At 47.1% G+C, this 288358-nt stretch overlaps 2 protein-coding genes across 2 annotated transcripts; both read right to left on the reverse strand.

Moving 5' to 3' along the window:
• Window positions 1–39967: 39967 nt before the first annotated feature.
• Window positions 39968–143919, reverse strand: PTH2R (parathyroid hormone 2 receptor). The gene is made up of 14 exons (XM_060257050.1): window positions 143849–143919; window positions 131578–131690; window positions 120870–121007; window positions 113950–114060; window positions 112617–112738; window positions 111269–111366; window positions 109003–109189; window positions 106647–106800; window positions 100490–100550; window positions 83882–83948; window positions 63348–63442; window positions 53458–53596; window positions 46716–46757; window positions 39968–40858 (listed from the first exon to the last, which is right to left on the reverse strand). The coding sequence occupies exons 1-14, from the start codon at window positions 143917–143919 to the stop codon at window positions 40448–40450; spliced, it is 1809 nt and encodes a 602-aa protein (XP_060113033.1). The 3' UTR covers window positions 39968–40447.
• A 6424-nt stretch (window positions 143920–150343) lies between these two features.
• TFPI (tissue factor pathway inhibitor) lies at window positions 150344–203995 on the reverse strand. The gene is made up of 8 exons (XM_060256962.1): window positions 203668–203995; window positions 184724–184849; window positions 174066–174266; window positions 171312–171350; window positions 166567–166743; window positions 163319–163396; window positions 153257–153439; window positions 150344–150664 (listed from the first exon to the last, which is right to left on the reverse strand). Exons 2-8 carry the CDS (start codon window positions 184833–184835, stop codon window positions 150555–150557), a joined length of 900 nt encoding a protein of 299 aa, XP_060112945.1. The 5' UTR covers window positions 184836–184849; window positions 203668–203995; the 3' UTR covers window positions 150344–150554.
• Window positions 203996–288358: the final 84363 nt, after the last annotated feature.

Here is a 288358-nt window from a genome sequence, read left to right on the forward strand (position 1 = left end):
AACATCTGGACAGCTACCGTTGGCCACCCCTGCTCTACAGAGTCAACTCCACAGCAAGCTGAAAGTGCTTTATACACACATGTACACAACTATGACCCCCATTCCTGTCATAAAGAGTCCTCCTGAACCCTTCCATTTTACACATTCTGTAGAAAGAGAGATGTGTTGGGGGGTGTTCCTGACCTCCACAGGCAGACCATTATGTGGCTGGCTTCACTTCCTGTGGCAGCCATTTTGCGGTAGCAGCTACCACCCTTCGTCAGAATTCCAAGGGCAACCCTAGGCTTAGAAAGGTTGGGTATGTGTTTTATGGTATGCGTTATACTGCTAACAAAGTGCTGCTCTCGGAGTTTGTAGTCCTGTTCTATTATGTTGTTAGTTGTTCCTATTATCCTGCTCCAACAGCATTGGGTTTTTATCTGTATAAACTGCTTTTAAGTGTCATGGAGAAAGGGAGATGAGATCAATGAAACAAACAAACAAACAAACAAACAGTAATGAAAGAGTTTTCTGCACATTCAGGGCTCTAATCCATAAATTACCTCAGACATATTCCAGTTAATGAATGTATTCATGCACTACTGTTTTCATGCACTGCTGAGCTAGTTTTCTTTAAGCTTTGCATCTTTATCACAGTACTTTTGAGACTGCCTTTTCCAGAGGGGGACTGGAGTTCCCTCTGGCTCAGAGCTGTCTTCCCCTATCTAGGATTAACTCTACATGGTCTTGAGCAGGGGTGCCAACAGTGTGCCCCGAGGACTGTATCAGGCCCCCAGAGGGCTCTTATCAGGCCTGTGAGCAACTCACTGTTGTCTGTTTCCTTCTCTCTCTCTTGCTTCCTTCTGCGTCACAGCTTGCTTTGCCAGGCTTGCTCAATCGCACAGGAGCTACAGAGCGAGGCCTCTATTTTCTCCATTGGCTGACCAGCACATGAAGCAACTTAAAAGCAACTTATGTACAAAAGCTCACAATGCCCAGCCATTTCATGTCCCCCCCCCTCTGGATCTTAGGCTCAAAGCACTGACCATGAGATTTCTGTAATGAATATCAATAAATCAAAAGTAGGTCCAGGTAGATACACATGTGAACACCTGAACCGCATACTCAATATTGCTACAACACAGTCTACGGAGTTTGATGCAATAATTCAGAGCAAGAGGTGTCAGTTATCAGAGACTGTTAAATACACAAAATATTGCAAATGCTAATCTTTTAAGCATGTTTTAAGTTTTTAAAAATCTTTGTGTTTGTGTCTTTCATAAAGTTTATATCTCTGCTACCTGGAATTACATTTTCTGACACACATGGCCCGGCCCGACAAGATCTCATTTATGTTGGATCCGCCCCTCATAACCAATGAGTTCAACACCCCTGGTCTTGAGCATGGCTCTTTCCAAGTGTCTATAATTGAACAATAGGTTGTCAGCTCCCAGCTATAGAGATCAGTTTCCCCACTAGGGTTCTCAACTCTAGGCTTGGAAAGTTCTGGATGTTTGGAGGTGGAGCCTGGAAAGGGTTAAGGGAGGGAGGAACCTCAGAGCAGTATAATACCATACAGTTATGGTTACCAGGTCCCTCCTAGCCACCAGTGGCAGTGCAGAAGTAGTATTGCCAGACCCAAGTAGGGAAACTTGGAGATTTGGAGATGGAGTCTGGGGTGAGCAGAGACCTCACAGGAGTTCAATGGCAAAGAGTTCATCCTCCAAAGCAGCTGTTCTCTTAGGGGAACTGTCAACTTTTTGGGCTGTATCAACAGAAGTATAGTGTCCAGATCACATGAAGTGATGGTATCGCTTTGCTCTGCTCTGGTAAGACCTCACCTGGAGTATTGTGTTCAGTTTTGGGCACCACATTTTAAAAAGGATATAGACAAGCTGGAACGGGTCCAGAGGAGGGTGACGAAAATGGTGAGGGGTCTGGAGACAAAGTCCTATGAGGAAAGGCTGAAGGAGCTGGGCATGTTTAGCCTGGAGAGGAGGTGGCTGAGAAGTGATAGGATCACCATCTTCAAGTATTTGAAGGGCTGTCATATAGAGAATGGTGTGGAACTGTTTTCTGCGGCCCCAGAAGGTAGGACCAGAACCAACGGGCTGAAAGTACATCAAAAGAGTTTCCGGTTCAACATTGGGAAGTACTTCTTGACCATTACAGCGGTTCCTCAGTGGAACAGGCTTCCTCAGAAGGTGGTGAGCTCTCCTTCCTTGGAGGTTTTTAAACAGAGTTTAGATGGCCATCTGACCACAATGAGGATCCTGTGAATTTAGGAGGGTGGTATTAGTGAGCTTCCTGCGTTGTGCAAGGGGTTGGACTAGATGACCTTGGGATCCCTTCCAACTCTATGATTCTATGAAATGAAGATCATTTATAATTCCAGGAGATTCCCAAGGACTACCTGGAGGCATTGGGCTGACATCATATAGCAGGCAAAGCAGGTGCTCTTCTCCAGCTGTGATAACCAAGATGCTTCTTTTGTGAAAGACTGCCTTTGTGTTGAATTTAGTCAATGCCGATACAAAAATAATGTGCTTGTCAGGCAATACAAAGGCCTAGAAAGTCAGCCACTGACATACCAGCAGATCTAAGGCAGAGATAATGCATTGTAATAAATCTTCCCGCTTACTTCTTTACAAGATTTATATCCTGCCCTCTCAAGAATCTGCCTATGGCGGTGAATGCTAACAACTGGAGGAATTGTGGGCCGCTAACCAATGTATAGGAATGGGCGCGAACTGCATTTTTGTGGTTCATTTCGCAGTTTGTGGCTGGAACACAAACGAAACCATGAACCTGGAGAAACGGGGAGGCTGGTTCGCAAGCCGAACTGGTTCGTATGGGTTTATGACCCCTGCTTTCTGCTCCCTGCTGCTTTTCATGGGGGAGCAGAAAGGAGTGGATCACCAAACAGATGAGTGTTGGGGAGCTCTCTGCTGCTTGGCTATTTTTTTCCTGAAGAGCAGAAAGCTCTTGTTGAACTCTTAAGATTTGGCAAACTTTCTAATATTTTCCTTCCCCCCCCCCCCCCACACACACAAAGGGGGAAATAACCAAAACATATCAATCAGACAGATGGAAATCTTCATCATGCCAACTTTGGCCACATAGGAGGAAGTAATTTAAAAAGTATAATGGGAGTCAGATTTTATGATGACAGTTATAATTCAAGAAGCATTTTAAGGTAGGTGCTGAGCAGATATAATTGAGTACACCTTCCAATGATGTCAGGGGGTGTGTGGCATATGCAAATGAGTTATGCAATTGAGTTGTGCTAATGAGCTCTTGCACCTCTTTTTCTATGAAATGACTAATAATAACAATAACAACAATAATATATTGGATTTATATCCCACCCTATACTCTGAATCTCAAAGTCTCAGAGTGGTCACAATCTCCTTTACCTCCCCCCCCCCACCCCGCACAGCAGGCACCCTGTGAGGTGGGTGGGGCTAAGAGAGCTCTTACAGCAGCTGCCCTTTCAAGGACAACTCCTATGAGAGCTATGACTGCCCCAAGGCCATTCCAGCAGTTGCAAGTGGAGAAATGGGGAATCAAACCTGGCGAGAGCCAGTTTGGTGTAGTGGTTACCTGTGCAGACTCTTATCAGGGAGAACTGGGTTTTATTCCCCACTCCTCCACTTGCACCTGCTGGAATGGCCTTGGGTCAGCCATAGCTATCGCAGGAGTTGTCCTTGAAAGGGCAGCTGCTGTGAGGGCCCTCTCAGCCCCACCCACCTCACAGGGTGTCTGTTGTGGGGAAGGAAGGTAAAGGAGATGGTAAGCCGCTCCGAGTTTCTGATTCAGAGAGAAGGGTGGGGTATAAATCTGCAGTCTTCTTCTTCTTCTTTTCCCAGATAAGAGTCTGCGCGCTTAACCAGTACACCAAACTGGCTCTCTAAAATATAAACTGCTCCACTGTGGGAGGAGGGGGTCTGACTGTTATCAAAACAATAGAAATATTAGCCAATAAGATTTTCTGGGTATATGCTTTTGAAATTTAAATCATCCCTTTGTAGGGTTTCCAGGTCTGGGTAGGGAAATACCTGGAGACTTTGGGGGTGAATCCAGGAGAGGGGAGGGTTTTGGGAGGGGAGGGGCCTCAGCATGAGTCCACCCTCCAAAACAGCCATTTTCTCCATGGGAACTGATCTCTGCCAGTTTGAGATCAGTTGTAAAAGCGGGAGATCTCCAGGCCCCACTTGGAGGCTGGCTACCCTATCCTTCTGTCTCAGATGAAGGGAGCTTTAGACTCTTGGAAGCTCATACTCTGAAAATCTTGTTGGTCAGGCTCCACCCTGACCCCAGTCAGCTGGCTAGTGGGGGAAGCCCTACTCCTGCAGCCAGCATATCTTTAGATCTCTATAAGTTTAGAAGCCTGCAAACACCTTTAAAAAAAAAAAGTGTGTGCACGCCTTTAAATTTAAGCAGGATGTGAAAGCTGCATCGGGAGGGGCCATCAGCAGTGCCAGAGAGAGAGTGTGAGAGAGATAGAGAAAGCACAGTCCCTCTGCTTGCTTTCCTATCAAAAGTCTTTGTATAGGGACCATAGTGTGTGTATGAGAGAGCGAGAGAGAGAGCACAGTCTCTGTGCTTGCTTTTGGATTCATTTTAGACATCTTTTAGATGTCTAAACTTGTTTAAGGGATGGAGGAAAACTCCATCTCTTTCTCTTTGCCTGTGTTAGTGTGAAGAGGTTGGTTGGAAGTACATCCGCTCCTGTGCGTAAAGCCCCAGTGAGATCACAAAAGTGTGTGCTTGTAAACTCTGTTTATTTTGGCTGCTTTGTTAGTGTGGGTTCATTTTCATTTACTGGAATTACAATTGCTGTTGGGGACAAGGAAATGAAGACTATTCTGGGGAATTGTGCTGCTGCATTTTTATTTATTTTAGGGAATGAGAAAGTCTCCTGGCTCCATGCTCAAAGGCCACAGGTATTTTCTGAGTTGGATATGGCGGCCCTACAACCTAACTACTTTCTGAAACTAATAAGAAATAATAATGTAATGGGGAAAGTGCTCTGGTTGAATTTACCGAGCCCAGACTTTTTGTTCTTCACATTGATTTCCCCTGAAACTCCTCGGCAAAAGCAGAATTGAAGGAATGATTTATTTATTTTAAATATGTACGTATCTGCCTTTCTCAACAGCATCTCAGAACCGAAGGCAGGTAGCAACAGCAATCTAAAAACAGTAGCAGCCATTTGATAAAACAACACATTAAAAACAACATATTCCCCAACCACCCAAGTATTTTGTCTTTGTCCCTGCACAGGGTGCTTGAAAGCTTACTGGAATAGCTCTGTTTTACAGCTTTCCCAGAATGTTAGGGGTGTAGGATACTTTTTCCTTTCCTGGAAGCTGTTCCGGAGATATGGGGCAGCCATTAGAAAAGCCAGAGCCCAGTCCATGGCAGAACATACCATTTAAAAGGGGGTGGGTGGGTTATAATAGGCCTTGGTGGAAACACCGGAACTGCAGCATGGGGTCAGGAATGAGAGGGGCAATCCTTCAAGTTCTGTGGATGTCAGGCAGGTAATGAAGAGCACCAACACCTCGAATTGGACCTGCAAGCTGATCAGCAGAGCTTTCCACTGTGATTCTGGTGGACTTGTGTTTGTAGGTCTGCCAGGGCCGGATTAACAATTAGGCCAAGTAGGCACTGGCTCATGGGCCCCCACGATTTTAGGGGCCCAGGTGGGCTCCCACCTCCCAATTTCCTCCCTGCTTGCAGCCCTCCAAGCCTTCATGCTCAGCCAGCAAATGCGCTGCTCTTTGCCGGAATTGCCTGGTGCAGCTGCTGCTGGCGTTGTCACCAAGTTTACCTTTCTCTGCCTCTTTCCCACAGTTTTGCCAAAGGGGCTTTTGAGAAGGTGTCTGCAGGTTGCAGGTGGGGGCTGCAGGCGGCAAGGCGGGCGCTCCGACTCTGAGATCATTCGCAAGGGGGCTGTCGAGATTTTGACCGCCTAGGGGCCTCCACAGGGTTTAATCTGGCACTGCCTGCCATTTGCCTACTGGGCAATCAAAGCCGGGACCATGGAGGTTACTGTGAAAGAAAACACCTCAAAAATTAAATAACACTCCTTATTGTTCCTACTTATCCAGTATTTACTAATACAGGGCTTACAGTGATATCCAAACATAATAGAAACAAGCATATTTATACAACACAAAATCCCTCCGGAACCGAAAGCACACACTGCTCCTACTGTATGTCCTATCGTCCTATGTCAATGTCCTATCGAAAAAATATGGAGCTGTGATACGAGTCCGACAGTACCCGAGACCAGTCCGATATTGTTTCGAGTGCAGAGACTCTTCTTCTTGGGACCGTCGTCTTTGTTGTCGATTCAATAGGTAAGCGGTGCTTCTTTTAAATTTTGTCTCACCTTCATGGCTTTGTTTTCATTTCTCCTGGAAGGCCTGCAACTTGTCCTCATACGCATGCCATTTCAGAAGGATATGAAGACAAGTTGTAGGCGTTCCACGGAGAAATGAAAACAAAGCCATGAAAGTGAGACAAAATTCTGTTGCACAAAATCTTTTAACGATCCCCGGGCCGAAGGAGGCCAAATTGAAGACTACGAGAGAAAGGGCCTTTCCGATTGCAGCTCCAACTGGTGGAACCAACTACCAGATGAGGTGCGGGCCCTGCGGAGTCTTGTTCAATTCCGTAGGGCCTGCAAGGCTGCTCTCTTTCAGCTGGCCTTCTCTTCATGTGGATCCTAGCCTATTACACGGTCGTCATAAATCACAAAAGGAGAACATCTAGACTATGGCATCTGAAAATGTTAGAATTTAATTAATTGATGGTTTTAATTTTAATGTTTTTTTAATGTAATAGCAAATATTGTGAATTGTATATTGTATGATATAATGTATTATTGTAAACTTGTATTTTATGCCATATTTTGTGAGCCGCCCTGAGCCTGCTGTGGCGGGGAGGGTGGGATAGAAATAAAATATTATTATTATTATTATTAAATTTTAAAAAAGCACCACTTATCTATAATAATAATAATTTTATTTCTATCCCGCCCTTCCCACCTCGGCAGGCTCAGGGCGGCTAACAACATTTCATAAAAACATACAGTGGTTAAAAGCTTTTAAATTTAACAATATAAAACAGTAAACATTAACTTAACGGCATTAAAACAGTCCAGTAAAACAAAGAAGACGGTCCCAAGAAGAAGAGTCTCTGTGCTCGAAACCCTATTGGACTGGTCTTGGATATTGTTGGACTTGTATTGCAGCTCCATATTGTTTCGATAGGGCATTGATCCATAATACAGTAGGAGCAGCGTGTGCTTTCGGTTCCGGAGGGATTTTGTATTGTATAAATATGCTTGTTTATATTATGTTTGGTTATCACTGTAAGCACTGTGTTTGCCCGCTGGGGGCAGGAGAGCTCCTGGAGCTTTTGGTGCTTGCTGGCATTCTATGGCTGGAGGGAGGGGGAAGAATTGCTCTGGAGTAGGGGTGGCCAAACTGTGGCTCGGGAGCCACATCTGGTTCTTTTGCACATATTTAGGGTTGCCAAGTCCAATTCAAGAAATATCTGGCGACTTTGGGGGTGGAGCCAGGAGACATTGGGGGGTGGAGCCGGAAGCAAGGGTGTGACAAGCATAACTGAACTCCAAAGGGAGTTCCAGCCATCACGTTTAAAGGGACTGTACATCTTTTAAATGGCTTCCTTCCACAGGAAATTATGAAGGATAGGGACACCTTCTTTTGGGGCTCATAGAATTGGACCCCCTGGTCCAATCCGTTTGAAACTTGGGGGTATTTTGTGGAGAGGCACTGGAGACTATACTGCAAATTTGGTGCCTCTACCTCAAAACACAGCCGCACCAGAGCCCCAGATACCCATGGGTCAATTATCCATTATTTCCTATGGGAATAAGTCTTCATAGAGAATAATAGAGTTCCCAGCAGACATTCCCCTCCCCCCTCCCCACTTTCTGATGAACCTGAAGCGGGAGGAGGGCCTTCAAACCGTGAGATCGCCTGCCCTCACCTGGGGATTAAGATGATTAGGAAACTTGCAGTGTGGAGTTAGGAAAAACACTGCATAACTATATGTTGCAATGTGAGCACATACACACTCTTTACTCAAACAATTACCATTTTCACACACAGCTAACCTCGCAGTCACAATCCTGTTCCCTCTGCAGCATCCGGTCGGATTTCGCACCATCTGCGCGGAGTTACAGGAAGTGCCGCAGCTTTTGCATTGCAAACGTAAACTGGGTTTTAGCGGTTTACGTTTGCTACGCAAAAGCCGCGGCACTTCCTGTAACTCTGGCGCAGATGGTGCGAAATCCGACCGGACGCTTCGGAGGGAACAGGATTGTGACTGCGAGGTGAACTGTGTGCGAAAATGGTAAATATCATAGAAGAATTCCTATAAAGCAAAATTACAATTGTTGAAACTCAAAATTTCAAATGTTGTCAGGCACAAATTCTGCTGTCATTCTCATCCTTTTGTTGAAAGACGCAAGTAGACCTGACTCCTCCTCTCTGAAGAGTAATTCAACAGGTGTAGTGGCGGCAACATGAGTCCTAGGTTCAATTCTGTGTTTCCTTTACACTTCCTCTGGCCGCAATTATCACACTCTGGAACTTAAAATACAAAATATAACAAAATAAGTGTATACATAATATGTCCTTATGAAATTAACATTTTCTATTTTTTTGCTCATACAGTCACAGACAGTCAAACTTTTTTATACATAAATTCTGGACCATGTCCCCGTGGGGTTTGAATGCTTCACTTGATCTTCCTGTGTTTGTGTCATAATTTTCAGTTGTGCTTTATGTACTTGTACTCTACAAAAAGGAGCAGTCGGGTCTACCTGCGTCTTTCAACAAAATGACAGCAGAATTTGTGCCTGACAACGTTTGAAATTTTGAGTTTCAACAACAGACTGTAATTTTGCTTTAAGAGACTTATAGGAATTCTTCTATGATATTGTTTGAGTAAAGAGTGTGCATGCACTCACATTGCAGCATATAGTTACACAATGTTTTTCTCATTTTTTCCACCCGGGGATTGGCAATCCTACACATATTGTGTGGCTCTTGAAGCCCCCAGTGTTCCGTCAGCCAGCTCGAAGAAGGCATTTGTCTCTTTAAATCAAGTCAGCCAGAACTGCTTTCCTGTGCATTCCTGCTTTTTTTAAAAAAAGCAGTGGATTTATATCCCTTATCAGTTTGATGAAGGCATGCAGTTGGTTTCCCTCTGTTCACTCTTTTGACAGCAGTGGTGAAGTGACAAAGTTTGTAAAGTTCTTGCAAAGTTCCACTATTCCTAGGGTTGCCAAGTCCAATTCAAGAAATATCTGGGGACTTTGAGGGTGGAGCCAGGAGACATTAGGGGTGGAGCCAAGATCAAGGCTGCGACAAGCATAATTGAACTCCAAAGGGAGTTCTGGCCATCACATTTAAAGGGACGGCACACCTTTTCAATTCCTTCCTTCCATAGGAAATAATGAAGGATAGGGGCACCTTCTTTTGGGGCTCATAGAATTGGACCCCCTGGTCCAATATTTTTGAAACTTGGGGGGTATTTTGGGGAGAGGCACTAGATGCTATACTGAAAGTTTGGTGCCTTTACCCCAAAAAACAGCCCCCCCGAGCCCCAGATACCCGTGGATCAATTCTCCATGTTTTTCTATGGGAATAAATATCCACAGTGTTAGGGAAACTGCTCTCAAAATAAAGTTGGGGAATTAGAGTGAGAGACAGCTAGCCCCTAAACGGAATCTTTTATCTATGTATACGAGGCTCAACCGATCAGAGAGTCAATGCTCAATAAAGAACTCTAATTTGATAAAATCAATTGTGGTTTATTTGAAACAATAGTTCGTTCACACAAGGTACAAAATCAATCACACATTCATACAGGTCTAGGAAAAATAGAGAGATCGATAGGGGAACATAAAGGAATGGACATACAGGGCAATACTACCTCTCGCAGATTCCAATGGAAGGCTCCGATGGCGACGAATGAGGAAATGGGGGAAAGGTCCCGAAACTGATCAGGAATCGGGGGTGTTACTACCCAGCGGGAATGGGGGTTTACTGAGTAGAAGGCACACCTGTGGGTAGCTAGTCCACAGGTTATATAGAGTCACCTTAGTCCTGAGGGGATGGGAGGTGACTGGGGGTGGTAATGGGAGGTTCTGCTGATGACCAAGAAGGCTGGACTTCGGCTGGACCAATGGTGGGTCCATGGCGACACCTGATTGGGTGTGTACTTCAACCAATGAACATCACCTTCATCCTGGGCATCCTGGAAACTTCCAGGTTGCGACAGGGTCTGGGGCGGCTCCGTAGGTATCAAGGTGGGAATGACTGGGTGATTGGGAGGAGATGGGATTAACTGGGAAAGGGACAATAGAGAGTCAGATATGCACCTAGGTATTCCGGTGTAGACAAAAAGGCTTGATGGTATCAGGAGAGATTCTTCCTCTTTCTCAACTCTCCGGGGTGAAGACAGTTGTTTAGGAAACCACTGGGCAATCAGGATTAATAGTGGAGCCATTAATCCATTCATAAACTAAGTGGGTTGCTTGCGGGCTAGGAATGACTCAAGGTGTGTACGTGAGGTTCCCACATAGAAGGAATGAAGCCCAACCAGGCAGGAAGATGGCTACATGTGGTGTAAGCAAAACACAGTGGTTTCCATGCTTAACGCTTCACACCGTTCGCCTGGACAGCTCCGTGGCGGCGTAGCCTCCTCCTTGCCATGGCGGGTTCCACGTGATGGCGGGGACAGGTTAGAGCGCGGCTGCAGACACTCTGTGCCTGACTCAAGCGCTCATGTACTTGTTAATAGGTACACTGGAGTCTTATGTAGTTCCTGGGTAGCATCACTCGCATTCACTGGCCAGGCGGATGCAAGCTTACTTCTCCAGGCGCCCTGGCAACCATGTTGGTGATCATGATGTGCACATATTAGGAAAAGTAGGGGGTTTTTCCTCACAGTTCCCCCCCTCGAGACTGACGTCACCGCCTAGTGGCGAAGTCTCGCATATGCAACGGATAAAAATAAAGAAAAACGGGGCTTCGTTAAGAGGGCGTTAAACCCTTGAAGCATGGGAAATCTACTATGGAATACCGGCTACCTGCAAAAAGGTTGGAGCCACTATCTAAAACTACTCAAAAACATAATTTTAAAAATGCCAATGGGCCATCAGATCCTTCCTTGGCGTTCGTGCTTACAGGGAGGCCTTCTGGGATACATTGTACATATTCAATATTTCATATAGCATTATTAAAACACATAGTAAAGTTTCACAATACACAGTATCTGAACCAAGGGTTCATATAACAGTATTAAAATTCATAAAGGCACATAATAAAATCTCATAATACAAAGTATTTAGATTTAAAAGGTTACTTAAAAGCAAAATATAGCATTATTAAAATCCATAAAATAAAAAAAAAAACATGGTGAATCTCCAGATACAAGGTATTCGAATCAAAGGTCACTTAAAAGCAGAAATCATGTGTGCAGTCTAGGCCGGCTAGGCTGCCATAATTGATTAGACAGGCAGTAAGCATTTTATATTATACGCAGATTCCCAAGGCAAGTCATTTAAAATCACTGGGTTACATTTCATACATATAATAAAACACAAATCCTATCACTATGCTAATACATAATTCATCTGTCTGACCTTTTTGGTCTTTGGTCTTCTTCTCCCCCCCTCGATAACTTCCACGCTGGGGAACGGGGAGGTTTCCCTTCTCATTTGGCTTGTCTGTAGTCTCCTTCTGGAGGGGAGGAGGCTGGCGGCGCCGAGGAGTCTGCAGCGGATATCCCACCCCCCCCCCTTGTATTCAGGCTGCCCATAGTGAGGTCAAGTCACCCATGGAGCATGCCCAACACGGAGGCCTCCGATCCTGCTCGGATCCGGTCGGGGGCCCGTTCACATGGTCTGGGGAGACCCTGTCAGAAGGAGTTTCCTGTATATTTATGTAAATGTCATGGACAAAGGGTTCTGGGAGAGGTTTTTACAGACTTTTGTCCAAGTTTATACAGTTCTAGCACAATAATAAACTTTCCAGACAAAACACTAATACACAGTCATAGTTTCTTATACTTTTGCAGCCCTTTCTCGTTTGGCTCCGGACTGCTCTCTTCAATCTTAAAGTAGGTCCGCTCCCGTGCCCTATAGGTTTGGCATAGGGGAACGGTATACGATGGACGTGCGGACCCATGGGCCTACAACCCGAACCGGGGAGCGTGGCCACGGAAAGGCCTCTCCTGGTGTGTAGGTTCGGGGAAGTAGACCCAGGGATCGCTTCCCATATTTTAATCGGGAGCCCGTTTGGGCTCCGGAGAACCCGCTTAAGCGTGGTTCTCTTTTAGGGCCTATTGGAGTCCCTCCCTGACTGGGAGGGGGGGACTCCCCCTTTACTTGGTAAAAGATAGAACATAAACAAACACATAAGGAAAACTTAGGTTCCCGTTGACACTCAACCTAAGGGTCTCTGTCTGTCAATCAAAGTTTGGATTGGCAGGGGAGGGTTCTGCGTTGCCTGGAGGTTCCCACTTCCTGTGGGGTCGTGCCCTTAATGTGGTGCCAGTGGTCTATTGGTGGGTGTGGGAGATGCAAATGACCCTGAGCAAAGCAGTGTGGGGGTTTTTCTTTTTCTTTCCCGTCCCTCACGCTAACCTGACCATGCGATGGAAACCATGGTGAGGAGGGCTTTGAGCGCGGCCGGTTACTCCTTTGGGTGGGCTTCTCCGAGCCTACACCACCAGGAGAGGCCTTCCGCCAGGGAGATGCTTCTTGGGAAAGCTTGATGAGATAGCTCGTAAAAGGGCTAACTCGATTCTCGCTCCCTCCAGCTCCACACTCCCTGGTTCGGCCTCGCAATTTCTCCAAAAGCCTGCTCTAATTTTTGAGCCCAGCCCCCCCTGAAAAGGGTGGGCACCCTTCTTTTGGTCAAAAATAGATTCATAACATCTTACAAACATACATATAAACATGGCTGGTCGGCCAAAATCCCATCTTCCGTCCCTTCTCCCGCCCGGGAGATGACAACGGGTAGACTGACATGTCATGTCTTCCGCTGAGCGCTGCCTTCTACTGGCAGACAGGGCGGTTCACAGAGGCGTCGGGCAAAGAGGATATTCAGTTCATTAAGCAAACCAAGTGGGAGGCACATATGCAAATACTCTTTTGCCTTGAAATGGGTCCCTGGGGCCATTGTGGGGCTCCCCCTTTATTCAAAATCACCCCAAAAGGTCTGAGGTTTAATTTCAGCGGTATTCCTATTATTGGGCACTCCTTTCTGGTGGGGGAAAGCCAGAGTCACCGTGACTTGAAGGTGCTTCGGTGTGTTTGGCGTTCCCGGTGGGGGCCGAGTTCAAGCATTCTGCCTGGTCTCGTGTGCGCCTTTACAAACTCAGGGTGCCCCTGCAAGTATGGCACCTGGTGCAGAGTCTGTTCTGGCCCCCTGAGACCCTTAGGTGGGCGGAACTTTTAGCTGGAGCTCCGCGCTCCGGAGGGCAAGTGTCAGTGCCTGCCCTCTTTTAACCCTCGGGCTGCTTCGGCGGCCCAACCTTCTCTGGTAAAAGATAGACAAATCTTAATAGCAATAATTCATTACCCCATGGGGGGGTTAGAACTCTAAGTCCCAGATGTCTCCAATCCTGCACTTTGGGTTAGTGCATGCGCATGGTGTGTTTATGCAGATGAACTAAGCCTAAGGCATGTTGGGAATAGGATATTATAAAACATTTATCAAATGTATGGACCTGGGTTCGGTCCGCTCCTTGTGGGAATAGTGGCTTGTGAATGGACCATAGTTTAAGTGTATTGGCTCCAAGATTGCTCTTCGCCCGCGTTGCCTTTTTAATCTAAAAGGTAGCTGGCGGACCTAGGGTGCCCGGGGGAGGTGGCCTTTCCTAAGCTCCTCGGTTCGGGTGCCCATGCACAGCCTGAGTCCCTTCCACAGTTATGTGGGTAAGGGCTGCACGCTCAGGCGTCCCAATGGGTCAGAACAGAGGCTGCGCCAGGTTCCTGATGCTTTGAGCGTCTGCAACTTCTTCCCCTCTCCGTTCCCTGTGTTCCTTCAGGATCACGGAGCGCCGGAAGAGTCACAGAGCTCAAACACTGGACTGCTGGGAGTCTCTCTGGGTCAGAACAGGTTCTGTCCCAGAGTCACTTTGGGCCTTGTAGTGATGGATCACTTGGTGGGACTGTTATCTAGACCATCAAGAAGCGATCCAACACTTGCAAGAATGCCCTGAGTTTGTTCTGCTCAATTTGGGCTTCCTCTCACCCCTTCCTCCTGGGCCAACGAGCCCACCCTTTACTTGGTAAAAGATAGAACTCCCCATAGGAACAGAGCGAGGGGCTGAAAGATACTGACATGCATAATGTAAAAGCGGGCTGTGGGGACTACACTTCCCATCGTCCTTCTGTTTCCCATCCCGAAAGTTGGAGCATGTGCCGAAGAGATTTATGCAAATGCCCCAAATACAGGGTGATCTGGGAGCGACGGGGCAGTGGGGTCTTTACCCTTAAAGCCTTGTTCAGGGGTGAGCAAGGAGGGGGAAGTTTTCCAAACCTATACACAGGGTGTAGGGATTTAAAATATATATTGGGCCGAGCTTTGATTTGACTCGTTGTGACCCTTTAGCTACTTGGTGGAATCGAGGCATCAGAGGGGGATGATCCGACGGCTTTAGCCTGTGACCCGACCGGTCCCCGCTGTTGTTAAACATGTGGGGCTGCAAAACCGGGGGTCCCAGTGGGCCTGTCGAACTGACGCGCCTGGCGCGATCCGGTTCAGATGGGAGCCTGAAGTGGCAAAGCAGGGCACGCACCCGATGGGAGTCTTCCGATGAATACTTCTGAACCCTCGGGTGGCAGCCCTTGCAAGCTCTACCTTGCCACTGTTGGTCCTCCCTCCACGGTTCGGTTTCGTCGCCTTTCTCCCCTCTCCCTTTCCCTTGGGCTATACAGCCCTCCCTTACAAGTAAAAGAAAGATCTTGGAAAAGGAATGAAGAAAGGGAGCCTCCCCCCCCCCCCTCGCACAAGTGGGGAAGGGATTCAAGGTGGTACTTAGGGCTTTTCTATGACGAGGGGACGATATCTCCACATGGTTTGGAGCTCGTCCACCTTCTTGAGCTGCTTTCTCAGCCAGCACCCCAAGACAATTATTGCAATGCAGAGTATAATCTGGAAGACCAAAATGACTACAATAGGGTGCAGGGCTACGTTAAGGATCGCTGACCCAGTAGGGCTCCAGCCAAGGAGCGCGTCAAGGAACGAATGCTTTCCCGTGTCCTTGATCTGTGTCAGTAGCCCGGAGATTTCCTGTCCATCATGTTTAACCACCATGGACGCTGTGTCTCCGCTCCTCTTAATTTCCTGCAAGGTCTGTTTTAAAAGGGGATGGGACAGCAGGGATCTAATCGCCCGCAGCCCCATGCCCAGAAAAACTGGCTGGATGAATTTGAACAGACTCGGGGCCAGCAGGATTTCTTCCCTAGTCCATATGGGGACTGTGAATTCTATATCGCATCCCACAATGGAAGATAAGTTACAGAAGCATCTGTTTACATCTGGGAGCATGGGTTGGATGTGGAAAGTATTTATGATGAGGTACTCACAATACGTTCTCACGCAAGCACACCCTCTTCCCAAGTACACAAAAGCGGAGGCGTTCTCTTGCCTAAGCGCATATTTGCATTCTTGAGGGGAGTCCCTTAAGGGGTTCACGCAGGGGTGGTGAGTTTGTAGAGTCTGCTCATCACAGATAAATCCCAAGTTGTCTTTGTGTACACATGCCTGTAGACCCACAGCTTCCCAACTTCCGTTTTCATTCCTGGCCCATTTGTCTGAGTCCAAGGAATACAGAACTTCGGTTGGTCCCACTTGCAGCCCTAGTGGCACAACGGGGTGTACATAAAAGAACCTTTGTGCAGTGGGCATCAGGATGAGAAGTCTCAATTCCTGCCTGTCCCCTGAGAAAGAGGTATTCACCAGAGTCCACCAGGCTTCCAATTCCAATTGCGGGGTGGGAATTTCTGGCTTAATTAACTGCTTGATTTCCAGGGGGATATTTCCCTCCGTGGCTTGCCTGATCATGCCCATGGTTACTGCTAAATTCATAGCTTGAGCCTGGGTGCATGCCAGCGCTAAAGAAATATTCAATTGTAGTGATTGAGTGCCTCTCAGCAGCAAGGCAAAATCTCTTTCAATTTGGTTTTCCCAATTTACTAAAATGGAGCTGATGGAATGCTGGACTTCAGAGATGGTGTGGAAAGAGTCATTAATGGGTTTTCCCAGCTGGGAGATATAGGAGGTAGCGTAGGCAAATTTATTTGCAAGGGTTTCTATATTTATAGAATCTAAAACCGCTACTCCTCCAGCAACTGGTGCCACCCAGTCTCCTACAGATCGTTTCAATCTGCGAGGCGTGTTCCCCACCCATAACTGCAGCCAAGCCTCCCAACCCTTTTTGCTGGGTTCCAAGTAGGGAGCACATTGTGGCAATTTTTCGATGGTATTTAATCCCGTCAGGCTGACCCTGATTTCCTTTAATACCATCTGTGGCCGAATTAAAACTTGTTCCCTAATATCCCGCTTAATCACATGGGAGCCAATTATGTGAGAGTTGGCACTTAATGTGCTCTCAGCGTCTGGAATGAGAGGGTTGAATTGGAGCTGGGTAAAATTCCCTATTGTGAGGGTGTAGTTTCCTTCCTCCGATGGAAGCTCTGTGTTGAAGGTGCCCAATTTGGTGAATTTCATTCCCATCGCAGACTCCCGCTGGCATAGAGGGTCTATTACTATAAACCAGTCAGGAGGTCCCTGTATTCCTAACTCCGAATCAGTAACAATCCAATTTTTATTCGACCATGCAGTTAGCTGGTAGTGATGCGTCTCTCCACTAGGTGTCTGTATTGAGAACGCAAGCGGCTTTTCTATCCTAGAGCCAATTGATAATATAAATTTGAAAGGATTCTTTGCGCTCCACACTGCGGTCGACACGATTGCAATTTCACAGTATGGCCCCATGTCCTCAGTAAACCCTTTAGAGGCTGGAGTAGCGCTAGAAGTTATTGTGGGAGTTGTTGTTAATCTCCGTGGGCCCTTTGGGACATAAACACAATGCATTGGCACTAGAGGTCTCATGGTGTCCTCATGAGAAAAACAGTACAGTTCCTGCGTTAACATTCTGGTCCCAGCACATAACAGAATCATATTAGGTGGTCTGACCCACTCTTCATCACAGCTGCGAAAGTCATAGCTGCTTCTGGGGAGTCTGCTGTCATTTTCCCCATAATTAGACTTTATGACTTTGCACAGCATGATTTCCTTGGGATATAGGCTTGTCTTACATCTCCAATGAGAGAATGGGACTATAGTGGGCAATACTGCTCTATCAGCTGTACATTCCTCCTGCATTAGCATCAACATTAAATACATTGCATACATCATTGTTCTCACAAATCTCACCTTCACATTCTGGTAATCCATATTGTGTACCTGAAAATAAAAGATAAGATTGCGCTGTAGACCCTTCTTGCTATTTCTATAAGCTTGAAGGAGTCAAAGTACTAAGGCAAGGTTGGGGAATAGGGGGAAAGGGAAGGAGTAATGTTCGCAAGAGAGAAGAAAAGAAGAGGAAAAAAAAACTTGCTGTAAAATTACATGTTTGTGTTCTGAGTTCTTTTCTCCTGCACCCCCCCCCCCCCTAGATTACTGTGGACAGGTCTGTCTCAGGAATCTTTGTACTTGGACTTGTTCAAGTTACACCAAGGGTGAGGAAAGTATCACTTAAGGGAAAATCCACCGGTTCAGGGCAGGGCATGACAGAGATTTGTCGGATTTCAGCTCTTCTCTGCAGCGGCGCCTCTTCAGGTTGCTGAATCTGATTAGGGTTAGCTGGCGCAGTCCCCTTCCATTCCTTGAGTTGGGAACAGTGGAAGTACTTTCGCCAGGTCTCCCCGTTCTTTTTCTGAATTTCTACTTGGTAGACTGCTGGGCTGATCCTCAGTGTTATCGGGACGGGACCTAACCATTTGGCTTCCAAGGAGTGCTCGTTTTGCGAGAATCTCCTATATAGCACTAGCTGGCCTGGATCCCACACTCGAGGGTTTTTAACCCATCCTAATCTCTGATCCATCGCTTGCTGTGTTTTTCCTAGTTGTTTAGCTACCTCCAGGTGAATATTGTGGACCTCCGTGACTAGCGATTGCACCCATGCGTCATTCACAACCACCGGCATCCAGTCAGATGGAAGTTGTGTTTTGAGCCAGAAGGCTTCTGGCAACACCATTTTCCTTCCTGTCATGACCATATGCGGTGTGTGACCATGAACTGCAGTAGTACCCCTCAGTGCCATCAGGATAATGGGTAACTTTTCATCCCAATCCCTGCCTGTGGACTTCACTACTTTCCGTAGGGCTTCCTTGATAGTCCGGTTCGTCCTCTCAATTGCCCCTGAGGCTTGGGGGTGCCCGGCAATGTGAAACCGCTGTTCCACCCCCAAGGCTTTGCATAATTCCTTCGTGACCTCCCCGATGAAGTGTGACCCCAAATCCGAGTCCATGACCCTCGGGATTCCCCACCTCGTCCATAGGTGGTTAAATAGAATTTTAGCAGTAGTAGCGGCAGTATTATATTTACACGGGAAGGCCTCCACCCATTTGCTGAAGGGATCGATCACCGTGAGGCAGTATCGATTCCCTCTTGCTGTGCGGGGAAGGGGGCCGATAAAATCGATTTGTATACGAGCCCAGGGTCCCTCTATTCTTTGGTGCTGGATGGGAGCTTTGGGTCCTGATGTGTCGGCATTAACCATAGCGCACGCAAGGCAATTATTGACCCACTGTGCTACTTCCTGGCGCATGCCCGGCCACCAGCCCGTCTCCTTTACCCGCTCCAAAGTTAGATTTGCACCGCGGTGTCCCTGCTCGTGCACAAACTTGATTAAATCCCCTCTGACCTGCAGGGGTACAATCCAGTGTTGCTCCCCCTGACTATCTACTGCCCAGTAAATGCCCTCTTTCTGAATGATGGTATATTTCCCCGTTTCATCCTTTTGGGCTTTGGCAAGCTCCAGGATCTCTGGGTCGTCTGTCTGGAGCTCGCCCAGATCCATTAGGATTTCCCTCCCTTTGCTCTGGTTCCGGGTGGTAACCGGGTGTAAGGGAAAGGTGGGGGGTGAGCGGAAAGGATTGCTGTCTGCGAATGCAGCTTCTTTGGCAATAGCGTCTACTCTATTGTTCCACATCCCTTCCTCTGTATATTGTCTCTGATGTCCCTTAACATGAGTCACGTAGGTGGAGTCGGTTCGCGCCTCTATTCTCTCCGCTATTTGCAGCCATTTCTGAGAATGCGCGACTGTTTTCCCCTCGCTATTCTGCCAATTCTGCTTCTTCCAAATGGGCAGCCAGGCCGTGATCGCCTGCACCGTCCAATGAGAATCTGTAAAAATGGCTAGAGGAACATCCAAAGGCTCGAACTGGAGGATTGCTAGCACTGCTTCCACTTCTGCGGCTTGGCTAGAATGAGGGCGGACGGTTCCTTTAAGGACTAGGGAATCCTGCACTCTAATGGCGCCGTAGCCGGTTCGAGCTGAGCCATTTACATGGAAAGAAGACCCATCGCAAAACCAACAAACAAGCTCTTGTTGTCGGGCTTCCGCTAGGGTTATTCCTCCATTAACTGGCCAGGGTATATGTTGTACCACTGGCAGCGGACACTCATGCTCTTCCCCTTCAACTACAAGGCCATAGGGCGAGGGCGGTTCCTTTTGTTCCTTCTGGAAATCGACCCCTCTATTAGTTAACGCCAGCGTCCATTGGGCGATCCTTTGGTTCGAAACTTGCCCATCTTTAACTTTCCCGGAGAGAATATACTTAAGAGGGGAATGAGTGGTTTGAACTACCACCCTTGCTCCTCCTATTATAAACTCCCAATGGGTTAAACTCCAAACCAGAGCGAGGCAGACCTTCTCGCAGGGGGAGAATTTTTCCTCCACGGAAGTAAGGTTCCTGGAGGCGTAAGCCACCACCCTCTGCGATCCCGCTCGTCTCTGGATCAGAGTAGCCCCCAGACTGTGCTCCGAGATAGCCAGCTGAATGAAAAACGGCTGGGTAACATCGGGATGGGCAAGCGCCGGAGCCTTTGCGAGGTCATTTTTGAGCTCTGCAAAAGCCTTTTGCTGTTCCGGTCCCCAATACCACTGCACATCCTTCTTCAGGAGCTCATAAAGAGGTCGGGCTTTCTCGGAGAACATCTCGATGAAATCCCGGGAAAAGTTAAAGGTGCCTAACAAAGCTCTTAGTGAGTGGGGGTCTGTGGGGGCAGGGAGTTTGGAAATCACTTCCACTCTCTGTGAGTCCGGTGTTCTCCCTTCTGCTCCTAGTGTGATGCCGAGGTACTTCACCTCGGTCTTTACTAGCTGGGCTTTCTCCCTGCTTGCTCTGAAGCCCGTTTCTTGGATGAGGTTGAGGACCTCCTCCGTGACCTCCCGGACCTTCTCCTCTGTCTCTGCGTGGATCAGCACGTCATCTACATAACTGAGCACGCAATCCTTTGATCCGGGCAGCAGTCGGTCCCACATCTGTACAACATGCGCGTGACAAATGCTTGGGCTAGAATGGAAGCCCTGCGGTGTCCGCTTGAACACGTATTGTTGGCCGCGGAAGGTAAATGCAAATTTATACCAACAAGATTCGTGCAGGCGGATCGAGTGGAACGCGTTGGCCAAGTCCACCACGCTGTAAAATTTAGATCCCGCTGCAATGGCTGCCACTATCTCGTTGTACTTGGCGACCACCGGGGCCACCGGGGGAGTCACTGCATTGAGGGCTCTGAAATCCACTGTCATCCTCCAAGTTACTCCATCTGCCTTTAAGACCGGCCACAAGGGGGCATTGCAGATGGACTGCATTGGGAGGATGACGTCCCACTTCAACAGACCCTCAATTGTTTTTCCTATCCCTGTTTCCGCTTCCGCGGGGTATTTGTACTGACGCTGGGGAGGAGGATCTTTGCCTTCTATGAGAACACAAGCGTTTCTCACAGTCCCACACTCCGCCTTGTCAGTAATCCATACCCCGGGAAACTTTAGGGTCCATAGATCTCCCGTTACTGAATACACAGGGAAGGGAGCCTTTAAAGCTGCACATCGGTGTATAGCATTAATAAAGTCCGGGCCTCCCGGGATGTGCCACAGGAGTCCGTTGGCTAAATCTACCGTTAAATGGTTTTTCTTTAAGAAGGGAGCCCCAATCATCCCATCGTCTTCTCCTGCATTATTACAGGCTCTCATGGTGGCTTTGAGTCTCCCTACTGTGATTGGAATCTTTTTCCAGATGTGGGAGAGATGGCTTCCTCCCGCATACCCAGCCAGTTCCAGAGTGTTATCTGTCTGGGTTCCTTGAGTAACTAGCGTTGGATGGAGCACACTAATCGATGCTCCTGTGTCTACTAGTAGAGTGGCAGGTTTAATGTTCCCTGGGGCCCCAATGCCTGCCTTTACCATTGGTCTCCCCCAAGTGTCTGGCTTAAGTCTAGCCACTACTCCTTCGGGGAGATCAGTGGGCCCCGGGCACCCCTAGCACAGACCCTGTTCCTCGTATTCCGGACTGTTAACGACCGTTTGCTGCTGGACCGCGGCTATCGGAGCCGGATATAGCTGAACAGTGGGGTGCATTGGAGGGGGCGGATGTTGAACTACTGCAGCTACGGGCGGTGCATACCCTTGAGGTGCCGCAAAATGAGATTGGGTTGGCGGAGGTGGGGGAGCAGACGGCTGCTGGTTTCCCCACCCCTGTATCACTTGTTGTTGCCTTTCCATCAAAAGTGCAGTGGGTGCTAGATCCATGTTGGTCATATCGCACCCTGCACGGAGTAAAAAGTTCCAGAGCGCTTTCCGCTGAGTCTGTTCTACGGGCGATAGCGAATTCCAAAAACGAGTCCGCTCGGTCTTTCCGTTAAAGGAAGGCTTGTACCCTCGACTCTGATTCTGTAAATCTTGATATGCCTCCCCATAAGGGCCCGTCATTGTGTTAGGCTGTGGGGCCGGGTGCGGTTGCACTGCGGGAGGAGGAAAAGGGGCCGTGGGTTGCACTGGTGGAGGGGGGACTCTTGGTTGATAGTTAGGGTTTCCCCCCCCCCGCTCCTGGCTTCTGCCTGGCCGGTTTCCCGTTGTTCCGCCCTTGGGTGTGCTTATTTTGTCCTGTTGGAGGATTGACTGGAGGCTGCGATGGGTTATAGGGGTCCGGATTAACTTCTCTCTTCTGGTACTGAGAGTGAGGCCCATTGTTGGCATAAGTAACCGTGTTAACGGCTTCCTTAGCGCGGTCCTTCTTGTTACCCCTTTTATCAGGCCCATATTTACCTATATATCTACTGATATTCTTGAGGTTAGAATGAAGGAGATCCCACTCGGGGTTGTGTGCATGGGTGGGTCCTAACATCTGTCTGGTGGTCCTATTAAGACCTTGGATGACATCAAGGACAAAATCCTCGTCATTATAATCGGGCGGTTTTCCCTCATCTACTATGACTACATCTGCAATTACGGCTAGGAACTGTTTTTTTGATAGATAAATTAGGGGGTCCTCATCCGGACCCTGCACAAGCTGGTTGTAAACATATTTAATGCTCTCTTCCTCCCAGGTGACTGCTAATATTTCAGCTATCCACTCCCGGGTGGTGAGTGTATCTGGGTATGGGATCACCAATTGGGCCCTTACTTTTTCTGCATTTGGGCCCGCTGCGGCCAATCGCAGAACCTGATTTAATTCCTTGATGGTGATGTCCGGGTATTCCCGTTTCAGTTGCATCATCCATTGTACCGATGTCTCTTTATTATATGGACCGAGGATTTGAAAAGCCATTTTAACGTTCTCGATCTTCCAATCTTGAACTTCCTTAGTTATTTGTACAGTTTCTGTGTCGCCCCCTTGTTTAGTGGTGGTTTGTCGGGTGACCACCGGGTATATTGGGGCGGGGGTAATCCCCCATGGCTCCGAAACCCGGGAAACTGGTTGTATTTCTCCCTCATCCTCACTTTCCTCGTCCGAAAAAGCATAGAAGGTGGATGGGGAGACCGTTGCTATAAGAGCATTTTTACGGTCTAACTTCTGCTGCAATGAGGCAATTTCTTTTTTACACGCCTCATGATTAGCTGCCTCTTTGGTTCTCTTCACCGTTTCTGTGGCTATCTCAACGGCATGTTGCAGTTTGTCATTCCGGTTTTTAGTTTGCTCCAGCTCCTTGCTCAATGCTTTTATTTGCGTTTGGGCTTTCTTTAGAGCTGTTACTGTCTCTTGATATGCTATGGCTAGGGTGAGTTTCTCAGCCTTAATCTCCTCTACGGTCCGACTCGCCTGTTGCCAGTCAAGATCCAAGGTATTATTCTCCTGCGCTATCCTGTCTATTTCTGCAGCGTGTCTCCTATGGAGCTCTGCCTTTTCAATTTCGTGATCCTGCTGCACTTGTTCCAATTTTTCTGCATGGTTCTGGAGTAGGAATTCCCTTTCTGCCGTTTGCCTTTGGAACTCCCTCTCCAGCACCGCCGCATGGTTCTGGAGTATGGATTCCCTTTCGGCAGTATGTTTTTGGGATTCCTGCTCCAGCGCCGCCGCATGGCTCTGGAGCAGGAATTCCCTTTCTGCCGTCTGCCTCTGGAACTCCCGCTCCATCACCGCCGCATGGTTTTGGAGTATGGATTCCCTTTCAGCAGTCTGCCTCTGGAATTCCCTCTCCAGCACCTCTGCGTGTTTCTTAAGAATTGTCTCTAATTCTTGTTCTTTCTTCTCTGCCTGCACTTCGTGCTGTTTCACTTCCTGATCTCTCTGCGTAAGCTGCTCCCTAAGTTGTTTAACCAGGGCTGAGCTATCCCGCAGGGCTTCAAACAAACCCCACGTGGCAAAAAGGTCTCTTTTGCCAGTGCTAATTGTTTTGTTGTTGCAATTTTCCTCAAATATGTCCCTAAAGGACTGGAGGGGATCAGGGCCTTGGTCAAAGATTCCCTTTTGCCAAGGGTTGTCCCCTTTCTTTAACAACCATTTTTCCAACTTGGGGACTTCCTCCTTTTTGGCGAAAATCTCCATTTTAGCGTGGGGGTGAGTTTTACTTTAGTTTATTTTTTTTTTCTTGTCTACTGTCAACCTCCAGTGGTGTTTCAGCTAAAGTTACGGGGCACCGAGCCGACCCAACGATCGCGTCTCGGGTGAAAAAGGGAGCCACGGGCCGACCCAACGATCGCGTCTCCGGGCAAAGTTGTAGGCAACGAGCCAATCCTATGATTGCGTCTCGGCCACCAGGGGAAATCCACGAGCCGACCCAACGATCGCGTCTCGGGTGAAGAAGGGAGCCACGGGCCGACCCAACGATCGCGTCACCGGGCAGAGTTTTAGGCAATGAGCCAATCCTATGATTGCGTCTCAGCCAAAGGGAAAATCCACGAGCCGACCCAACGATCGCGTCTCGGGTGAAAAGGAAGCCACGGGCCGACCCAACGATCGCGTCTCCGGGCAAACAAAAACAAAATAAAAGTTGCCCAGCAGTCAGATTGCAACGGTCCTGTGACCCGCTTGCCTTCTTGACTGTCGGGTGCCTTAGACTAGCCTTGGCCTAGACTCGTGTAAGGACTTGGGTGTGTGTGTAGGTGTCTGAGTGTGTATGTAGTGTGTGTGCGTGTGTGCACTAAGCTCTAAAGAAAAGGGAGAAGGGAAGGGTGCTCTATCCAGATCTTAAACAATCCTAGCCTGTCCTGACATTCCCTCCCACGATAGACGCGTTCAGAAGGCCTCGGGACGGCGGCCGGACTTCACGGGACTTCCCCCTTGCGTTCGATCGGGCTCAGTCCTCTTGCGAGGTGTCTGGCCTCCTCGGGGCGGCTGAGAAGTCCAACGCTGAATGATAGAAAGGGGAGCAGCCCGACCCACAAATTATAGAAATGCTCGCTAGAGCCGTTCACACAGAACTCATTCACTCAATCACTCACGCAATAGCCTCACTAGCACGATTTTCTGAACGGTGCAACCTTACGTCTGTCTGTATGAAGACACGCGTGTCGACTCGCGTGCGTTCATACAAACAGGATAATGCCCAAGCTTTCTCCACCAATTTCTGTTAGGGAAACTGCTCTCAAAATAAAGTTGGGGAATTAGAGTGAGAGACAGCTAGCCCCTAAACGGAATCTTTTATCTATGTATACGAGGCTCAACCGATCAGAGAGTCAATGCTCAATAAAGAACTCTAATTTGATAAAATCAATTGTGGTTTATTTGAAACAATAGTTCGTTCACACAAGGTACAAAATCAATCACACATTCATACAGGTCTAGGAAAAATAGAGAGATCGATAGGGGAACATAAAGGAATGGACATACAGGGCAATACTACCTCTCGCAGATTCCAATGGAAGGCTCCGATGGCGACGAATGAGGAAATGGGGGAAAGGTCCCGAAACTGATCAGGAATCGGGGGTGTTACTACCCAGCGGGAATGGGGGTTTACTGAGTAGAAGGCACACCTGTGGGTAGCTAGTCCACAGGTTATATAGAGTCACCTTAGTCCTGAGGGGATGGGAGGTGACTGGGGGTGGTAATGGGAGGTTCTGCTGATGACCAAGAAGGCTGGACTTCGGCTGGACCAATGGTGGGTCCATGGCGACACCTGATTGGGTGTGTACTTCAACCAATGAACATCACCTTCATCCTGGGCATCCTGGAAACTTCCAGGTTGCGACAGGGTCTGGGGCGGCTCCGTAGGTATCAAGGTGGGAATGACTGGGTGATTGGGAGGAGATGGGATTAACTGGGAAAGGGACAATAGAGAGTCAGATATGCACCTAGGTATTCCGGTGTAGACAAAAAGGCTTGATGGTATCAGGAGAGATTCTTCCTCTTTCTCAACTCTCCGGGGTGAAGACAGTTGTTTAGGAAACCACTGGGCAATCAGGATTAATAGTGGAGCCATTAATCCATTCATAAACTAAGTGGGTTGCTTGCGGGCTAGGAATGACTCAAGGTGTGTACGTGAGGTTCCCACATAGAAGGAATGAAGCCCAACCAGGCAGGAAGATGGCTACATGTGGTGTAAGCAAAACACAGTGGTTTCCATGCTTAACGCTTCACACCGTTCGCCTGGACAGCTCCGTGGCGGCGTAGCCTCCTCCTTGCCATGGCGGGTTCCACGTGATGGCGGGGACAGGTTAGAGCGCGGCTGCAGACACTCTGTGCCTGACTCAAGCGCTCATGTACTTGTTAATAGGTACACTGGAGTCTTATGTAGTTCCTGGGTAGCATCACTCGCATTCACTGGCCAGGCGGATGCAAGCTTACTTCTCCAGGCGCCCTGGCAACCATGTTGGTGATCATGATGTGCACATATTAGGAAAAGTAGGGGGTTTTTCCTCACAACAGGGAATAATAGAGTTCCCAGCAGACATTTCCCTCCCCTCCCCCCCGCTTTCTGACGACCCTGAAGCGAGGGGAGGGCCTCCAAACCAGGGGATCTCCTGCCCCCACCTGGGAATTGGCAACCCTAGCTATTCCCCTTTCCTGGTTTGCAGATGGAATTAATGATGAGAATTTGTGATGCTCATCTCTAAATGCTGCCATTTGCCTGGTTGGCCAAGAGCAGGCAGCTCATTTATCTTCCCTGACAACAGAGGGAGAGATCAGAGGCTCCAAGAACCGGCGGCTCTCGAAGGAAAAAGAAGCTGGGCTTGTTCACACACAAACACACACGCCACAGCATGCTGAGGTCACCAAATGGCCTGCGCACACAGCGGCATGAGATGGAAATGAGTGGCAGAATGGAGAGAGCTGCCGGTGGGAGAATATCGCTTTTGATATTATTGCTTGTGAAATTTTATAGGCTGCCTCCGTGGAGGCCTATTTGAGGCTGTGTGCAAAATAAGACCAGAGAACCCCATAAAAACGTATAATCATTAGACTTAACGACCATAAAAAAGCCTACCCAATTAACAGCCAGAACTTAAAGCAGCAGAGCGCCTCGAAGAAGGAAGCATTAGCAACCCAAAACAATGCACTTAATAGTCTTCAGGCTAGAAGTGGCCAGTAAAAACAATTTTAAAAGACCAAATGGTTAGTTAAGAAGAAGAAAAAGAAGAAGAAACTGCAGATGTATACCTCGCCTTACATTCTGAATCATAGAGTCTCAGAGTGCCTTATAATCTCCTTTACCTCTGCCCTACAACAGACACCCCATGAGCTGGACAGGGCTGAGAGAGCTATCCCAGAAGGTGCCCTTTCAAGGGCAGCTTTGCGAGAGCTATGGCTGGCTCAAGGCCATTCCAGTAGGTGCAAGTGGAGGAGTGGGGAATCAAACCTGGTTCTCCCAGATAACAGTCTGCTACACCAAATTGGCTCTCTTTAAACCCTGGGTTAAAAAAAAGACATGTTTTAGCCAGGCACATCCGAGAGTGTGGATAGGCACTGAATGACTGTCAAGGGGAAAGGCATGTCCCAGAGGAGGTGCCACCACTGAAAACACCCTGTCTTGGCTTGCTGCCTGTCTCACCTGTACAGATTTGGGCACTGAGGAAAGGGACAGGCTGTGGCTTCGTGGCAGAACATCTGCTTGACATGCAGAAGGTCCCAGGTTCAATTCCCGGCATCTCCAGTTATAAAGAATGAGGTAATAGGTTATGCGAATGACCCCTGCCTGAGACCTTGGAGGGCTGCTGCCAGTCTGAATGCACAACACCAGGGCTTTTTTGGTAGCGGGAAGTCCTTTGCATACTAGGCTACTCTCCCCTGATGTAGCCAATCCTCCAAGAGCTTCCAAGGCTCTTCTTCCAGGGCCTACTGTAAGCTCTTGGAGGATTGGCTACATCAGAGGGGTGTGGCCTAATATGCAAACGACTTCCTGCTGCAAGAAAAGCCCTGGAGAATACTGAGTGCGATGGACCGATTCAGTATAAGATAGCTTCACGCGTCCATGGCTTTGTGAAGAAGGTCTTAAACTGGTGAGCTTCTCTTCATTAAAAAAAAAAACCTCCCCGCGAACAGAGAACAAGTTCAATATGAATTTAAATGATCTTGTCGCTGTTTCCCTGCTGAGGTTTGTTTTTTTAATGCAGGAGAGTTGAAATGGAGGGGATGAGATTTAAACGCAGGAGAGCACGCAGAACTGGAACGCACTAGTATTCCAAATAATGCAACCTCACGTGGCGGGAAGTACTGTCGAGTTGCGGATCGCTTACGGTGAGGCTTTCAAGGCAGGAGAGGAAAAGAGGTTGTTTGCCATTGCCTGCCTCTTCCTCAGTGGTCTCCCATCAAAAGTACCAGCCTGAAAAGCTTGCCAAGGTGTATCCAAAGATGTCTAACAAACGCTGGAAATGTCTTCCTTTTTTTCTGATGGCAAACTATAATGAATGTTATAGCCTCTTGAGAGACCGTGCCCTCTATTTAAACTAACAAAGCCAGAATGTTACCTAAATTTATGGCACTTCACACCTACAACAGCAGTCTGCTTTTTATCCTCCAGTGTTTTATCCTCCAGTGTTGTTTCAGCCCTGCTTTGTCCTAACACTAACAGACACAGATCCCTATTTGTGATTCTTTTAATCTGCTTAAAACATTCCCACGATTCTACGTACCAACTCGCTGCCCACCTACATTAAGAATTGCTGCTTGCCATTCCCATTTTGACTGACGAAGTCTGCTTAGGGGCATCCGAAAGCTGACATTCTGAATAAAACGTAGTTGGTCTTCAAGGTGAACTTGCCTACTGCTTTGTTCTATTGCTTCAGACCAACACGGCTGCCTACTGGGATGTATTATCATGCTCGGTGGACGTGTGAATCAGTAAGGAAATATCGGCAGATACATGAACGTTTACAAAAAAAAATGTTCTTGAGAACAATCCCATTTAATCCTGAAGTGTTTTTGTTAAATATAATACCGAATGATATCGATAAAAATGCTAAGCATTTAATGATACATGTGATAACAGCAGCGAGAATTGCAATGGCAAAGTTATGGAAGAATGCTGAAATACCTTCCAAAGAAGAATTATTTGGAATTTTTTTTTTTTTGAAGTAGCAGAAATGGATGCTCTTTCAACCACATTGAGTGGAGGGGATATTCGGAGAAACAAAGACGTTTGGTCACCGTTCTATCGTTGGCTTCAAATAAATATGGGTATCCTGACTTGAACGGCAAGCTAATCTCACGCTATAAATGAATGGACACGCAGAATGACTATGGTGACATGTATATTACCCATAGACATCTCGTTGTGCTTCTTTTATTGCAATTATTTCTGTTATATATCTGTAGGGTTGGATGATGAAAATCCAAGTGAGCTATATAATCTAAAAACTGGGTTTTTTTACTCCCCCCTTTGCCCTCCCCCCTTTTTCCTCCCCAGACTCATTGCCAGACTCAAACATTGCCAGACTCCAGGTGGTGCCTGGGAAGCCAGTGTGCTGGGGCTGCTAGGAGTGTCAGACCAGTATCGGGGAGACCCTGGTTCAAACTCCCATTTGTGCCATGGAAGCTTGCTGGGTGACTTTGGGCAAGTCACACACTCTGAACCTGACTTTACAGGGTTGTTGTGAGGATAAAATGGAGGAAAAGAGAAGGATGGAAGCTGTTTTGGGTCCCCTCTGGGAAGAAAGGGATATACATGAACCCTACCTACCTACCTACCTACCTCTCCTTCCTTCCTCCCTCCCTCCCTCCCCTTCCTTCCTTCCTTCCTTCCTTCCTTCCTTCCTTCCTTCCTTCCTTCCTTCCTTCCTTCCTTCCTTCCTTCCTTCCTTCCTTCCTTCCTTCCTTCCTTCCTTCCTTCCTTCCTTCCTTCCTTCCTCCCTCCCTCCCTCCCTCCCTCCCTTTATTTGTTTATTTATTTCATAAGAACATAAGAGAAGCTGTGTTGGATCAGGCCAATGGCCCATCCATTCCAACACTATGTGTCACACAGTGGCCAAAAAAACAAAAAAACACCCAAGTGCCATCAGGAGGTTCACAAGTGGAACTAGAAGCCCTTCCACTCCCCCCCCCCCCGCACCAAGAATGCAGAACAGCACTGCCCCAGACAGTTCCAACAATACGCTGTGGCTAATAGCCACTGATGGACCTCTGCTCCATATTTTTATCCAATTCCCTCTTGAAGCTGTCTATGCTTGCAGCCGCCACCACCTCCTGTTGCAGTGAATTTCACGTGTTAATCACCCTTTGGGTGAAGAAGGACCAGGGGCGTAGCTAGGGCTTTGGGGGCCTGGGGCCCAAGATTTATGTGGGCCCCCCTATGTGTGTGCACGCCGCCAGAAACAGGATATGATGTCACTTCCGGTGATGTCACTTCCGCAAGATGGCCACCACTTGCGAGGGAGCCCTGCTGGAAACAGGAAGTGATGTAACTTCCCCAAAATGGCCACCACTTGTGTGGGGGGGAAACAGGAAGTGGTGTCACTTTGGGGGCGGCACCCCCCCCAAGATGGCACTCCTCCAAGCTAAGCCAGCCAGCGGCTTGGAGAATACATTTAAGGTTAAAGTTGCTTTCTGTCCACCTCTCCTCCCCCACCTATCTATTTGCCTGACTGCCTGCCTTCCTCTTGTGGCTGTCAAACATCTGATGTTTATTCTGTATGGCTCTTGCATTAAGCGAGTCTGGCCACCCCTGGTATAAAGGAATGAATAAATAAAAATTGCTGGGGAAAGCTGCATACGTGAACACCCTGGAGTCACTCCATGCAGAAAGTGCTTCTGCGAAGTGGCATGAGACGTTCCTTAAGAGTCCCATGTGAGAGTCATGCAGAAATGTATATTTCAAAAACGATTCTTCGGGATGCGACTCCCTTTGCCTCTCTTGGAACAGAACCAGGCAAGATTTGTAGGGGATGTGTGTGGGGAGGGGGCAACAGCAGCTTGCCCTTTGCCATTTATTGTTAAAACAGGGGCTAGCCAGATTCACGGAGAGCAGCTCCTATAAGCTGTGACGACTAAATGGAACCTCCACATTCCGGGGCAGCATACCTCTGAATCACAGAGTTGCAGAGAACGCAACCAAAGGGGTGGGATTCTGGCTTCCTTGGCTGACGAGGTGCAAGATGAGGCGACCCTTGGATCCGATCATGAGAAGGAGGGCTTCGTTGTCATGGCCCCTTCCTTACACAACCAGTGAAACGCTGATTGCCAGTTTTTCTCCAGGCCAGTTCAGCCAGGGATCCTGGAGGGTGTTGTTGTTTTTTGTCTTGGCATCTTTTTGCAATGGAGCAGAGGTTACTGAGGGGGGGGGGGGAGGTAGTTGCGAATTTCCTGCATTGTGCAGGGGGTTGGACTAGATGACCCTGGAGGTCCCTTCCAACTCTATGATCCTAGGATCCAGCAGGCCGCCTCTGAGGCACTGAAAAAGGTCCTTGCTCAATATCTGACAGCTGAAAGCCCCCCCGCCCTGGGAAAAAAAGACATGAACAAATGAACACATGAAGCTGCCTTATACTGAATCAGACCCCCCCTTGGTCCATCAAAGTCAGTATTGTCTTCCCAGACTGGCAGCGGCTCTCCAGGGTCTCCAGCTGAGGTTTTTCACACCTATTTTCCTGGACCCTTTTTTGGAGATGCCAGGGATTGAACCTGGGACCTTCTGCTTCCCAAGCAGATGCTCTGCCACTGAGCCACCGTCCTATCATAATGAAGGACACTAGCCCTCTTGCTTTTCCCCTCAGGGCTGCTCTTAACAACTGCGGGGCAGGCAGATGTTCTACAGGAGCAGTTTCCCCTAGTGGTGGTGGAAAACTTGCCCTGCTGAGTTTCTGCCTGTCCTGCAAAGTGGGAAGGCTCTGACCAGGCTGCAGTAGGCACGTGGGCCGGGGGGGGGGGGAGGAAGAAAAGGCCTAAGATCTTGCAAAAAAAAAATTAGATTTTAAATACTTGCCTGGATTCCCAAAAGCTGCACGCGCCGAAAAGTCCCTAGAAAGAAAGAGGACTCCTCCCCCTCCGCCCCCTGACTTAAATGCTCCGGGCCTCGAGCCCGGGAATGGAACGCTCGGCAGCGCCCCGCGCGCGTCGCAGCCAATCAGAGCGCTCCGAGGGTTCTACCCTTGTCCAATCAGGAGAATCGGATGCGGGCTGCCCTCGCCCTGATTGGCTGGCGCCGGCGGCATCCGTTGTAGCAGGGGTGGGTCGTGTGCAGGGGCGTAGCTAGGGCTTTGGGGGCCCCCCAGACCTGGGGCGACCCGCCCCCCACGCCTTCCCTCCCTACACCACTGAGAAGGACTTCCTTTTATCTGTTCTAACCCGACTGTTCAGCAATTCCTTCCGTCCGTCTGTCTATGTCTGTCTATCATCTATCTAGTGCTGCTCATACAGGTATTGCCTTAAGCTGAAGTTAGAACCAAACATTATTTTTAAAGACCTTACTCAGTAATATTTCTGAATACATGCATTAAATTAATTAATAATACATTACATATGACCTCCAGCCTACAGATACCAGTTCCCCCTCAAGGGAAGAGCAGCTTCTGAAGGTGGACTCTTAATGGCATCACGTCTCCTCTGAGCTCCCTCCCCGCTCTAGACTCTGCCACCCCCTGATACCACCCCCCAAAAGAATTCCCCATCCCAGAGCTGGCAACCTGACCGACATGGAGTTTCCCCCTTCTGTGATGGAGTCACAGACAATATATTCACAAACAGTTCCAGGAAAAATCAGGCATGTCAATAACTGGGAATGGTTAAAACCGTCCTACCCTTTGTTGTGAGTCAACAGCAAAATGCTTTGATTAAAAATAATAATAATAAAACCAATTTTTATCTGAAGCTGTCAAACTGGCAATGGCAAAATGTATCTGAATGCATTTGATTTTACCCCGCCCCACTAATTGAGCGCATGCTGGATGCAAACTGAAAGCAACCTTCTCCCCTTTCCTATTATCTTTTGTTATCCATACTCGAAAACAACAGTTGCATCAATCACGTCTAATGGATTTTGCTTGCTTCCTTTTGGTTAAATTAAAATGAGAAAAACCCTGTCCTTTTTCAAAAGATGGATTTTATTTTTGTGCACAAACATTAGAAAGTCAGACTCACAAGCCAGAATCACAAATTAAAAGACTTGGCACTGAAACAGGAACTCCTTCCAAAACAGATGCTTGAACATTGGATAAAGGTAAAAATCCCATGGTTTTTAAATTATCAGTTGCGACATGTAGCTTCACAGATAAAGCTTTCTTCAATATCACAGACTCCTCAGACAGCCTTTGAAAAACTACTAGATACAACTGATTGTGACTTTAGGGGTCTGACTTCACCAATCTACAAAATATTGCTTACTAATACCAAACCGAAGATACGCCACTATCAACATTCTTGGAACAGACTGTGAGTGTTTTTACACTGACAGTTTGTGACTCTCTATCACTGCATTGGAAACTCACCTTTTACAGTACCTAATGTTCTCACAACTGTTTTGCATTGTTGCTGCCTGAAGCATCTCCATTTGTTTAGGTGAGGTGAGTTCTGGCGCTGCTGCTGCGACGTTTTTCTTGAAACTAGTTTTGATCCGGTCATTTCTCTACAGGCGTTTCAAACTTGTATTGTAGAAGTTTTCATGTGTTTTAAAAGACTCCTCCAAAAGCCACGAGGTGCAGTAATTTGCATGAGAACTGACAGCACTGGAAATTTTTACATATCATTGCTTGCCTCATCTTGTTATTTAAATTAGTATTGTTTTTGCAGTGTTAACACCATTTCCAAGCAATTGTATACATTTAACTAAGCACTGGTATTCCGTCTGCCCTTTGATCAGAGACACCCCCCCAAAAAAAATTGAAACGCTTTCAGCAGGAAATATAGAAGTTTGGCTATGCAAAATGAGCAGAGCAAATCCACAAATGTAAAAGGAAAATAATTAAAGCGAAACAGTGGCAGGCAATTTGAAGACTCTAAAACTCTGGATCAAACGGAATGTAAAAACACCCAGCATTACAGAACTTACAGAAGGACACTGGTCAGAAATTTGGAAATCTGCTTTGGCCAGTTCATCATCTCATCATATGAAGCTACAGAACTTCAAGATTTTAACCCAGCGGTACCTAAGCCCCAAAAGACTTGCTTCAATTTCCCCATTGTATTCTAACTTATGTTGGAAAGGCTGTGGGGATGCCGGTACATTTGCACATTGCTGGTGGCAATGCCCACTATTAGCAGCTTTCTGGAGACAAATTCTTGAACACATTAAACACATTACTGGTTACAACATCCCGCACTCTCCTGGAGTCTTTTTTTTTTTTTTTTGCAATATTGGCAAACTCTGAAGATTCCAAAGCTTTCTCGTGAATTGAATGAAAGTCTTCTTACAGCTGCTAAAACGGCTATAGCATCTTTATGGAAATCCAGCACCTTACCATCACTTGAACTCTGGTTTGCACAATTTACCTTCAGTTTCTCTCACTGTAATTCTTTCTAACTTATGCTATCCCCTCTTTCTCTTTTTATTTAAATATTCCCTTTTATTTGGTTTAGGATGGAGCAAGGCATTATTCTTAATTTAAGAGTCAAAAATTCTAGCCCAATTATCAGTTAATTTATCCTTGATAAGATATTTATTTATTTATCTATGGATTGATTGATTGATTGATTGATTGGCGAACTGGATGTTATCTTAAATGCTAAATAAGATGTTCTACAGTGTTATATATACCATAGTGCTTTATGCATAGTAGAATTTTGTTATACATGGAATTAATCTACTTGTACTACTTCATCCAACAAAGTTCTGTATAACTTGGAATTTTAAAAATAAACTTATCATATGTTTAAAAAAAGAAAAAGAAAAAGAAAGTCAGACTCACTCCTCACTTGGTATGACACCAAATGAGCTCTAACAGAAGCTCAAACACCAGAAGGATAAATACTCATCCCTGCATGGGAACTACAAACTGTGCCTACAAGTATATTTTTACACATTTCAACGAACAGCGACAGCCCATGCCATCCTGGTGGGTCACATTGTGTCAGATGCCCAGCATAGAAGAGAGTTGTGGGGAGATGGAGAAACAATGTTCTCCAAAGAAATTGCAATTTTCTAATCTTTACACTAGATTATCTTTTCTAGCTAGGGTTGCCAGGTTCCACTGCCACTGTAGCGGGGGACTTTTCTCTCTTGCGCGCTTTGCACGTGTGGCACAATGATGTCACCTGGAAGCGATGTCATCAAGCTGGGCATGTCCTGCCAGGGATGCTCTAGGACTTGTGGTAGAACTCTATGGTGCCATAGAGTTTTATTGTGAGTCCTAGACTGTCCCCAGTGTGACATGCCTGGTGTGATGATGTCACTTCTGGTTGACATCATCGTGCAGGGCATTTTGCATGGCAATGAGGCTCTTTGGGGGTGGAGATTCTCCGGTGGTCTGCTCCATGCTGGAGGGTTGGGGCCCCCCAAATCAGGAGATTCCCCACCCCCAGAGGGAGCATGGTGGCCCTATTTCTAGCTCCTTCATGGCTACCCTTCCCAGTCCCAATCTCCTTCTGATTTCCTGGTGGCTGTCTCCGTTCTGGCTAGCGATGGAGGCAAGGAATAGAAAAATGTGGTTTTTCATTTATTTGTTGATCCGTGTGATTTAGTTATTTATGATCCATAGTGATTGATGGTGGAAAATGCTGTCAAGTCACAGCCAAATTATGGTGACTGGGGATGGGCATGAACCACATTTTTCTGGTTCAGTTCATGGTTCATGGCTGAACCACAAACCAAACCATGAGCCCATATGAATTGTGAGGCTGGTTCATGAACTGAATCAGTTCATATGGGTTCGTGACCCCTGCTTTCTGCTCCCCGTTGCTTTTCACAGGGAGCAGAAAGGAGTGGTTTAAATGGTTACCAGCCATTTAAACCAAACATCTGAGCAGCAGACCGCCACTCAGCTATTTGGTTTAAATGGTTTGTCACTGAACCCAAGAAAGCCCCAGTTTGCTTCACACAGCTCAGCTGTTTAAAGGAGATTTCTTGGGCAGTGAGCTGGCTGCCCCCGTGGCTCAGCTGTTACAGATCTAAAGAGTCAAATGGCTTGGAGTAACTTGTTCCCACCACTCAGCTGTTTTGGAGACTTTCATGGAGAGGACAAAGTAGGGCTTTATACTTCTTTTTGCTCTCCGCAAACCCATGGACCTCGATGAACTGCCTTAAAATTTCATGGAAGTCTGTGGCTTTTTTTGTGTAAGGAACTCCTTTGCATACTAGGCCACACACGCATCCAGGGCAGAGAAATCTTACCACTAGGATTCACTTTAATAGTAACTAGTGGTAAAGCTGCAGTACTGCAGTATGAGCTCTCTGCCCATGAACTGAGTTCGATCCCAGTGGAAGCTGGGTTCAGATAGCTGGCTCAAGGTTGACTCAGCCTTCCATCCTTCCAAGGTTGGTAAAATGAGTACCCAGCTTGCTGTGCGGAAAGTGTAGATGACTGGGGAAGGCGATGGCAAACCACCCCGTAAAAAAAAGTCTGCCGTGAAAACGTAATGCGACATCACCCCAGAGTCGGAAACGGCTTGGTGCATGCACAGGTGACTGCCTTTACGTTTTAGTAAAGCACATATTTTTCAAAGACTCTTTAAACTTAAAAGATATATTGGCACAAAGTTACTTCTAAACAATTGCACATCTTTTTTTCCCCTTTTGTGTGTGTTCTTCCAACGGCTTTGAGATAGTAAGAAAAACTTGTTTCCAATATCCAGTACAGGAAAATGAACCTCATGGGAAATGAACTCCTTCAAGTATACTTTGAGATGCTGTGTTATTCTTTGCAAGCCAGAATTTTAGTATGCAATTCATAGCAGTTCCGTATCAAGTGTCAACACTCATAACTGCTCGGTTTACTTTCTGCCTCCCCCAAGAATCTTACGGATTGGAGTTATTTTCCTCTCGTTCTCATATTGTCGTTAGTCATATGGGAAAAATTTTTTTCTGCTGCCAGTGCAGATCTGACAGTAATGCTGTCAAACTCATTTCAGGGGGAAGATTTCGGGCTTTTTCTGCGGCTTCATTAGCCCTAAAGCATTCAGAACAACAAAAAACATGTTGGGGTTATTAAGGCAATGGAACCCGCACAGAAAACCAGTGAACAGAGACGACCCCCAAGAAGATATTTTCACAGACGGCAGCAAATAAGGAAAACCGAGAAGGTGTGGCTGATATTAGCTCAATCTCATCAAATCTCAGATGCAAGGCAAGGTCAGCCCTGGTTAGTAGCTGGATGGGAGACCACAAAAGAAGTCCAGGGTGGATGTGCAGAAGCAGAACGTGAGAAACTGTCATGGATGATGGTAACAACCAGGGCTGGCCCTGGAGTGTCTGGTGCCCAAGGCAAAGCTAACTTCTGGTGCCCCCCTACTGATAACTACACAGAGGAAGGTGGGGGAGGGAGAGAATGCAGGGAAGGAGGGAAAGACGAGGGGAAGATGGGGAGGGAAGTGTGACCTGGGCAAAAAGGGGGAGGAAGAAAATGCAAGGCAGGAGGAAAAGACAAGGGAAGCGGGGGAAGGTGGGGAGGGAAGTGCGATACTGGGCAGAAAGGGGGAGGAGAGAATGCAGGGAAGGAGGGAAAGATGAGGGGAAGGTGGAGAGGGAAGCATGGCTCTTGGCAAAAAGGGGGAGGAGAGAATGCAAGGAAGGAGGCAAAGACGAGGGGAAGATGGGGAGGGAAGCGTGACGCAGGGGGAGGAGAGCATGCAAGGAAGGCGGGAAAGAGGAGGGGATGATGCTGGGCAAAAAGGGGGAGGGAGAGAATGCAAGGAAGGAGGGAAAGACAAGGGGAAGGTGAGGAGGGAAGCACATCGCTGAGCAGAAAGGGGGAGGAGAGAATGCAGGGAAGGAGGGAAAGATGAGGGGAAGGTGGAGAGGGAAGCATGGCTCTTGGCAAAAAGGGGGAGGAGAGAATGCAAGGAAGGAGGCAAAGACGAGGGGAAGATGGGGAGGGAAGCGTGACGCAGGGGGAGGAGAGCATGCAAGGAAGGCGGGAAAGATGAGGGGATGATGTTGGGCAGAAAGGGGGAGGGAGAGAATGCAAGGAAGGAGGGAAGGATGAGGGGAAGGTGGGGAGGGAAGTGCAACGCTGGGCAAAAAGGGGGAGGAGAGAATGCAAGGAAGGAGGGAAAGATGAAGGGAAGATGGGGAGGGAAGCGCAATGCTGGGCAGAAAGGGGGAGGGAAAGAAGGAAGACAGGAAAGAAGAGGGGCCCTGCTGGAGTTCCTTACCTGATCCCCACCGTGATTTCCTTCCTCGGCTGCCTGCCCCACCACCAGTCTGCACATGTGAGCACTCCAGCCCTGGGGGCTCTGTGTTTGGGGCTCTCCCAGAGGCTGCAGAGCCTGGCCTCCGACAGCCCTGTGTTAGTCCCCCCTCCCCACAAAACCCTCTTCCCCCAGCAAACGGGCTGGTGGGCTAGGGTGCTCCTGCTGCCTTTGTCTGCTGCTAGTGTCCTGAGCCTAATAAGCCAATCCACAGCACTGTGCTGTGAGCTTGAAGCCAGGCGTCAGACCTTCTCCATTGCATTTGAAGCTAGAACCCTGCGCTGCAAAGGGGTTGGACTAGGGAGCAAGTGGCAGCAGAAACAGGCACTTCCCAGCATGAAGAGGAGAGTGTGGTCAGTTGGCGCCTTGGAGTTGGCGCAGGTGCACATCTAAGCACTTCTGGTACTCCTCTTGGGACCTGTCCTACTGCAGATGGCGCCTGGAGGGAGTTGGCGTGGGCACATTGAGGCAGCTAAGGGAAACTTTTTAAAAATAATAACTCAGGTTGGAGGCACCTGAACTGCCACTCCCAGGGCTGGCGTCCTATTGCCTAGTGGAAGGGCCAGCCCTGGCGACGACCAGATTTGGCCCCACCTGAGTTGATAGCAGAGTCTGTAGCTAGCCCCTCTAACACTCCTGAGGCTGACAGCTTGTTGCCGCTGCCTGAGTCAACATTCCCTGCATGTAGGGCTCCCAAGCTCCCAGGTCAGGTGAGGGTTCTCCCGCTCAGGAGGTCCCCAACCCACTGACCCACATTGGGCTGGCAGGAGGATCCTCCCCTACATCGCCAGTGCAATAATGTCACTCGCAAGTGACGTCATTGTGCCGACGACATTGCGTGCTGGCCGCTCTAGGCATTTCCAGGAAAACTCTATAGACACTCTAGCATTTTGGGAGGGTACCTATTGTACCATAGAGTTTCCCCTCCCAAATTGCTAGAGCATCCGGTTACCTATTGTACCATAGAATTTTCCCTCCCAAATTGCTAGAGCATCTGAGAAAACCATTGAGTTTTCCTGGAAACACCTAGAGTGGCTGGCGCATGACATCGCTGGCATGATGACATCACTTGCGGGTGATGTCATTGCACAGGTGACATTGATGGAGGTTCCCCCCACCAGCCCATTGTGGGCCGGCTGGTTGGGAACCTCCCGGGTGGGAGAACCCCCACCCGGTCCGGAAGTTTCACAGCCCTATGCGCCACCCACTCTAGGAGCTTCCAGGAAAACTCTATGGTTTTCCCAGATGCTTTAGAATCCCATATTGCTAGAGCGTCCGGGAAAACCATAGAGTTTTCCCGGAAGCTCCTAGAGTGGACGGCTCCTAGAGTAGACTAGTGCGATTACATCACTTGTGAGTGACATCATTACGCTGGCAACATTGGGGAGGATTTCTCCGCCAGCCTAATGTGGAGAATTGGTACAACTGCATTGTGGAAATAAAATATGCTGGAGAAAGAGATGTGTTTGAAAAATATCTAATCCTTTGCTATAATGGAAAAAATTACAGTACAAAAGAGCAAATATCCATTTTTATTAGATGACACTCATCATATTTTGGAAATAACAAATTATAATACTGATTAATACTGGTTTGGGGATGGAAAGGACTTTCAGGTGACCGAGTAAAGATGTAACTCTCCATTAGAGGGGTACAGGTGACAGCTGGAATTTTCTTCTTACTATATTTATCTTAACACGATCAGTCATGTTTCCTTTTGCTGAAAACTTTATTTTAAAAATAATGTTTAAAAAAGAGAGAGAGAGAGAGAAGGGGTCTGTTTTAATTAATTAAATTAATTAATTAATTAATTCCAAATTCAATAGTGCTTTCCATCTTGTTTTTCGCAGAGAGGTGGGTATCACATCGATAAAGAGTGTGCATCTTCTAAGGGCCCAGAGTTCACCAGGAAAGAGCATCTCCTTTGTACGTAGAAGTTCCCCAAACTCAGCTGGCAGCATCTCCATACCAGAGATTCATACCAGGCTGAGGAACAGATTCTTTTAAGAGTTGCTGTCACAGTCCCAGAGGAAGAGGCTGTGTGAGATAAGCTAGTGGGATGATTCCGTGTAAGGCAGCCTCACGGGAATTGAACTGGATTGGTTGATGGAAATTCCTCAGATTCAAATGTGAGTGTCATTGTTTAGTCAAGAGGTCACCACGTCCATTGTATCTGAGGTCCAGGGCTCGTTAAAGCACTTCCTCGGCTTCTGCCCTGCTGCATTCCTCCTCTTCCTCCAGGGGGCGCATGTGAGCATCATGGAGCCTAAGGTTCTCCTTGAGAGAAATGCCATCCACCCGCTTCTCTTCGCCTTCGTCAGCCGGATCGTGAATCCAGTGGTGCGTGCCGTCTTGTTCAGAGTTGCTGCTGACATATCCAGGCAAATCTGCGTGGGTGTCATACTGCTGGGCAAAATTTTTGCACACCCTGTTGGAGATCAAGACCATGCGGGAACTGGCCACCATGTGAGACTGGCTGCTGGTGCTGTGGGTCATGTTGGTGAGGACGGAGCCGTAGCGGTAACTCCCACAGGGGGCTGTCCTTTTCCAGTCAATGGGTGGGTTCCATCTGGCCCATATTTTCTTGATCTCAGTCTGCACCTAGGGAAACAGAAGCAAATAAAATGGCCAGACTGAAATGCTAGGCAGGGGACTTAGATTCAACAAACTCAAATCTAAGATATCTATACTGAGATATCTATCTGTGCCCACCCCGCCCCTTTTGGTTACTTTAGAGGAAGGGGGCTTAGGCCAGGAATCAGAAGGAGTGATCAGGGCCGGCTCGCCCACTAGGCAAGCTAGGTGGTTGCCTAGGGCACTGGGAGACAGGGGTGGCAAATTGGGCTCTCCCCCGCTCTGGTGCCCCAAGCAAGCTTTTAGTTTGCCTTCCTTCCCCCCTCCGCTGCTACTGCCACAGCCGCCGCTAAAACGCACAGGCATGGGTTACAAAGTCGGCAGGGCTTAATTTCCGTCACGCTGAGTGGCAGAAGGGGGTGAGTGGGCAAGCAGAGCGCCACAGCGGTGGCAGGGGGGGCGAGTGGAGTGCCATGGCGGGGGCAAGCAGAATGCGGCGGTGGCAGGGGAGTGGATGAGCAGAGCACCGCGGGGGGGGGGGGGAGGCAAGTGGAGCATTGTGGGGAGCGTTGGAGGGGCACCTGCCTAGGGCACTATTCACCCTAGAGCTGCTCCTGGGAGTGATTACGATATCTACTCTTCCATCTGAGTTTTCACTAACCACTTACCCCCAACCTGAAATCAGGCGGCCTTCGGAAAGGCTGGTCGTTGCTGAAATCCATCCAGCGCCCACCACGTCTATGGACAATTCCATCAATCCTAAGGATAATTTCATCTGGCCAAGCCTCTGTGAACTTAGCAAAAATATTTCTAGGGGCCTCGAAAACGAAGGTATGATTTTGTTTCTCCCTGCTTGCCAAACCAATTTTCCCAAGATGACTGACTGAGATCCTCTTCATTATCTTCAATTCCAAATACTTCTCCATTATCGGATATTAAGACCATCTCGTGCAACGTGGCTGGTTGGTGGAATAAATCCAAAGACGCAGAATTTATCAGTTACCTTAAGAACTTTGATGTCACCTTACTCCAAGAGACTTGGTCCCAAAGTCTGATTCATCTTGAAGGTTATAAGTCCTATTCGCTCCCAGCCTTTAGAACCAACTCAAGAGGCCGTTTTCAAATGGGTTTGTCTATATTTGTCTCTTCTTCATAATTCTGTAGGCATCCCCCTACAGGCTGGAAGCGTTATGGAACAAGCTATCAAGCTTGTTTATGGGAATCTTTCTATGATTTTGGTAAACATATATATCCCTCCTGCCCTAGATAAATCGGCCCTTTTACATCATTGGGAACATTTGAATGTAATTGTGAGTGAATTGGAAACCAAATTTCCCTCCCCTGAAATAATAATAGCAGGACATGTTAATGCAAGAGTAGGCAATGATGATAAAATCTTTTTTAAAGCCCTTAATCTCAATCTAGATGATACCTTACCACCTTTTTTTCCCCTATAGGAGGCAATCTAAAGATAGCTATTCAAATTTGGCAGGCATTTGCTTTGCCAAATTTTGTATCCAATACAATAGGGTTTGGCTAAATGGCTTGGAAAGGTTTTCTCATTCGGGGGATTTTACATTCATTTCTAAGAAAGGTTGCAGTATAATTGATTATATTACTGTCCCTTTCTCACTAGAATTTTATATAAAAGATTTCTGTATAGGTGATCTCATTATCAGCGATCACCTTCCACTTATTTTGACCCTTCATACAGAGTCTTCCCCAGACTTTTCCCTTAATCTCTCTATACACTTGATGGAGTCTACGTCCTTACCAAAAATCTGCTGGAATAGTCAGACTAAACAAGCAGCTCAGTTACTTTTAAATTCTCATTCCCTTTTGAATCTTAGAAGGGTTTTAACCACTGCAATGAATTCTTCAGTGCTAACAACAGCCTATGATTCTCTAGTATCTAACATTCTTAGTTCACTAAATTTTAAACCTAAAAATGTAAAAAAGGAAAGAAACATAAAATCTCTGCAGCCCTGGTTTGATAAAGAATGTAGAGCCGTTAAAACTCTATTGCGCAACACCTACAGATGTTACCGTGACTCTGGGGCTTTATCTTTACCATCAGAGTACTTTGATCTTAAAAGTCAGCTGGCCCAGGTTATTATAAACAAAAAGAATGATTATGCTAAACTTCAATGGGAGGAGCTATACCAGGCCATAATCTTAAAGAACTCTAAAAAATTCTGGTCTATTGTATCAGGTGCCCATAAAGCTGATGCCCCTTCTATGTCTGCTATTTCTCCCAATGTCTGGTACCAATATTTCTTCTCTATGTTCTCCCAAAGTAAACTATACACTTCTAGGACTTCCGAATCTTCTCAGGTAGATCTTCTGGAGTGGTCCTCTGTGACTTCTGATGAAGTTAAAGATCTAATTTTGCAATTGAAATCAGGTAAAGCTGCAGTACCAGATGTTATTCCCTCTGAAATCCTAAAGTTAGATCCAGATTGGTGGGCTACTCCGCTTGCATCTCTCTTTACTAGTATTGACAGAACAGGCATAATTCCTAAAGCCTGGCTTAATTCAATAGTGGTTCCAATTTATAAAAAAGGAGATCTCGCCATTCCAAATAATTACAGTCCGATTAGTCTCCTATCTACCATGGGTAAATTATATTCTAAGTATCTGCTGAGGAAACTTGAACAATGGATGACACGAGAAAAAAATCCTTGGTCCGGAACAACTGGGTTTTTGTAAAGGCAAAACTACTCTCGATCATTGTAATACTTTGTCCCATCTAATTTCCAAATACATTATTGGGAAAAAGATGAAATTGTATGTAGCCTTTTTAGACTTAAAGGGGGCATTTGATTCAATTGATAGAGACCTGCTTTGGGCCAAATTGGAACAAACAAGTATTGATAAAAGACTCCTTATGCTCATTAAAAAATTATATACTTTCAACTTTTGTCAAGTCAAATGCTCTTTATCAGGCAATCTTACGTCAAAAATCCCATTAAGAAAGGGGGTTAAACAAGGTTGTGTGTTAGCCCCCTTTTTGTTTAACCTCTTTCTTAATGATCTTGCTCTTTTTTTGTCAGATACTGACCATCATAGTCCAAAACTTGGTGCCAGACACGTTCCCTTACTGTTATATGCGGACGATACAGTCTTACTATCTTGCTCCAGAATTGGATTAAAAAGTTTGCTTGTTCACTGTATCACCTTCTTTAACAACAATAAGCTCCTATTGAACTATGACAAATCTAAAATTATTGTATTTTCCAAATCTTGGAAACCAACTAAATGGTCAATAGGTGGCAAAGAGATAGAACAAGTAAAATACTACAAATACCTAGGAACTCATTTCCAATATAACACACTTTGGACTAATCACCGTAACTGTATAATTAAGTCAGTCAATGTTAACGTTGCTGCTATCCAGCACTTCTTTTACAGCAGAGGCAATCAGTTTATCCCAGCCGCGCTAAAAATCTTTAAGGCTAAAGTGATACCGCAGCTTTTATATGGGGTCCCAGTGTGGATCACAGCCTTGGATAACAACATTGAAGGTGCCCAATCAAAATTCCTACGGAAAATCCTGGGATTCCCAAAATGCATACCATATGCAGTTTTATGTTTAGAAACAGGGACGAATCTTGTGGAAACACAAGCATGGCTAATGTCACTTAAATATTGGTTACGGCTACATTTCCACTCTGACTCGGATAGCCTTTTATATCAACTGCTCTCAGAATCTAATATGTCAAATTGGCTAGTATTTATTGAGAGGAAAATTAAATCTATGGGCATTGATTTAGATTCACTTCTTATGCTATCCCTAAAAGATGCATTTTTGAAACTTAAGCTCAGAATTTTAGATATTGAAATGCAAACATTATATAGCCTGGCCAACAAGTCTTGCTCCCCGCTGAATTTCAAACTTCCTCTCTCAGTAGGGAAATTAGCTTCATATTTCTCCTCTCTGCAAGCTCCACAGCAACGGCATGCGTTCTCGTTAACGAGATGTAATGCATTACCATCTGCTATCTTATTTGGTAGATTTAACAGGATTGAGTACTCTATTAGACATTGTCTTTGTATCCCAAGTGTATCGAATCTATTTCCCATGTATTATTGAACTGTCCCCTTTATGATGATATTTGTTGTATATACCTGAAAGATACTTTAGCAGATATGTTGGGCTGTGCTGATTCAGGCAAAGTCCACAAACTTTTAAATGACACTTGCTCTGAGGTAACTTTAACGGTTGCTAGATTTCTTCAACAGGCCATGGAAATACGACAGAGAATGGTCCTGGAATGACCTCATTTTATTTGTTTTAATTATTTTATTTGGCTAAACTTGACTCATGTATATTTTACTTACTTTATATATATTAGCTCCCTACGTACTCCATTATCTAGGATTTTATATTATTTATATTGCTATTTTACTGCTAAATCTGTTTTATGCCAATAAAGGCTTGCTGCTGCTGCTGCCATAAGAACATAAGAGAAGTCATGTTGGATCAGGCCAATAGCCCATCCAGTCTGACACTCTGTGTCACAGAAAAACATAAGAGAAGCCATGTTGGATCAAGCCAATGGCCTATCCAGTCCAACACTCTGTGTCACAGAAGAACATAAGAGAAGCCATGTTGGATCAGGCCAATGGCCCATCCAGTCCAACATTCTAGGTCACACTGTGGTCAAAGCCCAGGGGCCATCAGGAGGTCCAGCAGAGGGGCCAGAACTTCAAAAGCCCTCTCAATTTTGCCCCCCCAGCACCAAGAATATAGGGCATCACTGCCCCAGACATAAGAATATAACAGAAGGCATGTTGGATCAGGCCAGTGGCCCATCCAGTCCAACACTCTGTGTCACACAGTGGCCAAAACCCAAGCACTATCAGGAGGTCCACCAGTGGGATCCTCCCACTGTTGCCCATCCAATCCCCATGAATAGAGCATAAAGGAAGTTCAAGTGTAGAGGAGAAGAGGGTTATTCAAAATATATACTGGGAAGGGGCAGAAGAGAATAACACTCTGTGTCCAGTCCAACACTCTGTGTCACAGAAGAACATAAGAGAAGCCATGTTGGATCAGGCCAATGGCCCATCCAGTCCAACATTCTAGGTCACACTGTGGTCAAAGCCCAGGGGCCATCAGGAGGTCCAGCAGAGGGGCCAGAACTTCAAAAGCCCTCTCAATTTTGCCCCCCCAGCACCAAGAATATAGGGCATCACTGCCCCAGACATAAGAATATAACAGAAGGCATGTTGGATCAGGCCAGTGGCCCATCCAGTCCAACACTCTGTGTCACACAGTGGCCAAAACCCAAGCACTATCAGGAGGTCCACCAGTGGGATTCTCCCACTGTTGCCCATCCAATCCCCATGAATAGAGCATAAAGGAAGTTCAAGTGTAGAGGAGAAGAGGGTTATTCAAAATATATACTGGGAAGGGGCAGAAGAGAATAAAACAAACGCCATGATGGCACCTGCCACTGAAACAGTAGTAATTTATTCTGCCTAGCTGACCAGATCTTCAGCTGTAGAAATCAGAAGCCCTGCTGAGCAAGAGCCCTACCTGGCCCAACCCATTTTCTAAAAACTCTTAGTGGGCACCATGAATGGGCAACACGTTGGAAACCCCCTGGGATAAAGGCAGGGGTGGAATTCTTCCAGGAGCTCCTTTGCATATTAGGCCACTCACCCCTGATGTAGCCAATCCTCCAAGAGCTTACAAGGCTCTTTTTTGTAAGCCTTTGGAGGATTGGCTACATCAGGGGGTGTGGCCTAATATGCAAAGGAGCTCCTGCTAGAATCTCACCCCTGGTGGTTACTCCCGATTTACAGATGGAGGACTGGACAGAAATGTACTGGATGACCTTGGGCAAGTAGAACTCAGTGTCTGAGCTTGATTCCTTACCTCTCCATTGCAATAGCAGTAGATGATGGAAACAAAAAAACCCTGCAAAAGAGTTATAAAAAACAGGAGTGAGAGGTTTGTCAATATAGTTTCATCTTGAAGCATGAACTTCATACTGCATTCTAATATCCGTGAAACAAAATGGCAGCCATCCATTAACCAGTTGACACAGAACAGGAGATGAGGAACTATGCCAGCACTGCATGTCCCACTAGCCTTACGCTGCTCTAATGCTCCTCTTCTCTGCGGGGGTTCTGTCGGATTTCACACTATCTGCCCTAGGGGTGCAACTAGCTTCGCCTTTTTCGTGTGGCAAACAGAAACCTCTCAAAACCAGTTTCTGTTTGCTGCGTGAAAAAGCTGAAGCTAGTTGCAGCCCCGGGGTAGATAGTGTGAAATCCGACAGAACCCCCGCAGAGAAGAGGAGCGTGAGAGCGGCGTAAAGCTAGTGGGAAATCATTTTTTGGCCACGGTGCGATTTTTGGCCACTGTCTGACACAGAGTGTTGGACTAGATGGGCCATTGGCCTGATCCAACATGGCTTCTCTTATGTTCAGTCAGTGTTTCCCATCCTATGGGTCCTCCAGACCCAAAGGTGGGTCAGAAATAATTCTAAAGTGGATCGCAGGCTCCCCACCCAGTTTTAATTATTTGGGCTTCCCCTATCCAGATTCAGAGCCCTGTGGCGCAGAGTGTTAAAGCTGCAGTACTGCAGTCCTAAGCTCTGCTCACGACCTGAGTTCTATCCCAGCGGAAGCTGGGTTCAGGCAGCTGGCTCAAGGCTGACTCAGCCTTCCATCCTTCCGAGGTCGGTCAAATGAGTCCCCAGCTTGCTGGGGGGAAAGCGTAGATGACTGGGGAAGGCAATGGCAAACCACCCCATAGAAAGTCTGCCGTGAAAACGTTGTGATGCTACATCACCCCAGAGTCAGAAACGACTGGTGCTTCCACAGGGGACCTTTCCTTTTCCTTTCCGTCCAGATTTGCCCTCCAGATTTGAGGGAGGAGACTGGGACAGCACTCCTACTGCAGGTTGAGGATTCCTTTCATGTAGGAAAAGAACTAAATGCCAAAGAAGAAGAGGAGGAGGGGGAGTCTGAGTAGTTTTCAATCTACTTCCCTTCCTCTCCCCACAAAATGCATCTTGTGAGGTAGGTGGGACTGAGAGAGCTCTGAGAGAACTGCTCTTGAGAGGAACAGCTCCGAGAGAACTTGTGACTGACCCAAGGTCACCCAGCTGGCTGCATGTCGAGGAGCAGTGGGGATTCAAGCGTGTGGCTTGAGAGAGCCAGTCTGATGTAGTGGTAAAGTGCACGGACTCATTATCATCATCATAGTTTATTACAGTCTCACAACCAGAATACAGTACAAACATCATATGAAAAAATAAAAACAGACATAGTATACTAAAACAGAGATCAAAATTTAAGAACTTTCAAAATGCAATTCCCGCAGTCTAAGAATTAATGCACAAAACTCAGCAACTGAATGCGTAATCTCTGAATTCTTATCTGATAGGAACCAATTAAGCCTTGCTTTGTTTGTATTAATATAAGCAGGTGCCCTATCGACTAATGGGAGTAATAATTCTAAAACGAGCCTCCCTATAATATGGGCAACTGAAAAACATATGCTCTACAGATTCAACCTTGCTCAGAGGGCATTAGCATAGCCTTTCAGAATCGGAGATTTTATTGTACCTGCCTTGCATAACTGCAGATGGAAGGGCAGAACATCTAGCTAGAGCAAATGCCCTTCTAAAATTTCTTCCTTCCAATGAAGTCAGATATGATGCTGGCGCAATAGTGCTTTTGATATTTAACAACACCCCAAGTTTGGATGCACAAGATATATCAGACTGTTGCTCTATGTTCTCAGTTCTATGTTTAATTAGCCCTTTAGCTTGTTCAAGATAAGAGTAACTGAGGTGAAGAGCCAATTCTGTGAATATGGCTGTAGACTGCCTTGAGCCAACTGGATTGGAAATCATCCTGGAAAATCAAAGGAAACAGGCCTTGTGGGTTAAAATGACCTTTCAGCCACATATAGATGGATAGAATGCAAACCCTAGCTTCAAACCTGAGATTACCAGATTCCAGTCGTATCCAAGCATTGGATACACAGTTTGGAACTTGCAGAACAGCTCTTAGAAATTTGGACTGAACTATTTCTTGTGGGGGTGGACGGACTCTAATCTGAGAGAAACGGGTTTGATTCCCCACTCCTCCACTTGCACCTGCTGGAATGGCCTTGGGTCAGCCAGAGCTCTCGCAGGAGTTGTCCTTGAAAGGGCAGCTGCTGTAAGAGTTCTCTGAGCCCCACCCACCTCTCAGGGTGTCTGTTGTGGGGAGAGAGAAGGAGATTGTAAGCCACTCTGAGACTCTGAGTGAAGGGTGGGGTATAAATCCAGTCTCCTCCTCCTCCGCTTCTCCAGATTAGAGTCCACCACTTTTAACCACTACACCGAACCGGCTGGTGCTGCCACAAAGCTCTTGCTTTGCATCCCAAAATGACCTAGGAGAATGGAAGAGGCCTAGAAAGAAGCCACATTCTTGAAATACTTAAGGTTGTCTGGCCTCCCATGGCCACTGGTAGGGGATGGGGTGTAGGGTTGTGGGATCCAGGTTGGGAAACTCCTGGAGATTTTGGGATGGAGTCTGGGGAGGACAGGGACTTCAGTGGGGTGCAGTGCCAGAGAGACAACCCCCCCCCCCCTCCAAAGCATCCCTTTCCTCCAGGAGAACAGGTCTCTGTACTCTGGAGATGAGCTGTAATTCCAGGGGATCCCCAGGTCCTACTTGGAGGCTGGCCTCCCTTAAAATAGATGCTTTTGAGCTGTGGTGCTGGAGAAGACTCTTGAGAGTCCCTTGGACTGCAAGAAGGTCCAATCAGTCAGTCCTAAGGGAAACCAATCCAGCCTGTTCCCTGGAAGGTCAGATGCTGAAGCTGAAGCTCAAATCCTTTGGCTGCCCAATGAGAAGGGAGCACTCACTGGAGAAGAACCCTGATGCTGGGAAAGACAGAAGGCAAAAGAAGAAGGGGATGGCAAAAGATGAGATGGCTGGACAGCGTTACTAATGTAACTAACACGAATTTGAGTGGACTTCGGAGGATGGTGGAAGACAGGAGGGCCTGGTGTGACTTTGTCCATGGGGTCGCAAAGAGTCGGATTCGACTGTGCGACTGAACAACTCCCTTAAAATCAGGGCTCTTTTTGTAGCAGGAGCTCCTTTGCATATTAGGCCACACCCCCTGGTGTAGCCAATCCTCCAAGAGCTTATACGGCTCATTAGAGGGCCTACTGTAAGCTCTTGGAGGATTGGCTACATCAGGAGGTGTGTGGCCTAATATGCAAAGGAGCTCCTGCTACAAAAAGAGCCCTGCTTAAAATAATACTGATTTGGAGGTTCCTGTTTTCCACTTTGCTTCTGCGGAAGGACAGGGCATCTGGGCTTTATAATCGAATGCAAATGTTCAGCATTCATTACGGGAAGCACAGCGGAGAGTGGGCAAGTAATAACCAGCGCCGCAGCGCATTTGAGTTCCGCCCGTCAAAATTTAATGCCGCTCTTAGCATACCAAAACTCCACATCTGCTTCTCGCCAACCTCGACTGCATACAAATGCAACATTATGGGATGCTGCGGCTACTCCGGGAAGCGGCTTCTTTTGGCCAGGAAAAACAGTTTTCTCCACAACGTTGAGCTCGCTGCAAATCAGGTGTGCTGGAAGCCAGCCGCCGCACACCTTAGGGAGGTTATAAACTTTTTCCTCCACCTCCGGGAAATAGCTTTACAGCTTCATTCATTTTAAAAAGACAACGAAGAGATGCTATAGATGGAGAAATGTAAAAACTTTTAAAATAGTAGATAGGTCCACCTGAAGTATGGGGTGGGGTGGTGGTGTTGAATTAGCCTGGAATGGCTGGCATGTCATCAGAATCTAAGAACATCAGAAGAGCCTTGCTGGCTCTGACCAGTGGTCCATCTAGTCCAGCCTCCTGTCTCACATAGCGGCCAACCAGTTCCTCTGGAGGGCCATCAACAGGGCATAGAGGCCGAAGCCTTCATAAGGACAGCAGAAGAGCCCTGCTGGATCAGACCAGTGGTCCATCTAGTCCAGCATTCTGTCTTACAAAGTGGCCAACCAGTTCCTCTGAAGGGCCAACAACAGGGCATAAAAGGCTGGGCCTTCATAAGAACATCAGAAGGGCCCTGCTGGATCAGACCAGTGAAGGTCCATCTAGTCCAGCATCCTGTCTCACAAAGTGGCCAACCAGTTGAAGGGCCAACAACAGGGCAGAGAGGCCGAGGCCTTCCTAAGAACATCAGAAATGCCTTGCTGAATCAGACCAGTGGTCCATCTAGTCCAGTATCCTGTCTCTCACACACTGGCCAACCAGTTCCTCTGGAGGGTTAACCATTGGGCACAGAGGCTGACACCTTCCTAAGAACATCAGAAGAGCCCTGCTGGATCAGACCAGTGGTCCATTTAGTCCAGCATGCTGTCTCACACAGTGTCTCACATCCTGTCTCAACCAATTTCTCTGAAGGGCCAACAACAGGGCATAAAAGGCTGGGCCTTCATAAGAACATCAGAAGAGCCTTGCTGGATCAGACCAGTGGTCCATCTAGTCCAGCATCTTTTCTCACGAAGTGGTCAACCAGTTCCTCTGGAGAGCCAACAACAGAGCATAAAGGCTGAGGCCTTCCTAAGAACATCAGAAGAGGCCTGCTGGATCAGACCAGTGGTCCATTTAGTCCAGCATCCTGTCTCTCACACAGTGGCCAACCAGTTCCTCTGGAGGGCTAACCATTGGGCACAGAGGCTGATGCCTTCCTAAGAACATCAGAAGAGCCCTGCTGGATCAGACCAGTGGTCCATCTAGTCCAGCATCCTGTCTCACACAGTGGCCAGCCAGTTTCTCTGGTGGGCCAACAACAGGGCACAGAGGCTGAGGCCATCCCCTGCTGTTGCCTCTTGGCTCTATGATTCAGAGAATTAGTGCTTCTGAATATGGAGGTTCCCTTCAACCACCTTGGCTAGTAGCCATTGATGGAGTTCTTCTCCATGAATCTCTCTAATCCCCTTTTAAAGCTACTGTATCTATGCCTGCAGTCATCACTACATCCTCTGGTAACTGATTCCACATTTCAATTACTCTCTGCATAAAGAAGCATTTCCTTTTGTCCCTCCTGAATCTACTGCCCATCATCAGACACCCTTGAGTTCTAGTATTTTGGGAAAGGAGAAAATTGGTCAGATCTTGGTCAGCTCTCTCCACCCCATGCATAATTTTACGAAGTTCTGTCATGTCCTCCAGCCAACTCTTTTTAAAACTTAAACGTCCCAGATTCATCAGCCTTTCCTGTCTTATACATAACAATAGGGGTGGAATTCTAGCAGGAACTCCTTTGCATATTGGGCCACACCCCCTGATGTAGCCAATCCTCCAAGAGCTTACAAGGCTATTTTTTGTAAGCTCTTGGAGGATTGGCTACATTAGGGGTACGTGGCCTAATATGCAAAGGAGCGCCTGCTAGAATTCCACCACTGCACAACAAAACTGGAAAGCAGCTACGCTCAAAGAAACCTCATAGCAAATGAATGTACTTTGTATACATCTCTCCACTTGGTTGCCAGCTCCAGGTTGGGAAATATCTGTAGATTTTGGGAGTGGAGCCTGTGCAGGGTGGGGTTTGGAGAGGGGAGGGACTTTAGCATGATATATTGCCATAGAGACCACCTTCCAAGGTGACCACTTTCTCCAGGTGAACTGATCTCTGTTGTCTGGAGATTAGTTGTTATAGGAGATCTCCAGCCACCGCCTGGACGATGGCAACCATGTTTGCAGCAGTCTCCCAGCGTGGATTCAAGCATGCAGTCCTTTGATACCAGAGATCCCCTTTTGCACCGCAAATCCATGGAATAAAAGATTTGCTGCTGCAGTCAATTGCCAATTAGCGTCTGCTACTCTTTTCATGTCACAAAAGCCTTTTTAAAGGCATCACAAGACGGATGTTGTTTTGGCTGCTGCCATGGCTACCCCTCTGGCATGACCGTCTGTCAGCCCCAATAATTAGCTGGCTCAGGTAGGGTTGCCAACCTCCAGGTGAGCAGGCACAGAGCACCATGTGTACCAGCTCTGAAAGAACTTGGTTCCAAGAACTGATCCTTGGAAGGATAAGAGTGAAGCGTTGTATGAGAGTGGCAGAAAATGGTATTGAATGAACAAGCTACGGCTTAGGCAAAGCTTGCAGCAAAACAGGACAGTAGACTGCTTTCGCCTGTCGCTTTGCTTCTGCGTGGATGCTGTTTTGTGTTGAAGTGGTTCCGCATACAGTCATCCTCTATGACGTTGTGATGTAAATTATGGACTGAATTTCCACGCTTATTTGTTGATGTGAGTCACATTTATTAAAAGAATCGAGACACTCAAGACACTTCACAAGTGGGATTTTTATTGAGTTGTATACCTTTAAATATTACCTGCGCACCAGGAGCCTGGTACACACAGTGCTTTGTGCTTGTTCTCCAGCTGCACATCCTGTGCAACTCTTTTTTTGGTTGCCTAACCTCCAGGCAAGGGCTGGAGATTTCCTGGGATTACAACGAGGGACCTCAACAGCTGCATTTGCCCCTGTCCTCTCTGGATCTCTGAGAGGGCATGTAGCTACCTGCCGAAGTCCAGGGATAAATCACCAAACAGCATGGCTCAAGAAAAAGCATCGCGATCCACTCACCTGGAAGGAGTTGAAGAAGAGTTCACAGTGCATTCGGATCTCCCAGCCTAACCCAGTGAAGTTGTGAGGGAGGCACACAAAGACAATGTAATGTACTCCAAAGACAAGGACCAACACCAAGGTAGATTTCGCTAGTTTTCTAAAAAAAAAAGCATACTCACCATTAGCATTTATTAGCATTAGCATTTTACCGTGGCTTTTATTCCAACTAGAGACTTTATAGCAGACTCAGGTACAGAAGTGACCCAGGTAGTGGTCCTGCAGTTGGGAGACTTCGCACTCAAAGCCTCCTCAGACTGAATCGGAACACTGGTCCATCTAGGTCAATATTTCATATTTATTTATTTACTATTTATAGCCAGCCTTTCTCCCGGGGATTCTTGGCAAGTAAGTCAATAAATCAACAGGATGGTAAATCTAAGAGCATAAGAATATTAGGCCGATGGTCCATCTAGTCCAGCATCCTGTCTCACACAGAGGCCAACCAGTTCCTCTGGAAGTCCAACAACAGGGGAGGCCTTCCTAAGAACATCAGAAGGGCCCTGCTGGATCAGACCAGTGGTCCATCAAGTCCAGCATCCTGTCTCACACAGAGGCCAACCAGTTCCTCTGGAAGTCCAACAACTGGGCATAGAGGCTGAGGCCTTCCTAAGAACATCAGAAGAGCCCCGCTGGATCAGACCAGTGGTCCATTGAGTCCAGCATCCTGTCTCACACCATGGTCAACCAGTTCCTCTGAAGGGCCAACAACAGGGCAGAGAGCTTGAGGCCTTCCTAAGAACATCAGAAGAACCCTCCTGGATCAGACCAGTGGTCCATCAAGTCCAGCATCCTGTCTCACACCATGGCCAACCAGTTCCTCTGGAAGTCCAACAAGAGGGCAAAGAGGCCAAGGCCTTCATAATAATAGAAGGGGAGCCCTGCTGGATCAGATCAGTGGTCTATCGAGTCCAGCATCCTGTCTCACACCATGGTCAATCAGTTCCTTTGGAAGTCCAACAAGAGGGCAGGGAGGCCAAGGCCTTCATAACAATAGAAGGGGAGCCCTGCTGGATCAGACCAGTGTCCATCTAGTCCAGCATTCCCTCTCACACCATGATCAACCAGTTCCTCTGGAAGTCCAACAAAAGGGCAGAGAGGCCAAGGCCTTCATAATAACAGAAGGGGAGCCCTGCTGGATCACACCAGCATCCTGTCTCACACCATGGTCAACCAGTCTCTCTGGAGGGTCAACAACAGGGCAGAGAGGTTGAGGCCTTCCTAAAAACATCAGAAGAGCCCTGCTGGATAAGACCAGTAGTCCATCTAGTCCAGCATTCCCTCTCACACCATGGTCAACCAGTTCCTCTGGAAGTCCAACAACAGGGCATAGAGGCCAAGGCCTTCATAATAACAGAAGGGGAGCCCTGCTGGATCAGACCAGTGGTCCTCCTAGTCCAACATCTTGTCTCACACAGTGGCCAATCAGTTTCTCTGAAGGGCCAACAACAGGGCAGAGAGGCTGAATGTGGAGGCTCTCCTCAATCGCCACGGATAGACGTATTCTCCATATCTAGGGTTGCCAACCTCGAGTTGGGGGCAAGAGATCCCCCCATTTGGAGACCCTCCCCCTGATTCAGGGTTATCAGAAAGTTGTGGGGGGGAAATATCTGCCTGACACTCCATTATTCCCTATGGAGACAGATTTCCATAGGTTATAATGGAGAATCGGTCCATTGGTATCTGGGACTTGGGGGGCTGTTTTTTGAGGTAGAGGCACCACATTTTCAGCATAGCACCTAGTTCCTCTCCTCAGCCCCCCCCCCCCCCAGTTTCAAAAAAATTGGACCACACGGTTCTATGGACTCCAAAACAAGGTGCCTCTACCCTCCATTATTTCCAGTGGAAGGAAGTCATTTAAAAGGAATGCAGTCCCATTAAATGTGATGGCCAAAAATCTCTTCGAAGTTCAATCCTGCTTGTCATAACCTTGTTCCTGGCTCCACCCCCAAAGTCTCCTGGCTCCACCCCCAAAGTTCCCAGATATTTCCTGAGTCAGACCTGGCAATGCTACTTTTGAAAGCTATTAATTCCTGCGGCCATTGGCACTATATCCTCAAGCAGCAAATTCAGCATTTTAATCACTTTTTGTGTAAATAGTATTTCTTTTTGTCCATCCTGAACCTACTGCCCATCAGTTTCATCGGATGCCCGCATGTTCATTTCTGGGTCACGTAAGCACATTGCATTAATTTCTGGCATTCTTCCCTAATTTTTTTTTCGGGGGAGGGGTAATTCTTCCTTGCTGGCCAACTGGCTGGTGATGGAGAGGTGCAGCATGAAACTGTGAGACCCTGACCCCCCCACCCCCGGGAGAAGGAGGTCTAGTATCCTGTCTCATAAAAACATAAGAGAAGCCATGTTGGGTCAGGCCAATGGCCCATCCAGTCCAACACTCTGTGTCACATAAGAACATAAGAGAAACCATGGTGAATCAGGCCAATGGCCCATCCAGTCCAACACTCTGTGTCACATAAGAACACAAGAGAAGCCATGTTGGGTCAGGCCAATGGCCCATCCAGTCCAGCACTCTGTGTCACATAAGAACATAATGAAGCCATGTTGGATCAGGCCAATGGCCCATTCGGTCCAACACTCTGTGTCACACAGTGGTCAAAAACCCCAGATGTCATCAGGAGGTCCATCAGTGGGGCCAGGACACTAGAAGCCCTCACCCTGTTGCCCCTCCGAAGCATCAAGAATACAGAGCATCACTTGCCCCAGACAGAGAGTTCCAACAATACGCTGTGGCTAATAGCCACTGATGGACCTTTGCTCCATATGCTTATCCAATCCCCTCTTGAAGCTGTCTATGCTTGTAGCCACCGCCACCTCCTGTGGCAGTGAATTACATGCGTTAATCACCCTTTGGGTGAAGAAATACTTCCTTTTATCTGTTCTAACTTGACTGCTCAATATTTTCATTGAGTTCTTGTATTGTGAGAAAGGCAGGAAAGTCCTTCTTTCCCCACCTTCTCTATTCCATGCAGAATCTTGTTAACGTCGATCATGTCACCCCTCAGTCAGTATTTCTCCAAGCTAAAGAGCCCCAAGCATTTTAACCTTTCTTCACAGGGAAAGTGTTCAAACCCTTTAATCATTCTATTGCCCTTTTCTGGACTTTTTCCAATGCTTAATATCTTTTTGGAGGTGCGGTGACCAGAATTGTACACAGTACTTCAAATGAGGCCACAACAAAGACCAAGTGACAAAGACCACCGGGAGGAAATGGCCACTTTGTAAGGTGGACTCTATGGCGTTATACCTCCCTGAGGTTCTTCCCCTCCCCAGGCTCTGCCCCCAAATCTCCAGGTGTTTCCCAACCTAGAGCGGGCAGCCCTACATGGGAGCCTTAATCACATTAGCAGGTATGGTGAACCTACAGGCCCTTTGAGGGTGCGAGAAAATTAGGAGTGGAAACGAGTTAATCAAAAGCTGCAGCAAGCCAGCAGCGAAGGGAAATTGCTTTTGATTCCCTCCTTCTTTCATCTCAGGATGATTGATTCTGTAAAATAATGGGAGACGGCTGTGTCGAGGGAACTGAAATTGGGAACACTTTGTATATACACAACATCAATCTTTCTCAAGATTTATTATTTATTATTATCTATTACATTTGACTTATATCCCGCCCTCTCCGCAAGCGGACTCAGGGCGGCTCACAGTATCATATCTACACAGTTAAACCAATAAAATATATAAAACCATAATTTACATTTTCCAGTCTAAAAACATATTACAATTTTTTAAAACCATTATGTAGTGCTGAATCCATACATTATAAGCGGCATTAAAAATTCCAAGCAGTGATCACCGGCATTCTGTGTGATGTCCGGTGGCAGCCGTCTTTTCGTCAAGCATCGAAGGCCTGCTTGAACAACTCGGTCTTACAGGCCCTGCGGAACGCAGACAGATCCCGCAGGGCCCGTATGGCTTCTGGAAGGGCGTTCCAAAGCTCTGGTGCTGCCGCCGAAAAAGCCCTAGATCTTGTCACGCATAACCTGGTTTCTTTTGGTCCGGGGGCAGAGAGTAGGTTTTTTGCCCTTGAACACAGTGCTCTCTGGGGGATATATGGAGAAAGGCAGTCCCGTAGATATGCAGGTCCCTGACCGTAAAGGGCTTTAAAGGTCAATACCAACACCTTGAAGCGAACTCGGAACACAACAGGTAGCCAGTGCAGCTCTTTCAGCACTGGCTGAATGTGCTCCCATCGTGGCAGATAACAAGCATTTAAAAAAAAAAAAAGATTTTTTTTTAGATCTGAATAAGTCGAGATTCTTCAGGCATAAGAATAATTATCAAGGTTGGCCTTAAGATGAAGTATTTCTGTCAGGATATTATGGGTATGAGGAAGACACCCCGCCCTCACTTCCAATGGCGAATTTGCTGCTGTTGTTGCGGGGGAGGGGGGAGGGAATTATAAAAGAGTTCCAGTCAGAAGGTGAAGGGAGTAAGTGTCCTTTTGAATGTTCGCTTCATGGATGAAAAATGTCTGAGGCTAACAATTGACATTGCTCTCTGTAAAATATTTGTCTGAAAGATTTCTGCTCTGACTTCCTGGTAAACTGGCAAGTCAATTCACAATATGACAGAATATACAAGTTAGACCTGGGGCCCTGAGTCTACTCTTGGAAGCAGCCATTGTTTCCAGGGGAACTGATGGCTGTAGTCTGGAGACCAGCTGTAATCCCAGGAGAAATCCAGGCTTTGTCTGGAGGTTGGCAACACCAGGTCTACCTTGTTTCAGCTGTAACACAGTCAGGGGCATCGTTTGGTGAAAGTCACATCTTTCCTAGGATGCACATGAATTCCCCCAACAGCCAAATTGTGCCCACAGTGGAACTAGGGTTGTCAAGTCTCTTTTGGAGGTGGAGAATTCCTCACCCCAAGCTCCTATTGCAAACCACCAGTTTGGTGTACTGGTTAAGTGTGCGGGCTCTTGTCTTGTCACCCCTTAAAATGAAGACGAAGATATTGGATTTCTACCCTGCCCTATACTCTGAATCTCAGAGTCTCAGAGTGGCTTACAATCTCCTTTACCTCCCCTCCCCCCATAGACACCCTGTGAGGTGGGTGGAGCTGAGAGAGCTCTCCCAGAAGTTGCCCTTTCAAGGACAACTCTCCAAGAGCAATGGCTGACCCAAGGCCATTACAGCAGGTGCGACTGGAGGACTGAGGAATCAAACCTGGTTCTCCCAGATAAGAGTCCGTACACTTAACCATTATACCAAATGGCTCTCAAGGTCGTTCCAGCAGCTGCAAGTGGAGGAGTGGGGAATCAAACCCCAGTCTCCCAGATAAGGGTCCACACGCTTAACCACTACACCGAACTGGCCCTGGAAGAGTACGCTTCCAACCTTGCCCGTTCAGCTTATGCAACCAGCGCTCTACTCTCCTGCGATATGTGTGTGTCCTCATGAATAGCAGTTTAAGGAACATCTTCAAGGGCTCTCGTGGAAAGGAATGCTGCCTCTTAAGCCTATAATTGCAGAGAAAGCCTTAGCTCGGGTGCAATTAGCTCTTGTTTCACGAGGTTTGGAGGGAGGGCGCAAAGCACGGCTTTTGTGCTTCCTTGCCACTGTGTAATTGCTGAGAAAGGTATTAGTAGGATTAGCAACAGGAAGACTGCAGAATGTCCATATTGCCTCTCTAAAAGACTGCAAAACAGCTTACACAAGGAGGGCTCGGACGGATTAGGAACGCTTAGTGGCCTCCCTCTGGCCCCTGCCTCCCTCTCCAGTGTTGATGAAGGTTTTGTAGGGACAGCTGGGAGAGGGTGGGGTTTAGGAAGAGGAGACACTTCAACAGGCCAGGGTATCGTAGGGTTGCCAGGTCCAAATCAAGAAAGATCTGTTAACTTTGGGGGTGGAGCCAAGAGACTTTGGGGGTGGAGCCAGGAGACATTGAGGTGGAGCCAAGAGCAAGGTTGTGACAAGCATAACTGAACTCCAAAGGAAGTTCTGGCCCTCACGTTTAAAGGGGCTGCACCCCTTTTAAATGCCTTCCCTCCATTGGAAATAGGGAAGGATAAGAGCACGTTCATTTGGGGCTCATGGAATTAGACCCCCTGGTCCAATCCTTTTGAAACTTGGAGGGACTTTTGAGGAGAGGTACTGAATGCTATGCTGCAAATTTGGTGCCTCTACCTCGAAAAACAGTCCCCACCCAGAGCCCCAGATACCAGCAAATCAATTCTCCATTGTACCCTATGGGAATCGGTCTCCATAGGGTATAATGGAATGTCCAGTAGATATTTCCCTCCAACCCACTTTCTGAAGACCCTGAAGTGGCGGGAGGACCTTCAAACTGGGGGGATCCCCTACCCCAACCTGGGGATTAGCAACCCTAGGGTATAAAGCCATAGAGTCTGTTTTCCAGGCAAATTGACTTTGGTTGTCTGGAGATCAACAGTAATAGTGGGAAATCTCCTGGTGCCACCTGGAGGTTGGCAGCTTGGCTGGCAGAATCAAACCCAGACTCTAATTCAGTAGGCAGTTCTCAAATATCTGATGTTCATGACTTACAGCTCTAATTCAGTAGGCCTTGGAAAAGCTTTGGTATCCCAGATATAGCTAATAAGCACCAATGGCCCTCAGAGTGCTCCCTGAACCAGTTGAGAGAGACTGCTTGGGTTTAGGCCAGGGGTGGCCAAACTGTGGCTTAGGAGCCACGTGTGACTGTTTCACAGATATTGTATGGCTCTCAAAAACCCCACTACCCCATCAGCTGGCTTGGAGAAGGCATTTCTCTCTCTAAATCGCTTCTCCAAGCTGAATGGTGACTTGAAGAATGCATCTATAGTTAAAGTTGCTTTCTTTCTACCACTCCCTCCCCATCTATTTTCCTTCCTTCCTTCCTTCCTTCCTTCCTTCCTTCCTTCCTTCCTTCCTTCCTTCCTTCCTTCCTTCCTTCCTTCCTTCCTTCGTCTGACATTCATGTCTTGCAGCTCTCAAACATCTGACATTCCTTCCTCCCTCTCTCCCTCCCTTCCTGGCAGTTCTCAAACATCTGATGTTCATGTCTTGCTTGGAGACTCCTGGTTTAGGCGACCCCTGGTTTAGGCCAATATTAGTCACTTTGAAATCACTAGGAATAAAGTAGAAACAATTTCCAATTCATTATGTTTACAGATTTTTTAAAATGTCATAAAATTTGAACCAAGTGTTCCGCCGGCAGCGGCTTATTTTGTGAATCAGCGAAGGAGACAGCGAGAAGCATCATGATGATTGGAATGGAATTAAATGATGTTCTATTATAGGAAGTACAATCTGAAAATGCCACCGCTATAGTTCACTGTGAATGTAACCCTTTCCTGCCATTTTGCTTGCTGGAGAGTTTTCATCTTCAAAATTTACATCTCCTTTGGCCTAGGGTTGCCAGGTCCAATTCAAGAAATATCTGGGGACTTTGGGGGTGGAGCCAGGAACATTGGGGGCGGAGCCAGGAGCAAGGGTGTGACAAGCATAATTGAACTCTAAAGGGAGTTCTGACCATCACATATATAGGGACTGCACACCTTTTAAATGCCTTCCCTCCACTAGAAATAATGAAGAATAGGGGCACCGTCTTTTGGGGCTCATAGAATTGGACCCCTGGTCCAATCCTTTTTAAACTTAGAGGGTATTTTGAGGATTGACACTAGATGCTATGCTGCAAATTTGGTGCCTGTACCTCAAAAACAGCCCTCCCCAGAGCCTCAGATACCCACAGATCAATTTTCTATTATACTCTATGGGAATTGGTCTCTATAGGGTATAATGGAGTGCCCCGCAGACATTTTTCTCCCCCCCCCCCAGTTTTGATGACCCTGAAGTGGGGGAAGGGCCTTCAAACTGGGGGATGTCCTGTCCCCACCTGGGGATTGGCAACCCTATTCTGGCCTATGTTTAGACTGAGAGGTAGTTTTGTTTTGCAAAAGGTTACCCGATATGCGTCATGATTAGAGTTGCCAGCTCCAGGTTGGGAAATAATGAGATTTTGGGGGTGGAGCTTGAAGACCGTTGGGTTTGGGGAGGGGAGGGACTTCAGTGGGCTATACTGCCATAAAGTCCACTTTCCACAGTTGCCATTTTCTCCAGGTGAACTGATCTCTGTCACCTGGAGATCAGTTGTAATCCCAGGAAATCTCCAGCCACCACTTGGGGATTTGGCAAAAAATACAACGTATCCAAGTAGCACACACTTGATTCTTTTAAGGAATCATCATTTAAAGACACAGTACACCACAATTGCATAAAGGAAATCAAAAAGTCCCAGTGCATAAAATTCTCTCATACAGTCCAAAATCCAATACTCGGAATGCACTCTTCCATAACTTGGAAATGAAACCTCGGGGAAGGAATAATAGGAGACCGGTTTTGGCCACGCCTTCCTCAGTCACAAGTTGCACCGCACATCACTGCGCATCTCTCCTCCAGTGCTATAAATGATCATTTGTTAGTGGGGACCCGGTCTTACTCAATTTACGGGCAACGCCTCGCACTAAACTTCAGGGGTGTAACCAGCAACTTGTGACTGAAAAAGGCATGGCCGAAACTGGTCTCCTACTATTCCTTCTCTGAGAATTCATTTCCAAGTTATGGAAGAGTGCATTCCAAGTACTAGATTTTGGACTGTATGAGAGAATTTTGTGCACTGGGACTTTTTGTATTCCTTTATGCAATTGTGGTGTACTGTGTCTTTAAATGACAATTCCTTAAAAGAATCAAGTGTGTGCTACTTGGATATGTTGTATTTTTTGCCAAATATTCACCAGGTATCCTCTGTGTTTACCTTACTACCTGGGGGTTGGCAACCCTATAACCCTGATCTTGTGGTCCAATGGACCGGTCATTAGGGTACTGGTTCTTCCTTCCTTCCCTCCTTCCTTCCTCCCTCCCTCCCTCCCTTCCTTCCTTCCTTCCTTCCTTCCTTCCTTCCTTCCTTCCTTCCTTCCTTCCTTCCTTCCTTCCTTCCTTCCTTCCTTCCTTCCTTCCTTCCTTCCTTCCTTCCTTCCTTCCTTCCTTCCCTCCCTCCCTCCCCCCACCCCCTTCCTTCTGTGCTATTACCTCCAAAATATTCTCTGGCTTGTCTTTCCTTCTTTTCCAAGCTTGGGGGAAAAAAGTCTAACCATGACAATATTTCTCCAAAATTTCTAAGGCTGATCTACAATGCCCAATGATTGTATTGTGCCTGTGTTTGATCTCTTTCACATTTCTCAGTCACTCAAAATGAGAAAATGTCAGCTTTCAAACTAGCTGATTTCAGCCCAAACCAATGCTTAGCCCGAGAGATGTCTCAGATAAGTGATGTGATACTCTTTTTTCAGTTTCAGATTAAAAGTATACGCATAGTAGTAGGTTTTAAAAGTATACTCTTAGGGTATAATGGAGAATTGATCTGCGGGTATCTGGGGCTCTTGGGGGGCCGCTTTTTTAAGGTAAAGGCACCGAAATTGCAAAATAGTAGGTTTTAAAAGTATACCCACCAGCTTGATTAAAAAATAGCTTTATGTCTGGATTACATCAATGAGAAAAACTGATCAAATTTTTTACTTCATGCTTCAAAACTGTCATATTCAGAGTGCTGAATATAGCAAATAAATACATTGTGTTATGCATTAATTCTTGATTACGCTGACTTATTATGAATATGACCCATCTTGGGTCCATGTGAGAAAGGTGGGCTATAAATAAAGAGATGGATAAATAAATACTTAAAAAGTAGCCCTAGTGCATTTGCAAAAAAAAATAAAAAATTACACTGTGAATGTTTAGTCTCCAGTCGTTTCAGAAACGATGCTATGTTTGCAAACTTATTTTGGTTTTGGGGACATTTCAATGGAGGATTTAAAATTTATTATGGAGACTTACCTATATTGCTTCCTTGTGTCATAACCCACAGCGTTGGTCTCCCAGATTTTTGTAGCCAAAACCCGAACAGTATTCAAGAACAAAACAAAGTTTAACTGGAAAAGAGGGCACAGGTTGATGCTTTAGAAATATGCAGGTCTTTAATTCAGCAAGAGCTCACAGGAGCACAGCTCCTGAACCATTCTGAGGGTTCTCCCCCCCCCCCACTTCTCCCCACTTACCTTGTCCATTGAACAGCAGGTGCAGCTGCATAACAATCCCTGGATTAGAAGAGTGGGCAGCCAGCTAGCCACCAGAAGCTTTGCCGCACCCCCAGCAGCCCTCATTAACCCCTGGAGAAGCCCACACCACCCTTTCTCCGCTTCTTATGTGTTTTGGAACGGTGGGTGGCTTGCTGGCCTTTTGACTGGGGGAGGCGGGCAGCCAAAGAGAGCCCCAGGTGAGCGAGGCCTGCTTGGGCTGGCTGCAGCAGGCCTTGCTCACCCAGCCCGAGCAGGCCTTGCTCACCCGGGGCTCTCCTTTCTTGCATCAGGTTGCTCATGGGTGGTGGTGGCATATGCTAATGAGTTATGCTAATAAGCTCCACCACCTATTTTTCTACAAAACAACCTCAGGAAATATGGGTTGCAATCCTAGGGTCACCTTCCTGGGAGTAAGCCCCATCGAATAACATGGGACTTCAGAACAGGGAGGCTAAGTCTCCTCTTATAGCAGGAAAACTCCTGGGCATTTCTTCTGGCCTCCCAGCATTTTTTACCAGCCCCTACTGGCACACACAAACCAGTGGGTAAGGTTGCCAGGTCCATTCAAGAAATATCTGAGGCCTTTGGGGTGGAGCCAGGAGACTTTGGGGGTGGAGCCAGGAGCAAGGGTGTGACAAGCATAACGGAATTCCAAAGGGAGTTCTGGTCATCACATTTAAAGGGACTGCACACCTTTTCAATGCCTCCTCTCCATTGGAAATAACTAAAGATAGGGGCACCTTCTTTCGGGACTCATAGAATTGGACCCCCTAGTCCAATCTTTTTGAAACTTGGCAGGTGTTTTGAGAAGAGGCATCAGATGCTATGCTGCAAATTTGGTGCATCTAACTCAAAATCAGCCCCTGCAAAGCCCCAGATACCCACAGATCAATTCTCCATTATACCCTATAGGGATTGGTCTCCATAGGGAATAATGGAGTGTCCAGCAGACATTCCCCCCCCACACACTTTCTGATGACTCTGAAGTGGGGGGAGGGCCTCCAAACTGGAGGATCCCCTGCCCCCACCTGGGGATTGGCAACCCTAAAGTCTCTTTTCTAAAGTGAAAAGTCTGGGACAGTGTTCCCTCTAAGCTGAGTTAGCGTGAGCTAGCTCACACATTTTTGTCTCAGCTCGGGAAAGATGGCCCCAGAGCAATCTAATTTATACAGTAGCTCACAATTGTAATGCCAGTAGCTCACAAAGTAGAATTTTCGCTCACAAGACTGCACAGCTGCGAGGGAGTATTGGTCCCGGAATCTTTGGCCTTTCCTTATAAAGAAGGTGCTCCAATATATTTTGCAGAAAAGTCTAGCAATTAAGATCCTACCATGTACAGAGTTCAAAGCAAGCGACCTTCAGCAAAAGTTCTCCTTGCTGTTATCCACTTAATTTTTTTGCTCCTTTGCATTATAGTCGGTCTGCTTAATTATTTAATTTCCTTTCATAGCTGCCGCACTCTTCAACGGATCTTTTAATTTTCGTTCTTTCCCCCCTCCCCCAAGGGAACTAATTAATCCTTTTTTTTTCTTTTGCAGCTAAAAGGGGAAAAATCATTTTAAAATACTTCATTATTGTAATTTAGCAATTGCTAAGCCATGATCATAAAAATAAAAGCAAGAAATTAACGAGCAATCACTTTGGTTCCAGTAATTAACCCTTCCCCTCCCCCCCCAAGATAATGAGAACAAATAATTAGGGATCGACTTGGGAAGGGCTGTGCCCGTCTTGGATGGAAATGAGGGAACTAATTAACCAGAGGAGGGCTGCGAAAATTTAAATTGAAAAGCACAGCGGGTCTGGAATAACCCAGTAGTATTTCATCTATCATATTAGATACCTGGGAGCCGCAATTGCATTTTAATTGCAACAGTGGGAAACACTGGAATGTGACAGGTAGGTAATTATCTTTTGAATTCTTTGTACAAACTGAAGAATGAACAATTTCCGTTCCAGACGAAATGTTTAGCATGGAATCGGGTTGCCAGCTTTGGGTTCGGTTGTGTATTGGTTGTTTTGACTTCCGGTTTGTTATGTCTGTTAAGTTGATCTCAAAGCAGGGGTGGAATTCTAGCAGGAGCTCCTTTGCATATTAGGCAATGCCCCCTGATGTAACAAATCCTCCAAGAGCTTACAAGGCTCTTTTTTCTAAGCTCTTGGAGGATTGGCTACATCAGGAGAGTGTGGCCTAATATGCAAAGCAGCACCTGCTAGAATTCCACCCCTGCCTTCTTTGCCCTCCAGGACCCTGATACCTACATTCCGATTGGCTTTAAGAGCCAGCCAATTGGGACATGAGGCATTTCTCTCAGGAAATGCAAATGAAGGATCCTGGGGACTCCAATAGGGGGGATTACTGCCTACATAAGGGTGTGTGTTTAACTCAGGTCAAATGTACATAAGGCGTGGTGTTGCCTGTTTGTGTTCAGTTCTGCTCTTGTTCAATGAACGTTCTTGCTTACCTTAAGCTGGCTGAACTCACTATATAATAGGTTCAGAAATACCGGGAGATTTTGGGGGTGGAGACTGAGGAGGGTGAAGTTTGGAGGAAGGATGATGATGATGATATTGGATTTATATCCCACCCTCCACTCCGAAGAGTCTCAGAGCGGCTCACAATCTCCTTTACCTTCCTCCCCAACAACAGACACCCTGTGAGGTGGGTGGGGCTGAGAGGGCTCTCACAGCAGCTGCCCTTTCAAGGACAACCTCTGCCAGAGCTATGGCTGACCCAAGGCCATTCCAGCAGGTGCAAGTGGAGGAGTGGGGAATCAAACCCGGTTCTCCCAGATAAGAGTACTCACACTTAACCACTACACCAAACTGGCTCTTCAGCGGGGTATGCCATAGTGTCCACCTTCCAAAACGGCTGTGTTCTCCAGGTGAACAGGTCTCTGTCACGTGGAAATTGGTTGTAATCCCAGGACATCTCCAGGCACCACCTGAATGTTTCCGAATTCCAAACCTTTAATGGCATAACAATTGCAAATAAGAGTACACAGAATGTAAAAAGGTAAACATAGGAGATATAATCAAAAAGAAGCAGAGATTACACGTGCATTTATACAAAATCAGATTTACATTTAAGAATGTCGGCCAAAAACTGAGATCGTTGGAGCTGGAGGAAATGAAACTATGCCCAGCAGACTCTCATACCTGCTCCCCAGCATCCTTAGGTTTCAACGTTTTTTGTGGGGAAATGCCCCATTATTTATTAGACTTAACCACTCCAAGTCATCGCAGGGCATTCATGTGGGCTAGATTAAATGTGTCCCCCTCCAAAGTCTTACAGGGGAGATATCAAGTCCCTTAATGTGAGACTCTGTACCTGTGGAGCGAATATTCCCGACTCAATTCAGCATATGTTGCTTGATAGTTCCATATATCATAATCTCCGTAAGGAACTATCTTGCAAGCTTTCTTTGTCCCCAGATCCATCTACTCTGCCACCCTGTTGTTATTTACTGAATGGCGCTGAGTGGGAGGTGACTGAGGCTGTGGCAAAATTTTTCGCTGACATTCTTAAATGTAAATCTGATCTTGTATAAATGCACATGCAATCTCTGCTTCTTTTTGATTTTATCTCCTATGTTTAACTTTTTACTTTCCGTGTACTCTTATTTGCAATTGTTATGCCATTAAAGGTTTGGAATTCGGACCTGAATGTTTCTATAAACTTCCTTTTTTAATTTCCATTCTTGCCATGACATCGAATGAGAGATTATTATACTGTAAACCTATGTATATTCAGTTCCAGCTTGTTAATCATAGATTGAATGCGGCTGCACCTCGTGAAATTGACCACTGTGTTTTGCATTCACTAAGAATTGAGCTGCAGGTGAGTTACTAATGTGAATTCAGCTGTTTTGAAAGATGTTTATTTGTGTTTAATATTGTGAACTTTTTTCATGTTTAGTTCCAGAATAACTAAGTATTTTGTCAGATGAAGGACAAACCGAAACACGCCTATTGTTACTGGAAGCGTGTCACTTTCGGTATTCTGAAAGAAACGCTGGCACCTTTCCACATTCATTGGATTGGGGGAAATTCAATTTGCCCAGTGTTGGCGGATGTTTTTCATAGTAATGTTTTTTCTACATACTTCTACATGACTAAGTGATATTGCAAAATAATTGTTGCACATTATTGTAATATGGATTGATATTGCAATTATATGTTCAGATATATTCAATATACCAGAATCTGTAGTAGCTGATTAGTGTAATAATGACTATTTGACAGGGTTATCTCCAAGTCTTCAACCTCTCTTGTATTTTTCACCCTTATTTGCTCTACCACCTGAATGTTGGCAACCCATGTTCCCTCTAAGCTGAGTTAGTGTGAGGTAGCCCACAGTTGTTTTAGCCTCTGGCTCACACATTTTTGTCTTCGTTCAGGAAAAATGGCCCCAGAGCACACTAATTGATGCAGGAGCTCACCGCTTTAATGCCAGTAGCTCACAAAGCAGAGTTTTTGCTCACAAGACTCCACAGCTTAGAGGGAGTTTTTTTGGCAAAGCTAAAGGAATACTGTTGTAGAGAGGGTGGTTTATTTCATTTTAAATAAGTGGTATTATTCCCATTAGGGAAACCCAAGAACAAGCCGTTTTAGATGAGGCAATAAATTGCCATGGAAATGCAGTGATCTGAGTAAACTTATGATCTTCTTAAAATGTTCATACAATCTTAGGCTGAGGAAGTTTTGGCTCTACTATTTTAATCAGGGCTTTTTTTAAAAGAAAAAGCCCAGAAGAAACTCATTTGCATATTACAGGGGTGTCGAACTCATTTGTTGTGAGGGCTGGATCTGACATAAATAAGACCTTGTTGGGCCGGGCCATGTCGGTCTGGGCCATGTGTGTACCTAGTTTAAGATTATGTAGCAGAGATATAAACTTTATAAAGGACACAAACACAATTAAAGATTTTTTTAAAAAAAAATTAAAACATGCTTAAAACATTAGCATTCATTGGTCTTAAAGGTGCTTTCTTTGTATCTCTCCCGTGCAATCCAGAGAACTGGGCAAAGGAAGCTCTGGCTCTTTCCTTCCTTCCCCAGGGGACCAGGAGGGGGAGAAGCCTCAGCCAATAGAAGGAAGAGAGGCTTGGCTCAGTAGCTCTGATGTGCGGTTGAGAGCCTGGCAAAACAAGCTCTGTCTCCCCCCACCCCCGCAAGGAAGGGCCCTCAGCCAACAGAGAAAATAGAGATTTTGCTCTGTAGCTCCTGTGCAATTGAACTAGCCTGGCAAAGCAAGCTGAGATACAGAAGGAAGCAAGAGAGAGGGAGAAGGAAGTAGATGACAGCCTGATTTGGCCTCCGGGCTGCATGTTTGACACCCCTGGCATATTAGGCCACACACCCCGACATCACCATTGTTTTGCACAGGGCTTTTTTGTAGAAAAAGTCCAGCAGGAACTCATTTGGAGATTAGACCACACACCCTGACATCAAGGCAGCTAGAACTGCATTCCTGTGCATTCCTGCTTAAAAGGAAAAAAAGCCCTGATTTTAATACTATCAGGATTACATTTTTTGGACTCACACTTCTGTACTTTGTATTTGATGGACTTGTTTCCCTCTTTTTCATAACTTGCCCTGGCCTCTGGCCGACAGCAATAAAGACTTTCTGATTTTGGAGCTTCCGGGTTTCGATCTTCAGTGGGGATCCGTGGAGCTTGTCTCTAGCAGCCCCCCTGAAACGGATGGTTGGAGAAGTGCCGCAGCCACGGCATCTCTAGGGAGACCCTGGCGGGGTTTCCTTTCAGTGTGGGGCTTTGCAGAAAACCAGGGATATAGCAGCGGCTGTTCTCTGTCCTTTTTGTGTGCTCCAGTGCTCCACCACCATGATCGCCATTACAGCAGAAAGAGGTGAACACCCGACCGCTTGTTTTTCTTTCTTTGAACAAGCTTCTGATGCATCGCCTTCCTACCTTAAGCACTGCAATTCTACTCTGCAAGTAAGTTTGCCATTCAATACCATCAGCTAATGGGTCGTTTTACATAACAACAAATGGGACAGTCCAAAGGAAGGGAAAGAGGTGAATTCCCCCCCAGTTTTCTGTGAGACTGGCTTCCGAAAGATAAAGAACAACTTTGAATATTTGCAGCTATCTGAATTAGACTGAATATAGATACTTAAATCGACCCGGTTTATGATTGAATAAGTGATACAGAGATCATCATCCAGTTATAATTTGGTCTGAACAAAAACGAGATATATTTTAGAGAGATTTGTATTTGTCATCTGAGTGGAATTGAAATGGCAACAATTAAAACACATGGCTGGAGGAGAATTGGAAGGATAGACTAACTGGGTTTCTGAGTCATTTCGCAGCTTTGATTACTAGACTGAGTTATTCTGTGAAGAAAAATGGCATTGCAAAGTAAAATGTTTAATAAAAAAGATATAATGGATCCCATAAGTTCTCTAAAGCAGGATCTTGGTTCATTAACACAGTTGATAAAAAAAGCAAATGGGTGCTTTTATTTTGAAAGGTAGCAAAACCTTAAATCTATATGAGCAGAGTGATAAGAGATCTCAGTGAAGTCTGTGGAATTGAGGCAAAAAGAGAAAGATCTGTTGGGGAAGGAGCCGAAGAAAAATAAAATGGAAACTTATGGTGCAGTTTTTAAGAAGGACCGGAAATTAAGACTTTCTAAAGCTTTTCTGAGTGAAACTGGCAGCGTGGGAACCTTGTTATTCTTACTGAGAGGGGCGTATACACTAAGGAGAGAGGAGGTATACTTCCAGCAAAAAAATTGAGACATGGAAAACTTTCAAGAAGAAGGGATTTTAAATTGTTTTTCTCTTTGTAGGTAATTGCCTAATATGGAACTCTTAACAAGAACTGATATGTGATTTTAAAAAGCCCAAGTGAGATCCTCGGGACATATTAGATTGCTTCATCTCAGACCAATATAGATATAGGAGCTACAGTATCTGAAAGCTTTAAAAAGAACTCTACATAAATAAACAATTAATTTGGATCAATTTGTAAAGGCAGACAACACAATTATTTTGTAATCTGGCAGATCTGTTTTTAATATGTTTTTTTGGAAAAAACTGTTTATATCAAGACAGATAAACTGTTATTTTTTTTGTTTGTTACTTCTTTATCTCTCTACCTTTAATGTTACTTTAAATTTGTTTTTTTTTTCTCTCTCTCTGCTTGAAATAAGTAACTTCGGATAAAGAGATATTTGTTTTTTATGATTCAAATGATGACATTGCTAAAATAATGGGTCTGCTTGTACTTTTAATATGGTTAAGCTTATCCAGTCAGATTTGTGATGTGATCTCTCTGACTTTTTATATCTATATGTACTGAAGAAGAATAGTTTAGACTTCTATTGTAAATAAGAGATTAATTAAAAATGTATAATGGAGAATGAGGACGGTAGAATATATGGGGAAAATTCAATACCTGCAGGTAGAAAGAACTGGTTATTTTGTTCTGAGGTAGAAATGTAACTTATATGTAGCTTTCTTTGTTTCTGGTTTCCCATTCTGTACCCACCCTTCCCTCTTGTTGTTTCTGTATCTTTGCACATGCTTTTTCTTTTTATAGTTAAAATCAATAAAAATTATAAACACCAAAGACTTTCTGATTTTTATGTTCCTCTCATCAGGAACGCAGATTGTGGAAGACCAAGAGTAGTAGTTGTCCCATTTTCTGAAATGCCAGCCTTAGATTGAAGTCCATGATCTAAGGGATTTGGAAGTGGAGCAGGCTGTGAGAAAATGCTTTTTTTATCTTGAGACATGAGGACTCTCTTGCGACTTCCTTCAAGAGCTTGGTTTTCTTGACAAGAACACTCTGCTTCTTGGGGTTAACCTGGATAAGGCACTCAGCAGCAGTGTTCTGTTCTTTATTTTCCACGTCGAGCCTGGAAGGCTGAATTTCCATGCAACATCATGAGCTTCTCACATCTTACTCATTTACTGGTAGAAACTCAAGCTCAAGTATCACAGGAGTAGGGCTGTCAAGCCCCCGGGCCGGACGGCGGTTCCCCCGCCCTGGAGGTTCCCAACCCACCAGCCCACATTGGGCTGGAGGGGGGGGACTTCCCCAATATCGCTGGTGCAATGACATCACCTGGAAGTGACGTTATTGCACTGGCAACCCTGTGTGCCGCCCGCTCTAGGCGTTCCCAAAAAACTCTATGGTTTTCCCGGATGCTTCAGCAATTTGGCGGGGGGGGGGAATCTATAGTACAATAGGTACCTCGCTCATCTGGGGCTATCCTTTACTGCCCCCCCCCAGTCAAAAGGCCAGCAAGTCACCCACCACCCAAAATCACGTAAAAAGTGGAGAAAGGGTGGCACGGGCCTCTCCAGGGGTTAATGAGGGCTGCTGGGGGTATGGCAAAACCCCTGGTGGCTGGCTGGCTGCCTGTTCTCCTAATCCAGGGAATGTTATGCAGCTGCACCTACTATTTAATGGACAAGGTGTGTGGGGAGGAGGAGGGGGAACCCTCAGAAAGGTTCAGGAGGCTGTGCTCCTGTGAGCTCCTGCTGAATTCAAGGCCTGTGTGTGACATACATCGTTGGACTGGATGGGCTGTTGGCCCAATCCAACAAATATATTCTCTAATATTCTTATCGACATATGAGCATTTGCCCAGCAAGCAAAAATCAGCCAATGACTCTTTTCAGGCATGCAGATGCAGAGAATGGAGAAAGCTGTACCTACTGATTCCTTCCCACCCGCCATACCTTCTGATTTTGACCAGTCTGTTTGTGTGTCATTGCAATCCTAAGCAGTTACAGTGAATTTAGATTTCAATGGGTTTATATGAGTGTAACTGTGCTTAGGATGGCACTGTGTGTCTCTCAAATGACGTGTGTCATGTTTTACCCCCTTTATGAAACCTCTGGCACGTGACGCCTGTAATGGCACTTCTCTGGAGTGCTCTAAAATGACATGTTACGCTGCCTCTTTGAATTCCTTATTGTTACTCAGTGGATTTCACTGTCACCGAAGGCTCTCAATTGCTTTGGTCCTCTTCGTTTAACCCAAAGAACAGGATGGCTTAATTATAGCTGGTGGCATGAAAGAACAGTCAGCTTGTAGGTTGGCTCTGGGGTAAAAGGCATTTTAAACAAAATGGCTGTTTTTACTTTAAAGGAGTTTTATTTAGAAGCAGCGCTTATTTTGAGCAAGAACGCCCAGGAACGCAGTTTTGGCAGGCTTGGCATCAGGGGGTGTGGCCTAATATGCAAATGAGTTCCTGCTGGGCTTTTTCTACAAAGAAAGCCCTGTGTGAAACAATGGTGATGTCAGGGGGTGTGGCTTAATATGCATATGAGTTCGTGATCGGCTTTTTCTACAAAAAAAGCCCTGTGTGAAACAATGGTGATATCAGGGGGTGTGGCCTAATATGCAAATGAGGTTGTGCTGGGCTTTCTTTACAAAAAAAGAGCCCTGTTTAGAAATATAAAGAGTGTAATGGCTTCAATGTGCTCAGTAACATAACTGTTTCCTTATGGCGACTAGTTTTCTGGTTGAAAGATAAGAGTAGCCTGCCTTCCTTCCTTCCTTCCTTCCTTCCTTCCTTCCTTCCTTCCTTCCTTCCTTCCTTCCTTCCTTCCTTCCTTCCTTCCTTCCTTCCTTCCTTCCTTCCTTCCTTCCTTCCTTCCTTCCTTCCTTCCTCCCTCCCTCCCTCCCTCCCTTCCTCCATTCCTCCCATGAATAAACCTAGTCACAAATAATTATTTTCACCAGTTGCCACATAAACTTCTCTCAGACTGCAGCCCTTCACCGTTTTTCTAAATCTCCTGTCCCTCTCCACAGTTCTTCTTTCCCACAGAAAACCTCTGAACAAACACAGTCAGCTCCCCCCCTCCCCAGGGCACAACTGTTGTCCAATCATAACACACTTCACTCACCCATCCAGCCCCGCCCTCTTACTCTACAGGCCTACATTCTATTTTGGTGGGCTCAGGGGTGGAATTCTAGCAAGAGCTCATCTGCATATTAGGCCACCCACCCCCCAATATAGCCAATCCTCCAAGGGCTTACAAGGCTCTTTTTTGTAAGCTCTGGGAAGATTGGCTACATCGGGGTGTGTGGCCTAATATGCAAAGGAGCTCCTATTAGAATTCCACCCCTGCTCCTTTGCATATTAAGCCACACCCTCTTGATGTAGCCAATCCTCCAAGAGTTTACAGGATTCTTCTTACAGGGCCTACTGTAAGCTCTTGGAGGACTGGCTGCATCAGGGGTGTGTGGCCTAATATGCAAAGGAGCTCCTGCTAGGATTCCATCCCTGGGTAGGGCGGGTTTTTTTTTGTATTTTTATGAGCATGTGTGCGCGCTCGTGCACCCGGATGTCATGGGGACCTCTGGTGACTGACCCCTACTTCAGGCATGGAGGTTATTCAGAGAGGTGGCTGAATAAAGCCTGCCCCTGCCTCCCAGCTCTGGTATTCCAAGGATGTCCAAGTACTTACCAGAGTTCCCCCTGCCCAGCTTCTGAGAACTGATGAGACTGAACTTGCCTTTGCTATCCAGGTCAGGGCACAGGCCTATATTTTAGCTCACAGCAAGATACGTTTAAAAATACAAATTAAAACACAGAAACAAAACACAACAAAATATTTCCATATAAGGTTGCCAGCTCTTGGTTGGGAAATACCTGGAGAGTTGATCCCCTTGAGAAAATTCAGTCCAAATTCTTGAGAGCCATTTTCCACTTTCCAACCTGCGTTTCCAATGCAGTACTACGCTTGGAAACTGGCTTGCTAAGGATAGAGGCTAGGGTGAGCCTACTTTCTATCACCACTTGGCTTAATCTCAGCCATTGCCCCACGAATATCACATCGTTGATTTTAAAGGATAGTTATTGTTCCTCTTGGGTTAGAGCCATCCATCAGAAATTGTCTACGCTTGGCTTTTCACCTGAATCTCTCCAGATAATGGCCCTGGATCAAGCCAGGGCCATAGTCAAACAGAGACTACAAGACATTGAGAGACAGAATGATATTACCAAGGTCCCGGATTATCTAGCTCCCCCTCAAAGGAGATATGTGTTAGCTCCAGCCCCCTATCTCTCAACTCTAACAATACCATCCCACAGAAGGGCCTTTTCTATGGCCTGTTGTAATATCTTTCCTTCAGAAGTCGTTGAGGGCCGCTTTAGAAAGGTGCCTATGGCTGAGCGGGTTTGTCCTTGTGGTGCAGTGCATCATCTCCTCAGATGCCAAGATCGACAAGGAGATTGACAACAGGCTGGCAAAGGCAAACCGTGCATTTGGCCGACTGCACAAAAGAGTGTGGAGCAACAAGCATCTGAAAAAAGGCACAAAGATCAATGTTTACAAAGCGGTTGTGATGACAACCCTCATCTACGGCTCCGAATCGTGGGTTTTATACCGTCATCACCTGCGACTCCTTGAGCGCTTTCATCAGCGCTGCCTTCGCACCATCCTCAACATCCACTGGAGTGACTTTGTGACCAACACTGAAGTCCTCAAGCGGGCAGAGGTTACCAGCATCGAGGCACTGCTGTTGAAGACGCAGCTGCGCTGGGCAGGGCATATTTCTAGGATGGAAAACCACCGCCTTCCCAAGATTGCCCTGTATGGCGAACTCTCCACCGGCCATCGAAATAGAGGGGCACCAAAGAAGAGGTACAAGGACTCCTTGAAGAAATCCCTTAGCACCTGTCACATCAACCATCACCAGTGGTCTGACATAGCCTCAGATCGCAAAGCGTGGAGGCACACCATCCACCAGGCTGTTTCTTCTTTTGAGAACGCACGCATAGCTGGTCTTGAGGACAAAAGGAGATTGAGGAAGAATCACACTGCTACAGGACCAACCCTAAATCAGACTATTCCCTGCAGCCGCTGTGGCCGGACCTGCCTGTCCCGCATTGGTCTTGTCAGCCACCAGCGAGCCTGCAGCAAACGTGGACTATTGCACCCTTCTTAAATCTTCATTCGCGAAGCCAAGCCGAGAGAGAGAGAAAGCTGAAACGATTGACCATGTTTTGTTTGGGTGTGGCCTATACCCTGGCATACGAGCCAGGTACATTTATTCTTTGTTGGAGGGATGTCTCGGGTTTTCTGATTTCAAAATCAGAAATACGCTGTTATCAGATTTTAATCCCCAATTCACAATTAATTGTGCCAAATTTATGGCGGCAGCTAGGAGAATTCATGAGGATTATGTAAAGAAGGGGTCCTGAACTGATTGTTTTTTGAATATTTCCAAGCTTGTATTTTATCTTTTCTTATATGCCTGAGTACTCTGTATACCATCACAAATGCTACTGAAACTGATATAAATACAGAGACCATGCATAAAGTTGCCAAATTTTGTTCCCATGCAATCAAATGGCATTTTATGGTTCTTACAAGTTAATGTCGAGGTAACAGATTGTAATTTTAACCAGTGTATTCTAGTTAATATTTTTTTTCTGGAGCTGTATAATTTTTAATTTTTTTATTACATGTACTATATTTATTAAGCTAGAAGATGTTTGACCACTACTGTATTATTTGTCATATCTCATTATTTATACTAATGTCCTATATTTTATTTTTTAAATAACTTACATTTCACCTATTTAGGTCCATCTTGATTTTTACAATTTTTCTGTGGTTGTTGTTGGCCTGCATTGTGCTGTGTATTTGGTCATGGACCGTAATAAAGCAAACTGAACTACCTGGAGATGTTGGGAGCAGAGCCTGAGGAGGGCGGGGTTTGGGGAGGGGAGGGGCTTCAGTGGACTATAATGCCATAGTGCCCGCCTTCCAAAGCGGCCATTTTCTCCAGGGAAACTGATCTCAGTCGTAATATCGGGAGATCTCCAGCCCTCACCTTTGCAACATGGCCTAATGGTAATGAAACCTGCATTTACAGCTCTTCTGTTATGAGCTTCTAATCAAGATTGCCAACTCCAGCTGGGAAATTTCTGGAGATTTGGGGGTGGCGTAGGGTTGCCAACTCTGGGTTTAGAAATACCTGGAGATCTGAGGCTCGGAGACACCTTGGTAGGGCCAAATGCCATGCAGTCCACCTGTAGTTTGAACAGTAAAAGATTTCTTGAGTTGTGTGTGAGGATTGCAGCATTGATGATTGGTAGCAAAATGCAGCTGTTGGAACAATTAAAGACATTTGATGCAAATGTACTCAGTTGATGCGTGAGAGTTGGAACTCTGGCTATTGGTAACAAGTCCCGTCTAGAAACAAGCATTGGGGAGACAGACTACAGGTCGACAAGTTCGTTGGTGGTGACTACAGAATATCCTTGCCTAGTTCCCTGGGACTATTATTAAAAGAAGATTTTGGACTTTCGACGTCATTTTGAAGGTCTTCAATCCTTTGTATAAACAAATTTATTAGTAACATATGGTAGCAGAATTATATCTACAACTTATAAAGAGCTTAAAATAAAAAAAAATCGTTCTACCCCATATCTTACTTTCCTCCCACACCTCCCTCCGTTACTTGACCCCCGCCAGTGTTATTTTTTTAAAAAAAACAAATATTAAAGGTACCTTTAAACTATAAAAACCTTAATCATCAAAAATTGTCCAATGTCCTTTTATTTTCCACTCTTTCTCTACGTATCTTCTGAATTTTTTCCACTCCGCATTAAAAAGTTCTAAATCATAGTCTCTTAGTTTTCTTGTTAATTTGTCCATTTCACTCCATGACATAACTTTTGTAATCCAGTCCCATTTTTCTGGTATTTTTTCTTGCTTCCATAACTGCGCATACAATGTCCTAGCAGCTGAGAGCAAGTACCATATTAAAGTTCTATCTTCTTTTGGAAATTTTTCCATTTGTAATCCCAGCAGAAAAGTCTCTGCCTCTTTGTTGAATTCATATCCCAGAATCTTAGAGATCTCTTGCTGAATCATCTGCCAAAACATTTTAGCCCTTTCACAAGTCCACCACATATGGTAGAAAGAACCTTCATGCTTTTTACATTTCCAACACCTATCTGGCATCTTGTTATTCATCTTTGCTATTTTTTTTGGAGTCATATACCATCTATACATCATCTTAAAACAGTTTTCTTTAATACTATGACATGTTGCGAGTTTCATAGAGTTCTTCCACAGATACTCCCAAGATTCCATCTTTACTTCTTTATTTACATTAATTGCCCATTTTATCATTTGAGATTTCACTACTTCATCTTCTGTAGACCATTGTAAAAGTAATTTGTATACTTTTGAGATTAATTTCTCATTGTCTCCAAGCAGAACTCTTTCCATTTCTGTTTGTTCTTTCCTTATTCCTTCGGCTTTAATATCATTCTCCATCAAGCTTTTTATTTGTTGCATTTGAAACCAATCATATTTATAACTCAGTTCTTCTGCAGTTTTCAGTTCTATTTTCCCACTTTGTATTTTTAGTAACTGGTTATATGATAGCTGTTTTTCATTAACTGTTTTAGCTGTTAACTTTGTCACTTCAGCTGGCACTATCCACAAAGGTCTCCTCTCATCACCATATTTCTTATACTTTATCCACACATTTAATAGATTACTTCTTATATAATGGTGAGAGAAAAGACCATCCATCTTCTTTTTTCCGTAATACAAATATGCATGCCAGCCGAATTTTTTTCCATGGCCTTCCAACACTAAAAGTTTTTTATTTAACAGCGTTATCCATTCTTTCATCCATACTAAACAAATTGCTTCATGATACAGTTTCAAATCTGGTAATTGGAATCCACCTCTCTCTCTTGCATCTGTCAAGACTTTCATTTTAATTCTTGGTTTCTTCCCGGCCCACACAAATTCCGAAATTTTCCTTCGCCATTTATCAAACTGTTTAGCATCTTTCACAATAGGGATGGTTTGAAACAAATACATAATCCTTGGTAAAATATTCATTTTTATTGCAGCTATTCTACCCAACAAGGACACGTTGAGCTTGTTCCACTTTAACATATCTTCTTCTATTTTACGCCATAGTTTTTCATAATTGTTCCTGAACAAATCAATATTTTTCATTGTTATCTCTACCCCTAGGTATTTAACCTTAGAGGCAACTTCACAACCCGTTAGTCTTTGTAATTCTTGTTGTCTATTTATCTGCATATTCTTGCACAAAATTTTTGATTTTTCTTTATTTATATAAAGTCCCGCCAACTCCCCAAACTCTTGTATTCTCGTTAATAACAAAGGTGTAGCTTGTATGGGATTTTCATTTATAAACATTATATCATCAGCAAATGCTCTGTACTTATAGGTATAGCCTTTTATTTGTAATCCTTCTAGATCTTTTTCTTCTTGAATCTGCATCAGTAAAATTTCAAGAGTCATTATGAACAGCAATGGCGAAAGCGGGCAGCCTTGTCTAGTACCTTTGCTGATTTTCATTTCATCTGTAAGATCTGCATTAACGCACAACCTTGCCCTTTGTTCAGAATATATTGCCTTTATCATTCTTATAAAACTTTCTCCAAGCTCCATTTTTTCCATCACTGCAAACATAAAGTCCCAGTTTAAATTGTCAAATGCTTTCTCTGCATCCGCAAAGAATAATGCTACTTCTTTTTCTGGGTGTCTTTCATAATATTCTACAATATTTACAACAGTTCTAATATTGTCTCTTATTTGTCTTTTAGGAAGAAAACCAGCTTGATCTTCCTTTATAAAATTTATCAGATATTGCTTAAGTCGTTCTGCCAGAATTCTTGTAAATATTTTATAATCATTGTTCAAAAGCGAAATTGGTCTATAATTTTTCACACTTGTGACGTCTCTTTCTTCTTTGGGTATCAAAGAAATAACAGCTTCTTTCCATGTATTTGGTACATTCCCTTTAGTTCTTATTACATTCATCAGCTTCTGTAATTTTGGTATTAATTCATCCTTAAAAATTTTAAAGTATTTAGCTGTGTAGCCATCTGGCCCGGGAGCTTTATCATTTTTCATCGCGTTGATTGCTGCTTCAATTTCTACTTTTTCAATTGGGTCATTCAAAACTTCTCTCATATTTTCAGTTAAGGGCTCAATTTTTATTTTTTGTAGATATTCGTCTATCTTTTCTCTCTTTACTTCAGCACCTTTAAATAACTTGGCATAATACTTAAAAAATTCTCTTTTTATTCCCTCTTGAGTAACTACCTCTCTTTCATCTGTCACAATTCTACTAATTATTTTATTTTCCCTCTTTTTCTTCAGTTGCCACGCCAAATATTTCCCCGTCTTATTTGCTCCTTCAAACGATTTCTGCTGAAGCCTTTTCAGATTCCATTCCACTTCTTTGCTTAACAAATGTCTTAGTTGAATTTGTAATATTGAAATTTCCCTTAGAATTTTCTTTTTTCCTGGTCTTTTCCTCAACTCTCCTTCTTTTTTCTTTATTTCATTTTGAATGTCCAATAGTTGTTTTTCTTTTTCCCTTTTATCTTTATTGTTCAAAGTAATCAACAACCCTCTCATTACTGCTTTATAAGCGTCCCAGACCATCTGGAAGTCAATATCTTCTTTGTCATTTACTTGGAAAAATTCCTTAGTTTCTTTTCCTAGAAAAGTCACTGTTTCTTTACTCTGTAGCAAATCTTCATTCAGTCTCCATCTTCTCAGTTTTTTGGACAATTTTGTAATCCACATTATTGGGTTATGGTCAGCTCCAATTTTAGGTAAGATCTCTATCTTCCTTGTTATAAGGCCTAAATCTCTGGTTCCCCACAGCATGTCAATTCTAGAAAAAGTCTTATGTCTTGCAGAAAAAAAAGTATAGTCTCTCACTTCAGGATTAAACTTTCTCCATATATCTTCCAAATTTTCTTGTTTAACTAATTCAAAAAAAAGACTTTGGCAATTTCCCTTCTTTCCCATCATTTTTTTCCCCTCCGGATCTATCCAGTGAATTCTGAACTGTTCCATTAAAATCTCCCATTAAGAGTATTTGATCATAAGTCAACTCATCTAACTGTTGTGTAATGTCTTTAAAAAAAGCATCTTTTGCACCGTTATGTGCATATAGTCCCAATAACAGCGTTTTTTTCCCATTTGATGTTATCTCCACTGCTGCAAATCTTCCATCTTTATCTTTAAACACCAATTTTGGCTCCAAATCTTGTTTAATATAAAAAACTACTCCCCTTTTTTTCTGTTCAGCTAACGAAAAAAATTCCCTTCCCAATTGTTTGTTCCATAAAAATTTATAATCCTTTTGTTTGATGTGAACTTCTTGCAAACAAATTATATTACAATTTTGCTTCTTGGTCCAATGAAAAGTTGCTCTTCTTTTTTGTGGTGAATTTAGTCCATTAACATTCCAAGACAATAATTTGTAATCCATCATGGTGCAAATTCTTTATTTTCTTCAAAAAATCTCCTCAACTCTCGGGCATTTGTAATTGTGACTCTCTTCCCCTGAAGTTCAAAGCTCAAACCCTCGGGGATTATCCATCTGTACCTTGTGCCATTGTCTTTCAATTTTTCTGTCAACTTTTTGTATGTTCTCCTGTCATTTATCACTTGTTTAGGTAGCTCCTTCATAATTCTCACTCTGCTACCTCTTACTATCAATGACTCTTCAAAGTTTTTCTTCATGATCCTTCCCACCATTTCCTTTGTCATAAATCTTACAACAACATCTCTTGGTAAATTTTTTTTTGGCAAAAAGTGAATTAACTCTATACATGTGATCATACATGCTTTTAGTCTTATCAGGGTCTTCATCTAAGAATTCTGCAATTATGTTTATTATATATCCTTTCAGATCACCGTTCTCTTCCTCAGGTACTCCTCTCAAACGTATCTGATTTTCCATTAATTTGCAGTCGTGGATAGTCACTTTTTCTTGAACTTTCAACAAGGTGGTATCATGTATTTTAACTTTCTCCTCCACTTCCTGTACTTTCTTGTCTATTTTCCCAATTTGGTCTTTAAGGTCATCCACTTCTTTTTTAATTACTGTGACAAGTTCTTCCTTCATTTCTTCCATCATTTTCTTAACTCCTTTCATAATTCTGGCTTCCATAGCCTCCATTTGGTCCTGCATTTTTTCTAATGAAAGGGCCCTTGTTCGGGGCTGCCTGGGCTCAGACATTTAAGCCAAAGACAAAGGAATAAAAATACCAAAAATTTCCGTTTCACCAATCTCAGGTTTAACTACCAAGTTCAAAAGGTCTAAATTTTCTCTCTTAGTTAAACTTTATTCTGTTTTCTTCTGAGCTTCCCAGGCCCAGATATAAATTTTTAAAGATTTTTTTCCCCTTTAAAAAATGACAAAATTTTTGACCTCACCAATCTGAAATCTAACAGTCAGGTTCAATAGAGTAGGGCTTGCCCTTTCCAGCAAGCCCAATTTCGCTGGTTTCTGAGCCCCCTAGGCCGAGATATTTATCTAAAAAGTCTTCAAAAATTCCAAAATGGCGGCCGCGATTTTTTCTCCTTTTAAAAATTTTTTTTCCTTTTAAAATCGCCCCAGGAGCCCACCAATAATATAGTCAATAGTTCTTGTCTTCTTACCCTTTTTCCAGTTGATTCTATCAATTTTAAAGTCTCAAATCTTTTTAAAAACAATTTTTTAAATTGGACCTCCCAGCAATGGCTGCCGATGTTTCTCTATGGTATAGAGTAGGCTTTTTTCTTTACTACTTCCTGTCTCTGTCACCATCAACTCTCATGGAAATCTCACGATACTTGACGCACTTCCTGTCTTGCTCAGAAGAATTGCTCCGATATATCCCAGTGCAGCGTGGCTGTTTACATTCCAAGAAACCGCAAGGTAGACTAAACAATAATCTCTTTTCAGTTTTTAACTGTTTTTAGCACTGTCCTTTATATTAAAACAATCCAAACTTCAGCCTTTCCTTCTTCTACTTGCAAGCTTTATATTTTTGCCTTTTTCCCACCTTTAATATGTCCCTTTAGTCTATAAATAGTTCCGGAGTGAAAAGAGAGCTTCTGTACCTTTTTCTCCACTTATCCAAGTTCCACTGGTCTTCCACAGCTTTAGTTGTTTATAAATGTCCCAGAAGGTTAGGATCCTGACGAGCTTATGCCAAATCAATGACTCTGAAAGTCTTGCAGACGATGACTATGCAAACTTCTGAGACTCCTCAAAGCCTCAAAGAAACCCCCTACAGGGCTTCTTTTCAGCCAAGGTAAATCTCTTTCCAAAGTTTCTGTGCAAGTCTTGGACCTTTCTCTCACTGAGAAAGGTAGGCAGTGGGCTTAATTTGCCCTCCACTACCCCGAACAAAACTTTCAGCCTGCTCCCGTTACGAGAGACAACTCAGCTCGGCATTTTCCTTCCCCGGAAGGAAGGTCTTCAATCCTTATACGGTACATATAACAACATTTACTCTGGTTGCATAAGAGAATATGACCATTCATGGTTGTAATATTTATATAACAGGGATGGCCAACAGTAGCTCTCCAGATGTTTTTTGCCTACAACTCCCATCAGCCCCAACCATTGGCCATACTGGCTGGGGCTGATGGGAGCTGTAGGCAAAAAAACATCTGGAGTGCTACTGTTGGCCACCCCTGTTATATATGATAGTTATAATATTGCATAAGGTTATAATATTGCATACGAGTACTTTGTTGTATACTTTTTTAAGTTAATTGGAGGTTTAGTGAAGGTTTAGTGAAGTTCCCCCTAAGCTGCAGAGTCTTGTGAGCAAAAATTCTACTTTGTGAGCTGCTGGCATTAAAGCTGTGTGCTATTGCATAAATTATTGTGCTCTGGGGACATTGTTCCTCAGCTAAGACAAAAATGTATGAGCTGGAGGCTAAAAATCTGTGAGCTAGCTCACGCTAAGTCAGCTTAGAGGGCACACTGGTGAAGAGTGATTGTGACAGCTCCTAAGCTCTCCTCACTGCCTGAGTTTGGTCACTAGCAGAAGCTGGGTTTTCAGGTAGCCGGCTTGAGGTTGGTCAAGTGAGGACCCAGCTTGCTAGGGGGAAAGTGTAGAGGACTGGGGAAGGCAATGGCAAACCACCCTGTAAAAAGTCTGCTGTGAAAACGCTGCGAAAGCAACGTCACCTCAGCGTCAGAAACGACTGGTGTTTGCATAGGGGACCTTTCCTTTTCCTCTGTATCACAGTCCCTCCCAAGTTTGGCTCCCACCTGGAGGTTGGGAGCCCTGCAAAATTATCTGCAAAAGCTGATGATAACACTGGAGCCACCCAAGTAAACCAGCATCCCAGAATATTCTAAATGACATGACTGCAAACCTTCCCCACTCCCCATTCATGGCTCGTGCCTTCTTGCATTTGCTTGGGCCCATACAACACCGCCCCCCACCCCAGTAAAACACAGGTGTTTTAATAAACATTATATGTATCAGGCCTACCCCAATAGCTGCTAAAATTGGAGCTTGGTAAATCCATTTGATGTCTCCAGCGCTGAGCTCCCAGCACCTGTGAAATCGAGATTTCTGCATAAGCAGCAATAAGCATGAATAAATTCTCCCAGAGTATATTTGTTGTGTGGCTGGGAAGAGTTTCCTTTTCTTTTGGAACCAAGTTTGAGTAGGGCTGTGAAGCTCCCGCTGGGGCTGGAGAATCTCCCGGGGGGGGCCACAGAATAGGCTGCCAGGGGGGTCCTCAACTCCAAAGAGCCTCATCGTTGTGTGTTGCGCCCTGTGCAATGATGTCACCTGGAAGTGACATCATCATGCAAGGCATGCCGCTTTGGGGATGCTCTAGGATTTGTGGTAAAAACTTTATGGCACTGTAGAGTTTTACCATGAATCCTAGAGTGTCTCTGATGCGACATGTCCTGCATGATGATGTCACTTCTGGGTGATGTTATGGCACCGCACACACAGAGCAGGTGCAAGAGGCGACCCACGCCACAATGGCAGAGCGACTTGGCAGTCCTGAGTTTGAGTCCAGTGGCACCTTTTAGAAAAATGAAGTTTTATTCAAAGTATGAGATTTTGTGGGCGTACACACTTCCTCAGATACAATGAACTGGAATTTACCAGTCCAGTCCATACATATAAGGCAAAGGTGAAACAACAAATTAGCATGACTCTCTGTCAGAGGTATGTCACCTTTGAGAAAGGATCCTTTGCAGCTTAGAAAATGAATTCAGCAGACCTGGTTCCAGATGACTGAGGCATGGTTCCAGCATCCTGTCTCACACAGTGACCAGCCAGAGAGGCTGAGGCCTTCCCCTGATGTTGCCTCCTGGCTCTGGGATTCAGAGGCTTAGTGCCTCTGAATGTAGAGGTTCCCCTCAGTCGCCATGGCTAGTAGCCATTGATAGACTTCTCCTTCATTTTGGGGAAGAGAACAGGCTATTAATGCTGAAACATGATGGTGGCCAGATTTAGCATTTTTTGCTGTTCTACCAACAGGAGACAGGAAAACGGAATTATATCTATCCCACATTGCACAAATTGACCACCCCTCATGAGTAATCAGCCAATGCAACAAAACTGTGAGAGCCCCTCCATCTGAACAGGGGTTGATTTTATGAAATTCTTTTTACTGTTCTGAGAACCAGTGTGGTGTAGTAGCAGCAGACTAGGTTGTAGGAGACCCAGGTTCGAATCCTCGCTCTGCTCTGTTCGAATCCTGCTCTGAGGGGTGACATGATAGAGGTTTACAAGATAATGCATGGGATGGAGAAAGTAGAGAAAGAAGTACTTTTCTCCCTTTCTCACAATACAAGAACTCGTGGGCATTCGATGAAATTGCTGAGCAGACAGGTTAAAACGGATAAAAGGAAGTACTTCTTCACCCAAAGGGTGATTAACATGTGGAATTCACTGCCACAGGAGGTGGTGGCATCCACAAGCATGGCCACCTTCAAGAGGGGGTTAGATAAAAATATGGAGCAGAGGTCCATCAGTGGCTATTAGCCACAGTGTGTGTGTGTGTGATTGTGTGTGTGTGTGTGTGTGTGTGTATATATATATATATATATATTTGGCCGCTGTGTGACACAGAATGTTGGACTGGATGGGCCATTGGCCTGATCTAACATGGCTTCTCTTATGTTCTTATGCTATGGAAATTTGGGTGACCTTGGGCTAGTCACTCATATCTACCCCACAGGATTATAGTAGGGATAAAATGGAAGAGGAGTGAACAATGAAAGCCACTGTTGGCCCACAGTGAAGAAAAAAGGTAGGGCATAAATGAAGTAAGTACAAATAAATAATACATAACATTGATCTGTTATGTAATATATTTATTTATTTATTTTATTTAGCTAATTTATATTCCAACCTTTTTCGTGAATGAGCTCAGGGTGGAGTACAACATATAAAGGCTATTAAAATAACTCAACAGTAAGCGGTTAAAAGCTTTAAAACGATGTTTAATTTAAATCAAATGTTTGCACCTTAAGCAGATCTCTGGAGCAGCCGCCTAGAAATTCACTGAACAAATAAACAAACAAACATGGCCATCCTTTTTAGACAAGCTGCAAACACACAACCGGCAGCCCCGAGTCTTTGTCACCGAACTTTGCAGCTAGCAATTCGCAGCGAGTGAAAGTTTCAAAAGAATCCGAGAGACTGAAGCATTTTTGAACAGGTGACATTCGATTTAACCCTCCGACAATTAATGAACAGATGAAAGGGAGGCTCTGTGAGGAGACATACCCTTTCCCTCACGTAATGAAGCAGGAAGCGGAGACCGGTCGCTTCCGCTTGTTATTAATCATTGGGAGCAATTCGTGAGGAGAAAGGAGCGTGCTCCTGAGACCCGGTTGCCTCATTAATAGCTGTTTGTTTAAGTCTACGGTTTTGCAGCCGACATTTCTTTCTTGCGGATGCACCTTCAGGGCACAGTGACTGAAGGGGAGAGGCTGTTATTGCCAGCAGCTGAACAACCTGCTCATCATCAACGTCTTGCTCATTTTTTCCTTGCCTGTGTCTCACAGAGACATAGGCGCAGCACAGGAAAGGGGACGCACCATGCGGAAGGGGAAAGGAATGGAACTAATAATTTTCAGAAAACCAGTCAGGGAAATTTGTGTCACCCATCTTCTAGCACGTCTAGTATCCATAATCCGAGAGCCCTTCTGTATAAATCCTTGGCCCCGTTCTTAACAAGAATAGCGGCCGCATGATGTTGCTTATCGCACTTGTAGGCAAAGAACAGGTTGTTCACCTGTCAGCCTTCTAGAACAAAACTATCAAAAAAGGTGGTTGTTATATACGATGTATTTTGACTACTGACTTCTTCTTGTGTACGGTATATAGTATGCAGCATGACTGCCATTATGTATATCAGGGGTGTCAAAACATGTGGCCTGGGGCCAAATCAGGCCCTTGGAGGGCTCCTATCAGGCTACCAAGCAATTGGCTGTCATCTGCTTCCTTCTTCCTCACTCTTGCGTCCTTCTGCATCTCAGCTTGCTTTCCTAGGCTTGCTCAATCGCACAGGAGCTACAGAGCAAAGCCTCTACTTTCTCCATTGGCTGAGGCTCCTTTGCATATTTGGCCACGCGCCCTAATGTAGCCAGTCCTCCTGGAGCTTACAGTAGGCCCTGTACTAAGAGCCCTGGAAGCTCTTGGAGGATTGGATACATCAAGGGGGCATGACCTAACATACAAAGGAGTTCCTGCTACAAAAAAAAGCCCCGTCTGTCAATATTAAAAGAATTACTCTGATTATGTATGTGCACAGAAAAAGCGCTATACAGGTTCTGTTTTGGAGAGCAGGGTTATCACATCTTCAGGAGTAGAGTTATTACTTTCCTACCCGTTCCTTAAGGTTGCCAAGTCCCTGCCAATCTGCGGCTGGGGACTTTCACATGCATGCAAAGCGTGCGCGTGATGCAGTGACGTCACCCGGAAGTGACGCCATCATGCCAGCCTATTGTACCGTAGAGTTTTCCCTCCCAAATGTCTAGAGCGTCCAGGAAAACCATAGAGCTTTCCTGTAAACACCTAGAGAGGCCGCCGCATGACGTCGCCAGCATGATGACGTCACTTCCGGGTGACGTCATCGCGGCGGTGACATCAGGGGAGGTTCTTGGGAATGCCGGGGGCTTGGCAGCCCTACCATTCCTATGTCTTCAAAGAGGATTGCCAAGTCCCCAGGATCCCAAAGACAGTAAACCAAGAGACAGATTGGTGGTGTCATGCTAATTGGTCCAATTTCCACACCCCGCTAGCTCTAATTTGTGTGTTTGGATTCCTCAAGCTGGAATCTGCCACGCCCCCAGAAAATGAATTCTGAAGATCACTTCTTACACATTCCTCGCTGCAGCAACTCAGGGATTAGAAGAAAGGAAGAAAGTGCTCTTCAGGTTCCTAGTTGCGTTCCTTAAAGCAACCCTGCTGCGCAGTCCATTTTCATCATCATGCTGCAAACAGGGGCTCAGATCAAGTGAAAAAGAGGAGGAACACAGGTTATGAGGAGCTTCTTTTGGATAAACAGCTAGATCAGTGGCTGTTAGCTACAAGGTATAGATGGAACTTTCTGTCTGGGGCAGGGATGCTTTGTATACTTGATGCTTGGATGGGGGGGCAACAGTGGGAGGGCTTCTAGTGTCCTGACCCCACCGGTGGACCTCCTGATGGCACCTGGGTTTTGGTCCCTGTGTGACACAGAGTGTTGGACTGAATGGGCCATTGGCCTGATCCAACATGGCTTCTTTTATGTTGTTTCTAGAAGCCACCTTCTCTAGGAGACCTAGGAACAATTGTCCAAAGACCTGTCAGGATGAGTCTTTAGCCTCTCCAGTAGAAGGCAGAGAGATGAGCCAAGCATCTTGCCTTCAGATTTGTTTCTGAAGCTCCTGTAGCTAATAGATAAGAAGGGATGTTCTGATGATTACACTTCCCTGGGCAAGCTGAGCCAGCAAGTAGTCTGAAGCGTGAAATAAAAAAGCTTAATGCGTTTCTTTCCTCAAGGGATGTGGTCCAACCATTGTCAATTCATTTGAACGATTTCCAGCGCATCATGCAATCTTGTCGGTTCCTCAGGAGCTTTCTGTTGCTTCATCCCAATGATTGATCATCTGGATGCAAACGCACCTTCCACATGAGCTGAATTCAGAATATTAACTTGTTACCTGGAAGAAGGCCCGCTGTGCTGCCCTTTAAAGAGGTCTGAGTTTGGTTTGGCCATGATGGACAAAATAAACCCTACTAGGTGAAAGTAGCCTGGCTTGATGAGATTGACATGCTGGGACCTCCATGGTGCAGACGTTCTTTGAACATTATCGAAAGTACTGTGAGAAGTGAATTTAGCTATATGGAGGTGGGGGGGAGGGAGACTAGGGTTGCCAAGTCCAATTCAAGAAATATCTGGGGACTTTGGGGGTGGAGCCAGGAGCAAGGGTGTGGCAAGCATAACTGAACTCCAAGGGACTGCACACCTTTATTGGGACTGCACACCTTTTAAATGCCTTCCCTCCATTGAAAATAATGAAGAATGGGGGCACCTTCTTTCAGGGCTCATAAAATTAAACCCCCTGGTCCAATCCTTTTGAAACTTGGAGGGTATGTTGTGGAGAGACGGTGGATGCTGTGCTGAAAATTTAATGCTTCTGCCTAAAAACAACAGCCCCCCAGAGCCCCAGATACCTGCAGATCAATTCTCCATTATACTCTAAGAAAATTGGTCTTCATAGGGAATAATGCAGGCATATCCCTCCCCCCCCCCTGCTTTCTGATGACCTGGAAGTGGGGGGGCCTCCAAATGGGGGGATCCCCTGCCCCCACCTGGGGATTGGCAACCCTAGGGAGGAGGTGAAGAGGCTGTGATGGTCCTATAGATAATGGAAAGGGGAAGGAAAGGAATAGTGGATAATCAACGTGATTGTTCCTTCTGTCTTGAACTTGAAGGCATCATTTTGAACGACAGGAACCAACCGTCCCATCACCCATAGAGAAGCAAGAAGGTGGTTGCAATTCCTGTTTCTGTCGATAGGCGGAGGTCTTCTGCAGTTTGACGACTTCTGCAGACATATCTTGAAAAAATGGCAAAAGACCATCTCTGTCCACAGGTATAAATAACCACATTAGAAGAAACAGGCCAGAAGAGCAGATTGCATAACGAGGACAAGAGCAGTAACTCTCCATGTGAAAACACAAATACCGATTCCGTAGTTGCTTTCTCTAAAAAAACAATATTAAGAAGACATGGGGGAAACCGGAGGGGGCTGCGGGTCAAAATGCGGCTATGCAGCAACTGGTGAGGAATCGATCGGTTGATCTGGGGAAAGCGGAAGCCTGGGGGGTGGTGTGTGTGGAGCAACTCCAACTGTGGAATCGGTGAGAGAGAATAGAGAAAGAATAGGTATAGTTGGCCCATTGCGTTCCTGGATTAACCAAATCAGAGCTGGCATAGGGTGGAACAAAATTTCTCACATAGGGTGAAACAAAATTATACTGCTGGGCTCCAGATAGAAGGAATCTTCACAATGATGTTCCATTCTCATCTCGAAGTGAAGGCATAATTTTGAATGTTGGGAAGCTAAAAAAAGTCATGCGTGCAATGGGAGTGAAGAACTGTTGACCACAGAGCTTCATATATGAACATAAGAACATATGAAGCTGCCTTATACTGAATCAGACCCTCGGTCCATCCAAGTCAGTATTGTCTACTAAGACTGGCAGCGGCTCTCCAGGGTCTCAAGCTGAGGTTTTTCATGCCTATTTGCCTGGAGCCTTTTTTTTAGATGGAGATGCTGGGGATTGAACCTGGGACCTTCTGCTTACCAAGCAGATGCTCTACCACTGAGCCACCGTCCCTCCTGGTGCTCTACCACCGTCCCTTCATCAACTGAGGTTTCATCAACTGAGGTGATGATATCCCACTTGTAGTGGCTGATTAAACTCTGCATATGTAAGAACATAAGAGAAGCCATGTTGGATCAAGCCAATGGCCCATCCAGTCCAACACTCTGTGTCACACAGTGGCCAAAAAAATTATATGTATGTATGTGTGTATGTATGTGTATATATATATATATATATATATATATATATATATATATATATATATATATATACACACACACACACACACACACACACACACACACATATATATATATACACATTGTGGCTAATAGCCACTGATGGACCTCTGCTCCATATTTTTATCTAACCCCCTCTTGAAGCTGGCTATGCTTGTAGCTGCCACCACTATGGCAGTCCATTCTGTTTGTCACCATCTCAGTGGACAACTCTGATCTGTTACCTGGTAGAAAAGTAACAGCTAAGCCTTCATCTCTTTGGGATGAGTCCTCCCGAACCAGAGACATTTCATCTCCTGTCGGCTTTCCCCCAAGATTTAGTTTAAAAACTGTTCTGCGACCTTTTTGATTTTAAGCGCCAGCAGCCTGGTTCCATCCGGGGACAAGTGGAGACTGTCTTTTTTGTACAGCTCCCGCTTGTTCCAGAAAGCATCCCAGTGCCTAACAAACTTAAACCCTTCCTCCTTACACCATCATCTCATCCACACATTGAGACTTCTAATTTGTGCCTGTCTCTCCAGCCCTGCACGTGGAACAGGTAGCACTTCTGAGAAGGCCACCTTGGAGGTCCTGGCCTTAAGTCTCCTGCCTAGCAGCCTAAATTTTTCCTCCAGGACCTCACGACTGCATTTCCCCACATCGTTGGTGCCAACATGCACCACGACCACTGGCTCCTCCCCAGCACTGTCTATCAGCCTATCTACTACATGTGTAATGTCCGCTACCTTTGCACCAGGCAGGCAAGTCACCATACAGTCAGTACGCGGTTTTGCCACCCAGCTGTCTACCTGCCTAAGGATCGAATCACCAACTACCAAGACCCCCCTTCTCTCCCTACCCAGGGTTGGTTCCTTGGTGCGAAAGGATTTCCGCTCACCAACTGAAGAAGAGGTCCCTTCTGAGGGCACATTCCCCTTATCCTCAGCCCAGTGCCCTGTTCCCTCTCGACCCTCATGCTCCCTGGCAGCAACGGGGCTGCCACGTTCAGAGCAGGGCTCATCTAACACATTCCCAAGAGTCTTCTCCAAGTGCCTAACTGACTGTCTCTGCTTCTCCAGGTCAGTCACCTCAGCCTCAAGGGTACGAACTCGTTTCCTGAGGACCAGGAGCTCCTTGCATCGAGCACACACACAAGACTTCTGTCCTGTGGGCAGATAGTCATACATGTGACACTCAATGCAAAACACTGCCCCCCTACCCCCCTGCTGGCATTCTACCTTCATGATAGCTTTTTAAAAATATACAGTCCCCTTTTAACCCTGTTTGTTTATGTGGCTCCCCATCTGGAGAGTCTACTTACGTTATTGGGAACACAAGGAATCTGGGTTCCTGGTCCTTACACAGCCCCCAGCCTAAGAGCCACAGGCCAAGAGCCCTTTAGCTCTTGCCCTTCGGCTCGCGCCTCTGGCAAGGCGCAGCTTAATAATGCAAAGAGGGTGGGGAACACAGCCACTCCTAAATGATCAGCAGCAATCAGCTGCAATCACCTTCAATCACCTTCACATGAGCTCAGAAGTTTTCAGCAACTCCCCCAGCTGCTGAGCCACAAACCTCATGCTTGTAGCACTTCTCTGCTCTATTCCAGAGCCCTCTGCAATGTGCTCAGTCTCTGGCAAGGCGCAGCTTAATACTGCAAAGAGGGTGCTAACAGAACGTGCATTTCTTATGGGATGTACCATAATGCCTTGTTGGCTGAACTTCTTGAGTTTTGGAAGTCATGGAAACACCACTCCCTCAAAGATGATTTGGAGATTTCCTCTGCCTTGGCAATGGGGTTGAAGGCAATAAAGAAGGATTCAGATTTTTAGAAAGGGAAAGTTCTCCTAATGTAAACGTACCAGACTCTGCGACAATCCAGAGAATCGGAAGAAGTGTGCCTGCACATGAAAGCCTATACTTAGAATTAAACTTCCGTTGGCCTTCAAGGTGCCGCTGGACTCAAACTTTGTTTTGACCAACATGGCTACCCAACTTGAATCTAGTCAAACTGAACCAGTTCTTCTCCTTCGGATTGGCTGGGCTTTGGAGAAAATGGAGGTAAGGTGATTGCGTGACTGCTATGGAAAGTCGAGCTGAACTCCAGAATGAATGAAATTTCATATCAAGAAGAAGCACCATTTTACCTTTGTGGAACACACAAAGACCCATGCGAATGGAGAGAGTGTTGATCTCATATACTCTCTTAGCCGAAGTAATTGACACCAGAAATAAAATGTTAAGGGTAAGATGTTCTAGTGGTACTTCTCACAAAGGTGCAAAGAGAGACTTACTGAGGACTTGAATTACAACACGAAATGTCCAAGACAGAAAATGATATATCATTGGAGGATAAGACAGAGAAGTGATATGAAGAAAATCTTAGCCCAAGGATTCCTTTTCAGAGGGATGCATCCTCCGTTGCATCCTATCAACGATGGACCGAAATCTGGCTTTTTGCTTGTTTCGAGTATAAGTCTTAGGTAGGGATGGACACGAACCAGCTCACAAACAAATGTTCGTCACCAATTTTGATTAGTTCGTGGTTTGCAAAGCTGTTTGCTAACTGAAGGGCTGCCATGAATTTCCAGAAATTTTAAGGCAGCTCATGGCATCTAATGAACAGTAGAAAGCAGAGGTTTAAATAGCTCTGAGCCTGCTTTCTGCTCCCCGCCACTCAACGGTTGGGTTTAAAAGTCTTGCAGCTATTTAAAGAGGAAGAAGTAGACTGCAGATTTATACGCCCTTCTCTCTGAATCAGTGGCTCACAGTCTCCTATATCTTCCTTCCCCCACAACAGACACCTGAGCTGAGTGGGGCTGAGAGGGATATCACACTAGCTGCCCTTTAAAGGACAACTCCTGCGATAGCTATGGCTAGCCCAAGGCCATTCCAGCAGGTGCAAGTGGAGAAGTGGGGAATCAAACCTGGTTCTCCTAGATAAGAGTCCGTGCACTTAACCACTGCACCAAACTGGCTCTCTTAAACTCCTGCTTTTTGCTGCTTGCCAAAACTGCCGGGCAGCAGAAAGCAGGGTCATGAAGAAGAAGAAGAAGATATTGGATTTATATCCCGCCCTCCACTCCAAAGAGTCTCAGAGCGGCTCACAATCTCTTTTCCCTTCCTCCCCCACAACAGACACCCTGTGAGGTGGGTGGGGCTGAGAGGGCTCTCACAGCAGCTGCCCCTTCAAGGACAACCTCTGCCAGAGCTATGGCTGACCCAAGACCAATATGAATAGTTTGTGAACTGATGTATCAGTTCATGCTTATGCTATGAACCACGAACCGAACCACAAAAATGTAATTTGTGCCCATTCCTAGTCTTAGTCGCTGAAAAACCACTTGGAAAGAAAATATAGTTTATGGACGAGTAGCTCAGACTGACCTTTTTTTTTTCTTTTTTTGTGCGATAAAGAGAATGCTCTCCAAGTGCTGTAATATTCTCTCGAAGTGGAGGATTTACAAGATACCATCATCAGAGAAATGACCTCCTCGGAGGAAACCCTTCTTCCACTACAATAAGGTCTGATGCTTGCAGTTCTGCAACTTGCGTAAATCCATGGCAGCAGATGCAGGCAGGGGATATTTTATTCCTGTATTTATCCCATATGTTCATTAACCATTTATATCCCAGTTGTCATTATTGTAGATTTTTCTTTGCTAATGGGGTTGTGAGCCTGCATTTTCACATACGATTGTTCAATGGCTAGTCTGTATTGTAAATCCACTTTGGTACCTAATGATTCCTTAATTGCCATGCAGCTATTTGGAGTCAGTCTGTGAAAACAGGCTCCTGCATCAACATCTGTTCTAAGATCACAATTGCCCACATAGATTCGATCCATCAATCCAAGAAACTCTGCTTCAATCAACAAAACATGGCCGATGTGGAACCTTCCCTTTTTGGGTAAGGTCATAGAGCGGGCGGTGGCGATTCAGCTACAGGGATTCCTGGATGACACTTCTGCACTGCATCCATTCCAGTCTGGATTTCAGCCAGGTCACAGGATGGAGACGATTCTGGTCGCCCTCATGGATGACCTCCTATGACATCTGGATCGGGGAGGCTCAGCTTATTATTAGATCTGTCAGCTGCGTTTGACACAGTTGACCATCAGCTGTTGTCTAGCCGCCCTGCCGACGTGGGGATCCAGGGGTCCACTTTGCAGTGGTTAGCCTCTTTTCTCCAAGGTCAAGGACAAAAGGTGGTGATAGGGATCATCCCAAAGGCACCCACTTATATGTGGTGTGCCACAGGATGTGGTTTTGTCCCCGATGTTATTCAACATCTATATGTGCCCCCTTGCCCAGATTGTCAGGAGGTATGGGCTGGGATGTCACCAATATGCAGACGACACCCAGGTCTATCTATTGATGGGGGGGCCACTCCAACTGTACCCTGGAAAATCTACACCTGGCTCTTCAAGGCGTAGCAACTTGTCTCAGGCTGAGTCGGTTGAAGCTGAAGCTGACAAAGGTGAAGGTTCTCCATCTGAGCCAGCGTGGCCCAGGAAGGGAGATTCCTTTGCCAGTTCTTGACGGGGTGCCACTGTTATCGGCCCCTAAGCTTGGGAGTGCTCCTGGAGTCCTCTTTGATAATGGAGGCCTAGGTAGCAGCCACTACCAAATCCATCTTCATCGGGTACAGCAGCTGGCTCCTTTCCTGGAACATGGCGACTTAGATATTGTGATCCATGCTACGGTCACCCTGAGAATAGATCACTGTAATGCTCTCTACATGGGGATACCCTTGAACCTGATTCGGAGACTGCAGCTAGTGCAAAACACTGCAGCACGGCTGTTATTGAGGCTCCCTAGATGGGAGCACATTCGGCCAGTGCTGAAAGAACTGCACTGGCTGCCTATTGTTTTCCGAGTCCATTTCAAGGAGTTGGTTTTGACCATTAAAGCCCTTTATGGTCAGAGGCCTGCCTAATTAGGGGACTGCCTTTCTCCACATGTTCCCCAGAGAGTACTACATTCAAGGACACAAAACCTATTGTCCATCCCCAGACCAAAGGAAGCCAGGTTGTGTTCTACACGGGCTAGGGCCTTCTAGATGGCAGCTCCAGAAAAGTGGAATGCCCTCCCGGAGGCCATAAGGGCCCTATGGGATCTTTCTCAATTCCGCAGGGCCTGCAAAACCAAATTGTTCTGACAGGCCTTCAACACCTAACCGGGAAGAACTCCCACCTCACATCACTGAAAAGTTATGAAAATTATATGATCACTAACAGCAAAAAGAAAGATCCCGCCATACCAAAGTTGTATAGGAGGGGTGGCCAAAGGTAGCTCTCCAGATGTTTTTTTTGCCTACAACTCCCATCAGCCCCAGCCAGCATGGCCAATGGCTGGGGCTGATGGGAGTTGTAGGCAAAAAACATTCAGAGAGCTACCGTTGGCCAACCCTGTTGTATAGTACCACAAAATGTTTTAAATTGTGTTTTATTGGTTTAAATTGTATTATAATATTGATGGTTAGCCGCCCTGAGTCCACTTACGGAAAGGGCAGGATAGAAATTGAACAAAATAAATAAATAAATACATTAAAAAAAAAAACATGGCCTCAAGGCAAGGCCTGTATGTGGGAGCAACTAGATCTTAGAGAAATGATCAACCTGGCAGACAGGGTGTAGAAGAACTTTACATCGTACCCCTTGGCTAACCCTTCATCTACATTCCCTAATCTTTCCCAGTGGCACAGTGATTTCCTGAACTAGGCCTCGCAGTACAGCTGTAGACAGCCTGCTATTGGAGGTGTTATGGTGGCAATTTGATTGATTTATTTATTTGATCAATTTATATTCTGCCCTTTTCTAAACGGGCTCAGGGCGGATCACATACAGTAAAACCAATGAATACAATTAAAACAACAGCATTATATATCAACATTATATAACAAAGGCGAACGGGCGCATAGTGCAAATTTAGGTATAATCATTCAGTGGCCCGGATATAGTGGTTCAGATGATAGATCACTGTGGGGGAGGACAGCCGATGGTATAGGCAATAGAGTAAAGGACGCCCGCTTGCCTCAACTAAAAGCCTGGTGGAACAGCTCGGTCTTACAGGCTCTATGGAAAGGTAACAAATCTGGTAGAGCCCATATCTCCACAGGGAGCTGATTCCACCAGGTTGGGGCCAGGGCTGAGAAGGCCCTGGCCCTGGTTGAAGCAAGACGGACATCCTTGGGGCCAGGGATGCCCATTTTCTCTACTTCCTGAGTTGTTTTACCTCAGAAAAGGGCTACTAGAATGATTCAAGGGTTGGAACACTTTCCCTATGAAGAAAGGTTAAAACACTTGGGGCTCTTTAGCTTGGAGAAATGTCAACTGAGGGGTGACATGACAGAGGTTTACAAGACTACACATGGGATAGAGAAGGTAGAGAAAGAAGTACTCTTCTTTTCTCACAATATGAGAACTTGTGGACATTCAATGGAATTGCTGAGCAGTCGAGTTAGAACGGATAAAAGGAAGTACTTCTTCACCCAAAGGGTGATTAACACATGGAATTCACTGCCACTGGAGGTGGTGGCAGCTGCAAGCATAGACAGCTTCAAGAGGGGATTGGATAAGCATATTGAGCAAAGTTCCATCAGTGGCTATTAGCCACAGTGTATTGTTGGAACTCTCTGTCTGGGGCAGTGATGCTCTGTATTCTTTTTGTTTTTTGGGGGGGGAGCAGTGGGAGGACTTCTAGTGTTCTGGCCCCACTGATGGACCTCCTGATGGTGCCTGGTTTTTTTGGCCGCTGTGTGACACAGAGTGTTGGACTGGATGGGCCATTGGCCTGATTCAACATGACTTCTGTTACGTTCTTATGTTTTCTCTGGTGGAATTGGGAAACTGGCCACAGTTATTGGACCATTACCTGAAATTATTTGCATATCTGTACCAGCTGGTTCTGCTATATTGACCTTGAAACCATGGAAGAGCCCTTAGAGCACCTGCCAACTTTGTCGTTAGCCAACTTCTTTCAACAAGTAATTTATCAAATATATCTCGAAACGGTCTACTCCCGAATCTGGGGTGCCAGGCAAACTGATTTTGGAGCCACCAAGTAATACACAGTCTTTCAGTTTGCAAAAATATATTACAAGGATTGTGTACAACACATAATAAACAATACAATAATTAGAGGCAGGCGGTGCTAGGGCCTTTTAAAGTAACAGAAACCCCAAGGGGCCAAAAAACCCCATCCCCGAATGAATAGATATGTCCAGACTTGGAAATAGTTCAACTGAAATTCACAAGGTGGGTGCTCCTGAGGAGTCTAGCTTCAACGCAGCCACTTTCTTACAAAGACATCTCTCTAGATTTTGATGACGTTTCAATTCCTTTCTCAGTTTAACTGCTCAGTTATTTAGGAACCCCGTTCTACATTCTCCAATCACAGCACTGAGCTTCTCATTTCAGTGTGAACATTGGACTCTTTCCTAGAGAGATGCCAAAAAAAAATCCAGAGAGACGTCAAAAAAAGAAAAAGTGCCCTTCAAGCAGCAAACTGATTTTGGAGGCTGCTTCCACTGCCCAGTTCTGGATCCAAAGATAGCACCTGGACACTCCGGAGGATGCTGTAGCCCCAGAGGTACTTCATAGTGCGAATTAGTACCTCTGCCATACTTTTTGTACACAGCCGCTCCCCGAAACAAGGGGGCTGCAGCGCTATGGCTCAATGGAGTACACATTAGATCTGTTGCATTAATAGGGAATGAATGTGAACTTCTAGGGGGATTCTGCACTCACGTTGGCCCGGGGCGGGCTTCCGTTTTGGGGCGGAGCAAGCTGGTGATTTTGCACCAGTTGCTCCGCTCCGGCATTTTGTGCGGGGCAAATCTGTGATTTGCTCCGCCGCAGTATAAACCTGAAAAGATAGGTTTACACTGCGGCAGGGCAGATCACGGGTTTGCCCCGCGCAAAATGCCGGCGTGGAGCAACTGGTGCAAAATCACCAGCTTGCTCCATCCCAAAACGGAAGCCTGCCCCGGACCAACATGAGTGCGGAATCACCCCTAGTATGCCCAGAGCAAAATCTAATAGAGGTCGGGAAAGCTTACCCTTCCCTAACCTTCTCTTCACAGACCTCAGGCAATGCAATTTTTTTTTTGTCTTAAATGTTTTCAGATGATTCTAAAGCAATAATAGAAAATTCTGACCTATATGTGGAACCATAGGGAGAAGGTACCTGGGGGGTGGGAAGTGCTTCCTCTCTGTGCTGCCTTAGTTGGTCATGAGGAGCCCAATGTCAATGGAACAACATTTACTTTGGTTTCTCTATGTGTGAACAGAGTTACCTTGAGTTTCCACATATTCACTTATTCCCTATATTACCCAAATAGAAGAAGAAAAGAATAGGTTTTTAGACCCATTTTTCTCAGAGTCTCAGAGCAGCTTTCCTTCTGTTCCTTCCCCACAACAGGCACCTTTTAGGAGGGTAGGGCTGAGAGAGTCCAGAGAGAACTGGGAATGGCCCCCAGATCACCCAGCAGGCTTCATGTGGAAGAGTGGGGAATTAAACTCAGTTCTCCAGATTAGAGTCTGCTGCTCTTAATCACTACACCACACTGGCTCTCAAGAGCAGGGTTTTAGTACCTTGCTTTTAGGGATGTGCAAGGAAAAATTGGTATTTTTCAGATTCAGGGTTTTTGGACCCTTAAAATTTGGTATTTGCCTTGAAAACAAAAAGGGCGATCAAATATTTTGTTTTCGTTATGCTATTTATACCTCGCACTGGACACCCCCCCCCCCCCCAGGGAAACAAAGCATAGGGCTGCCAAGTCCCCTGTGGCTGCTGGCGGGGGACTTTTTTCACAAGTGCAGTGTGATGACATCACCTGGAAGTGACATATTGCACCAAGCACTTCATGCGGGGGTGGGGGGAGCTCTAGGAATTTGCTGAAAACTCTATGGTTTTGCATGGGGATGCTCTGAAATTTGGTTTATTTAGTTTATTTATTTTTGTTAAGTTGTATTTCACCCTTTCCCGTGAACAGGCTCAGGGCATATAACAACAAAAGTTAAAACAAAAGCAATTAAACAAAAGTTAAAAGCAATTAAAAACTACAAGCTAGAACCATAAAATACAATAAAACCAACATCAACATAGAGGACGGTGTGGAATTGGTTTCTGTGGCCCCGGAAGGTAGGACCAGAACCAATGGGTTGAAATTAAATCAAATCAATGGGTTGAAATTAAATCAAATCAATGGGTTGAAATTAAATCAACGTTAGGAAGAACTTCCTGACCATTGAGCGATTCCTCAGTGGAACAGGCTTCCTCGGGAGGTGGTGGGCTCTCCTTCCTTGGAGGTTTTTCAACAGAGGCTAGATGGCCATCTGACAGCAATGAAGATCCTGTGAATTTAGGGGGAGGTGTTTGTAAGATTCCTGCATTGTGCAGGGGGTTGGACTAGATGACCCTGGAGGTGCCTTCCAACTCTATGATATGTCATAGGTGGTGGTTTCCATTGAGCACATTCCATATATCTGTTCAGCAGCAGGCCCAGAGATGGAATAATAGATTGAGATAAGATTAAAATAAGATAGCATCATTGACAGGCAAGGGAGGCCAAGCTGTGCTACCATAGAGTTTTCTCCCAGATTGCTAGAGTGTCCCCACATGAAACTATGGAGTTCCTGCAAATTCCTAACACATCCCCACATGTCTGATGTGATATGTAACTTATGGGTGCTGCATACGCCGCGTGGTGATGAGACTCTTTGGGGGGCAGGAATCCCCTCAGTGGCCTCCTCCCTACTTGCAAGTTGGAGCCTGCCAAAGTGGGGGACCTCTCATCCCCGGCAGGAATTTGGCAGTCCTAACAAATCAACTTACAACATTCTCCTCTCTTCCATAACAACCCTGTGAGGTAGGCAGTGCTGAGAGTGTGTGACCGGCCCAAGTGCTGAGAGTGTGTGACCGGCAAGCTTGCATGGCACAGTGGGGATGTGAACCCAAAGCCTCCCACACCCTAGTCTGATGCTCTAGCCACTACACAAGGCTGCCTCCCTACAGCACACTTCACTGACCTTGAGTCTGCCGTCATCGCTCGCACCACTGCCCAGGCCACAACGAAGGCAGCTGGAAATCCTATAAGTGTGGGGGGGAAATAAGCAATTGTTAGATTAGATTTGCATGAGGAACAAAATAGTGACTAAAAATCCCCTCTTCCCTTTTGTCAACAGCAAGCCACAAAAGCTTTCTTGGGGATAGGCAGCTTTCCTCCTTCCATTCCTTTCTAAACATGGCTGGTTTCAGGTTCAAACTGAAAGGATGAAAGAAGAGAAGGAGGTGGCTTTTCTCACAGGTGGACATTGACTTTGTTTTCCACCCTGCTATTGTCTATGAGCAAGTAGAATGTGCAGGTTTCTATAGGGCTTCAGAAACCCACCTGGAGACGACAGGAGGATGAAAGCGATGCATGGACGCCATAGTCAATGATTTGGGATTTTGGAATGAATATGCCCAGGGGTCATTTTAGGGCTGCGAAGTCCCCGGTCCAGGTGGGGGTTCCCACGTCCAGGAGGTTCCCAACCCACAGGCCCACATTGGGCCGGGAGGGGGGAACCTCCCCCGATGTCGCCTGCACAATGACGTCACCTGGAAGTGACGTCATCGCACCGGCAACATCGCATGGCGGCCACTGTAGGTGTTTCCGGGAAAACTCTATGGTTCTTCTGGATGCTCTAGCCATTTGGGAGGGAAAACTCTATGGTGCAATAGGGACTATATAGTTTTTCCCCTTCCAAATGGCTAGAGCATCTGGGAAAACCACAGAGTTTTCCCAGAAACACCTAGACTGGCCGCCGCATGATGTCACCGGCGCAATGACATCACTTCTGGGTGATGTCATCGTGCCGTGTGCATGTTGCGTGCGCGAAGAAAATCCCCTGCCAGAGGCTGCAAGGGACTTGGCAACCCGAGTTGATTTCGTAGCAGGAGTTCCTTTGCATATTAAGCATGTACACTTGATGTAGCCAATCCTCCTGAAGCTTACAAAAAAGAGCCCTGAAAGCTCTTGGAGGATTGGCTGCATCAGGGGTGTGTGGCCTAATATGCAAAGGAGCTTCTGCTATGATATGTCCCCTAAATATGCCTTTAGGTCTCAAAGACCAACATGGGATGCTTACCAGTTTAGGGATTCTGATTACTATCTATTACATCTCTAGGTTAATCAGCTCTCGTGCCTCAACACCACTGGGTGTTGCTTTTGTCCTAGCGTACTCGCCATTGACAGGGTCACCACCCCACTCTTAAAGAACCACAATTTCAGCTGCTCGACCCCATCTGGCTATGCTTCCTGCTCAAAATAACAGAGAAACTCCTGGTCTTGCATCTCAAGTGACAGGAATGTGCTGACTTCGAATGGAGCCCATAGTAGACATCAGAGAGGGGTAGGGTTCCCATTTGTCCACTTATGGTGGGAGACCTCCAGCCGATTGTGGACCTTCCCTGTCAATGCTCAGTTGATCCACCAGAGAAAACTGGTGTTAAAAGGAGGGGTGCAATCATCCTGGGGAGAAAAATTATAAAGAAAAAATAACACATCAGCCAGTTACCAGAAGCTCTGACCACAGAGTTTCCAGTGTTTGCTAGAGCTACCCTCAGAATTTCTGGGTAGCTCTAGGAATTGTCAGGAACTCTATGGTCAGAACTTCCTGTGAGGGTCTGATGCCTTCTTGTTGTTGTTTCTGTCTCCCAGAACTCTGCCGCTCCCTACAACCAACGTTCCCTTTAAGCTGAGTTAGCGTGAGCTAGCTCACAGATTTTTAGCTACAGCTATCCTCAGAATTTCTGGGTAGCTCTAGGAATTGTCAGGAACTCTGTGGTCAGAACTTCCTCTGAGGGTCTGATGCCTTGTTGTTGTTGCTTCAATCTCCCAGAACTCTGCTGCTCCCTACAACCAATGTTCCCTCTAAGCTGAGTTAGCGTGAGCTAGCTCACAGATTTTTAGCCTTCAGCTCACGCATTTTTGTCTTAGCTCAGGAAGATTGATCCCAGAGCACACTAATTTATGCAGTAGCTCACAACTTTAATGTCACTAGCTCACAGCTTTAATACCAGTAGCTCCCAAAGTAGAATTTTGGCTCACAAGACTCTGCAACTTAGAGGGAACATTGCCTAAAACCCTTTTGCTGGTTTCCAGTGCTATACACTGCTTGAAAATGTTCCTTTTAAGCTGTGGAGTCTTGTGAGCAAAAATCCCCCTTCGTGAGCTACTGGCATGAAAGTTGTGAGCTACCGCATAGATCAGTTTGCTCCGGGGCCATTTTTCCTGAGCGAAGACCAAAACGTGTGAGCCAGACGCCAAAAAACTGAGCTGACTCACACTAACTCAGCTTAGAGGGAATCCTGGATGGGGATCTATGGCCTGATTCGTTGCAGGATGACTTTTGAGCAGCGGCAACGATCGCAACACAGCCCACTAATGCAGTGTTTTGTCGCAAGCACCCCATTAGCCAGACGGCGCCTAAAAGACAGTCGAGAATCGCTAGACAGATAAAGTGAGCAAAGCAGACAAGGTGCAAATGAACAGCCCTTTCCAAATCCTAACAGAGGCCGAGAAATTCTTTCATTTGGTGCAAGAGGTAGTATTTTGTTTAAGATTAAAAACAGCACTGGCAAACAACGGAGAGAGGCTTCGGTCTGAGCGAGACATCGGAAACCCGCTGTGCACAGAGGCTCTCATAAATGAAACAATTCCACCCTCCCCCAAATCTAGAAAATTCGCAGACAGAAAAGTAGAGTCCTAGCTTAATGCTCTTCCGTTTGATGTAATAGCTTTCTACATGCAAGAATTCCTTTCCATCATCTCAGCCTCCGTGGGCAGTGCAATCTGGCCCCATCAAGAGGCAGATAGGCCACCTCAACGTAAACCAGGGGCCTAAGTGGGAGCTTATAGAATAATGGAACGTTCCCTAATTAGGTCGGCTGCAGCAGTGCCTGTTTACTGAGGCATCCTCTCCAAATGTTAAAGCCAAACAAGCAGGCAACTAATTGGCAGCAATTATTCTTTCCACCGATCGGCTCTCTCTTGTCAGGCAGATAGCGGGACAGATTCTGCAGCTGCTGCTTAATCCTTCCAGCTCATGTAGCATGAGTCAAATGCCAAAAACAGAAGGGGAGGAAAGGCAGGTCAAACATGGTCTTTCCCAAATACCGGCTTGTCTAGGAACGGCCCAAGAGGGCTGACAGACTGTGTCTAGCACAGGGGTGGCCAAACTTGCTAAACGTAAGAGCCACATAGAATAAATGTCAGATGTTTGAGAGCTGCGAGACATGAACAAATACTACACATGTCTTTATTAAAACTCATACTACTTTCTTTGCACAGAAAGATAAAATATATATGTATGCACTTTACAACACGGCCCTGCTCGAAGGAGACTTTTTAAAAAACAAAAGCTGGGAATAGCAGTCTCTGTAAGACCAGCACAGGGAAAGGTTGGGAATTATTTTTTGCACCCAAAGGTTGGGAATTATTTTTTGCACCCATGGGAGAAAGGATCACACATGTACCATATAAATCAGAGGCTGACTGAGGTCCCAATGCTATTCAAGCTTACTTGAGATTAAGTTCCTCCGCAACCTCCAGGAGCCACACAATATGTGTGAAAGAGCCGCATGTAGTTCCCGAGCCACAGTTTGACCACTAGCAACTGGCGAGTGTAGGGTTGTCAAGTCTGATTGTCACACTAGCAGGGGGATGGGGGGGAGTGTTCCAGGAGTGGGCGGGGACATCATGTGACATGTATATGCCACCTGGAAATGATGCTGGTGATGTCAGGGGTGACACTCTGGTTTTGGGGCAAAACTTTATGGTAAGATCACTCTCAAGCCATAGAGTTTTTTCCCCAAAACCAAAGCATCACACACACCCACCAACATGCCTACATCTCTTCTGGGTGATGTCAGCACATCACACATAATGTCGCTGTTTGGGGGTGGGGGGGATTTCTTCCTAGCCAGCTGGCTGCCAGCTGATGTGAGCTCACAAAAGTGGGGGGTTCCCTGCCCCCACCTGGGGAATGGTAACCCTAGATGAGTCCCTGAAGAAGGCGGGGACATTGGAGGTGCTGGCTGCCGAAGCATGCTATCACTCCCAGTGGAAATACCTGGAAGTGACATCAGTCCTTTCTAGGAATCACTGGAAACTCTATGATAACCGTAGAGTTTCTGGTGATTCTTAGTGAGGACGGATATTACTCCTGAGTCTCCCCTTCAAGTGATATCACACTGTCAGCCTGGCAGCAATTTTTTTTGGTGTGGTTATTTTTTTCTGGGACTGGTGGAATGAATGAAGCCAACAGGCATGGGTTTTGCTTGCCAACAGCTCCTGAATCCACAATTCCAAGAGGCAGATCCAAGGAGAACCTCTGAAACGTTGGCAGTGCCCTGAAGATCCCGCTTGCTCCTCAGGGGATGGATGGTGGCTCAGAGGTAGAGCATTTGTTTGGTAAGCAGAAGGTCCCAGGTTCAATCCCCGGCGCCTCCAACTCAAAAGGGTCCAGGCAAGTAGGCGTGAAAAACCTTAGCTTGAGACCCTGGAGAGCCGCTGCCAGTCTGAGTAGACAATACTGACTTTGAGGGACCGAGGGTCTGATTCAGTAGAAGACAGCTTCATATGTACCCCTCTAAAAGAGGTCGGTCAATTGTGGCTTCATCTCCCACCACTCCTTTCTTGCTTGCCAGCACACCAAGATTTTCACCAGTAGACACTGTGTTTTGTTGGACCCCAAATTTTGCCTATCTGTGCTCCAGGCCCTATTACGAGACGGGAGGCGTATAAGGAGGTGGGACATAAAGCTGATGGCATCACCATCTGTTGTTGGACTGTGGAAGGGAGAGAATGGATATCTTCACCCAAAGGGTGATTAACATGTGGAATTCACTGCCACAGGAGGTGGTGGCGTCCACAAGCATAGCCACCTTCAAGAAGGGGTTAGATAAAAATATGGAGCAGAGGTCCATCAGTGGCTATTAGCCACAGTGTGTGTGTGTGTGTGTATATATATATATATATATATATATATATATATATATATATATATATATATATATTTGGCCGCTGTGTGACACAGAATGTTGGACTGGATGGGCCATTGGCCTGATCTAACATGGCTTCTCTTATGTTCTTATGTTCTTATGTTCTTTGCAACTGAACCATTAAAGAAACAAATGCCCTGCAAGTTTTCGGATCAATACAAAAATCCCAAAGGCATTAATTTGGAAATGTTGACACAGCTTCTTCCAACTTTAGCTTTAACAACAAAATCAAGCTAACTTAGGGTTTCCAGATCCAGATTGGGAAATTCCTAGAGATTTGGGGAGGGACCCTGGGGGATACAATGCTGTAGAGCAGGGATGTGGAACTCTTTTGTTATCAAGGCCGAATCTGACATAAATGAGACTTTGTCAGGCCAGGCCATGTTGGGCCAGGCCGTGTGTGGACCTATTTAGGATTAGGTAGCAGAGACATAAACTTCATAGAGGATACAGACAAACACAAAGATTTTTTTTAAAAAAAACTCTTAAAACATGCTCAAAACATTTGCACTCATTGGTCTTAAAGTTGCTTTAATTGTATTTCTCCCATGGAATCCAGGGAACTGGGCAAAGGAAGCTCTGGCTCTTTCCTTCTTTCCCCAGAGGACTAGGAAGGCGAGGAGCCTCAGCCAATAGAAGGAAGAGAGGCTTGGCTCAGTAGCTCTGCTGTGCAATCGAGAAAGCCTAGCAAAGCACGCTGTCCCTCTCCCCCTTCCTCCCCAAGGAAGGAGCCTCAGCCAATGGAGAAAATAGAGGCTTTGCTTGGTAGCTCCAGTACAACTGAGCAAGCCTGGCAAAGCAAGCTGTAATGCAGAAGGGAAACGAGAGAGGGAGAAGGAAGAAGGAAGAAGATGACAGCCAGTTGCTTGGGGGCCTGATAGGAGTCCTCCGAGGGCCTTATTCGGCCCCTGGGCTGCATGTTTGACATCCCCACTACAGAGTCCACCTTCCAAAGCACCCTTTTTCTCCAGGGGAACTGGTCATTGTAATCTAGATATCTCCTGTAACCCCAAGGGGTTCCCAGATCCCACCTGGAGGCTAGCATCCCTATTTGAGCAAAAGGACAAATTGCTGGACTGTAAATAAATTAACTTTAGAATGGAAAAAAGCATTTCCTGAAGGAGAAGCAAGGTACTTTACCCCAGCCGATTAAGGTAAACCCCCACAGGTACTTGGTGTCGGAGAAGAACGCCACAAAGATCAAGCTGTGCAGATAGAGGCCTTCCACCAGGATCCAGAAGTAGTTGGTTGCCAAGAAGTAAATGAACATCACCACGGTGATCTTGCATCCTACCTGTCAAGTCAATCCAAAACAAAGCAAGTCTTTGCCATTGTTTGGGGTGTCAATGCTCTGTGATACTATCCTTGCAGACGGGCAGGGCTTTTTTCGCAGGAAAAGTCCAGCAAGAATTCATTTGCATAGCTGACATCACCATTATCACACACAGGGCCTTTTTTGTAGGGGAAAAAAAATCTGACAGGAACTCATTTGCATATTAGGCCACATCCCCTGACATCACCACTGTTGCACACAGGGCCTTTCCGTAGAAAAACCTCAGCAGGAACTTATTTGCATATTAGGCCACATCCCCTGACATCACCACTGTTGCACACAGGGCCTTTTCGTAGAAAAACCTCAGCAGGAACTCATATGCATATTAGGCCACATCCCCTGACATCACCATTGTTGCACACAGGGCCTTTTTGTAGGAAAAACCTCAGCAGGAACTCATATGCATATTAGGCCACACCCCCTGACATCACCATTATCGCACACAGCATCTTTTTTCTGGGGAGGGGAAACCAGCAGGAACTCATTTGCGTATTTGGCCACACCCCTGACTCACCATTGTTGCGCACAGGGCCTTTTTGTAGAAAAAAACCCAGCAAGAACCTATTTGCATATTAGACCACACCCCCTGACAACACCATTGTAGCACACAGGGATTTATTGTAGGAGGGGACCCCCCCCCCTAGCAGGAACTCAATTGCATATTAGGCCACATCCCCTGAAACCTAGGCAGCCGGAACTGCGTTTCTGGTGTTTTTGCTAGACACCCCCCACCCTCCAAAAAAAAGCCCTGCAGACTGGAAGAAGCCTTTCAGGGTCAAGGGTCTTAGAGCTAGTGTGACATCAAAAGCCAAGAATAGACTGTATTTTATATTGACTGAGGAGGCTGCTGGTAAATGGAACGATTTGATCATAGAGGTAGCATTCAGTCTATCCCAGATGAGGCTGCTTTCTCCCTAGGGGTCCCCAATTCCCCCCCTAAAGCAGGGTTCCCCAACAATGTTCCCTCTAAGCTGTTGAGTCTTATAAGCAAAAAATTCGACTTTGTGAGCTACTGGCATTAAAGGGAGTGAGCGATTTGGCTTCTGCATCAATTAGTTTGCTCTGGAGCCGCCCTCCCCGATGTGAGATCAGGGCTTTTTTTGTAGCAGGAACTCCTTTGCATATTAGGCCACACACCCCTGATGCAGCCAATCCTTTACCAACCTTGCCTGATCCACCAACAGCATCCAACAGCAAAAAAGAAAGATCCCACCATTTCAAAGTTGTGTTGCTGTTGTTCAGTCGCACAGTCGAGTCCGACTCTTTGCGACCCCCTGGACAAAGTCATGCCAGGCCCTCCTGTCTTCCGCCATCCTCCGAAGTCTGCTCAAATTCGTGTTTGTTACATCAAAGTTGTACAGCACCACAAAATGTTTTAAATTGTATTTTATTGGTTTTAAATTGTATTAGAGAAGTGATTGTTAGCCGCCCTGAGTCCACTTGCGGAGAGGATGGGATAGGAATTTAATGTAACAACAACAACAATAATAATAATTCGGGGGGGGGGGTTGGGGGGGGGAGAATCTTAGTATAGAAGTCCCAGACTACATAATATCCAAACAAGACTACTACAGTGCATTCTTTATAGGGTTTAGGGTTACTATTCCCCTGCCTTGGTAGGGTTTCCTTCAGTTTTGAGGCCTCCAACCTGCCGGAACAGAAATGACTTGTGGTGGAGGGGGGAGCCCTGCCTCTGAAGAGCTCCATCATTACTCAATGTGCCCAGCACGGTGACATCACCTGGAAGTGACATCATCGCACCGGGCACATTGAACGAGGGATGCTCTAGCATTTGGGTTAAAAACTCTATAGTGCCATAGAGGTTTTTACCCAAATGCTAGAGTGCCCCTGGCATGACGTGTGTCCCTGGCACGAGGACGTCTCATCTGAGTGATGTCACCACACTGTGTGCCTACACAAAGGAAGGTGGCCTATAAAAAGAATTTGGAAACTTATGCTGGTTTAGAATATGGCAGCCATATTATTAATTGGCATTCAAGGTACTCATCATATTGGAACACCTTCACTGGCTTCCATGTTATTTCTGGGTGCAATTCAGACTTGGGTCTAAGTTATATGAAAACACTCTCATATATTCTAATGGTCACACCCGGCAGTGGAGAGCGGAAAAGCCAGAGTAAAGCGAAGGAGAGAAATACTTACGTACTGGGGCTTGTCTAAGACAGGAGCTGCTATGACGCTCCGCAGGTCTCCCATGAGCAGAGAGTCAAGCTCTTTCGCTCCAACCTGAGTGTGGACTACTTTGTCTTTGATAAAGATGCTGGTGGCTCGCAGGATGAAGGAGACAAACAGGTGCAGGTGGATGTAATTCCGGGTGCAGTGAAGCCTCCTGTAGGAGGTAAGAAGAGAACAAGGAGAGCCCTTAGTCCTTAGCTTAGAATTCAACCTAGCTCAGCGTTCTTTTTTCAACAGGGCTGGTCAGATGTGTTTTGGGAGGAGGAGGAAGAGAAGGGAGAGGAGGAGGAGAGGAGGAGAAAAGGAGGAGGAGAAAAAGAGGAGGAGAGCTGGAAGAGGAGGAGAAAAAGAGGAGGAGAAGAGGAGGAGGAGAAAAGGAGGAAGAGAGGAAGAGGAGAAAAGGAGGAGGAGAGAAGGAGAGGAGGAGGAAGAAGATATTGGATTTATATCCTGTTCTCCACTCCGAATCTCAGAGTGGCTCACAATCTCCTTTACCTTCCTCCCCCACAACGAACACCCTGTGAGGTGGGTGGGGCTGAGAGCGCTTTCCCAGAAGCTGCCCTTTCAAGGACAGCTCTGTGAGAGCTATGGCTGACCCATTCCAGCAGATGCAAGTGGAGAAGTGCGGAATCAAACCTGGTTCTCCCAGAGAAGAGTCCACACACTTAACCACTACACCAAACTGAAGAAGCAGAGGAAGAGGAGGAGAAGAGGAGGAGTTAAAAGAGCAGGATTTATACCCCATCCTTCTCTTGGAGTCTCAGAGTGGCTTACAGTCACCTTCCCTTCCTCTCCTCACAACAGGCACCTGTTGAGGCAAGTGGAGCTGAGAGAGTCCTGAGAGAACTGTGGCCGATCCAAAGACACCCATCTGGCTGCCCGTGGAGGAAAAGTAGGGAATCAAACCCATTTCTTCAGCCTAGAGCGCACTGCTCTTAACCACTACACCAAAATGGCTCTCAGTATATATATATATTTAAAATCCCATTAATGGTGCAATCTTATGTAGATGTGGAGTAAATTTTGAATAGGATCGCCCTGTAACAGTATGAACATGATACACTAAGCCAGGGGTCTCCAAACATGTTGAGCCTGGAATCCTTTTTGGCATCCTGTCACGGGATTGGGGAGGGGGGGTCACAGTCATCAAATGACTGAGGCAAGAGGCACGGCGGCAATCGCAGAGGAAGCCTGCATGCAGGGGAGAAAGGAATCCTTTTTAAAAATACTCTTTGAAAGAGCAGCGGAAGAGAGTAAAACCAAGATAAAAAGGCTCTGTGGCAACTTAATTTCCTCAGCAGCACACGCACGAGGTGATTTCACTGTGCCATGTACCTTGATCACTCTGCGACTTCTGTCGGTTAGAGCACACGGGCTCGTGGATCGCCGCTTTAGGAAAAAGTCTCTTTGGAAGTATTAAGCTGGTCCAATTTGTTAGCAGATATCAGTACAGCCGTGAAATGCTGCCTCATGGGCAGATATGTGCAGAGGCACGTAAGACCATGCTGGGGCTCCTTCAAATGTCCCCTGTAGGGATGGCCATGAACTGGTACATGGATGGTTACATTTCCAGACAGACTTGGGTCAGCCATAGCTCTCGCAGAGTTGTCCTTGAAAGGGCAGCTTCTGGGAAAGCTCTCTCAGCCCCACCCACCACAGGGTGTCTGTTGGTGGTGGTGGGGGGGAGAAGATAAAGGAGATTGTGAGTCGCTATGAGACTCTCATTCAGAGAGAAGGGCGGGATATAAATCTATGGTCTTCTTCTTCTGACTGACTTCACTCGACTAAAATGTTCCCCAAACTTCAAAGCAACCTTGAACATATATATGAAGCTGCCTTATACTGAATCAGACCCTGGGTCCATCAAAGTCAGTATTGCCTACTCAGACTGGCAGCGGCTCTCCAGGGTCTCAAGTTGAGGTTTTTCACACCTACTTGCCTGGACCCTTTTTAGTTGGAGATGCTGGGGATTGAACCTGGGACCTTCTGCTTACCAAGCAGATGCTCTACCACTGAGCCACCATCCCTCCCCATTGGCAGATTCCTTTCCATGTACTAATCCTGAGTCATTTCCGAGATCTGATGAAATCAGGCTATAACTTGCCTCCTTCCCTCCCTCAGGCAACCCTCATTCCCACCAGAAGCGGCACAGAATCAGGAGGCGGTTTTGAGTTCTCTATGAATCTAAGAAATAGCTCAGATCAGCCAAATTCTGGAGTGGGGAATCACTCACCTGAAGTAGCCAATAATGAAAATAGCCACCGCCAGGGAGGTGAAGGAGACAGAGTAGCCGACCGTGTACATGATATAGAGGCGTTCAAAAAACTCTCTCTAGAGAAAACAACAACAGCAAGAAGTTAAGGATGGTATTTTGCTCAAGTGCTTAATCTAGAGCCTTGGTTAATCATAGGGTTGCCAAGTCTCTTAGCATACGTCACCCAGAAATGACAAAAACGCACCTGGCATGTTGCACGGGGGACACTCTAGGAATCACGATGAAACTCTATGAAACTTGATGGCACCATAGAGTTTTATTGTGATCCCTAGAGTGTCGCATCAGGGGCACTCTAAGAATCACAGTAAAACTGTATGGTACCTTAAAGTTTTATTGCGATTCCTGCAGCATCCACCAAGCGGTATGCCCGGAACGATGATGTCACTCCCCGATGATGTCATCACGCTGCTCGCCCTGCACGGCAACAGGGCTCTTCAGGGGTGGGAGTTTGGCAGCCCAAGTTAATCATCTGCATGTTAGTTCATTGTCAAAACCAAGCAGCTGTAAAATGAGGAGTTCCAGTGACTTAAACCTTCGATTTTCAAAGCTGGGCCTGTTGGATTAGGAGAGCGAGCAACCAGCCAGCCACCAGGGGCTTTGCCCCGCTCCCAGCAGCCCTCATTAACCCCTGGAGAAGCACACACCACCCTTTCTCCACTTCTGATGTGATATTGGGTTGTGGGTGGCTTGCTGGCCATTTGACTGGGGCAGTGGGTGACCAAGGAGAGCCCCAGATGAGCAAGGCCTGGTTGGGCTGGCTGGATCTCTAGCCAGCCCAAGCAGGCCTCGCTCGCCCGGGGCTCTCCTTTTTTGCATCAAGCTGCTTTTGACTGGCAGAGGTGAAGGTGGCATATGCTAATGAGTTATGCTAGTGAGCTCCACCACCTATTTTTCTACAAAACAACATCTGCCTCCCTCCATGACACAGCTCTGGTATTCCTTGGTGATCTCCCATCTAACTATGACTCAGGGCCATCCCTGCTTAGCTTCCGAGATCTGATGAGATCACGGTCAGGTCAATTCAGATCAACTCCTCCCCAGCGGGGACCACAGATTTAACAGGCCCTGAAGAAATCCTGAAAACAAAAGTTGCTCCAGACATCTCAGACCAGTGCATTACCTAGCGAAGATCTGGGAACGTAAACTCTTATAGGTTGGCCGTACAACAAGCTTCCCTAACTCCCCTGAAGTGAAGGCATTCTGTGTTGGGTTGTTAAATTTCATCCCCCAGAGCTCTCCGTGCCCTCAAACACCATGCTTGAAATAGCTTTTCATCACCTCTCCTCCACAGAAAAAAGAGCCGTACCTTTCCTGAATGGATTTCTGCTTGCAGGAAGCTCAGGCATTCGGAGTAATTAGACCACGTTCGGTTTAAACTTTGCACAAAGACCCATGTCCCGTTTGAAGAACAGTGCCTGAACGCCATACCTGGAAGACAGAAGAGCTCTCGTGAGGCGTAGCATTCACTGAGGCCAGGGCTGCCAACCTCCAGGTAGCATCTGGAGATCTCCCCGGATTACAACTGATCGCCAGAGAACCAAGATCAGTTCCCCTGGAGAAAATGGCCGCATTGGAAGGTGGGTTCTATGGCAATTATACCAAGCTGGGTTCCCGTCCTCCCCAAACCTTGTTCTCCCCAGGCTCCACCCCCAAAAAAATCTCCAGATAGTTCCCAATCCAGAGCTAGCAACCCTAGATAATACACTTGTGTCTCAAGAGACAGTTTGGTGTAGTGGTGAAGTGTGCGGACTCTTATCTGGGAAAATCGGGTTTGATTCCCCACTCCTCCCCTTGCAGCTGCTGGAATGGCCTTGGGTCAGCCATAGCCCTGGCAGAGGTTGTCCTTGAAAGGGCAGCTGCTGGGAGAGCCCTCTCAGCCCCACCCACCTCACAGGGTATCTGTTGCGGGGGAGGAAGGGAAAGAAGATTGTGACTTCTTTTCAGAGTATAGGGCGGGATATAAATCCGATATCATCTTCTTCTTCTTCTTCAGCTACTGCCATAGCCATCAAAAATAGTTTTCTGCTATTAGAAAACTAGAAAGAAGTGGAGAAAGCTAAGCCCAAATCCTTTCTGCTGGTTTCCTATGGGAAAAGGAAGGAAAAAAATGTATAGAAGAATGTTCCGTCATTTGAGACGTATCATAATGCTCCTGTATAAATCGATGGTGCCAGGGCTGGCGTGTGGGAGTAGGCCATGTAGACAGCTGCCTAAGGTGCCACATGACCTACGGTGCAGCTCTAGGCACACCCTTCGCACATGCCAGCCACCCCGCACCGCCGAGGAGCCCGCTGTGAAAACTGAGCCAACTGCCCCACTTCGCTTCCCCACGCCGCGTTTGCAGAAGCCTCTTTTTAGCATTGAGGTGCCCCCCGGGGGTGGAATTCTAGCAAGAGTTCCTTTGCATATTAGGCCACACCCCCTGATGTAGCCAATCCTCCAAGAGCTTACAAGGCTCTTTTTTGAAAGCTCTTGGAGGATTGGCTACATCAGGAGCGTGTGGCCTAATATGCAAAGGAGCTCCCGCTAGAATTCCACCCCTGGTGACACCAATCCATGGATTTAGGTATCTGCATTTGGGAGCTACATGTCACTATTAGCTATGTGTACGATAGTAATGAGAGGTGTGTGTTACATACCTTTGTGGTTGAAGTCGTAAATGTAAGGAGGGCAAGGAACAGCCAGTGTTTCCCCCACAGATCCCCGGGGCCAGCAGATCAGGCCATCCCATTCCGGAAAGCAGTTGTCATCTGCAGAAAAACAAAACAGGAAGCAGCTGCAGGTAAAGGTGATGAGAGGACATCACAAGACCAGTGTATGACCTCTGAGAGTTCTGGTTCGCAGTGCGTTTAATAGGGCTGCCAATTGCCAGGTGGGTAATATATCCAAAACAACCTCAACAAGGTTATAGCGACAAAAATGACTAAACTAGGCATTTCTTTATGGTGAAATTTAGGTCACTTTATACACACATTACATACTGGACGCATTCTCTATGTTCTCAAATGACATAAAGTTCACAAAACAAGTAGAGTTCCGATGTACTTTGAAACAGGGTATTTAGTTGGCCTCCTGTACATTGAAACTCTACTTGTTTCATGAACTTTAGGTCATTTGAGAACATAGAGAATGCATCCAGTATGTAATGTGTGTATAATGTGACCTATATTTCACCATAAAGGTTCAGTTTTTGTAATATATAGTTTAGTCATTTTGTCATTATAACCTTGTTTAGGTTGTTTTTGATATATCGTCCTGAGTGACTTCTCTCTTGGTATTTTTAAGCCCCAGGTGGGGGCAGGGGATCCCCCAGTTTGGAGGCCCTCCCCCCCGGTTCAGGGTCATCAGAAAGCAGGGGGAGGGGAGGGACATGTCTGCTGGGCAATCCATTATTCCCTATGGAGACTGATTCCCATAGGGTATAATGAAGAACTGATCTGCGGGTATCTGGGGCTCAGGGGAAGCCCTTTTTTTAGATAGAGGCATGAAATGTGCAGCATAGCATCCAATGCCTCTCCTCAAAATATCCTCCAAGTTTCAAAAGGATTGCACCAGGGGGTCCAATTCTATGAGCCCCAAAAGAAGGTGCCTCTATCCTTCAGTATTTTCAATGAAGGCATTTAAAAGGTGTGCTGTCCCTTTAAATGTGATGGCCCTCTGAAGTGCAATTATGCTAGTCGCAACCTTGCTCCTTGCTCCACCTCCAAGGTCCCAGCGAGAAAGGCGGACTATAAAAACGTATTATCGTTATTATTATTTTTTTTAAAAATCATTTTTAGCTAAGAAGAAGAGTGCACCACGGAGCAGTAAGTAATCGCCAATGTTAGAAAAATGCACAATGCAATCTCAACATTCGGAAATACAAATTGCATTCCACCTTCCACAATGCACCATGAAGATCAATGCGGCTGAATTTCCCATTTTGTTAAACTTTGCCCGCCTAGAAAAGTGGAGCTGCCCTAGTTCTCCGCAGAGATTCAAGTCGAGAGGCTATGAGTCAAGTACCTTTAGGGAATCTTGTCGATGTTGTTTGTCGGATAAGTCTGCATCATGTAGCTTAAAAAAAAAAATCACACACACACACTGCTTGATACTTCTTTGTACATTTCACTTCTCTTCATATAAGCTTCAAGTGTATCGCTTACATCATTCTAAGTAGATGAGCAAAATTTTCTCTGGACTCCAGCATCCACGTTGCTTCTGGTGCTCTGCCTTCGTTTGCTTGTCCCCCTGCCCACCCACCCCCCCGATTTGCTTGCAGAATTGGGCTACTTTGTTGTCAGTATCACGCGCAATATCTTTTGAAACGACATCAAACCTTGTGAAATCATTCCTCGTGTGAAAGTGGTCTGCTGGTTGACCGAGGTCTGCACATGTTTTCAAATCCAGTTCTTTTGGAGAGCCAGTTTGGTGTAGTGGTTAAGTGTGCAGACTCTTATCTGGGAGAACCGGGTTTGATTCCCCACTCCTCCACTTGTACCTGCTGGAATGGCCTTGGGTCAGCCATAGCTCTGGCAGAGATTGTCCTTGAAAGGGCAGCTGCTGTGAGAGCCTCTCCAGCCCCACCCACCTCACAGGGTGTCTGTTGTGGGGGAGGAAGGGAAAGGAGATTGTGAGCCGCTCTGAGACTCTTCGGAGTGGAGGGTGGGATATAAATCCAATATCTTCATCTACCTCACAGGGTGTCTGTTGAGGGGGGAAGGTAAAGGAGATTGTGAGCCGCTCTGAGACTCTTCGGAGTGGAGGGCGGGATATAAATCCAATATCATCATCATCATCATCATCATCATCATCATCATCATCATCATCATCATCATCTTCATCTTCTTCTTCTTTTTCTTGGAGAGCCTGACAGGTGGTGAAAGTGTAAAATTGTATTCCACACCATCCACAGATGCGCACAGACTCTGGTTCTTGAATCTTTTGTGCAATGTTTTCTGCTTCCCGTATATAGTTTATTTTATTTATGTATGTTATCAGAGAAGACCCTTGGCGCAGAGTGGTAAAGCTGCAGTACTGCAGTCGGAGCCCTCTGCTCACAACCTGAGTTCGATCCCAGCTGAAGCTGGTTCAGGTAGCTGGCTCCAGGTTGACTCAGCCTTCCATCCTTCCGAGGTCGGTCAAAGGAGTCCCCAGCTTGCTGGGGGGGAAAGTGTAGATGACTGGGGAAGGCAATGGCAAACCACGCCGTGAAAAGTCTGCTGTGAAAACGTTGTGAAAGCAACGTCACCCCAGAATCGAAAATGACTGGTGCTTGCACAGGGGACTACCTTTACCTTTTTATATTATCAGAGACAAAGAGAAAAAGAGAGAGAGAAGAAGAAGAAGAAGAAGAAGAAGAAGACTGCAGATTTATACCCCGCCCTTTCTCTCTGAATCAGAGACTCAGAGCGGCTTACAATCTTCTTTATCTTCTACCTCCACAACAGACACCCTGTGAGGTGGGTGGGGCTGAGAGAGCTCTCCCAAAAGCTGCCCTTTCAAAGACAACCTCTGTGATAGCTGTGGCTGACCCAAGGCCATTCCAGCAGCTGCATGTGAAGGAGTGGGCAATCAAACCCGGTTCTCCCAGATAAGAGTCCGCATACTTAACTACTACACCAAACTGGTGAGAGAGAGAGAGAGAGAGAGAGAGAGAGAGAGAGAGAGAGAGAGAGAGAGAGAGAGAGAGAGAGAGAGACTGGTTTCCCACTAGCCTTATGCTGCTCTCACACTCCTCTTCGCCTTTTTTGAACGGCAAACATAAACTGGTTCTTAGAGGATCTTGTTTGCTGCATGAAAGAGGCAGAGTGAGTTGCGGATAGTGTGAAATCCGACGGAAGTTCCGTTGAGAAGAGGAGAGTGAGGGCAGCATAAGGCTATTGGGGAATCGGTCAGAGAGATCTTTTCTAAACGGAGAAGTCCCAGCCTTTCCTCATAGGAAAGTCCAGGGTTGCTTTTTTGTTGTTGTTGCAGGAACTCCTTTGCATATTAGGCCACACGCCCCTGATGTAGCCGATCCTCCAGGAGCTTACAGTAGGCCCTGTAAGAAGAGCCCTGTACGTTCTTGGAGGATTGGCTACATAAGGGGAGTGTAGCCTAATATGCAAAGGAGTTCCTGCTACAAAAAACCCCATAGGAAACTCCCTCCCCAAACCCAGCTCTCCTCGGGCTCCGCCCCCAAATCTCCAGGTATTTCCCAACCCAGAGTTGGCAACCCTAACTCGATGTGTTTCTTGTTCTGCCGGAGAAACACAGCAGATTCTGTTCCGACCCCCGAAGGAATACGACGATGTTAAAACAAATCTGCCTCATACAAACAGTCGATCCTGGAAAGATTTCCCCAAGGAGTCGACCGCTAGATGTTTTCACCTCCCGGGGATTGTTGCTCTAACCGGGAAGCGAAACGGGAAAAATATTTGACAAAGGATGGAAATAGAGTGTGTGGGAGGCCCTCGATCAATGACTCAGAAGTGGTTCTGCAGAAACGCTGTCTCGAGCATTCTTCTTGCCTTTCTTGTTGCTCTTATTAGCTGGTGTTTTTGGAACCTGAGCTCTGCTCTCCCTCCCGAAGGTAATTTCTGTTCCCTATTAATCACATTCCTTGATGTGGGCATGCACCTGCTTTACTAAATTGACATTCAGCAGTTAATGAAGCTATTGTTCTCATGTTTTTGCTGAATTCCTCCATCTGACTCAGTTTCCCTGGTGGCTGTCACAGAGACAGATTTCCCTTCTTTCCTATCCAGATCAGAGCAGACTGTTCATACAAGTCATGATGTAGTCTGGCACTCAGAGTATTTTATTTATTGATTTGATTTGATTTATATCCCGCCCCCCACGCCGAAGCAGGTTCAGGGCGGATCACAACATAAAATCCCACAAACGATTAAATTAATAAGTATTAAAATTACACATTTGGTAATAAAATAGATATACAACGATTAAAACAGCTAAAACAGAAAAACAGAATATTGAGTTGGTGCTATTCTGGTGGCGACGGCCTTCTTCCACTTCTCTTAAGTACCGGTGCCAAGTCAATTGAATGCCAGCCGGAAGAGGACAGTCTTGCAGGCCTTGCCGAACTGCACAAGGTTCCGCAAGACCCTCACTTCATCTGGCAGTTGGTTCCACCAGCAGGGGGCTACGATTGAGAAGGCCCTGTCTCTAGTTGATTTCAATCGGGCCTCCTTTGGCCCGGGGATTACTAATAGATTTTGTGATCCCAATCTAAGTACTCTCTGGGGAGCATGTGCAGAGAGACGGTCCCTAAGGTACGCAGGTCCTAGGCCTTATAGGGCTTTAAACATAATAACCAGCACCTTGTAACGATTCCAGTATACTATTGGCAGCCAGTGCAGTTCCCATAGTCCCAGCTGAATGTGCTCCCACCTGGGAAGCCCCAATAACAGCCAGGTGGCCGTGTTCTGCACCAGCTGCAACTTCCGGGTTTGGCACAAGGGCAGCCCCATGTAGAGGGCATTACAGTAGTCCAGTCTCGAGGTGACCGTTGCATGGATCACTGTTGCCAAGTCGCCGTGCTCCAGGAAGGGGACCAACTGCCTTGCCTGACTAAGATGGAAAAACGCGATTTAGCAGTGGCTGCTATCTGGGCCTCCATTGTCAAAGCAGGCTCCAGTAGCACCCCCAAGCTCTTGACCTTGTGCGCCATTACCAGTGGCGCACCGTCAAACGCCGATAGGGGCATTTCCCTTCCCAGACCACCACGACTCAAGCAAAAGACCTCTGTCTTCGCTGGATTGAGCTTCAATCTATTCAGCCTAAGCCACCCAGCCACGGCTTTTAGCGCCAGGTCTAAATTTTCTGGGACACAGTTAGGCTGGCTGTCCATCAGTAGATAGAGTTGGGTGTCATCAGCATACTGGTGACAACCCAACCCATACCTCCGGGCGATCTGGGCAAGGGGGCGCATGTAGATGTTGAACAACATCGGAGGGAGCACCGCCCCCTAAGGCACCCCGCAGTCAAGCGCATGTCTCCGGGACAGTTCACCCCCAATCGCCACCCTTTGTTCCCGACTATCAAGGAAAGAAGAAAGCCATTGCAAGACCAACCCCTGAATCCCTGTGTTGGTGAGATGGCGGGTCAGCAACCGATGGTCGACCGTATCGAACACTGCCGATACGTCCAACAACATCAGTACTGCCGAGCCGCCTCGATCCAGATGCAGTATGGGGTGAGATCCATGCTTTTTTTGAAGCAAAACGAGCTAGAGAGTCAGTTTGGTGTAGTGGTTAAGTGCGCAGACTCTTATCTGGGAGAAGCAGGTTTGATTCGCCACCAGGCTTGCCAATCCCCAGGTCCCAGTGGGGGGGTCTCCTGCTTTCCCAGGCTCCTTCCCACCCCCAGTCAGCTGGCCAGCGGGGAAGCTCCACCCCCACAACTACCATGTGCCTTTCCCCTTCAGAACGCTAGGAGAAAGCATGCCAGGGCTTCCTTTTTGGATGGTGTGTCTGTGTCTTTAAGGCTGGGTGGGGACGGGGTGAGCAGGCAGAACAACGTGGCTGCTCCCAGGAGCTGTGAAAGTAGACTAGACCCTCTGTTTGTTGTACAAGCTTTTCAGAGGTGGTTTGCATAGTAAAGGGTAAACTTGAATCTTTGGTTTCTCTGTGTTATTGGAAGTTCAGCAACTTGTAAGTAAGTTGCCCCAGTGAGAACACACGTGTGTCGAATTGCAAATTATTTCATTTTTGCTTCTATGTGTGTTTGTGTGAGAGAGACAGCGAGAGAAAGAGAGAGAGAGAGATTATTTGCAGCTGCTTGGGTGAGGAAATGAAGACTTTATTCAAGGGAATTGCACTGCTGTGTTCTTATTTATTTATTTTAGGGAAAGTCTCCTGGCTCCACCCCTAAAGTCTCCTGGCCCCACCCCCAAAGTCCCCAGATATTATCTGAGTTAGATTTCCTCACTCCTCCACTTGCAGTTGCTGGAATGGCCTTGGGTCAGCCACAGCTCTGGCAGAGTTGTTCTTGAAAGGGCAGCTTCTGGGAGAGCTCTCTCAGCCCCACCCACCTTACAGGGTGTTTGTTGTGGGGGAAGAAGATAAAGGAGATTGTAAACCACCCTGAGATGCTGATTCAGAGAGAGCTTTTTTGTAAGCTCTTGGAAGATTGGCTACATGAGTGGGGTGTGGCCTAATATGCAAAGGAGCTCCTGCTAGAATTCCACCCTTTACAAGGCTCTTTTTAGTAAGCTCTTGGAGAATTGGCTGCATCAGGGGTGTGTGGCCTAATATGCAAAGGAGCTCCTGCTCGAATTCCACCCCTTACAAGGCTCTTTTTTATAAGCTCTTGGAGGATTGGCTACATCAGTGGGATGTGGCCTAATATGCAAAGGAGCTTCTGCTAGAATTCCACCCTTTACAAGGCTCTTTTTTGTAAGCTCTAGGACGATTGGCTACATCAGGGGTGTGTGGCCTAATATACAAGGGGTTCCTGTTACAGAAAAAGCTCTGCCTAGATCTATCTCATTTTCATGGTACATCTACCTCAAAACCATTTAGAAACTCTGGGTGACAAAAAAACAAAAACAAATAGAGAGGCTGCTCAGATACCACACCTCTTTTTTCTTGGAGCTGGGCTGTGATGTTCTGTTCGCACTGAACTCTGGCCTCCAGGAGAAGATAAATTTGATCCTCAGTCGTAATGGTATAATCCAAATCGACCTGGCAGAGAAAAAGCCCAAGCAGAAACAGAGCTCATGAAGAATAGCCAAGAAGAGAGTTCACAATCACAAACCTGCCTTTCCAGGCAGCCACACTTTCATTCAGAACAACTGAACTAATTTCTAAGCGTCTGAAGCTTTGGCCATGGCTGGGGCAGATCTTATCTCTCTCATAACAAAATCAGCTTTGGCTATGGTTGCCAATCCCCAGGTGGGGGCAGGGGATCCCCCGGTTTGGAGGCCCTCCCCCCGCTTCAGGGTCGTCAGAAAGCGGGGGGAAGGGAGGGAAATGTCTGCTGGGAACTCTATTATTCCCTATGGAGATTTATTCCCATAGAAAATAATGGAGAATTGATCCGCGGGTATCTGGGACTCTGGTGGGGCTGTTTTTTGAGGTAAAGGCACCAAATTTTCAGTATAGCATCTAGTGCCTCTCCCCAAAGTACCCCCCAAGTTTCAAAAAGTTTGGACCAGGGGGTCCAATTCTATGAGCCCCAAAAGAAGCTGCCCCTATTCTTCATTATTTCCTATGGAAGGAAGGCATTGAAAAGGTGTGCCGTCCCTTTAAATGTGATGGCCAGAACTCCCTTTGGAGTTCAATAATGCTTGTCACAGCCTTGATCTTGGCTCTACCCCTAATGTCTCCTGGCTCCACCCCCAAAGTCTCCTGGCTCCACCCCCAAAGTCCCAAGATATTTCTTAAATTGGACTTGGCAACCCTAGTTTTGGCTGGTGCCGCGTCACCCTTGGACCTGAGAAAATGAGATTTGTTCCCTTAATAGCCATTCTGCTTCGGGGCTGCTGTGTTTGGTTGAAAGGGATGCAGAAATTTCTGCTTCCATAGAACAGGGGTGAAGAACCTTCTTTCTGCCAAGGGCCATATGGATGGATACTTATAACATCATTTGTGGGCCATAAAAAATTATCACCTTAAAAAACAGTGCTCCGCTGAGGGAGAATGATTCAGGCCAGCAAAATTAATGCAAATAATTGTTTTTCTATTTGAATTCATGTGGGGAGAGCCTAATCTGGCACACACACACACACACTCATGGCCCTAGGCAAATGCATAGATCCAGGGTTTTTTTGTAGAAAAAGCCCAGCAGGAACTCAGTAGCATATTAGACCACATCCCCTAATATTAGCATATTAGGTCACACACTCATTAGTATATTAGGCCACACCATTTGGGATAATCAAGTGCAAACTGAACTGTGACAATAACTTTTCCAGGCCCTGCAGCAATTCTGGCCGGCCCTGGGCCCTGCAATCCCTGCCTGGCCCTGGGGAGTCTGCTGCACAGTGCGACTGGGCCTCACAATCCTCGCTGGCCAGCCAGGCTCCAGAGAGGCTGCCACATGGCTCGGTTCAATCCAGCAATCCCCAAGGGGCCACACCAAGTGATCTTCCCCACCCCTGCCATAGAAGAAAGATTTCAGGTTAAGAAGAGAGAAATTAAAAAGTCTTACTTTCCCAGACTTTTATTCACAGGGTTCGCTTTTTTTAAATGCAATGTTCCAGTAGGGGGATTCGGGGAATGTCGTGGGCAGAATATTGTGCGCAATGGCCCCAATGCAACGACATCACCTGGAAATGACATCATCGCATCAACGATGTCATGTGTAACACTCTGCATGGAGGGCAAAACTCTGTAGCAGGGGTGTCAAACTCATGAGGACCGGATCTGGCATAAAAGAGAGCTGTTGGGCCGGGCTATGTCTGGTTGGGTCAAGACATGTTGGACTGGGCCACGTGTGTACCTATTTAAGATTAGGCAGCAGAGATATAAATTATATAGAGGACACAGACAAACAAAAATATTTTTTTTAAAAAACTTAACACATGCTTAAAATGTTAGTGCTCATTGGTCCTAAAGGTGCTTTCTTTGGATTTCTCCCATGGGATCGAAGAACCTGGGCAAAGGAAGCTCTGACTCTTTTCTTCCTTCCTTCCCCAGGGACTGGGTTGGGGAGGAGCCTCAGTCAATAGAAAAAAGAGAGGCTTAGTTCAGTAGCTCTGCTGTGCAAGTGAGAGAGCCTGGCAAAGCAAGCTATTCCTCCCCAAGGCAGGCATCTCAGCCAACAGAGAAAATAGAGGTTTTGCTCTGTAGTTCCTGTGCAATTGAGCAAGCCTTGCAAAGCAAGCCGTGATGCAGAAGAAAACAAGAGAGAGGGAGAAGGAAGCCGATGACAGCCAGTTGCTTGGGGGCCTGGTAGGAGCCCCCGGGGGCCTGATTGGGCCCCCAAACTGCATGTTTGACATCCCTGCTCCATAGTTGTTTGGCTACTAAAGAACCCTGGGTACAGGCAGGACTTGGGAGGCAGATTCACTCGTGTGATCGAGCACATTAAATCCAGATGGGAGGCATGGCTAGGTCGGGCCAAATCTCTCGTGTGATCGCATCCTCTGTGTTTCCACACTTGGTGAGTTGGAGCCTGGTGACAGCACTCACTAAAACAAGTCTCTTAGGAACCTGTGAGGCCTAGTTTTTGATCTGGGTTGCCTTTCAGCAATGCCCAGATACAAAGACTTGTCAAATGGTAAAGATAAACCTCTGGATCATCAAGCTGCTTGCCGGAATAGATTTTCTTGCAACGATCAAGACGGAATGGTGAGAAAGGGCTCCCAAAGAAACCTTCTATTTGCCCTCCCTGTGAGAACAGACTGCCTCCCACTCCAGCCAATCCATGTGGGGTTCGATAAAGAAAGGGAAGGTAGACTCATAGAATCATAGGGCTGGAAGGGACCATACAGAACATCTAGTCTAACCCCCTACTCCATGCAGGATCACCCTAAAGCATCTCCGACAAATAATCATCCAGCTGCGTTTTGAAGACTGCCAATGAAGGGGAGCTCACCACCTTCCTAGGCAGCTGGTTGCACCTGCAAACTACTCTGACTGTAAAACTTTTTCTCCCTAATATCAAGCCAGTACCTTTCTGCTTATAATTTGAGTCCAATATATGGAGCCTCACTAGTGGACCTCCTGATGGCCCTTGGTTCTGGCCACTGTGGCAGAGTGTTGGACTGAATGGGCCATTGACCTGATCCAACATGGTACCGCAGGGCTCAGTACTAGGTCTGGTGCTTTTTAACTTCTTCATTAACTGGAGAGTCAGTTGGGTGTAGTGATTAAGTACGTGGACTCTTATCTGAGATAACCAGGTTTGATTTCCCGCTCTTCCACATAGATAGATTTGTGTAATTTGAGCCCAATATGTAAGATGAGGCGGGATACCCTCTTCTGCTATAAGAACATAAGAGAAGCCATGTTGGATCAGGCCAATGGCCCATCCAGTCCAACACTCTGTGTCTCATAAGAACACAAGAGAAGCCATGTTGGATCAGGCCAATGGCCCATCCAGTCCAACACTCTGTGCCACATAAGAACATAAGAGGAGCCATGTTGGATCAGGCCAATGGCCCCTCCAGTCCAACACTCTGTGTCTCATAAGAACACAAGAGAAGCCATGTTGGATCAGGCCAATGGCCCATCCAGTCCAATACTCTGTGTCACATAAGAAAATAAGAGGAGCCATGTTGGATCAGGCCAGTGGCCCATCCAGTCCAACACTCTGTGTCACACAGTGGCAAAAAAAACCTCAGGCGCCATCAGGAGGTTCATCAGTGGGGCCAGGACACTAGAAACCCTCCCACTGTGCCCCCCCAGCACCAAGAATACCCCAGACAGAGAGTACCAGCAATATGCTGTGTCTAATAGCCACTGATGGACCTCTGCTCCATATGTTTATCCAATCCCCTCTTGAAGCTGACTATGCTGGCAGCCGTCACCACCTCATGTGGCAGTGAATTCCACATGTTAATCTTGTTTTTTGTTCTTTTGCCCTTTTTGCTCTTGTTTTTTTTTTTTTTTTAAAGATCTAGAAGCCCCAAGGGAAATTGTAGGGAGCCGCGTGTCAAAATGCGGCCGCACAGCTACCGGGGGGGGGGGGGGCAGGGATTGATCTTTTGAGCCAGGAAAAGCAGAAGGCCATGGGTGGAGCAACTGCTAGTGAGGAATCAGCCAGAATTTCCACAGGACCTTATGCACAATTTCTTTTGGTGGGGGCACTGGCCACACTTCTCGATCAAACGGTAAAATCAGAAGAGGCTGAGCAATGAGACAGGAAGAGTTGGACACATGCTGCATCAAGGGGACGCCTCCAGCTGCTGATTTTAATGGGCTGGGATTATTATTCCCCTTACCTATATTTACGAGTTGTGGCTGAAATCGCCGCTGTCTCCGCAGGGGCCTATATTCCAAACAACTATTTTTGAAATGCTTTATAACATACTGAATGGAGCCATTTTTCCTGCAGCGCTGTAGAAGATCTCAGACCGAGTGAAAACATACCCCTCTCCCAGCCACCCCAACCTTTCCCTCACCCTGAGGCTGAGAAAAATCAATCTGAACTGATGGCAGGGGAAGACTGATGTTGCTATGCAATTTGCTTCCCAGAGCCATCAGTAGCCAGAGCCAAAAGCCAAACTCTTTGAGTTATATGGGTCAATACAGTTTAGGGTTTGAAGCCCAGCTGCTGCGAGAGAGCGGCATCTCGAAATGAACAGGACAAAAAAAGCTGATTAAAATCTTTCGTTAAAAATAATATAGACACCTGCAGTCTGCACCCCTCTCACCCTGATGTAACTCTCCACATCACCCTTCTCTTTTGGAATAATTAATCGTAGTCATTAATTGAGATTAGAGATTCAGTTTTGCATTTCAAGACTGCCATAAAAGAGTAGAGAAACCCTATATCTTTGTCTGTCTGTCTGTCTATCATCTGTCTGTCTGTCTGTCCGTCATCTGTCTGACTGCCTAACCTAACCTACCTCCCCCTTCCTCCCCCTCTCTCTCTCATACACACACACACACACACACACATCTATCTGTCTGTCTGTTTGTCTTCATCATTGTCTGTCTATCTATCTGTCTGTCTGTCCGCCTGCCTGTCTGTCTAACCTAATCTACCCCTCCCTCCCTCTCTCTCTCACACACACACATCTGTCTGTCTGTCTTCATCATTGTCTGTCTGTCTGTCTGTCTCTCTCTATATCGTCTGTCCGTCCGTCTGTCCGTCCATCCATCCATCCATCCATCCATCCATCCATCCATCCATCCATCCATCCATCTATCTATCTATCTATCTATCTATCTATCTATCTATCTATCTATCTATCTATCTATCTATCTATCTATCTATCTATCTATCTATCCCGTCCTCTCGACAAGTGGACACAGGGCAGCTAACAGTCAATTTAAAAACAATTTAAGGTTACAATTTAAAACTATAAAATAACAATTAAAATACAATTAACTCTATTTTAAACCCCCACCCCCTAATTTTCCCTGAATCCCTTTTTTGGGAGAAGGATGTTAAAATTTATTCGATTCATTTCTATCTCACCTTTCTCCAAAGCTGCTTACATCCTCCTCCTCTCCTCCATTTTATCCTTCCAACCACCCTGTGAGGTAGGTTAGGCTGAGAGTGTATGTGACCGTCCCAAGATCACCCAGCCAGCTTCCAAATGGGGAAGTTGAAGCTGGGTCTCCCAGATTCAATTTAGTCTGACTATCTTAACCACTGGAAAACCAGGCTGAAAATATCCTTTCCCTCTCTCCCTTGAATGCCATGGCACTAGCATCCTAGCTAGGGCCAGAGGAAGGAAAGGAAAGGTCCCCTGTGCAAGCACCAGTCATTTCCGACTCTGAGATGACGTTGCTTTCACAACGTTTTCACGGCAGACTTTTTATGGGGTGGTTTGCCATTGCCTTCCCCAGTCCTCTACACTTCCCCCCCAGCAAGCTGGGCACTCATTTTACCAACCTCGGAAGGGTGGAAGGCTGAGTCAACCTTGAGCCGGCTACCTGAAAACCCAGCTTCCGCCGAGGATCGAACTCAGGTGGTGAGCAGAGCTTAAGGACTGCAGGATTGCAGCTTTAGCACTCTGCACCACGAGGCTCTTACAAGCTAGGGCCAGAACTGTGGGGCAATTCCCTTGTGGGATAAAAGTCTCCCAAATGTGAAACTTGCCTCCGACTGGTAGAGCAGAATTTCCAAGCGTGCTTGGACTTTCAAAACCATGCAAGCTACCTGTAGCCAGGGCTTATTTTTGTAGCAGGAACTCCTTTACACATTAGGTTACCTCCCCCCCTCCAATTTAGCCAATCCTCCTGGAGCTTACAGGGTTTAGAGAGCTAATTTGGTGTAGTGGTTAAGTGCGCGGACTCTTATCTGGAAGACCCGGTTTGATTCCCCATTCCTCCACTTGCAGCTGCTGGAATGGCCTTGGGTCAGCCATGGCTCTTGCAGGAGTTGTCCTTGAAAGGGCAGCTGCTTTGAGAGCCCTCTCAGCCCCACCCTTCTTCTTCTCCTCTTCTTACAGAGGCTACTGTAAGCTCTTGGAGGACTGGCTACATCAGGGGTGTGTGGCCTAGTTTGCAAAGGAGATCCTGCTCCAAAAAAACCTTGCCTGTAGCAATACCTTCTTTCTGATTCTTAGGGTAATTACTGAACTTATGGAAATGTGGAATTTAATGCACACCCGATCTGGCATCCTGATTCGCTTGAAGAGCCCAAAACCAGAACCTTGGAAATCATTAATGGTCAAAATTGGGGTGCCGAAGTGCACTCGCTAACAGAATTCAGCGCTTGCACTGAGAGCAAAATGAGCAGCTGGTTTGGGAGTCTGCGAGGGTAGAGGAGCTCTCTTAAATCAACCTCAGATTAGAGAAGGTAAAGGAAGACCTACGGCAGCAGCCAGAAACAGCAGAAGAAGCAGGATGCAAAACAGAAGGGAAGCAGTGTTTCCCTTCTGCATGTCATGAGAACCTTTGGCACTGGGAAAAGGGATTTCCTGAGATCCTATCTGCACTATCATCAGTTTTTGACAATCAGGAAGGTGTGTGAAATGGATGAAATATGCATTTCCATTAACATGGCAACGTGATTGCTGGTATATTAGTAAGACCCTAATATCAGAAAAAGAGCCCCGTGGCGCAGAGTGGTAAAGCTGCAGTACTGCAGTCAAAGCTCTCAGCTCACGACCTGAGTTCGATCCCGGCAGAAGCTGGGCTCAGGTAGCCGGCTCAAGGTTGACTCAGCCTTCCATCCTTCCGAGGTCACTCAAATGAGTCCCCAGCTTGCTGGGGGGGGGGGGGAGTGTCGATGGCTGTGGAAGGCAATGGCAAACCACCCCGTAACAAAAAGTCTGCCATGAAAATGTCATGATGCAACATCACCCCAGAGTCAGAAACGACTGGTGCTTGCACAGAGGACTACCTTTACCTTTTTTTTAATATTGGAGAATCACACATATTTCATTCATTCATTCAGCATAGTTTATGCTTCACTTTTCAGCCTTGGATTGAAGGCAGATTACACAGAGTTAGTCGATACAATCGACGGATGGGACATTCAATAAGCAATACAATAATTATTAGGGTTATAGGAAAAGGAAAGGTCCCCTGTGCAAGCACCAGTCGTTTCTGACTCTGGGGTGACGTTGCTTTCACAGCGTTTTCACAGCAGACTTTTTACGGGGTGGTTTGCCATTGCCTTCCCCAGTCATCTACGCTCCCCCCCCCCCCCAGCAAGCTGGGGACTCATTTGACCAACCTCGGAAGGATGGAAGGCTGAGTCAACCTTGAGCCGGCTACCTGAAAACCCAGCTTCCAATGGGGATCGAACTCAGGTAGTGAGCAGAGTTTAGGAATTCAGTACTGCAGCTTTAACACTCTGGGCCATGTGGGGGGGGGGGGGGTGGTGTTATAGAACCGATCAGAAACCTGAAAGCAGAATGGAAGCAAAGCATACCTATGTTAATATGACACATTAAGGGATACGAAATTACACAGTTTCATAGATCAAGACGGGGAATCGTGTTAGTCTGCCTGGAGCAGTCAAAAAGAGCCAGAGTGCAGGAGCACCTGAAAGACTAACAAAATTCCCTACAAGGCAGGCGCTTTCATACGCTTTCACTTCTTTAAATACTATACATAGTAGTATAGACCAGAGGTCATTTCGCTAGAGCTCATTAGCACATCTCATTTGCATAGCTTGTTTGCATATGCCACACACCCCTGACGTCACCGGAAGGTGGACTACATTATATCAGCTCAGCATTTACCTTAAAATGCTTCCTGAATTATCATGGTCATAATAAGACTTTACTCCCATCATACTTTTAAAATTCCTTTCTCCTCTGTGGCCACAGTAGCACGAGGAAGATTCCCATCTGTCTGCTTGATATGTTTTGGTTATTTCCCCATTTTTTTTGTGGAGCAAAGGGAAGGGAGGGAGGGAGGGAGGGAGGAAGGAAGGAAGGAAGGAAGGAAGGAAGGAAGGAAGGAAGGAAGGAAGGAAGGAAGGAAGGAAGGAAGGAAGGAAGGAAGGAAGGAAGGAAGGAAGGAAAAACTTAGAGTTAAAAACTGAACTTTTTAACAATAAAAATTAGGCCAAACAACCCCTCTCCCCAGAACCAGAAGAGAAAAGGAACACCAGCAGCACAACACAGCAGCAACAAATCAAACACAGAATCCTTTTAAAACAGTAAAAAACTTGACTTTTAACAATACAGGAACTTAGCCAACCCCTCCCCCCAAAAAAACCTTCACCCTAACCCCAAGAAATCCAAGCCACCCAAATCAGGAAAAGTAAAAGGACACTGCACTTTTAAAAGTCCTCTCATTAAAGTTAGATATAGGCAAACTGGCAACCCCCCACCCTAGGCACCCACCCCCAGCAGAACCCTCTAGCCCTAACCCCAAATAAGCTACCCACCCACCCAAATCTGGATAAGTAAAGGGACTCTGAGTCTAGGAAGGAAGGAAGGAAGGAAGGAAGGAAGGAAGGAAGGAAGGAAGGAAGGAAGGAAGGAAGGAAGGAAGGAAGGAAGGAAGGAAGGAAGATCTTAGAGTTCAGCAAAATTCTCACAGGGGAGTTGAACAATGGAGCCCAGAAGCAAGCATTGTGGGGAGGGGGTGCAAGAAAGAAAGAGCACAATAAAATTTAAAGGTTCCGGAGCTCCGCTCCTGTGAGCTCCTGCCCAAAATGAGGCCTGGTATAGACAAAAATCCTTAATAATTTTTCTAAGTAACTTTGTGAATCATTTAGTATGGTCAAGTTATTAAGGGGATCCCTGGTACATTTAACAGAAGAAATCCAAATGGAAGGATTGTCTTTTTTTTTTTGCCATCAAGTCAAAAACTGACTTGTGCAACCCAAGAGGGTTTTCAAAGCAAGAGACATTCAGAGGTGGCTTGCCGTTGCCTGCCTCTGTGTAGCAACCCTGGGTGTCTTTGGTGGTCTCCCATTCCCAAGTTCTAATGAGGGCTAACCCTGCTAAAGTTTTGGGATCTAACAAGATCAGGCTAGCGTGGGTTATTCCAGCCAGGACAAGGACTAGTCAAAGGGAATCATGAATGCAGCTCACCCACAGCCCAGATCACATAGTACATAAGGGGGTCACATTAGGGGAGGGATGGTGGCTCAGTGGAAGAGCATCTGCTTGGGAAGCAGGAGATCCCAGGTTCAATCCCCGCCATCTCCAACTAAAAAGGGTCCAGGCAAATAGGCGTGATAAACCTCTGCTTGAGACCCTGGAGAGCAGGGGAGGGATGCTGGCTCAGTAGTAGAGCATCTGCTTGGTAAGCGGAAGGTCCCAGGTTCAATCCCCAGCATCTCCAACTAAAAAGGGTCCAGCCAAATAGGTGTGAAAAACCTCAGCTTGAGACCCTGGAGAGCCGCTGTAAGTCTGAGTAGACTATACTGACTTTGGGGAGGGATGGTGGCTCAGTGGTAGAGCATCTGCTTGGTAAGCGGAAGGTCCCAGGTTCAATCCCCGCCATCTCCAACTAAAAAGGGTCCAGGCAAATAGGCGTGAAAAACCTCAGCTTGAGACCCTGGAGAACCGCTGCCAGTCTGAGTAGACAAGACTGACTTTGATGGACCCAGAGTCTGATTCAGTAGAAGGCAGCTTCATATATTCATATGTTCACAGTGTAAAGTTCAAAACATTGTCTGGAGATTCATTCCTACAAAGCACGCAATTTCAGATTTATTACTGCATTTCCCCCCCTCCCCCCCCCCCCCACAAACACCAGTCTGTGGACCAGATAGACTTCTACTCTATCATTACTGTTTACTCGACCAAGCAGGATTTTTCTAAATGACACCTCTAGAAATTAAGGGAATGCAGGAGTCCCTTGGAAACTCACGTCTGTTTAGATAACTGCTTCAACAAATACGGTTAGAATGCCGAGACTAGAAACTGCATTCGGGATGTAGCATTATTAACTCCACAAACACACCGCCAAAAGCATGCAAAGAAATCATTTGCAATGCACATCAACGTTTTTGGGAGCGCTGGCTAATCTCTGCCACATACTGGAGGGGAAAAAAAAATCAGAGATAAAACATACCTTTTCTTCAGGAAGTTAGAAGAAGCGCCCTTCTTTCGTTTCATGCATTTAGGCATTACATAACCCAATCTAGGCATTAAAACTACCAGTTCTGCGAGGTTTGTTTCTTCTCCGTGGATAGGCAAGTGGATCCCCTGTTAGCAAACCTTTGGAAAGCTGAAGAAGCTGAGGTATTCTTACCTGTGCCATGGTCAGAAAGCAACTGCTCATGACCAGGAATTCCAATGCATGCAACACCCTGTTTGCCATTGGGAAGCTCTGAGTCCGGAAGCCCTCTCTGTTCCTTTAGGCAGCTGCAAGCAAGAGAGCCAGGCAGAGACGTCAGAGAATCCAGCCTGTGAGTCTGTGCCCCTCTCCGCAACTCTGCAGCGAACTTCTCCTGAGAGAAAAGGCAGAGAAGCTCAGCAGAGGTAAAGAGAGAGATCCTCCCTTGATGCGATCCCAGAGTCTGATGAATGCAGGGCGGCGGCGGCAGCAGCTTCTCTCTTTCATTCCACTTGTGCAGGAGTAAGTTGAGACTGGTGTTTGGTGCTTGCAATGTGCATTTGGGGAGGGGCTCGGTGCTCCTCCTGTGCTCTTCTGCATCGCCGAAGGCACCTCTCCACAGGTTTCTGGTCTGAGAAGGTCACCTCGGAGGGCAGAGGTGGTGTCAGCATATCCTGAGTTGGGACAGTGGCTGGGGACCAGGTTTTAAGAATGTAAGGATAGCCCTGCTGGATCAGACCAGTGGTCCATCTAGTCCAGCATCCTGTCTCACACAGTGGCCAACCAGTTCCTCTGGACAGCCAACAACAGGGCACAGAGGCCAAGGCCTTCCTAAGAACACCAGAAGAGCCCTGCTGGATCAGACCAGTGGTCCATCTAGTCCAGCATCCTGTCTCACACAGTGGCCAACCAGTTCTTCTGGAGGGCCAGCAACAGGACTCAGAAGCCAAGGCCTTTCTAAGAATATCAGAAGAAGAGACCTGCTGGATCAGACCAGTGGACTGTCTTAGTCCAGTCTCCTGTCTCACACAGTAGCCCACCAGTTTTTCTGGAGGGCCAACAGCAGGACATAGAGGCTGAGGCCTTCCTAAGAATAACAAGAGGAGGAGGTGATATTGGATTTATACCCCATGCTTCACTCGAATCTCTGAGTCTCAGAGCAGCTTACAGTCTCCTCTACCTTCCCCCTCACCCCAACAGACACCCTGTGAGGTAGGTGGGGCTAACAGAGCTCTCACAGAAGGACAGCTCTGCAAGAGTTATGGCTGACCCAGGGCCATTCCAGCAGCTGCAAGTGGAGGAGTGAGGAATCAAACCCTGCTGGATCAGACCAGTGAGGGGCCATCTAGTCCAGCCTCCAGTCTCACACAGTGGCCAACCAGTTCCTCTGGAGGGCCAAGGCCTCCCCTGATGTTGCCTCCTGGCTCTGGGATTCAGTAGACTAGTGCCTCTGAATGTGGAGGCTGCCCTCAGACAAAATACCTAAATGGAACCTCCAAGTGAAAAAGCGGTCGGTTTTTGAATATTAGTTGCTGAGTGACAGATGACAAGGGGAAGAATTTTGCCTTCATGCCTGGTTTGTGAGCTTCTTGGAAGCATCTGGCTGATCACTGTTAGAACACGGCACTATTTAGATTCCCTATTTCACTTGACAGGGCTTTCTTAAATTATCTACTTGCTTTGCAAACTCCATGCCTGCCTACACAGTTACATGTTACTGTGGCAGAGGGGGTCTGGAATAGGGTTGCCAAGTCCAATTCAAGAAATATCTGGGGACTTTGGGGTGGAGCAAGGAGACATTGGGGGCGGAGCCAGGAGACATTGGGGGCGGAGCCAGGAGCAAGGGTGTGACAAGCATAATTGAACTCCAAGGGAGTTCTGGCCATCACATTTAAAGGGACAGCACACCTTTTTAAATGTCTTCCATCCATAGGAAATAATGGATGGGGCACCTTCTTTTGGGGCTCATAGAATTGGACCCCCCTGGTCCAATCGTTTTGAAGCTTGGGGGGTACTTTGGGGAGAGGCACTAGATACTATACTGAAAATTTGGTGCCTCTACCTCAAAAAACAGCTCCCCCAGAGCCCCTGAAACCTCCAGATCAATTCCCTATTATACCCTATGAAAATCGATCTCCACATAGGGAATAATGAAGTGCTCAGCAGACGTTTTCCCCTCCACCCCATTTCTGGCGACTCTGAAGCGAGGGATTGGCCTCTTTACTCACGAGTTGCTGCCAACTTCTTCACAGCAACACAGGCACACCATCCCAAGAGGAAGCCTTTCAATCGGAGACTGAAGCCTCCGGAGGTGCAAAGGCACGTGGTCCTCTGGAGGCGGGGCTTTCCCCCGCTGGCCAGTTGACTGGGGGTGGGAAGGAGTCTGGGAAAGCGGAAGAACCCCCACTGGGACCTGGGGATTGGCAAGCCTAGTCTGGAAGGAAGGAAGAAGAAGAAGAAAAAGAAGAAGAAAAAGAAGAACAAACAGACAGCTGTCTTCCAAGTCTCTAAAGAGATCTGTGACTTCCAAGAGGAGAGAAGTACCATTCTCGTGTTCATGGCACTTTCGATTCCCACGCAGAATAAGAAGGAAAATAAGATGCTTGTGAAGTCACTTTGGCGAAAGCCCAGTTGCTTAGGAATTGAGATTTCGATGCAGGGGAAGTTAAGCATACAGAAAGACCACAGCCCCACATTAGGGAGAAAGAATGGAAATGGGTCTGGGACAAGAAAAAAAAAAGGAGGAAAATACAGGCGAATCTACCCCTGTAACAAACACAGGTTTCCTGTTTCCAGAAAAAAAAAAGGATTTAAGAACTGCAGGGGTAGAACTTGACCAGACACATCCCACCACATTGGGGCCCTGTTCAGACACACAGTATAATCAGATGTTGCTGCTGTTTCTTTCCAGATTTAAAGTGACTGATCAGACAGCAACATCTGCCTCCTGGTATTAACTCGTGGTAGCCCCCCCACCCCCCCCCCCAAAAAAAAAATCCTTCTCGGAACAGGATTATTTTGTTACCTGCTCCTTTGCGGTGTTTTTTGAGTTCTCCGGTTTCACCTCGTAGTTTTCTCCATCTGGATAGTTCTGCTGCGATATTAACCAACTTCCGGATGTCTGAAAGCTGCCCTGGAGCAAAAGGAGCCTCAGACATTCGGTTTACGGTCACCATTTTTTTTTTACTACTTAGCGATATGCGCATAACCACATAACCGCATAATGTTTTAACCTATGCGCATGTGCGCATAATGCGTGCTTGTGCATAATAGCGGAGAAAAAAAGAACTGCATGGTGCCGTCTTGTGGATGGCAGAAAACGGTTTCACCGCGGAGTGATTCGAATTGCAGTATGGCAGTCTGATCGATAATATCCGGAACAAAGATATTCGGAACAGAACTGGGTCAGTTTAACACAGACTCAATGCACTGTGTGAACAGGGCCAAATATTGCCATTAAAAAGAGCATTAACAACATGAATATATTGTTCATCTTTGGTCAAATATATACTGCCACCTAGTGACAAACGTTTGCACTGCACTTTTCTTTGTTGTTCAGAGACTTGATTAAGCGCTTGAAAAGTCCCATGCTGTGTTGTGTGCTTCTTTTGATTGGCCCTAATGAAAGCAGACACAGCTTTCGTTTTTGGATTCCGACAGCTACCAGCATTCTCTTAAACACGCTTCTTAGTCTTCACGCTCAGATATCTTCGTATGATGCTGTTATTTTTATTCTGTTCGTTTTCCAAGAAGTTGTTACTTGAGGCAGAGCGAAGGAAAGAGAAGGGAAGAGGGGAGGGGATGTTGAGGAAGTGTGGGGGATGGAAGAAGAAGACTGCAGATTTACACCCCAACCTTCTCTCTGAATCAGAGTCTCAGATAGGCTTGACAATCCCCAGGTCCCAGCGGGGGTTCTTCCACTTTCCCAGACTCCTTCTCGCCCCCAGTCAGCTGGCCAGCAGGGGGGGGGGGAAGCCCCGTCCCCAGAGGACCATGTGCCTTTGCACCTCCGGAGGCTCCAGTCTCCGACTGAAAGGCTTCCTCTTGGGATGGTGTTTCTGCGTTACTTGGAAGAAGTTGGCAGCAACTCGTGAGTAGAGAGGCCAATCCCTCGCTTCAGAGTAACCAGAAACAGGGGGGCAGGGGGGAGGGAAACGTCTGCTGAGCACTTCATTTTCCCTATGTGGAGATCGATTCTCATAGGGTATAATGGGGAATTGATCTGAAGGTTTCAGGGGCTCTGGGGGAGCTGTTTTTTTGAGGTAGAGGCACCAAATATTCAGTAAAGTATCTAGTGCCTCTCCCCAAAGTACCCCCCAAGTTTCAAAACGATTGGACCAGGGGGTCCAATTCTATGAGCCCCGAAAGAAGGTGAACCTATCCTTCATAGGAGAGCCAGTTTGGTGTAGTGCTTATGTGTGTAGACTCTTATCTGAGAGAACCGGGTTTGATTCCCCACTCCTCCACTTGCACCTGCTGGAATGGCCTTGGGTCAGCCGTAGCTCTGGCAGAGGTTGTCCTTGAAAGGGCAGCTGCTGTGAGAGCCCTCTCCAGCCCCACCCACCTCACAGGGTGTCTGTTGTAGGGGAGGAAGGTAAAGGAGATTGTGAGCCGCTCTGAGACTCTTCGGAGTGGAGGGCGGGATATAAATCCAATATCTTCTTCATTATTTCCTATGGAAGGAAGACATTTTAAAAAGTGTGCTGTCCCTTTAAATGTGATGGAGTTCAATTATGCTTGTCATACCCTTGTTCCTGGCTCTGCCCCCAATGTCTCCTGGCTCCGCCCCCAATGTCTCCTGGCTCCACCCCCAAAGTCCCCAGATATTTCTTGAATTGGACTTGGCAACCCTAGTCTCAGAGCACCTTACCATCTCCTTTATCTTCTTCCCCCACCACAGACACCCTGGCTGTGAGCTGGGTGGGGTTGAGAGAGCTCTCCCAGAAGCTGCCCTTTCAAGAACAACTCTGCGAGAGCCATGGCTAACCCAAGGCCATTCCAGCAGCTGCAAGTGGAGGAGCGGGGAATCAAACCCGGTTCTCCCAGATAAGAGTCCACACACTTAACCACTACATCAAACTTGCTCTCTGGAAATGAGAAAGAGAAGAAATTAGTATTCTGCCTGTCTTGAAGAGCATGCATGGCCTTGTATGGGTGGTCCCAAGAACAGGGTTTGGGCTTAACACACTCTGGAGGTTAAGAATGTTCTCAAACATTTCATATCTGCTTCTCAGAGAAATCTTCCAAATGCTGGATAAATATGAGTTGCGTGTTGAGTGAGTTTGCAGGGTGTTAATAACAACCCCTCCCTGTTGAGGCATCTCTCCAAGAGAAGCCTGTGGTATATTTATTGTATATATGTATGAATGTAATGGAACATTCTGCCTCCCCCCCTCAATTAGGGTTGCCAAGTCCAACCCCAGAAATATCTGGGGACTTTGGGGGTGGAGCCAGGAGACTTTGGGGGTGGAGCTAGGGGGGAGGGGGGAAATGGCGCCAGGGAGCATGACGAGCCGCCCCGCAGGTGCCGCCTCTTCTCCGCTCTCCGTGGCTGCTCCTCCGAGATGGGCTCAGGCTGAGCCCATCTCGGAGGAGCAGCCACGGCGAGCAGAGAAGAGGTAGCCATGGCGCGGCAGCCTCGCCCGCTTTGCCTCTGGGGTGGAAGTGGAGGGGTGTGTGGAGGCGGGCCGGGGGCGTGGCGAGCCGCAAGTCCGGGTCCTAGAAGGGCCCGGATTTGCGGCTCGCCATGCTCCTGGCCTGCCTCACCCTCCCCTTCTCTGGTTTTGCCTGCTCCTCCGAGATGGGCTCAGTCTGGGCCCATCTCGGAGGAGCAGCTGCGGTGGGCGAGGAGGGGGCGGCAGCAGCGCGGCGCCCAGGATCGGGCAGCTCGCCATGCTCCCCGGCACCGTTTCCCCCTCCCCCCGCTTCCGTTTTTTGGGGGAGCGGGGGAAGAGGGTGGAAACCCTGGGGTCCCCCGCCAGGGCGGGAGGGTTGGGAAGCCTACCCCCAATATCTATGTGGTTTAGTTTGGTCCTATTGGGTGGAACTCTTCTTTCCGTTTCCAGTTTTGCATGGTAGCAGTCGTTGTTGGTTGTGGGAGTTGCCCCCTTGCAAGTAAACTGTGGCAGGTGGGGCTGAGAGAGTCCTGAGAGGACTGACAGGCCCAAAGTCAACCAGTAGACCTCATGTGGAGGAAGAGTGGGGAATCAAACCCGGTTCTCCAGATTACAGCCTGCAGCTCTTAGCCACTACACCTGACCGCGCTTGTGTTCCTAGGCTGACTCATGTCTGGCATCACTGGGCTGGAAATAAAATTATCCTGGGTGGCCACCTTTTAAAATTATTAATATTATATAACGACAAATATCCACAAACAGCCAACATTGATGGACAAGAATAAACAAACAGCAAGCACAACCATGCTTTTGGAAAAGTGAAAAGCCCTGTAGGTACACTGCCAAAATTAAGAACAGGCATTCTCCACAGAATCCAAGGCCGTAGCTGGAAGACATTCAATTAATTCTGGACCATCGAACTCTAAATTGCCTCTTCATCTCCTTATGAGTCATGCATAAATAATGGGAGGCAGCTGAGAACTGTGAGTTTCGTGATCTTCTCCACTTTGACTTTATTTCAATAATTTTTATATATAAAACACCATCTTTGTAATAATAGAGTTTAAGAATGCTTTCCCCCCCCCCACTTAGTCTTAATGGTATTTTCTAGAAGAAGAAGATATTGGATTTATATCCCGCCCTCCACTCCGAAGAGTCTCAGAGCGGCTCACAATCTCCTTTCCCTCCCTCCCCCACAACAGACACCCTGTGAGGTGGGTGGGGCTGAGAGGGCTCTCACAGCAGCTGCCCCTTCAAGGACAACCTCTGCCAGAGCTATGGCTGACCCAAGGCCATTCCAGCAGGTGCAAGTGGAGGAGTGGGGAATCAAACCCTGTTCTCCCAGATAAAAGTCCGCACACTTAACCACTACACCAAACTGGCTCTCCATGACTGGCTCTATATGACTATGGTCAACTAACATGTCTTCTTTCTGACAAGGCCAAGAATACAAAGAATATCTCTCTCGGCTTGGCTTCGCGAACGAAGATTTAAGAAGGGTGCAATAGTCCACGTTTGCTGCAGGCTCGCTGGTGGCTGACAAGACCAATGTGGGACAGGCAGGTCCGGCCACAGCGGCTGCAGGGAAAAGTCTGATTTAGGGTTGGTCCTGTAGCAGTGCGATTCTTCCTCAATCTCCTTTTGTCCTCAAGACCAGCTATGCGTGTGTTCTCAAAGGAAGAGACAGCCTGGTGGATGGTGTGCCTCCATGCTTTGCGATCTGAGGCTAGGTCAGACCACTGGTGATGGTTGATGTGACAGGTGCTAAGGGATTTCTTCAAGGAGTCCTTGTACCTCTTCTTTGGTGCCCCTCTATTTCGATGGCCGGTGGAGAGTTCGCCATACAGGGCAATCTTGGGAAGGCGGTGGTTTTCCATCCTAGAAATATGCCCTGCCCAGCGCAGCTGCGTCTTCAACAGCAGTGCCTCGATGCTGGTAACCTCTGCCCGCTTGAGGACTTCAGTGTTGGTCACAAAGTCACTCCAGTGGATGTTGAGGATGGTGCGAAGGCAGCGCTGATGAAAGCGCTCAAGGAGTCGCAGGTGATGACGGTATAAAACCCACGATTCGGAGCCATAGATGAGGGTTGTCATCACAACTGCTTTGTAAACATTGATCTTTGTGCCTTTTTTCAGATGCTTGTTGCTCCACACTCTTTTGTGCAGTCGGCCAAATGCACGGTTTGCCTTTGCCAGCCTGTTGTCAATCTCCTTGTCGATCTTGGCATCTGAGGAGATGATGCACCCCAGGTAGCTGAACTGCTGGACTGTCTTCAGAACTGATTCACCCACAGTGATGCAGGGAGGGTGATAATCTTCCTGGGGTGCAGGCTGGTGGAGAACTTCTGTCTTCTTCAGACTAACTTCTAGGCCGAATAGCTTGGCAGCCTCTGCAAAGCAGGACGTCATATGCTGCAGAGCTGATACCGAGTGGGAGACGAGTGCAGCATCATCAGCAAACAGTAGCTCTCGGATGAGTTTTTCCATTGTCTTGGAGTGGGCCTTTAGTCGCCTCAGGTTGAACAGGCTGCCATCGGTGCGATAGCGGATGTAGACACCATCGTCCTCATCTAGATCTACTGCAGCTCTTTGAAGCATCATGCTAAAGAAGATCGTAAAGAGAGTTGGCGCGAGAACGCAGCCTTGCTTTACACCTGTGCCTATTGGGAAGGGCTCCGAGAGGTCGTTGCAGTGTCTGACTTGGCCTCGCTGGTCTTCGTGTAGCTGGATGATCATGCTGAGGAACCTTGGGGGACATCCTAAACGTTCCAAGATTTGCCACAGGCCTTTCCTGCTAACGGTATCGAAAGCTTTGGTAAGGTCGACAAAAGTCACATACAGACCCTTGTTCTGTTCCCTGCATTTCTCTTGGAGCTGCCTGAGAACAAATACCATGTCGGTGGTGCTCCTGTTAGCTCTGAAGCCGCACTGGCTCTCTGGGAGGAGTTCTTCTGCAATGGTGGGCACCAGTCTGTTCAGGAGTATTCTGGCAAGGATTTTGCCTGCGATGGAGAGCAGGGTTATCCCCCGGTAGTTGGAGCAGTCTGACTTTTCCCCTTTGTTCTTGTATAGGGTGATGATGATTGCATCGCGAAAGTCCTGTGGTAATTTGCCTTGTTCCCAGCAGGTGACAAGTACTTTGTGAAGTGAGCTATGTAGTACTGTGCCCCCATGCTTCCAGATCTCTGGTGGAATTCCATCAACTCCTGCTGCCTTGCCACTTTTCAGTTGCTTGATGGCTTTAACAGTCTCTTCTAGGGTGGGGATCTCATCCAACTCTGTTTTCACCGGTTGAAGTGGGGTGAGGTGGATTGCTGAATCTTGAACTACGCGGTTGGCACTGAAGAGAACCTGAAAATACTCTGACCACCGGTTCAGTATGGATGCCTTGTCTGTGAGGAGCACTTGGCCGTCTGCACTATGCAAGGGACTCTGAGCCTGATATGATGGACCATATACTGCCTTCAGGGCTTCGTAGAACCCTCTTAAATCACCAGTGTCTGCACACAGCTGGGTTCTCTCTGCAAGCTTGGTCCACCACTCGTTCTGAATGTCTCGAAGCTTGCGCTGGAGGTTGCTACATGCAGCGCGAAAGGTTGCTTTTTTCCCAGGACAGGAGGGCTGAGCAAGATGTGCTTGGTAGGCAGATCTCTTTTTTGCCAGTAATTCTTGGATCTCTTGATTGTTCTCATCAAACCAGTCCTTGTTCTTCCTTGTGGAGAACCCGAGGACTTCTTCAGAGATCTGCAGGACGGTAGTTTTTAGGTGTTCCCAGAGTGCTTCTGGAGAAGGGTCTGTGGGGCAACTGAGGTCCTCAATTCTTGACTGGAGTTTTGCCTGGAAGGCAGCTTTAACTTCGGCTGACTGGAGGCTGCCAACCTGAAACTTCCTCCGAGGGATACCTCCTCTCCTGGGTGTGGGTTTAAAGTGAAGACGGAGATTGCAGCGTACAAGACGATGATCCGTATGACATTCCGCGCTGGGCATTACTCGGGTGTGTAAGACATCTCGAAGGTCTCTCTGGCGCACCAGAATGTAGTCGATAAGGTGCCAATGCTTGGACCGTGGGTGCATCCAGGTTGTCTTCAGACTGTTCTTCTGCTGGAAGATAGTGTTGGTGATGGTGAGCTGGTGCTCCATGCAGAATTCTAGCAGGAGGCGCCCGTTGTCATTGCAGTTGCCAATGCCGTGTTTGCCAAGTACTCCTTTCCAGGCTTCCGAGTCTTTACCTACTCTGGCATTGAAGTCGCCAAGGATGATCACCTTGTCCTCTGTAGGGGTTTTCCGTATGAGGTTGCGTAGATCAGCATAGAACTTGTTCTTTTCTGCAGGATCTGCTTGAAGGGTTGGGGCATACACACTGAAGAGTGTTGCATGCTGCTTGTTTTGAAGTGGGAGGCGCATGGACATGATGCGATCTGAGTGACCTGTTGGAAGGTTTTCGAGTTTGGAGGCAATGGAGGTCCTGACCATGAAGCCAACGCCAGAAAGGCGGCTCTCAGCCTTTGACTTACCCGACCAGTAGAGGGTATAGCCAGCACCGTGTTCTTGAAGACTACCTTCCTCAGGGAAACGGACCTCACTGAGAGCTGCTATGTCGATATTCAACCTGAGAAGTTCGTGGGCAACTAGAGCAGAGCGTCGTTCAGGGCGACCACTACCTACTGTGTCAAGCATGGTTCTGATGTTCCAACACGCAAGCTTTAGTTTTTGCACACTTTGTGAGGCAGGTGCATGCCTTTTCTTTGTTGTTATTTTTCGACCGCAAGTAAGGATGCCCGTTGACCGCGGCTAGCCAACTGGGGTGGGGGAGACGAGCTTTGTTTAGGCCACCTTTTCTAGGCCCCTCTCCGTGTGGAGCAAGCAGTGCTGTCCCTAGATAAGGCTGCTTGGTCGTTCAGGGTGCTGCCGAAAGATGCTTTCGTCTCCGGGTTAGCATCAGGCGACCAATATCCTGAACCGCCTACATGCAGGATCGGGACTGCGGCTTCCAGTGGCACCTTCCACCTGCCGTTTCGCCCCTTGCCTATCACTGCAGGACTTGATGCGTTGTGAGTTGTGTGTGTGGATATGCCCTTCAGGCCTGCGCAGAGGAATTTTTTAGGTGAAGCGCAGTGTGCGCGGTACTGGCTCCACCCTTTCACCTGGGGGTCATCTGCCATGGCCCAGTAAGCCGGGACGCCGGCAGTGAGTCCTCCAGGTGGTAGGTGTTACATTAACGAGCTCTATCTGCCCGGGTTTGATGTTAGAGTTTTCCTTCTCTTAGGCTGACGAGGTTGGTGGGCCCAGCCTGCCCATCCGGTTATACCGCCGGACACTTCGGTCGCACCATGACGTAGCAAACTCTGTGAAAACGGGGGGGACCAGCGAGAAGGTGTTGCTACGGATGCAGTAATGCAGGAGAGGCCATTGCAGTGACCATCTGCCAGGCATAGCCAGACAGTGACCACGCGGCGTTCACTACACCGGGAGAGGAGAGGCTATGTATTGCGCATGCACTTTCCCTGGGGGGGTAGGATTCCCAGAGGGAGCCCACCCACCACCACCCACCACCTGACAAGGCCAAGAATACAAAGAATATGAAGATGAAGAAGAAGAAGAAGAAGAAGAGGAGGAGATTAAATTTATACCCTGCCCTTCACCCAGAGTCTCGCAGCGGCTTACAATCTCCTTTCCCTTCTCCTCCCCACAAAAGACACTCTGTGAGGTAGTTGGTGTACCATGGCATAGTGGTTAGAGTGCTAGAAAAGGATCTAGGAGATACAGGTTCAGATTTTCGCTCTGTCATGGAAGCTCACTGGGTGAACTTGGGCAGTTGTGTACTCTCCACCTAGACAGGGCTGTGGAGGAGGGGAGAACAATGCTGAAAGCTCTGAGAGAGCTCTGAGGGAACTGCTCTTGAGAGACCAGCTCTCTCAGGCTGACCTAAGGTCACCCAGATGGCTGCATGTGGCGGAGTGGGGAATCATCCGCCACTATTAACCACTACACCAAACTGGACAGGGTCCCCCTGACCTTTATTAGCTGGAGGCAGGGGTGGAATTCTAGCAGGAGCTCCTTTGCATGTTAGGCCACACACCCCTGATGTAGCCAATCCTCCTGGAGCTTACAAAAAAGAGCCTTGTAAGCTCTTGGAGGATTGGCTACATCAGGGGTACATGGCCTAATATGCAAAGGAGCTCCTGCTAGAATTCCACCCCTGGCTGGAAGGTATCTTTGGTATTCTGACACAGGGTAGTGAGCACAGCCACAAAATGCTTACCTCAAAATGTCCGCTGCAGGAGGTGAAGCTGGCCACAAAATGGCTGCTGCAGCGTATCCCCAGTTCCACAGTGAAGGTAGGACCTGCCTACCTTAGGGACCGTCTCTCCCCATATGTTCCCCAGAGAGTACTGAGATCTAGTTCTCAAAATCTGCTGAAAATCCCTGGGCCAAAGGAGGCCAAACTAAAAGCGACAAGGGAGCGGGCCTTCTCGATAACAGCACCCCAATGGTGGAACCAGCTACCAGAGGAGGCGCGGGCCCTGCGGGACCTTAATCAGTTCCATAGGGCTTGCAAAACCGTCCTCTTCCAGCTGGCTTTTTAAGGTGGAACCATTGCATCAACATAAAAGCTATGTTTACATGTACATCAAGACTGTAGCACCATATTAAGTTATATTGTGGTTTTAAATTATTTAACTTAAATGTTGTTTTATATGTAATTAGATTTTAATTGTTATTGCTTTGAATTTTATTGTTGTATCATGGTATGAAGTACTATGTCTTGTGAGCCACTCTGAGCCTGCTTCGGCGGGGAGGGCGGGGTATAAATAAAAATTTATTATTATTATTATTTGCCTTCCCCCTCACTAAAAAAAATCCCTGGCTATTGGAAATCCATCTTTGCGTGGGATGTTGGTGTCCAGAGATTCCCCAGCCATGGTGGCTAAAATAGTATTTGTATTTTTCTCAGAAAATCTCTGGTCTCATGCACGTAACTAGGAGCACAGAACCGTGGACTCTTTTCGATGGACTCTTTCCAAGACTCTATGCCGGGGTGGCCAAACTGTGGATCGGGAGACACACGTGGCTCTTGAAGCCACCACTGCCCTGTTTGCTGGCTTAGAAAAGGCATTTCTCTCTTTAAATCACTTCTCCAAGCCAAGCCAGCCAGCAGCTTGGATAATGCATTTAAAGTTAAAGTTGCATTCTTTCCCCCTTCCCCTCATCTATTTGCCCCCTTCCTTCCTCCCTCCCTCCCTCCCTCCCTCCCTCCCTCCTTCCTTCCTTCCTTCCTTCCTTCCTTCCTTCCTTCCTTCCTTCCTTCCTTCCTTCCTTCCTTCCTTCCTCCCTCCCTCCCTCCCTCCTTCCTTCCTTCCTTCCTTCCTTCCTTCCTTCCTTCCTTCCTTCCTTCCTTCCTTCCTTCCTTCCTTCCTCCCTCCCTCCCTCCCTCCCTCCCTTCCTTCCTTCCTTCCTCCCTCCCTCCCTCTCTCTCTCCCTCCAACATCTCACATTCATGTCTTGCGGCTCTCAAGCATATTCTATATGGCTCTTATGTCAAGCAGGTTTGGCCGCCCCTGTTCTATGCCATCACCGCTCCTGGTTGCACTGTTATTTATGCATCTTGACTGTAATAAACCCTTCCTGGCCACACCCTCCCCACCAGCTACCCATATGTAATGACTGGTGACTTCTGCTTCAATGTATCTGAAGAAGTGCGCGTGCACACGAAAGCGTAGGTCTTGCAGGTGCCAATGGGCTCAAAACTTTCTTCTGAGTGTAAAGCCGTTTTTGATCTCTGCATAAGAAGAAACACTGAAGCAAATATAAAACAAACAGGAATGTATCCCGACTCATAAACTTCAAACGGGAGACCAAACGTGTTTTGAAACCAAAGTCTTCAGCAGGACTCCACTGAATATTGATAAGTTTTATCACACAAAATCAAAACCTGCTCTGTCAGCATCAAATCTTTATATATAGTTTACAGGGTCCTTCAAAGCTCGAGGAACAAAGCACACATTTTGAAAGCCACAAAGCAATAAAAAACATTCTTTTCCCATTTCCTTAGTCTTTGTAGCCCTTTCTCCTCTTTTACCGCCATTTCCATTTTTCCTTTCTTCCCACCATGTCCTCCTCTTTCTTCTCTCATTTCCTATTTCCTCTTCCCCCTCCACATTCTCTCACTACCATCTCACTCCTATTGTGAGAGCCAGATTTTCTTCACTTTCTCTCCCACCCTATCTGCCAATTTGTCACCTGAACTTTGTCATCTTCCCCCATTCCCCACTGCATTTCTTCCCAGCCCATCCTCCACTTTATGCCCAGTTTCTCACTCAGTCTTGCCTTTTTTCTTCTTAAGTTTGTCCACTTTGACTCTCCAGCAATTTTGGATTCTCTCTTCCCCCTTCCCCTCTCATTTCTCAGTGCTCCTCCCCCTTCTCCCTTTTGCTCTCTGTCTCTGTCCTGCAATTAAGGTGGCCATAATATCTGCAGGCCAGCCAGGGACACCTGGCTCTCTCCGCAAGCTGACTCAGGGTGGCTAACAACATTCTTAATTCTCTATATTGCTCTATTAGGTGTCATATAGATAGATAGTAGTATTCAGCGGCAGAATAGTGGCAGCTCCTCATTCATTAGTTACTGTAGGCCTGCCGGAAAAGGTTGGCTTTACAGGCCCTGCAGAATTCGGAGAGATCCCGCAGGGCTCTTGTGGCCTCTGGAAGTGCGTTCCATAATTTAGGGGCTGCCACTGAGAAGACCCTCACCTGTGTAGAGCATAATCTGGCCTCCCTTGGTCCGGGAATGGATAACAGATGTTGGCTTCCTGAACACAGTGCTCTCTGGGGTATATATGGGGAAAGGCAGTCAATCTAGGCCCTGCTATTTCTTGGAAGAGTTATGTTTAAGAGAGCCAGTTTGGCGTAGTGGTTAAGTGTGTGGACTCTGATCTGGGAGCATGGCCGGCCTGCCCAGTAGGCAAATTAGGCATTTGCCTAGGATGCTGAGAGGGGGGCACTGAATTGGACTCCCCCCCTTCCCAGTGTCTAGACAAATGTCTAATTTGCCCCTCCCCCCCGACACCACTGACAACACCATTGGGCTGCCCACCCGCCAGCAGGCCATCTTCCTCACCCCCATTGCTGCTGCAGCACGCTCTGAAGAGTGAAGCCAGCTTGCTCCTTGCAGGCTCCAATAGTGAGCTTCGGACTGTGGCGCTCTCTCTAAGGCCGTGCAGGCTGAGAGACCCTCGCTCCCCCTCCCTTACGGTTTCAGAAGGGAGGGGGAGCAGAGCTCACCCAGCTTGGGACTCTTAGGCCCTGTTCAGACGCACAGTTTGATCAGTTGTCGCTGATGTTTCCTACCGGATTAAAAGTGGCTGATCATACAGCAACATCTGCCTCCTGGTAGTCAATCATTGTCACACCCCCCCCCCCCCCCAATCCTTCTCCAAACTGGATTATTTTGTTACCTGCTCCTTTGCGGTGTTTTTTGAGTTGTCTGGTTTCACCTTGTAATTTTCTCCATCTGGATAGTTCTTGACCAACTTCTGAATGTCTGAAGGCTTATAAGTTTTTAATATTTTTCTTCAGTTTTGTTTTTTGTTTCTTTTCCTTTTACTAGTACTTTTTATTTCTCTCTTTTTCTACCTTCCTTTTCTTTTACCGTGCTAGTTGTGGATCGCACCTAATAGTAATTATTCGATAGTAATTTTTGGAATAATCTGTAATAGTTTGCATCAAAATTATTTAGGCAGTTAAGAATTCTTCGCAATGCTTACTTAATAGTTTAATGATAATGTGGGTTCAATTAGATTGATTGTATTTTGATGCAGGAATTATTGCCTTAACTTTAATCTTGCTTTCATCTTGATCTCTCTCCTTGAATAGAAAATGGTTTACATATCTAGACACATCTATATAACTTAACATTCTTACTAGGTGTTTTATTGTATGCATGTAAGTATTTATACTTGTTTATAACCTGATTCCATAAGATTAATGAATTGTATATGAGTATTAATATTGATATTAACTTGTATATTTTCAAAATTCAATAAAATATATAAATGAAGGCTGTCCCAGAGCAAAAGGAGCACCAGACATCCAGTTTTATGGTTGCCATTTTTTTTACCACTTAGCGATACACCCATAACCGCATAACCATGTTTTCTGACCTATGTGCATGCAGATATGTGCATTATGCGCATAATCATGGGGAAAACAAAAAACAAAAGAACTGCATGGTGCCATCATGCGGACAGCAGAAGATGGTTTCACCGCAGAGTGATTCGAATTGCAGTATGGCAGTCTGATCGATAATATCCAGAACAAAGATATTCAGAAAAGAACCGGGTCGGTTTAACACGGACTCAACACGCTGTGTGAACAGGGCCTTGGAGAGAGCACCACAGTCAGAGCCCCATCAAAGTCAGTAAGGAGCCTGCTAGTGTCACTCTTCTGAGCGCACTTTGTGTGCGCGCACAGTTGACAGGGGGAAGGGAGGGAGGAGGTGGCACATAGGAGCCAGGGGAGCTGGGGAAGGACCCCTGCAGCCCTCAAGTCATGGGGGCCCCGTGGATTGTCCATTGTTTGGGCAGTGGGACACGGCACTTGGGCCGTTGCCACGGAAGGGGGCATCGGGCAGTGAGTCTGCCTGGGGTGCCACATCCCCTAGGGCCGGCCCTGTCTGGGAGAACCGGATTTGATTCCCCGCTCCTCCACTCACAGCTGCTGGAATGGCCTCAGGTCAGCCATGGCTCTTGTAGAGCTGCCTTTGAAAGGGCAGCTCCAGTGAGAGTTCTCTCGGAGGATTGGCTACATCAGGAGGTGTGGCCTAATATGCAAAGCAGCTCCTGCTAGAATTCCACCCCTGCTGAAAAGAATGCTCATAAACCACTGTTCTCTGCCTGTTCATTGATTGGGAATATCACGCAAGACATAGCATCCTTCCCCATCCCATAATGTTAATGCAGTCCCAACAAGTCAGCTTTCCTTCTCCACCTGGACACCCTGCCTTGTCATTGTTATGCCAACTTTATTCTAAAATGCTGGGGGGGGGGGGTGTTAAATGAATTTGGGTGTTCTACAGACAGCCAAAGTCAATCACTTCCTTCAGACTTAAAAGGCTTAAATTGTTTGTAAAAGAAACTTTATTTCAGGATTATGACACTTGGGCTAACATTGGGTAACACTCAAAAGTGTATATAAATGTAATATGCTACATCTGTGGTGATATGATTTCTCCTATGAAACTGGTTATCATACGTTTCTCTGATAACCCAGTCTGTTCGGCTACTCTCTCCTTCTTGTTATGCGCCTTAATCCCACTGTGTTCCATTTCTAATATATATCCAATGTTCCCTCTGAGCTGATTTAGTGTGACCTAGCTCACAGTTTTTTAGCCTCCAGCTCACACATTTTGGTCTTAGCTCAGGAAAAAAAATGGCCCCAGAGCAAACTAATTCATGCAGTAGCTCACAACTTTAACGCCAGTAGCTCACAAAGTTGGGGGTTTTTTTGCTCACATGTCTCCATAGAGAACATGGGGGGAACCCTGAAACCCAACAATGGAGTATGTTTAAAAAAAAAGAAAAAAAGAAAACAATACATAAAGGCAAGACAACAATTATAACAACTGCGGTAGCAGCTCTACACATAATTTTCTATTAACAGTTTCCAAATATCTAAAAATAAGTCTGTATGTAGCCGCCATCTATATCCCATGTGTTTAAATGTTGACAAGAGTTCTAAGGTTCTTGATCCACTGGTTTACCGGAGGTGGGCTCCTGTTTTTCCAATGTTGTTATGAGCCTCTTAACTGTAGTAAGAGCATGTGAATTTCAAAACCAATACATAAGCAGAAAAAATCACAAAAGTCAAGTACTACATATCTCAGGTTCTTGTGTATTTGCCCCAAACCACAGATCCACATATTCCGTTCCTACTGCAGGGGCTGTCTCAGTTCAAGATCTGGAAGCACTTCTTCACTCAAAGGAAGTCCTTCTTCACCCAAAGGGTGATTAACACATGGAATTCACTGCCACAGGAGGTGGTGGTGGCTACAAGCATAGACAGCTTCAAGAGGGGATTGGATAAACATATGGAGAAGAGGTCCATCAGTGGATATTAGCCACAGCCTATCATTGGAACCCACTGTCTGGGGCAGTGATGCTCTGTATTCTTGGTGCTTGGGGGGCACAGTGTGAGGGCTTCTAGTGTCCTGGCCCCACTGGTGGTCCTCCTGATGGCACCTGTTTTTTTTGGGGGGGCCACTGTGTGAACAGAGTGTTGGATGGGCCATTGGCCTTATTCAAGATGGCTTCTCTTATGTTCTTATCTGGAATTTCTCAACCACTGGATTTTATGGAATGCCAAATGTCACCTCATGGTGGGGAATCTTTTATTAATTTGCAACCTTACAGCCACTCTTTAGGCAAAGTCTATAAGCTAGGTCGAATTTCAGTAACTGTAGATAAGCATTTTGGTATCAGAGACACTGCAGGGGGAGTACAGAGGACACCAGGACTGTAGGTTTATGTATCCTGAAATGCTGATAATTTTTATGTGGAAATTTCCACGCCACTAATTTAGGATAAGCCCTGACCTGCATAGCCCAGGCTAGCTCAGTCTCGTCAGATCTCGGAAGCTGAGCAAGGTCTGCCCTGGTTAGTACCTGGATGGGGGACCACCTAAGAAGTCCAGAGTCATAATAGAGAAGCAGGCAATGTCAAACCACCTCGGAACTTCGCTTGCCTTGAAAGCCCCATAACAGGTCAAAATAAGTCAGCTGTGACTTGATGGCAACCCCCACAACCAGGTCTTATTTCCAAGTAAAGGTATTCCTAGAGGTGGAATTCTACTAGGAGCTCCTTTGCATATGCGACCACACCCCCTCGATGTACCCAATCCTCCAAGAGCTTACCAAAATAAGCCTTGTAAGCTCTTGGCGGATTAAAAAAAAAAAAAGTAAGCTCTTGGCGGATTGGCTATATCAGAGGGTGTTGCCCAATATGCAAAGAAGCTCCTGCTAGAATTCCACCCCTGGGTATTCCTCTGTGTAAGCACTGAGTTGTTACCGACCCATGGGGCGATGTCACATCACAACATTTTCTTGGCAGATTTTTTTTAATGGGATAGTTTGCCCTTGCCTTCCCCAGTCATTGATGCTTGACTCCCAACAAGCTAGGTACTCATTTTACCGACCTCGGAAGGATGGAAGGCTGAGTCAACCTTGAGCCGGCTACCTGAACTCAGCTTCTGCTGGGATCGAACTCAGGTTGTGAGCAGAGCTTAGGACTGCAGCTTTACCACTCTGCACCACCAGCCCCAAACCCCCTTGGAATAAGGTCACAAGCAACATGGGTTTAACAGTGTAACACAGGTCTTATTTCCAAATAAAGGTTGTCAGCACTGCAGAATTAGCAGTATAAAGTAATTTACACGGGAACGAAAATAAAAAAGTTTGAGAAATAATGTCGATGCAAATTTCAAAACAATTAAATGATGCTCAGTACTTCCCGATGGAACATGTCCAGAACATTTCTATTATTATTATAAAACAGAAGGCTGGTAACTTATATCCTTTCAATGACAATCTCCTCGTCCATCAGCTTTGCGGGCTGCTTCTTCCGTTTCCGACGGACTTTCATTATACCTTGCTGGTCCCTCTTTTTTTTAATGAACCCTGTAGAGAACCAAAAAGGGGAACAATGACTCAGCCCTTCAGCAAAATAATGCTAAGAACAACATTGCTGCAGGTGCATAATATAATATCTCTAGATCAGAGCTAGATCTGGGAAAGACAGAGGGCAAAAGAAGAAGGGGGCGGCAAAAGCTGAGATGGCTGGACAGCGTTACTGATGTAACAAACATGAATTTGAGCAGGCTTCGGAGAATGGATGAAGACAGGAGGGCCTGGCGTGACCTTGTCCATGGGGTCGCAAAGCATCGGACTCGACTGTGCAACTGAACAACAACAACAAGATCAAAGCTGTAGATGCATCAGCGATGCATGAAAGTTTGGGACTATTTCTTATTAGATAAAATTATTGATTCGGTTATACGGTATGAGAGCATCCGTACTACACATCATTTAATGATTAAACGGTCTGTACGGTTGAATGCTTTCCCCAACTATTTACCTAGCTCCTGCCAATTATCAAACCGAAACCACAATCTTTTTCTTTTTCATTAATCTATACCAGGGGTGGCCAAACTTGCTTAACTTAAGAGCCACATAGAATAAACATCAGATGTCTGAGAGCCGCAAGACATAAAGTCAGATGTTGGTTGGTTGGTTGGTTGGTTGGTTGGTTGGTAGGAAGGAAGGAAGGAAGGAAGGAAGGAAGGAAGGAAGGAAGGAAGGAAGGAAGGAAGGAAGGAAGGAAGGAAGGAAGGAAGGAAGGAAAACAAATAAATGGGGAGAGAGAGGTAGAAAGAAAGCAACTTTAACTTTAACGGCATTCTCCAAGCCAACAGTTGGTTTGGCTTGGAGAAGTGATTTAAAGAGACAAATGCCTTCTCCAAGCTGGTTGGCAGGGTGGTAGGGCCTTCGAGAGCCACACAATATCTGTGAAAGAACCACATGTGGCTCCCGAGCCACAGTTTGGCTACCCTTGATCTATACAAATATTCTAAATTTATTATCTGAGCATAACCTGACAGTATTATTGTATAATTGAGAGTTATCCAACGTTAACTGTTTAATTTATTCAGCCTTCGTACCTCTATACCATTTCAGACGTTTCATTTTGAAATATTATCGTAAGGCTGTATTGTTGAAACCTTCCTTGAACAAACTGTTTAATTTGAAAAAAAAAGAAGATAACTGATATTGGCAAACGAAACGTTATTTCTAAAATCTGTTTTGCTAAAAGCGACACGGGGAAAAAGGATTCTGCAATTTTTTTGAATTAAACTCTTGCCAAATATGTTCCCAAGAAGGGATCATTAGATTACACACCGCGATGCCATTTTCATACATTTTCCAACCATCATACGAAATGGAAAGGTTTCTCACCTGTCTCCCTCGCTGAATCACTCTCGATTTATATTACAAAGGAATTGCATGTTGGCTGCTTATTTTCCACAGTCGTGACAACCAAAAATTTTATTAGGTCAGCATAGATTCTTTGGTTACAAAGGATTTATTTGCTCTATAAAGTATCCCCCCCCCCCAAAAAAAATGAATAGCTTTGGAGTTCTCTCATTCCATAATAATTGTTTTAAAGCTATTCTAAGTTCCTAGCAGCATTGTAGGTGGCTCTTGATCATGAATTGTTTTTTGTACATGCTAGGGAGTTCAAAGAGCCCCGTGGCACAGAGTGGTAAAGCTGCGCAGTCTGAGCTCTCTGCTCACGACCTGAGTTTGATCCCGGCGGAAGCTGGGTTCAGGTAGCCGGCTCCAAGTCGACTCCGCCTTCCATCCTTCCAAGGTCGGTAAAATGAGCACCCAGCTTATCACCCCGTAAAAAGTCTGCTGTGAAAATGTTGTGAAAAGCAACGTCACCCCAGAGTCGAAAACGACTGGTGCTTGCACAGGGGATGACCTTTTTTTTAGGGAGTTCTTCTGAATTATTTGTTTAAAAATATCAAAACCAGGGGTGGCCAAACTGCAACTCGGGAGCTACATGTGGTTCTTTCACACATATTGTGTGGCTCTCAAAGCCAGCTGGCAGATGGCATTTAAAGTTAAAGTTGCTTTCTTCCACCTCTCTCTCCCCCCATCTATTTCTTTCCTTCTTTCCTTCCTCCCTCCCTCCCCCCTCCCTCCCTTCCTTCCAACATGTGACACTCATGTTTTACAGCTCTCAAACATCTGACATGTGCAATTGAGAGCCTGGCAAAGTAAGCTATCCTTCCCCCCCTCCTCTACAAGGGAGGAGCCTCAGTCAATGGAGAACATAGAGACTTTGCTCTGTAGCTCTTCTGTGACTGAGCAAGCTTGGCTAAAGGAAGCAAGAGAGAGGGAGAAGGAAGCAGACAACAGCCAGTTGCACAGGGGCCTGATAGGAGTCCTTCGGGGGCCTGATTTGGCTCCCAGGGTCACATGCTTGACACCCCTGATCTAAGCGGTGACAGCCCAGTAATCTCTCTTGACGGTTACAAACACCTATTAGTAGAGCAAAACAGCTACATTTGGGTGTCAGACCCCTCTATATCGTGAGCTTATCGAGAAGCGGGAGCCAGCAACAGGTCTCTGCAAAGTGACGCGACAGTCTGTTTTCAGCTGAGGAGAAAACACGAGGGCGCACAGCTAGTCCTGGTGCAACCGTACCTTTCTTGCACATCCGAAGGCACGACTTCCTGGAGGTGAAGTTGTTGACGTTCCCGCCGCAACCGCTGTAGCGGAAAGGATGGCATTTCCCAGTCGTGTGATTGTAGAAGAACCTTTTCTCATTGGCTCTGCAGAAACCTCTATCCATCGGCGTCACACAAAACGAGGGCACCACAGCCAAGTCTAGGCATACCAAGAAAACATTGCAAGAGAACATTCAAGATTATTTAATGCTGCTGTAGACGTGCGGTCTGCTCAAAAATACACCCATGAAACCATCTGCTTGGGCTCCTATCTAACCGCCCTTGTGGAGACGGGTGATCCGGTGCCCACACAATACCCCCAGCTCCAGAAGTGCTTCCCTGCTTACTCCAAAGAAAGCAGCTCTATTTGAATGGAGAAAGAATTGCCCTTACCACAGATGCGTTCAGACTCATTTGCTCTGTATTTTTGGGTTTCGATTCTGCGAATTTTCATGATCGATTGCACGCAAGTGGCTATAACCGGTGCTCCCTCTAAGCTGAGTTAGTGTGTGCTAGCTCCCAGGTATTTAGCCTCCAGCTCACACATTTTTGTCTTGGCACAGGAAGGACGGACCCAGAACACACTAATTGATGCAGGAGCTCACGACTTTAATGCCAGGAGCTCACAAAGTAGAATTTTCGCTCACAAGACTCTGCAGCTTAGAGGGAACGTTATAACCAGGATTTTTTTTGAGCAGGAATGCAGTTCCAGCTGGTTTGGTGTCAGCGGGTGTGGCCTAATATGCAAATGAGTTCCTGCTGGGCTTTTTCTACAAAAAGTCCTGCGTGAAACAATGGTGAAATCAGGGGGTGTGGCCTAATATGCAAATAAGTTCCTGCTGGGCCTTTTCTACAAAAAGGTTCTGCGTGAAACAATGGTGACATTGGGGGTATGGCCTAATATGCAAATGAGTTCCTGCTGGGCTTTCTCTATCCAAAAGGCCCTGGTTATAACACTGTTCTTCTGTAAATAATAACGGTTTGGATCCCGTCAGCTTGATTGTTCAACCTTACTGATTTCTACTTACTACAGCCTCCCTCTCACAAGGCTTTTGCTCATGCTGGTCCCATGATCTCCAGCATAACCTTTCCATATGTTCCCTCTAAGCTGAGTTAGCGTGAGCTAGCTCACAGTGTCTTAGCCTCCAGCTCACACATTCTTGTCTTAGCTCAGGAAAAATGGCCCCAGAGAAAACTAATTTATGCAGTCGCTCACAACTTTAATGCTATTAGTTCACAAAGGAGAATTTTTGCTCACAAGACTCCACAGCTTGGGAAAAGGCCCTGGGCCGGATGCCATAGAGCAGGGGTATCAAACACACAGCCTGGGAGCCAAATCAGGCCCCCGGAAGGCTGCTATCAGGTCCCCGAGCAACTGGCTCTCATCTGCTTCCTTCTCCCTCTCTCTTGCATCCTTCTTCATCTGAACTTGCTTTGGAGAGCAAAACTTTGATTTTCTCCATTGGCTGAGGCTCCTCCCCCTCCTGGTCCTCTGGGGAAGGAAGGAAAGAGCCAGAGCTTCCTTTGCCCAGTTCCCTGGATCCCATTGGAGAAATACAAAGAGAGCACCTTTAAGACCAACGAGTGCTAATGTTTTAAGCATGTTTTATTTTAAGGGTTTAAAAAAAAAATCTTTAGTTGTTTTTGTCTGTTTCCTTTAAAAAGTTTGCTTCTCTGTTACCTAATCTTAAACAGGTACACACCTGGCCTGCCCCGATACAGCCCGGCCCGGCCCGACAAGGCCTTGTTTGTGTCAGATCTTGCCTTCATGAGTTTGACACCCCTGGCTTCACAGCTGGGTCATATCCTACCATTTTTTCTCCTCAGCTCATCCAAGCCCCCCTTTTCACTGCATGCTGCATCCTCTATAGCAGGGGTAGCCAAATGGCGGCTCAGGAGCCACATGTGGCTCTTTCACATATATTGTGTGGCTCTCCAAGCCCCACCCCCGTCCGCTTTTCTTTCTTTAAGTCACTTGTCCAAGCCAAACCAGCTGGAAGCTTGGAGAATGTATTTAAAGTTGCTTTCTTTTCACCTCTCCCTTCCCCATCTAATTTCTTTCCTTCCTTCCTTCCTTCCTTCCTTCCTTCCTTCTTCCCTTCATCCATTCCTCCCTCCCTCCCTTCCTTCTTTCCTGTTCTCAAACACCTGAAGTTCATGTCTTGTGGCTCTCAGACATCTGATGTTTATTCAATGTGGCTCTTACATTCAAGGCCGGCCCTAGGATGCATGATGCCCCAGGCAAGCGCCCTGCCTCCTGGCACCCTTCTGTCACAGCCCCCTCCCTCCACGGGGCCATTCTCCATGGCCCCCTCCCAAGCACGACAAGGCTGCCTCAAAGCTGGTAGGGCCCAGCCTCGTCGCGGCGAGTTTTGGGAGGTGAGCAGAGCACGGTGGAAGGGGAGGGAAGAGAGGGGGCTGTGATGGCTGGCAGTAGCTGCGGCGGTGGTGAGCTTGGGGGGCGGATGAAGCGCAGCAGAAGGGAAGGGAGGGGGCTGGTGGTGGCTCACAGCAGCAGCGGCAGGAGGGAGAGAGGCACACTAGGCAGTTGTCTTGGGCACCCAGGAGGGGGAGTCCAATTTGGAGCCCCCCTCCCGGCACCCTAGGCATCCACCTAATTTGCCTAGTGGGCGAGCCGACCTTGCTTACATTAAGCAAGTTTGGCCACCCCTGCTGTATAGCTTTGGCCCAGGCGGGTCCCACAGTCCCTGGCACACTTCATCCAGTGGGCTTTTCTACTGCTTTTGCCAGCTGAAAAAATGGTGGGATGCATCTTGGGTTGCCAGAGCCCTGCCAGAGGCGGGGGGCCACCACTTTGGCAGGGCTTTTCCCTGCAGTCAGTCAGCTGCCTGGTGAGGAGAAATCCTGCCCCCAACTGCCCCGCAAGGTGACATGATGACATCACCTGGAAGTGATGTCATTGCATTGCCGATGCCGCACAGCAGTGCTCTAGTTTTTCAGCAAAACTCTATGGTAAATCGGCAACAAACCATAAAATGTTGCCCCAAAACTGGCTCAATCACCCCCCCAGACACACACACACATACCATTGGCAACATGATAATTTCACTTCCAGAAGATCCTGGAAAGGACTCAGGATTCCCCAACTGGCTGGAAGGTAGGTCCAGACAACTCCCAACATGGTTCATAGTCACGATGGTGGATTACTACTAAATATTGTATAATAGTTGTATAATGGAAAACTTAGGATGGTTTTGTATAAACAATAAAAACTTTTATCCGGGAGAACCGGGTTTGATTTTCCACTCCTCCACTTTCAGCTGCTGGAATGGCCTTGGGTCAGCCAGAGCTCTTGCAGGTCCTTGAAAGGGCAGCTGCTAGGAGAGCTGTCTCAGCCCCATCCACCTCACAGGGTGTCTGTTGTGGGGGAAGAAGGTAAAGGAGATTGTGAGCTGCTCTGAGACTCTGAGATTCAGAGTGGAGGGCAGGATGCAAATCCAATATCATCTTCTTCTTCTTATGGTCCATCAGTGCTATTAGCCATAAGGTATAGATGGAATACTATGTCTGGGGCTGTGATGCTCTGTATTCTCAGTGCCTGGAGGGCCACAGTAGGCTTCTGGTGTTCTGGCCCTGCTAGCTGGGTTTTGGCCACTTTGTGACACAGAGGGTTGGACTGGATGGGCCATTGGGCTGATCCAACATGGCTTCTCCTATGTTCTTGTTGTAAGAGGCACCAAGAATACAGAGCATCACTGCCCCAGACAGAGAGTTCCAACAATAAACTGTGACTAATAGCCACTGATGGACCTCTGCTCCATATTTTTATCCAATCCCCTCCTGAAGCTATCAATGCTAGCAGCCGCCACCACCTTCTGTGGCAGTGAATTCCCCATGTTAATCACCCCTTTGGGTGAAGAAGGACTTCCTTCTATCCATTCTAACCTATCTGCTCAGCAATTTCATGGAATGCCCATAAGTTCTCGTATTGTGAGAAAGGGAGAACAGTCCTTCTTTCTCTACCTTCTCTATCCAATGCATAATCTTGTAAACCTCTATCATGTCACCCCGCAGTTGTCGTCTCTCCAAGCTAAAGAGCCCAAAGCGCTTTAACCTTTCTTCATAGGGAAAGTGTTCCAACCCTTTAATCATTCTAGTTGCTCATACAGTTCCATTGTAAGCCATTGTTCCTTCTTATAATACTCCACTGGCTCAATCTTGTCAAATCTCAGAAGCTAAACAGGATCTGCCTTGGTTAGTATTTGGATGGGAGACCACCAAGGAAGTCCAGGGCCACTCTGCAGAGGAAGGCAATGGCAAACCACCTCCGTTTCATCTCTTGCCTTCTAAACCCTATGGGGTCACCATGAGTCAGCTGCAAGCTGATGGCACTTTTCACCACCATCAGACATTGTGGTATAGCCCTCTCAGGGCATGCAGTGTGACTGGATTATCTTCAAGATGGACGGCCATATTCCATGCTGTGCTGCGTGATTGTTTTTGAGGTATTGTGTGCTGAAAGACGGCATAATTCGGAAAAGAAAACGACATTTCCCAAGTAAGATACAAACATAAGCTTTATTAAGGAAATCTTAAGACGGCCCTCGTGTGCGCTCCTCGTTCGTTAGCCAGCCTCCACAAACTACCTGCCAGCTCCCAGAAGCACATCTGAGGGCAGAGACAAAGGGTCACCAGAAAGACTTGGTGAAAATCAGCAGTCTTCTCCCAGCGGTTTCTTTCTCTCTCCTGCACAACTGTGGATTATAAAAACGACAAAGCTTGAAGTGGCCCGACAGAGACATTGCACAGAGAAATACTTGGAAGTAAGCCTTCCAAGAGCAGAGCAGAAATCAGTAAAATTTCGAATTTTAAAAACAACAACCCCGTTTTGTCCAAGTGCTTACCTAATCCGTCTTTAAATGTGTGATGTGCATATTTCACTAACGGACCTGTCGTTCCAAGGTCAGGATTCATTATCCATCTACCTAAGGAGATACCTTAGAAAAGATCATGGCTCAGTGGTAGAGCATCTGCTCAGCATGCAGAAGGTTTCAGGTTCAATCCCCGACTTTGCCAGTTATAAAGATGAGGCACTAAGTGATGGGAAAGACCTTGTCCTGAGACCCTGGAGAGCCATGACTAGTCTGAGTGGACAGTACTGATCTTGATGGACCAATGGTCTGATTCAGTGTAAGGCAGAGCTTCATGTGCTCTTTAGGACCACGCAGCCGCCCCCCCCCCCCTTAACATGTGTCCATCACTTCATTTCTTTGAAATATGAAGCCGCTACAAGCTTTGAAATGATCCACATCTATAAAAGGTCTTCTGGGAAAACTTCATAAAATTTTGATGGGTCTAGATTCCTCTCCATTACATTATCAAAGAGCTTTGGGAAGAAGATCTTAACAAAATAATTTCTTCTACCTCACGGCTAAAAATCTGGAACTCTCCAACAAACTCTTTGTCCGTTTTTTTAATATTAGGATGCAACTTTTCATGACCGTGTCACGCTGGTATTATTCCCCTAGGAAACTACATCAGATTAATCCTCCTCTCAGTTCACATTGCTGGAAAAACTGTGGACTTGTAGGCACTTATCTTCGCTGTTGGTGGGAATGACCCATCATTCAACAATTCTGGCTTGATGTTTTGAAACAAATCTCACTTATTACATCACAATCCTTAAATATTGCCTAAACTTCTGCTATTAGATCTGTGGGAGGAGTCAACCTCAAATATTCATCATAAAAAGCTTATCCGCATTCTACTAGCTGCTGCACATCTCACAATCTCATCAGTGTGGAAGTCTTCTTCGCCTCCAAATCAACAAGTCTGGTTTGACAAAATCTGGGATCCATTTGTTAAGCAGAAAATCTCAACAATTGTGGACCATGTTCATTTGGATATAGCAAATTTGTTTCTATTTGGGCTCCAGTTTTGGATTTTTATGTCCAGATATAATTTTCCTCCATCTAACAGTACATATCATCCTTGGCTCTATTTTTAATTTATTTTTATTTTATTTTTGGCACAGGATTTCCCACTACTGAGTTTAAGGTCTCTTATTTTTTAGGTAAGAGCTCCGCGGTGCAGAGTAAAGCTGCAGTACTGCAGTCCTAAGCTCTGCTCACGACCTGAGTTCGATCCCTGACGGAAGCTGGGTTTTCAGGTAGCCGGCTCGAGGTTGACTCAGCCTTCCATCCTCCCGAGGTCGGTCAAATGAGTCCTCAACTTGCTGGGGGGAAAGTGTAGATGACTGGGGAAGGCAATGGCAAACCACCCCGTAAAAAGTCTGCCGTGAAAACATTGTAAAAGCAACGTCACCCCAGAGTCGGAAATGACTGGTGCTTGCACAGGGGACCTTTGCTTTTTCCTTATTCTTATGGTACCTTAAATAGGTTAATGGTTGGTAATCACAGGTTAATACATTGGTAATTGTACAGATATTCCTCCCCCCCTCACTTGTGGTTATTATATTTGTATGCTTGCTATTTATACATTTGCCCTTTTTTGGGTTGTTATACTGCATTCTTGACTCTTTTCGTTGTGATGATCGCTTTGTGAATAAAAAAAGTCTGCTTTTATTGAAAAGAAAAAGGAATAGGATGTCGCATGGAAAAGCTGGGAGGAGCTGCAGTTGTGGCTCAGCGGTAGAGCACCCGCTTGGCATGCGGAAGGCTGCAGGTTCACGCCCTGGGAGTTCCAGTGAAAAGGGACCTCATGCGACACGCTTGTGAAAGCCCAGCGTGGATGCCATTCAGACCACTGGAACTGTATGCAGGGCGAGGCTAATCAGTGGCAGTTTCTTATGACTCAGTTTGCTCCCCTGCCAGCACTTGCCCTTCCAGAAACAGAAGCAACCAAAGGATCCTCTCCATGACACCATATTGGACTAGAGTGGCACATGCTACAGTGGGCCTCACGCCACCTGTGTGCATGGTTATAGGATGGGCGAGACTTGTCTTAGCAGCAGTATGTGCAAAAAGGATCTAGGGGTCTTTGTGTGATGCGGCGGCTAAAAGGGCAAATGCCATTTTGGGCTGTATCGACAGAAGTATAGCGTCCAGATCACGTGATGTGATGGTATCGCTTTACTCTGCTCTTGTAAGACCTCACCTGGAATATTGTGTTCCGTTTTGGGCACCACATTTTAAGAAGGATATAGACAAGCTGGAATGGGTCCAGAGGAGGGTGATGAAGATGGTGAAGGGGCTGGAGACCCAGTCCTATGAGGAAAGGTTGAAGGAGCTGGGGATGTTTAGCCTGGAGAGGAAGTGGCTGAGAGGTGATATGATCACCATCTTCCTTGAAAGGCTGTCATATAGAGGATGGGATGGAATTGTTTTCTGTGGCTGCAGAAGGTAGAACCAGAACCAATGGTCTGAAATTAAATCAGAAGAGTTTCCGGCTCAACATTAGGAAGAACTTCCTGACCGTTAGAGAGGTTCCTCAGTGGAACAGGCTTCCTCCTTGAGAGGCGGTGGGCTCTCCTTCCTTGGAGGTTTTTAAGCGGAGGCTGGATGGCCGTCTGACAGCAGTGAGGATCCTGTGAATTTAGGGGGAGGTATTTGTGAGTTTCCTGCATTGTGCAGAGGGTTGGACTGGATGACCCTGGAGGTCCCTTCCAACTCTATGATTCTATGCTTCTAAGTCAAAAGGTGTCCTCAGCAGGGGTCATGTTGTAGAAAAAGAGGTGCCGGAGCTCATTAGCGCAACTCATTGACATGACTCCTTTGCATATGCCCCAGACCCCTGACATCACCGGAAGGTGTACTCAATTATAGCAGGTCAGCATCTTCTTTAAACGCTTCTTGAATTAGAATGGTCATAAGAAAACCTGACTTCCCATCATACTTTTTAAACTACTTTCTCCTATGCGGCCACAGTGGCATGATGAAGATTTCCATTCGTCTGTTCTCTATGTTTTGGTTGTTTTCCCATTTTTTGTAGAGGGAAATATTAGAAAGTTTGTCAAATCTTAAAGTTCACGGGGGGCGTTGAACACTGGAGCCCAAAAGTAAGTTTATTGGGGGTGGGGTGGTGGGGAGTAAGAAAGAAAGAGCACAATAAATTTCAGAGGTTCTGGAGCTCTGCTCCTGTGAGCTCCAGCCCAAAATGAAGCCTGATCCTCGGTAAGTGCACAACTTGCTTTGCCATTTTGGATAATCTCATCTAAAATGGTCAACCTGTTTTATGGATAGTAGCCATGCTGGCCTGTGGTAGAAGAGAAACATTTGAGCCCAGTAGCACCTTCAGAAGGAACAAGATTTCCAGAGTATCAGCCTTTACAGAGTCGAAGCTCCCTTCAGCTGACACAAATAGTCCTGAAGGCTCAGGAGTCTCTTTGACTCTTGAAAGCTTCTACTCTGGAAATCTTTAGGGTTCTACTGGACTTGAAGCTTAGGGTTGCCAAAGCCCAGATGTGGGTGGGGGTCTCCTGGTTTTGTGTGCTCCTCTCCCTCCCCAAATAACCCCCCCCCCCTTTTACTGGGAGTAACCCAGAAACCATCACAATGTGCCTATGAAAACTGGAAGTGATATAGGTATGTCAGGAACCTTGCGAGGTGACACTCTGGTTTTTGGGCAAAATTCTATTTGAAGCTAAATGTACCATAGAGTTTTGCCCCCAAACCAGAGTGTCACCCCCTGAAATCCCTGAGGTATCTACATCGTTTCCAGTTTACGTAAGCATGTCTCAATACACCTCTCCGCTTCCAGAAAATCCTTTCCTCTCCCCCAATCAGGGGTCATTTCATAGAAAAAGAGGTACCGGAGCTCATTGGCACAACTCATTTGCCCTGAGCCACCTAGTGGGAAGGGCGGGATATAAATCTTAGATAAATAAAAAAAAATAAAAATAAAAATATACCACATACTCCTGACATCACCGGAGGGTGTACTCAATTATATTAGTTCAGCATCTACCTTCAAATGCTTCTTGAACTAAAATTGTCATAATGAAACCTGACTCCCATCATACTTTTAAATTACTTCTCCTCTGTGGCCACAGTCACCTGAGGAAGATTTCCATCTGTCTGCTTGATATGTTTTGGTTATTTCCCCATTTTTTTGTGAGGGGAAATATTAGAAAGCTTGTCATATCTTAGAGTTTAGCGAAATTCTCACGAGGTGGGTTTTTTTTTTTTGAACAATGGACCCCAGAAGCAAGTTTTTTGGGGGGAGGGGTTAAGAAAGAACGAGCACAATAAAATTGTAGAACTCCGCCCTGTGACCTCCTGCCCAAAATGAGGCCAGCCCCCAATGGTGTGACAATCAGACCTGGCAACCCTAATCATAGAATGTTTGGTGTAGTGGTTAAGTGCGCAGACTCTTATCTGGGAGAACCGGGTTTGATTCCCCACTCCTCCACTTGCACCTGCTGGAATGGCCTTGGGTCAGCCATAGCTCTGGCAGAGGTTGTCCTTGAAAGCGCAGCTGCTGTGAGAGCTGTCTCCAGCCCCCACACCTCACAGGGTATCTGTTGTGGGTGAGGAAGGTAAAGGAAATTGTGAGCTGCTCTGAGGCTCTTTGGAGTGGAGGGCGGGATATAAATCCAATATCATCATCATCTTCTTCTTCTTTTCTTCTTCGTTTTATGGACCATCATTTCTTGACAAGAGCAGTTTGCTTAACAAGGGGCTTTTCATGAAAGCAGCCAAAATGGAACTCAACTGGAATAAATTTAAGCCTTATGTGGGAGCTGAAGGGTTCCCAGACCCTCAAAAACTATCCATTAAGAAATACTGACCTCTCCATGTTTGCACTCCACACCTTAATTACCGTGAACTAAATAAGTATTGCCCTTTAGAGAGAAGAAGCCATTTCCCCTTTCGTTTACTTTATCTCAATGACGTTAGCATTCAGGGTGTGCCCTACGCGGTTTCATACACATCAGATGAAGAGGCAGGAAGAGGAAAACTCTGAACACAAAACACGCTTTAGAAACAAATCTCGCTATTCATATTTTTACATCCCTCCTTGTCATTCAACAGCTTTAAAATAATTTGCCATCTTCATTACGACGAAGCAGGCTGGAGAAAAGTCTGCGTTTGTTTAACAAAAGGCTTTTGATACGTACCCTGCTTCACAGCCGGGGAGCTGTTATTGACCATGCTCAGAAGGGTCTCCTTTTCTTCCTCCATCTGCAGTGAATTGGCTGAAGGGCAGAAGGGAAAGGGGAAATGATCAAAGCGATCGGAAGAGCGGGCAAAGAAAACTCTCATCGACTGACATTTGCTGATGAACAGTTCATTGCTGAAGCAGCCAGACCACATTATTGCAAAATAATAAAACATAATAGGCTTTGTGTTTAACAATATGGCACTTGGTTTCGGTGCTGTTCATAAAGCCTCTTCCACGGGGGATTAGTGACGACAGTTTTTCTTTAGTACTGGCCTCAGAGTCGCACAAGAAATAGAGTAGCTATACTGTTTTCATCTGGAAATGAACAATTTCAGATGGAAGGTGGGGACATGCAGGTATATGTATGTATGTGTGTGTGTGCATATATACAGGCAGGGCTTTGCTTGTAGAAAAAGCCCAGCAGAAACTCATTTGCATATCAGGCCACACCCCCTGACATCACCATTGTTCCATACAGCACTTTGTAGGAAAAGCCCAGCAAGAACTCATTTGCATATTAGGCCACAACCCCTGATGTCACCATTGTTCCACACAGCACCTTTTTGTAGGAAAAGCCCAGCAGGAGCTTATTTGCATATTTGGCCACATCCCCTGATGCCAAGCCAGCTGGAACTGTGTTCCTGCTCAAAAAAAGCCCTGAGGGTTTTTTAAAAGCAAGAATGCACAGGAACGCAGTTCTGGTTGGTCTGGAATCAGGGGTGTGGCCTAATAGACTTCCTGCTGGGGGTTTTTTCCCCCTACAAAAAGCCCTGTGTGAAACAATGGTGATGTCAGGGGCAGTGTTCCCTCAAAGCTGAGTTAATGTGAGCTAGCTCACACATTTTTGTCTTAGCTCAGGAAAAATGGCCCCAGAGCGAAGTGATTTATGCGGTAGCTCACAACTTTATTGCCTGTAGCTCACAACTCACAAAGTAGAATTTTTGCTCTTAAGACTCAACCGCTTAGAGGGAACATTAGACAGGGGGTGTGGCCTGCTATGCAAATAGGTTCCTGCTGGGCTTTTCTTACAATAAAACCTTGTGTGGCACAATGGTGATGTCAGGGGGTGTGGTCTGATATGCAAATGAGTTCCTGCTGAGCTTTTCCTACAAAAAAGCCTCGTTTGGGTGTGTGTGTTGGTGTAGTGGTTAAAGTGTTGAATTAGGATTTAGGGGACCCAGGTTTGAGTCCTGCTCTGCCATGGAAGTTTGTTGGGTGGCCTTGGGACTAACCCACTTCACAGGGGTGCTGTGAGGAGAGAGGAATGCTGCACGCCACTTTAGGGGAAAAGGTGGAGGATAAATAAAGTAAATGAATAAATGTGTCTGCCTATGGAAAGTTCGCATGATAGGGTGAAGACTGTAGCCTTTCTTGCCAGCTTCTGACATGCCTGGAAGAAGCATTCAAATATTATTTCTATTTATACTATCACAGACAAGATTTTCGCCCCGCCTTTCTGCCCCCTAAGACCATCAAACAAAATAACCAATGGCAACGCAGTATATCCAGAATTCTAAAAAAACTGTGTCAAAAATACAAAATACAATTTACAAATGTTACAAAATTTTATATAATATGTTGTGCAATAGCATCCAAAAATCATTCCAGTAACATGAATCAGGTTGTAATATGTGTTATATTTTATTGTTTAATTTTGTCTAATTTGGATTATCGTTCATTGTATTATTGCTGTCGCATTTGGTCTTATTATATAGTTGGCTGCAAATGCAGCGGAACGCCATTTAAGCCGGTGATTGCGTGAAGGCAAGATTTTCTCCTTCGGAAACCGACATCAGTGGAAGGACTCAGTTTGGAATTTACTTCTGAGTAGTAATACTCCCTATAGACTTTTTTGGAAATTTCTGGAATCATCCTTGAGAATTGTATTTGTGTTTGGGACTTTATGCTCTCTATGCAATTCATGTTTTTGGAATGATTTTTGGATGCTATTGCACAACGTATTATATAAAAATTTGTAAAATTTGTAAATTGTATTTTGTATTTTTGACACAGTTGTTTTTTAGAATTCCCTACGACCATCAAGGCAGCTCACAACTTTGGTGTAGTGGTTAAGTGTGCGGACTCTTATCTGGGAGAACCAGGTTTGAGAGCTAGTTTGGTGTAGTGGTTAAGTGTGCGGACTCTTATCTGGGAGAACCAGGTTTGATTCCCCACTCCTCCACTTGCACCTGCTAGCATGGCCTTGGGTCAGCCATGGCTCTGGCAGAGGTTGTCCTTGAAAGGGCAGCTGCTGGGAGAGCCCTCTCCAGCCCCGCCCACCTCACAGGGTGTCTGTTGTGGGGGAGGAAGGTAAAGGAGATTGTGAGCCGCTCTGAGACTCTTCGGAGTGGAGGGCGGGATATAAATCCAATATCTTCTTCTTCTTAAAATCTTATCTTGAAAGTCATTAATACCAAACACGCACGTACATTGTAGCTCCATGCTGGTGGAACGAACTCCCAGAGGAGGTTAGGGCCCTGTGAGAGCTCACACAGTTCCGTGGGGCCTGTAAGACGGTGCTCTTCCAACCAGCCATTTATAAATTAAGATCACAGGCTACAGCAGACTCTGCAACATCTGGACTACCTCTAGCATGAACCTAAGATCTGTTTCTATATCCAGCTGGAACAGCAGAACAGTAAAACGTGATATAAAAACAGATCAGGCAGTACCCAGCGTATCAAACAGATTGCTATCCAAAGATTCCTGTAGCACTGAAATGTTATGATTTTTTAAATGGTTTTTAGGATTGTATGTTTTTTTATGTCTTTTCATGTACTTTTATATTTCATGTATACACCCGAACATGTAAGCAGCCCTGAGTCCGCTCTGGTGGGGAGGGCGGGATATAAATCAAATAAATAAATTTAAGCCAGTTAAAGCCAGAGCTTAACATAAGTGCAGGAGATTAAAAAAACAGCAGTTGAAAACATCTGCACACTTAACCACTACACCAAACTGGCTCTGAAGTTGGCAGAGTCCTTCGAGTTATGACAACTGCACAAGATTTGGAAAAGGAAGAAAACAAAGATCCATCTATGACTAATCTTTTAGGGAAACGAAACAGAGAGCGCTGCAGGCAACCATTGCAAATGAAGCCGGGTTTTTTTCAGTATGCTTGACCGAATGGCCCAGATACACATTAACATCCAAGAACCAAGAGATACAACAAGACGTTAGATGTTACGAGTGAAGATGACTTACGGCTGCTCTGGCAGACGTCCTGGCACTCTTTCAAAGACTCAAAGTTGTTCTGGTTTCCCAGGCACCCACCGTACAGGAATTTTTCACACAGCTGAGACTCTGGGTTGTAGAAATACCTGGAGATCATTCCTCGGCAGATTCCAGGATCATTCTCCAAAAGGCAGAAAGAAGGTTTTTCTGTGAACAAAGATTGCTTCAGGGAAAAAAGGTTTTTCTTTTTCAATTACGCCTGTCTGAGATCCATTCGATCTTGACGGATGGCCTGACGAAGATGACCTTGTTTAGCAACAGCTCATCAGAAGTATTTTTATTTATTAATTATTATTTTTTTAATTTGGTAAATTTATATTCTGCCCTTTCCCAGAAGGGCTCAGGGTGGATCACATTCAAGTAAAACACAATAAAACCAATGAATACGATTAAAACAACAGCACAACACAGTATTATACTACAAAGGCAAGTGGGCGCATAGTGCAAATTGGAGTGTAATCATTCAGTGGCCCAGTTCAGATGATGGATCACTGTGGAGGAGGACAGCCGATTGTATAGGCAAAAAAGTGAAGGACGCCCACTTGCCTCAATTAAATGCCTGGCGGAACAGCTCCGTCTTACAGGCGCTACGGAAAGGTAACAAATCCGGTAGGGCCCGTATCCCCACAGGGAGCTGATTCCACCAGGTTGGGGCCAGGGCCGAGAAGGCAATAAAGTAAAGGACGTCCGCTTGCCTCAACTAAATGCCTGGTGGAACAGCTCTGTCCTACAGGCGCTACGGAAAGGTAACAAATCTGGTAGGGCCCGTATCCCCACAGGGAGCTGATTCTACCAGGTGACGAGATCGAGCCTGGTTGAGGCAAGACGGACATCCTTTGGGCCAGGGATGACCAGAAGATGTTGGTTGTTCGATCGCAGCAAACGTCAAGGCTCATACGGGGAGAGGTGGTCCCGCATGTATATCAGTCCCAGGCCACGTAAGGCTTTGAATGTCAATACTAAAATCCTGAAGTGTATCCGGTACTCAACTGGTAACCAGTGCAACTAGAATTTGAAGCCCTGAGTTGGATAGACGAGGCAAGCCCGATCTCGTCATGTCTCAGAACCTAATCAGGGTCGACTCTGGCCAGTACTTCGATGGGAGACCTCCTTGGAATACTGGAGCTTGGAGGCAGGGACAGGCTTTATGCAGCCCACCTTCTTGAATATACTCCAGGCCCCCAGTAAGGGTCAGTCAACAGAGGTCGTTGTGACTTCCAGGTGCACACATACGTGTGATCACACACACTTGTACACACTTCTGGGTCACCAAAAACAGAATTCTATTAGGATCCTTGTAGGATTTTATTTTATTTTATTATATCAGATTTATATCCTGCCCTCCCCTGACGGGCTCAGGGCAACTAACAACAACAAATTAAGCCACATAAAACATTAAAAACAAAATTCATAATAAAATCATTCATGTCTAAGAGAGCTGTATCATTAGGCTTTGAACTCATGAGTCGCAGTTCAGGCTTTTAATCCATCAGTTCCATCATGATTGTCACTTGCCTGATCACCCTGAAAGTCCCTGAAGGAGAAACAAATACAATCAGGCCTTTTGAGCAGGAACACACAGGAATGCAGTTCTGGCTGGCTTGGTGTTAGGAGGTGTGGCCTAATACACAAATGAGTTCCTGCTGGGCTTTTTCTACCAAAAAGCCCTGTGTGAAACAATGGTGACATCCAGGGGTGTGGCCTAATACACAAATGAGTTCCTGCTGGGCTTTTTCTACCAAAAAGCCCGGTGTGAAACAATCATGACATCCAGGGGTGTGGCCTAATATGCAAATGAGTTCCTGCTGGGCTTTTCCTGCCAAAAGCCCTTTGCGAAACAATGGTGACATCCGGGGTGTGGCCTAATACGCAAATGAGTTCCTGCTGGGCTTTTTCTTCCAAAAAGCTCTGTGTGAAACAATGGTGACATCCAGGGGTGTGGCCTAATACACAAATGAGTTCCTGCTGGGCTTTTTCTACCAAAAAGCCTGGTGTGAAACAATCATGACATCCAGGGGTGTGGCCTAATATGCAAATGAGTTCCTGCTGGGCTTTTCCTGCCAAAAGCCCTTCGCGAAACAATGGTGACATCCGGGGTGTGGCCTAATACGCAAATGAGTTCCTGCTGGGCTTTTTCTTCCAAAAAGCTCTGTGTGAAACAATGGTGACATCCAGGGGTGTGGCCTAATATGCAAATGAGTTCCTGCTGGGCTTTTTATGTTCTGTATTCTTGGTGCTTGGGGAGGGGGCAACAGTGGGAGGGCTTCTAGTGTCCTGGCCCCACTGGTGGACCTCCTGATGGCACCTGGTCTGGCCACTGTGTGTCACAGAGTGTTGGTCTGGATGGGCCATTGGCCTGATCCAGCATGGCTTCTCTTATGTTCTTATGTCTGGAACAGTGATATTCTGTATTCTTGGTGCTTGGGGAGGGGGCAACAGTGGGAGGGCTTCTAGTGTCCTGGCCCCACTGATGGACCTCCTGGTGGCACCTGGTTGTTTTTTTGACCACTGTGTGACACAGAGTGTTGGACTGGATGGGCCATTGGCCTGATCCAACATGGCTTCTCTTATGTTCTTAACTAATGGTTGAGGAGGTTCTGTTCCACTATGTCTGATGACGTGTGCATGAAGACCAAACCTTATACCTTGAATAAAACTTTGTTGGTCTTAAAGGTGCGACTGGACTCCAACTTTCTTCTGTTCCTTCAAATCGACTTCGCTACCCCACCCGAATCAGTTTTTAAAATCTATTTAATCTATTAATCATCTTTAATTAAAATTAAATTTAACCCATACCTGTTTATTTCTAAGAATTTACACACCCTTATGAGGCACCAGATCAAATCCTGGACCCCAGTATTCACCTAGTAGAATGGTCCCAATAATAATTGCCAGATCCTTTTTTGTAGCAGGAGCTCCTTTGCATATTAAGCCACACACCCCTGATGTAGCCAATCCTCCCGGAGCTTACAGGGCTCTTAGTACAAGGCCTACAGTAAGCTCCGGGAGGATTGGCTACATCAGGGGTGTGTGGCCTAATATGCAAAGGAGTTCCTGCAACAGAAGAAAGCTCTGATAATTGCCCAAGCACACATGTGCACAGGCGTCTGACATTTTAAAGAGGAATGCTCCTTTTGTCGGGGTACATGGCCTGGGACCTGCTTACCTCCGGGTCCACCTTTCCGCACATGAGCCTCAGAGAGGACTACGATCAAGCTCACAAAACCTCTTAATGATCTCCGGGTCAAAGGATGCTCGGCTGTCCACCACTAGGGCAAGAGTCTTTTTGGTGGCAGCCCCTACTCTCTGGAATGCTCTCCCGGAAGACATCAGGGCCCTGCAGGACTTGCCACAATTCCGCAGGGCCTGCAAGACAGAGCTGTTTAAACAGGCTTTCTACATCGACTGGAGGCGTCCAGTATCTCACCACCCCACAGCATGAATATCTTAATCTGACCCAAACAGAAATGCAAGGTACTCAATAACATCCAATAACATCACAGTAAGCAGCGCTAATCAAGAAGTAATAAGAACGCCATCCAGGGATTAACATTATATACGCTGAGATGTTTTAATAACTCATTGTGATTTTGTTGCAGTGTAATTTTATGTTGCTTTAAATGACGATAGCTGCCGTGAGCCCATCACCGGAAGGTGGGATACAAATATAATAAAATAAATAAATATATATACACATGTCGGTCATTTGGGTAACAGAATGCATACATACACCTGAACAAGGAAAGGTACACCTGCCTGCTACTGTAGGACGCATGGATTTTTACAAATATTTCCAACCTACCAGGTTGCATATTAGGCTACACACCCCTGATGTAACCAATCCTCCAAGAGCTTACAAAAAGGAGGTTTGTAAGCTCTTGGAGGATTGGCTACATAAGGGAGTGTCTAATAAGCAAAGGAGCTCCTGCTAGAAACCCACCCCTGCAGCCTACACAAGGGTAAGACAGTTGTGCATTTAATGAACCCTGGTATTTTTTTCCTCCTCAACTGAAAACTCAGAAAACTGGAAACACAGGGCGTTTTCGCACTGACTTTACTCCGGAGCGACGTCCCTCTTCACCGCGCAGCATCTGCGGGGATTTCGCACCAATTGCTCTGCAGAACCCGGAAGAGCCGCAAAGTCCCACGGCTTTTGTGTCGCAAATGTTAACTGTTTTTTTGGTGGTTTACATTTGCGACGCAAAAGCCGCGGGACTTTGCGGCTCTTCCGGGTTCTGCGGAGCAATTGGTGCGAAATCCGCGCAGATGCTGCGCGGTGAAGAGGGACGTCGCTCCGGAGTAAGGTCAGTGCGAAAACGCCCACAGAATCTTCCTAGATCTCAGCTGTGAAAGAAGCAATTTTTGTTTTAGTGGGAGGCAAAGAATCACCCTTTGGCACGGAGGTCAATACAATAATATTAACAGCAAATACCTTTCTTATTTTATTCATAGTGTTGAGTCCCCTCTGCTTTCACTTCATATCTTCTATGGAATCACTGAGGTCTATTTTGTTCTTAGCAGAAGGAAGGGAACACAAGTAGCTGTTGTTTTAGAAACTATTATGCCATCTGCTGGGTGATAATTGCAACAGTCTCAGAAATCACTGGATAAACCCATTATAGTTACTCAGCTCCACTACACCAGTCCTGGGGAATGATTTTTTTCGATTGCTGACAAATCTTATGAAACCAAATACCCTTCAGGTTGCAAATTACCTTTCTTAAATCTTGCTCTCTTTTTCTTTTCAGGCAAATCTGCAAATTGAAACAAACTATTGTAAGGGGGGGAAAAAGGCATGGAGATAAATTCATATTGAAGGGCAATGATTAGATTCTGTTTCCAGACTTCAGGACCCTAGACTGTTCTCCTGTGTTCTGCACCTATCTTAGACGTCTTTGCTTGGGAACACTGTACACAATGGCCAGCCACTTCTACTTCTCACTTGCCTTGAAAGCCTCTTAATGGGGTCCCCTTAAATCTTGGATGAAGGACCACCAAGGAAGGTTCTGCAGAGGAAGGCAATGGCCAGCCACCTCTGCTTCTCCCTTGCCTTGAAAGCCCCTTGCTGGAGGAGTGGGGAATCAAACCTGGTTCTTCCAGATAAGAGTCCGCGCACTTAACCACTACTCCAAAATGGCTCACCAAACTTATCAGATAAAACTTTCAGTAGGAAGCCCAGTCCCTTGTTTTCTCCCAAAGGAACTTCTTGAACTCAAAATAGAAATGTGTATCCATATGCTTTTTAATTAGAGACTGCATGTCCCAGATCCAAGCTCATCTTGAAGTACATTCCTGTATTTATATATGTGGAGCTTTGCTATACAAATATTTTGTGTGCGGTTTACTTCTGGGTTTTAATGTGGGATTTTACATGTATGTTGAGGTTTTTAAATGCAGGTCAGTAGGGTAAGACAGAAGGGGGGGATGGATGGATGACTGAAGTGTTTATGCCTGGATGGCAGCTGTGCTTTCAGGAGCTGAGTTGACTGGCTGGGGAAAAGACTACGTGTCCAGTAGAAAAAAAGCTGAGTGGGTAGAGAGTGACATGCTACTGTGAGAGAAACTTGTGTTCTTTGTGAAAATTATTAGCCTAAGAGGCAAGTGAGGAAAAAAGCCTTTAGAGCTAGGTCTATTTGAGGAATTGTGGAGAAAGAAAGAAAGAAAGAAAGAAAGAAAGAAAGAAAGAAAGAAAGAAAGAAAGAAAGAAAGAAAGAAAGAAAGAAAGAAAGGAAGGAAGGAAGGAAGGAAGGAAGGAAGGAAGGAAGGAAGGAAGGAAGGAAGGAAGGAAGGAAGGAAGGAAGGAAGGAAGGAAGAGTAGAGACTGGATTTATATTCTGCCCTTCGCTAGCCAAAGGAGTAAGAGCAGCTTACAAATCTCCTTTCCCTTCCCCTCCCCACAGCGGACAACCTGTGAGGTAGGTGGGGCTGAGAGAGCCCTCTCAGAACTGCTCTTGAGCAGAACAGCCTTAAGAGAACTTGTGACTGACCCAAGGTCATATCAGCAGGTATATGTGGAGGAGTGAGGAATCAAACCTGGATCTCCTGGATAAGAGTCCACCCACATAACCATTACACCAAGGAGAACTGTACTTGTCTGAAACCATTACGCTTATGAACTTTTTCAGTAAAGCTTATGTTTAAGAGAAAACAACTGTTTTATTTCGTGTAAAGCCCTCCCCCCTGTGCTAACCTCCTCTATGTGCTAACCTCCTCCACCCCCCAGGCTAACCATTCAGTCATTCCACCAAATATAACAAAGCCATCTTGTTTTTTTGATCCAACTAAGACCTCTAAGGCAGGGGCGTCAAATGCCTTTGTTATGAGGGACGGATCTGACATAGCTGAGGCCCTGTTGGGCCAGGCCATGTGTGTCATGAAATGTAATGCCGGGAAACAGAGATACAAACTTTATAAACACGGAGATGGTTTCTTTCTTTTTTAAAAGGTGCTTTCTTCGTATCTCTCTCGTGGGATCAAGGGAACTGGGCAAAGGAAGCTCTGGCTCTTTTCTCCTTCTCCGGAGGATGAGAAGGGGAGGAGCCTCAGCCAATAGAAGGAAAAGAGGCTTGGCTCAGTAGCTCTGCTGTGCAATTGAGAAAGCCTGGCAAAGCAAACTCTCCCTCCCCCCCCTTCCTCCCCAAGGGAGGACCCTCAGTTAATGGAGAAAATAGAAGCTTTGCTCTGTAGCTCCTGTGTGATTGAGCAAGCCTGACAAAGCAAGCTGTAACGTAGAAGGAAGCAAGAGAGAGGGAGAAGAAAGCAGACTTGCTTGAGGGCCTGAGAGGAGCCCTCCGGGGGCCTGATTCGGCCCCCCAGGCTGCATGTTTGACACTCCTACTCTAAGACTCTGGAGGCAGTGAAAATAAGAAGGGAACGTTAATGGAGACAGCATAGCAGTTGTCCTCTCAGAACAATACGGAGAGCTGCCATTTAAAGGGTCTCAGAAGCAAAATCCTATATATACATCAAGATCAAATTAAAACAAAGCTGCATTTTCCTTTATTTCCAACTTGATGAAAACAAGTTCAGTGAAGTGCGGAGCAGGGCAGAGTAGTTCTGCTTGACATTTAAGTCTTCTTCATGTTATCAACATTATCAGGAGAGGATAATCCCGCCAAATAAAAGGTATGATGTGGGGGTTGATTTTAGCTGTTGTTCTGTGTGTCCTTTTACCAAGGGTAGAATTCTAGCAGGAGCTCCTTTGCATATTAGGCCACACCTCCCTGATGTAGCCAATCCTCCAAGAGCTTACAAAAAAGAGCCCTGTAAGCTCTTGGAGGATTGGCTACATCGGGGGCATGTGGCCTAATATGCAAAGGAGCTCCTGCTAGAATTCCACCCATGTTTGTAATTTATGAAGTGGACCAATGGCATTGCTAAGCCAAACAAGCTTAAAAAAAAATTCTCATCATGGAGGATAACCCTGTTTTTAAAAACTCTGATCAGAAGGAAGAAAAGAACATACTGACCTGGGACTACACACGCCGCTTGGCATTCTTCTAGATTTAGGAAGTTGTTTTTGTTGCCTTCACAGCCACCGTAGTCAAAGAGTTCGCACTGGCGGGTCTGAATGTTGAAGTGATACCGGCTGTGTATGGCTTTGCAGGGCCCGGTGTCAGCTTTCATCGCGCAGAAGGACAGGCCAAGGTTCAGCTGGAGCAAAGCAGGGCCTAGAAGACACAGACAATCAAATGGTGGCCTTGTCAACTGGATGTGAGGCATTGCCTGGCCCTGCTGGTGGAACTCCTGATGGCACCTGGGTTTTGGCCACTGTGCGGCACAGAGTGCTGGACTGAGCAGGCTATTAGCCTGATCCAGCATGGCTTCTCTTATGTTCTTATGTCTGGGGCAGTGATGCTCTGTCTTCTTGGTGTTTGGGCAGGGGGAGGACAGTGGGAGGGCTTCTGGAGTTCTAGCCCAGCTGGTGGACCTTCTGAGTTTTGGCCACTGTGTGACACAGAGTGTTGAACTGTATGAGCCATTGGCCTGATCAAACATGGTTTCTCTTATGTCTGCGGCAGTGATGCTCTGTATTCTTGGTGCTGGGGCGGGGGGCAACAGTGAGAGGGCTTCTGGAATTTTGGCCCTGCTGGTGGACCTCCTGATGGCCCATAGATTTTGGCCACTGTGTGACAGAGAGTGTTGCACTGGATGGACAACCGGCTTGATGCAACATGACTTCTCTTATGTTCTTATATCTGGGGCAGTGATGGTCCATATTCATGGTACTTGGAGGGCAAGAGTTGGAGGGCTTCTGGAGTTCTGGCTCCACTGGTGGACCTCCTGATGGCCCCTGGGTTTTGGCCACCATGTGACACAGAGTGTTGGACTGGATGGGCCATTGGCCTGATCCAACATGTCTACTCTTATGTTCTTATGCCCGGGGCAGTGATGCTCTGTATTCTTGGTGCTTGGGGGCAAGAGTGGGAGGGCTTCCAGAGTTCTAGCCCTGCTGGTGGACCTCCTGATGGCACCTGGGGGTTTTGGCCACTGTGTGGCATAGAGTGTTGGACTGGATGGGCCATTGGCCTGATCCAACATGGCTTCTCTTATGTTCTTATGTTCCTAGCAGAACTCAACATTGTTTCCAGGTTGGGAAATTCCTGGAGATTTTGGATGTGGAGCTTGGGGAGGGTAGGTTTGAGGGAGGAGAGGGGCTTCAGGAAGATATAATGCCATTGAGTCCACCCTCCAAAGCAGCCATTTTCTCTAGAAGATCTCTGTGGTCTGGAGATCAGCTTTAATTTGGGGAGCTTTTAGAGTTGCCAATCCACAGGTGGGGGCAGGGGATCTCCCGATTTGGAGCCCCCCCCCCCCGCTTTAGGGTCATCAGAAAGTGGGGGGAGGGGAACGTCTGCTGGGAACTCTATTATTCCCTATGGAGATTTATTCCCATAGAAAATAATGGAGAATTGATCTGCGGGTATCTGGGGCTCTGGGGGGGGGGTGTTTTTTAAGGTAGAGACACCAAATTTTCAGTATAGCATCTAGTGCCTCTCCCCAAACTACCCCCTCAAGTTTCAAAACGATTGGCCCATGGGGTCCAATTTTATGTGCCCCAAAAGAAGGTGCCCCTATCCTTCATTATTTCCTATGGAAGGAAGGCATTGAAAAGGTGTGCCATCCCTTTAAATGTGATAACCAGAACTCCTTTTGGAGTTCAATTATGCTTGTCACAGCCTTGATCTTGGCTCCACCCCCAAAGTCTCCTGGCTCCACCCCCAAAGACCCCAGATATTTCTTAAATTGGACTTTGCAACCCTAGGAGCTTTCCAGGCCCTACCTGGAGTTTGGAAATCCTAAAACTGGCCCAATGAATAATTATTTGAAGGATTTATAACTTGTTTCTCAATAGAGCATAAAGCACATAGAGACAGTGAAACAGAAATGTGATAAAAAAAATGTATCTGTAGTAAGGTTGCTAGGTCCAACTCAAGAAATATCTGGGGGCTTTGGGGGTGGAGCTAGGAGCAAGGGTATGACAAGCACAACTGAACTCCAAAGGGAGTTCTGGACATCTCATTCAAAGGACCGTATGCCTTTTAAATGTCTTCCCTCCATTGGAAATAATGAAGGATAAGGGCACCTTCTTTGGGGGCTCATACAATTGGACCCCCTGATCCAATCTTGTTGAAAGTTGGAGGATAATTTGTGGAGAGGCACTGGATGCTATGCTTCAAATTGTGTGCCTCAAAAAAGAGCTCCCCACAGAGCCTCGGATACCTACAGATCAATTTTCCATTATACCCTATAGGAATCAGTCTCCATAGGGAATAATGGAGTGTCCAGCAGACATTTCCCTCCCCCCCCTCCTGCTTTCTGATGACCTTGAAGTAGGGGGAGGGCCTCCAAATCGGGGAATCCCCTGCCCCCACTTGGGGATTGGCAACCCCTAGCATAGTCGTTTAACTTAGCTTACGGCTCTCTGTTTAGTTCTTCCTACCATAAGGAAAGGAAAGGTCCCCTGTGCAAGCACCAGTCGTTTCCGACTCTGGGTGACGTTGCTTTCGCAACGTTTTCACAGCAGACTTTTTTACGGGGTGGTTTGCCATTGCCTTCTCCAGTCATCTACGCTTTCCCCCCAGCAAGCTGAGTACTCATTTTACCAACCTCGGAAGGATGGAAGGCTGAGTCAACCTTGAGTCGGATACCTGAAAAACCCAGCTTCCACCGGGGATCGAACTCAGGTTGTGAGCAGAGCTTAGGACTGCAGTACTGCAGCTTTAACACTGCGCCGCGGGGCTCTTATCCTTCCATAAGCAGGGGCGGAATTCTAGCAGGAGCTCCTTTGCATATTAGGTCACACACCCCTGATGTAGCCAATCCTCCAAGAGCTTACAAGGCTCTTTTTGGTAAGCTCTTGGAGGATTGGCTATATCAGGGGTGTGTGTCCTAATGTGAAAAGACACTCCTGCAAGAATTCCACCCCTGCTGCCCATAAGGCTTTGAGCCTAGCTAAGTGCTGTATTTTTCCAAGCAAGAGACTGGATTCCTCAATGTGTCCTAGAAAACAGTTTACATTTCTCAAGTTCACGGTGCTAGTTTCAGAGCCTAAACACAGATTACCGGCCCCCTCAGCAACTCTGGACGTAGGACAGATTGTTATTCGAAGAGACGCCAGGATACTCGGGGTTTCTTGTCCTCACAGAGATTGTTTTCACCACAGGCAAAGTTCATGCCTTACTGTATGCACAGGGCTGGGTTTTGTCAAATACGTCAGATGATCTTCACAGACTGGCCTGACAGTTACATTAGCTCCTGTGGATGGAAAATGTACTTACTATCTGGGTTTATTCTTGTTCCTTGTTATTCTGGGAGAACACCATCCCCAAATCCCACCTTCCCTAGGCTCCACCCCTCCAAAAAAAAAAAATCTCCAGGTGCTTCCCAACCTAGAGTTGGCAACCCTACGATTCACCTGGTTGCTTATTTATTTATATACTTTGCCTCCAAATGTGCTCCCTGACTTATCTCAGCGTTTTCTCTTCTGTCTTGTGATAAGCAGGGGTGGAATTCTAGCAGGCTCCTTTGCATATTAGGCCACACCTTTTTGATGTAGCCAATCCTCCAAGAGCTTACAAAATAGAGCCTTGGAAGCTCTTGAAGGATTGGCTACATCAGGGGGGGGGGCGTGGCCTAATATGCAAAGGAACTCCCGCTAGAATTCCACCCCTGGTGATAATCTATTGCGATGTCCCACCAACTCAAACCTTGGAGAAACACCCACAGATTGTTGTTCTTTCTTTCTTTCTTTCTTTCTTTCTTTCTTTCTTTCTTTCTTTCTTTCTTTCTTTCTTTCTTTCTTTCTTTCTTTCTTTCTTTCTTTCTTTCTTTCTTTCTTTCTTTCTTTCTCTTTCTTTTTCTTTCTTTCTTTCTCTTTCTTTCTTTCTTTCTTTCTCTTTCTTTCTTTCTTTCTTTCTTTCTTTCTTTCTTTCTTTCTTTCTTTCTTTCTTTCTTTCTTTCTTTCTTTCTTTCTTTCTTTCTTTCTTTCCATCCCTCAGGCCAATCTAGAGCACAAACTGGAGCAGGAGGCTCAGTTATCTACAAAATGGCTGCCTCAGCTTATAATAATTATTGCTATCATATGACATTTTGTGCTGTATAGATTATCAGATTATCTGGCTGCCTGAAGTACTAGCTCTTTTTAGCATTCTGCACCACTAGACTAATTTTTGAGTCTAAGAGATCTGTGACTGACCAAGTATCACCTAGCTGTCACTGCCACAGGAGGTGGTGGCAGCTATGCGCATAGCCAGCTTCAAGAGCGGATTGGATCAACATAGAAAGCAGAGGTCCATCAGTGGCTATTAGCCATCGGGTATTGTTGGAACTCTGTCTGGGGCAGTGATGCTCTGTATTCTGGGTGCTTTCGGGGGGGGCAACAGTGGGAGGGCCTCTAGTGTCCTGGTCCCACTGGTGGACCTGATGGTACTTGGTCTTTGGCCACTGTGTGACACAGAGTGTTGGACTGGATGGGCCATTGGCCTGATCCAACATGGCTTCTCTTATGTTCTTATGTGACACAGAGTGTTGGACTGGATGGGCCATTGGCCTGATCCAACGCGGCTTCTCTTATGTTCTTATGTGCAGGAGTGTGGAATCGAACCCGGTTCTTCCAAGTAGAGTCTTAACCACTACACCACGCTGGCTCACAGCTTATATTCAGTCACATAATGAAGATCCCTGTTCTGTGGTGGCAGCTGTTGCCAAAACACCGTTTGCCGCTGTTCCCAAAGCATCTGCTTATACAATCCAATATCCAATGGCCAATCAGAAGCCTTGCCGGTAAAAGTCACATCTGGACCCACCCACTTTCCTGAAATATTTGAGGGGCATTAGGGAAAGCTCCACCTCCAAAGTCCCCAGACATTTCTTGGACTTGGCAACCCTACAGAACCTACATACTATGGATGATGCTGAGTCTCTTGCCTGAGTGTGAATAATTAGACCAATAAAATTATCCTTAAGTGGAATAAGACTGCCTAACGAAGGGCTAGGCTCTGAAACGCACTAAGACATCTGGAAATTGCATTGCATATTTCAGAAGAATTCAATACATCAGATTACATCTAATTTGGGAATATTGCCAGCAAAATACCTTGGAAGAAGATTTTCTGCGGCATTTCAAGGACATTGTTTCTAACTGAGACTTTTGAACTTTTGATACTTGTCTCATTTGTTTGTTATGTTATGTTGATATTGTATAAATATTATTTGCAGGGCTTTTTTTGTAGCAGGAACTCCTTTGCATATTAGGCCATGCCTCCCTGATGTAGCCAATCCTCCAGGAGCTTACAGGGCTCTTCGTACAGGGCCCTTCTGTAAGTTCCAGGAGGATTGGCTACATCAGGGGGTGTGGCCTAATATGCAAAAGACACTGTGTGTGTGTGTGTGTGTGTGTGTATATATATATATATATATATTGGCCACTGTGTGACACAGAGTGTTGAACTGGATGGGCATTAGGCCTGATCCAGCATGGCTTCTCTTATGTTCTTATGTGACACAGAGTTTTGGACTGGATGGGCCATTGGCCTGATCCAACACGGCTTCTCTTAGGAGTGTGGAATCGAACCCGGTTCTCTCTAGTAGAGTCTTAACCACTGAGCCTTTTGAACTTTTGATACTTGTCTCATTTGTTTGCTATGTTATGTTGCTACAAAAAAAGCCCTGATATTTGCATGATCTTGTAGCAATCTTGAACACAGTTTCTCTGTAGTTGTTTTTTAAGCATCTCACTACTATGTTCACCTTCCTGTTATCCCGCCATCCAAATTTCCTGCGGGCCCTGAGTCACGACACTTAAACATTCCTCTTCTTGTAAACGGGGAAGTCCATGAAGAATTAGCGCAGCTGAAGATTAGATAGCCTAACGTGAAGAGCTGTGAACTGCGTGGAGGTTGGTGAGCCAGGGGACTGAGTCAGGGGACAACTAAGAAACCCTTCCCCCCCCCTTCCTTCAAGACAAGCTGTTTTGTCTTGATAATATTTGCCAGCAAGGAAAAAAAAACTTCTGAAAAGACCTATGTCTGTTCACTGACTGGGAAACTAGAGAAAGCACAATGCAAATAATAATAATAAAAAATATATAAAAAGAGATTTAGCAGCAGCAGTATTCCAGCGGAAGAAATACTAGGCCGTTCCGGTTTATGCAAAATGTGCATTTAACAGTAAATGGCAGAATTTAATTTTAATTGAAGTGCATTAACTTAAGTGCAGGATGAAATTGCTGCCGTGCCAAGGTGGCAGGGTACAGAAATGTGCAATCTCTTTATTCTGCGAAAGATTATTCATCTTTACCCTCCGCAGTTTGTAATAGCTGAATAAATCTGAGTTTTCCAAGTAAGGAAAATGGTTATATCCAAGTATTCAAAGTGGGCTATGTGCTCTAGTTAAGTTTCTTTGGATTTAATTATAGGAAAAACAGTTTTCCAATCCAAATTAACTTCTTAAAACAGTTTCGTTTTCACAACCGTTAAAACGTCATCATTACGCTCAGGGCTTTTTTTGGAGCAGGAACTCCTTTGCATATTAGGCCACACCCCTGATGTAGCCAATCCTCCAAGAGCTTACAGGGCTCTTCTTAAAGGGCCTGTTGTAAGCTCTTGGAGGACTGGCTACATCAAGAGTGTGTGGTCTAATATGCAAAGGAGTTCCTGCTACAAAAAAAGCCCTGATTATGCTATGTGCTAATTTACTCTTCACCCTCTCTCTCTCTATATAAAAACTGTTACCTTCCACTTCATTGTATCTGAGGAAGTGTACAGGCACACAAAAGCTCATACCTTGAATTAAACTTTGTTGACCTCAGGGCTTTTTTTGAGCAGGAAACCACAGCAACACAGTTCCGGCTGGCTTGGTGTCAGGGTGTGTGGCCTTATATGCAAATGAGTTCCTGCTGGGCCTTTTTTACCAAAAAAGCCCAGGTTGGCCTTAAAGGTGCCACTGAACTCATACTCTGTTCAATTGCTGAATGAGTTAATAGAAAAAAAAAAGTCATCGTATCGGATGAATTCTGAAATGTTTTTTAGGTCACGTCCTGGTCAGTGTCCACATGAAGGGAAAAGACCCCACTTACACAGTGAGTCCTTCGCCTCTTCACCTCTGGAAGCTCACTTCTCACTCTAGCAGGAGCTCCTTTGCATATTAGGCCTCACACCCCTGATGTAGCCAATCCTCCAAGAGCGTACAAAAAAGAGCCTTGTCAGCTCTTGAAGGATTGGCTACATCGGGGTGGGGGGTGGCCTAATATGCAAAGGAGCTCCTGCTAGAATTCCACCCCGATAAGCAGCACCAGAGAATGGGCAAAGCTTGTTTGCACTTTTGGCCATAAACAGGGGAGGATTTTGACACCTCGGGAAGTTAAGATAGAATATGCCAATATAGAAGAAGAAGAAGAAGAAGAAGAAGAAGAAGAAGAAGAAGAAGAAGAAGAAGAAGAAGAAGAAGAAGAAGAAGAAGAAGAAGAAGAAGAAGAAGAAGAAGAAGAAGAAGAAGAAGAAGAAGAAGAAGAAGAAGAAGAAGAAGAAGAAGAAGAAGAATTGTAGATTTATACCCTGCCCTTCTCTCTGAATCAGAGACTCAGAGAGGCTTACAATCTCCTATATCTTCTCCCCCCACAACAGACACCCTCTGAGGTGGGTGGGGCTGAGAGGGCTCTCACAGTAGCTATCCTTTCAAGGACATCTCCTACGAGAGCTATGGCTGACCCGAGGCCATTCCAGCAGGTGCAAGTGGAGGAGTGGGGAATCAAACCCGGTTCTCCCAGATAAGAGTCCGCACACTTAACCACTACACCAAACTGGCTCTCTATGAGATAGGTGGGACTGAGACACCCTGTGAGGTAGGTGGGGCTGAGAGAGCTCTCCCAGAAGCTGCCCTTTCAAGGACAACCTCTGCCAGAGCTATGGCTGACCCAAGGCCATTCCAGCAGGTGCAAGTGGAGGAGTGGGGAATCAAACCCGGTTCTCCCAGATAAGAGTCTGCACACTTAACCACTACACCAAACTGGCTCTTTATAATGGCCTGCACTGGTGTATACATACTGTTGTACGTCAAAGAGAATTATCATTCTATCAGCACTTTTTTGTTTTTAACTCTTGGGGTAAGTAAAATTGTCCTTGGTGTATTGTTAGCCCTAAAGAAAGCACATTTTAATATTCTTGAGGAATAGCCCCCTATCTGCAGGTCGACCGATCGGAATCCCAGCTTGTGTCTGGAAATTAGCATCTGCCACTGTAGTTCCTGCTCAGTCTTAATAATTAGGTGTGCCAAGTAGAAGTCAAGTGGCACCTTTAAGACCAATGAAGTTTTATTCAGAATGTAAGCTGACATTCTGAATACAACTTGGTTGGTCGTAAAGGCGCAATTTGACTTCTACTTTGTTCTACTGCTTCAGACCAACACGGCTGAACGCTTGGATCTACCTACATAGGAGTGTGACGGGTTCCTTTTTAAGTGATGGGGGTGCAAATTGTTTCCTGCTAGATATGAATTGGCATCTGTAGGCTTTCTACAAACATCTGGCTGTGGGGTATTGCCGGGGGTCATTTTGTAGAAAAATAGGTGGCGCAGCTCATTAGCATAGCTTACTAGTATATGCTGCCCCTCCAGCCAAAAGCAACCTGATCCAAGAAAGGAGAGCCCTGGGCAAGCGAGGCCTGCTTGGTCTGGCTAGAGATCCAGCCAGCCCAAGCAGGCCTCGCTCAACTGGGATTCTCCTGCCTCCCTCCAGTCAAAGGCCAGCAAGCCACCAGCCACCCAACATCATGTAAGAAGTGGAGAAAGGGTAGTGTGAGCTTCTCCAGGGGTTCATGATGGTTGCTGGGGGCAGGGATTGTTATGCAGCTGTACCTCCTATTTAATGGACAAGGAAGGTGAGGAGGAGGAGGGGGAACCGTCGGAAAGGTTCAGGAGCTGCGCTCCTGCTGAATTCAACACCTGGTTCTATCAGTCCCATGTACCTCACAGGGTGTCTGTTGAGGGGAGGGGAAGAGAAAGGAGATTGTGAGCTGCTCTGAGACTCCATGGTGGAGTATGAATCCAATTCCTCCTCCTCTTTTGGATATAATTTTGTTGCATTTTTCATTAACTATACTTGTTCCCTCAAGCTTTTAGGTCTCCAATTCCATTTTGGGGTTGGGTTTTTTGCCCATTCTCTGGTGCTGCTTATCGGGGTGGAATTCTAGCAGGAGCTCCTTTGCATATTAGGCCACCCCCCCCCCATGTAGCCAATCCTGCAAGAGCTGACAAGGCTCTTTTTTGTACACTCTTGGAGGATTGGCTACATCAGGGGCGTGTGGCCTAATATGCAAAGGAGCTCCTGCTAGAATTCCGTCCCGTGTGCTTATCAAGAACACGTTGGCCTTCAGTATCTCCTTCTCAACTTCCGGACCTGTTAGATGCCTTAGGGGGAAACCAGAGAATTGTGCAACGGAACTGAGCAAAGAAAACATCTGCAGTTCTACGCAGTTCACAAAGGACAGCTGGTTGTACATGCTGGCAAGGAGAACGTGAGCGTAGGATCCAGAGGCAAACGCTACAGCTGGTTTCATGCCTTGACTTGCGGTATTGAATGTTGTGGATGACGTGCGCAGACAGCTGTTGTAGAGCAGAGAAAGGAAGCTCACAGGAATTCTGTGGAACAGCTGAGTTTGGGTCCAACAAGCACCTCAAGAGACTGAGAAGATTTCCAGGTCTGAGCTTGCGAGAGCCCAAGCTCACATTGTCGAATACTAGGAACTCGTCAGCAATTCTGTAGTGCATTGTAGCACGCTGACAGTGAGCGTGACAGCATCGTATTCATTTCTTTGGAAACAGAAATTCATTTCTTTGGAAAGAAGTGTTTTGCAGAAATGTGGTGCAGTTTGTGAGATGCGAGTGTGGCGTCCAGCAGGGGCCCCCAGCCCCTGGGACGTGGACTGGTACCGGTCCAAGCCTATTAGCAATGGGGCCTTGAGTTGTATAATTATTTCATTATATATTACAATCAGGGTTCCCTCTAAGCTGAGTTAGTGTGAGCTGGCGCACAGATTTTTAGCCTCCAGCTCACACATTTTTGGCATAGCTCAGGAAGGATGACCCCAGAGCACCCTAATTTATGCAGGAGCTCACGGCTTTAATGCCAGTAGCTCACAAAGTAGAATTTTTGCTCACAAAACTCTGCAGCTTAGAGGGAACATTGTATGCAGTAATAATCAGGGGTGAAATTCTAGCAGGAGCTCCTTTGCAAATTAGGCCACACACCCCTGATGCAGCCAATCCTCCAAGAGCTTACAAGGCTCTTTTCTGCAAGCTCTTGGAGGATCAGCTACATCAGGGGTGTGTGGCCTAATTTGCAAAGGAGGTCCTGCTAGAATTCCGTCCCTGGGCTTAAGCAATACAAATACATCAGCAGCTACGATTCAGAAGACGTGCATGAAGCCGCCTCGTGTTGAATTCCTGCTGTATGACATACTTCTCAAGTGAATGGTCCATTCCCATGAGAGGAAATACATTCGCAATAAGCACCAAAAGGTTACTGTGTGCACTGACCCTACCTTCTCTTCTCTTATATGCAAACTCTGTTCTCTGTAAAACGAGGGCACTTTCAATTCAAGGCATTTTAAAATATAGCCAGATCTCTTACCAATCACGACATCGGGATATTCGTCTCTGTCCTCTGAATTTGCAGCTGAGAGGGAAGATGAAAAGCTGAGGAGGAGACAGAAGGTAACACCTGGGAGGACGGCTACTTTCATTTTCCTTCTTTCTCCTGCAAAAGCAAAACAAAAATGAACAAGATGCGTTTTAAAACAAAATTTCCTTCAAATGCCCTTTCTTGTCAGAATGGCCTTGGGCAAATAGGATGCTCTGTTAATCTAAATTTTCTAACGGGGCTGCTAGAAATCAAAAGGATTGACAACTCTGGTTTTGGAAAGACCTGGAGATCTGAGGGAGAAGCTTGGAACAGCAGGGTCAAAAAGAAGGAGGAGGTGGTATTGGATATCCTGCCCTGTACTCTGAATCTCAGTCTCAGAGCAGTCGCAATCTCCTTTACCTTCTCTCCCCCCTCCTCGCTGCACAACAAACACTCTGTGAGGTAGGTGGGGCTGAGAGAGCTCTTACAGCAGATGCCATTTCAAGGACAGCTCTGAGAGAGCTATGGCTGACCCAAGACCATTCCGGAAGCTGCAAGTGGAGGAGTGGGGAATCAAACCCAGTTCTTCCAGATAAGAGCCCGCGCACTTAACCACTACACCAAACTGGCTCTCCCTCTCTAGGGAGGGAGGGACCTCAGTTAGGTGTGATGTCAGGGGCCCCCCTTCTAAGGCAGCCATTTTCTCCTAGAGAGGTGGAATATTTTTTTTTAAAATTAATAAATAAGTGATGTATGTCTCCAGCCCACCCACCCTCTCCCCCGAGAGTGTCAACCCAAGAACTTCACCCAGAGCCTTTTATTTCCTTTTTTTCAGCAGGAACACACAGGAATGAGTTCCAGCTGGCTTGGTGCAGAAGAAGAAGAAGACACTGGATTTATATTCTGCCCTCCACTCAAGAGTCTCAGAGCGGCTCACAATCTCCTTTATCTCCCTCCCCCACAACAGACACCCTGTGAGGTGGGTGGGGCTGTGAGGGCTCTCACAGCAGCTGCCCTTTCAAGGACAACCTCTGCCAGAACTATGGCTGACCCAACACCATGCCGGCAGGTGCAAGTGGAGGAGTGGGGAATCAAACCTGGTTCTCCCAGATATATATATAAAGCCCCGAAAAGGATTAAGTATCAGCTGGAGTTTAAAGTTCAACCTGCCCATCACGTTGTCATTTATCCTTTCTCCAAGGAACTGAGGACAGTGGGCGTGGTTTCCCACCTCATCCTCCCCGAGGGTTGCCAAGTCCTATTCAAGAAATATCTGGGGACTTTGGGGGTGGAGCCAGGAGCAAGGTTGTAACAAGCATAATTGAACTTCCAAAGGGTGTTCTGGCCATCACTTTTAAAGGGACCGCACACCTTTTTAAATGCCTTCCCTCCATTAGAAATGATGAAGGATAGGGGCACCTCCTTTTGGGGTTCATAGAATTGGACCTCCTAGTCCAATCTTTTTGAAACTTGGAGGGTGTTTGGAGGAGAGGCACGGGATGCTATGCTGCAAATTGGGTGCCACTACCTCAAAAAAACAGCCCCCCCCCAGAGCCCCATATACTCGCGGATCTGTTCTCCATTATTCCCTATGAGAATTCAACTTTATAGCAAATAATGGAGTGCCCAGCAGACAGTTCTCTCCCCCCTGCTTTCTGATGACCCTGAAGTGGGGGGATGGCCTCCAAACTGGGGGATCCTCTGCCCTCACCTGGGGATTGGCAGCCCGATCCTCCCCACAGCTAGGATTGCCAAGTCCAATTCAAGAAATATCTGGGGACTTTGGGGGTGGAGCCAGGAGACTTTGGGGGTGGAGCCAGGAGACATTGGGGGTGGAGCCAGGAGGAAGGGAGTGACAAGCATAATTGAACTCCAAAGGGAGTTCTGGCCATCACATTTCAAGGGACCGCACACCTCTTAAATGCCTTCCTTCCATAGGAAATAATGAAGGATAGGAGCACCTTCTTTGGGGGCTCATAGAATTGGATCCCCTGGTCTAATCTTTTTGAAACTTAGGGAATATTTTGGGAAGAGCCACTGGATACTAAACTGAAAATGTGGTGCCTCTACCTTAAAAAACAAGGCCCCCAGAGCCCCAGATACCTGTGGATAAATTCTCCAATATTTTCTATGGGAATAAGTCTCCATAGGGAATCATGAGTGCCCAGCAGACATTTCCCTCCCCTCCCCCCGCTTTCTGATGACCCTGAAGCGGGGGGAGGTCCTCCAAACCAGGGGATCCCCTGCCCCCACCTGGGGATTGGCAATCCTCCCCACAGCAGGCCATCCTCAGACTTGCAGACAGCCCCAAATCTCAGAAGTTAAGTTTCTTCTGCATTCGGGTGCCTACATTTTACGCCAGTCGTTTTGTCTGCACAGTTACCGCAGCTGGTTTTGTCACTGAGTCAGCGATTTCGGGGGTCACATCTTCTAGACTAAGCCCCCTCTCCAACCAGCATGCTGAACCGTCAGCGTGTCAGCATCATCGCTTGAAGCGGATGGGAAAGAGCAGGAGTCCAGTAGCGCCTTAAAAACGAACACAATTTGCGGTCAGGGGCTTCGTGACTTTCGTGAGTCACGGCTCGTTTCTTCAGATCTGAAACCGAGATGCGGTTGTAAGACGGAGCGGAGCTGAGTCAGTGCTGGCTTCAGAGGCTATCTCCTGGGAACAAATATTCCTAAGAGTGGAAACCAGCCCAAGAGTGGAAACCAGCCAGGGCTCCCAGATGTGTTTAGACATGAGTCTGATCTGGGGTCCGGGTACACGTTAAATAAACGGCTCTTTCTTCCTGATTTTGCCTGTGGCCTCGTTTCTGCCTGACCACCAGCAGCTAAGGTTGCTGCTACATATTGTCAATGAGCAGGGATTTTTTTTTTGTAGCAGGAACTCCTTTGCATATTAGGCCATGCCCCCCCTGATGTAGCCAATCCTCCAAGAGCTTACAGGGCTCTTAGTACGGGGTCTACTGTTAAGTTCTTGGAGGACTGTATACATCAAGGGGGTGTAGCCAGGGCTGGTGCATGGGAGTAGGTGAGGTAGGAGGCACCCCCTCCCTGTCTCCGCTCACGTTGACCCTTATGCTCCAAGTTGTCCTTTCTTCGCTCTGGCTTGGAGCAAAGAAAGGATGAAGAGGTGCCCGCCCACCTCCCTCTGAAGCAGGAGAGGGCCGGGCATGGGTTAGCTGAGCATTCGGGCTTTGCACGCCCCCTGATGATGTCACTTCTGGTGACGTCATTGGGCTGTGTGCGTGAAGTAGACTCCTTGAGGAGGTGGGGGCGTGGGGTTCTGCCTGGGGCACCAGAACCTACTAGCGCTGGTTCTAGGTGTAGCCTAATATGCAAAGGAGTTCCTGCTACCAACCCCCCCCCCCCGAGAATGAGTATTTAATGTTAGATCTTTAGATCTCCGTGTTAATTTTTTAAAAGAAAACCGCTCCAGGGGAGACTGCTGCTTATAACTGGCAGAAGATAACTGACCTATAGTTGACTTCATTATCTGCCCTGAAGCTTTAAAAAGGTATCTCATAAGGACAAAGCATTTGCAACTGAAAATGTGGACAATTTACTGCAGGGCTGTCAAATCTGCAGCCCAGGGGCTCCTATCAGACCCCCGAGCAACTGGCTGTCATTTGCTTCTTTCTTCCTTTCTCTTGCTTCCTTCTGCATTACAACTTGCTTTGCCAGGCTTGCTCAATTGAAAAGGAGTTACAGAGCGAAGGCTCTATTTTCTCCATTGGCTGAGGCTCCTCCCTTGGGGAAGAAGGGGGGGAAGAGCTTGCTTTGCAAGGCTCTCTCAATTGCACAGCAGAGCTACTGAGCCAACCCCTCTCTTCCATCTATTGGCTGAGGCTCCCCCCAGTCCTTGGGGAAGGAAGGAAAGAGCCAGAGCTTCCTTTGTCCAGTTCCCTGGATCCCATGGGAGAGATACAAAGAAAGCACCTTTAAGACCAAGGAGTGCTAGGGTTTTAAGAATGTTTTGCTTGTTTTTTTAACAAGAAAAGTTAAAGAGAAAATGGATGCTTGAGAGGGTGGGCTCTGTGGCATTGCACCCCACTGAGGTCCTTGTCCTCCCCAGGCTCCACCCCCAAATCTCCAAGAGTTCCCCAAACTGGATCTGGCCTCCCTAAGCCCTGGTCAATACTTGGATGAGAGGCCAGCAAGAAAGTCCAGGGTCTCTACCAGGGCCGCCAATGGCAAACCACCTCTGTTTTGTCTCTTGCCTTGGAAACCCTTTGGGGATCCCATAAATCATGAACACATGAAGCCATCTTCTGTTGATTTAGACTCTGGGTCAATCAGTCTTGTCTACTCAGACTGGCAGCCACTCTCCAGGATCTCAGGCTGAGGTCTTTCCAGTCACCTCCTGCCTGGTCCTTTCATGTGGAGATGCTGGGGATTGAACCTGAGACCTTCTGCATGCCAAGTTGATGCTCTACCAATGGGTCATGGCTCCTCTCTGTAAAAGTTATCTGAGACTTGATGGCAAAAAAGAAGAAGAAAAGAATAAATACAACAGCAATTCCAGCAAACTGATTTTCTGGCAAGGACCTGTCTTGTTCTCAAAGGGAACAAGTTTACTATTGTGAAAACTGAATTGCATCATGCTTTTATTCCTTTCAAGGTAGGATTTACTGGGAAAGCGAATGGGGAAAAACAGGGGAGAGAAGACATTCCTGGAATAATTTGTTGTGCATTTACCACATTGAACAAGCTGCTACAGAAAGGACTTTTAATCGTTTTCAATCTCACTGCCAGATCTTGAATTCCTACTTTGTTGCACCGTTTGGAAGAGGAGCGGCGGAGAATGCTATAGTATAGAAGGTCCTACCGATAAGATCTCTTGGAATCTCCCTTCCGATCTTACGCAATACATAACAATGTGAACCAAAAATGGTACTCAGCCAATAATGCAGAAGACTGGGATTTAACAGGAACACACTTTGGTGAAGTTATGTTACTGGACAGAAGAAGAACGCATAACATGGTTCCATGTTCCACTTCTCTGTTTACTCAGGTGGGCAGCTGTCCTGGGGAAACTGGAGTGCCCCAGAGAGTCCAGACAGCCTACAAAATAGGAACAGGCCCCGAGGGAGCATCCAGAGTGCTCATGAGCCCCGCCCGCCACTCCCCAGAAGCTTTCTGGGCACTTCCCGGCCATCCAGATGCCCAGGGAGTCACTTAGAGAGAAGGTACCACTTTGTAAGTGTTACCTTTTTGAGTCTGCTGGAGGTGAGTTGGGGATGGGTTGAGGGCAGGTGCAGGCTGGCAGGCAGATGTGCGCGTTTGGATGCACTTTTGGGGGGCGCTCGCCTGCCATCCCTGGGATGGCTTAAACTGCCCGTCTGAACCCAGCCGAAGGTTAACAAAACTTGAGGCAGGGGATGGAGCTTTCCCAAGTCACTGCTCACTTCCTCAGTAGTATGAGGTTATGCATTAGGTTCACACAGATAAATTATGGAGCAGAAAAATGGCAACACAATCCCAATGATTTCCTCTCTGTCTGGTGCAACACTAAGTAAATTCAGCATAGCCAAGGAGACCACGATTCTACTTCCATGTCTTCGTATGCAGAAAACACAGCGCAGATTAGAGTTGCCAATCCCCAGTTGAAGGCAGGGGACCCCCCGGTTTAGAGGCCCTCCCCCCATTTCAGGGTCATCAGAAAGTGGGGGAGAGAGAGGCAAATGTCTTTTGGGCACTCCATTATTTCCTATGGAGACCGATTCCCATAGGGTATACTGGATAATCAAACCATGGCTATCTCAGGCTCTAGGGTGGCTGCTTTTTTTTTTTTTTTAGGTAAAGGCACCAAATTATCAGCGTAGGATCTGGTACCTCTTCTCAAATCACCCTCCAAGTTTCAAAAAGATTAGGCCAGGGGATCCAAGTCTATGAGCCCAAAAGAAGGTGCCCCTATCCTTCATTATTTCCAATGGAGGGAAAGGCATTTAAGAGGTGTGTGGTCCCTTTAAATGTGATGGCCAGAACTCCCTTGGGAGTTCAGCTAGGCTTGTCACACCCTTGCTCCTGGCTCCACCCCCAAAGTCCCCAGCTATTTCATGAATTGGACCTGGTAATCCTAGTGCAGATATTTTCTGATTAAGTACTTGTTTCTTTCCAGTCTTCACCAGACCTGGGACCAAGAAGTTACATACTGAGCTGTAGCCGATGTGAAATTGCTGCTAGAGACGCTGTGCATCCCTCTTTTTTTGAAAATTGTGTAAAGAATCTATATAATTGAATCAATATTGGTCCCAGGTCTGGTGAAGACTGGAAAGAAACAAGTACTTAATCGATTGGCTTGCCACCACACTACTTTGGGACTTGAATGTACATGTTTTGGACATTTCCACAGGGACTTGGCATTAAAAAATTATCTTTCTTAGTGTCGCCTGGTGGTTTGTTGTTTTGTTTTTTAAGCTGGATAGAAGGGAAAGCAAAAGAAAAGCCAGCAGTCTGGTTGTGACCCAGCTTTGGACAACTCTGGTGGCAAATGTCCCTGCTGTATTCTGGAGTCTTCTCTCCCCCCCTCCCCCATTCCACTTCCTGTGCTGTTACTTTGATAAGTCGCTTTTGAGACTACCACATAAAGGAAAGGACATGGAAAAAGGAGAAACAGACAAAGATAATGGATGAAATTACGTGTCCATGGGCTGGCGTGACCACAAATGCAATTTAAGTTAGAGATTTTTTTTTAAAGTTCAATGTAAATAGCCAAAGGGACTTCAGTTCCCTAATAAAAAGAAACACTGCTTCATTTGTTGCAGTTATAATATAGTAGCATGCTCTTGTACAACTCCTTCCTGCTCCCTTCAAGGGGTCCTCAGCAATGTTCCCTATAAGCTGCAGAGTCTTGTGAGCAAAAATTCTACTTTGTGAGCTACTGGCATTAATGTTGTGAGCTACTGGCATAAAAGTTATGAGCTGCTGCATCAACTATTGTGCTCTGAAGATGAAGATGAAGATACTGGATTTATATCCCGCCCTCCACTCTGAAGAGTCTCAGAGCAGCTCACAATCTCCTTTACCTTCCTCCCCCACGACACCCTGTGAGGTGGGTGGGGCTGAGAGAGCTCTCCCAGAAGATGCCCTTTCAAGGACAACCTCTGCCAGAGCTATGGCTGACCCAAGGCCATGCCAGCAGGTGCAAGTGGAGGAGTGGGGAATCAAACCCGTTTCTCCTGGATAAGAGTCCGTATACTTCACCACTACACCAAACTGGCTCTCCACACCAAACTGGAGCCATTTTTCCTGAGCTAAGACAAAAATGCGTGAGCTGGAGGCTAAAAATCTGTGCGCTAGCTCACGCTAACTCAGTGTAGAGGGAACACTGCCCATGATCCCTGCTCCATACCCAAAAGATGGCTAAAAGAAAAAGAAACCCCCCCTCTAGGATCGCTGTCCAAACTGGCCTGGGGAAAACTGCTTGTCCATTGGATGAAGAGGAAGAGTTGATTTTTATATCTGACTTTTCTCTACTCTAAGGAGATTTGGGGGGGTGGAGTCTGGAGTGGGAGGGGCTAGGGGAGGGGAGGGACCTCAGTGGGGTATAATGCAACAGAGCCCACCTCCCATAACGGCCATTTTCTCCTGAGGAACAGACCTCCGTCACATGGTGACCAGCTGAAATACCAGGCGATCTCTAGCTACCACCTGGAAGTTAACATTCAGTCAAAAGCCACTGTGGCCCAGCGACATCCATTTCTTGGGACAGTGGTGGCTCAGAAACCTTTGCCATGCAATCTGAGTAGGGTTGCCGGGCCTGTGTTGGAAAATACGTGGAGACTTTGGGGTAGGGCTGCCAACCCTTCCGCCCTGGCGGGGGACCCCAGATTTTCCAGCCTTTCCCCCCGCTCCCTAAAAAAACGGAAGCGGGAGAAGGGGAAGCTAGCCTGGCGTTGGCGCCGTCGCGCCCTCTTCGGTGCCGCTGCACTCCGCTGCACTCCGCTCGGGCGGCAGTCTCCCGCGGCGGCGGCAGCAGCAGCAGGTGAGTGTCCCTGGCTGGCCTGGCATTGGCGCTGTCGTGCCCTCCTCGGTGCCGCTGCACTCCGCTCGGGCGGCAGTCTCCCGCGGCGGCGGCAGCAGCAGCAGCAGGTGAGTGTCCCTGGCTGGCCTGGCGTTGGCGCCGTCGTGCCCTCCTCGCTGCCGCTGCACTCTGCTGCACTCCGAACGGGTGGCAGTCTCCCGCGGTGGCAGCAGCAGCAGGTGAGTGTCCCTGGCTGGCCTGGCGTTGGCGCCGTCGCGCCCTTATCGGCGCCGCTCCACTCCACTCGGGCGGCAGTCTCCCGCGGCAGCAGCAGCAGGTGAGTGTCCCTGGCTGGCCTGGCGGTAGTCACGCTGGTGGGGCCTTTAGACCACTTTCCACTCCTTACAGACCCAAACCACGTTGGATCCCATCTTCAGTGTTAGCCTTTTCAATTAGCAGTTCACAACTGGCAAGGCATGAGTAGCTTCTTGCTCCTTGATTTTGGATGCATTCTTTGAAAACTACTTGACATGGATCAGACACTCTGCCCATGCAAACTCTGGAGACAGACTTTGCTTGCTGAGCAACTTTGGAATGGTAACATCTTGCAATTTGTATTTTTGTGTAGTTAGTCTCATACAAATAACTTTATTGATCTGATTTCCTGCTGCTTGTTCTCTTTTGAAATATTCTTGCACACTTTAAATAAATCTATTTTTAATTATATTTGTGAACTTTTGTGCTCAAGTGGCTTCAATCCTAATTTCAGTTCCTAGGCCAAGTGCTTGCCTACAGTTTAATTGTTTGTGGAAACTCATTTTTGCAAGTGTCCAACCTTGCAGGGCTGACTTTCTTGTTTAGTTCCAGGAAGGTTAGAAGTTTGCCTCTTGTCTTCTGACTGTTGGGATGGTAAAAGGGGTTGGTGGCACCTTACCAGACCGGTGAGTGAAGGTTCACATTGTCAGGATTTTGTAATTTTGTGTTCTGCAGCCCCATTAAGCAAACACCCTTGGACTAGGGATTTATTACAGGTCTGATCATGATGAGTCCTCTCTCAAAGGCCAAACAGCCCTGGAAAGAGTGCTGCCTTGTCCCAGTGCTTTTACTGAGAGAAACCAAGGCTTTACCTGGCAATAGTGTTGTGATTGCCTAGCAATGGCCACAAACCACCCAGAGTATTTTTTTTTAGCTTTCTGATTTTTCTGCATACCATTCTCAGGTTTGTAGAAAGATCTGTTTTGTCAATTCATGGCTCCAGTTTCTGGATGTAAGAATCATGCTGAGAATTGGATATATTGATGATACATAAAGTGTCTCGTGCTGAATCTAGCCCAGTACCCTTTTTGCTGGCTGACCTATGCATTACTTGCTTCTTTGGCAGAGAAACATTTTATTGCCATATGCTACCTAGGGACCAGGGGGTCCAATTCTATGAGCCCCAAAAGAAGGTGCCCCTATCCTTCATTATTTCCTATGGAAAGAAGGCATTGAAAAGGTGTGCCGTCCCTTTAAATGTGATGGCCAGAACTCCCTTTGGAGTTCAATTATGCTTGTCACAGCCTTGATCTTGGCTCCACCCCTGGCTCCACCCCCAAAGTCTCCTGGCTCCACCCCCAAAGTCTCCTGGCTCCACCCCCAAAGTCCCCAGATATTTCTTAAATTGGACTTGGCAACCCTACTTTGGGGGTGGAGCCAGGAGAGGGCAGGGTTTAGGAAGGGGAGGGGCTTCAGCCTGGAACAATGCCATACAGTCCCCCCTTCAAAGCTGCCATTTTCCCCAGGAGAGTTGATGTCTGCCAGCTAGAGATCAGTTGGAAAAGTGAGAGGTCTCCAGGCCCAACCTGGAGGCTGGCAACCCTAGATCTGAGGCAGCATTATACCCTATGGAGCCTTCTTCACAGTTTGGGCGCTAGTAAGTAGCGGAATGAAAACCACTGGTGCTGGGCAGGATACCTTTTCCCTTACATAAGAACACAAGAGAAGCCCTGTTGGATCAGGCCAAGGGCCCATCCAGTCCAACACTCTGTGTCACAAAAGAACATAAGAGAAGCTATGTTGAATCAGGCCAATGGCCCATTGTCCAACACTCTGTGTCACATAAGAGAAGCCATGTTGGATCAGGCCAATGGCCCATCCAGGCCAACACTCTGTGTCACATAAGAGAAGCCATGTTGGATCAGGCCAATGGCCTCTCCAGTCCAACACTCTGTGTCACAGAAGAACATAAGAGAAGCCCTGTTGGATCAGGCCAATGGCCCATCCAGTCCAACACTCTGTGTCACAAAAGAACATAAGAGAAGCCCTGTTGGATCAGGTCAATGGCCCATCCAGTCCAACACTCTGTGGCAAAAAACCCCAGGTGCCATCAGGAGGTCCATCAGTGGGGCCAGGACACCAGAAGCTCTCCCACTGTGTCCCCCCCCTCCAAGCACCAAGAATACAGAGCATCACTGCCCCAGACGGAGAGTTCCAACAGTACCCTGTGGCTAATAACCACTGATGGACCTCTGCTCCAGATGTTTATCCAATCCTCTCTTGAAGCTGGCTATGCTTGTATCCTTGGAAATACATTTCCTCAATTTGTTTTGTTCAGGGACCAGTCAAAATCCTTTCCTCTTTTTTTGTGTGTGTGTTGCCATCGAGTCACGGCTGATTTATGGCGACCCCATCGGGTTTTCAAGGCCCGAAGACCTTCAGAGGTGGTTTGCATTCTCCTGCATCTACGTAGCGATCCAGCGTTTCCTTGCTGGTCTCCCATCTCGGTCTTAACCAAGGCTGACCTGTGCTTAGCTTCAGGGGAATTGAGGCGATCAGGCAAGCCTGGACTAGCCAGGTCCATATTCTCTTAGCAGGGGCTACTCCTATGAAGTATCCCTTTGTGTGATGCAAGAATACCTCTTAGACAAACAGCTTGCTTGCTTTGTCATTCGAGTATGAAGGATGCACTTTTCACCCACAAAGCCACCTCCTCTCTGATTAGATTCTGGAGAATAAACATGGCCTTGGGTAAAAACATTTTGCATTTGGCAGTATTTTTGTTTCCAACTCTGCTTTTGCGTTTTGATTTCCGGTTTATCCCATCTAAAGTTGCCGTAGGGTTGCTAAGTCCAATTCAAGAAATATCTGGGGACTTTGGGGATGGAGCCAGGTGCAAGGTTGCGGCAAGCATAACTGAACTCCAAAGGGAGTTCTGGCCATCACATTTAAAAGAACCGTGTTCCTTTTAAATGCCTTCCTTCAACTGGAAATACTGGGAGATACTGTGAGGCCCTTCTTTTGGGCCTCACAGAATTGGACCCCGTGGTCCAATCTTTTTGAAACTTGGAGGGTGGTTTGAAGAGAGGCACTGGATGCTACACTAAACATTTGGTGCCTCTACCTCAAATATTAGCCCCCCAGAGCCCCAGATACCTGTGGATGAATTCTCCATTATACCCTATGGGAATCAGTCTCCATAGGGAATAATGGAGTGCCCAGCAGATTTCCCTCTCCCTCTCTGCTTTCTGATGACCCTGAAACGGGGGAGAGCCTCCAAACCAGGGGATCCCCTTCCCCCAATGGGGATTGGCAACCTTAGTAACAAGAGATACGCATTGTAACTCAACAATTGCTAAACAAGCTAGAACAATGTAATATCCATTCAAAATAGGCATACAACATTAATAACCAAATTCCAAATTCATTAGAAATATCCTCAATATATTAGAAAACTTCACACTATGCAAGGAAGAGGAGGAGGGGAAAAAGAAGATAAGAAGAAGATATTGGATTTATATCCTGCCTTACACTCTGAATCTCAGAGTCTTAGACCAGCTTACAATCTCTTTTACCTCCCCCACCCCCTACAACAGACACCCTGTGAGGTGGGTGGGGCTGAGATAGCTTTTACAGCAGCTGCCCTTTCAAGGACAACTCTGCGAGAGCTATGGCTGACCCAAGGCCATTCCAGCAGCTGCAAGTGGAGGAGTGGGGAATCAAACCCGGTTCTCCCAGAGAAGAGTCTGTGCACTTAACCACTCCACCAAACTGGCTCTCAAACTGGAGGAGGAGATTAGATTCATACACCAAACTTCACGAGTCACAAGAGTGGCTTACAATCTCCTTTCCCTTCCCTTCTCCACAACAGACACTTGTGAGGTAGGTGGGGCTGAGAGAGCTCTCTGAGGACTGCACTTGAGAGAACAGTTCTGAGAGAACTTGTGACTGACTCAAGGTCACTCCAGCAGCCGCATGTGAAGGCATGGGGAACCAAAACCCAGTTCTCCCAGATAAGAGTCCTCGAACTTAACCACTACACCAAACTGGCGCTCTAAAAAGTCCACAAAGTTTTGAAATCTCCAGTTTTAGCGAGTTCTGAAAATGTGGGGGAAGGAGAAAACTTCAGGTTTGCACCTGGTGAGGAAAAAATTCCACATAAGGTGCAGTTTTTGAAACGGCAATGCAGGGAATTTCACTACTGCGGAAAGGGTCTTTATGAAAATGTGTACATAGAAAGCTTATGTGTGTACAGATCTAAGGCTAAAGACAGAGGGAAAAGGAAAGGTCCGCTGTGCAAGCACCAGTCGTTTCTGACTCTGGGGTGATGCTGCTTTCACAACGTTTTCATGGCAGACCTTTTTATGGGATGGTTTGCCATTGCGGCTCCGTGGCACAGAGTGGTAAAGCAGCAGTACTGCAGTACTGTGGTCTGAACTCTCTGCTCACGTCCTGAGTTCGATTCTGGCGGAAGCCGGCCCAAGGTTGACTCAGCCTTCCATCCTTCCGAGGTTGGTAAAATGAGTCCCCAGCTTGCTGGGGGGAAAGTGTAAAAGACTGGGAAAGGCAATGGCAAACCACCCCATTAAAAAGTCTGCCGTGAAAGCAACGTCACCCCAGAGTTGAAAACGACTGGTGCTTGCACAGGGGACCTTTCCTTTCTTTTTCCTTGCCATTGCTTTCCCCAGTCATCTACACTTTCCCCCCAGCAAGCTGGGTACTCATTTTATCGACTTCGGAAGGATGAAAGGCTGAGTCAACCTGGAGCCGGCTATCTGAACCAGCTTCCGCTGGGATCGAACTCAGGTCGTGAGCAGAGGGCTCCCACTGCAGTACTGCAGCTTTACCACTCTGTGCCACGGTCACAATAACAAAAAAAAAAAAACTGCAAAAAGGGTCTTTATGAAAATGTGTACATACGTGAAGCATATGAGTGGTACAGAATGAAGGTTAAAGACAGAGGACGCAATAACAAAAAATTTCAAACCTCAAAACAATTCTTAACATGACATTAACAGGAGCGTACAGTCATAAAACCCAATTAGAACAGAAAGTTTCAAAGCAAACCAAACATGAAATGGAGCAACAAGCTACAATGGCCTCTGAGTCTTAAACAATATATCACACAAAGGAACAAAAACTGTGCAAAGGCATGCAACGACAGCACTAACTATATTACACTTCCAGGCACCCGCGTTGATGGAATTTGCAGATCAATTCTAAGCAGAGTTGTACCTTTCTAAGTCACTGGTAGAGTTGGCGGGTCTAACTCAGGAAATACCTGGGGACTTTGGGGGTGGAGGCCCCTTTAAATGTGATGGCCAGAACTCCTTTGGGAGTTCAATTATGCTTGTCACTCCCTTGCTCCTGGCTCCACCCCCAAAGTCTCCTGGCTCCACCCCCAAAGTCTCCCGGCTCCACCTCCAAAGTCTCCTGGCTCCAACCCGAAAGTCCCCAGATATTTCTTGAATTGGACTTGGCAACCCTAGCATATCCATTAGAACCTTTAGTAGCTAAGTAGTGTATCACAGTGTAAAAGTAAGTCTAGACATAAGAGAAGCCATGTTGGATCAAGCCAATGGCCTATCCAGTCCAACACTCTGTGTCACGCAGTGGCCAAAAAAATTATACACACACACACACTGTGGCTAATAGCCACTGATGGACCTCTGCTCCATATTTTTATCTAACACCCTCTTGAAGCTGGCTATGCTTGTAGCTGCCACCACCTCCTGTGGCAGTGAATTCCATATGTTAATCACCCTTTAGGTGAAGAAGGACTTCCTTTTATCTGTTTTAACCTGACTGCTCAGCAATTTCATTGAATGCCCACGAGTTCTTGTATTGTGAGAAAGGGAGAAAAGGACTTCTTTCTCTACTTTCTCCATCCCATGCATAATCTTGTCAACCTCTATCATGTCACCCTGCAGTGGGCATTTCTCCAAGCTAAAGAGCCCCAAGCGTTTTAACCTTTCTTCATAGGGAAAGTGTTCCAAACCTTTAATCATTCTAGTTGCCCTTTTCTGCACTTTTTCCAATGCTATAATGTCCTTTTTGAGGACTCCCACTCACCCAGCCTCAACAGATCCCTTTGGAGTGCCTCACAATCCTCTCTGGTTCTCACCACCTTGAACAATTTAGTGTCCTCTGCAAACTTGGCCACTTCACAGCTTACTCCCAACTCCAAATCATTAATGAACAAGTTAAAGAGCATGAGACCCATCATATCCTGGTGGTAGTCCCTTCCCTTCCCCTCTATTCACGCTGACAGTTGGACTTCCCCCACTCTACAGAAAGAAATTTAAGGGGAAAACCTAAAGGAGGAGATAGGAAAGAGAGGCTCCCACGCAACATGAGTCACTACCCTGGAAAGGGGTCAGGGTCCTTATGATTATGACCCCTTTTCCAGAGCGCTGACGCATGCTGCGTGGGCCCTCGCTCCTATCTGGCTTCCTCTGCTAATGCCAGCGTGTACCAACAATGTCAGCACATTGCAAGCAGCATGGGCTCCCGTCATGAATTATTTCTGCTAAACCCCGTAGCAAGGCGTCATTTGGATTTCGCCACACAGGTAAGACCGGGAGTGTCTGGTTACATGACAATTGTCCTACCTGGGAGCTATGCAGAAGAGTGCCCAGAGACTTGCTTTTTCTGGTGGCTTTAGTGAGACAGAAACACTAAGGGATCCCCGAGAGTCATCTAGTCTAACCTCCTGAGCAATGCAGGAAAGCCACACATTCCCCACTTCCTCTATGCCCAGAGGTAGGCAAAAAATATTCCAGGATGCCTGGGCCACTTTTGCCTGAAGGGAAATTCCTTCCTGACCCCAAAGGGAACTGGTCCTGTGAATGTTCTCTGGCTTGTTCAGATGAAACCTCCTATTTTTGGACCTGACCCAGAACAGGGTGATTCCAGAATCTGACCCCCAAGTCTAGTTACAACAGTGAAGCCCGCACCAAACCCCATTTCCCAAACCAAACCATTTCAGAATGATTTTGCGGCAATGCAGACCACCAGAGAACTGGCGCTCTCATCGTCGGCTTTGGGAACCCATGATTAGTTCACCTGATTAGTCTACATTATTTCACAGAATTCATTTGCATTCATTTGCAGTTCTCCTTGTTGCTTCCGTCACCTTTGAATGTATATATTCTTAGTCCTAACACGTTGTTTGTTGGATGTCTTCTAGCGTATGATTTCACACACACCCCTCTTTACTCTCACTTGCCTGCTGTCTCTGTGAGAAAATCGGACTACAGATCAACAGACATTCCCTTGTGTTGTTTTTGCTTCTTTGCAGGGGTGGAATTCTAGCAGGAGCTCCTTTGCCTATTAGGCCACACCGCCCTGAATGTAGCCAATCCTCCAAGAGCTTACAAAAAAGAGCCTTGTAAGCTTTTGGAGGATTGGCTACATCAGGGTGTGTGGCCTAATATGTAAATGAGCTCCTGCTAGAATTCCACCTCTGCTTTTTTGCATCATTTATTACCTCCCCTTTCCCCTCGTTACTGACCCAAAGCAGCTTCCATCCTTCCTACCTGTCAGGGGTTTTTTTTTTGTAGAAGGAACTCTTTTGCATATTAGGCCACACCCTTCTGATGTAGCCAATCCTCCAAGAGCTGACAGGGCTCTTAGTAAGCTCCAGGAGGATTGGTTATATCTGGGGTGTGCGGCCTAATATGCAAAGGAGTTCCTGCTACAAAAAAAGCCCTGTTTGAGAATAAGCCTGCATTAAGTTCCTCCTTGACCTCTGGGAGCCACTAAATATGCGTGAAAGAGCCACACACAGCGACCAAGCCAGTTTGGCCCAGCCCTGGCTTAGGGGGCTTTTTTGGTAGCAGGAACTGCTTTGCATAGTTGGCCACACACCCCTGATGTAGCCAATCCTCCTGGAGCTTACAGTAGGCCCTGTAAGAAGAGACCTGTAAGCTCTTGGAGGACATAAGAGGGGTGTGGCCTAATATGCAAAGGAGTTCCTGCTACAGAAGAAGCCCTGCTCCCTGTTATCGCTACAGCAAGCCCGTGAAATGCAGTGTGTGGCTTCCCTGTCAGAATGAAGACTGAATCTATTCTGAGCGCTCTAAGCACTACGCCATGCTGCCGTTCTCTGTGACATCTCCAGGAAACATCCATAGCCCATTAATTACTCCACCGAACAAGAGGCAGGATTTTTGTTTCAAAACCTACCTAGGCAAGCCCTACAGACACCAAAGGGGACACACACACGACGTTTCTTTTCGGCTCTTACCAACATGTTCTCAAAATGTCTACCTTTAGAGTAGCCGGATCCAGCTTGGGAAATTCCTGAAGACTGAGAGGTGCAGCTTGGACTGAGCAGGGTTTAAGGGAGAGGAAGGACATCACATCAGTGGTGTGTGCGTGTGCTTGTGGGGTAGGGCTGAATGTAAGTGTAGTAATATATTAGATCTCTCTCTCTCTCTCCCCATCCATCCATCCATCGCTGTTAAGTTGAAGCTGACATGGCAACTCAGTAGAAAAGCAAAGGTCCTCTGTGCAAGCACCAGTCGTTTCCGACTCTGGGGTGATGTTGCTTTCACAACGCTTTCACGGCAGACTTTTTATGGGATGGTTTGCCATTGCCTTCCCCAGTCATCTACGCTTCCCCCCCAGCAAGCTGGGGACTCATTTTACTTGCCTCGGAAGGATAGAAGGCTTCCTCCAGAATCGAACTCAGGTCGTGAGCAGGGAGTTCAGACCACAGTACTGCAGTACTGCTGCTTTACCACTCTGCGCCACAGGTATTAAACTCATTTGCTTTGAGGGCCGGATCTGACATAAATGAGACCTTGTCAGGCCTGGCCATGTGTGTCATAAAATGTAACGCCAGGTAGCAGAGAGATAAACTTTATAAAGGACCTAGGCAAACACAGAGTGGCGCAGAGTGGTAAAGCTGCAGTCCAGTCCTAAGCTTTGCTCACGACCTGAGTCCGATCCCGGTGGAAGCTGGGTTCAGCTAGCAGGCTCCAGGTTGACTCAGCCTTCCATCCTTCTGAGGTCGGTCAAATGAGTCCCCAGCTTGCTGGGGGGAAAGTGTAAAAGACTGGGGAAGGCAATGGCAAACCACCCCGTAAAAAGTCTGCTGTGAAAACCTTCTGAAAGCAATGTCACCCCAGAGTCGAAATCGACTGGTGCTTGCACAGGGGACCTTTCCTTTTACCTCTTAATATTTTGTTTATTTAACGGGCTCTGATAGCTGACACTTGGGGGATAACCAGGTCCCACCTGGAGGCTGACTCCCCTAGGATGGATGGATGGATGGATGGATGGGTAGCTGATAATGGTTTCCAGGTGAAGGGGTAGGGTTGCCAGATCCAGGTTGGGAAACACCTGGAGATTTGGGGGTGGAGCCTGGGGAAGACAGGCAGGGACATCAGTGGGGTACAAATGACATAGAATCAGCCCTCCGGAGCACCCCTTTTCTCTAGGGGAATGAATTCCTGTAGTCTGGAGAGATAAGCTGTCATTCTGGGGGATCCCCCGGTCCCCCCTGGAGGCTGGCATCCCTCCCCCAAAGGAGCCCCAGCAGATGTGCTCCCCCCACATTGTCTTGCTCCGAAACTGCCTCCTCCCCCCAGGCGTCACTCTTCGTCCCTCTCCCAGGGTCTCCCCCCCCCCCCGCCACGCAACGAGTCTCTCCATAGGGTTGCCAGGTCCAATTCAAGAAATACCTGGGGACTTTAGGGGTGGAGCTAGGAGACACTGGGGGTGGAGCCAGGAGCAAGGTTGTGACAAGCACAATTGAACTCCAAAGGGAGTTCTGGCCATCACATTGAAAGGGACCGCACACCTTTTCAGTGCCTTCCCTCCATCAGAGACAACGAAGGATAAGGGCACCTTCTCCTGGGGCTCATAGAATTGGACCCCCTGGTCCAATCCTTTTGAAACTCGGCGGGTATTTTGGGGAGAGACACCGGATGCTATGTTGCAAATTTGGTGCCTCTACCTCAAGAAACAGTCCTCCCCAGAGTCCCAGATACCCAGGGATCAATTCTCCATTATTTCTTATGGGAATCGGTCTCCATAGGGAATCATGGAGCCCCCAGCAGCCATTTCCCTCCCCCCCTCCCGCTTTCTGATGACCCTGAAGCAGGAGGGCCTCCAGACCGGGGGATCCCCTGTCCCCACCTGGGGATTGGCAACCTTAGTCTCTCTCTCTCTCTTAGGGTTGCCAAGTCCAATTCAAGAAATATTTGGGGACTTTGGGGGTGGAGCCAGGAGCAAGGTTGTGACAAGGACGACTGAACTCCACAGGGAGTTGTGGCCATCACATTTAAAGGGACCACGCACCTTTTAAATGCCTTCCTTCCATAGGAAATCATGAAGGACAGAGGCACCTCCTTTGGGGGCTCATAGAATTGGACTCCCTAATCCAATCTTTCTGAAACTTGGGGGGTATTTTGGGGAGAGGCGTTGGATGCCATGCTGAAAATTTGGTGCCTCTACCTCAAAACACAGCCCCCCCCCCAGAGCCCCAGATACCCGCAGATCAATTCTTCATTATTTCCTATGGGAATCAGTCTCCATAAGAAATAAAAGTTCCCAGCAGGCATTTCCCTCCCCTCTCCCCGCTTTCTGATAACCCTGAAGGGGGGGGGGGCTCCAAACCGGGGGATCCCCTGCCCCCACCTGGGGATTGGCAACCCTAGCTGTCTCCACCCTCCCCGCCCCCCGTCCAAACAAAGCGCCCCGTTCGCAGCAGCTCCGGACTCACCGCGCCGCTGACTCCTGCGGAGGGCGCTCGCCTGCTTCCAGCGCCCAGGGAGAGGGGCCGCAATGGAATCGGAGCCTCTGGCTCGGAGCTGGGGGGGAGATCGGCGGCGCAAGACCCCCGGGAGTGTGCCCGGCGTGGCTCGGCGGCTGCAAGGAAGCAAGCGCCGGGGCGGGCTTCCTGTTTGGAGCGCAAGGGCCCTCCCTGTTTTATTCTCCCCCCCCCCACCCCAACCCGCCCCAATCTTTCCCTCCCGTGGGAAACAGGAGGAGCCAAGACCTTCCGGCTTCCCTTTGTCGAATCCCTCAAACCCACGCAGGAAAAAGAGGGCTTTCCAGCCTGGGAGATTCTCTGCGTTCTTCTTTAAACATTCCCCCCCCCACACACACACACCCCGTGGCACAGAGTGTTAAAGCTGCAGTACCGCAGTTGGAACTCTCTGCTCAGGACCCGAGTTCGATCCCTGGCGGAAGCTGGGTTGTCAGGTAGCGGGCTCGAGGTTGACTCGGCCTTCCATCCTTCCCAGCTCGGTCAAAGGAGTCCCCAGCTGGCGGGGGGGGGGGGTGAAGGGTAGATGACTGGGGAAAGCCAATGGCAAACCACCCCTTAAAAAGTCTGCCATGAAAGCAACGTCACCCCAGAGTGGAAAACACTGGTGCTTGCACAGGGGACTACCTTTTACCTTTTAATATTTTGTTTATTTAACAGGCTCTGATAGCTGACACTTGGGGGATAACCAGGTTCCACCCGGAGGCTGACACCCCTAGGATGGATGGATGGATGGATGGGTAGCTGATAAAGGTTGCCAGGTGAGGGGTAGTGTTGCCAGATCCAGGCTGGGAATCTCCTGGAGGTTTGGGGGGGGGGGGTGGAGGCTGGGGAGGGCTGGGACCTCAGTGGGGTACAAGGCCGCAGAGCCCACCCTCCAGAGCAGCCAAGTCTGCTGTGAAAATGTTGTTGTGAAAGCAACGTCACCCCAGAGTCGGAAACGACTGGTGCTTGCACAGGGAACCTTTCCTTTTCCTTTCAATTTCTCCCTCCATTAAACCAACAACCCACCCCTTTCCCTCTTTTTGAGTACTGCCTGATCCTGCATTTTTTTTTAAAGTTCATTTAGTAGTAAATGCATATATATACACACATATATATACACACTGTGGCTAATAGCCACTGATGGACCTCTGCTCCATATTTTTATCTAACCCCCTCTTGAAGCTATCTATGCTTGTAGCCGCCGCCACCTCCTGGGGCAGTGAATTCCACATGTTAATCACCCTTTGGGTGAAGAAGTACTTCCTTTTATCCACTTTAACCTGACTGCTCAGCAATTTCATCGAATGCCCACGAGTTCTTGTATTGTGAGAAAGGGAGAAAAGGACTTCTTTCTCTACTTTCTCCATCCCATGCATTATCTTGTAAACCTCTATCATGTCACCCCGCAGTCGACGTTTCTCCAAGCTAAGAAGTCCCAAGCGTTTCAACCTTTCTTCATAGGGAAAGTGTTCCAGCCCTTTAATCATTCTAGTTGCCCTTTTCTGGACTTTCTCCAATGCTATAATATCCTTTTTGAGGTGCGGTGACCAGAATTGCACACAGTATTCCATATGAGACCGCACCATCGATTTATACAGGGGCATTATGATACTGGCTGATTTGTTTTCAATTCCCTTCCTAATAATTCCCAACATGGCGTTGGCCTTTTTTATTGCAATCGTACATTGTCTTGACATTTTCAGTGAGTTATCTACCACGACCCCAAGATCTCTCTCTTGGTCAGTCTCTGCCAGTTCACACCCCCATCAACTTGTGTTTGTAGCTGGGATTCTTGGCCCCAATTTGCATTACTTTGCACTTGGCCACATTGAACCTCATCTGCCACGTTGACGCCCACTCACCCAGCCTCAACAGATCCCTTTGGAGTGCCTCACAATCCTCTCTGGTTCTCACCACCCTGAACAATTTAGTGTCATCTGCAAACTTGGCCACTTCACTGCTCACTCCCAACTCCAAATCATTTATGAACAAGTTAAAGAGCATGGGACCCAGTACTGAGCCCTGTGGCACCCCACTGCTTACCGTCCTCCACTGCGAAGACTGATAGATAGATAGATAGATAGATAGATAGATAGATAGATAGATAGATAGATAGACAGACAGACAGACAGACAGACAGACAGACAGACAGACAGACAGACAGACAGACAGACAGACAGGGGGTTAGAGGAAAGGCTGAAATGTCTGGGACTTTTCAGTTTAGAGATAATTGAGGGTGGGACACGACAGAGGTTTATGAAAATTATATGTGAGGTGGAGAGCTGGCAAAGAACCTTTTTTACTCTCTCTCAAAATGCTAGCGCTCAAGAGCATCCGATAAAGCCGAGGGCCAATAGGTTCAGGACAGAGAGGGATTAAAATGTAGAATTCACTGCCAGACGATGTTGTGATGGCCACGGACATCAATAGCTTTCAAAGCGGGTTAGACAGATTCATGGAGGAGAAGTCTATCAGTGGCTACTGGCCATGGTGTTAAAAAGTAAATTAGGTGGACAAGAACGTCACTAGGAAATGCATGGATCCAAATGATGCTAAACCCACTCTCGCTGAGTAAGTTATACATCCACAGTATTCCAACACATTTCTTTTTTAGAATAGTATATCAGAATGATTTTTTGTATTGACGTACTCAAAATAGGGATATTGGCTGTTTATCTCATTGCATATACTTAACCCATTTTCACTATATTTAATTGTATTCTTTTTTTTCTATGACAAACTAGAATGATGTTTACATGCTAAAAAGTAAATCAGATGGACAAGAACATCACTATCCAATGTATTTCTCTTTTAGCTGTATTGACATACTCAAACAGGGGAATTGGCTGTTTATCCCATTACATATACTGAACCCATCTCCCACTAATTTTAATGTATTTTTCTCCTAATGGCAAACTATATGTATGGTACATGTTCAAAGATAAATTAGTTGGATAGGAAATCTGAGATATAAACACCTTCCTTTTGAACCAGGCTTAATACAATAGAGTCATTAACAGACATTCTCACATTTTACTGTTATATTACTGTTTTATTGCTTTTGCATGTTCATGCTACTCAAATCAAAAGTTTGCTCAATTTGTTAATTTTTACTATTCTGATCAAAGGTTTGCTCAATTTGTTGATTTTACTATTCTGTCATTGAGTCTTAAATTTGTACCATTTTGCATTCTAAACCACTCCCTACCAGATAATTTTACTATACTGTCATTGGATCTTAAATTTGTACCAGTTTGCATTCTGAGCCACTGATTACCAGCTATTTGTGGCTTTGCTCACTGTATCGGATTCCTCGTCCGATGAAGTGTGCTTAGAGAGCACGCGAAAGCTGACGTTCTAAATAAAACTAAGTTGGTCTTAAAGGTGCGACTTGACTCCTATTTTGTTCTACTAGGAAATACATGTCCTTTTGTTTTGCCTAGACTTGCAGCCACAGCAATTAACAGGCAACGTTTATTACCTTTTATTGCTATCCAGACCACATGGTCTTCCAGTTTATTACACTATTTTGCCATTGGCTCCTACCTTGTATCAGTTTGCACTCTTAACCCACCAGCTATATGTATTTCAGCCCACCGTACTCCAGCCTTTTGTCGGAAGAAGTGTGCGTGCGCACGAAAGCTGACATTCTGAATAAAACTTTTGAACAAAGCAGGAGTCAAGTGGCACCTTTAAGACCAACCCATTTTTATTTAGAACGTAAGCTTTCGGGTGCTCTCTAAGCACACTTCACCAGACGAGGAATCCAGCACAGTGAGCTCGTCTGATGAGGTGTGCTTAAGAGCACACGAAAGCTTACGTTCTAAATAAAAATTGGTCTTAAAGGTGCCACTTGACTCCTGCTTTGTTCATCTGCTTCAGACCAACCCGGCTGCCCGCTTGGATGAATAAAACTTTGATGGTCTTAAAGGTGCAATTGACTCTTACTTTGTCCTACTAGCCCTGGCGACTGAGGGGAACCTCCATATTCATGGGCACTAACACTCTGAATCCCAGAGTCAGGAGGCAACATCAGGGGAAGGCCTTGGCCTCTCTGCCCTGTTGTTGACCCTCCAGAGGAAATGGCTGGCCATGTGAGCGACAGAATGCTGGACTTCTTATGTTCTTAATTTGGAGTTGGTAAATAATTCCATTTTGATCAAAGAGAAAAATTGGAGAGAGACAGGGCAGGGGAGGGGGGTCTGCAGAATACACAGATTGCACTCTGTACGTGCTCAAGGGCGGATCAGATCTTCCCTGGCTTTCCTCAACTCCTCCCTTGTGGTGAGTCACACAGAACAACTGCAAGGACCAGCCTTACCAAAGGAGATATCAATGATCATCTATGCAGCCTCCCTCAACAGCGAGAGCAGAGTGGGTGAATGCAATCGTAAAGGAAGTTCCGAAGAAGGTGGAGCTGCATGATGCGCAGTCTCATTTTCATCAATGAAATCATGGAGATTCATTGTTGGACACTGTTCTGTTTTTGTACCACTTACAGAAGCAATTACAAGCCTGAGAATCCCAACATTCACGTGTGTGTGTGTGTAAGAGAGAGAGAGAGACACTGAAAAGTCGTGGGTTAGACGCTATAGTGATTCCAGCATAGCTCTTTTATTAGTGAAAACCCAACTGAAAACACATGAGGCTAGCCGCAACTATATACACAGAAACTGTACCCAAAACCACAGCTCCAGTGATAAACAACCCAATAGAACAACAGGCGTCTGGAACCCTTATTTGCATGGGCTTCATTCAAGTGGATATTATCTAATTGGCTGGCTCAGCAAGAGCTGCCACTCTGACTGTAGCTGCAAGGAGCCTCTCCAACAAAGGGTCTTTGTTTGAAAACTCCCAGCACACTACAGAGACAGACAGAGGGAAGGAGGGAAAGAGAAGGAGAGGGAAAGAGAGGGAGGGAGAGAGAACAGTGATGGAGCAAACCAACATGTTGCTACTTTGGCTAAGTTGTGTGCAGGATCAGCCCCAATCCCAGCAAAATTTGATTTATTTATTTATTGTATGGCAAGCAATACATAACATATTGCGTGTAAATAGTATTTCATAATATATGAATAAGAACGTAACAGAAGCCATGTTGGATCAGGCCAATGGCCCCTCCAGTCCAACACTCTGTGGGTGTTTTTACACTGACAGTTTGTGATTCTCTATCACCGCATTGGAAACTCACCTTTTACATTACCTAACATTCTCACAACCGTTTTGCATCGTTGCTGCCCGAAGCATCTACATTTGTTTCGGCGAGATGTGTTCTGGCACTGCTGCTGCAACGTTTTTCTCAAAACTAGTTTTGATCCGGTCATTTCTCTACAGGCGTTTCAAACTTGTATTGTAGAAGTTTTCATGCGTTTTAAAAGACTCCTCCAAAAGCCACAAGGTGCAGTAATTTGCATGAAAACTGACAGCACTTGATATTTTTACATATCATTGCTTGCCTCATCTTGCAATTTAAATTTGTATTGTTTTTGCAGTGTTGACATGATTTCCAAGCAATCGTATACATTTAACTAAGCACTGGTATTCCGGCTGCCCTCTGATCAGAACCCCCCCCCCCAAACTGAAACGCTTTCAGCAGGAAATATAGAAGTCTGGCTCCGCAAAATGAGCAGAGCAAATCCACCAATGTAAAAGGGAAATAATTAAACGGAACGGTGCCAGGCGATTTGAAGACTCTAAAACTTTGGATCAAACTGAATGTAAAAACACCCTGTGTCACACAGCGGCCAAAAAACCCCAGGTGCCATCAGGAGGTGCATTAGTGAGGCCAGGACACTAGAATCCCTCCCACTGCTGCCCCCCCCCCCCCAAGAGCCAAGCATACAGAGCATCCCTGCCCCAGACAGAGAGTCCCATCAATATGCTGTGGCTAATAGTTACTGATAGACCTCTGCTCCAGATGTTCATCCAATCCCCTCTTGAAGCTGTCTATGCATTTTATATTGGTGGTGGCGGAAAGTGGGCTCAACTGGAAGGCGACTTATCACGACCCCTTAAAGTTTTCAAGGCAAGAGATGTTCAGAGGTGGTGTTGCCATTGCCTGCCTCTGCACAGCAACCCCAGACTTCCTCGGTGGTCTCCCATCCAAGTACTAACCAGGGCTGACCCTGCCAGGTCTGTGGAGGTTCTGTGGCACCCCAAACACAAGATGTGCTGTCTGCACCCTCGTATCTCTGATGGCAGGTCAGGGCCAGATTAAACCCTGTGGAGGCCCCTAGGCAGTCAATATCTCCGGGGGCGGGGGGGGGGCTCACAATTATCTCAGAGTCGGAGCGCCCGCTCCACTGCCTGTGGACCCCGCTGCAGCCTGCAGGCACCTTCTCCAAAGCCCCTTTGACAAAGCTGCGGGGGAGAGGCAGAGAGAAGCAAACTTGGTGATGCCACCAGCAGCAGCCGCACCAGGCAAGTCTGATAAAGAGCGGCTCAGTTGCTGGCTGCGCGTGCAGGCTGGGAAGGCTGCAAGCAGGGGGGAAATCGGGGACGGGGGGAGCCAGCCCAGGGCCCCTAAAGGTGTGGGGGCCCATAGGCCAGTGCCTACTTGTTAATCCAACCCTGTGCCTTGTTGCTACCTGACTTCCTGCCGGTGTGATACAGGCCCAGGGCTTTTTTTTTTGTAGCAGGAACTCCTTTGCATATTAGGCCACACACCCCCTGATGTAGCCAATCCTCCAAGAGCTTACAGGAGGCCCTGTACTAAGAGCCCTGAAAGCTCTTGGAGGACTGGCTGCATAAGGAGCAAAGGAGTTCTTGCTACAAAAAAAGCCTTGCCCCAGGCCTAACACTCTGCCCACTATAGCGCCCTGCCCCAGCTGACCTTTCATAGGTGTGTTTGAGTGTGTTAGAAGTCTTGGAGGACAGGTCCCTTGGCAAAGGACAGATCTCCCTAACCTAGAAAAGATGCTCATGGAATTATGTGCCGCTTGATTTCAACTCCGTTGCAAATATCGGTAGTTCTTAGTCCAGTTCTATTGCTTATTAGTTTTGCTGTCCTATTGATTGCCCTTGTTTACACTGCCTAACCCAGGGGTGTCAAACATGCAGTTTGGGGGCCGAATAAGGCCCCTGGAGGGATCCTATCAGGCCCTCGAGCGACTGGCTGTCATCTGCTTCCTTCTGTCTCTCTCCGGCTTCCTTCTGCATCTCAGCTTGCTTTGCAAGGCTTGCTCAATTGCACAGGAGCTACAGTGCAAAACCTCTATTTTCTCTAATTTATACGTGTGTGTGTGTGTTTCTTTTTGTTCTTTATAAAATTTATATCTCTGCTACCTAATCTTAAATAGGTACACACATTGTCTGGCCCAACGTAGCTTGGCCCAACAGGGTCTCATTTATGTCACATCTGGCCCTCATAACAAATGAATTCGACACCCCTGGCCTAATCTGCTTTGAGTCTCAGCGAACACTGAGGACTATATAGATAACATAACCAGGGCATTTCTAGCAGGAACGCACAGGAACGCAGTTCCGGCAGGCTTAGCATCAGGGGATGTGGCCTAATATGCAAATGAGTTCCTGTTGGGGTTTTTCCTGTCAAAAGGCCCTGCGTGAAACAATGGAGATGGCAGGAAATGTGGTTTGATAAGTAAATGAGTTCCTGCTAGGCTTTTTTCTGCAAAAAGGCCCTGCGTGAAACAATGGAGATGGCAGGAGGTGTGGTTTAATATGCAAATGAGTTCCTGCTGGGCTTTTTCCTTCAAAAAGGCACTGCGCGAAACAATGGAGATGGCAGGAGGTGTGGTTTAATATGCAAATGAGTTCCTGCTGGGCATTTTCTACCCCTCCCCCAAAGCCCTGAACATAACTAAATACATTTCTCCACCAAATTTGATCTTTCAGCGTGGCACCTTGACAGAAATATGATGGTGCATTTTTGTTGCGATCCCCTCCTTTTGCTACCTATGGGTTGTTGAAATAAAATATGTACAGGAATAAGCATTTATATAAGAACTGTGACCTATACCGCTGCACTTAGCTTGCAGAAACTGGGATCCTTCTATGCAATTTCCCGCATCATTTAACATGTTATGTTAACGCTGATGCTCTGCTTCAATTCTGATTTGTCCTTTTCTGGTTGGTTCAACAGCCCTAATTCCACTGCATTGTTCATTGCTGGAATGAGCAACTCAGAAGGCCTGGGCACGGAGGATGGTGCTACGAGGGTAGGGCTGCCAAGTCCAATTCAAGAAATATCCGGGGACTTTGGGGGAGGTGGAGCCAGGAGCAAGGGATGACAAGCATGATGGAACTCCAAAGGGAGTCACCACATTTAAAGGGACCGCACACCTTTTTATATGCCTTCTTTCCATAGGAAATAATGAAGGATAGGGGCACCTTCTTTTGGGGCTCATAGAATTGGACCCCCTGGTCCAATCCTTTTGACACTTGGGGGGTATTTTGAAGAGAGGGACTGGATGCTATTTGACACTTGGGGGGTATTTTGAAGAGATGGACTGGATGCTATTCTGAAAATTTGGTGCCTCTACCTCAAACAACAGTCCCCCCAGAGCCCCAGATACCCATGGATCAATTTTCCATTATTTCCTATGGAAACAAGTCTCCATAGGGAATAACAGAGTTCCCAGTAGCCATTTCCCTGCCCCCCCACACATTCTGATGACCCTGAAGTGGAAGAGGGCCTCCAAACCGGTGGATCTCCTGCCCCCACCTGGGGATTGGCAACTCTATACGAGAGCCAGTTTGGTGTGGTGGTTAAATGCGCAGAGTCTTATCTGGCAGAACCGGGTTTGATTCCCCCCTCCTCCACTTGCACCTGCTGGAATGGGTCAGCCATAGTTCCGGCAGAGGTTGTCCTTGAAAGGGCAGCTTCTGGGAGAGCTCTCTCAGCCCCACCCACCTCACAGGGAGGGTGGCAATCCTAAATTCTGAGACAAGAGAAAAATGAAAGCACACCACAACAAGATTAGCTATTTTAAACACTCTTTCTCTTTGAAGTATTTTGATAAGCAATCAAAATACTCAAAGCTGGATTAACAATTAGGCCATGTAGGCACTGGCCTATGAGTCCCCACACCTTCAGGGCCCACGGGCTGGCTCCCCCCTTGGTTTCTTCCCTGCTTGCAGCCCTCCCAGCCTCCACGCACAGCCAGCAACTGAACCACTCTTTGCCCAACTTGCCTGGAGCAGCTGCTGCTGGCGTTGTCACCAAGTTTGCCTCTCTCTGCCTCTCCCCCGCAGCTCTGTCAAAGGGGCTTTTGAGTAGATGCCGGTGCTGCAGCGGGGGCCGTGGGTGGCAGGGCAGCTGCTCCAACTTTGAGATAATTTGCGAGGGCCCCTCCCCAAGATTTTTGACTGCCAAGGGGCCTCCCCAGGTTTAATCCTGCACTGAAAATGCTCCACAGATAAATGGTGCTATGTTTTTACTTGATACTATGACATAGCCTCGATATCCTGGGGCGGGGGGGGGGGGGACAGAGGGGGATTGTTACAGAAATCCGTCACAGGACAGAAAGGCCTGGATAAATATTTTAAAATACAAACCAGGCTAACCACAGACTGGACTCTTTAAACGGTGTCCTGGCTGTCGTCATTTTAGACAGGCATCTGGGAAGGAATACAAACTCACTTTCTTGCCGAAAAGAGCCGGAGTCCAGTAGCGGCTTATAGACTAGCCAAATATCTGACTGGAGATGAGCTTCCATGAGTCACTGCTCACTTCTTCATGAAAGCTCCTACCCTGCAACAAATTTTGTTAGTCTTTGACAGGCCTCCGGTTCAGCAGGAGCTCACAAGAGCACAGCTCCTGAACCTTCCCGAGGGTCCCCCCTCTTCCTCCTCACCTACCTTGTCCATTAAATACTAGGTACAGCTGCATAACAATCCCTGGATTAGGAGAGCGGGCATCTAGCCAGCCAGCAAGGGTTTTGTCATACGCCCAGCAGCCCTCATTAACCCCTGGAGAAGCCCACGCTCCAACCTTTCTCCACTTCTTATGTGATTTTGGGTGGCGGGTGGCTTGCTGGCCTTTTGACTTGGGGGGGGGGGGCAAAGAGAGCCCCAGGCGAGTGAGGCCTGCTCAGGCTGGCTGGATCTCTAACCAGCCCAAGCAGGCTTCACTCACCTGAGGGAGGGGGGGCATATGCTAATGAGTTATGCTAATGCGCTCCACCACCTATTTTTCTCCAAAAGGACCCCTGGTCTTTCAGGTGCTCCTGGGCGCTTGCTCTTGTCTATTGCTACAGACAAACAGTGATCTTTTAGTTTCCATATTAAGACATTTGTTATCTTATGTGGCCCTCTACTGGCAGGATGTATAATAGCAGTAGGGATGCTAGCCTCCAGGTAGGATCTAAACATCTCCTGGAATTACAGCTCATCTCCAGATTACGGAGGTTGGTTCCCTGGAGAAAATAGATGATTTGGACAGTCGAGTCTGTGGTTAGCCTGGTTTGTATTTTAAAATAGGCTCTTTGGCAGGGGTGGCCAAACTTGCTTGATGTAAAAACCACATAGAATACATGTCAGATGTCTGAGAGCCAGAAGACAAGGAAGGAAGGAAGGAAGGAAGGAAGGAAGGAAGGAAGGAAGGAAGGAAGGAAGGAAGGAAGGAAGGAAGGAAGGAAGGAAGGAAGGGAGGGAGGGAGGGAGGGAGGGAGGGAGGGAGGAAGGGAGGGAGGGAGGGAGGGAGGGAGGGAGGAAGGAAGGAAGGAAGGAAGGAAGGAAGGAAGGAAGGAAGGAAGGAAGGAAGGAAGGAAGGAAGGAAGGAAGGGGAGGGAGGGAAAAAAGGGAAGGAAGGAAGGGAGGGGAGGGAGGGAAAAAAGGGAAGGAAGGAAGGGAGGGAAGGAAGGAAGGAAGGGAGAGGTGGAGATGGGGATGGAGAAGTGGAAATAAAGCAATTAACTTTAAATGCATGATCCCAGTCCCTGGTTGGCTTGGCTTGGAGAAGTGATTTAAAGAGACAAACGGCTTCTCCAAGCTGGCCGAAGGGGCGGTGGGGGCTTTGAGAGCCACACAATACGTATGAAAGAGCCGTGTGTGGCTGCCGAGCCCCCGTTTGGCCAGCCCTGCTCTCTAGCATTGTAGCCCCCTGAGGTTCTCCACCCTCCCCAGGTTCCACCCCCAAATCTCCAGGAGTTCCCCCACCTGGATCTGGCAGCCCCTCAACAGGGGTCTTCGAGGGGTCTATAGGGAGGGAAGGGACTGGGAGAAGTGAAAGCGGTCGCTTCCATTGCTGCGACACGGAGGAGCTGACTCTGCCTTCTGTTTTGAAATCAGTATGTAGCCGAGCAGGCTGGCCTCTGAGAGCATCGTCCTCGTCTGTCTGGGTCCAAAGAGAAGAAGCTGAAGGGTGCTATTGATTTACTTAATCTATTTAGCTCCTCAAATTTATCCCGCCCTCCCCTGATGGGCTCAGGGGGGCTAACAACCAAATAAAAGCAACATTATAATTTTTTTTTTTTTTTTGGCCACTGTGTGACACAGAGTGTTGGCCTGGATGGCCCATTGGCCTTGTCAGCTCTTGGAAGATTGGCTACATCACGGGGGGAGGGGGGGCGTGCCCTAATATGCAAAGGAGCTCCTGCTAGAATTCCACCCCTGCACCCATTCATTGTAGAATCCAGTAGAGGTTTAGAAACTTCTGGTGTATCAATTCATTGAGGAATCCAATAGAGCAGGGGTCTCAAACTCATTTGTTATGAGGGCCGGATCTGATATAAATGAGACCTTAGCGGGTCAGGCCATGTTGGGCCGGGGCCATGTGATGATTAAATATTAAATATTTATACTATTTATGATTAAATAGTAGGGGTATACGCTTTATAAAGGACACTGACAAACACAATTAAAGACTTTTTAAAAAACTTAAACCATGTTTAAAATATTAACACTCACTGCTCTTAACAGTGCTTTCTTTGTATCTCTCCCATGGGATCCAGGGAACTGGGCAAAGGAATCTCTGGCTCTTTCCTTCCTTCCCCAGGGGACCAGGAGGGGGAGGAGCCCCAGCCAATAGCAGGAAGAGAGGCTTGGCTCAGTAGCTCTGCTGTGTGATTGTGACAACCTGGCAATTCCCCCCCCTTCCTCCCCAAGGGAGGAGCCTCAGCCAATGGAGAAAACAGAAGCTTTGCTCTGTAGGTCCTGTGCAATTGAGCAAGCCTGGCAAAGCAAGCTGTGATGCAGAAGGAAGTAAGAGAGAGAGAGAAGGAAGCAGATGACAGCCAGTTGCTCAGAGGCCTGATAGGAGCCTTCCGAGGGTCTGATTCAGCCCCCAGGCCAGATGTTTGTCACCCCTGCAATAGAGGTTCAAAGTTTCAAGGCACTCCTGGTTCGTTCACTCACTGCAGAATCCAATAGAGATTCCAAATCTCAAGTTATTCCTGGTGTAACCAGTAGGGTTTCCATTTCAACTTACCTGCTCTTGTTGTACAGCCAGGTCCCAACCAGATAGACATCTGGGAGGGATAAAAGATGGACATTTTCCCAAGCTGTAGATTCCCCCACCCTTCCTCCTTCCTCATCTGTTCTATCACTATGGTACCCATTGCATACTAGGAAATGTAATTCATGAATGACCCTGCTTACAAAGTTGGCTGAATAAGATTTGGGAATGTTTCATTTAGAGTAAATTAGCATATGCTAGTCATTATTAGGGATGTGCATTCGGTTCGGCCGAACCGTATTTACAGCCGAATCACCACTGATTCGGCTGTATACGGAATAGGCTGCAGCCGATCCCCATAGGCGCCCATTATATGGCAGCCGAATACGGCTCGCCGTATACTTCCAAATGGCTATTCGGAAGTATACGGCTGTCAATTCAAAAGGCGGGAAAGTAGCTTCTGCAGCCTCAAAGGAGCTGCTTGCCTACTTTCCCGCCTTTAGTTGCCTTTCCCGCCTCTCCCTGGGATCAGGGAGGGGGGGAGGGGGAAGAGGAGCCCCAGCAGCCAATCCAAAGCATGCATTTGCAAAATGCATTGCAAATGCATGCTTTGCAGGGCTTTTTAAGGAGTCTTCCTTCCTGGCTGGACTCATTGCTGCTGTGTGTTAGAGATTGTGCTGCTGCTGGCTGGCCCTTGGCTTCAGCTGCTGCCTGCTGCTCTCTCACTCAGCCTTACCAGACTTCCCTGGAGAAGACAAGGTAAGACAGTTTTGGGGTTCTTGTTTTTATTTATTGTTGGTAAAAGGACTTTTTAAGACTTAGAGTCCCTTTACTTATCCAGATTTGGGTGGTGGTGGTGGTGGGGTAGCTTATTTGGGGTTAGGGGGTTAGGGGTTTCTGCTTGGGGAGGGGGGCTGGGTTTTTTTTTGCCAATTTGCCCATATCTTAATTTAGTGAGAGGACTTTTAAAAGTGCAGTGTCCTTTTACTTCTCCTGATTTGGGTGGCTTGGATTTCTTGGGGTTAGGGTGAAGGGGGTTTTTTTTTGGGGGGGAGGGGTTGGCAAAGTTTCTGTATTGTTAAAAGTTAATTTTTTTACTGTTTTAAAAGTATTCAGTGTTTGATTTGTTGCTGCTGTGTTGTGCTGCTGCTGTTACTCTTCTCTTCGGGTTCTGGGGGGGGGGGGGTGCTGTTTGGCCTAATTTCCATTGTTTAAAAGGCCACTTTTGTCCCCCTTTTCCTGGTTCTGGTTTTAGGGGGGGGGGGTGTTGTTGACTGATTTGGCCTGAGCTTTCTTATTGGTGAAAAGGCCATTTTTTAACACTTGAGTTGCTTGGCCTTTTCTCCTGTTGTCCCTTTTCTTGGTTGGGGGTGGGGGTGGGGGTGTTGTTGACTTATTTGGCCTGAGCTTTCTTGTTGGTGAGAAGGCCACTTTTTTAACACTTGGCATTTTGTGATTCTGCTGGCTTTGTTTTGGTTTTTTAAAATTACCTCTGGTTGGTGTGAGGGTTGGCGAGGGTGTGTGTGGGCTGGGTCACTTTCTTGTTTTTATAGAGTAGATTGTGTGTTCTGTGGCAGGGAAGCTGGCACCTGCGTGAGAGACCCAGAACCAGCAGGCTTGTTGTGGTTGGCCAGCTCTCCCCATGTTGTTTGGGGCAGGGCTGGAGAGCTGGCATCTGGGTTTGCTGCAACCAGGTCTGCAGAGCAGACCTTGAGCAGATTGTGTTTTGTGTGGCAGTGATGTTGGCAACTGGGTTTATATTGCTTCCAGGCCTGCAGGGTTCATAGAGTAGATAGAGGGATGTAGTGCATTTGGGTCCTATAGAGATTCTCTGGTGTGAAGTTAGGTTTGGCTTTGGGTGCCCCAGGAATTGGACCCCCTGGTCCAATTTTTTTTGGCCTTGTGGGTTTTGTGTGGGACAGTGCCCTGAAGCTGCACAGCAGTTTGGGGGGCTCTCCTCAAAACCTCCTGCTCCCCAGAGCCACTTTTCCCACGACAATTGCAGTGAGGAAGTGGCTCTAATTGGTTTTTTCTCACCATTGGGAGCAGTGTTCCTTTTGGGGTGCCCACAGATGGATGCCGTCTTTTGGGGCCAGGGGGGTTGCATGCTGGGGAGTCCCCTGAAGCTGCCATGCAGTTTTTGGGGCTCTCCCTCAAACCTCCTGCCCCCCAGTAGCCTCTAATTATGCCCTATGTTGCCATTGATTTCAATGGCCCATAGGGTATAATGATGGAATAGGGGCACCCTCTTTGGGTGCCCCTGGAATGGGATCCCCTGGCCCAATCTTTTTGGGACTTGGGGGGGGGGGGGTTGGAGGGGAGAGTCCCCTGCAGGTCCCCTGCAAATTTGGGGGCTCTATCTCAAACCCCCTCCCCTCCATGCGGCTTCAAATATACCCTATTTGCCATTGATTTCAATGGCCCATAGGGTATAATAGGGCCGTATATTCGGTAATAGCCGTGCATCTACCATATATGTGGCTATTCCGAATGCGGTATTCAGGAGTATATGGGGATTCGGAATTCCCCCCTCCCCCCCGTATACTTCCAAATCCGTGTAAAACCGAATTATTATTTTTTTTGCACATCCCTAGTCATTATTCTAGAGAGCCCCGTGGCGCAGAGTGTTAAAGCTGCAGTACTGCAGTCCTAAGCTCTGCTCACGATCTGAGTTCAATCCCTGGTGGAAGCTGGGTTTTCAGGTAGCCGGCTCCAGGTTGACTCAGCCTTCCATCCTTCCGAGGTCAGTAAAATGAGGGCCCAGCCTTGCTGGGGGGAAAGCGTAGATGACTGGGGAAGGCAATGGCAAACCACCCCGTAAAAAGTCTGCCGTGAAAACGCTGTGAAAGCAACGTCACCCTAGAGTCGGAAACGACTGGTGCTTGCACAGGGGACCTTTCCTTTTCATTATTCTAATTCACCACACCTTTATGAAAAAAGAAATTATACAGCGGTTTCCTATAATTTCTTTTTTAATGCAACAAGAAATCCTACCAGCGAACCCTCTGTATCATTCTTTGGTTTATTTCTTGGTAATTAGCTTATTCATAATATGTTAAACTAATCCGAGGTTTAGTTTAATAATCCAACAAAAAGGTAGATTTTATTGTATTTCAATAAGTACAAGAACTAAGTAATAGTATTAGAGAAACATCGCTTTATGCAATCATACAATGTAAGAAAAATTATAAGTTGTATGCAGTGTCCCCGCTAAGCTGTGGAGTCCTGGGAGCAAAAATTCTACTTTGTGAGCTGCTGGCATTAAAGTTCTGAGCTACAGCATCAGCTAGTTTGCCCTGGGGCCATTTTCCCTGAGCTGAGACAAAAATGCGTGAGCTGGAGGCTAAAAAATTGTGAGCTAGCTCACACTAACTCAGCTTAGAGGGAACACTGGTTGTACGTACAGTGGAAATTTATCGTGTTAAAAATCTAATAAAAATTGTAAACCGGATGAATGACCCTGCTTGAACAGATTAGAGTCCACCACTCTTAACCACTACATCACTCTGACTGTCTTTTCTCGAGAAAAACATGGAGTCTGCGGACAGGATCCCGAAAATAATGTGCTTGAACTTTGCTGTCAAATTGTCCCGAGGGCCCAATGACCCATCTTCACTTTGTCCTAGGTATCAGAGAAGATGAAAAGGGGGAGAGATTTCGCTTCTTGTAACCTTCCCCTCTTTTCCAGTGAATGGGTCTCCTCTGAGGTTGTTGTTGTGAAAGGTATGCTTCCCAACCTCCATGTGGACAAAATGGCGGCTTTTGGAGGTGGAGTCAATGGCATTATACCCTCTGAAATTCATTTTGTGGTTGCCAACTGCAAGGTGGGGGGGGGGGGTTAGAGATCTCCTTGGATTACAACTGGTTGTCAGGTTGCCAGCTCTGGGTTGGGGGATTCTTGGAGATTTGGGGAGTGGACCCTGGGGATGGTGGGGTTTTGGGTGGTTTGTAGAGTAGCCAATCTACAGGTGATGGATGAAGATCATCTGGGATTACAATTTATCTCTAGGTTACAGAGATCTGTTCACCTGGAGAAAATGGCCACGTTGGAAGGTGGACTTTATAGCATTATCTCCCACTGAAGCCCCTCCCATCTCCAAACCCCTCTCTACTGGGGCTTCAGCCCCATAATCTCCAGGTAAGAATGTAAAAACATAAGAGAAGTCATGTTGGATCAGGCCAATGGCCCCTCCAGTCCAACACTCTGTGTCACACAGTGGCCAAAAACCCCAAGTGCCATCAGGAGGTCCACCAGTGCGGCCAGGACAATAGAGGCCCTCCAACTGTGCCTCCCCTCCAAGCACCAAGAATACAGAGCATCACTGCCCCAGACAGAGAGTTCCAATGATAAACTGTGGCTAATAGCCACTGATGGACCTCTGCTCCATATGCTTATCCAATCCCCTATTGAAGCTGGCTATGCTTGTAGCCGCCACCACCTCCTGTGGCAGTGAATTCCATGTGCTAATCACCCTTTGGGTGAAGGACTTCCTTTTATCCGTTCTAACCCAACTGCTCAGCAATTCCATTGAATGTCCATGAGTTCTCATATTGTGAGAAAGGGAGAAAAGTACTTCTTTCTCTAACTTCTCTATCCCATGCATAATCTTGTAAACCTCTATCATGTCACCCCACAGTTGACGTTTTTCCAAGTGGAAGAGCGCTTTTGACCTTTCTTCATAGGGAAAGTGTTCTAACCATTCCATCGTTCTAGTTGCCCTTTTCTGTACTTTTTCCAATGCTAGAATATCTTTTTCGAGGTGCGGTGACCAGAATTGTACACAGTATTCCAAATGAGGCTGCACCATGGATTTATATATGGGCATTATGATCTGGGTGATTTGTTTTCCCAACCCAAAGCACGCAATGCTAAATGGGAGGGGGGGGGGTCACAGCAGGATATAATACCTTCCATTTTCTCCATGGGAACTGATCTTCAGAGTCTGAAGGTCAGATGTAATCCCAGGAGATCTCCAGGCCCCACCTGGAAGTTGGAACCCCCATTTGAAAGAGTAATTATTGACTCCAAAAGGTATGTTTCCAAAGTTTGCTCACAATTCTTTCACCGGTCACCGGATGTCACTGTTGGTTCATTGCAAACGTGGATTTGTTTAAATCAGTTAAAGAAGTACCAGAACTTACCCCGAAAAAGAAGATCCTTCCAATGTGCAGTGACGTGTCTACATCACTGCCTATGTGACCCAGAAGTGGTGCCGTCACATTCGGCATCTCAGAGTAACAGTCCGACATTTGGGCAAAAATTCTATGGTAGAAGCAAATTTACCATAGAGTTTTTACCCAAATATCAGAACATTACCCTGACATCCCGGACGTGATTATGTCACTTCCAGATTATGTGGGCAATGACATAGAAACATCACTGTATGCAGGGTTTTGGGTTTTTTTGTAGCAGGAACTCCTTTGCATATTAGGCCACACACCCCTGATGTAGCCAATCCTCCTGGAGCTTACAGTAGGCCCTGCACTAAGAACCGTCTAAACTCCAGGAGGACTGGCTATGTCAGGGGTGCGTGGCCTAATATGCAAAGGAGCTCCTGCTAGAATTCTACCCCTGTTGATCTCCAATTGTCAATGACTCTTCTGGCACTCAATCACTTCAATGGTGGTCAATGCTCTCCATATATTTTTTTAAAAAGCACACTTTGAGAACCAGATAGGGTTGCCAAGTCCAACTCAAGAAATATCTGGGGACTTTGGTGGTGGAGCCAGGAGACTTTGGGAGTGGAGCCAGGAGACATTAGGGGTGGAGCCAAGATCAAGGCTGTGACAAGCATAATTGAACTCCAAAGGGAGTTCTGGCCATCAGATTTAAAGGGACGGCATACCTTTTCAATTCCTTCCTTCCATAGGAAATAATGAAGGATAGGGGCACCTTCTTTTGGGGCTCATAGAATTGGAACCCTTCGTCCAATGTTTTTTGAAACTTGGGGGGTATTTTGGGGAGAGGCACTAGATGCTATACTGAAAATTTGTTGCCTCTACCTCAAAAAACAGCCCCTCCAGAGCCCCAGATACCCACAGATCAATTCTCCATGATTTTCTATGGGAATAAATCTCCATAGGGAATAATAGAGTTCCCAGCAGACATTTCCCTCCCTTCCACCTGCTTTCTGACGACCCTGAAGGGGGTGAAGGGTCTCCAAACCGGGGGATCCCCTGCCCCCACCTGGGGATTGGCAACCCTAGAACCAGAGCTGTCAGTATGGAACAGAAAGAACAACACACTTGTCGTGGGGGCACCCTTCTCTTGCTCACCTGCGAGTCTGCAGTCGTCTCACTGGATTCCCTCAGTGAATAAATTTCATTCTAGCCTTGCAGGTATGGCAGCTAGGGTTGCCAATCCCCAGGTGGGGGCAGGGGATCCCCCGTTTTGGAGGCCCTTCCCCACTTCCGGGTCATCAGAAAGCAGGGGGAGGGGGAAGAGAAATGTCTGCTGGGCACTCCATGATTCCCTGTGGAGACCAATTCCCATAAGGTATACTGGAGAATTGATCAGCGGGTGTTTGGGGCTCTGGTGGGGGACTGTTTTTTGAGACAGAGGCACCAAATTTTCAACATAGCATCCAGTGCCTTTCCCCAAAAGATGCTTCAAGTTTCAAAAAGATTGGACCAGGGGGTCGAATTCTATGAGCCTCAAAGGAAGGTGCCCCTTTAAATATGATGGCCAAAACTCCCTTTGGAGTTCAATTATGCCTGTCACAACCTTGTTCCTGGCCCCACCCCCAGTGTCTCCTGACTCCACCCCCAAAGTCTCTTGGCTCCACCCCCAAAGTCCCCAGGTATTTCTTGAATCGGACCTGGCAACCCTAATGGAGGGAATTCAAATTGGAATGGTTAGGAGTCTTTCCGCTGACGATTTGGGTTGCCAGCCTCTGGGTGAGGCTTGGAGATCCCCTGAGATTACAAACGATCCCCAGATGACAGAGATCAATTGCCTTGGAGGAAACAGCTCCTTTGGAGGGTGGTCTCTATGGTGCCAGACCCCACAGAGGTTAAAACCAGATTTTAAAAAGCTGAGGAATGGGTGGTTGCTATTCTGTTCCTCATGCCTAAAAGGTGAGCTGGGTACGAAAGGTAACACATATAAGAACGATGCTGCGGATGACTGGAATCTCTCCACAAGATGGCGACCAAGACGGAGATATTAATACCAGATGCCTAAAGGCTGTAAGAGAGATTATTTGAAATACAGACTTATTAGACTTCTCAAGGCAGGGTACCCGGGAAAGAAAGCAGTGCACAGAGTATAATTTATTGACTGATGGGAAAGACATTTCAGTTGGACAGGAAATGACACAAACGTAAATTAGAAACTACCTGAGATATGGACTTTGCCCAGCTTCAAAATGTTTGTTGTTTAATACTCCGTAGAGACACACCGGGGCCGAGTCTAGACTTGGTTGCACCCAGAGCTGGAAGAATGATTTGAAAAATATTGAGAGGGCTTACTCTGTTTTTTTTGTCCTGACAGTTTATAGTTTTAGATTCCATTGTTTTAACTTTCGAACGGTTTCCCAGTGATGGTGAATGAAAAATCAACTGACGCATTGGTATAAATTGTTGAAAATGCAAAAACTGGGGAAAAAATGGTGCTGATAATAGTGTTTGAAGAGAAGCAGATAGATGTAAGTCGTGAAATGGGATCCAAAAGTTGTCTAGTCCAAAATGCCAGGTTTCTGTCCCTAATTCTTGATTGTTTGACTAACGGACTCATTCATTCAAACCACTTTTTAGGCCACCTTTCCACCCAATCCGGGTTCACAAAGCCATGATCGTCAAAACATTAAAGCTTTTAAATAATTAAACATACAGTTAAAATCACAAAAAAAAGTCAATTGAAAAGACACAAACGACACAAGAAGGACGGCCAATAACCGTTATTAGGAGTACGCCAGATGAAAGAAAAAGGACTTCCCCTGATGGTGAAAGATACCAATAGGAGAAGGACGAGTCTCCCTGAGGAGGGAATTCCAACATTTTGGTGCCACAACTGAGAAGGCCCTTTTTCAGGTTGCCACCCATCTAAGCCTCAGATAGTGAGAAAACCCAAAGCAGGCCTCTGAAGATTACCAGAGTGAGCAGGTAAGTTTCTGAAGGTATGTTGTCCCCAGGTATGGCTTGGTGAAGCAGCCGATATTGTATTGTGCCCTGCGGGGGTTTTTACAATTTTGGTTCTTACGAAATGTCATCTGATTGTATTTTGAAGTAATATAGCGATCGTTTCAGCTGTTCATTGGAAAGCTGATTAACAGATACGGTTATGAGTGTCTACTTCCATGCGTACCCAGCTTATTGGGGGGAAAGTGTAGATGACTGGGGAAGGCGGCGGTAAGCCACCCCATAAAATGTCTGCCAAGAAAACGTCCTGATGTGATGTCACCCCATGGTAGGCTTCCCAGTCTCCAGGTCCCAGCGGGGGATCCCCTGGTTTTACAAGCTTCCCCCCTCCCCCAGCCAGCTGGCCAGCGGGGGAAGCTCCACCCCCACAGCCATTATGCACCTCCAGGAACGATTCCCATAGGGAATGATGGGGAATTGATCCACGGGTGTCAGGGGTTCTGGGGGGGCTGTTTTTTTGAGGTAAAGGTGCCAAATTTTCTGTATAGCATCTAGTGCCTCTCCCCAAAATACCTCCCAAGTTTCAAAAGGATTGGACCAGGGGGTCCAATTCTATGAGCCCCAAAAGAAGGTGCCCCTATCCTTCATTATTTTCTATGGAAGGAAGGCATTCTAAAAGGTGTGCTGTCCCTTTAAATGTGATGGCCAGAACTCCCTTGGAGTTCAATTATGCTTGTCACACCCTTGCTCCTGGCTCCGCCCCCAATGTCTCCTGGCTCCACCCCCAAAGTCCCCAGATATTTCTGGAATTGGACATGGCAACCCTACCCCATGGGTCGGTAACAACTTGGTGCTTGCATCTTTACTGTTTTGTATATTTGATTATGTATGGTTGTGTGCTACATGTTTCTTGCTGCCCAGAGTCCTGCTTTCAGGAAATGGAGCAGGATCAGCGTGCCCTCTAAGCTGAGTTTGTGTGAGCTAGCTCACAGTGTTTTAGCCTCCAGCTCACGCATTTTTGTTTCAGCTCAGGAAAAATGGCCCTAGAGTAGGGTTGCCAGGCCCAATTCAAGAAATATCTGGGGACTTTGGGGGTGGAGCCAGGAGACATTGGGGGCGGAGCCAGAAGCAAGGGTGTGACAAGCACAGCTGAACTCCAAAGGGAGTTCTGGCCATCACATTTAAAAGGACCACACATCTTTTAAATCCCTCCCCTCCATAGAAAATAATGAAGGATAGGGGCACCTTCTTTTGGGGTTCATAGAATTGGACCCCCTGGTGCAATCTTTTTGAAACTTGGGGAGTATTTTGGGGAGAGGTACCAGATGCTATGCTGCAAATTTGGTGCCTCTACCTAAAAAAAACCCCAGACCCCCAGATACCCGTGGATCAATTCTCCATTATTTCCTATGAGAATAAGTCTCCTTAGGGAATAATAAAGTTCCCTCCCCTCCTCCCACTTTCTCTCTCTCTCTCTCACTCACACACACGCTTAACTGTCTCTGGTGCCTCCAAAACGAGGTCTGGAAAGTACAGGGGCTACGCTGCTGTCTTTTACACACACACTCCCTTGGCTGAAACAAAAGCAAAACAATAAGGGGCTGCTCTCTAAGGAGGTCTGCTGTTGCTAACCCTTCCCCATGAAGTACTTCCTGCTCCAATTAAAAGGAACACACACATTTTAAAACCAGACCTGTTTGCAGGTCATACCGGAGATCTAGAGGTACATGGTGGCTGTGGGGGGAGGGGCTTCCCCTGCTGGCTGGGGGCGGGGGGGGGGAAGCCTGCAAAACCGGGGAATCTCTCGCTGGGACTTGGGGATTGGGAAGCCTACCCTAGAGCAAACTAATTTATGCAGCAGCTCACAACTTTAATGCCAGTCGCTCACAAAGCAGAATTTTTTGCTCACAAGACTCCAGATTAGAGGGAACATTGAGCAGGATAGAAATCAAACTAAACTGAACTACGTTAGTCCAGCACTCAAAACCGTGACCCCACGCTGGCCTTGTATAATACAGAAACCGGTACTTGGATCTGTGGCAACAAAATCCAGCCATTATATTAGCTCAGAAGGAGCTGGTCATAAGGCTCTGTGGTTTTATTTTCCCAATAAAATAAGAAAAGGTACACATGAGTAGATTTAAGACATACCAGTTGCGACAGAGAAAACAAATGAAAATGGATTGTGGCTATTTGATTACACTCGAAAGGATCTGCTTGCATTTTTCACAGGGATACTAGAAGTATGAGTAAGATAAATGTCCCAAGTTTATGTTTGTCAAAGTGCTAAATAAAAATTAAAAGAAAGTCTGAATCAATATGCTGACAAGGCTCAGATGTTTTCTTCCCCTGAACAGCTAAACTAAACCAGCCAAAATCTGGTAAATATTTGGGGAACATTTCTACCCCGAACACTGGTTTCTTAGCTCTGAACCAGCCCAAGTTTGGCCTGAATTTTGGCTTGTGAGTCGGTTTCTGCCCATCCCTAATAATCAGTGTTTGGTAGGGCTTTTTTATTTGTAGCGGGAACTCCTTTGTGTATTAGGCCACACACCCCTGATGTAGCTAATCTTCCTGGAGCTTACAGAAGGCCCTGTGCAAAGAACCCTGTAAGCTCTTGGAGGATTGGTTACATCAGGTGGGTGTGGCCTAATATGCAAAGGAGTTCCTGCTACAAAAAAGCCCTGGGTTGTTAAACCATTATATTTCTTGCCAATTTTTACTTTCTTTCCTTTTGATACATCCTATGTATCCTCATAGGAGAGCCAGTTTGGTGTAGTGGTTAAGTGTGTGGACTCTTACCTGGGAAACCCGGTTTGATTCCCCACTCCTCCACCTGCAACTACTGGAATGGCCTTGAGTCAGCCATAGTTCTCGCAGGAGTTGTCCTTGAAAGGGCAGCTTCTGTGAGAGCCCTCTCAGCCCCACCCACCTCACAGGGGGTCTGTTGTGGGAGGTGGAGAAGATATAGCAGATTGTGAGCCACTCTGAGTCTCAGAGAGAAGGGCGGGTTATAAATCTGCAATTCTTATTATTATTATGCGATTTGGAAAAAGGATCAGTATTCCCAAACGACCTTCGCTCTGCTATTGGCTGCTCTGTATACTTCTGTCGGGTTATCTCTTATTCATCTCCTTTCTGGGCTAAACAGTCCTATCTTTTTCATCTCTCCTCAGACTGAAGGCTTTTCACATCCCTCATCGCAGCTGCCCGCTCTCGTCTGCTTTATCTGGCCTGTATCCCCCGTCTGTCGAGTTGATGTGGCGACTGCAGTCAAGGTGAAAACATGCCATTGAGTCGTACACTCGCTTTCTATCTCTCCTAACCCCTCGTGGCAGCCAAAATCTTTCTTCTTCTTGACATGTTATTTATTTAACAAATACTGGGTCACACAAGGATTTCCCTGCAGAGTGGTCAATTTGCATGCAGGAAAATCGCACTTCAAAAGCCATCGTTGGCAGGATTTATTTTATTTTATTTAAAATATTTGTTAGCTGCCTTTCGTCCTTACAGAGCTCAAGGCAGCTTAAAAACTCAATCAAATGCAGTAGAAAGAGCCCAGCAGGAACTCATTTGCATATCAGTCCACACACCCTGACACCAAACCAGCTGGAACTGCGTTCCTGTGCGTTCCAGCTGAAAAAAAAAAAGCCCTGCATAAAGAACATAAAACCAAAATTTAAAACCACAATTTAGGACTGCTTCAATCCATTGCAGTCCTAAATAAAACCATCTTTAAAAAGGTAAAGGCAGTCCCCTGTGCAAGCAGCAGTCATCTCCGACTCTGGGGTGATGTCGCATTGCGACGTTTTCACGGCAGACTTTTTTACGGGGTGGTTTGCCATTGCCTTCCCCAGTCATCTACGCTTTCCCCCCAGCAAGCAATCAAGAGGGACTCTCTCTGTGATCTTAAATCCTGGGCAGGAATGTATGGAAGAAGACAGTTCTTCAGATACCCTGGTCCCAAACCATGACCTTGATTTGCTCTCAGGACCAGATTAGCAGCCAGTGCCATTGCTATAATATTGGGGGTCACATGTTCCTGAGAGCCAACCCTGAGCAGTGGTCTAGCCACAGCATTCTGCCCTAGCAGCAGCTTCTGAGCAGTCTTCAAGGGCAGCCCCAAGCAGAGTGCGTAGCCGTAGTCTAGTCTAAATGTAACTAAGGGATACATCACTGCGGCTAGATCTGACAGACCCAGGAATGAACACAGCTGATGCACCAACTGAAGATGGTCAAAAGCACTCTGGAGCTTCACAATTAGGGGTGGAATTCTAGCAGGAGCTCCTTTGCATATTAGGCCACACCCCTAATGTAGCCAATCCCCCAAGAGTTTACAAGGCTCTTTTTTGTAAGCTCTCTGGGGATTGGCTACATCAGGGGTGTGTGGCCTAATATGCAAGGGAGCTCCTGCTAAAATTCTGCCCCTGTTCACAACTATCTGGTTTTCTAAGGTGACTGCTGTACCATGTAGTATTCCCCGTCTCCAGATTAGAAGCAAAACTCTGCACATCGGGGTGCTTTCTAAAATGTAGCATTACAACCTGTTCTGGCAAATCAACTGACTCCCCTCCCCCCCATCCCAATCCTTCAATTAAATTTCACAACCTGGATTTCCTTCTCGAGAGCTTGAAAGGGCAGGTAAAATGTTAATCGGAAGTCAATCACAGCCGTCCGTGATGAAGAAGTGACCGGGCAAAACTCTGTTTCATTCGGCCGAAAATGACATTAGGTGTCTGCAATGTGCACGGAATGAGTAAGGACAGATTTCCTTTGTTAATGGAAAAGGAAAGCAGCAAGTTGCAAAAGCTCGTTCGTTGCATCAACGTTGATTATAATTAAATCCCCCTAATCTGCTCTTGTCCTTTTGTGGGGTCAGAATCGTGACACGGAGCGTTTTAAAAACCTGCGTGGAAAAGCCAATGAAAAGAGCTGCAGGCATAGCGCTTTTGTAACAGCCGAATGCAAAGAGGAGATGCATGTGCTATGGGGAAGGTGCCTGGAGCACTGCAAGATACACAAATACAAAATATTGTGCAAAAACAAACACTCTTGACTGGTGTATACAAAATTCTATTGTCATGAAATGAACAGCCTACAACAGTGGGCATGCATTCATAGGGCGTTTTCGCACTCACCTTCAGCCGGCGCGACCCCCCTCTTCACCGCGCAGGATCTGCGTGGATTTTGCACTAAATGCCGCGGAGCAGCCAGAAGAGCCGGAAACTCCCGTCGCAAAAGCCGCGCAAACGGAAACTGCTTTTTGGCAGTTTACGTTTGAGCGGCTTTTGCGCCGGGAGCTTCCGGCTCTTCCGGCTGCTCCGCGGCATTTAGTGCAAAATCCGTGCACATCCTGTGCGGTGAAGAGGGGGGTCGCGCCGGCTGAAGGTGAGTGCGAAAACGCCCATACAGTATAAATAGACAACAAACGAAAGTCTCAAAACAATATTCCAAGGAGGACCCCACACAGTCTCTGAGTTTTCCAAACTGAGTACTAAGACTCAATAATAAAGTTCCACAGGAGTCCCTCCGTTGCTTGTTGACTTCTGAAGGAAAAATTCTAGCCTTCACGCAAACCCCGGCTTTGATTGCGTTCCGCTGCTCCTGCAGCTTCCTCGTAAGTCAACTGTAAACAACAAAGGTGACCGATAAAAACCACCCTAAACCAAAGCAATCTTAACAAAAACATACAGAAACAGTTGATAAAACAACCTGAAACCTCCAGCCAAGTTCTCTCTCAAACGCCCATTTTGGTATCTTAATTTGTGGCTTGGGCTAACAGAGCCCACGGCTTTTTTTAAAAAAAGGACGGTCACAGCTGTTGTTACTCAGCCATTTAAAGGAGACCTCACCACAATCTAACAACATACCCAAGAAACAAAATACATTATATATAACAAGAAAAATCATTGTATTGATTATGGCCAGAAGGTTCAATAGTGTTTAAACGATGTATCCACCGTGCCTCTTTTTGTAACATGGTCCTTTGTAAATCACCACCTCTACTTTCACAAATTTCACCAATTTTCTGAATCACAAAGAATTTTAAGGCTTCTAAGTTATGATCAGTCTCAGTAAAACGTTGAAGGAGAGGAACACCAGGCACTTGATGGCGAACCCTTGAGATGTGTTCCAAGATACGTGTCTTAATCGCCCTACGGGAACATCCTATGTACATTTTAGAGCAATCTCCACAGACCAGGGCATAGATCACCCCTTTAGAGTCACAGTTAGTGAAACCTCCTTGGAATATTGTTTTGAGACTTTCGTTTGTTGTCTATTTATACTGCATGAATGCAAGCCCACTGTTGTAGGCTGTTCATTTCATGACAATAGAATTTTGTATACACCAGTCAAGAGTGTTTGTTTTTGCACAATATTTTGTATTTTTGTATTTTACATATTGTGCTGCCACTGTTCTTTTGCAAGAGGCTTATCTGCGGCTAATAAAACTCGTACCTCATTGGACAGGGTTTCCCCCCCCAAACCAGACATGAGTTGCTTGCACGCCTTGGCCTGGTTGGGTTTGCCTCTGTCTGCAAAGGGTGGACTGCTCCACAGAATATTAAAAAATGAAAGCTTTTTTGTATTTGATCAGTGTGTACATCTTTGCTTGCACAAGAGATCCATTGATGCATCAGTATTCTCACACTCAGGGCTTCTTTTGTAGTAGGGCTGCCAACCCCCCGGACCAAGCGGGAGTTCTCCCACCAGGGAGCTTTCCAACCTGAACCTCTCCCAATGTCGCCGGTGCAATGACATCACCCAGAAGTGACATCATTGCGCTGGGTACACCATGAGCTGACCGCTCTAGGCATTTCCAGGAAAACTCTATGGTATCTATTGTACCATACAGTTTTCCCTCCCAAATTGCTAGAGCCACCAGGGAAACCATAGAGTTTTCCTGGAAATGGCGTGTGGCATTGCCGGTGCAATGATGTCACTTCCGGGTGACATCATTGCACCCCACGTGCATTGTGAGCACAAAAAAAGTCCCCCACTGGAGAACGCAGGGGACTTGGCAACCCTATTTTCCTATTTTGTAGCAGGAACTCCTTTGCATATTAGGCCACACACCCCTGATGTAGCCAATCCTCCAGGGCTCTTACTACAGGGCCTACTGTAAGCTCTGGGAGGATTGGCTACATTAGGGGGTGTAGCCTAATATGCAAAGGAGTTCCTGCTGCAATGAAAGCCCTGCACACTTCTTTTTTGTGACTTCCCGCCCTCTACATTTAAAGGGACTCAGAATCCCTTTAAACCTCTGCTTTCTTTTCTCCACGAAAGCTGCAAAAACACCTAAGTGGTGGGGAGGTGCTCCCTGATGCTCTGCTGTTTTCCCAGCCTTTTGCTAACCCCTTTTAAAAGAAGTGGGGTCCCTTTTGACAGGGTTTGTGGGGCCATCAAACACAAATTGGTTCAGTTCATAAACAAAACTCCCAGTTAGGTTCATGGTTCAGTTTGTGGTTGGACCGCAAACCATGGACTGACATGAACCGCATTTTCCCAGTTTGTACCCCTCCCTTGAGCCAACCCGTCAAAGCAGCCATTTCCTCCAGGGGAATGGATCTCTATAGTCTGGAGGTCAGTTGTAATTCTGGGAGGTCTCCAGGTCCCACCTGGAAGTTGGCAACATTGCACCAAGAACAGGACCATACCGTGGGGGGTGCAGCAGGTGGCATTAGGGGTACCCCTTATTGCAACACCCCCACTTTAAATTAAGTTTAAATATCTTAAATATTGAAGCGCCACATCAGTCCAAAACATGATTTCCTTCCTTCCTTCCTTCCTTCCTTCCTTCCTTCCTTCCTTCCTTCCTTCCTTCCTTCCTTCCTTCCTTCCTTCCTTCCTTCCTTCCTTCCTCCCTCCCTCCCTCCCTCCCTCCCTCCCTCCCTCCAGGCCTGTAGTCACAGCGGGGCCTGTGGGGGCACTGCCCCTGACTTCCAGGGGGGCCTCAGTGCGTAGCCAGCTTGGCTGCCTCAACTTGGCCACATTCAGAGCCTCCAGCTTTTGCCCCTACCCCAGGAAGCTTATGGGAAGCGGCAAGTCCCACAGTGGATGGAAAAAGGTGCCCCCTGATTTTTTAAAAAGTCCCCGACTTGTAAAATCCTGACTATGACCCTGCCTCCCTCCTTCCTTCCTTCCACCCTCCCTTCCTCCCTCCCTCCCTTTCTCCCTTCTTTCCACCCTCCTTTCTTCCTTCCTCCCTGGTGCTATAATGTGACCTGTCATGTGACCTGGGTCACATGATGCTAGCTGCTGGCACTGTTCCCACAACAAAAAAGAAAAAACTCTCCATGTAAAATGCAATTTTAACTTGTTGTGAATAAGAAGTATCAAACTACAAAACGAATATTATCAGTACATATCATCAAGTTAAAACCTCATAAGTTAACGCTCCTACTGCCCTTATGTGGCTGGAAGTCACTAAATTACATTCAGTCTGGTATTAAAAGTAGGTGGTCCAACGGAGAACCGGTCCGCTTTGCAAGCCGTTTCAGATCTTAAATCCTCCTTCTAGGGACCATTCTTATAAGTATTGTACAGTTTTCCAGGTTCAGTAGTGTCAAATGAATTCCTAAAGGTAGTCCCCTGTGTAAGCACCAGTCGTTTCTGGGCGTTTTCACGGCAGACTTTTTACGGGGTGGTTTGCCATGGCCTTCCCCAGTCATCTACACTTTCCCTCCAGCAAGCTGGGTACTCATTCTACCGACCTCGGAAGGATGGAAGGCTGAGTCAACCTCGAGCCGGCTACCTGAACCATCTAGCTTTCTCTAATTAGCACACATAATAGTGGGAATGCCGTAGTAAGTACTATCCTTATCAACCTGCATTGCTGATAAGGATAGTACTTACTATGGCGTTCCCACTATTATGGCATTCCCACCTACTTTTAATACCGGACTGAATGTAATTTAGTGGCTTTCGGCCAAATAAGGGCAGTAGGAGCACTTAGTAACTGAAGTGGTTTTAACTTGGTGATGTGTACTGATAATATTTGTTTGGTATTTTGATACTTATTATTCACAAGTTAAAATTGCATTTTACACGGAGAGTTTTTCCTTTTTGTTGTGGCTTAGTCCCTCCTCCGCGGTCCCGTTTACATTGTGACGGCACTGTCTCATGACAGGTCACAAGATACTAGCAACACAGGCACAATGGAGGACTCAAGCCGCAACTGCACTGGCCCAAACGTGCCACTGGGCTTTGCCCCCTTCAAAAAAAAATCCTGGCTATGGAGCTGACCAAGAGAATAACTGACAGGGAGAACTTCCTCCCCCATTTTTTGCTCAACACTAATACAGAAGAAGCCGAAACCATATTATACTACTTTAAATATATGCTGTTGCATCTTTGAGGTCGCTCTCCCCCCTCCTCCCCCCACCATATATTTTTATGCTTTTGATAAATGGATCACCGAAAAATCATAATGTCTCTAGAGCAGTCCATGTTAGATAGGGATAAAAATAAAATGAAGCTGATCCGTGCGGGCTTGGGCGTTCTACGGTTTTCCGGCTCTTCTGTGATAAGCCAGCCCATCCCGGCTCGTTTTCTTTGTGCCAGGCTGAGATAGTCTGAAACATTAAAAATAGGTGAGAACAATTTCAATAATTCATTTTGAGGGAACAGGACAGACTGCTAATGACAAGTAGTGAGCCTTCCCCTTCATCTCACGGCACTGCTGCTGAGACTGAGAAGGAGAGGAAGAAGAAAGTTGGCTGTCTTCCTCAAAGAAGAAGAAGAAGAATTGCAGATTTGGAATGAAGAAGACGATATTGGATTTATATCTCGCCCTTCTCTCTGAATCAGAGTCTCAGAGCGGCTTACAATCTCCTTTATCTTCTTTCCCCACAACAGACACCCTGTGATGCAGAAGGAAGCAAGAGGGAGGGAGAAAAAAGCAGATGACAGCCAGTTGCTCGGGGTCCTGATTTGGCCTCTGGGCCGTATGTTTGACACCCTTGCTCTGTGGCATTGCACCCTGCTGAGGTCATTCCCCTTCCACTTCTCCAGGATCCATCCCTAAAATCTCCAGGTATTTTCCAATTGACAGCTGGCAACCCTAATCTGAGGGAGGAGGCTATTTTTCTGAGAGATCATTTAAAAAAAAACACCCTCATTTCTTTTTCCAGAGAGACCTAAAGTTTTTTTTTTCATATTCAGAATAAGAACATAAGAGAAGCCATGTTGGATCAGGCCAATGGCCCATCCAGTCCAACACTCTGTGTCACATAAGAAGATAAGAGAAGCCATGTTGGATCAGGCCAGTGGCCCCTCCAGTCCAACACTCTGTGTCATTTAAATACATAAGAGAAGCCATGTTGGATCAGGCCAATGGCCCCTCCAGTCCAACACTCTGTGTCATTTAAATACATAAGAGAAGCCATGTTGGATCAGGCCAATGGCCCCTCCAGTCCAACACTCTGTGTCACAGAAGAACATAAGAGAAGCCATGTTGGATCAGGCCATTGGCCCATCCAGTCCAACACTCTGTGTCAACAGTGGCCAATATATGTGTGTGTGTGTGTGTGTGTGTGTATATTCACAATCTGAGGTAAAGAAAACCAGAGACTCTATCCATGACTCTGGATTTTAGGTTGTGTGTAAATGGTGACAGACTTCACAATCCTGGGATCCAAGATCACTGCAGATGGCGACTGTAGCCATGAAATTAAAAGACGTTTGCTCCTTGGGAGGACAGCTATGGTGAACCTGGGCAGTATAATATAAAGCACAGACATCACCCTGCCAACAAAAGTCCGTATAGTCAAAGTAATGGTATTCCCAGTAGTAGTGAGAGTTGGATCATAAGGAAGGCTGAGTGCAGAAGAATAGATGCTTTTGAGCTGTGGTGCTGAAGAAGACTCTTGAGAGTCCCTTGGACTGCGAGAAGATCAAATCAGTCAGTCCTAAGGGAAATCAACCCTGACTGTTCATTGGAAGGTCAGATGCTGAAGCTGAAGCTCAAATACTTTGGCCACCAAATGAGAATGGACTCATTGGAGAAGACCGTGATGCTGGGAAAGACAGAAGGCAAAAGGAGAAGGGGACGGCAAAAGATGAGATGACTGGACAGCATTACTGATGTAACTAACATGAATTTGAGTGGACTTTGGAGGATGGTGGAAGACAGGAGGGCCTGGCGTGTCTTTGTCCATGGGGTCACAAAGAGTCGGACTTGACTGTGTGACTGAACAACAAAAAATTGGCAAACAGACAGCGAGACAGTAAATTTAAAAACTAGAGCATTTGCTAAGAACTCAAGAAATAGTGGCAATTTTTTCATAGTCCTTTAACAAACAATTCTGAACTTGGTGCTGGGGCAGAAGGCAACCCATTAGCTGGATAACCATACTGAAGCTTACACCTCATTCGAGCCATACGGATGTTTCTGAAATCCTTCTCATTCTTCACCACCCCCCTCTCCTGAAGCACTGGAATTACAAATTAACGGTTTTTTAACAAAATTTCTGAAGTGGAATTCTTTATTGTTCCATTTTCATTACCTCAGAATTTTGATTTCAGCTTCCCCCATTCTCTTGTGTGTTTCCACCCACACACCATCCTTCATACATCATGATAAACTGCTTTTTAAAAGACATAGTTATTGGATGCACAGTTGTATCGAGGTTAATTTGGCAGGATCTTTCACCGCCTGCAGGAGAAACACATTTACCAGTGTAGGGAGAGAAAAAGGCAGGAGCTCCTTTGCATATTAGGCTACACCCCCCTGATGCAGCCGATCCTCCAACAGCTTACGTTAGGCCCTGTAAGAAGAGCCCTGTAAGCTCTTGGAGGATTGGCTACATCAGGGGTGTGTGGCCTAATATGCAAAGGAAGTCCTGCTACAAAAAAAAAAGCCCTGGAAAAAGGGAAAGTATCCTGAACACTGCGGACACATTCTAACCAATGTTCCCTCTAAGCTGTGGAGTCTTGTGAGCAAAAATTGTACTTTGTGAGCTACTGGCTTTAAAGTTCTGAGTGACTGACATTCAAGTTGTGAGCTACTGCATCAACTATTTTGCTCTGGGGCCAGTTTTCCTGAGCTGAGACAAAAATGTGTGAGCTGGAGGCTAAAAAAATCATACCTCACACCAACTCAGCTTAGAGGGAACGCTGATTCTAACTCCTCTTCCAATTCATAGCTAGGGCTGAGTGAGATTATCGAGCGTTAACAGATCTGACAGACTATACGATGTGATTTCATCATGTTCTCAATCCGATCCCTGATAAACCCAGATTATGAAGAGGAAGTAGGGTTGCCAATCCCCAGGGGGGGCAGGGGATCCCCCGGTTTGGAGCCCCCCCCCCCCGCTTCAGGGTCGTCAGAAAGTGGGGGAAGGGGAGGGAAATGTCTGCTGGGAACTCTGTTATTCCCTAGGGAGATTTATTTCCATAGAAAATAATGGAGAATTGATCCGCGGGTATCTGGGGCTCTGGGGGGAGCTGTTTTTTGAGGTAGAGGCACCAAATTTTCAGTACCGCATCTAGTGCCTCTTCCCAAAATATCCCCCAAGTTTCAAAATGATTGGACCAGGGGGTCCAGTTCTATGAGCCCCCAAAGAAGGTGCCCATATCCTTCATTATTTCCTATTGAAGGAAGGCATTGAAAAGGTGTGCTGTCCCTTTAAATGTAATGGCCAGAACTCCCTTTGGAGTTCAATTATGCTTGTCACAGCCTTGATCTTGGCTCCACCCCTAATGTCTCCTGGCTCCACCCCCAAAGTACCCAGATATTTCTTAAATTGGACTTGGCAACCCTAAGAGGAAGTGAGAAAGCTCAACATTTTGGAATGAAAACAGGTGTTTCTTCTACTGTAGATGCCTAAAAGTGGAATTCACCGAAGCTCTTAATCTAGGACAGGCAGACAAGTCCCTTTGTTTGTGCCGAGAGAGCCTGAGGTAACAAATGCTGCTAACCATCTTGACTGGAATATTTTTCAGTGGCCCAAAATGTAGCTGAAGACCAAAAGGAACCAGATGGCAGTTGGTGCGCGTTGTGAGAAAACAAATTCTGCGACCAGCAGGTTCTAATATATTTTTACAACACCATATAAAGATGTCAAACGGCAAAGAAATGCCTTGTAATATCCCTAAGCTTGGTGACTCCACTGTCCCACTGATAGCACAGAGGACAGGATTTAGGAGCCGTGTTGGCGGGAACATATGGAATATGAAATATGTATACCCGGCAGAGTTTGGCAGGCAAAGCTGGGTTACAAACAAAGATACAATTGTTAATTATTTACTTTGCTTCGTTCCACAAAGGCACGATTTTGCCCTTTGAAAAGATGTGATTACACACATTTTAAGCACTAATGATCTTCAACATATTTAACATTGGGAGCAGATGTCCAAGGGTGCACGATTTCCTTTCCCCCCAACTGGTAGCTGCTCTGAAGTGGGCCATCATGACAACTGAGGGATTAGCTGTGTGGTGGCATATGAGTGACTCCAGCTGGTCCATGAGAATAGGTGGACTAATGTGCCCCAAAAGGATCTTTATTGCATGACTAAAGATATGCTGTTTGTAAGCAAGAAAATGGGAGGGCAAGAGTCAATACTTGGATGGGAGACCACCAAGGAAGGCTCTGTAGAGGAAGGCAATGGCCAACCACCTCTGCTTCTCACTTGCCTTGAAAGCCCCTCACTGGGGTCCCCTTAAGTCTTGGATGGGAGACCACCAAGGAAGGCTCTGCTGAGGAAGGGAATAGCAAACCAGCTTTGCTTCTCACTTGTCCTGAAAGCCTCTTGTTCCTTGTTGGGGTTGCTATAAATCCGCCGTGACTTGCCAGTATGCACACACAGGCAAGAAAATTTTTAAAACAATATGTCCATTTTAAAAGCATCCCGTGAAGAAGAGCTTCCACCGAAAACGCTGAAGAGTTACTATTAGAGTTGTGCATAACCTGACTCCCTAAAATCTTGCGGTTGGCTCCACCTCTGGCAGCAGCCATTTTGTGGTTGGCTCAGCCTCCTGCGGCAGCCATTTTGTGGCCGGTTCCACCTCTTGTAGCAGTTTTTTGTGACAGGCTCTGCCTCCTGAAGCAGCCGTTTTGCGGTTATCTCCACCTCCTGCAGCACATGATTGGCTCTACCTCCTGCAGCAGCCATTTTGTGACTGGCTCCACATTTACAGCAGCCATTTCGTCGTTGCACCCTCCAGCTTGGGTCAGAATTCCAAAGGCGCCTACAGGATCCAAAAGATTATGGACCCTCTCCTCTTTGGTGTAGCCTAGATTCTAGGTGAATTCACTCCCGGAATTTCCCTCCTCCACAGGCTCTGCACCCGAATCTCTAAAAATTTCCCAGTCTGCAATTAGCAGCTGTTATGGCATCTCTTGCATAGGGTTGCCAAGTCCAATTCGAGAAACATCTGGGGACTTTGGGGGTGGAGCCAGGAGACTTTGGGGGTGGAGCCAGGATCAAGGTTACGACAAGCATAATTGAACTCCAAAGGGAGTTCTGGCCATCACATTTAAATAACCACACACCTTTTCAATGCCTTCCTTCCATAGGAAATAATGAAGGATAAGGGCAGCTTCTTTTGGGGCTCATAGAATTGGACCCCCTGTTCTATTTTTTTTTTTTTTTGAAACTTGGGGGGTATTTTGGGGAGGGGCACTGGATGCTATGCTGAAAATTTGGTGCCTCTATCTAAAACAACAGCCCATCCCCCAGAGCCCCAGATACCTGTGGATCAATTCTCCATTATTCTCTATGGGAATAAGTCTCCTTAGGGAATAAAAGAGTTCCCAGCAGACATTTCTCTTCCCCCTCCCCCCGCTTTCTGATGACCCTGAAGGGGGGGGAGGGCCTCCAAACCGGGGGATCCCCTGCCCCCACCTGGGGATTTGGTGAATACAGAGGATACTCAGTGAGAATATGGCAAAAAAATACAAAAAAACGACTAGCACATACACACGATATTATTAAAGAAATACACATCAACATTCACAAGTTGCAATTTGCTTCCAAAAGACCGAGTGCACGAGATTCATACAGTCCTAAGTCTTGTACTTGAGATGCAATCTTCAGTTTTGTTGAAATAAATCATGGAGAAGGGGAAAAAAAACTTGAACAAGAGAGCTGTTTCAGCCACGCCTTCCTCAGTCACGACTCGTAGGGTTGCCAAGTCCAATTCAAGAAATATCTGGGGACTTTGGGGGTGGAGCCAGGAGACTTTGGGGGTGGAGCCAGGAGACACTGGGTGCGGAGCCAGGAGCAAGGGTGTGACAAGCATAATTGAACTCCAAGGGAGTTCTGGCCATCACATTTAAAGGGACAGCCCACATTTTAGAATGCCTTCCTTCCATAGAAAATAATGAAGGATAGGGGCACCTTCTTTTGGGGCTCATAGAATTGGACCCCCTGGTCCAATATTTTTGAAACTTGGGAGGTATTTTGGGGAGAGGCACTAGATGCTATACTGAAAATTTGGCGCATCTACCTCAAAAAACAGCCCCCCCAGAGCCCCTGACACCCACGGATCAATTCCCCATCATTCCCTATGGGAATCGTTCCTGGAGGTGCATAATGGCTATGGGGGTGGAGCTTCCCCCGCTGGCCAGCTGGCTGGGGGAGGGGGGAAGCCTGTAAAACCAGGGGATCCCCCGCTGGGACCTGGGGATTGGGAAGCCTACTCTTGCATCCTCCTGCTCTACTGTTCGGCTGCCCTCACAGCATTCTTTGCCAGAAGGCTTCAAGATCCTCATGGGTTCTTGCTTCAGTGGATGGTAAACTCTGTTCGAGTTCCTTATCCCCCTGCTGGTTCTGAGTAGCTGACCCCCTGTCCAGGTGTACCGTTTCTAAGTCTCCACTGGCTGCTGGCAGGGGACATTTTCCTTACACACTGCGTACATGGGGCACAATGACATCACCCAGAAGTGATTTATTGTGCCAGGCACGTCACACGGGGACACTCTAGGAATTTGGGGGGGAAACTCTGGTTTTGTGTGGGGCCACTCTAGCATTTTTGGGAAAACTCTATGGTGCCATTTCCAGGTGACATCATTGTGCCATGCGCCATCTTGCATGATGGGGCTCTTTGGGGATGGGGATCCCCTTGGAGGCCCGCTCTGCTAGCGGGTTGGGGGTCTTGAAATTGTGGCCCTGGTGGGAGCTTGGGGTTGGTTGGGTGTCCGGGTGGGTTGGTTGGGTGTTCCTTCTAAGTTGCAGAGTCTTAGGAGCAAAAATCCTACTTTGTGAGCTACTGGCATTAAAGTGGTGAGCTCCTGCATCAATTATTGTGCTCTGGGGTCATCCTTCCTGTGCTAAGACATAAATGTGTGAGCCGGAGGCTAAATATGTGAGCCAGCTCACGCTAACTCAGAGGGAACACTTGTTGGAACACCACATTTATCTACGTCATGGGTAAGCAATGCATGTTCAGTTATTTTATTTATTTTATTTTATTCGATTTTAAGTCCGCCCTTTCTGTAGGACAGGCTCAGGCTGGGTTACATCATAAAAACAATCAACAATAAAAACAATAAAAATACCAATTTAAAATATATATAAAATCTAAAACTACAGAGTGACAATAGACTAAAATGGCAGGTTCTGCCTCACAGACATGGCCTATTGTCCAGGTCCAGTAGAGGGATGTTTATCATCTGGTCCTTTTTTCCCTCTTTCTGGAAGTGGTTGGTGCCACCTCCTGCAGCAGTCATGTTATGCTTACACTCTCCACCCTGTATCAGCATTCCAAAGACACCAGTTGCCCTCTGAAGCTGCCTGATTCAAGAAATAGCTGGGGACTTTGGGGGTGGAGCCAGGAGACATTAGGGGTGGAGCCAAGGTCAAGGCTGTGACAAGCATAATTGAACTCCAAAGGGAGTTCTGGCCATCACATTTAAAGGGACAGCACACCTTTTCAATTTCTTCCTTCCATAGGAAATCATGAAGGATAGGGGCACCTTCTTTTGGGGCTCATAGAATTGGACCCTCTGGTCCAATAGTTTTGAAACTTGGAGGGTATTTTGGGGAGAGGCACTAGATGCTATACTGAAAATTTGGTGCCTCTACCCCAAAAAACAGCCCCCCCAGAGCCCCAGATACCCACGGATCAATTCTCCATGATTTTCTATGGGAATAAATCTCCATAGGGAATAACAGAGTTCCCAGCAGACATTTCCCTCCCCTCCCCCCGCTTTCTGATGACCCTGAAGCGGGGGGAGGGCCTCCAAACCGGGGGATACCCTGCCCCCACCTGGGGATTGGCAACCCTAAGCTCTATGGGGAGGGAGTTCCAAAGCGTGGGTGCCACGACCAAGAAGGCCCTTTTTTGGGGTTGTCACCCATCCAGCCTCAGAGGTCGGAGGCACCCAAAGCAAGGTCTTCAGCTCTGCAATCGCACTTGGAGACATAAGCCATTTTTGACTTATCCTGCATTCTCATCAAAGCTGATTTATGATCACATTCATCAGGCCTTAAAAATAAATGTCACACCTCCTAACATTTTGCAGGTGAAAACAGGATTTTTTCCTATTTACAGCAGCAGTATTTTTTTATGGCAAGGACGGCTGCCTGCATGCCCTTTCCCAATATCACACGTTTCCATATGTCATATCCATTTAATTGACAAAGGATAATGCACTGACTGCTGACGAAGGCGTGCTACTTATTTAAGACATTTCTGTGCTGCCTTTCCACCCAAGGCAGGTCCCCCCTTGCAGCAAACATCAGTCTATTAAAAGCAGGGCTTTTCTTCGTAGCAGGAACTCCTTTGCATATTAGGCCACACACCCCAATGCAGCCAATCCCTCTGGAGCTTACAGTAGGCCCTGTGCTAAGAGCCCTGTAAGCTCTTGGAGGACTGGCTACATCAGGGGGTGGGTGGCTTAATACGCAAAGGAGTTCCTGCTACAAAAAAAAAAGAGACCTGATTAAAAAGCATCTCGGACATTAAAAATATTTTGGGATATTAAAAAGCAGCGTTAAAATGCAAATATTTAAACCTCACCCTCTCCTTTGACATTTTCATTTTTATCCCCCAGGTTCTGTCCATGCTGGCTAAGCCCCTCTGTCCTCTGAACCTTGTCCCTTCCTTGAGTTGCCCCACTCCAGCTGTGTTTGCAGAAGGTTAGCCAGAGGCCTTTTCTGTCCCCCATGCTGCCAGCAAAGCCTTGTGCTTGCAACCTCCTGTGCCTGCTGCTTTGCTAGGGTTGCCAGGTCCCCCCGGCCACTGGTGGGGGAAAGGGGGAGTATAGTGCACTGGGAGCTTCAAACGAAGACCCTTTGTTAGAGAGGCACCTTGCAGCTATACTCAGAGTGGCCGCCCTTGCTGAGCCAGCCAATCAGGCAATATCCATTTGAAGGAAGCCCATTGTTGGAGAGGCTCCTTGCAGAGTGGCTGCCCTTGCTGAGCCAGCCAGTCAGGTGATATCCATTTGAAGGAAGCTCATTGTTGGAGAGGCTCCTTGCGGCTACACTCAGAGTGGCCACCCTTGCTGAGCCAGCCAGTCAGGTAATATCTATTTGAAGGAGGCCCATTGTTGGAGAGGCTCTTTGCAGCCACACTCAGAGTGGCCGCCCTTGCTGACCCCACCAATCAGATAATATCCATTTGAAGGAAGCCCATTGTTTGAAAAGCTCCTTGCAGCTACGCTCAGAATGGCCACCCTTTGCCATTTTCTCCAGGGGGACTGATCTCTGTAGCCTGGAGATGAGCTGTAATGCAGGGAGATCCTATATCCCACCTGGAGGTGGGCATCTCTAGGGTATGGAGGAAGTTTCTCCTGCAGGTGGCAGACCCCACTACTGTGCGGCCCACCAGGCTGCTACTGCCTCCTGATGAGGTGCCTACCTGTCTTGGAGCACCCGCTGCCTTTTGCCCAGTAGGTGGGGCTTCCTCCAACCTCTGCCACTTCCTCTGTGGCAGACTACTTTATGTGGTGGTTGTGAGGTTGTTGGTAGGGTTGCCAAGTCGAATTCAAGGAATATCTGGGGGCTTTGGGGGTGGATCCAGGAGCAAGGGTGTGACAAGCATCATTGAACTCCAAAGGGAGTTCTGGCCATCACATTTAAAGGGACTGCACACCTTTTAAATGCCTTCCCTCCATTGGAAATAATGAAGGAGAAGGGCACCTTCTTTTAGGGTTCATAGAATTGGACCCCCTGGTCAAATCTTTTTGATACTTGAAGGGTGTTTTGAGGAGAGCCACTGGATTCTATGCCGCAAATTTGGTGCTTTTACCTCAGAACACCCCTCCCCCAGAGCCCCAGATAAATTCTTCATTATAACCTATGGGAATTGGCCTCCATATAAAATAATGCAGTGTCCAGTCTCTTCCTCACCGCCCCCCGCTTTCACGGTTTGGAGGGCCTCCAAGCCGTGGGATCCCCTGCTCCCACCTGGGGATTGGCAACCCTGGTTGTTGGAGAGGAAGCATTGAGGAACATCACCCCGGGGTCCCATTAAGGAGAAAATCCCAGTGAGTATCAGCCCACTCCCAAGATGTTTTGTATACTCCACTTATTTTTTGCTTCCTGCTTGTTCACTTTTAGGGCTGCCAAGTCCCTGGCCCAAGCGGGGGTTCTCCCTTCCGGGAGGTTCCCAACCCGCCTGCTTACACTGGGGAACCTCCCCTGACATCGGCGGCGCAATGGTGTCACCCACGCTGGCTGCTCTAGGCATTTTTGGGGAAACTATGGTTTTCCCGGATGCTCTAGCAATTTGGGAGGGAAAACTCTATGGTACAGTAGGTACCACCAGAGTCTAGGGGGAACTTGGCAACCCTATTCACATTGCTTACACAAAGCTACAATTTTGTTCAAATCACAACAATTGTATGAGTAGTAACCTTTTCCTTAGCCCGATCTGTGTCATCATTTCCTCTGCTGCTGCTTCCTTTCTTCCTAAATTAGTCATGTGACTGACTCCACCCAATCGGGAATGACTCCGTTTGTACGCTTATGTCAACCTCTCTGTCGCGAATCAGATTTGTGTATGGGATGATGTCATTAGGGCAAGTAATGACAACTGAGAGTAAGGGCAAGTGAGGACACTGAAAATCAACGTGTGAACATTTTTTTTTTTTGCGAGCAAACACTACACAGTTTTGAGCTCTGTTGCTGAAGATGTTCACCTGAAAAGTTTCGGGTCAGTCCGCTTTACACTGAGTACGTTGATTAGATTCAAAATGAGATGGTCAAACGAAAGAGGAAAATGAAGGTGAAAGGTCTTTGGAAAAAATGGCTTCATGCCTCAGACATGTCAATCAGTTGGCCCCAGGAGGGGAAAAAACCCTTCTCCATCGTGCCTTTTGAATGAATAGATTCTGGTCACTGGTGAATGTCTTACAGCATCAAGGTTTCTTTATGTAGCTTTTTTTCTTCAGGATTTCAAACTACAAGCTCCAAAAGAAGCCTTTCCCCCTAATGCGTGCAGGTCTTGAAAAGACGTATTGCCTTCTCTAACAGCACGTGCACTGAAAGAGCAGCGGTTTAATGGCGGAAGCAATGCTAATACACTCAGGGCTGGTTTTAAGCAGGAACGCACAGGGACACAGTTCTGGCTGGCTTGGCATCAAGGGGTGTGGCCTAATATGCAAATGAGTTCCTGCTGGGCTTGTTCTACCAAGAAAGCCCGGCTTATACTTATAGTATTATATCTTCAGATGTAGAACGCTTACTGCCATTGCATGAAAATGGAAAATTCCTACTTGAAGGTCATCTTTTGTTCAGGGGTGGCCCAACTGTGGCTCTTCCACACATATTGTGTGGCTCTCAAAGCCCCTACAGTCCCATTGGCTGGCTTTCTCTCTTTAAATCTCTTCTCCAAGCCAAGCCAAAGAGTGTCTTGGAGAATGCATTTAAAGTTAAAGTTGCCTTCTTTCCACCTCTCCCTCCCTTCCCCATTTATTTGCCTTCCTTCCTTCCTTCCTTCCTTCCTTCCTTCCTTCCTTCCTTCCTTCCTTCCTTCCTTCCTTCCTTCCTTCCTTCCTTGTGGCTCTCAAACATCTGACATTCATGTTTTGCGGTTCTCAAAACACCTGACATTTATTCTATGTGGCTCTTACTTTAAGCAAGTTTGTTCACCTCTGCTTTTGTATTTGGTTAGCTTCCAAGATCGTGGGGTTAGTCTGTGCAATAATTGTGTGATGTGAAGTCACAACCAGTTCACGCCAACCCCAGGGCCACGGGGTACTCAAGGCAAGAGATGATCGGAGCTGGTTTCCCAACACTTGCCTCCAGCTGCTGTCTTTTTAGAAAAAGAGGCGGTGGAGCTCATTAGCATAACTCATTAGCATATGCCACCCCCCACCAGCCAAAAGCAACCCGACACAAGAAAGGAGAGCCCTCGGCAAGCGAGGCCTGCTTGGGCTGGCTAGAGATCCAGTCAGCCCAAGCTGGCTTCGCTCACCTGGGTTCTTCTGGGTCGTCTTCGCCAGTCAAAAGGCCAGCAAGCCACCTGCCACCCACGATCACATAAGAAGTGGAAAAAGGGTGGTGCGGGCTTCTCCAGGGGTTAATGAGGGCTGCTGGGGGTGTGGCAAAACCCCTGGTGGCTGGCTGGCTGCCCGCTCTCCAAATCCAGGGATTGTTATGCAGCTGCACCTACTATTCAATGGACAAGGTAGGTAGGGAGGAAGAGGGAAAACCATCAGAAAGGTTCAGGAGCTGTGCTCCTGTGAGCTCCTGCTGAATTCAAGGCCTGCTTGCCTCTACATAGCAACCCTGGCATTCCTCAGCAGTCTCTCACCAGGGTCGACCCTTCTTCGCTTCTCTCTGTTCGGCAATTCAATTCCGTATTAATAGTACGGTGCTGAATTTGCTGCACTGTATATGGCTGTGGAACGCTTCAGTATTTCAAATGATCGCAGTAAGAAATTGTTCGGTGAATGCTTTCTTCTTCTCAGCTGACATGACTTGACCGTTAGAGCGATTCCTCAGTGGAACAGGCTTCCTCGGGAGGTGGTGGGCTCTCCTTCCTTGGAGGTTTTTCAACAGAGGCTAGATGGCCATCTGACAGCAATGAGGATCCTGTGAATTTAGTGGGAGGCGTTTGTGAGTTTCCTGCATTGTGCAGGGGGTTGGACTAGATGACTCTGAAGGTCCCTTCCAACTCTATAATTCTATGATCTGACTTTTCAGAACTTTCCCCCAAACAAGGTATGTTTCCCCAGGCTGGAGCTGCCCACGGTGCAGATAAATAAAAGTGGCAAGGTCACAAACCTTGTGGGGAGAAACTATTTGAGAGGAAATGAAGTCTGGATCATATTTGGCTGTTTCTCCTTCTCGGCTTCTAAGTTATCCTGATTTATTTCTACTAAGAAAAGGGAGACAGCGAGCTGTTTACATGTCACCTATTTCCTGAGGGGAGTGTGAACTCAAAGCACCTGATGCAGGGAAGGGGGGAAGGTGTCTCAGAGAGCCGGCTGCCTCTGTGACTTTGATTACAACTGACTTCCTGTCAAAACTCTCCTTCCTTACTGCTATCCTGGGCTGCAGTACAGAAAGGGAAGATGATAAACCACAGCAATGGAATTACCGATTTCTTTCCTTCCGTAGATAACCAATAGCTAGAGAATGTTGGGCCAATTTCCTAGTCAACATAGCTTCGGACTAGGATTGCCAAGTCCATCTCAGGATTCTCTCAGCCCCACAGCCAGTCCCAGTTCTCTCAGGACTCTCTCAGCCCCATCTGCCTCACAAGGCGCTTCTTGTGGGGAGAGGAAGGGAAGGTGAGTGTAAACCACTTTGAGACACATGAGGTCTGCTGGGTAACCTTGGGCTGGTCAGTTCTCTCAGTTCTTTCTCAGCTCCACTTGCCTCACAAGGGGCTGTTGTGGGGAAAGGAAAAGAAGGTGAGTGTAAACCACTTTGAGACACTTGAAGCCTGCTGGGTGACCATGGGCCAGTCACGTTTCTCTCAGGACTCTCTCAGTCCCACCTGCCTCACAAAGTGCCTGTTGTGAGGAGAGGAAGGGAAGGTGAATGTCAGCCATTTTCAGGCACAGGAGGCCTGCTGGGTGACCTGGGGCCAGTCCCAGTTCTCTCAGGACTCTCTCAGCCCCACCTGCCTCACAGGGGGCCTGTTGTGGGGAGAGGAACGGGAGGCGTTTATAAGCCACTCTGAGACTCCTTGAGGTAGAGAAAAGCAGGGTATAGAAACCGACTCGTCTTCTTCTGTCAATTTCTGTTGTCTATCACTCCGCCATCTGGATTACCTCAGTCAGAACCAGGCGGGAGCTCACAGAAGCGCAGCTCCTGAATCTTTCTGATGGTTCCCCCTCCTCCTCTTCCCCACCTTGAATAGTAGGTGCAGCTGCATAACGATCCCTGGATGAGCTCCACCACCTATTTTTCTTACATAATGACCCCTGATCAGAACTGCAGCAACAAGTTCAACCTTAGTGTGGACAACAGAGGGGAGTGGGGACTTCTCTAGGAGCAGTATTCAAGGGAAACGACCCACCAGCACTTTCGGAGGCCTGAGAGAAGCACCCGTGTTTGCTCAGTGAACAAAACCCTGGCTTACATGTTGTCAGTAAGAGGCTGAAAAGGAAAGGAAAAGGAAAGGTCCCCTGTGCAAGCACCAGTTGTTTCTGACTCTGGGGTAACGTTGCTTTCACAACGTTTTCACAGCAGACTTTTTATGGGGTGGTTTGCCATTGCCTTCCCCAGTTTTTTACACTTCCCCCCCAGCAAGCTGGGGACTCCTTTGACTGACCCCGGAAGGATGGAAGGCTGAGTCAACCTTGGGCCAGCTACCTGAATCCAGCTTCCGCTGGAATTGAACTCAGGTCGTGAGCAGAGAGTTCAGACCACAGCACTGCAGTACTTCTGCTTTACCGCTCTGCGCCATGGCTAGAGGCTTAAAAGGCGTCAGGCAATTAGTTTGCTTAAGGACTGATAAATGAGAAAGGCTTCAAACCGCATGAGAACTCTGCTACCATATGAAGAATTTGGAACGCTTTCCCTATGAAGAAAGGTTAAAACGCTTGGGGCTCTTTAGCTTGGAGAAACGTCGACTGCGGGGTGACATGATAGAGGTTTACAAGATTATGCATGGGATGGAGAAAGTAGAGAAAGAAGTACTTTTCTCCCTTTCTCACAATACAAGAACTCGTGGGCATTCGATGAAATTGCTGAGCAGTCAGGTTAAAACGGATAAAAGGAGGTACTTCTTCACCCAAAGGGTAATTAATACATGGAATTCACTGCCACAGGAGGTGGTGGTGGCTACAAGCATAGCTAGCTTCAAGAGGGGGTTAGATAAAAATATGGAGCAGAGGTCCATTAGTGGCAAAGGCAAACCATGCATTTGGCCGACTGCATAAAAGAGTGTGGAGCAACAAGCATCTGAAAAAAGGCACAAAGATCAATGTTTACAAAGCGGTTGTGATGACAACCCTCATCTACGGCTCCGAATCGTGGGTTTTATACCGTCATCACCTGCGATTCCTTGAGTGCTTTCATCAGCGCTGCCTTCGCACTATCCTCAACATCCACTGGAGTGACTTTGTGACCAACACTGAAGTCCTCAAGCGGGCGGAGGTTACAAGCATCGAGGCACTGCTGTTGAAGACGCAGCTGCGCTGGGCAGGGCATATTTCCAGGATGGAAAACCACCGACTTCCCAAGATTGCCCTGTATGGCGAACTTTCCACCGGCCATCGAAATAGAGGGGCACCAAAGAAGAGGTACAAGGACTCCTTGAAGAAATCCCTTGGTATCTGTTGCATCAACCATCACCAGTGGTCTGACCTAGCCTCAGATCGCAAAGCATGGAGGCACACCATCCACCAGGCTGTCTCTTCTAGGGTGACCATAATGTCTGAAGGCCAGCCAGGGACACTGGGGGGGGGGGGGTGCGCGCGAAGCGCGCGCGCCGCCGGAAACAGGAAGTGACGTCACTTCCGGTGACGTCACTTCCGGTGATGTCATGCCACCACCGGAAACAGGAAGTGGCATCACTTCCTGTGACATCATTTCCCCCGCGTCACCTGCCGGAAACAGGAAGTGACTTCACAGCACTTCCTGTGACGTCCCCAAAAATCCCCCAAATATCACCGCCGGAAACAATTTTGTTCTCAAATCCTGTATATACTTCATCAGTATATGGGATAAGGCACTTTCTCAACTGTGCTGCATAATGCAGCCTATTTATTTTGTCCTGTTGGCTCTGTTGGCTCTATCTGCGCCACCTTCATCACTTTCGGGGTGTGGATCCCCCAGTGGGGTGGTCTCCCGACTCCCTCCGCTGACTGTTTCTGATAGCCCTGCGCCCCCTCTTTCATTTGATATGTGTCCCGTGCGGGTGCCACCCTCCCGCCGGGAGATGCCGCAAAATGAGCCCCCTTGAGGCTTATGGCGGCAGGGCTCGGGGGAAGCGAGCTAGACTGCTGTTCTTTTGAGGGGTTATAGAGTGTTTCGAGCCCGTCCCTGTGGCATCGGTCCCATCGTTGTGGGACCAAGGGGGCCGGCGCAGCGGCACGCCGAAGCAGCCTGTCACTAATAACACCGGTCAAGATGCAGGACAGGAACCTGGAAGTGACCGACAGGCTGCTTCAGCGTGCCGCTGCGCCGGCCCCCTGGGCCCCACAATGATGGGACCGATGCCACAGGGACGGGCTCGAACACCCTGTTGGATCAGGCCAGTGGCCCATCCAGTCCAACACTCTGCGTCACATAAGAACATAAGAGAAGCCCTGTTGGATCAGGCCAGTGGCCCATCCAGTCCAACACTCTGCATCACATAAGAACATAAGAGAAGCCCTGTTGGATCAGGCCAGTGGCCCATCCAGTCCAACACTCTGCGTCACATAAGAACATAAGAGAAGCCCTGTTGGATCAGGCCAGTGGCCCATCCAGTCCAACACTCTGCATCACATAACAACATAAGGAGGGAGGGAGGGAAGGAAGGAAGGAAGGGAGAAAGGGAGGAAGGGAAGAAGGGAAGAAAGGAAGAAGGGAGGGAGGGAAGGAAGGAAGGAAGGGAGGGAAGGGAGGGAGGAAGGAAGGAGGGAAGGAAGGAAGGAAGGAAGGAAGGGGGAGGGAGGGAGGGAAGGAAGGAAGGAAGGGGGAGGGAGGGAGGGAGGGAGGGAGGGAAGGAAGGAAGGAAGGAAGGGGGGAGGGAGGGAAGGAAGGAAGGAAGAAAGGAAGGGAGGAGGGAGGGAAGGAAGGAAGGCAAGGGAGGGAGGGAAGGAAGGAAGAAAGGAAGGGAGGGAGGAGGGAGGGAAGGAAGGAAGGGAAGGGAGTGAGGGAAGGAAGGAAGAAAGGAAGAAAGGGAGGAGGGAGGGAGGGAGGGAGGGAAGGAAGGAAGGGAAGGGAGTGAGGGAAGGAAGGAAGGAAGGAAGGAAGGAAGGAAGAAAGGAAGGAAGGGAGGGAGGGAGGAGGGAGGGAAGAAAGGAAGGCCGCCCCCCGCCCCCCCCCCCCCGCTTTCGGCCCCCTTACCTTATTCCAGGGCGGCGGATCCAGCGGCGGCGGCGGCGGGGAGTCCTCCAGCGGCGGCCTCGCGGCGAGGGAGGGAGGGAGCTGCCGGGGCTGGCCTCTGGAGGCCTCCAGGGACCAGCGCCGGGCCTCTCCGCTACCGGCGCTGGCCTCTGGAGGGCCTCCAGGGACCAGCAGAGGCCGCGGGGAAGCCTTCGCTGGCCGGCGCTGGTCCGGGAAGGCCTTCCAGAGCCTCTGGAAGGCCTTCCGGGACCAGCGCCGGGTGCCCCGCGGCTTCCCCGCGGCCTCCGCTGGTCCCTGGAGGCCCTCCAGAGACTCTGGAGGGCCTCCAGGGACCAGCGGAGGCCGCGGGGAAGCCTTCGCTGGCCGGCGCTGGTCCCGGAAGGCCTTCCAGAGGCTCTGGAAGGCCTTCCGGGACCAGCGCCGGGTGCCCCGCGGCTTCCCCGCGGCCTCCGCTGGTCCCTGGAGGCCCTCCAGAGACTCTGGAGGGCCTCCAGGGACCAGCGGAGGCCGCGGGGAAGCCTTCGCTGGCCGGCGCTGGTCCCCGAAGGCCTTCCAGAGCCTCTGGAAGGCCTTCCGGGACCAGCGCCGGGTGCCCCGCGGCTTCCCCCGCGGCCTCCGCTGGTCCCTGGAGGCCCTCCAGAGTCTCTGGAGGGCCTCCAGGGACCAGCGGAGGCCGCGGGGAAGCCTTCGCTGGCCGGCGCTGGTCCCCGAAGGCCTTCCAGAGCCTCTGGAAGGCCTTCCGGGACCAGCGCCGGGTGCCCCGCGGCTTCCCCGCGGCCTCCGCTGGTCCCTCGAGGCCCTCCAGAGTCTCTGGAGGGCCTCCAGGGACCAGCGGAGGCCGCGGGGAAGCCTTCGCTGGCCGGCGCTGGTCCCCGAAGTCCTTCCAGAGGCTCTGGAAGGCCTTCCGGGACCAGCGCCGGGTGCCCCGCGGCCTCTCCACGGCCTCCGCTGGTCGCTGGAGGCCCTCCAGAGTCTCTGGAGGGCTTCCAGCGACCAGCGGAGGCCACGGAGAGGCCTCCACCACTGCTGCCGGGCCCCGCGCGCGGGCGGGGAAGGCGGGGAGTGAGGGTGGGAGCGTCCCTGCGCGTGCGCAGGGGTCCTGCGCAGGCGCAGGGACGCTCCCTCCCTCACTCCCCGCCTTCCCCGCCCGCGCCCGCGGCCCACCGGCTCCGGGGCTGCCTAAACCGGGACCTTTAATGGTCCCGGTATAGGCAGCCCGGGATCCGGGATTGGGTGGCCAGATCCGGGAATGTCCCGGGAGACCGGGACGGTCTGGCCACCCTAGTCTCTTCCTTTGAGAACGCACGCATAGCTGGTCTTGAGGACAAAAGGAGATTGAGGAAGAATCGCACTGCTACAGCACCAACCCCAAATCAGACTTTTCCCTGCAGCCACTGTGGCCGGACCTGCCTGTCCCGCATTGGTCTTGTCAGCCACCAGCGAGCCTGCAGCAGACGTGGACTACTGCACCTTTCTTTAATCTTCGTTCGTGAAGTCAAGCCGAAAGAGAGAGAGAGAGTGTATATATATATATATATATATATATATATATATATATATATATATATATACACACATACATTTTTGGCCATTGTGTGATACAGAGTGTTGGACTGGATGGGCCATTGGCCTGATCCAACATGGCTTCCCTTATGTTCTTATGTGACACAGAGTGTTGGACTGGATGGGCCATTGGCCTGATCCAAAATGGCTTCTCTTATGTTCTTATGTGACACAGAGTGTTGGACTGGATGGGCCATTGGCCTGATCCAACGTGGCTTCCCTTATGTTCTTATGTGACACAGAGTGCTGGACTGCATGGGCCATTGGCCTGATCCAACATGGCTTCTCTTATGTTCTTATGTGACACAGAGTGTTGGACTGCATGGGCCATCGGCCTGATCCAACATGGCTTCTCTTATATTCTTATGAATTGTCTCGATGCCCAACCTTTGCTCTCCAGCCCCACACCGATGACATTTTTAATACGAGCAGGCAGGTTGTTTGCACAAGCGCATGTTAAATGTATGAGGCTGATTGAAAGAACGCTTTAGCTGGTGCGACTGTGAGTCGTGTTCGTCAGGACGAAGGCCTAATTGAACTGAACGGCTCCAGTATCATGCGAACGGGTTCGCCTCATTAAAGGGACTCTGTGCTATATGGCAGCACGGCGATTGTCAGAACAAGGAAAGGCATAGAAAGCAGCAAAGGAAAGAGAAAGGGAAGAGAAGAGATGGCAGGGATGAGTCACAGAAAGCAACAAGGGGCAGGGGTCACTTCCTAGAAAAATAGGTGCCGGAGCTCATGAGCACAACTCATTTGCATGAACATATATGAACATGTGAAGCTGCCTTCTACTGAATCAGACCCTGGGTCCATCAAAGTCAGTATTGTCTACACAGACTGGCAGCGGCTCTCCAGGGTTTCAAGCTGAGGTTTTTCACACTTATTTGCCTGGACCCTTTTGAGTTGGAGATGCCAGGGATTGAACCTGGGACCTTCTGCTTGCCAAGCAGGTGCTCTGCCACTGAGCCACCGTCCCTCTCCAAACTCACTTGCATTGCCACACACTTCTGACATCATCGGAAGGTGCACTAAATTCTATCAGCTCAGCATCTACCTTAAAATGCTTCTTGAATTATAATTGTCATAACAGAACCTGACTCCCATTATACTTTTTAAATTACTTTCTCCTAGGCGGCCACAGTGCCATGAGGAAGATTTTCCATCTGTTTGCTTGATATGTTTTGGTCATTTCCCCATTTTTTGTGTGTGGGGGAAAATATTAGAAAGTTTGTCATATCTTAGAGTTCAGCAAAATTCTCACAGGGGGTTTGAACAATGGAGTCCAGAAAAAGGTTTTTTTTTGGGGGGGGGGGGGTGATAAGAAAGAAAGAGCACAGTAAAATTTAGAGGTTCCAGAGCGCCGCTCCTGTGAGTTCCTTCCCAAATTGAGCCCCGACGAGGGAAAGTTCAAAAGCAAACACGGCCGTGAGAAGAAGAATTTTCTGGAGAGCAACTTTTGATATTCGTTGGAGGGAGGGCAGAAAAGGGTGGAACACAAGGCATGAGTCTCGAGGCCTAACTAAACAACACGGCCAATGTGTGTTGGGTCACAGGTGTGCGACTGAGCTCACAGTCAAACATATATAGGAGAAACTCACTTTAGGAAGAGTTTGGTCCAAGTGGGCAGCCGTGTTGGTCTGAAGTAATTGAACAAAGCAGGAGTCAAGTCCACCTTGAAGACCAATCAAGTTTTATTCAGAACGTAAGCTTTCGTGTGCTCTCTTAAGCACACTTCATCAGATGAGGGGATCAGGCATTGTGGGCTGAAACACAAGCAGTTTGTTGATTAAGTATGCAGACTGGTCACATGCTAAACCGGCGTGGCTTGGCCATTTGGTCTGGATAGCCGTAAAGGGTAATAAAGTCCTCTGCCAATTGGTGTTTCTGTAAATCTAGGTGAATCACAATCTAGGTGAAGCATGTCCTTTTGTGACCCACCTAGATTTACAGAAAATCCAGTTGGAAGAGGACTTTATTACCTTTTATGGCTATCCAGACCAAATGGCCAAGCCACGCTGGAAGGTCAGAGGCTGAAGCTGAAGCTCAAATACTTTGGCCACCCAATGAGAAAGGAGCCCTCATTGGAGAAGACCCTGATGCTGGGAAAGACAGAAGGCAAAAGAAGAAGGGGGCGGCAAAAGAAGAGATGGCTGGGCAGCATTACTGCTGTAACAAACACGAATTTGAGCAGGCTTCGGAGGATGGTGGAAGACAGGAGGGCCTGGCGTGACTTTGTCCATGGGGTCACGAAGAGTCGGACTCGACTGTGCGACAGAACAACAAAAAGCTTAGAAGTTAAGAGCCCCGTGGTGCAGAGTGGTAAGCTGCAGTACTTCAGTCCAAGCTCTGCTTGCAACCCGAGTTTGATCCCGGCGGAAGCTGAGCTAAGATTGCCAGCTGAAAGTTGATGCAGCCTTCCATCCTTCCGAGGTCAGTAAAATGAGTACTCAGCTTGCAGGGGGTAAAGTGCAGATGACTGGGGAAGGCAATGGCAAGGAAGGAAGGAAAATCCCCTGTGCAAGCACCAGTCGTTTCCGACTCTGGGGTGACGTTGCTCTCACAACGTTTTCACAGCTGACTTTTTACGGGCTGGTTTGCCATTGCCTTCCCCAGTCATCTACAATGACAAACCACTCCATAAAAAGTCTGCTAGGAAAATGTCATTATGTGACCTCACCCCAGAGGTCGGCAATGACTTGGTGCTTGCACAGGGAACTACCTTCACCTTTACCTTTTAGCTTAGAAGTGCTGACCAAGCACAAATTGGCTTCCACTGTAGACTTACAGTATTTTTTTGCACCATAAGACTCACTTTCCCCCCCCAAAAAAAGTGGAGGGAAAAGTGTGTGCGTCTTAAGGAGCGAATACTGCAAAAAATTCACACAAATGCCTCTAAATTCACACAAACGGCTCTAAAAACTAGGTGCGTCTTATGGAGCGAAAAATACGGGTATTTCTCCATCGCGTATATAAGCTATGGCTAATGCTGAATTGTGAGCCGGTCTTTTTTTGCGAGAGAAATTGTGCTACAACGCAATAAATGTTGTCGGTTTAAAACCCGGAGAAGATTTTATTTCTGGCTTTTGGAGTTGGGCTCATTTCACAAATACCTGATCGTGCATTGGTTCAGCACATGGGGTTTCTTTAAGGTTGCTTTAGTGCTAATGAGATTGTGAGATTTCGGTATTGAAGGGGTAACGATTTTCTTCTGTTATTGCCATTCCATTTTATAGCATTGTATCTGTCATGTTGGTAGCTTCTGCGCATAAGTTGTTAGCTGCCTTATGTACCATTTATTTGCCATCATAAATAAGTCACGTAGGCTCTTTAAAAGCGCATGGAAGAGAGCACAATCGCCACCATCGCAGCATAACATTGGAAGTTATTGGTCTGCACGGCCATTATGAGCCCATCTGAAATGCTTCTATAGAGAACGACAATTGCTGTCAAAGTGCCAGAGCTTTAGACGAGGTGGTTTTGCAGCAGAATTAGAAGTAGAAACTTGGGGCCATTCAAATTTTGATGGAGCCCCCCTGAATTCTATCTAGAAAGTGGCATCCATGTAAAGATGATGAAGAAGAAGATATTGGATTTATATCCCGGCCGCCCTCCACTCCGAATCTCAGAGTCTCAGAGCGGCTCACAATCTCCTTTACCTTCCTCCCCCACAACAGACACCCTGTGAGGTGGGTGGGGCTGAGAGGACTCTCACAACAGCTGCCCTTTCAAGGACAACCTCTGCCAGAGCTATGGCTGACCCAAGGCCATTCCAGCAGGTGCAAGTGGAGGAGCGGGGAATCAAACCCGGTTCTTCCAGATAAGAGTCCGCACACTTAACCACTACACCAAACTGGCTCCATGGTGGTCTCATCAAGAACTCTCCAAAAAGTCTCTCAGACATAGGGTTGCCAATTCCCAGGTGGGGGCAGGGGATCCCCCAGTTTGGAGACCCTCCCCCCACTTCAGGGTCATCAGAAAGCGGGGGAGGGGAAGGAAATGTCTGCTGGGAACTCTATTATTCCTTATGGAGATTTATTCCCATAGGAAATCATGGAGAATTGATCCACGGGTATCTGGGGCTCTGGGGGGGCTGTTTTTTGGGGTAGAGGCACCAAATTTTTGGTGTAGCATCCAGTGCCTCTCCCCAAAATACTCCGTAGGTTTCAAAAAGATTGGACCAGGGGGTCCAATTCTATGAGCCCCAAAAGAAGGTGCCCTTATCCTTCATTATATCCTATGGAAGGAAGGAATTGAAAAGGTGTGCTGTCCCTTTAAATGTGATGGCCAGAATTCCCTTTGGAGTTCCATTATGCTTGTCATAGCCTTGATCTTGGCTCCACCCCTAATGTCTCCTGGCTCCACCCCCAAAGTCCCCAGCTATTTCTTGAATTGGACTTGGCAACCCTACTCAGACGGACAGTTTTTTCAGTAAAAATGGGGATTAACTGACCCTGCATAGATATTGTGATAATGAGTGAGAAACAATTTGGGGAAAAAATGGCTGCATTGAGAGATTGCAACAAGCTGGAATTAAGTTTATATTTCCGCAACCTGGCATTACATTTTATAACGCTCATGGCCCCGCCCAACAAGGTCACATTTATGTCAGATCTGGCCCTCATGCCAAATGAGTTTGACATCCCTGAGGTAGAGCATCTGCTTGGCATGCAGAAGGTCCCAGGTTCAATCCCCAGCATCTCCAGTTGAAAGGACCAGGCAGGAGGTGATGGGAAAGACCTCAGTCTGAGACCCTGGAGAGCTGCTTACAGTCTGAGTAGAGTAGACAATAGTGACCTTGATGGACCAAGGGTCTGGTTCAGTATGTGGCAGTGTCATGAGTTCAGACTTCGGGGCCTGATGAAGCTCCAGGTAATCATAAGAAGCAAATGCAGGCGTTGCCCTAGTGATGACTTTCGGGGTTGTTCAAAGTGCTCCAAGCAGGGGTGGAATTCTAGCAGGAGCTCCTTTGCATATTAGGCCACACCCCCTGATGTAGCCAATCCTCCAAGAGCTTACAAGGCTCTTTTTTGTAAGCTCTTGGAGGATTGGCTACATCAGAGGTGTGTGGCCTAATATGCAAAGGAGCTCCTGCTAGAATCCCACCCCTGGCTCCAATAATACAAAAATGGCAGAGAAGCTGAATGCCTTTTTTGCCTTCACTGTTGAAAGATGGGAGGTGTTTGCCCACTCCAGAAACACAAATTTCGGGAATGATGTTGAAAGACCTGAGCTGGATTGAGGTGACGAGAGAGGAGGCCCTAAGACTATATCCACATTTTAAGAAGGATATAGACAAGCTGGAACAGGTCCAGAGGAGGGCAAAGAAGAGGGAGACCAGTTCCTATGCAGAAAGGTTGAAGGAACTGGGCATGTTTAGTCTGGAGAAGAGGCGGCTGAGAGGTGATAGGATCACCATCTTCAAGTACTTGAAGGGCTGTCATATAGGGCATGGTGTGGAATTGTTTTCTGTGGCGCCAGAAGGCAGGACCAGAACCAATTGGTTGAAATTAAATCAAAAGAGTTTCTGGCTCAACATGAGGAAGAACTTCCTGACCGTTAGAGCGGTTCCTCAGTGGAACAGGCTTCCTCAGGAGGTGGTGGGCTCTCCTTCCTTGGAGGTTTTTAAACAGAGGCTAGATGGCCATCTCACAGTGATGAAGATCCTGTGAATTTAGGGGGAGGTATTTGTGAGTTTCTTGCATTGTGCAGGGGGTTGGACTAAATGACCCTGGAGATCCCGTTCAACTCTATGATTCTATGATGGACAAATTGAAAACTGACAAATCACCAGACCTAGATGGAATACATCCAAGAGTTCTGAAAGAACTCAAATGTGAACTTGAGGTTCTCTTGGCAAAAAATATGCACTCTATCACTAAACTGAGGAGTGGGCCCAAAGAAAAAGAGTAGCCAGAAAAGAGTGACAACCTAGGACTAATCCCTATGGTAAGGATCATAGAGACACGGGGAAAATTCTAGAGTGTCACCCAGAACTAACATCTCCCCTCCCCCACAGTTCTGTCTTCCTCAGACAGTGCTTTCAAAATCTCTTGGATTTGATGATTTTCTTGCTCAGATGCTGATATTGTGAGAGTATTTTTATTCTAGTGTTATTAGTTTCAGTGTTCATTTCAAGGTAATAGTTATTATCTACAAAGCCCTTCACAGCCTAAAACGCACGTATCTGCAGGACTCTGGGAAAGTATCAGACTGATTTCACACTAGGGCCTGTTCCGGGTGGAGAGCCCTTTTGATCCTGGAGCGTCTCTCCGTTTTCGCACATGATGCCCTGGAGCTGCAAGTTGGCGCGCCATTCTCCTGCGGCAAACAGAAACCGCTTCGAAGGGGATCTTGCTTGTGGTGGAAAAGCACCACACCAACTCACAGCTTCTGGGCAACTTGTGTGAAAATGGAGAGAAGCCCCGGGAGCAAAAGGGCTCTCCAACTGGAACAGGCCTTAGTGTGAAATCAGTCTGCAAATACACTGGAATGAAATTGTGTCAGTCTTCAAAATGTGACAGATAGGTTTACCAGTTCTAGGACTGAAATTCCTGGAGATTTTTAGGGTGGAGCTTGGGATGGGTGGGCTTTGGGGAGGGGAGGGGCCTCAACAAGATATAATAACATAGAGTCCACCACCCAGAGCAGCCGTCTTCCAGAAGAAGTGATCTCTTATTGTATGGAGATCGACTGAAACGCTGGGACATCTCCAGGCCTTACCTGGAGGTTGGCAACTTTGTTTGCTAACTCGGTGGACAATCGGGGCATATTTTTCCATCTCCTCACTTAGCGTACAACTGGCGTAGTTGGAACTAAACGCTCTGTTCATCTTGCATTTGATATTTGCATGTGGGGTATAGAGGTTACGGTCTCCGACGAGGAGATGGCAGATCTGGCTTTGAATCCTAACTTGCTGGGGGAACGGTCACATGCTCCCAGCCTAGCCCACTTTTTTGATTGGTTGCGAGGGTAAAATGGAGGAGAAGAAAATGATGCACGTTCCACTGACCGAGTCCTTGGAGAAAGCCCGGGATTAAAACGTACTTAAGAAATAAACCAAGCAGGAGTCAAGTGGCACCTTTAAGACCAACCAATTTTTATTTAGAACGTAAGCTTTCGTGTGCTCTCTAAGCACACTTCATCAGACGAGGAATCCGGCACAGTGGTAGGCTACTGCCTACCAGCTATGTACGGCTCTGCTTAGCTATGTATGGCTTTACTCCCTGGGCTGGATTCCTCGTGATGAAGTGTGCTTAAGAGCACACGAAAGCATACGTTCTAAATAAAAATTGGTTGGTCTTAAAGGTGCCACTTGACTCCTGCTTTGTTCATCTGCTTCAGACCAACACGGCTGCCCGCTTGGATTAGTAAATAAACATTCGGTGTCGCAGACTGTCTCTTTCCCAGATGCGACGGGATTTCTATGCACTTGGGAGAATGCATCCGTATGCAGTAGGGTTGCCAAGGCCGTGCTGGGAAAGACCTGGAGACTTTGGGGGTGGAGCCAGGAGAGGGCGGGGCTTGGGAAGGGGAGGGGCCTCAGCATGGTCTAATGCCACAGAGTCCACCCTTCCGAGCAGCCCTTTTCTCCAGGGGAGCTGATCTCTGCCAGATGGAGATCAGTTGTAAAAGCGGGAGATCCCCGGGCCCCACCGGGAGGCTGACAGAACAGAAGAAACAATGGCAACACAATATAAACAGAGATCTAAAAACGATTGTGTCAAGAATACAATTAGGTAAATTTTACAAAATCTATATATTGTATTATGCACAAATATCCAATGACTATTCCAAAACCATAGATCACATAGAGAGCATAAAGTCCCAAACAAAAACACTGTTTCTAAGGATGACTCCAACAAATTCTTTGTAAAAAGTCTACAAGGAGTAACACTACTCAGAAATAAGTTCCAAACGGAGTCCTTCCACTGATGTCAGCTTCCGAAGGAGAATTCTTGCCTTCACGCAATCGCCGGCTGAAATCGCGTTCCGCTGCACCTGCAGCTTTTTCACAAAGCCAACTGACAAGGTCCTCAGACCGGCCTCTCTCAAACGCGTTTTTTAAAAAAAACCAAGCTCCAAGTCTGGTTATTTTAAAATTTAGCTGAAGGCTTTTCGGGGATAATCTATGTTTGTCAGCCCCTGGGTTTTTATAGGAGGTTACCAAACAATTATTAAAACCATAAAATTGTCTCCCCTTCTGAATGATTCATTTCAGTGCCTCGCAAAGCATTCTGATGGGTCCGTCGTTCTTTAAATTATTCACATGAACCAGTACTTCCATCTCAAGCCACCTATTTCCTGTTTTATTGTCTTCTGGAGGGAAAAGAAAAGGAGTTGTGCTTTTGACTGGGATGATAAATGATCTCTAGGCTTTCCCCTATCGAATTGTGCATCATAACAGCCGGCATTAAGTAATTATTTGTGGAACACAAAAGTACGGCGTAAACACTGGCCTTTCATCGCAATGTTTATGTGAAAACTCTTCCATATTTAAAAAGGTAAAGGCAGTCCCCTGCGCAAGCACCAGTCGTTTCCGACTCTGGGGTGACGTCGCATCACAACATTTTCACGGCAGACTTTTTACGGGGTGGTTTGTCATTGCCTTCCCCAGTCCTCTACACTTTCCCCCCAGCGAGCTGGGGACTCATTCTACCAACTTCGGAAGGATGGAAGGCTGAGTCAACCTTGAGCTGGTGACCTGAACCCAGCTTCCGCCGGGATCGAACGCAGGTTGTGAGCAGAGAGCTCGGACTGCAGCACTGCAGCTTTACCGCTCTGTGCCGTGGGGCTGTCTTCCATATTTACACAGTTCCAAAAAGGATGCCGTAGCTCAGCAGAACACATGGCGGCACACGCTGGTTTCAGTGGCTTGCTGGCCTTTGAGTTTCATGTGTCTCATTCTCCAGAAAGCTGTAATAGTCAAGTGCCACCAGTTTTTACAGGAGGTTACCAAACGATTATTAAAACCATAAAATTGTCTCCCCTTCTGAATGATTCATTTCAGTACCTCCCAAAGCATTCTGATGGATCTGTCAGTCGGTTGGCTGCACGGACTGCTGACGCTGCGAAAACTCACAGGGTGATTCATTTCCATGTTTGCGGCATGTGCGCCAATCAATAAAGTCCCCAGGTATTTGCGCAGAGTTGAGGACGGTGCTTCATCTCTGTGTCACCCGTGGGGTTTTCGTCTTATTTGCAGACAAACAGCCCTTCTGGGTATTCCTTTTCCTGTGGCCAAATCAAAGTTTTAAAATTATGTTTTTAGAGTTTTACTCTCCCTTCTCCCTGAAGGTATAGGCCGAGATGCGCAGAGGGACGTGTGATCGAAGCGTAAATATGGGCCAGGAATTTGGTCAGAGGAGCAGCAGAAGAAGAAGATATTGGATTTACATCCTGCCCTCCACTCTGAAGAGTCTCAGAGTGGCTCACAATCTCCTTTACCTTCCTCCCCCACAACAGACACCCTGTGAGTTGGGTGGGGCTGGAGAGGGCTCTCACAGCAGCTACCCTTTCAAGGACAACTTCTGCCAGAGCTATGGCTGACCCAAGGACATGCTAACAGGTGCAAGTGGAGGAGTGGGGAATCAAACCCGTTCTCCCAGATAAAAGTTTTTATTGTTTATACAAAACCATCCTAAGTTTTCCATTATACAACTATTATACAATATTTAGTAGTAATCCACCATCGTGACTATGAACCATGTTGGGGAATCCTGAGTCCTTTCCAGGATCTTCTGGAAGTGAAATTATCATGTTGCCAATGTTGTGTGTGTGTGTGTGTGTGGTTTGGGGGGGGGGTGTTGATTGAGCCAGTTTTAGGGCAACATTTCTCTTTGAGATATTCTTCTCTATCTCCTATTTGTTTCTTGCATGAACTGAGGAATCAAGCCTCAGAGAAAAAAGAGGCTTGATTCCTATTATTAGTGTATTTTTTGCCTAACCGTTGGGTTTTCCTACAAACTGTTTTAAACCGTCACATCCATTATTATTTGTTGTATAAAATTGTATAATTGTCTCAGCCCTCTCAGTCCCACCGACCTCACAGGGTGTCTGTTGTGGGGGGAGAAGATATAGGAGATTGTAAGCCGCTCTGAGTCTCTGATTCAGAGAGAAGGGCAGGGTATAAATCTGCAGTCTTCTTCTGTTATGAAATTTTTGATACTTTCTTGTGGGAATGAGCGACTCAGCTGGCCTGGACGGGGGGTGGGGAGGGGGAACCTACATCACTTGAAAGTGTGTATGAGTAATGGGATGTCTCTGTCTTAAGAACATAAGTACATAAGAGAAGTCATGTTGGATCAGGCCAATGGCCCATCCAGTTCAACACTCTGAGTCACATAAGAACATAAGAGAAGCCATGTTGGATCAGGCCAATGGCCCATCCAGTCCAACACTCTGTGTCACACAGTGGCCCAAAAACACAAGTGCCATCAGGAGGTCTACCAGTGGGGCCAGGACACTAGAAGCCCTCCCACTGTTGCCCCTCCCAAGCACCAAGAATACAGAGCATCACTGCCCTAGTCAGAGAGTTCCAACAATACTCTGAGGCTAATAGCCACTTATGGACCTCTGCTCTTTTGTCTTAACCTGGGGGCTGCCCTCTGACTCCTCCTTTCTTCCTTAGACCTGTATCAACCATTACAAAGGTAGAGAAAGAAGGACTTTTCTCCCTTTCTCACAATACATGGACACTCAATAAAATTAACGAGCAGTAAGCTTAAAACAAATCAAAGGAAGTCCTTTTTCACCCAAAGGGTGACAAACACATGGAATTCACTGCTGCAGGGTGCGGTGGTGGCTAGAAGCATAGACAGCTTCAAGAGGGACTGGATAAACGATTGGAGCAGGGGTCCATCTGTTTTAAGCCTACTTACTGCTCATTAATTTAATTGAGTGCCCACGAGTTCTTGCATTGTGAGAAAGGGAGAAAATTCCTTCTTTCTCTACCTTCTCAGGGGCGGATTAACAATTAGGCCAAGTAGACACTGGCCTATGGGCTCCCATGCCTTTAGGGGCCCCGGGGCAGCTCCCCCTCCGTCCCCCCCCTGCTTGCAGCCCTCCCAGCCTGCACACGCAGTCAGCGACTGAGCCGTTCTTTTCCCAACTTGCCTGGTACAGCTGCTGCTGGCGCCATCGCCAAGTTTGCCCCTCTGTGCCTCTCCCCTGCAGCTTTGTCAAAGGGGCTTTTGAGAAGAAGAAGAAGAAGAAGAAGAAGATATTGGATTTCTATCCCGCCCTCCACTCCGAAGAGTCTCAGAGCGGCTCACAATCTCCTTTACCTTCCTCCCCCACAACAGACACCCTGTGAGGTGGGTGGGGCTGGAGAGGGCTCTCACAGCAGCTGCCCTTTCAAGGACAACCTCTGCCAGAGCTATGGCTGACCCAAGGCCATGCTAGCAGGTGCAAGTGGAGGAGTGGGGAATCCAACCCGGTTCTCCCAGATAAGAGTCCGCACACTTCACCACTACACCAAACTGACCTTGTCGGGCTGGGCCATGTGTTTCCTAAAATGTAATGCCAGGTAGTGGAGATGTAAACTTTATAAAGGACACAGACAAACACAATTAAAGATTTTTTTTAAAATATATATATGCTTAAAACATTAGCACTCTTGCAATATTTTGTTTATTTAACAGTCCCTGATAACCAACCCCTCTTGCTCTGAATTACTGCATCAAAACCTGGAGACAATGTCTGTGCTGTAGCCATCTTGAGTATGCTGTTCAGGTGTTGCTCAGGTGTGGATCTGTAAGTTGCAAACCTACTTCTGATTGATTGACATTCATTGCAGAAATCTCATGGTCAGTGCTTTGAACCTAGGACCCAGGGGAAAACATGAACAGCTGGGCATTGTGAGCTTCTATACATAAGTTGCTTCATGTGTTGGTCAGCCAATGGAGAAAACAGAGGCTTTGCTCTATAGCTCCTGTGCAATTGAGCAAGCCTTGCAAAACAAGCTGTGAGGCAGAAGGAAGCAAGATAGAGGGAGAAGGAAGCAGAGGACAGTGAGGGGCTCATGGGCCTGACAGGAGCCCTCTGGGGGCCTGATCCGGCCCTTGGGCCACATGTATGACATCCCTGCGATAATATCTTGAGGTGTGTTGACCAGAACTTTAATGTGACAGAATTTCAAATGTCCCTGTAGTCTCAAAAAGGTTGACCCTATGGGGTTGCCGTAAGTCTTCCAGGATTTTACACCACTAGGGGTGGAATTCTAGCAGGAGCTCCCTTGCATATTAGGCCACACACCCCTGATGTAGCCAATCCTCCAAGAGCTTTCAAAAAAGAGCCTTGTCCGCTCTGGGAGGACTGGCTACATCAGGGGTGTGTGGCCTAATATGCAAAGGAGCTCCTGCTGGAATTCTACCCCTGCACACCACCATTAGGAGCCCAGCCTTCTGTACCCAGAGATCTCTTACAGTAACATGATGTCATCACGGTGGTATCTAGATTTTAACTAGCTGACATCAAATACAGCTCAGACCATGGGAAAAAAAATCTTTGAATCTCCCCACAGTCAATTTGAAGTAGGGTTGCCAAGTCCCCCGCATCCTCTGGCGAGGGACTTTTCTTACCATAGTTTCCCCTCCCAAATTGCTAGAGCATCTGGGAAAACCATAGAGTTTTCCTGGAAATGCCTAGAGCGGCCGTGCGCGACATTGCCAGTGCAATGACATCACGAGTGACGTCATTGTGCCAGCAATGTTGGGGGAGGTTCCCCTCACTGGCCCAATGAGGGCTGGCGGGTTGGGAACCTCCAGGGCGGGAGAACCCCCAGCCCGGCCCGGGGACTTGGCAGTCCTAATTTGAAGAGCAATGGCTAATGCAAACCTTTGGAGCCTACCTTTCTAGAACGGATGGAGCTCTCTCCAGACATCCGGGAAAGGCAAATAAAGTTGGCAAATAAAATCACCATTGGTCTTTCTGGTGTGGCCTAATTTTAACATTTGTCACGCTTTCCTTTAAGCAGCACCTTGATCGCTGTTACAGTTCTCCTTTCTCGGCCAATCGGAAATGCTGTCCGGCTCCCTGTAAAATAAACGAGACGCGTCTGCGCAACATCAATTTTGGAAGCCAATGTGCAAAAAGTGGACAGCAGCTATTTAACACATTATGGAAATTGTTAAAAAGTGCTTAGGCTGACAGTAATGAAGTGAAGCTTCTCCGGTCGCACGAACTCCCTCATCGAGTTATTTGTTATGCCATGTCCGCTTGGCAATTAGATACCCCAGAATTTTAGCCTTTTGTCAAACCATGGCATAACTGATTTGGTGGTGGCAAGTACCATCACGTGTCAATTGACATATGGCCACGCCTTTTTTTTTTTTTTTTTGCAGGAACTCCTCCTGATGTAGCCAATCCTAAAAGAGCATAGAGGGTTCTTATTACAGGGCCTACTGTAAGCTCCAGAAGGATTTTCTACATCAGGGGTGTGTGGCCCAGGGGTGGAATTCTATCAGGAGCTCTTTTGCATATTAGGCCACGGACCCCTGAATGTAGCCAATCCTCCAAGAGCTTACAAAAAAGAGCCTTGGAAGCCCTTGGAGGATTGGCTACATCAGGGGTGTGTGGCCCAGGGGTGGAATTCTATCAGGAGCTCTTTTGCATATTAGGCCACGGACCCCTGAATGTAGCCAATCCTCCAAGAGCTTACAAAAAAGAGCCTTGGAAGCTCTTGAAGGATTGGCTACATCAGGGGGGTGCGGCCTAATATGCAAAGGCACTCCTGCTAGAATCCCACCTCTGGTGTGGCCTAATATGCAAACGGCGTTCCTGCTACCAAAAAAGCCCTCCATGTTGCGACCCAGCTGTGTTTTCAAGCCAAGAGACTTTCAGAGATGGTTTGCCATTGCCTGCCTCTGCATAGCAACCCAGGACTTCCTTTATTGAGCTCTGATGCGTTTTATTGTTGTTCACCGCCCTGAGCCTTGTGACTACATGGGAGGGCAGTCTAAAGGATTTGTTTATAAATGAATAAATTCATAAACTCTGAAGTCCTGCATGACTTCCAAACAGATTCCAGCGGCCTTTCCTTTATTGGCAATTACCGTGGATATCCTCATTCAGTTATCGTTTCAGCAGGTGTGACCAGAAATCCCAGGTTCTATCCCAGGTTCGTCACAAACCAAAACAGCTGGAAAGGAGGACGTTATTTCCCCCGGTACGTACGAATTCTGCAAATAATCTTCTCTTTCTATAATGCTTCTGCTACTGTGATAATATGTTCTGAATTTTATCCTACTGGAGTCTTTATGGCAAATAAAGCAGGCCCATTTTTGTGCTTTTTAAGAACATGACTACTTGCTGAAGTCTCATGACCAGGGATGGAATTCTAGCAGGAGCTCCTTTGCATAGTAGGCCACACCCCCGCTGATGTAGCCAGTCCTCCTGGAGCGTACAAAAAGGAGCCTTGTAAGCTCTTGGAGGATTGGCTACATCAGGGGTGTGTGGCCTAATATGCAAAGGAGCTCCTGCTAGAATTCCACCCCTGCTTGTGACAAGGGAGTAAACATGATTATTCTTGCTCATTTGTGTAGCTAGCGAAAAAAATTCAGAAACAACAAAGGGGCAGTCTTCTGGGTGATGTCATTGTGCTGCACGCGCTGTGTGTGCGAGAGAAAAAGTCCCCCACTGGTAGTCACCAGGAACTTAGCAACCCTAAGCACAGCTGACCCTGGCAAGTACTTGGATGGGAGACCTCCTTGGAATACCAGAGCTGGAAGGCGGGGGCAGGCTTTATCCAGCCTCTCTGAATATCATTCATACTCCCAAGAGGGGTCAGTCACCAGAGGCTGCCTTGGCTTCCAGGTGCACACACACACACAGAGACCCACACACACACAAAGTAAAAAAAAAAAAGTCAAATAGAAATGGCTTGCCATTGCCTGCCTCTGTAGTAGGGTTGCCAAGTCCAATTAAAGAAATATCTGGGGACTTTGGGGGTGGAGCCAGGAGACTTTGGGGTTGGAGCCAGGAGACATTAGGGGTGGAGGCAAGATCAAGGCTGTGACAAGCATCATTGAACTCCAAAGGGAGTTCTGGCCATCACATTTAAAGGGACGGCACACCTTTTCAATTCCTTCCTTCCATAGGAAATAATGAAGGATAGGGGCACCTTCTTTTGGGGCTCATAGAAATGGACCCCCTGGTCCAATCTTTTTGAAACTTGGGGGGTATTGTGGGGAGAGGCACTAGATGCTATATGGAAAATTTGGTGCCTCTAACCCAAAAAACAGCCCCCCCCAGAGCCCCAGATACCCACGGATCAATTCTCCATGATTATCTATGGGAATAAATCTCCATAGGGAATAATAGAGTTCCCAGCAGACATTTCCCTCCCCTCCCCCCGCTTTCTGACGACCCTGAAGTGGGGGGAGGGTCTCCAAACCGGGGGATCCCCTGCCCCCACCTGGGGATTGGCAACCCTACTCTGTAGCAACACAGGTATGAGTAAGTTATCTAGGAGTTCCCAAACTGGTGTGACCGCTTTAACTGGACTGCTGCTTCCATTCACTTTCAGAGAATCCTTCTTCAGGCAGCTCACCAAGGGATACAGTTTCCATTTGGCTCTGCTCTGCTTCTCTCCAGGGATCAAGTCCGGCTCCACACTTCTGTTTGTCCTTAGCTTCTTTTGTATCCCTTGGTGAGGTGCCTGAAGAAGGATTCTCTGAAAGAGGGCAGAAGCTGCAGCCACACCAGTGTGGAACTGCAATCACACCTGCTCTGGACTTCAGGAAGTCCAACAAACGAAGAAAAACATTGTATATTTCAAAATGGACTGTTAAATAATTTCAAATGAATGTGGAAAATATTGTGATTTAAAATATTGTGATTTAAAATATTAGTTGAAGCTCTCACAGAGTGCTCTATATACCTGCCTCTGGAGCAAGCCTGAATTCCTTAGTATTCTCCCACCCAAGTACTCACCAGGGCTGATCCTGCCGAACTTCTGAAATTTGATGAGACCAGGCTAACCTGGGCTGTCCAGGCTGAGGCATGTGAAAGTTTAAGCTTTATGAAATCCGCACATCAGAAGGTAGCTTTTGTAGACATCTTGCAGCTGACAGCAAACAGAGAGGAAAGCGCCTAACTCACGTATGCACCCTTGATCTTCAGCTCTTATATTGTGATGTATTCGAGGGTGAAATGTGTCCAACCATGCACAGAGATGTGTACGTCCCTCTTTCAAAAGAAGGTGGAGGCTCATAGAATCATTGAGTTGGAAGGGACCTCCAGGGTCATCGAGTCCAACCCCCTGCACAAGGCAGGAAACTCACAAATACCACCCCCTAAATTCACAGGATCCGCATTGCTGTCAGATGGCCATCTAGCCTCTGTTTAAAAGGAGAGCCCACCATCTCCTGAGGAAGCCTGTTCCACCGAGGAACCCGTCTAACGGTCAGGAAGTTCTTCCTAATGTTGAGCCGGAAACTCTTTTGATTTAATTTCAACCCATTGGTTCTTGTCCTACCTTCTGAGGCCACAGAAAACAATCCCACACCATCCTGTATGTGACAGCCCTTCAAGGACTTGAAGATGGTGATCCTATCACCTCTCCGCCATCTCCTCTCCAGGCTAAACATGCTCCTTCAACCTTTCTTCATAGGACTTGGTCTCCAGACCCCTCACCATCTTTTGAGATAGCCATGTTGGATCAAGTCAATGGCCCATCTAACACTCTTGTGTCACACAGTGGCCAAAACTCAGATACCATCAGGAGTGGGGTTCCTTTTGCTTCCATCATTGCTGCTTCCATTAATCCACCAAACAGCATAAAACTATCAACATTTTACAGCAGGGTCCTCAGAATTTAGAAGAGGACGTTCCCTCAGACCGGGTGGGTTGCTGTAATTCAAGATCATAATGTGTTCTCCATTTATCTCTCTCCTCATTTCAACACACTTCAGACCGTCCGCTTCTGACAGAGAGCTTGATCAATAATCCCCTCTTCACCGGAAGCAGGGGAAATATTCTGACAGGAAAACACGTCTAAAACAACTAGAATTTGTTTACAATCATACTCCGGAGCTATAAGTAAAATATATAGCCCTATTCCTTACACAATTTTAATGTCCATCAGGCTACAAGTGCATTTTTCAAGCACGCTGCCTCCATAATTCAGAAGTCTTCAGCTGTGGGCAGGATTGCTGAGGAAAATTTGTCACGCCTTGACAACAATCCTGGTCTTAAATATTATGGCAAGATATATTTTTTTAAAAAGCTGAAAGAGGTTACACTTGTCCCGCCCAAGGATCTAGACCAGCATCCAGAGTTCTAAATTCAAAATTTATTCCCAGCTTTTGTTATTCAGTGTGTGTTCTCCCTTTCTTTTTCCCCTCCTTTTTTCTTGGCAGGGTTTGAAAGACCTTGAGGCTTCAATGACTTTGCCATGGAGAGACGGATAAAGGGCAGCCAGAGCAGAAGTTCAATTAGCGACTGGCAAAAATTAAAATAGGAGTTCCCTTCTCCCAATTTGGCCAGCCGTTTCCCAAAAGCAACGCGCCCCAAGGTGCCTCTCACACCCAGCCGTACAATTGTAGTCCCTGTGAGTCAAATTATCAGATGGTTTTACCAAAACATTAACCCCAGGGATTTTGCAGCAGCCAAAGAAGACGGGTTAATTGGTTCTGAAAGAATAGCTGAGGTATAACCGCACAAAACCATTATCCCAAGAGTAAGTCCCACTGAATAGTCCTGTCGGATTCTGAGTAGACTGGATTAGGACTACAAGGTAGAATGTTCTTTTCTTTTGTAAGGAAAGGAAAGGTCCCCTGTGCAAGCGCCAGTCGTTTCCGACACTGGGGTGACGTTGCTTTCACGTTTTCACGGCAGACTTTTTTACGAGGTGGTTTGCCATTGCCTTCCCCAGTCATCTACGCTTTCCCCCAGCAAGCTGGGTACTCATTTTACCAACCTCGGAAGGCTGAGTCAATCTGAGCTGGCTACCTGAAACCAGCTTCCGCTGGGATTGAATTTAGGGCGTGAGCAGAGCTTAGGACAGCAGTACTGCAGCTTTAACACTCTGCGCCACGGGGCTCTTACTTCTTTTATAAACTGCCAGCTATTTTGCTTCCAGTTGGCTGAGTGTTCGAGAAGGGAGAGTTGGAAGCACCTCTTCTTTCAGTATTTTGTGGAAAGTATTTAGGGTTGCCAATCCCCAGGTAGGGGCAGGGGATCCCCTGGTTTGGAGGCCCTCCCCCCACTTCAGGGTCAACAGAAAGAGGGGGGGATGTCTGTTGGACACTCCATTATTCCCTATGGAGACCAATTCTCATAGGGGAGTTGTTTTTTGAGGTAGAGGTACCAATTTTGCAACATAGCATCCAATGCCTTTCCTTAAAATCCCCTTCAAATGTCAAAAGGATTGGAACAAGGGGTCCAATTCTATGAGTCCCCAAAGAAGGTACCCCTATCCTTCATTATTTCCAATGGAGGGAAGGCATAGAAGGTGGGCGGTCCCTTTAAATGTGATGGCCAGAACTCCCTTTGGAGTTCAATCGTACTTGTCACACCCACGCTCCTGGCTTCACCCCCAAAGTCTCCTGGCTCCACCCCCAAAGTCCCCAGATAGTTCTTGAATCGGACTTGGGAACCCTAAAAGCATTGTACACGATGGCTTTTCTAAGGGTTCAAGGTGGTGTTCCGTTTTCCCTAGCAAAGCAAGAGGGCACAGTTCTGGTATACTAGGTTTTTAGAAGACTAAATTCCAGTGTCCCTAACACGGCACCCATGCAAGGTGTGTTTTCAAACAGTGGGCAGGGCCAGGAGGGTCTTTTGTCCACCACCAGTGCATCTGTGTAGCTTTGCAGACCGGCAGTGACTCTCCAGGGTCTCAGGCAGAAGTAGGGTTGCCAAGCCCCTCCCTCTATTGGAGAGAGGAGAGCCAGTTTGGTGTAGTGGTTAAGTGTGTGGACTCTTATCTGGGAGAACCGGGTTTGATTTCCCACTCCTCCACTTGCACCTGCTGGAATGGCCTTGGGTCAGCCATAGCTCTGGCAGAGGTTGTCCTTGAAAGGGCAGCTGCTGTGAAAGCCCTCTCCAGCCCCACCCACCTCACAGGGTGTTTGTTGTTGGGGAGGAAGGTAAAGGAGATTGTGAGCCGCTCTGAAACTCTTCGGAGTGGAGGGCAGGATATAAATCCAATATCTTCTCTATTGTACCATAGAGTTTTCCCTCGCAAATTGCTAGAGCATCCGGAAAAACCATAGAGTTTTCCTGGAAACGCCTAGAATGGCCAGTGTGCAATGTCGCCAGTGCGATGATGTCACTTGTGGGTGACATCGTTGCACCGGCAACATCGGGAGAGGGAACCTCCAGGGTGGGAGAACCCCCGCCCAGCCCTAGGCAGAGGTCATTCACGTAATCTACCACTCAGGGCTTTTTTGTAGCAGGAATTCCTTTGCATTATGAGGCCACACACCCCTGATATAGCCAATCCTCCGAGAGCTTACAGGGCTCTTCTTACAGGGCCTACTGTGAGCTCCAGGAGGATTGGCTGCATCAGGGGGGTGCGGCCTCATATGCAAAGGAGCTCCTGCTACAAAAAAAAGCCCTGCTATCACCTAATCCATTGGGCTGCAGAGGCTGTAGATTGTACTCGGGGCCTTCTGCAGGCCGAGCAGAGGCAATTGGGTGGTGATTTATTTATTTATTTTATTTATTTACTTCCCATTTATATCACGCACATTCCGAATGGACTCAGGGTGGTTAAGAGTGAAGAGTGGTAAAGCTGCAATACTGCAGTCGGAGCTCTCTGCTCACGACCTGGGTTCGATCCCAGCGGAAGCTGGTTCAGATAGCCGGCTCCAGGTTGACTCAGCCTTCCATCCTTCCAAGGTCGGTAAAATGAGTCCCCAGCTTGCTGGGAGGAAAGTGTCGATCAGGGGTGGCCAACGGTAGCTCTCCAGATGTTTTTTGCCTACAACTCCCATCAGCCCCAGCCATTGACCATGCTGGCTGGGGCTGATGGGAGTTGTAGGCAAAAAACATCTGGAGAGCTACTGTTGGCCACCCCTGATGTAGATGACTGGGGAAGGCAATGGCAAACCACCCCGTAAAAAAACTGCCGTGAAAACGTTGCGAAAGCAACGTCACCCCAGAATCGGAAACGACTGGTGCTTGCACAGGGGACTACCATTACCATTTTTAGAGCACAGACACTAATCTGGGAGAACTGGGTTTGATTCCCCCACTTCTCCACATGTAGCCGCTGGTATGACCTTGGGTCAGTCACAAGTTCTCCGAGCTGCTTTCTCAAGTGCAGTTCCTGAAAGAGCTCTTTCAGGCCTACCTACCTCACAGGCTGTCTGTTGTGGGGAAGGGAAGGGAAAGGAGATTGTTAAACTGCTCTGAGACTCCGAGTGAAGGGTGGGGTATAAATCCAATCATCTCCTCCTCCTCCTCCTTTTCTTCTTCTGAAAACAGAGGTGAAATGTGATCCATCTTCATAAGGATTATGCACAGTAAAAGCATAAAAAGGCAAAGGTAGTCCCCTGTGAAAGCACCAGTCATTTCCGACTCTGGGGTGACACCACATCACAATGTTTTCATGGCAGACTTTTTACAGGGTGGTTTGCCATTGCCTTTACAGAGTGGTTTGCCATTGCAGTCATCTACACTTTCCCCCCAGCAAGCTGGGGACTCATTTTACCAACCTCGGAAGGATGGAAGGCTGAGTCAACCTTGAGCCGGCTACCTGAACCAGCTTCCGCCAGGATCGAACTCAGGTCGTGAGCAGAGAGCTCGAACTGCAGTACTGCAGCTTTACCACTCTGTGCCACGAGGCTGCCTACAGTAAGAGCATAGAGACATCTAAATACTAAGTCTCAATTCAAATGGATCCTCCCTTAATTCTTTGCCTTTCAAAGCTGGAAGCGATGGCAGACAAACTTGAGCAGAAGGTCAAATGAAGCACTGTAATCTTCTGAGAAATGGGAGTAACCAACCCGAAAGAGAGGCGTCCGAATTTTTGCAGACACATATGAACACATCACTAAATAATCATCTCCCTGCTTGCAGCTGCTGAGCAGAATATGAAGAAGAAGATTGGATTTATATCGCCCTCCACTCTGAAGAGTCTCAGAGCGGCTCACAATCTCCTTTCCCTTCCTCCCCCACAACAGACACCCTGTGAGGTGGGTGGGGCTGAGAGAGCTCTCACAGCAGCTGCCCTTTCAAGGACAACCTCTGCCAGAGCTATGACTGACCCAAGGCCATTCCAGCAGCTGCAAGTGGAGGAGTGGGGAATCAAACCCAGTTGTCCCAGACAAGAATCCACACACTTAACCACTACACCAAACTGGCTCTCCCAACAGGCGGCTGTTTGAACATGACTGCCTCCTAATTGGGCTAGGCTCCCTACCAAAACTTTCCCACACACTCTTGTGTCCTATTGTGTGGGGCTAGTCATTAAAAAACTTCTAAATTATAGAAGTTTTTTAATGACTAGCCCCACACAATAGGACACAAGAGTGTGTGGGAAAGTTTTCCTCTTTTGGCAGGCTATCGATTCAAGACAGAACGGATGCTCATTCAAAATACATTAAAGAATATATGTCGGAGACGTTTTTTTAAACCATTTGCCTAACCGTTGAGCATCAGCTTGCTCTCATCTTGGCTGCTTATACTTCAGCTGTGGATGATCTGAGAAATGAAAGCAAAAAGAATAGCGGCCGAAAGTTGCCGTTCAGGAATTCGGAGGAACAAAGTTCAAGAGCCAGTTTGGTGTAGTGGTTAAGTGCATGGGCTCTTATCGGGGAGAACCAGGTTTCATTCCCCACTTGTCCTTAGGCGCCTGCTGATGTGACGTTGAGTCTGTCACAAGTTCTCGCAGAGCTGTTCCTCTCGAGAATAGTTTCTGTTAGAGCTCTCTCAGCTTCAGCTACCTCGCAGGCGATGTTCCTTCTAAGCTGCAGAGTCTTGGGAGCAAAAATTCTACTTTGTGAGCTACTGGCATTCAAGTTGTGAGTTACTGGCATTAAAGTTGTGAGCTACTGCATCAATTAGTGGGCTCTGGGGTCCTCCTTCCTGAGCTAAGACAAAAATGTGTGAGCTGGAGGCTAGACGTCTGTGAGCTAGCTCATGTTAACTCAGCTTAGAAGGAACATTGCTTACAGGGTGTCTGTTGTGGAGAGGGGAAGGGAATGGAGATTGGAAGAAGAAGAAGATGACGACTGCAGATTTATACCCCACCCTTCTCTCTGAATCAGAGATTCAGAGCGGCTTACAATCTCCTATAACTTCTCCCCCCACAACAGACACCCCGTGAGGTAGGTGGGGCTGAGAGGGCTCTTATAGCAGCTGCTATTCCAAGGACAACTCCTACGAGAGCTATGGCTGCCCCAAGACCATTCCAGCAGGTGAAAGTGGAGTGGGGAATCAAACCGGTTCTTTCAGATAAGAGTCTGCACACTTAACCACTACCCCAAACTGGCTCTCCGAGTGTACTGGCTCTTATCTGGGAGGACGAGGTTTGATTCCCCACTTGTCCTTGTGCCCCTGCTGATGTGACCTTGAGTCAGTCACAAGTTCTCGCAGAGCTGTTCCTCTCAAGAACAGTTTCTGTCAGAGCTCTCTCAGCTCCATCGACTTCACAGGGTGTCTGTTGTGGGAAGGGGAAGGGAAAGAAGATGGTAAGCTGCTCTGAGATGCCTTCAGGTATTAAGGGGCAGGGTATAAATCCAATCTCTTCTTCTCTTTTTCAACTTTAAGACCAACAAAGTTTTATTTAAGGTATAAGCTTTCATGTGCATGCACATTTCTTCAGTTTCATCAGAATTCTGATGAAGGAGAACAAATTTTCTCAAGACTAGATTAAGCCTCTTTTAAGTGGAGCTGCGGTCCATTCTTGTTTGCATTTCCGAGTATACAAAAGCGCTGCTTAGCAATCTCATTACTGCAACACAATGAATACCAACCAAGCACCAAAGTGACTAGAAATTGCTGCGCATTTGACTTCGCTGATAGGGAAAAATAGACTCCAGAGAAAGCTTATGAAAGCAATTATTAGTAGCAGAGGGATTTCGGAAGCCAGCGTGTGCAGTAATTGCTTTATCACCCAGACAAATCTGCGCTGGATAAAGTAAATTGAGCCCAATTTCAAAGCATAGTAATAATAGTATTTTTTCTTCATCAGGAGTCCCACTTCTCAGTAGAAAAATCAACCACACGGCAGACAGCTTTTCTGCAAAAAGAACAGACTGGAGAGGAGAGAGCCATCTTCACTGGCTGCCTGTTGCCAGTGAATCCGTTTCAAGGTCCTGGTATTTACCTTCAAAGCCCTATATGGCCTAGGACCTACCGATCTGCAGGACCACCTTGCCCCACATGTTCCCCAGAGAGCACTGCGATCAAGCTCTCAAAATCTTCTGGCTGTCCCTGGGCTAAAGGAGGCTAGGCTCAATGCCACCCGAGCAAGAGCCTTCTCGGTTGCGGCCCCAATACTTTGGAACACCCTCCCGGAAGCCATCAGGGCCCTGCGGGATTTATCGCAGTTCCGCACGTCCTGCAAGACTGAACTGTTTCGGACGGCATAGAACATCTAATGGGAGAGGACTGCCACCACATCTGGATCCATAGTGCTTTTATTACTAACTGCCCAGGAACTGTGCACGTGAGAAAGAAAATATTACATGATCCGCCTGGTAAAGCAGCAGCACTGCAGTACTGCGATCTGAACTCTCCGCTCACGACCTGAGTTCGCTTCCGGAGGAAGCTGGTTCAGGTAGCTGGCCCCAAGGTTGACTCAGCCTTCCATCCTTCCGAGGTCAGTCAAATGAGTCCCCACCTTGCTGAGGGGAAAGTGTAGATGACTGGGGAAGGCAATGGCAAACCACCCCGTAAAAAGACTGCTGTGAAAACGTTGTGAGAGCAACTTCACCCCAGAGTCAGAAACGACTGGTGCTTGCACAGGGGACCTTTCCTTTCTTTTATTGTTTTTTTTTTTTTAAAAATCTTTACTGTCTATTTTATGCTGTTAGCCACCTTGAGTCTGTGCAGAATGGGCGGGATATAAAGCAGCAGCACTGTGATCTGAACTCTCTGCTCACGACCTGAGTTCGATTTCGGCGGAAGCTGGGTTCAGGTAGCCGGCCCCAAGGTTGACTCAGCCTTCCATCCTTCCATAAACAAACAAACAAATACATTTTTAAGAGACGAAAGAGTGGTGTTTTAAAGATCCTTTTTCCTTTCCCGAACTGCTCTGGGAATGTAAACGCTGTCGGCAATGGCGAATCTATCATGCTTCTTTTAATTAAAAAACAACAACCGGCTTTTGTTTGCTAGGCAGAAATCAAGCCTGTCAAACTGTTTCAGCATTGAAACAAGTCCGCGTACTCATCCGAGACTACTACGGTTGAAGGATGCCTGAAAATATGCCAACAACGCTGGCGGAACATAACCGATTCCTGTTCTCTTTGCTCAAGGCTTGTTTGCTGGTACAATGAAAAGAACGAGACTTTCCTTCGGCTCTGGCCATCTCTGCATGTTCCAGCATTGCACAAGCAGAAATAGGGGCATCTGTCCAGCGTTCTTGGCAGGACTGCAACGGAGCGGGCCAGCGCGTGAGTCACTTCCCCTTAAAGGAACAGCTCGGCCCAATTATTTTTGTTGTCTAAATAGGTTTTTTAATTTATCACGTGACAGCTTCCACTTGCAAAATGGAATGGGAGAGTAAAAAAAAACCAACCCAGCGGAAGGTGGTGTCCCTTCCCCAATAATAGCCTTCTAGACTTCTCCCACTCGGCACAACATTTATTACTTGTTTGACACCAACTTATTTGGGGATGGATGGTGGCTCAGTGGTAGAGCATCCGCTTGGTGAGCAGAAGGTTCCAGGTTCAATCCCCCGCACCCCCAGCTAAAAAGGGGTCCAGGCAAGTAGGCGTGAAAAACCTCAGCTTGAGACTTTGGAGAGCCGCTCCCAGTCTGAGAAGACAATACTGACTTTAGGGAGGGATGGTGGCTCAGTGGTAGAGCATCTGCTTGGTAAGCGGAAGGTCCCAGGTTCAATTGCTGGCATCTCCAACTAAAAAGTGTCTAGGCAAGTAGGCATTAAAAACCTCAGCTTGAGGTCCTGGAGAGCCACTGCCAGTCTGAGTAAACAATACTAACTTTAGGGAGGGATGGTGGCTCAGTGGTAGAGCATCTGCTTGGTAAGCGGAAGGTCCCAGGTTCAATCCCTGGCATTTCCGAATAAAAAGGGTCCAGGCAAGTAGGCATGAAAAACCTCAGCTTGAGACCCTGGAGAGCTGCTGCCAGTCTGAATAGACAATACTGACTTTGATGGACCCAGGGTCTGGTTCAGTAGAAGGCAGCTTCGTATGTTCATATTTATGTACTAAAACGTTAATAATTAATAACACCTCCACCTTTCCTCATGGCTCAAGGTGGCTGACAAGAATCGTTGAAAATGTTTTCCAATAAAACCAGAAAATAAACTAGTGAACACCAAATCTCGTCCTCTCTTTCTTCCCCACTTAAAAGATGCCTACCAATTCAAACTTCCTTAAAAGCCCTCTGGCATTGGGTTGCCAATCCCAGGTTGGGGAAGGGGATCCTGCGGTTTGGAGCCCCCCCCCCCCATTTCATGGTCATTAGAAGGCTGGGGGGGGGGAGGAGGGAAATATCTGCTGGGCACTCCATTCATCCCTATGGAAATTGATTCCTATAGGATATAATGGAGAATTGATCTGCGGGTATCTGGGGCTCCGGGGCCCCCCCTGCTTTTTGAGGAAAAGGCACCAAATTTTCAGCATAGCATTCAGTACATCTCCTCAAAACACCCTGTAAGTTTCAAAAAGATTGGACCAGGGGGTCCAATTCTATGAGCCCTCAAAGAAGGTGCCCCTATCCTTCATTATTTCCAGAGGAGGAAAGGCATTTACAAGGTGTCTGGTCCCTTTAAATGTGATGGCCAGAACTCCCTTCAGAGTTCAATCATGCTTGTCACACCCTTGCTCCTGGCTCCACCCCCAAAGTCTCCTGGCTACACCCCCAAAGTCCCCAGATATTGCTTGAATTAGACTTGGCAACCCTGCTGAACTTTTAGATTTTATTGTGTTCATTCTTACCCCCCTCCCCACAACAACAAAAAAATCTTGCTTCTGCACTCTGTTGTTCAAAACCCCTGTGAGAATTTTCCTGAACTGTAAGATTTGACAAACTTTCTAATATTTCCCCTCACAAAAAAAATGGGAAAATATCCAAAACATATAAAGCAGACAGATGGAAATCTTCATTGTGCCACTGTGGTTGCATAGGAGAAAATAATTTTAAAAGTATGATGGAGTAAGGTTTTCTTATGACAGTTATAATTCAAGAAGCATTTTAATGTAGATGCTGACCTGCGGGGCTGGAATTCTAGCAAGAGCTCCTTTGCATATTAGGCCACACACCCCTGATGTAGCCAATCCTCCAGGAGCTTACAAAAAAGTGCCTTGTAAGCTCTTGGAGGATTGGCTACATCAGGGGTGTGTGGCCTAATATGCAAAGGAGCTCCTGCTAGAATTCCACCCCTGCTGACCTGCTATAATTTAGTATGTTTTCTGGTGATGTCAGGGGTGTGTGGTGTATGTAAACGAGTTGTGATAATGAGCTCCAGCACCTCTTTTTTTGCAAAATGACCCCTGCAAGGAATGGAAAATAGATATGACCAGTGTTTCCTCTAAGCTGAGTTAGCGTGAGCTAGCTCACAAGTTTTCAGCCTCCAGATCAGGGCTCTTTTTCTAGCAGGAGCTCCTGCATATTAGGCCACACACCCCTGATGTAGCCAATCCTCCAAGAGCTTACAGTAGGCCCTGTACAAAGAGCCCTCTAAGCTCTTGGAGGATTGGCTGCATCATGGGGGCATGGTCTAATATGCAGAGCAGCTACTGCTAGATAAAGAGCTCCAGCTCATGCATTTTTATCTTTGCTCAGGAAAACGGACCCCAAAGCACAATAATTTATGCAGTAGCTTACTACTTTAGTGCCAGGAGCTCACAACTTCAATACCGGTAGCTCACAGAGTAGAATTTTTGCTCACAAGACTCTGCAGCTTAGAGGGAACATTGGATATGACACCCAAAAACATCCTTCAGGCTACAGGAGAATCAAGTTGCCTTCACACACAAGAAACCAACAAGGTCGGTTGTATTTTCCTTCCTTTCATCTCATTCGGTTTGATTTTTCATTAATGGGATCGCTTCCATCTTGCCGGGTCCCTTGTGTCTTTATGAAAGCAACACACTTCACTATCAGCACTAAACCCCTTTAATTAGCAATAACGCCTCATCAAAGAGTCGGCCGCCCGTAACAACCTGACACCCCCTTCGGGGGATTGGTTGCAAAACAAACTCACTTGAGTTGGCATCTTTGATTTCTAGTGATCCAGATGCTGTTAACCCCCCCCCCCCCCAAAAAAAAAAACCCCTCACAGCTAATAACAACAGCAGAAAACAGTTATGATGTCCCACAGGTGGCACAAAAGAACAAACACTGTGAATATTGCACCAATTCATCCTCGGGAACAATTCTCTTTCCCAGAGCATCTCTTTCCACTGCGATTTTTCTTGTCTTTGCCGTTTCGCTTCCGTTTCATCTAGCCTTGATAAAAGAGCAAGTTTCCCACCAGAAAGAAGAGTCTAATTATTTAAGTGGAGAGAAATTATACTGCTGTTGACAGTTCAGGAGTATGCATTCGATAAAGTCTACCGGCTTTGCTATAAGAGTGGCTGGAAGACAAGTTTTGATCACCACTTCTTGGGCAACTTTTCGTTAGCCCAGAAATAGTTGCACCAGGGGTGGAATTCTAGCAGGAGCTCCTTTGCATATTAGGCCACGCACCCCTGATGCAGCCAATCCTCCAAGAGCTTACAAAAAAAGAGCCTTGTAAGCTCTTGGAAAGAGCCCCGTGGCGCAGAGTGTTGAAGCTGCAGTACTGCAGTGGGAGCGCTCTGCTCACGACCTGAGTTCGATCCCAGTGGAAGCTGGTTCAGGTAGCCGGCTCGAGGTTGACTCAGCCTTCCATCCTTCCGAGGTTGGTAAAAATGAGTCTCCAGCTTGCTGGGGGGAAAGCGTAGATGACTGGGGAAGGCAATGGCAAACCACCCCATAAGAAGCCTGCCCTGAAAACGTCATGAAAGCAACGTCACCCCAGAGTCAAAAACGACTGGTGCTTGCACAGGGGATACCTTGACCTTTAAGCTCTTGGAGGATTGACTACATCAGGGGTGTACAGGGCTGTAGCCAGAATTTTAAAAGTCGGGGAGCATTTTAAAAAGCCAGGGGGCCCCCTTTCCCATCCACTGTGGGGCTCTTGCTGCTTCTTAGAAGCTTTCTAGGGTGGGGGCAAAAACTGGAGCCTCTGAAAGTGGCCAAGTCGAGGCAGCCAACCCTAAAACGTTGGCGTCAAGAAGGGACTTCACCTTGTGTGAAAGCAGCCATTTCCTTCCAACTCCCTCTCCCCCATGCTGCCACTTTGCAACAAACAGCTCCATTTGCCCTCCCCCGGCCCATTCCATGTGGCTTTCTCCGCTTTCCTCTCCTCCATAGGGTTGCCAAGTCCAATTCATGAAATATCTGGGGACGTTGGGGGTGGAGCCAGGAGACACTGGGGTGGAGCCAGGAGCAAGGTTTTGACAAGCATAACTGGACTCCAAAGGGAGTTCTGGCCATCACATTTCAAGGGACCACACATTTTTAAAATGTCTTTTAAATGAAGGATAGGGGCACCTTCTTTGGGGGCTCATAGAATTGGACCCCCTGACCCAATCCTTTTGAAACTTAAGGAGTATATTGCAGAGAGCCACTGGATGCTATACTGGAAATCTGGTGCCTCTATCTCAAAAAACAGGGCCCCCAGAGCCCCAGATACCTGCAGATCAATTCTCCATTATTTTCTATGGGAATAAGCTTCCTTAGGGAATCATGAGTTCCCAGCAGACATTTCCCTCCCCTCCCCCTGCTTTCTGATTACCCTGAAGTGGGGGGGAGGGCCTCCAAACCGGGGGATCCCCTGCCCCCACCTGGGGATTGGCAAGCCAACTCCTCCACCTCCCCACCTGCCGCTTTAGCTGCTACAGTGCCCTGTGCCCTGCTCAGCTGTCCCAGCTCCAGCTACCACGGATGACACTTTGGTGGCTCAGCCATGGCAAAAAACAAAACAAAAGGAAAAACACAATTTGCCCCCTGGAAATCAGAGGCCTTGCCTGGAAGTGAGGGGGCGTGCCCTCACAGACCCCGCCCCCTGTGGCCGAGGATTGAACCTGGGCCTGGGGTGTGTGGCCTGATATGCAAAGGAGCTCTTGCTAGAATTCCACCCCTGAGTTTCACTCGCATCCCACCTTACAATACAATTAAACTGATGTATCCGTAGAGTCGCCAGGTCAGAGTTGGCAACTCCTAGGAGAGATCAGGAAGAGTGGCTTGGTATGCTGGCATCATGGCAGCGCACTGATGTCACTTCTGGTAGAACTCGGAAGCGACGTCTTTAGATGCTGCAGCATTTTCAGAGCCTCTGTGGTTTTATTGTACAGTTTCTAGGGTTGCCAAGTCCAATTCAAGAAATATCTGGGGACTTTGGGGGAGGAGCCAGGAGACTTTGGGAGTGGAGCCAAGATCAAGGCTGTGACAAGCATAATTGAACTCCAAAGGGAGTTCTGGCCATCACATTTAAAGGGACAGCACACCTTTTCAATCCCTTCCTTCCATAGGAAATAATGAAGGATAGGGGCACCTCCTTTTGGGGCTCATAGAATTGTACCCTCTGGTCCAATTTTTTTGAAACTTGGGGGGTATTTTGGGGAGAGGCACTAGATGCTATACTGAAAATTTGGTGCCCCTACCTCAAAAAACAGCTCCCCCCAGAGCCCCAGATACCCGCAGATCAATTCTCCATGATTTTCTATGGGAATAAATCTCCATAGGGTATAACAGAGTTCCCAGCAGACATTTCCCTCCCTTCCCCCCGCTTTCTGACGACCCTGAAACGGGGGGAGGGCCTCTAAACCGGGGGATCCCCTGCCCTCACCTGGGGATTGGCAACCCTAAAAAAAGCCCTGATAACACCCGTAAGAGTAGACAGAAGAAAGCAGCCTCTTGTCCAGGGTTGATGATCTACAAGCATCACTTTTTCAGCATCCACCATTCATGCAAGTTCTTTTGAGGAACAACAAGGCCACAGAGATTCACCAGCCATTCCAAAGAAGCGCAGGCAACACACAGTCTCCAGAAAGATACCTGACAATCCTTCCTGTTCATCACAGCCCAGGAGAAGCAGCCCTTCCTCTCCTTCCAACCAGGATATGAGGTCAGGTTTGGCAATCGGAGGTCCTGTTTACCAGGGGGAGGAAACCCACAAAATTAGACCTCTTCAGTGTGCCAACAAATTCATCAGTTCCAAGCCAGACAGACTGTCCCATCAGAACAGACAAGTAATAGGGGGTGGGATGGACTACAGCAGGGGTGTCAAACATGTGGGCAGGGGGCTCAATCAGGCCTTCGGAGTGCTCGTATCAGGCCCGCGAGCAACTGGCTGTCATCTGCTTCCTTCTCCCTAGATCTTGCTTCCTTCTGCATCACAGCTTGCTTTGCAAGGCTTGCTCATTCGCACAGGAGCTACAGAGCAAAGCCTCTATTTTCTCCATTGGCTGAGACTCCTCCCTTGGGGAGGAAGGGGGAGGGGAGGCAGAGCTTGCTTTGCCAGGCTCTCTCAATCACACAGCAGAGCTACTGAGCCAAGCCTCTCTTCCTTTTTTGGCTGAGGCTTCTCCCCCTCCCTGTCCCCTGGGGAGGGAGGGAAAGAGCCAGAGCTTCCTTTGCCCGATTCCTTGGCTCTCATGGGAGAAATACAAAGAAAGCACCTTTAAGACCAATGAGTGCTTATGTTTTAAGCATTTTTGTGTGTGTGTTTGTCTGTGTCATTTATAAAGTTTATATTTCTGCTATCTAATCTTAAATAGGTACACGCATAGCACTGCCCAACACGGCCCAGCCTGATGAGGTCTCATTTATGTCAGATTCGGCCCTCATAACAAATGTGTTTGACACCCCTGAACTACAGTATGGGGTCAAGGCTCATCCCTCTCTTGTTGTTTATTCAGTATGAACATCTGAAGCTGCCTTCTACTGAATCAGACCCTCGGTCCATCAAAGTCAGTATTGTCTACTCAGACTGGCAGCGGCTCTCCAGGGTCTCAAGCTGAGGTTTTTCACGCCTACTTGCCTGGACCCTTTTGAGTTGGAGATGCCGGGGATTGAACCTGGGACCTTCTGCTTCCCAAGCAGATGCTCTACCACTGAGCCACCATGCCTCCCCTTAGACATATGAACATATGAAGCTGCCTTCTACTGAATCAGACCCTCGGTCCATCAAAGTCAGTATTGTCTACTCAGACTGGCAGCGGCTCTCCAGGGTCTCAAGCTGAGATTTTTCACACCTATTTGCCTGGATCCTTTTGAGTTGGAGATGCCAGGGATTGCACCTGGGACCTTCTGCTTACCAAGCAGATGCTCTACCACTGAATCAGGGATCGAACCTGGGACCGTCTGCTTATCCTGCCCTCCACTCCGAAGAGTCTCAGAGCGGCTCACAGTCTCCTTGACCTTCCTCCCCCACAACAGACACCCTGTGAGGTGGGTGGGGCTGAGAGGGCTCTCACAGGGTTCTTTTTGAGGGGGGGAAATATTAGAAAGTTTGTCCGATCTTAAGAGTTCAGCGACATTCTCACAGCGGGTTTGAACAATGGAGTCCAGAAGCAAGTTGGTTTTGTTTTTTTTTTAGGGGGGAGAGTTAAGAAAGAAAGAGCACAATAAAATTTAGAGGATACTTCAAGCCCTGCAAAACAATGTCCCCTTGAGAACGCCAGTATGACCCCGCTCAATGGTTTACTGAGAAGTAAATCTCCGCAAAGACAGTGGGACTTATTCCCTAGTCAATGGATTCTGGATTGGTGCTGTAACTATCTCATCTCCAGTAATGATTATTTTATTTATAATCCACTTTCCAGTCCCAAGGCCCAGCCTCTTCTTGCTCATTGAGAATACAATATCAAACCTGTAATTGAACAACCCTGGCTGCATCGCTCAAAATGAACTCCTTTCTGAGCGGAATAGTTATTGATGAAGCAAAGAAATCCTATAGAAATCAGGCGATGCCTCCAAGTTTTCTATAAGAAAATTACTTCCATTATATCTTTTCCACGGGGAAGATTTCAAGTGAATTTTAGTTCCAGGAGAGTGGTTTCTAACAAAATTACAGAAGGCGGAGTGGCATTAGAATTCGAAAGGGAGGTTTTTCAAAAACCATCATTTCACTGTAGCTGTTAGATGTGGACCCTGGGGGGGGGGATCCTTTATTTTCTAATTGGATCTAATAAGCTGGTTTGAAGGAGTTATGATATCCAGTCTCACATGAAATGGAAGTGTGGACAAGAGGAAAAAAAACCCAAAAGTAGAAACTGGTCCCGATGGTGTCTCCTGAGAGTCCAGAAAAATAGTATTCTCTCCTTAGAGAGCAGTTCCTCCTCCCACCTCTTGTGAGTTATACAGTGAAAGTAGAGTTGCCAGTCTGCAGTTGGGCAAACAGGAAACCGCAGTGTACTGATTAGTAACAACTAGAATAAACCACTGCATAATTATATGTTGCAAACAAATGCTAGAGAAATTTCTTTTGTATTCTAATTCAAATATATTCTTAGCAATGTCCATGAAGGCAGCACAGATAAATCAAAATGCAAATACTTATCCAATACTTTTGAAAAACGGTACTAAAGTCCACTGTCTTGTAATTCCTTGCCTTGAAAGACGTAGAGAGTACCAGTATATATGGTATTCATATATATATATGAATTAGAATACAAAAGAAATTTCTCTAGCATTTGTTTGCACCATATAACTGAAAAAGGAAAGGAAAGGTCCCCCGTGCAAGCACCAGTCATTTCCAACTCTGGGGTGACATTGCTTTCACAACTTTTTCACGGCAGACTTTTTACAGGGTGGTTTGCCATTGCCTTCCCCAGTCATCTACACTTCCCGCCCGGCAAGCTGGGGACTCATTTGACCGACCTCGGAAGGATGGAAGGCTGAGTCAACCTGGAGCCGGCTACCTGAAACCAGCTTCTGCTGGGATCGAACTCAGGTTGTGAGCAGAGCTTAGGACTACAATACTGCAGCTTCAACACTCTGCACCACGGGGCTCCTTTTAACATATAATTACGTAGTGGTTTATTCTAGTTGTTGCCAATCCCCAGGTGGGGGCAGGGGATCCCCCAGTTTGGAGGCCCTCCGCCTGCTTCAGGGTCATCAGAAAGCGGGGGAGGGGGAGGAGGGATATGTCTCCTAGGTGCTCCATTATTCCTTATGGAGACTGATTCCAATAGGATATAATGGAGAATTGATACACTGGTATCTGTGGCTCTCGGGGGGCTGTTTTTTGAGATAGAGGCACTAAATTTTCAGCATAGTATCCGATGCCTCTCCTCGAAACACCCTCAGAGTTGCAAAAAGACTGGACCAAGGGGCATGATGCGGGCTCTTAGGGTGCGAGGATTCCCCTGGCAGCCCGCTCCATGCCAACCCTACGTGGCAGCCATTTTGAAACAGGCATATAAGACCACAGGAGTTCTTCACATCACAGAGGAAGTTCATGTTGCCTTTTACTTTGGACTGTCTCTTCAGTCCTTAGAACATAATTGTAAGTTGGGTATTTTTTTTTTAAATGAGGGTGGGTTGCTAGTTTGATTTGCGGCAGTCTCAGTACTATCTTCAGCTCATTCCTTCGAGGCACATAATTACTGGCTCTTTCCTTAATACATCCTTCTGGTGTTCCCATTAATTGGCCTTTCAGAAAAGGAACTAATACCATATGGGGAGCTGGACTTGGAAAGGCCTGAAAGACCTTAATAGCTGGATTCAGTTGTAAGAGAAGAATATCCCTAATTAGCACCCACTTGACTGCTTAATAGGATCCACCATCTTGGTTCCTTCATGGTGAACAGCACCACGCATGGATATGAATGCAAATATTATGAGATTCATTATGAAAAATAGCATTTATGGGCTAAGTGACACAAGATTTTTGGCCTTCAGTTTTATCAATAATATGCAGTCACTTTTATTTAAAAACAAAACAAAACACACAAAAAAACCCCTCCCAAGTGGATTCTACAATTGTCTGACTGATAACATAAGAGAAGCCCTGTTGGATCAGGCCAATGGCCCATCCAGTGCAACACTCTGTGTCACATAAGAACATAAGAGAAGCCCTGTTGGATCAGGCCAATGGCCCATCCAGTGCAACACTCTGTGTCACATAAGAACACAAGAGAAGCCCTGTTGGATCAGGCCAATGGCCCATCCAGTGCAACACTCTGTGTCACTTAAGAACACAAGAGAAGCCCTGTTCGATCAGGCCAATGGCCCATCCAGTGCAACACTCTGTGTCACATAAGAACATAAGAGAAGCCATGTTGGATCAGGCCAATTCTCCATCCAGTCCAACACTCTGTGTTGCACACTAGCCAAAACCTGTGTATTGTCAGGAAATTAATTGGTGGGGCCAGAACTCCAGAAGCCCTCCCACTGTTGTCCCCCCCCCAAGCACTTGCTCCAGACAGAGTGTTTAGGGTTGCCAATCCCCAGTTGGGGGCAGGGGATCCCCTTCTGTGGAGGCCCACTCCCCACTTCAGGGTCATCAGAAATTGTGTGTGTGTGTGGGGGGAAATGTCTGCTGAGCACACCATTATTCCCTATAGAGACCAATTCCCCTAGGGTATATTGGAGAATTGTTCTAGGGTATCTGGGACTCTGGGCAGCTGTTTTTTGAGGTAAAGGCACCAAATTTTCAGCACAGCATCTGGTGCCTCGTCTCAAAACACATTCCAAGTTTCAAAAAGATTGGACCAGGGGATCCAATTCCATGAGCCCCAAAAGGTGATGCTCCATCCTTCATTATTCCAAATGCGGGGTAAGGCATTTAAAAGAAGTGCAGTCCCTTTAAATATAATGGCCAGAACTCCCTTTAGTGGTGCTTGCCACATCCTTGCTCCTGGTTCCATTCTAAATTCTCCTGGCACCACCCCCAAAGTCCCCAGATATTTCTTGAGTCAGACCTGGCAACCCTGTGTGTTAACATCTATACCTTGTGGCTGGAAGCCACTGATGGATCTCTGCTCCATATGAAGCTGCCTTATACTGAATCAGACCCTCAGTCCATCAAAGTCAGTATTGTCTACTCAGACTGGCAGCGGCTCTCCAGGGTCTCAGGCTGAGGTTTTTCACACCTACTTGCCTGGACCCTTTTTAGTTGGAGATGCTGGGGATTGAACCTGGGACCTTCTGCTTACCAAGCAGATGCTCTACCGCTGAGCCACCGTCCCTCCTCCTGGATATGACTATCCAGTCCCCTCTTGAAGCTGTCTATTCTAATAGCTGCCACCATTTCCTGGGACAGTGACGTCCACGTGTTAATTGCTCTTTGGGTGAAGAAGGACTTTCTCTTACCTTTTTTAAGCCTACCACTCCTTAATTGCATTGAGTGCTCACAACTTCTTGCATGATGGGAAAGGAATAAAAATGCTTCTTTCTTTGTCTTTACTATTCCATCAGGGCCGGCTCGCCCACTAGGCAAATTAGACAGTTGCCTAGGGCGCCAGGAGAGGGTGCCAAATTGTGCTCCCCACCAGTGCCCAAGGCAACTGCCTAGTTTGTCTCTCTCCCCTGCCGCAGCTGCTGCCAGCCACCACCAGCCCCCTCCCTTCCCTTTCATCATGTTCCGTCCCCGAAGCTTGCTGCCACCGCCACTGCTGCCAGCCACCGCCAGCCCCCTCCCTTCCCGTCCATTGTTCTCTGCCCACCCCCAAAGCGTAAAAAAACATGCGTGGAACAGAGTGCGGGGGGCGGGCGACAAAGCATGGTGCTGCAGAGGGAGGGTAGGAAGTGGCGGGGGGGGGGTGGTGCCAGGTAGGGAGGTGGCTGAAAGGTGATAGGATCGCCATCTTCAAGTGCTTGAAGGTGCTGTCCTATTGAGGATGGGTTGGAATTGTTTTCTGTGGCCCCAGAAGGTAAATCAAAAGAATTTCTGGCTCAACATGAAGAAGGACTTCCTGACCGTTAGAGCGGTTCCTCAGTGGAACAGGCTCCCTCAGGAGGTGGTGGGCTCTCTTTCCCTGGAGGTTTTTAAACAGAGGCTAGATGGCCTCTGACAGCAGTGCAGATACTGTGAATTTAGGGGGAGGCATTTGTGAGTTTCCTGCATTGTGCAGGGCGTTGGACTGGATG

Source organism: Heteronotia binoei, chromosome 16 (assembly GCF_032191835.1).
Source record: "Heteronotia binoei isolate CCM8104 ecotype False Entrance Well chromosome 16, APGP_CSIRO_Hbin_v1, whole genome shotgun sequence".
NCBI classification, from domain to species: Eukaryota; Metazoa; Chordata; class Lepidosauria; order Squamata; family Gekkonidae; genus Heteronotia; species Heteronotia binoei.

Bases quoted from the DNA above. Each gene is read 5' to 3' on its own strand.
- PTH2R (XM_060257050.1), bottom strand. From the start codon at position 143,919: ATGGCTGGGGAATCTCTGGACACCAACATCCCACGCAAAGATGGATTT. The intron at 114,061-120,869 runs GTGTGGTATCTG...GTTTTTCTGCAG, and splicing joins CCAGCTCCAAGAAAAAAGAG to ATGACAACTGCTTTCCGGAA. The intron at 63,443-83,881 runs GTAGGCCTGATA...CCTCTTTTCCAG, and splicing joins CAATTTTAGCAGCTATTGGG to TTAAACTTTGTTTTGTTCTT.
- TFPI (XM_060256962.1), bottom strand. From the start codon at position 184,835: ATGAAAGTAGCCGTCCTCCCAGGTGTTACCTTCTGTCTCCTCCTCAGC. The intron at 174,267-184,723 runs GTAAGAGATCTG...TGTGTCTTCTAG, and splicing joins ATATCCCGATGTCGTGATTG to GCCCTGCTTTGCTCCAGCTG. The intron at 153,440-163,318 runs GTACGTATCAAA...TGGTATGCCTAG, and splicing joins CTCCCCGGCTGTGAAGCAGG to ACTTGGCTGTGGTGCCCTCG.